Consider the following 288,358-nt stretch of genomic DNA (forward strand, 5'->3'; position numbering starts at 1 on the left):
TACAGGGGAGTATATAAAAGGGGGTAGTGCTTAAAATTTATAAAAGAAATACTCTTCCATGTGACATTTAAATGCCACGGGGTATTGTTAGCACTGGAATGTTGGCTACTTATATGGATAAGGAAAAATATCCAAAACTTAGTGCTGGAAAACAGCTTGGGAAGCTCTTTAAGTATTTTGTTTAGCATTTAAGTGAATTATGAGAATAAGATTTGCATGATAGCAAAAGCCTGTAGTGTGGTTTTTTGCACTCTTCCATAATACATCTGCTTCCCTTCAGGATCAGAGGTAGGATTCTGGTAGGATCAGATGCACTGTGGTGATTTACACGTGTGTGTGTGTGCGCGCGCACACATTTCACAAATGTCTTTTCCTTTACGGTAAATATGATGTACAGGAAAGCAGTAAGAGCTGCAAATGCTTTTGTTCAGTTGAAAATAATAATTAAAAAAAGGAAAGTATTTTCCCTAACCCTAACACAGTGCACCCCAGAGACATCTTATTTATGTAGGCTTTCACTCAGAGGCAGAGGGAATTTCTCAAGTGAAATTGTTTCTGAAAAGAAAGGTATAGCCAGCATAGGGACTGAAGTGTTTTGTTGGCTGTGGAAGAGGCTGGACAAGATGGCCAACATAACTTGCTTCACTTATGAAATCTTTCAATCTTGCAGAGTTGGTAGACCTTGAAAGTGTGATTGGTTCCATCTATATAGTACAGAATTCAATTTGAATCTTTACTAGGCCCTCTATGGCACCTCTGTGGCAAAGAGATGCACCTTCTTTTGGAGGTAGAAGGGATCATGTAAAATGTTCAAAATAATGAGAAGGCAAAGTTATAGCTGACCAGAAAGGTGATTTTATGGTTTGATGCTGTGTGTGCTGTGTGCCCTGGAGTGTGGCATGAAATCAAGGTGAGTCTTTGAAGAACAAGACCTGCTGGGGTACTTTTGGAGCCTTTCATGTTGGAAGGAAGGAAGGAAGGAAGGCATTCAGTGCAGTATAGGTTCATGTTCTGTGGCTGGAGCGGGCATTGGCTCAAACATTGATCCTGTCAAGCAAACCTATAGCTGGGTTTAGTCTTGGAGAGAAGTAGTAAATTCACTCCAGAAGGGAGTTCACACATGTGTAATACAGAAAATTAGGGACCTAGGTCTGGAGCAAAGGCCAAACTGAAAGTATTAGATGCGCTTACTCTGACTATAAGGTCAGGAAAACTATGTGAAGTGCAGTGGCTGAAGCAAATGGATATCAAGCCTGCCTTCTGATAACGTGTTAATTTTGTCATTGTGGTTCGGCTTATGTGATATGATCATAGGTATAAAATGAGATTGTATTGCATATCAAACCTTTATTACAAAATGAGTAAAGACTCATCCCAGGCAACTCTTTCTTCCTCTCTGCTGCTGTTCTGCCTGTAGGAAAAGGCGACGGGTTCCAGAAATGCCTCAGCCAGACACAACTTTCTTTTGCTCCTCTCATTCCAGAACGGTTGGGGGAAGCTGGATCACTACAATTCTCAGGAAGGAGTGTTTGGTTAAAGCAACCCTTTCTTTCAGCCCAGCAGAAAGGCTCTGCCAATTGTAGTGGTAGAAACGGAATATGTTTCCTTCTATTTCATAGTCCTTTTTCACAGAATAAAGGAGAAGGAAAAAAGGTGATGAAAATTCATAGCAGCCACTTCGCAAAAATGAACAAATGGCAGAGGGGGAACTTTCTCATGGCAACTAATTATCAAATAATAGCAACAAACATTTTCAGGAACACCTGAGATGTATGAGCAAAATGAACCCATTTGCCTTCTCAATGTAGATTTATAGTTTGGATTATATCTTATGAATGTTATGATCCTATTAAAATAAGAGAAAGTGGGAGGAGACAGAAGAGAAATGTTTCTTTTATCAGGAATTACAAGGAAAATACTGGAGTTTCCTGCAGGCTGCGAAACCAAAAATTATCAAATTCTTTTCCTCTTTTGTGCATTAATTGCATTGATGATATTTATTTATATTGTACACATGACATTCTGGGATGTTGTTCTTTTTCCTCAGAAAAATTGGTTTGTTTTCTCATAAAAGCTTGGATAGTTGTCAGTGACTTGTCATTTATCTGCAAATCCTTTCAAACATCATGACTGATCTTGTCTGGCTTTGATTATATTATGTTTTAAAACACACTTTCACTTCGACTTCTGTAATTTTTGCATCTGCCATTTCTTATTTCACCAGCTTGCTGACCTTACTTCAAATGTTTTTTACTTGAAAAAATCTCTAGACACATATCAAATAGCTAGAAAACAAAGCGCAAGAGAATCTAATTTACCTGTGGGAATAATCCTAGAACACCTATTGCTGAGTATCAAATATTAATGTAGTAATACTCCAGAACAACAAAGTAGTGTATTCCTCTGTTCCTGGGACTCCTGTCTTCAGCAGATCACGAGGAGATTTGGAACTAGACATTTCTGATTCCACCAGAAACAGAGTTTTGTTTGCAAAACAGATAGTGTCTCCATTGCTCAAAATAAAACCACCTCTGTTCCAGGTTCAATAAAAGCAGTTGAATACTGACTGAAAAGTTAGTTATTGTGCCCCAGAAGCAATCTGCTACAAACATAGTTTTACCTCATAGTCCAGCTTCATGGACACAGTATTTTACTGTTAGAATTGAATGAGTGTTTTGGCCCGTAATCCTTTGCTTTTTTTTCTTTTCTTTTTCCTTCCAGTGCTCAAAGAGGTCAGCAGTAACATCTGTTAGTGTTAAGATACACTACAGTGACTTTTCCGATACTGGAGCCCTGTAGCATATCGGCCATGCAGTAGTAAGGAGACTGGCTTTTCTGTCTACATGATCTATAATGCTGTGCTGCTAATTCAAGATGAGTTAACTATTTTTAGAGGTTACCAAATGACTCAGAATAAAAAAGCAATTGTATAACAGATGCAAAATGAAATATTCAGATTATCTGGCTGCTAAAAACCTGGAAGAAATCAACCTAATTTTGGTGCAGCTGGAGGGAGTAGGCTTTTTTAACAACACCCCAAGTTAATTTAAAGTGTGTTCTTGAATGTAAAACCTTTGCTGTCATGAACCATGGGTTCTTTAAAAACAAACAAACAACCTCCTTCCTCTTTCTGATGGCAAATATGAATTTTACTGTAAGAGAGTTACTCTAGTGTTTGATGTTGACTTGCAGCTAGAGTTCTAAATCCCATTAGAAACTGTTTATCTTATTAAGTGAGAAGTTTAATAGTATGCTTGGATAGGCCACAGCCAAAACAAGATCAGCAGTGCTTTCATGTAGTAGGAAAAATGATAAACATGATGATGACTGAATATGCACTAAGTGTCAGCTCTGTCAGGATCATGGGCTTGAGATTTAAGTTTTAATATAATATTTCTTAAACCTTATTGATTGCCACTACTTAAAATTCACAAGTTCTTCCCATAATTCTTCAGGAACATTGAAAATGTCACTGCAAACTCAACACCTGGAAAGTTTTGCATTTGAGTTAAAAAGTGAAAAAGACTACAGTGTTTACTTGTAAACTGAGACAACTTAATAGCCTTAATATTCCAGCATGGCAGTTTTCTATCGTAGTTTATTAGGTGCACTGCATGAGGTTAAGATAGAAGCTTTTCATTATGTAACATGAAATTAGCAATTTTTAACACTTAACAAATGTTGTATAACACTCCCATAAGGATGGGTGGTAAAAATTAGGCTCAGATGAAACCAGTGGCATGAATCCAGCAGTGTTCTGGTTTCACCCCAGCTGACAAAATTCCACCTTCTTCTACCAGATGATGGTTTCAGATCAAATACAGTTACTCTTAGCATATTGTAAGATAAGGCAACCTGATGAGAGCGTGCTAAGGCGGAACCATAGGATGCAGTCACCAGTAGTTACCTTTGCATATTCAGCTCTGGATAGTAAACGTACACAGAATGAACTAGAAAAACTGGTAAGCTGAGGGAGACCATACCTTGTTCTACCTGAGATGAGTGCTGACAGCAAATCATCACTGGTTCAGCAGACAGGTGGAAATTTTCCTGCTGTGCTGGATTTTTCAGGTTAATATGGTGGGGCTTCATATTGCTTCTGTGCTAGGAGCTAGGTGTTAGAGAAGCTAAAGCTTGCAGGGCTGCTCTTCCCCTATGAGGAAGGAACAAAGCTGTGACAGTTACTGGAGCTGATCTTGGTGAATAATTCTGTGCTTCTTGTATTTGTGATACCTATGTAAAGAGAAAATTCTGCTAATGGAAGGGAAACAAATTCAGTTCCATCGCATTTTTTCTAACTGAATTTCCAACACTAATGAATGAAAATTCATCTGGAGAAATACTAATTGGGTTTGACACCACAAACACAGCAGTAATGGAAGCAGGTTTCTCAGCTAGGCAATCTGATGATCTAACAAGCTGTCTCAATGAGATTAGCTAGTTTAAGGTCTTGTGACATTATTCATTAGTTTTCTAACACAGCAGCCTTTACAGTACACTTCCCAATTTGATGTTGTAGCTCCTTCTCTAGCTATGGGCTCTGTTCTTTTATATCTGAGATAATACTTCTTGTTAATTCACTGACACTCAGCATTAAAAAACTAATGCTCCTTGGCACTTTACCCTTCACAACGTCTCAGAGGATGTTAGGTTCACATCAATGTAATTTTATCTTCAGTGGCAAGGTGACCAGATGAGTTGATCAACAAGGCATCAGTAGGTATTTATAACTCGCTATCTGGAAAATTTGTCAATGCTGAAAGTCTGGTGCAGGAGAACTGGTAGAATATTATTTGTATTTTCAAGAATGGTCAAACTGCAGGAATGTAACAGTTGATTGCCTAGGGGAAGTATCAAAAATCTGTGATGAGCAAGTTCTTTGTTCATGTTGGTGCAAGAATTTGAAAAAGGCAAAGGGTCAGAATGTCTGCAGTTTCATGCTGTATAAATGAGTGTGTCAAGAAAAGAATAAAAGAACCAATGTACTAGTCTGTAAATAATACTGGGCATGTTTAGACATCTTTAGAATTACAGTAAGCATCCTCTGTATATTGTCAGATTTTAAAATCATTTGCAATTCTTCTTGTGATTCCTCTTACTGCTTTTTGTGACAATTCTTTATCAGTGTGAAAAATTCATACTATTCAAAGTAAGTATGCTATTTTCACATCTATCTAGAATAAAACTAAGTTGCTATCACAGAATATCTGCATTTAACTGAAAGGGCAAACAGTACCTTAAATTGCAGGGGCACAGGAGTTGCAGAGATGAAATGTGCTATGTTATTTCTTTGCTCATCACATAATTGTAATGCGGAAGAAAAGTGTTTAGTATGCATAAACAGAAATCAACAAATTAAACACATCTAACAGTATTTGTTTGTCTTGGCAGTTTCACACATTCTTCTTTTAAAATGAATCATAATATGAATGTAAATATCAATTGCCATATTTCAAGAATTAGAAAGTTTCATCCACTGTTTTTTGTCAGTCAGTGTGCAAATGAACACTTAGAGTATCATAGGAAAAGCTGTTGTCAAATGGAGTGTTGCTCAGTTCGAAAATACTTTGTCCTATACTGTTTTATTTAGGCTATACCTATATATAGAAGTCAGCTGCTAAGAAATGAGTTTACTGTGCAAAATCTTCCTGTTTTATTTTGCTACCCAGCTAATCCTGGTAAGGCTAAAAAATAGTTAATAGGCAATCTGTAAGATCTTATAAGATGACATTTGGAAATCCTGCAGTCATATTAGTCATTAGCCATGGCAATATTCTGCCATAAGGCAATGAGTCAGACAATTGATAAAGAACCTCATCATGATATATCCTCCGGCATGAATGTGGAGAGAGGGCAAAGGAAAAGGAAGAAAGGAGAGTGCATGGGACACAGGACAGGAACATGGAGGAATAGAAGGGCAAAGAAAGTCTGAAAGAGTTTTTAATTTTACAGCTCTTACTTTTTAAAGGGCAAGGCTTAGGGTAATGCAAAAGAGGCAGACAGCATAAACATGAAGCTTGAGGATCTACAAAGTGTGATACTCTCATGCTTTGTGAGTGAAACCCAGCATCACTGGAAAACCTAATTTCTCTTGCACAGTTAGCGGGGCACCTCCTCTAGACATGTGGCAGCTGGTGGCTGCCTTCCTTATTCTTGTTAGGTAAAAGTCATGGAGGAGACCGGCGTAGGAACATTGTCTGTTTTTAATTTTGTCCATTTCCACAAATGGAGGGGTGGACATGTATGGCTTTACCAGCTATCACCGTGTCTACTGAGGAACATCAGCAAAACAACTGCCAAGGCACAGAAGCTGACAGAAGGGGACATTGGAGAAGCCCTTACCTTTGGAAAAATTGCTGGGCATAGCAATTAAAAGGAAAGAGCGCTGCCATTTAGGGATTTGTGATGCTTATGCTGGTGGCTGTGTTATGACTCCCCTGCCGCTGTTTTGGAAATAAGCACAACAATTTTGGCTGTGATGCTCAGGTGTATAAGGCTGGGTGCCTTCCCTATCCCTGCAGCCAAGCTAAAAAGCTGCCAGATCCTAGTAGGAGCAAGGAAGGACACAGAAAATATCCGGAAAGTACTATACAAATAGGAAGAATGATACACACCAGAAGAAATCACTTGAACAGATAGGATTTTACTGTACCTGGTTTTGTAAAATTGATCTCCCTAATGTGTGCTTTTCTTCATAGCAGGTTATGATGACTTAAGAGCCTTATTTGCAGTGTTTCCAAATGTCTGGGGCTATCTTGATCTGTCCTGAATTAAATTAATCTAGGTCATCAAGTGATGTATAGTTCTAGCAAAAATTGGTGAGCCTTGTAATTTTACTCCTGGTAATGATTTGGTACCAGTGGTCCAATGTACCTGAATACAAAACACTCAGAGGGGCTTGTGCTTTTAATGCAGGGGAGCTATTACAAGATGTTCTCCATGAAGGCACTTCTGTGTTGGGGTTCACTGGCTTTCTTGGTCTGCAAGGCTCATCTCTTTTCTTAGGCATTTCAGGAAATAGGTTCCCAGTTTCCTTTATGTTTATGGGAAAGTGATTTCAGTTATAATACAGAGAAAAGCTGATCTGGTTTATTTTTGCCTTATTTTCTGAAGTACCCTGATTGGTATGAAAATATTCCACCTGTGATAAACACTTGCTATAACTACTTTATAAAATTAATAATTTATTGTTTGTGCTTTTAAAAACTATGTTAATCAATACCAAGCATTTCAAAAGAATACATGCAGATGATATTATTGGCAAACGAGATTGCCGCTGAGATCAATGTAAAATTCTTGTTGTCTTCAATGAGACTATTTTCGGACTACGATGTAGGATGTTACATTTTTGCAAGCTGCCATTATGTAAACTCAGTGATGGATAGTCCTTTCCCCAGAATCACAATAGTGGTAGAAAAGACGGGAAGGAACAGGTGTGAAGGATAAACAGAGGCACCGGGAGATGGGCTGGATTGCTCCAGGTTAGGCATTAAATCAATGGTAGAATCAGGAGCAGAGCCCTGATACTCTAAGTGCCAGCCCTGGTTCCTGCTTAATGATATTGCTTCACATGCAGCTTTCCCAGGTGATGCCTTTCTCATCTTTCTTGGGCCATGCAGATCTCATATAGTGTGTAACAACCAAATCAATTGTAAGAACAAGCTTCAGCGGATTACTCCCCATCGCCACTAATTATTTTTCATGGTGGCATCTCACCTTTCTCTCTGCCCTATCCCCATGCTTATGAAGCACTTCCCTCTGTCATTTATATCTGCGAGCCATAAACCTCTCCTGACTTTGACAGAAAAGGTGAGATAGAGAGCAGGCTTTGTGCCTCACGTGATCATATGATACCTTTGCATCTGTGGATCACAGAGCCATGTAATACAGTTACAGATATGAAGAAAGCCTCTTGTTTGCCATCTCTGTTTCATTTTCAACTTGTTTAATACATCTTTTCTTCTTCACAAAGAATCTCAAAGGGCCTGTGCATAATTCTGCTTTGGGGGTATGTTGTGATATAAACACATTTAATTACCTTAAACAACTAGCATTTCATAGCATAAATATTGCAATGAACCAAAATATTGTCGAAAGCAACACAGCATAAGGATAATGCCATATGTCATTAAAATACATTTCTCTGTTGGTTGTCATATTAATCAACCTATCCTGTGGACTGTAAACTTAACACAAGTTTGGTCTGCATTAGAAATGGGCCATAAAGTTGTAACTGCAAACTCTCATACCACTTGCTAAACTGTGACTAATTTTCCTTATTCTGACATTATTATTTTATCAACCTTCTCTAGTTGTTTTAATGTCTTTGTACAAAGATTAGCTCCACTGTTTTATTATGTTTGTGTCTTACTCTGTGATGTCTCATTTCTTTTGTGCAAGTGCTGTTACTAACAGTCAAGTACATGAAGAAGTCCAAGGACTTTATCATTTTCTTTAGAGTACCACTATTCCTGGTTGATATTTTAATATGTATAGACTTTCCAGATGAATGTATCTAAACACAGAAACCATTTTATATGGAAACAGTCATCAAGATTAACACATCTTGTGGTTCATTATCAAAATGTATTTTAAGAAAGATTATCTGCAACATAAACCATCAGCAAATAACACAGAAGTATGGGTCATGGTCCAATCTTTCAAGAATATATAGGACTTCTCTACAGCGTTCAAAGGATTTTTTGTGTGCATGCATTCAATTGATTCTCAATAGGATTGTTCTGAAATTTCTTGATGGGCATCAAAATGTGACTGAAGAATGTAATCTGGCCCCTCATGAAAGCCTGAGAGACTCTCTCTGCTCAAAATGTGGCATTTGAGTGTAAACAGACGTGTCTTATAAATATCTTAGTCCAGTGTTCTTGACCCTAGAGTCAGCAACAAAAGATGAACAACTGCAATAGCCACAGAAAGCAGGTGAATCTTGAGAAAAACAGATTTCAGGAGCATTCTTTTTATCCATTTACACAGAACAGTTATACAGTATCTGGGGGCAAATGGTGATTCCCTGAGTCACATGTTGATTAAAGTTGGAATAGCACAGAAGTTGCCAATTTTTTTCTAATGCCAAACAAAGGAACTTTATTAGAATCAGGAAAGTGATATAATTCTGAAACCTACTCTCTATCTACATCTGTCTCTCTTTTTCCCATCTCTGCTATTTGTTAAATTTCTGCCAAGAGCCTGCTTGTCCTCTAAAGCCGTACTTCTAGCTACAGACTTAAAGAAATAATGCATGTATTTTATACTTTTTGCTTCCTAGTGTACTCCTAATAACTTTTGGTAAGATACACAGCATGCAAGACAATATTAAAGAGAATGGATTTTTCTCAAAACAAAGTCAATTAATTCTTATCTGTCACATCAGCAGATCAGCAGTAAGGGTTAATGTAAAGGCAAAAAATAGGTAAATGGCTTTGGCAAATGAACCTTCCTCTTTCTAGGCATGCTCATTTGGGCATCCCTCATGTTTGGTTTGGGTGAATATGTCATTCATAGCTGTCTATGCATCTGTTCTGTCATGGCAGGATGTGTTTCAGTCCTTACTTGAGACTATATCTCCATTTGGATTATGTATGTATTTGTGTACATATTGGCTCCCTGCTTTATTAACACACTCCTCTATGGGTGGAGTCAGGAAAGGGAACTTCCCTCAGAATGGCCTGAAATAAATTCTTTACATGCACAGCTTCCCCATAATCATAAGGTCAAGTTTACTAGCTGGCAAATGGGATAGCTGTAGCCATAGTTTTTAATTAACCCATTTTTTCCCATGGCTACTAGTAAATTTAAATTTGGCTGCCAACATCCAACCCCTGTTGGCAGCACAGACACTGAGACATGTACAGGTTGTGCAGGTTGCAGCCTGAATCAGTGCTTAAATACTGAGTTCTAAATTTCATTGCTAGGCTATTCAGTGCCCCGGCAACGTCTTTCAGTCTTCTAGGCTTTGGTTTATTGTATTACTGTTGTCAGTCTGAAGTGCAGTAATTCATATTTGTCACGACTGCCCTTCATCTGATGTGGAGCAACCTTGGGTTTTTTTGTCTTGTCTTTCTTATCAGTGGAGGAGTCCAATATTTTGAATAATTAAAACCACATAAATAGTTGATCTGGGTGATACAGGATATAACACTAAGATGTCTTACGTAAAAGCCATGTGTTTTTACTTCTGCTGTCTAATTTGCTTGAACCAGGTTAAAAAATTGTTGTCATGAAAAATTAAAGATGATAATAATAGGCATTATTATCCTGTTTACTACATGCTGCTAATATAGAGAGATTTAGATTTCTCCCGAGGAATGGTTTGATGTATATTTGTTTTCAATTAAATTTGCATATGCTGCGTTAAAGAGAAAGATACTCTATTTATCTCTCTATTTGCTTTCACTGAGGAGGGAAAAAAAGTTCCATACTTCTCCCCCTTTTCTTCATCGCTGCAGGAGAGCCCTGTACTGTGCATTACAAAGAGACTGGGAAGCTGGGTAATTAATCATAAGCTTTTATGTAATGGAAAGTTTAAAATTCATTAGCTTTATATCAGAGTGAGTGTTATGAGGGAGAACATGTTGTGAATGAGAGGGAGAGCCTTATAATTAAGGAAGTGTGTAAATAATAATGAAAGTCATTAGTGCCATTCAGTTTGTAGGAATGTCATAATGTAATTGGAGCATTAAAGTGAAATTTGCGATGACAAACATTAACGATACAAAAGAGAGAAAATGTGGTTATCTTTAGTTTGACAGATAATGTCAGCTTTCTTGCAAGGCCCAGATGGTGCACAGGAAAATGTTATGAACAGTTTTATTTTAATATTTTTATAATGTGGTATTTGGGAATACAATGTCACAAACATACTAGGTGCTTTGCGTTTGTGAACTGAGAGTGCCTTGCAGAGTACAGAGTCCAACGCTGAGTGACTGAAACAATAGATGGGGAAAGTCCTGTCATTGATGCAGGATTGTTATTGCAATAAATGTGAGGTGCAGTGAAGCATGCTATTATGAGCTTGTTGAGTTTCATCTCTCTCTCCTTGGATATGCAGTTTGCATCTTTCTTTCCTTAGGGGAAAAAAAAAGAAAGAAAAGAAAGAAAAAAGAGAGGGGGAGGGAGAAAAGGAAGAAAATGATTTAACAATTATGTGGGAAATTATATGATGCTAAAATTGTACCATGTTCTGCTCTTTCAACGAAGGGACTTTCTACAGTATTGTGCACTGCAAAGGCTATAATTTTAGGGCGTGAAATAATGTAGATTCCAAACAAAGGAAAATTTAAATATGTCTAGTGGATAAGGCAAGGCGAAACAAAAAGAAGGCAGCTGGAGAAAATTTGGGGGAATTGTATTATTTTAAGGGCAGTGACTGAGAAATAACTATGCTTAAGACTCCAGTCCAAGGCCTCAAAGTGCCAGAAACTAAGTATCTGTCTTAGTGTCCTGTCTGTGAGCTACAGTGTTGTGGAATTTTATAATGCTCCCTATCACTTTGTGTTGAATGGACCTAATTTTTATATAATCAGTTAATAGACTGACCAACATAAAAGTTGGTTGCAAAGCATTCAAGAGAAAGAGTGTAACTGCTAAGTTGATGTTAAGCAGGCTCATATTCTGCTAAAAGTCTTTGAAAATGAACAGTGGTCCCCAGTGAGTGAAAATAGAGAGTGTCCAGGATCCCGCTGGTAAAAAGGGGGGAGGCAGTGGTGCAAGGCAGCATGCTCTGCTGCAGGTGCAGGACACATGCGAAGTCGTACTGGTAGTTGGCCTGGGGAATAAAGAGCCTATTGGCCCAGGAAAACATAGCAACTCCTAATTCCTTATCAAATGATTCCATGAGAAGGATTTTAACCTGTATATCCTCGAAAAACCTGTGAGACTTCCCAATTACATGACAAAGGCCCTGTTTTTGCTAGTTTTATCACCACTGGCAAAACATGAGAGGGTTTTAAAATGACACATAGCAGGAATTATTCTCTGCTTACTGTAGGGCTCCTGCTACTGTTGGGGTTTGTGCATATGATGTGACAGTCCTGTGCAGAGTCATGCTGACTGTGCTATATTATGGTTATACCTATGCTTATTTTTTAGTCACTTTTACTGATTATAAACAAAATTAACTCGATAGTACATAAGCTGTAAAGAAGAGGCTGTCAGGTGCATTTCCTCCTGCAGTTTGTAAAGTGCTGGTTTAGAAAAACAGGATTTAGCACAGGTGGTGGTGGTTGTTATTATTCCAGGTTGCTTTAGATCTTTTGCACATCTACACACTGTTTTGCACATAAAGCATGATGTGGCCTTAAAGGGGGCAGCTACTTCATCTCACATGCACCATGATGGAAAGCTATCTGTCAGCAAATTACGTTATGCTCCTACCTCCCTCCATCGTGAACGGTCTCCTCATCTCCTCCTCTGCAGAGTTTGTGACCAATATTTAAACTCTCCTGTCTGTTGTTTGCTGCTTCTCAAACTGAGCAGGTTAATAAAGCTGGGGGAGGGAGGGGGAAACACAGATGGTCATAATTTTACAGAGTAAGAACTGGCCTTTTTTTCTTTGCATTGAGTGTGATTCCAACCTTAGGAGAGCTGTGTCGTTTTATACTGTCTTGTGTATAGGTTATAGATTTTGAGAATTATTTGGTGATCTGGCAGGTTCATCCCTGTTTAGGTGAGATGTATTTTTTTGCAGACTTCTGTCTTAATTATTCCTGGTATAACAACAGTGTTTAACTCATGAGTATCCATAATACTAGTGGTTACATCTTGAAGCCATCATGCTGTTTTTACCCTGTCTTGACTCAAACAGTATCTCTATTAACTTGAATAGGAGTGACCTTAGCGAGGATAGAGCACAGGTGTTCTTCTATAGATAAACTTCAAACTGGGGATCCTAAAAGCCTCTTTACACTGATATAGCTCAACTCCTTCACATCATGTTCATGGATCTTGAGTCAGCAATCCAGCCTTGTAGCTGCATCCACAGGGGGCTGAAGTGGGGGCAGCCGTATGGAAGTCAAGGCCAGTGCCACTCTGTCTGGTAGGTGCCCTGGTTGGCTTGCTCAATATTAGCATTCAAATGCAAGCCAACATTCATGTGGACAGCAGGAAGGTTTGGATTTGAAGTCACCAGGTAAATACATGCATGTCTTCTGCTCCCTTGGGCTGAGTGTTGTGGCTTCCTGGCCAGCGTGAGCCTCAGAGCATTTTGCAGTGAGGTACAGTGGGTTGCAGGAAAGTGTTACATCCAGCTGACAAAGGTAATGTGGCCAGGATCCTTTTCAGAGTTTCTGATGGGAGAAGTTAAACATTATTCTGAAAAAATTGTAAAGGAAAAACACAAAATCGTATCTGGCATAAGAATATCAACATACTGGTGTGGTATAGTTATTTATGAGCATACCTGCAAAGTAGGCCTGGGCCTGCACCTCCTGAAATCAAAGGGAGCTTTCTCTTAGGCTGTAAAATTCAATACATGCATTTCATGGAAGAAGGGATGATTCCAGAAGCGTAAGTTAAGAGGGCAACACATTCTTGGGAACTTCAAAGGGAGAAATTGGTAGTTGGTGAGTACTCTGGATTATGGAGGCTGATTGGCACAGCAAGTCTTCTTTTCTTTACCTCTGAATCATTTGCCAACTTCAGTCTCCAGTTTTTCTTATGGTATCTGATCTATATAGTGGTATGTTACTGTTTATTTAACAAACAGTGCATTGGGTTGCATTTGTCTGCCCCGAACAAAACAGAACAGAGATGTGCTGAATATTACCAGGACCTGAACTCTTCACTGCATGCAATAAATAACTGAAACAAAAGACCTCACAGTCTGTACAGTTGTTCTCTGTCTTCTTACAGCTGGGATGATTGTCTTCTCTAACATATACTGGTATTGCTATTCAGTGTTACACCAAGCCTACAACTCCATAACCAGGTTTTACTGCTATTCTTAACATTGCTATGGCAGGGTTTGCAAAGGGTAGGTGGACATTTCTCTCCTGAAATTGCTTTTTCTCTTGTTTCTCTCTCTGTCATTTCTCAGATCCACTTGCTCACCCAGGAAGTCTCCTAGTCTCTCTGGCTTCTCATCTGCCAGTACAGCTTAAAGACAGATGTAGGTTTACTGATGGTTTAGCAATGAGAGAGGTACCGTGTACTTTTGAAAGTCTATACTACCACATGTCATTGTGGTAGTTGAAAACCATCATCGAAGCTTGTCTGCTCTCTAGGTGTGCTAGGAGGAAAGCAATCCTTTTATACTTTGCTTTAGACACAGGGATGCAGTAAAGACTTTTCTTCATGAGGTCTTGGAGGGAAACAGAGTGCTTTGTGCTAGTGAAGTGGTTTGTGATACTTATGGCTGCTATGCTAAAGACTGTGACTACACTGTTGGAGACGCTGTGTTTGTCATATATATCCCCAGAGCCACTCATACTTCTGATCTAAGCAATTCCTAGCTTCTTAGGTGACCCTGAGCCGTTGGATTATTAAGGTTCATAAATCCTATTGAAAGACTGGGGAATTTCCTCATCTTGATTGCTCCCCTGCAGTACCCTAAGTAGGTAGTCCACATTCCCCACAACGAATCACAGATTGCAAGATAACCAACTCACCAAATCCTCTGCCTGGGACTCCTCCTCCCTCTTTTTATCACCGTTTTTTCTCTGGCCCCATTCTAACCCCACAGCTAACAGCATTTTTGGTTGGCTTTCTCTTTTGACTGCTCTTTCCCTCGCTCACTGCTGCATTTCTTCTCTCTTTGCTCAAATATGCATGCATGAACATAGACATTATGAAAAATACCTTTATGTTGAGTTTCTGTATCACAGATGTGCTTATGTCCAGTGCAACGAAGCCTGCTACCTGAGTTGCTTAATAAGTCATAGCTGTTTGAACATTGTCTATAATATGACTAAGGCAGAACGATACCAGGCTGAGCTCTCCGTGTGGCCTTTGGTTCACTTTTGAACATCCTTCTCGAGCTGCCTGCCATCCTTTAGCCTGTGGATTGTCCACTGTCCCCCCAACACTGTAACCTGAAAGTCCAGTCTTCCTGACTATAAATATAAATTAAGCAAAAGCCTACAGCAGGAAAAGACCATTTGCACACTGCCAACTCTGCAGGCTAGCGTTCAAATTCCTGCTCATTTTCTTTCGAGAGTCACAACTGAGCAGGGACTGCAGTTTCTGCTCTTAGGAGGGATCAGAAGACCATTTTTTTGTGGGGTGAGGAACTCCACATTGGAATATCCCTTTCAAGATATATAGATATGGTACATCAAACACTTTAGGATTTTTAAAAAAAACTAAGAGGGGATTTCAAATGTCAAACACAAAGAAATGATGCTTTGCTTTTATTGGGGAAAAAAATGTCTTCCTCAGACCCTCTAGCAACAGATTTTATTTTTAAAGGGTTATTCATTGATCTTGCTCCAAATAGAGAGTCTTAGATTTTGGTGCCTGGTCTTAGTCCTAATGAAGTCCATAGCAGAATTCTCACTGACTTCAGTGGGAAAAGCATAAAACCTCATTTTCTTGTCAAAATTGAGCTACTAGTGCAAGCTGTACACAAATAGCTTGACTAATTTTGCTTTAATTGTGACATTGGAGCTGGAATAAATATTTCAGCTCTTCCTGAAAAGTGTTTAAAACCAAAATAATTTGGTTATATTCATCTATTGTAAAGTACCATTTTAAATAGAAGTGCAGTATTTTGAAGTCCCTCTGCAAATTATGCATGATTACTTTGTTTGCAACACTTAGGACATAAAAATGGAAAAAGGGGGTTAAAAATAATAAAAAACCCGAGGACTGATCTTCAGAAGATAATGATAAAATACATCAACAGTTAGGTTATTATACTGTAGCACCTTAATCTAAATCATTCCATAACTCCAAAACATAGTAGACTTTATATACCAGCTTTGCTTCACTGAAAAATGACTGCAGGCAGAAGAAATGTGCAGTTATGCAACTTTTTATTAATGTATTAGGAGACACAGCATGCCTTCTCTTACAGGAATCTTCCATGATTGCAGAACTGCATGAATCTCTGTGCATGTTCATTCGGATATTGTATACTTCTAAACTGATTTCTGTTTTGATAGCCAAGTAATGTTTTCTTGATCTCTAAGTGAATTTAGGGAATATAGTTAGAAAGTGTGCTCACAGTGGACAGTGATATAATCTGTTGTCATACTTCAAAAATATCTTGAGCTAAAATGTTTGGTGTTACCTATCAGAATTTTGTGTATGTAAAGAACATTTACATCGCACTGCTGTAGGGTGGTCCTACTGTGCATGGGCAATTTTCAAGATCAGAGTCCTAGAACGCATGTGCTGCAGGTTGATTAGCTGCTTTATTCAAAAAATATTCAGAGAAGTAGGTCTTGTGTCTTTTTTCCCCAACTACTCTTGGTGTCAGGTTATGCAACAGATAGGAAAATACATCAGAGATCTGAAAAGTTTATCAGATTCTGCCCCTGCTTAAACACATGGCTTCTGGCTGACTTACATGAGACTTAGATAAACAGTTATCCCTATACATGTTTACAAATCAGTACAGGCAGCAGCAAACTATTGCCATGGTTTCCCACCTCTTAGATATAGATTGTGATTTTTCATTGTGCAAAGATAAGTCCTGAAAGGGAAAAGTAAGATACGTATTCTGTTAGATTCATATATGACTCTGAGAAGGTCTGAGATGACTTCTCAACAAAGGGATGTAATTTCATCTCTTTGCACATGCAGTGCTTGACACTGCTCACCATTCTAAGTTGAAATAGTAGTTAGCACAAGGATACTGGACTTTTTTCTGAGTATTTCATTTATTATTCCTGTAGCTGGCATCTTTTAGCATTTGCTAAGTTGCCCCAAGCACATCCTGCCACAAAGGACAGACCAGAACTACAGCTTGGACAATCTACTTACAGATCTGTCATATAGCTTCAGTGCTTTCCACTCTTAAGATGCTCAAGAATCGAAACTGTGCGAGAGAAGCTATGGACACATGGCTGTTTTACATGTTCATTGTGTCTAGTAACTGGGGTAAGGTTTTGGAACGTTCACTCCCCTCACCCCCTTTCCATCTTTACTGACTTGCAAACCATCTGCTCAAGGAATGAGTAATCCTTTAACGTCCTGATGCAGCCTGAGGTCTCTCCTCTCAGCTGGGTTGCCTGTTTAGCAGGGAAGGGGGGAGAGAATGGACGACGTGCAGCAGCAAGGTGAGGTCCTCTATATTTCAGTGCACATTCAAAATAGTTTTGATAGCCATTTTGCAAAATGAGCTTTGGCCCAGAGTGGCTGAAAAATCACTTCAAAAGCAAAGAACTGATCCTGCCACAGTCACCAGCTCTAGCATGCTTCAACGCAGTGCCATTTATAGCCTTTCAGCCACTCTTCTTGCTTTGTGCTACAAGTTGCACCTCATAGTGTGCGGATATGTTAAATAATGAAATTAAAACTAGATGGAGCCATACATAACTGTAATAGGAGTAAGCCACATCAGGAGGTGCGTTAGCACTATAGGCTTTTGGTGTGCTTGGCTGAATGCCTCTGATCACTTGAGGCGTGCACCAAGAGTCTGCTAATGCACACCCTGTTGTGGTTCATTGCTTGCTATATTCTTACAGTCTGATTCCATTCAGCAGTCTGTGTTAAGAGCAGGTGTTCACTTCTAAGGGGAAATATGGATTCCAGGGGCGTCAGGATAATACTTAATGAAGCAAGTATTTCCCCCACCCCCACCCCCCAAAAAAAAAAACCTTCTGTATATTTGTCTGCATTTGACTGGTACATTAGTTCCTCTACATTTGTAATTGTGGAAGACTGTATTTTGCAACAAGGACTTTTTCAAAGTACATAATGAAAAGAGTGCATTTCTAACTGTATATTTTAAATGAGAATGTCTGTCTGTGGGAGTTGGATTACTTGTATTGCTCTAGACAGAAACGATCACTATATTTCATATTACCTTGCTGCTTTATACTTATTGACTGTTTATTTTTCATCTGTAGGATTACTAATTGCAGATAGTACCAGACACTTCTGTCTCCTTTCAGGTTATTGTAGTACAGGGCATTGTACCAGATGCATGGTTATTCACAGGGCATGCATTTCCAGCAGCTGAATTGCTGGATCTGCTGTAAATGATCTATGGCAATTACATTTGGCACTGTACAGCTATAATTTTACTGCATATTAATAGCCACCTAGCAAAGAGGTAAATGCCCTTTTCTCAGCTGGGTGCGGAATGAATGCCTGAATGTATTCAGTTGGATAAAACAAGGCTTGGATTTCTAAATGGATAACAGGGGTTTTATATATTGGAAATGTGTTTGGTGGTGAAACGTCTGTTTGCCTTGATGGTATGCAGCGAGGCTCTTGGACAAATATCATCAAGTCAGATCCTAGATGGAGACATGCTGGGAAGGGGGAGGGGAGGGAGAAGGGGATCATGTGCCCCATTTTAAGTAGCTCATCTGCTACCACCCAAAATCTGCTGCAGTATTCCTTCCCCCCTCCCCTTTCAGCAGCACGGGTGATCAGTGCAGATGCTGTTAGATTTCACTAGCAAAAATAATAATTAAAAACACCCTCCCCACACTGTCACTAAAACTGTCCTGTGGAGTCAAGGGCACATCTTCTTCCTCCCTCTTTTTTGGGGGGTGAGGGGGTGGGGGGTGGAGGGAAGGGGTTAGTGGAGAGCTGGGGGGAGATGGAGAGTGGGTGGGAGCAAATACCAAGAAATTGGAGGTGATTAATGAGCCTTTTGCTTATTAGTGCTGTCCGGGTGCTTTGTCTCTGTTCCTGGCTGGGGAAGGGCAGACGGGGAGGGCTGGAGAGGGCACCGTGAACGGAGGACCCAACGTGCAGAGAAAACCCCCCACAAACACACACACACCTCGGCCGGGCAGCTCCGCGCCCCAGCTCGGCCGCGCAGCCAGCGAGCGGCCGGTGGGGCGGGGTGGGGCGGAGGGGAGCGCAATGGCGGCGGAGCCAACGGCTCCTGTGAGGCGGCCGTTGGCGCGGCCGAGTCAGCACGAGCCGGAGCGGCGGCGCTGAGTGCAGCGAGCGCGGAGCCGGCGAGGAGCGACACGAAACGCGCCACTGTCTCCGGTCCGAGGCGCACCACGCTGCGTGGGCGGGGAGAGAGAGAAAGGGAGAGGGAGAGACTCACAGACAGACAGTACAGCCGGGGAGCGCGGCAGATAAAGGACAGAGGACAGGCAGTGAGCGAGAGGAGCGAGAGAGAGAGGGGAGCCAGTGAGGTACGGAGAGAGACCCAGGGAGAGGACAGGCAGCGCCAGAGGCAGGGCAGGCAACGGCGGCTCGGCGGCGGACGAGGGAGACGCGAGCAGAGCGGGCGGCGGAGCGGGGCGAGGCGAGGCGAGACGAGCCAGCCCGAGGCGGGAGGCGGACGGCGGGTCAGGCGGCGCCCGGCCACCGCGCCCGGCCACCGCGCCGCGGCGGATCTCCTCCCGCGGAGGAGGCGGAGGCGGAGGAAGAGACCATGTCTTTCAGGAAGACAGGCACTGTACTGTAACAGCAGCATATCTGCAGCAAAATAAACAAACCAGCCAACCAAAAATACCAAACAAACAAAAAAATACCCAAACCACCAAGAAGCCGGGGGCAGATCCCGTTTTCAGGCAAGGTAAAAAAAAAAAAAAAAAAAAAAGCAAAAGCAAAAACAAAACAAAAACCAAAGCAGAATCTGTAGACATTTGTGTGGTGTGATGTTCTTTGTTGTTGCGATTTTTTTATTTTCCTTCCAGCATGTGTTTTCTGTCGTTTTGTTGGAGTCATTCGCGCCCATCCCCCTCACCCCCTCCCCGTGATCTTTTAATTTTTGAGGTCAGAGTGGCTTGAGTGTGTGCAGCAGAGGGACAGGGAAATAGGAGCTGTGCATGGAGCTGGGAGCTTGTTTTTATTACATTCGATGTGCAATTATTTATAGTAACTGCAGGATTCCGACTCTAAGATGTGGTATTTACCAGAGGAAAATAAGGATAACGTTCGTAGTCGGGGGGTGTGGGGGGGATGATATTGGTGCTGAAATTGGATCCTTGCGCTGAATTCCTGAGTCGCGTTGTAGATGCCAAACCCAGGTATGCAGTTAAAGACTGTTGTTGTTTCTTTACGTTGTCCACAGCGTGTCTGGGAGGAGTATGTCGGTATGTTGAGAAAGTTTTCTCTGCCACAGTTCTGGCTAAAGCCGAGGCGGAGGGCCGCCCGGGGCACCGCGCTGGTTGTTCAGCCCATCGCGCAGCGCACGAGGCTGAGCGGTAACTGACGCGTTCACCTAAAATGGGCGGCGGCGGGTCGGGGCTGAGGTGAGGCGCGCGCGGCGGCGGCTTGTGGCCGGGGATCGCGCGTGTCGGTGCCGCCGCGGTCGCCGCCGTTCCCAACGGTCAGAGCCGGTTTTCCAGGGGCCGGGGAAAGGCTTACCGCAGGGAAGCGCCACATAGGTGGTTGCGGAGGAGCGGCAGTCCTCCTAACAGTTATTTTAGCTAAAATGAATCAAAGTGTTAAAAAAAACACTTTCGCTGATTTGTGAAAACTAACGAGAAATACGCTTTAAAAATGCTCTTTACTTTGCTAGAAGAAAAGCAGCAGCCTGGGCTTGTTTGACTTGCATTATTCCGAAGTGTGGCAATTTGAGGGTAAAAAATTTACTCGATGCTTCGTTAGCGGTTCTTTTTTTTGTTTTTTGGGTTTTTTTTGCATGCAATGAAGGAGACTCACAGTCCACAAGTTCCACTCATACGGTTAGGCATCCTAGCAGTCTGTTGTTTTCATAAAAAATAGTTCATGTTACTCTGCTCAGTATAGTTTTGCCTCTTTGCATGTGCGTTTCAACAGTATTGTTTGTAGATACAAACAAGACGAGCTCATCCTGTGCACTCACTGTGCAGTCTTGTTTAATTTTTGTTATTTTTTCGCATTCGTTTGCTGTTTCATCTAGCGGGAATATGCTCAAATTTCAGGTGCATTTTTCTGTGCTAGGTGTGTCTCTGCACCCCTGCTCTGCCTCCTGTCTGCACGCTTCCAGGTGTGTGCAGTTGTGTTTAAATTCATCCCAGTGTTGCTGTTGTTGCTTGACACCCTGCAAATGTGCTGAGAAATGAAGGAAAGCCATTAAATAGTAAGGCAGTGTTTCGCTGATCACCTGTCCGACTTGTCTACCATTGCGCTTAGCTGGATGTATGCCTGGTTTGTGTTCTTCCTAACCTTCTCCAGATTGGCATATGTAAATTTTAGCCAAGTACAAAGAATTGAAACTGAGGGTTGTGGGGAGGAGGGAAAAATACTGTAAACTGACCTGCAACTTTTCAGTCGCATAACTTAACTGCACGTTGATTTTTGTTTTAGCAGTCTTCGTCACGGATCGAGGCAAGTTTGTGTGCACAATTAGGCTTGCAAATTACTAATCTTGCAGTGACTTTGCCTCTCAGTTCCCAGCTGAGCATGGGTACCTTGAGAGCTGTGGTATTAGCCCTGTCAGAGCATGCTCTGGTTGGGAGCTCGGGTGTGTTCTATTTTTAATACTATTTAATGAAGATGCTTCTCACTCTGCGATATACGAAGCATAATGGAAGAGCAGAGTGATGATTGGTTATGGATACTGGAAAAGGAAAAATGCAAAGGTAAAAGCGGAAATCCCTCAAATATTTGTATTAGATTAATGAATGAAATTTGAGTTGTGCAGAAGGCTGGTTGATTAGCTGGGTTTTAGTCAGACTATTTTGTGCTATGTAAAATGATTTCATTTAAAAGTTGTATGAAACAAACTGTAGATAGAAAATGATTGCTATTTTGTGCTGTTGATAAATCTGATTGTATTTAGATATATTTAAGAATATCTCGTTTTAATTATTTTTTAGCTTTGAAATGTCTGACAATGGAGTAGCATTAATTTAAGAAATATTTAATTTTTTTTTGCCTTGTGAATTTGCTGCTAACTGGTTTTAGCAGGAGTCTGAGTTTTATTCCTTGCAGTTAAAAGTTAATTCAGTTGACACCACAAATCATTATTGCATGTAATGTTTGCAGAATGCAAGCAGCTGTAAACCTCTGTGATATATTGTGCAAAAGAAAATACCTAGATTAACTACAGTGTATACCATTATGCAAGATGTGTGTAGATATGTTTGAAAAAATGTGTTTCTTCGGTTCCGTAAATCTGTAGCCAGAAATATATTGATTGGCTATTTACAGCAGTCCATGCACTCAGAATCATATAAAGAATCTTGCCTTGATTAAAGATGTCATATATATAGAACAACTGTATTTTCTCTCCACTGCCTACAGTATTACAGGATTGTGCTCTAAGAAATTTTTAAGTACTCATCCTGCAGACCCTTTTTCAGGCAGTGAGTTCTTCCTGTACCTGTATGTTAATCTTATTGACTGCCTTAGGGTTAAATGTGCAAGTGAGAGTTGGTCAGATGAGTGTTTACTGCATCGTATCCTTGGAGGAAAAAATACATAAGGATGATACAAGGAGCATAATGAGAGTTTTAACACAGGTGTAATGATAGATCAGAGAGATACCTAAGAACAGTGCAACCGTCACTTTGAAACTTTATCCTGCTAGAGTAAAACTGGGGGCAAATTATATCTTCCTTGATTGTGCTTCTTTCCCCGTGGGCATTACTCGGGTTATTTGCATGATTACAGCAAGCTGGACTTGGCCTAATAAATCAGTATTATTAGATAGAATTTCTGGGAGTACATAAAAGAAACAGAAGAAGTTTTGAAATCACTACTTTTTGGGCTTCCTCCCAGGCTATGATTTTAACAACCAACTTAAACTTACCATTAATAAGAAAGAAAAAAAAGTGCACTGATTCTAGGATGGCTTACGGTCTTTCTTTCCTCCCGTAGACATCACTTTCACTGCAGTCAAAGGGAGCTTTGAATTGGGAAGTGTGTACTGGGTTTGGTTCAATGGTTACATCAGTGCTAAAGAAAGACATGAGAACAAGTCTTCGGCACCTGTAAATTGGCGTTAGTTACATTGGTTTTAGGAACAGTATAGATTTACACCAACTGATTGTACGCCCCTCTGCTAGGAACATACGAGATCCATAACTTGCATGGAGTAGTACTATCAATTTGGATGACATAAATTCCAGAGCAGGAAAATGATTTTGGCAAGTTAGCAGATCCTTGTTTATGGGGACTACTCACAAATGAATGGCTTGACCCGGTGAGTGCTCCCAGCTCAATCTGTTTGTTCAGTTGTAAAGAGAATTTGTAACTTACATGATTATTTAAAAGGAATACTATTCATATGAAGGGATCTATTTTCAAAAACATTCTTAAAGATTAGCCAGTTGAGAAGTAATGTAACCGCAACACAATAAACTTGCAAAATCCGTTTGTCCCCTGCTCGTTCATTTATTAGACATGAAGTTCTGTATCAATATTCTCAGCAGGTAGTAAGTCAAGTGAATGGGTCCCTTCTAGAAGACTGAAACATGCATCAAACAATTAAGGAATATATGGCAAAGATTGTGTATGTTCCAGTGGAAAGCATTTGATTCTGAAGACTTTAAAGTACTGTATATGAATGTATTTGTATATGGTAACATGCATTTATAGGGCCCTTCCTGTTCTAAAGCATTTCACAAAGATTGATGACAAACTACAATTCAGGTAAGTAGGATTTTCCCCATTTTAAGGCTGGGTAAATTGAATTGCAGAGAAATTATGCAAACCATGTGAGGTCACACATCTAGTTCTTGACAGAGCCTGCAAATGAGAGCTATTAGAGCTATTCCCATTTCCAGTCTTATGCTTTTACCCCGGATGATAAGGCTCCCTGATTAATCACTGTTGTTGTTGTTGTTTTCCTAATTTTCTAACTTTCAGAAACATGTAGATATAAATAAAATCAGATTTTGTCTTTTATAGTTATTAAAAATGTTACATTTTTTACATAATGCCCTTCTAGGAAGGAAGCACCTTTAATACAATTGGAAGAAATGAATGATCGGTGGTCCTGGTTTCCTTTGGAAATAAATTTATTATGCCTGTAAAATCATGTAGACATGCATGTTACTGTTCATGGACAGGATATGTTTTGTTGGGCTCTTACTTGGGGACTTAAACTCCATCATATCAATAGCCACTATGATTTGTGCATGTATGCCATTTATTAGAAGAGTAAACAAGACAGAATATTATAAAACTACAATACTTCTTTATTAAGACTCATTTCTTGATAAATAACATCGGTAATCAGTTCTTGCCAAATATATGTTCTCATTTGTCAGTGGAAGTCCAAACCACTTAGTTACAGGATTTAACAGTTAAACTGCTCATCATTTCTTTGAATTTCTCAAATAACTCCAATTTCAGACTCTGCATTAGAGCATATGGTAGTTACGCAATAGGTAAACTTGCCAGTGCCTTGCGAATGACCGTATGTAAGAATACTACTCTATGTAGAGTCTTGCACGTTCTTCCTTAGCTTATCTTCATTTATAAGAATACATTAAGAATCTATACTAATACATAATGTTTGGCATATGCATTCCACAGTTATAAATTGCACTCATTTGAGGGGAAAAGTATTGGAGTTTTTAGTATTGCTTTTACAGAAAACAAAAGACTTTCATACTGTCATTCTAGTACGGTTGCCCTCGTCCACGTGTTGATAACATTGCCATCATGTACTGCCACTTCCATTGTCATTAATGCAGTTTGCAGGCTCTCTGGTAATCCATCATCAATGCTTTTTTTTTATGGTTCATCAGGAAAAGGAGTTGCTGAAAAGGTCTCCTTTCATTTAAATGTATCATTTTCTAATATATTTTAACCATGCTAGATCATTCCAGATGCCTAAATAAGTAATAAGCTAATATATGAGAATGTCATATCATGTTGCCCTTTTTTTTTTTTTTTTTCCCCCTACAACTAAATTCACTTTACTGAGAGGAAGAGGATTAAATATGGGGAGAAATACAGAGAAACCTGGAAAAAATGAAATACCCTCTATGAACTTCCTCCTGTAAAATGTGTTACTTTAAGTAATTGCTGCTGTAATAAACATGGTGAAAAATCTTAAGACAACCCAGTAGCATACTTTCTTTCCCTGCTAGTGCTGGAGAAGCTATGAAGTGTGAGAGAGTGATAATGTTATACAGTATGACTTAGCTGAAATGCAGAAGGCATAGGTAGGCAGTGACAGCTGGGAATTTGGAATTTATGATTTGGATATCTTATGACTCGTTTTGAAATGTGGGATTCTAGAGTATTTGCTAGTCACTGTCAATATGTGGCTGCAGTAACTGTGTAAGACTCTTCTCATGGCAAGCTTGTTCTCACAGCATATGTTGAACTATGTAAGGTGAGAAGTGGATTTTTATAAGTGAAACAAAATGTTGTCTAAAGAGAAACCAGAACATTTTTGTGCTTCTTTCTCCAAGTAAGATGTCTACTCTTGATCTTTTCAGGCCAGAAGTCACAGTTAACAAAACAAGTACAACAAGAGAGAGAAGTCCTATGAAAAGTATTCTTGTATTTTGAATGCTTTCTAGTATATTTCTCATTTAGTCTTGGACAATACTATGATTTATTTAGGAGCTGTTTATACAGCATCCATGCTAAAATTATAGAAGCCTAGTAACATCTTCCAGCTGACCAAGCTGTCCCTTCCTAAATCAGATCTTTTAAAGCTTTTAGATAAAAAGAAGCCTTAAATGGTCAGTAGGGAAGTGTCCAAAAATAATCAACAATAAAAAACCAGCACCCATTTCCTCCAGCTAAATACTCGGGTTTTTTTAATCTCTCAGTCTTTTTGCTTTCTGTTTGCAGTCTACGTTAAAACATAAAAATCAGATATACTAGTTCAACTGATTTCGGAATTCTGTTTCATCCCAATTTTAATAATCACATAGCAGTGATTTTTATTGGTTCATAAAGTCAGCTGAGCCAGGTTTATAGTCTAAGGATTGAAATCCATGATCAAAAACATTCTTGAATATCTAATAATTTTGTTATTAATTAATCTTGGTATTGCAGTATTAGTATTTTTATTTTATTGGCCTCATGAATTGAACTCTCGATGTGTATCCAACACAGAAAGCATTTCATAAATTTTCATTATGTCCCTAAACATGAGGGTCAGATTGTGATGCTTTGCAGGGAGTACAAGCGACTTGATTTTGGTGATTTGAAGAGCTTTTCGTGGTGTAGTGCTTTATTTATCATGAAGAAAGTTACTGCAATTTGTTCCTGAATAAAGAGGGATAGCAAGGCTTTTCTGTTAAATGAAGCTAATGCAGATAAATAATGAAGTAATTAGAAGCATGTTATAAATACAGTTAAATTGTTGTGTAGCTAAATGTTCCACTTCAGATGTTATCTAAGCACTTTTAATCATCGATTTCATTGAATTCAATGGAAAGTTTTACCGGGGAACAGACATCGATGTTGGTGCCGTCACATGAAATAGATACAGCACAGTGCACCGCTCTGTAGTACCTCCTTTGTGTTCTTCAGCTGTCTGTGCCATTGAACTTCATTAGAAATGATTTGCCTTCAGTTGTACAAAAGTAAATATTAAATTGTTGTGGCTCAAACTAAACTTTAAGGTTTTTTCCATCGTCAAGTGAATATTCCATTTCTAAATCTATTGCCATAGGCATAACATTTAGAATCATTTGAACTAGCTTGCTTAATGTATTATAAAGTATTTGTCATGGAGTCAGAAATGTTTATGATGTCATAAAAGCTTTAGGAGAAACGCATCAAATAAATTGGTCCACTGTAAGGGCTGACTACAGATTTTAATGCAAGCTCGGGAAATGTCTGATAGCTTTATAATTTGTGTACTTTATAAGCCATGAAATCTAAAGTAAGGTCTGACTTTCATGCTTTTGGGTTTTGTTCATTTTAGAAAAATTCAGAGCTGTCTCCTACCAGAAAAGAAAATTGCGAAAATAGATCTCGAAAGAAAGCGTAATGAGTAACTTCAGGCATCTTAAAGTGCCTTATTTCAAAACACCTACTACCAGGAGGGAAATAATAACAAAACCATTTCTGATTCAGGTATGATTTTGGGGCAAGCTTTAATTCATAGAAAAGAAGTTTAACTAAATTGGAAAATGCACTATATTTACCAGCTTTATATATCTCAATATTGTTTTCCACTAGAATATAGCAATCTGTTCTTCATACAGGCAGCAAAATGGAGTACTCTCTAGTAACAATAATTGTGGCAAACAGCCTAAGAATCCTGTTAGATACTAAAAAGACAATAAGTTAGTACTGATGGATAATATAACTTTTATTTTTATAATCTGCCTACTGATAAAAATGTCGGCATTTGAAGAAAGTCTTTGGATGACCTGTTACCTGAAGGGACCCTCTCAAAATCAGAGGCTGAGGTAAGGGAGTGGTGGAGTAAAGGACAGACAGGATTAACGGCAGTAGGACTGTCTGAAGGAAGAAAGCAGGTTATGGAGGATCAGAAGCAAAGGAAAGGAGGGCTTTCAGGAGACATTCCCTGAAGATTGAGTAGGTGAAGTTTCGGATTGCTTGGAGAGAAGATGTGTAGAGGTATAGCATCTTTTCAGTATGATTTTTTTTTCCTGATAAAAATCTTATGCATGCAAGGTTTTATTATTATTATTATTATTATTATCATCATCATCTTTGCATAGCAGATCAGGGCAAAATGAGTACAACACTTAAATCCCCCTAGATCGCCTAAAAATTGGGATTACAGGAATTGTAGATGATGTATGTCTCTTGAATTTCACTGATGCTGAATTGCTCCTTTCTGCCACCTGGCAGAGGAGAAAGGAAAAAGCACAAAACTGTTACCAAGGAGGAGGCTGAGGGCAGCTATGTGGTGGCATGCACCAGGCAGCTATTTCTTGGCCTGGCTTAATGTCAATTCATGAGGATGATGGGTGAGTCCTGGCAGTGCTGGGCAGGCATGCAAGATCAGGGGCTCTAGTGAATGCAGCCAGGTCCTCTATGAAAATAAATCAGTTTATTTCCTTAATAGCAATTGTCTCAGCATGCCAGGAGCCTCCTAAATTATTCAGATATTTACTGAAATAGCATAATGTGCCCTGTGACTGCATAAATTCACACCTTTTTGTAAAGGGCTTTACAATAATGGCAGAGGGAATGGTAGAAAAGAACAGATTGTGGGACATAAATGGTGATGCAGCATTTTGGCTGCATGTAATTATGCTGCCAGTAACCATATAGCCATAGTATTTGGGCTGTGGTTTCTGCAGGCACCTTGTCCACTCATTCCTTTATCGTGATCGTTTCCGCAATGCGGGAGGAAGATGCGGCAAGCACATACCTCTTTCAACGCCCACATATTTCTTTGATGTTTTTGCCACTCCTGAGGCTTTTTTTTCAGGAAGGAGAATAGAGAACATAATTTGTACTCACTAAGGCTAATTACAATTTTTCCTCTACAGATCATTTCTTAGAGAGCTGTATGTTCAAAACATTGCTGCTAACTCTTTTCTATATTGCAGTTATGTTCAGTGTCCAGGAGATGAATGTCAAAATGTAGATTCTTTTGGCACTAATTTCTGTTTGTGTTTATTTAATAACATATGCTTGTGTCACATCATTATTAATGTTGTCAGGCACTTTAAATCCATATATAATAAAATGGCATCAGTATAAGAGTGCATCAGAAAAGAAGACTGTAAAATAGTGGTACTTTAACAAAACATTTTACTGATTAAATAGCACAATTTCAAAATGTTGAAAAATGGAATCAGTTGTAATTGCGTCAGTACTTTGAGAACAGCTGTAGTAATGCCCGATTCTTTGACTTGTCTGAAAAATCACAACAGACTGAGCAACTCAGATTGTACTATGCATTCAGAGTAAATTTCCTGGCATGGGAATGTGCTTGCTAGATCTGCAATGACTCAAGATCTTAGCAAAGAAAAAGCACAAGTAACCTAAGTACTTCTGATGCATAGTTAAATGTTCCAGTGGAATGTGTCATTTATTACTGATGCTGAGTAGTTGGAATGAGGCTGACATATGATGGTATGACATACAAGTGGTCTTCAGAATATCAGCTGCATATACAAGCAGTTTTAATATATATTTACTGCCGGACAGATGATTTTAGTATGAGGAATTCTAGGATTCCATTTTTGACCTCTAATGGTTTATATCAGAGCCAGTAACTTGAGGTCCTGTTGCTCTTAAGTATCATAAAATTGGAAAATCGTAGATAATTGCAGGTAGCCTTAAAGCCTCAGTGGAGAAAACAAAGAATTTGGAGGCTTGGAGAGGAACTACTGTTACCTTCTTCTAGGAACAGCAGTGTGTCATGAGCACAGTGTAGTTACATAATTTATCCTTCATCCTTAGCCGCATGATAGAAACGTGATTTTCCTTAACAACAGTCCGCAGCCCTGACTTAAAGATTACTGAAAGAGCAGGAAGTTAAATATTAGAGGAATTTGCTGCAGTCTTAATATAAATTCTTTCCTTGTTTTATTTCTTTATGTACATACATCAACCTGCCTCCAGCATCTCTGTGTCAGCCTTATTCCTGGCACCTTCCACGTATATAACAATTGTCTCTGTTCTGCTCCTTATATTGTCTAACCATTCTTTATACCAGGCCTTTGCTTTTGTAAATTGTGCCCCTTCCATGAGGTTTCCTTTGTTAAACTGATCCTACTGACTTGGGTTTTATTTTTCTTTTCTCATTTGCTTACATTGCTTAGCTTTAGTATCTTGCCTCTATCTACATCAATTACCTGGCTATATTTGAATGGCTGAATATCACATAGTGTCATTACAGTAATATTTTCTGGAATTTATTGTAGTGTGCTTTTTAAAATAATTTAACTCTGTAAACATTTGGACAATCAGTTTATATTAAAACATGTTATGTAAAACATATCATCATTATTCAAAATATGCTAGTTCCCAGATCTCCCAGTCTTTGTTTTGGTATCTCTTAAGAAGAGACACGAAACTAGGTACATTTTTCTGACTGCATCTTCATGGAATCTAGAGGACCTTGTGATTTTGAACCTCTCTGCGTGTAGCTCAGATCGATGTACCTAGGTCCCTTTGGGGCCTACATTCAGATTCAGTAACTCTGTAGAGTTGTGTCTTTGTGAGGCTCCTTGGAAGGTTTTTGTGTCCTGAAGTCTTCATGCATTTGCAAAGGTTATGCAATTAGCATAGAACCTAATCTGTTAAATTGGATGCAGTTTATTACGTTATTTGATTGCACAATGAAAAGAAAATGAATGGAGTTCTTGTGTGGAGATTTGTGTTTCAAATCTGTACATATGTTGAATAAGCTTGGAATCTGTACTAAAAACTGAAGGTTATATATTCTTCTCGTAACTTTAATTTCAATGATTGTGTAGCCATAGATTATGTTTGGAAGTTGAAAAGACTGTAAAGATAGTTATGGATAAGGTCCTCTATACTTGAGGACCTATAGTAAAGACATAATCCATTTTTGTGAACTGGATTTACAGAAGATCCCTTTAAAGACAGGGAAGCGAAATGGTAGATACTTGGCTGCAATTTCACATGTGAGCGGAAGATTGACATGTGTACGTTTGAAGGAGCATTGTTTGGTACTGCCATTTGAAAATTGAGATTTGCTTTTCCTGGAAATCCAACCTTTTTTCTACATTTTGTTGCTCATTTTTTTACATTTTTCATTTGTCATTGCTAAGACACAGCAGGAGAAGACCCTGTGTTCAGCTGGTAACTACCAATGTAATTCAGTTATTTGTTTGTCAGTAATCTAATTACCAATTAGACTGCCAATCTAGTTCACTAATTGCCCACTGTACTTTATAAGTTTATTATGAAAATAACATTCTGGAGTATTCCAAAACACAAAAAAGAAATGATGGCAACTCTCTGAACAGATGATATGAATTATGAACTGATTTTCTTTTATAGGGTAATCTTCAGATTGGTGAACAGTCAGTTCAGTTAACTCTGAAGCAGCACTGAGTTGAAGAAATCTGTTACCAGTTAAAACCAAATTCTGTGTTGCATGGAGTAATTCTATGTTTTAGTGAGATGTCACATTAGCAAGTCATTTATTCCACAAAGAATGGTGCAATACTCTCTCCTCAGTGTACTGATAATTGCTACTGATAATTGAACTCAAGAGTTCAGTTATTGGCTAAGCAGATGATTTGTGATTTTAAAAGCATATGTGTAAATGACTGTAGTTACATGGAAGACCTGCAAAATAGTGAAATGGACTTGTTTTTTTTCACATAGCCTACATATAAGCTGTTTGAAGGGAAACTTTTATTGAATTAATTCTCTTGTCTTAATCCTTGCAAGTAAAGGCATGAAAATGTTAGTTCATATAACCTTATTGTTCTTCTTAAGACAAATATGCAACTGAATTCTATTTCTGTAGCAAGAAGCTGGTATGGCTATGATATCCTTCCAAAATGTTCATTGAAATATTTTGTGGTCTCTTAAGTTTTAAGATGCAGTTTTATGTTTCTGAGAAAAACTAAGGTTGAGGTGTTTCCCACATGACTGTATTACCAGTCTACAGCTGAATTGCCTTTCCAATCCAGTGGTTTGGAGTGTATTAATAAAGGAGAACTAAGTTGTGTTTGAAAGAGACAGGCAAAACACTTTTTTTTTTTCATCTTTCTCCAGAATTCAGAAATTTGCACAATTGAATCTCTTGTTACATGATAAGAGAAGCTGCTATAAAAGTAGCTTTGCCTTTTGTACTTCAGCCCAGCAAAATGAGTGTAGGTGCAAAACGTAGTCTGCAGTCCCCACTCTTCTGCACACTGGTGTTGGCTAAATGAAAAGCAATTAATTGCTGAAGATTTTGCTGGCATTCCAGCAAAGACACAATGCAAAGCAACTTAACGTGAAGAGGATGATGCTGGGCTAATACTATTGCTGTGAGTAAGAGCGTGTGGCTCTCTAACGATGCTTTCTCTACTGATTCCTAGCCTGTAAGGTGGGGGGGAAAGGCTGGGTAGTGGGTAATGGGCCAGTGGAGACCGGTTCCTCTGTGCTCTGCGTGAGCCATAGAAAGTGAGTCTGATAGTCAGAAGATGGCTGTTTACTTAAGTAACAAAAGGAGACTTTTTAGCCCTTTCATAGCCCTTTTATGAACTGGCTGTGTAGCCCTCCAGGAAAGAGGATATATTTCCTGAGTCAGTAGAAGACAAACAGTGACATTGCCTTTTAAAGAGTATTTTGTGGTATAGTCAGAATAAAACATCATGAAAAATTTTCATTTTCAGTAAGGGGGCAGATCTTCAGTACTTCCAAATACCTTCGATAATTTGAATAATTTGGGGAGATTCTTTCCAGTGAAAGCCTCTTTAAAATGCATTTATCTTTAAAAAGGGCTTTTCTAACAGTGGGAATAGCTACAAATTCAAATACTACAAATAGCGTTGGTTGGTGAGCTATAGACTGTACTAATATCTTCATGAAAAAGGACTTTCCCCCAAAAAGCATTTCCCAAAAATCAGAGACGGATAAACAGGCATGTTGTGAGCAATAAGAAACAGTGTAAGAGAGGGGTGGTCTACCATGAGATAGTAACTCGTGGAAAGAAATCCTGGCAATAAAAATCCCTATTGTTCCCATATTAATTTTTTAATTCCAAACATTGTCCTGCACTGAAATTCCCTTCCTCACATTCAAATTTAAGAAGTATGGATGTTCCCTGTGTAGGAAAATAGGCAGCCAGCCATCTCTCATCAGCGTGAAGCTTTTGAACAGAGATTCTTTCTGGGAGTGAATAGAGGAAGAAAACAAAACAAAACAAATTGTTCTTAAGCAACAACGAACTTCCAGCATCGTTTGCACCCCACAGCGAAAAGTAAGCTGAGCAACCACTAACTGTGTCAGTCAGTATGTTTATAAAATATGTAAGCATTTGTACTACTTGGTAGATGGCGACGATAAAAACCATGATATACATGAATATTTCCTGTAAAGTTTTGAAAAGCACTAGGAGTGAATTCTAACTTGGGCAATGAAAGTAGACTTGAACTGAAATTGAACTGATCATCCTTACTGATTGCCTTGTTCAGCATACATTGATACTCTACAGCATGGCTTTAATAGGGTGTACAGTTGCTGTACTCCAGCCCCCTTGAAATGCCGCAGAGAAAGTCTTCCTGTGTAATTGAGATATGAAGAGAAAGTTTGAAAGATGTGTAGGCAGTGCTATGTAGTAGGTAGAAATACAAATAGCAAATACAGATAATAGAATACTGCTAGGTAATAGCAGAAATACAAAGAATAGCAGTCCACTTTCAGTACTGCATTTATCATAAATGATTATACTATTGTCACAACATTTAGATGCTGGTATGGCTACCTATTTTTTTTCCCTTACTTGTTGCTAGTGTTACGATGCAGGTTTGCATGCTGCTTGTTTCTCAGTTCATTTATGTTTCTCCGGAAATAGATCTGAGTCATTATTATAAACTATTTCTAAGTGCTATTTCAGTCTAATTAGATTTGAAATGAAGTGGATTTTCTAGACAGAATTTTGCATGAATAAATGCATATCTCTTGTTTGTTCAATTTCTTACTTACTATCTTGTTCTAGTAGTTCCTAAGACAGTTTGATACAGAGGCTACAGTTAATTGTAATGTGCTTCAAGAGGTCACACAAGAAACATGTAAGGTTTTTTTCTGGTAATTATTATTATTTTTATTACTATTGCTAAAAATGCTGGACTTCAGGTTTCTTTTTACATGCCCTATGTCTCCATGTATAGGCATAAAAATATTTTAGGAATTCATTTACAGTTTCATCAGTGACTGCATTTCAGTCATACACATGTTCACATTCTGCCACAAGACTGTGCGTGTAAAGGGGCATTGGAGAATGAAGGACATTGGAGAATTGTGTTGTAGCTAGAGAAGGAGATTGGGGTTATACTTCTAGCTCCTATTTTGACTAACTTCATTACTAGTTTAACCTCTGTATTCCTTACTTTCATTATCTGTAAGGAAATACAATTTTTTTGTGTTTATATTCCCAGAATGTTTTTTCACCTTAATTAGAGTCTGTAACATTTCCAAATGTTTTGTAATAAAGAGGCACTACAGGAGTATAAACTTCACCACTGTTAATATTAGCAGATACAATCGAGTCATGGTACCTTCACAAATTAGTCAGCTCAGTCACGGTTACTGTTTGAGTGGAGTCCATTAATCCACAGCAAATATGAAGTGAAAATACTCATTTTACAGTTGCTGCTGTTATTCCCTGCTGTTGGTGTCAGATATTATTGCCTTTATTTAGTTATTCTTCTTTTCAGACAAAGCATGCAATAATATATTTTTGGTAGTTTTAACAGATGATAATTTTGGAGAACTTGAACAGGTATAAGATTAACAGAACTTGAAAATTGAAGTCTTCATTTGTTAAACAAGTCACAGCTGTCAAAATCTAAGAATCTTAGCATCTGAGGCAAAGCTTGAAAGAATTGGTAAGAGGTTTCTTTAGTTGGTTTATTTTATATTTTGAGTCTTTAAATCTGTGCTTATATATTCCAGGTATTTATGGTTAGGCCTTGTCAGGATAATAGTTCAAATGATTTTTTTTTAAGTGAAGACGTATACATATAAAAAGAACACACCCACAAATGCAATTTTAAAATGTTGCACACAACTTTCACTTAAGTAAGTAAGTTTTTATTTTGCAGGACAAGGGGAATAGATCAAATAATTTGAGGGGAGGCTTTGACAAGATTGCAAAGCACACACCACCTGCTTTGTTATTGGCATACGAATCTCCCTCTTGTAGTGCCTTTATCTTCACTTTGTATAGAGAGTTTACCCAAGTCATCTCCCTTTGACAAAAAGCAACTATTTATAACTACCTATGCTAAGTTTCATTTAATGTCTCAAAAATACTAGTTTTCCTGACAAAGCTGTATTTCTAAAAGATTTTTCATTTAAAATGAATCCTTTACTCTTATTATTGGAGTGTAAATATTTTTCCAGTCATCTTTATAGTGTATGTCGTGAGAATATATTATATGGTAATGATTATGTAGTTCTCCATATGAATTTAATAGCCTTTTACCTCTCTGTTCAGACTCTCAGTTTCTACATTTGAGACTTGTATTTTGAGTTAGAATCTATTATTTCTTACTTGACAGAGTTTTTCTAGTGGTTGAGGAGACTTCAAGCATTTTAACATTGTCTGGTTTGCTGGAGTCAGCATGTGTGTGAAAGCCCCGCTTTTACCTTTAAAGCATTCACTGACATCACTGGCATCACAGTTTCACACTTGATGTGTCCTAGATGTTGCTTAAATCAGTGGCCTTCGAATAAAAAAAAAAAATTGCTCTGTTCTCATTAAAGCACTAAATAGGCCTTGGGTAGCTGTTCCATACCATGAACACTAGGCTCTTTACAGTCTTTCTAAGTGCTGCTGTAGGTTCAGGGTTAGCTCCTCACCGAGTTGTTGTTTTGACTGCTATGCAGCATGTATCTTCCTTTCTTTGTGCCAGAGTTTGCATCCTGTTTCCCTATTTATCCAAGGGAGTAAGTACCAGCCATAGATGTGCGGCTGGGAGAAGTGTTTTAATTGCTTTTTCCCATCTTGTTCTGCTTTATTAACATAAAAGAATGGTTTAATTTAAAACAGGAGTTCGCCTTTCTCTTTTTCCAGCAGCCCTGGAGCATTGTGCCGCTCCTGGTCTCTGAGTTTTCTCTCGCTATTGGAAATTTTACAGTTTTCCACTTGCTGCAGTTAGCTCCAGCTGTTCTTTCTCCTTTTGTTGTTAGCAACGTTCTGTTTCTCTGACCTTGAATTCCTTTGGATTTTCTGATATTTCTGATATTATGAGATTACCTGTTTTCCGCACCTCTCTGAGCTAGAGAACACCACTAAGCCTATTCTGGGTTTAGCCAGAAAGATCAGCTGGGTCTTTCTTTCTGTGAGGGAGAGCTTCCCTCTTACAGGGATACCTTTCTTGAGTTCTGTGATAGTATGTGTTGCTGAAAATGTGTAAAGCGTTTTAAATTTTGCATAAACAGATGGCAAAAAGTCCAGGCCAGATTCAGTAATAAAATAACCCCAGGGCAGCAGTAAAACATTGATGTATTTAGCATTAGTTTGCTTTTCAGAGGGTAAGATTTCCTGATTAAACCTTTTATATCAGCCAGTAAAGCCAAAAGACAATGTTTTCCTAATATGGTGAAGTATAGATTGAGTTACAGACTTTTGCGTTGGTTTTCTGATTGCCTGATGAGAATGCGTATCCATTATATGAACAAGTAAAAAGTACACTTTTGTTCAGTAACTTTTTACATAGCGTAAGCCAGCAGCCTAAATTGCCTTTCATGTGTGTCATTACTTAGTCTGTATGTATATTTCTTGAGGACTTAATGTACCAGAAAACTTTGATCTGATCTAGTAAAACAGTTGTGAATATGCTTTAGTGTTGAATATGTGAATAGTGTCAGTGGTTACAGGATGTCACTACCCATCTGCCTCCAGTAGGATGTTATTCAGCTGATGTTAGCTTCCACATAACTGTGTGAAAATGGGCATGTCTGCAGTCGTTGTTCAGCAAGAGTATTGTCTTGTTTTGCTACGTATGTACGCCCAGCTTTTACATATATATACACACATATATACACTGCTCAGCTGTAATTCACTGCAACTGAATGTTTACATTCACTGTGGCCGTGAGCAGTGAAATAGATGGAAAGAAGGAATAAAAATGATTCAGTTAAATTTAACTAAGAAAACTAATGGCATCTCTGGTTCTTAAAAATCATATGCACAAGCCAATTAAAATACATGTATAATATGGTGGCTGCCAAAAAAAGTTTCAGTATTGTAATATCACCTTTCATTAGGAAAAGAAAAGTATTGTTTAGGTTCTTTTGTTTGCTTGTTTTCTAAGGATGGTCAGTCAAAGGCTCCAAAGTATCACATAAATCTTCAGTGATTTCATCGAACTTGAATACTAAGAAATGTCTACAGACATGCATTTCAGGAAAAAAAGAGGTCTGTAAAGTTAATTGTACATCTTTGAGATCAGACTTCTTCAAGGAGAGATGTTTTCCAAGAGACAGTGCATAGACTGAAAGCAAGTTTATTCCTTTAGGAAATTCTATGGGAGCCGAAGGAACAAAACGTAGTAGTAATTGTAAGGCTTTTTACCATCTCCACATCTGGTGCCGATAATCCATAATATAGGAGCAAACCCAGGAACCGTTAAAAAAAGCTCCAACCTGAGATTTTCTCTTGGGAGGTGATTTTGAGTTTGGAACATGCTCATAGAAGTGTTTGCCGGAGGAACTAAAGACCACTGAAAGAAGTTTTATGTTGTGTCTCTTGAAACAAATAAATTTAATGTACTTAAATTATCCGTTCAGACCTCAGGCTCTATATTTCTAAATTACTATGTAATTCTTTCTTCTTTCTTCTGAACTCCTGGAGATTTTTAACTAGGTGTATGAAGTTCTGTCTTGCACAATACTGGTTCACATACTTGGATTGACATAAATATTTAGCCCATTAAGTCAACAAGCCTCTTTCACAAGAGATTATAAAAATTAAAGGGGTAGATGTAAAAGAAAACTATGGTGATGTTTTTACTTTCAGAGAATTTGTTGAAAAAGTCATTTAAATGCCTTGCCATATTTTTGTTAGGAATATCCATGTTTTTGTCAAGTTGCTGATGCAAACTGTTTCATGTTTGGACATAAATTCAAAGGAATTTTCTTTGATAGAAGAAAGCAGAGTATTTTCTGTATAGAAGGTAAGCTGATCTTGAGGCTGCTAATTGGATGTATAAGAACAGTGGAATTAAAGCCAGAAGCCACCTATTATTATGGCATGGGAAGGTTAGAACAGTAATGTTGCCAATCACAACTTCAATTCAGTTGCGATACTGCTAATTCTGTTGTGGCGAGGAGTCAATGCAGTCTGATATTTGAATAAATTGCTACAGTATACAAAATGTTCACATATTGAGAAAATTACTACCGCTGAAATTGAAACCCATGTTGCATTTGAACCCTCTGTAACCTAAATAAAATTGCTCTACAGAAGTTAAAGATTTGAGAGATCTTTCTTACAGTACAGAGGATAATAGTGAGGAGGATAGCATCTGATGATGAAGGGAAAGCAAGGAATATCCTCTAGAGGAGGTCTTTCAGAGCAATAGTATGTGTACTGTCAGTGATACACAAGCCATCTCAAAATGCTATGTGAATGATGTTTGGACAGCCAAGTGTTTTGTCCTTCTCCTATGAGAAGCTTTTTATTTGCTACAGTGCCAGTGGTGGTACCCACCAGAAATTTGGGAACTCTTGCTCTGCCTCTTCTAATTAGCTCTGCTCAGTCTAAGTTCTTATCCTTCAGTAGTTTGTATTGAGAAGTCATTTGAGAAGAAGAATAGGCCTATTTAACTCTTCCCTTTTTGGTCCCACACACTGAAAAAGGGGTCCTTTCCACTGGACAGGCTTAAATCTGAGGTAGAAGGAGGGGCAGAGATCCATGTTCTGGCCAGTAGAGCCAAAAAGAGCATGGGAGGCAGATGCATTTGTAGCATCATTTTTTTTCCATGAAGGTAAGTCACATTCTTCGTAACACTGAGTAGGAAAGCATATTCCAACAAATTTCTTCAAGTTGGTAGCTTGTATTGTGATAATGTTGGACCTGAACTAATTAACTGGTTTGTGAAAAGTTAGAGGAGTAAGAACACCTTAGAAACTTTTATTTTACTTTGCTTTTGTGGGGTTTCATTTTTCTTTCCTTTTGTTTTTGGCCCTCTGGTGCAAGGGATATATGTGAAAATCTAACAGCTAGAAATGTAGTCATTCCAAAATGATGATTTAAGAGTTGTTTTATACAGTATACTCGCTTCCAATTGTTATTGTCAGTAGTCTTAGTTCTGTTTATCTTAACAAGACAGGAGTATTTTTAGGTGGCTGTGTAAGTTGTAAGCTAACATGTCCTGTTAAAGCATGTGCAGTGTCCTGAAATGTCAGGTGCTTCATTTGTTAGGATGTCTTAATACTTAAAATGCTGGAATTGCAAATGTGAAAAATGACTATAAGCCACAAGGATTATGTTCATGGCATGCTTTAGATGTAGCCGAAGCCGAATCATGAGATAGACAAGATTTGGTAGAAGATGATGCTTTGGAGTGTAGATACCATCCGTTTGATGAACTTGCCACACTTAAATATAGTCAAGAATCAGGCAGTAGCTGGTGAGATTAATATAGATGTAATGTAGACTGTTTCAGGATTCTTGTGTAGACAGGAAATCTTCAGGCTTTCCCCTCCTGATGAGTTTGAAAACTTCTAATCATGGCACACTGGTCTCACTAGCTTCAAATGATGTGAATCAGCATTGCATGTGATTGACTGTGAAAGAAGTGTCAGGGTTCTCTTTCACTGTCAGTTCTAAAATACCAGCAAAAAGGAAAGAGGTGCCTTCGTTCTGCCATGGCCATGCTTCCTCTGTTTTTATAAAATTGGTGACAAACTACTTGCAGTGAAAGTAATTTAGTTCTCTACATGTTTCTGGGCATGTAGGTAAATGTTTTGGGACATCTTGGTTTTCTGAAAGGAGGAATTTTGTTGGTCAAAGCAAGTATGTTTTAGAAAGAATTTGGTTTTGTAGGCTACTGTGACTTACATCTTCCGGTGCCTGCTGAGCAGGTGTCATTCAGTTGACACTCCAGTGTCCTTCCTACTTGTTTCCTTTTGAGTCATCAAGCAACTAGTATGGATGCTGGAGGCTGATTAGTCTGTCTCAGATAGAACTGTCTGGCAGCATTTTTCTACTCCATCAGTGCCTTGGTATTTTGATTTTGCAAGTTAGATAAATGTTTCCCAGAATGAAGATTTCCAAGAAAGGAGAAAGACCCTTTGTTGAACCTGACAGTTGAAATTTGGGCAGTTCTATCAGATGATATCTTTTAGGAGACCATTAATTTTTCAAATTCTAACCTTTGGTTGAATAACAAAAAATGTAACATTATGCATTATGCAACATGCCAGCAGTTATGTTTGGCAGCTTTTGCACCTGTCTTTGGGCATAGTCATATACAGGTGTGAAAAGCCTCAGAACTTCTATCCTTAGATCTCCAGTTAGATTATAGGCAGACTAAAACTTCTCCAGATTAAAGATAGTAATGATGAGGATAAGGATTAGAAAAAGACTGAAGAGAGGAAATGAAAAGGAGCAGTAAGCTCCCTTTCTCTTCCTTGTTCTTCAAAGATACTTTTTAGAGATAATCAGATCTTTTTTAGGCTTTTGTAGCTTTGAATTTTGAAGTTCCAGAAGGCAATAAAGACTTTGGGTTTTTGCAGGAGAAAACTGTCAAGGGAAGACTCTCCCAGTGGCTAGAATTTCCCACCCTTTAATAACCTATGTATGTGTCAATAGGGAAGAAACAGAGGTAAAACACTGCAAAATTAAATATAAAGGCAAAGTGCCTTGAGCCAAGAGACTGCTCTTTTTTTTTTTGGAGAATGTTCTCCAAGGCTAAAAATCATAATTACTATTGAGAATTGTTGTAACAGTACTTAAAGAATTGACCAGGTGCCACTGATTTAACTACTGTACAGTCTCACAAGCTTTGTATTAGTAAGATGGAAGGAGGCTGGGCAAGTAATATAACATGCAAACTATGTGAACAATACGATAGCAGCAATTGACATAAGAGTTTTATGATAATGGCTTTTCATATGGCCCCTGAGGATGGGTTAGGCTGTAGATCTTGTGCCTGTCTCTTGAGGATAAGGAGAGAGGGAACATTGCTTCCTTTCAGCTTTAATTTGTCCATCTTCAAAAATCAATTGGCACTTAGTGTTATTTTTGGTATCATATATCGTAGACTGAAGAATTTCCCTTGAGGCACAGAAGATCTTACCTGTCAGCAGAAAATGTATGGCTTGAAAGTTGACGAGAGGCATAGGTCTTTTCTTGACTGGTTGCATGCTAACTGACACCGTGATAAAGGAGATCTGACCATGTTGGTGTTCATACACATTAGACTTGTAGTAGCAAGGTAATGTATAAAAGGGATAGTGGACTTACCTGGATGGTGTTTTAAAAGTATATTAGTGTAAGTACTGATATTTTTAATACTTGGCTCACAGCTTTTCAAAACACCAAGCTCACTATAGGCTTAGATAATGAGAATGCACAGAAAAGATTAATATTCCTCTTCCTTTCTCTTGCCTTATTTCCTTGTAACTTTTCCTTTCTTCTCCTCCCCCCTCATTTTGAAACAAACAAGGAGATGAAGTACCAACACTCCATTAGTGCAACATTGCAGTTGAGATTAAAATTGTCAGGATGGCCACTTACGGTTCCCACAGCGATCATAACTAAGCTAAATTGCACATATATATTAAGGCATAAAAGTTAGTATAGTATATAGCAATGCAGAATATTTCTTACAGCGTGTTATGCTTGCTGTGGGAACCATCACTTTGCATATCCTGACTTTGTGTGTTTAAAATCTCTGTTGAAATGTGACATTAATTTTTTTTTTTCTTCTGCATGTAAATTTTTTTCTGTGCTCACTGGTGATAAAAAGCAGGTCATGAATGTCATTTTTGTATCGCTGTGTAATGAACTCTGCATAGCAATCAGTCCTCCTTCATTTAAGTTTTCTGCAGTGAAAACTGATACAAAATGAAATAGACATCAGCATGCAATAAAATGAGAAGTCTAAAACTAAGCTTCTGCTATGACCACATTATATCTTAAGAAGCAAGTTCCAAAGGATGTCTAGTGTATATATATTTTAGAAGAACAGACTGAAATGTTTCTTTTGTAGCTCACGGATGCATATAGAAACATATTTAAATTACATTTTTATTCTGAATCTTACCATTTTACAGTCTAGCTAGCCTTTAGTTCTTGTAATGCATTTGACTTATGAGTAGTTCAGCCAGTTCCCATGGCAGGGCTACATCAGGTAGATGTCAAAGAGCTGCTAGGTTGCTAAAAGCCTGAATTGAGAGGAGGTAGACTCATAATGACTGCCAGAGCTTACATGACCAAGCTGCCCTGTCTGTGTAGCAAGCCTTGGTCTGTCCTCTGCTCCAGTGTTGGGACTCCTGGGGATCCACTGTTGTCATTTCCTTTTTGACTCCTTCCAGAGACTCATCCTTCCTTTATCCTGTTCAGTTTGGCTCTAATGTTTGGATGTTTTAGCTGTCAGCCATATGAAGATTTTTGTATGCTACTTACAGAGTCTGGATGGCCTGAAACCAGCCCTGCAACGTTCTGAGTATTTTAGCTCAGTTCAGCTCCGCGTTCAGCATCAGCTTTATGGCCGGACTTCAGGCTTTTGGCCATCATCCTCTTTTTAGGACTCTCACTGAAATCAGAAGAAATTTTATATGGAACAGCAGGATGGTTGGTAATCAACAGCAGGGTATTGCATTTAGAGTGATCTTGTTAAATTTGCTATAATTGGAGTTGAAGTGCAGAAACCCTGTTTAGTTGTTTCATATGATTAAAAGCTGGGTTTCAAAGAGGGCCTAAGATACATAGGTGTCCAACTTTCTTTGGAGGCTAATGAATGTTTAAGGGTCTTCTATCACCCTACCTTTGAGAAAATGCAGTTTAACATTGACTAACAGAATGCTGATTTACCCCTCAAAATTTTAATAGAGATTCATTTTAGTCCCTAAGCATATGTACCACATTCACGTCTCATACTGGGTAGTGGATCTGTTTCTTGTATTATGATAGCACCAAGTAGTTCCTGTCAAGATTTACCACGGTGAATGCTGGATAAACACCAATTTAAAAAGTATTTTTCTCATCAGAGAAGATGCAATATGTTTTATTTTGTAGTTCTAGTTAAAATTACAAATTAGACTTTAAAATCAAGGTCTAAAAGCATTATCTGAAATGCCTGAAAAGCAGCTATAGCTTTTCCTGATTTCAGAGCTTTTGCAAGTGCTGATAATCTTGCATTGGTTTTGGAAGGTGTAGAGTGGGACAGTAGTTACGACAGCCAAGACTTCAAGACTGCATGCTTATGGGTCAAGGCAAGGTTGACTGTTAATAAAAATAATTTTTTTTATGGTCTTAGCATAGAAGGGGGGTTTGTTTTTCATGAACTGGCTGCGTAATTCAGTAGCTGATTCAACAGTTCTCTTCTTATTGTTAAAGAGAAATTTCTTACAATAAGAAAATACCACAACATGGCATTTTAGACTGGAATTCTTTTCATTTCTAGAATTTGGTACAAGATGGTTGATTCGTGTGTGAGGCTGAGATTCTCCACTCTTTCCCTCTTAACAGTGTTTCAAATTGTACAGTAGATACCTTATTTAAAGCAACATTCAGTCAGAAGATTTAAGTTTTGGTACAGATTGTCATAAATGAAGCAAAACATACAGTAAGCCAGTTTTACTTATTTTGCTGTGTTTTGCAGAAAGTTCTCCAGCAGATAACTTTTAATGCCAAAAGGAGAGAAAAGGACATAAATTCTTTCTGTTGCACTTAGATGAGTTACAGTAAAACGTGCTTGAAATAAGGTCTTTTTTATTAGGATGGCTGATTTGCAAGAGAGATCACAGTTTCTCAGAACTTGGCTTACAGTGGCAGAGTGGTTATTGACTTGCCCTTTCTCATAGTTGGATCATGTTTCATCAGCCTTTGGAAATCTTAAAGGTATCAAAAGTAAATCCTGAGGCTCAAAAGCATAGCATTACATATTAAGAAATATTGACCAAACAGATTGCATCTTACCGAAAACTATGATTTCAGTTCCTGCAAGGGGAATGTCAGCCTAGACTCAACATAAAATTAAATAGGTGAAAAATACTCCTTTCACGATGCACTTTTTGAATGTCGAGAGGAAAAAACAATTCACTAGATTATTAGGTTGAATACTTCAATAAATTATTAATCCACCCCTCCAGCAAATTCACTTACTTTGTATTCAGTTTGAATTTGGCATTTTCTTGTTTAAAAACCTCTCAAACTCTGCTAATTGGATCAATCTACAGAGGATGCATGTACTACATTTCAGTTTCTATCTAGCACTAGTTACTCTACTAATTAAATTTAAAAAAGAACACACGTGCCTGTTATGTATGGAGATTACCTAATTTAAGAGAAGTATCAGATTCTCAAAATCAATGGAAAGGTTCTCAAGCTTACCTTGTTCAGAAGACTGTGAATCAGTAAAGTATTTCTAACCTCCTCACCAGAAATCCATAAATATTTGCTCAAATGCTTAGCTGACGTAAATGGTATGTCTTACGAGTTTTTGTATGTTTGAACGTTAAAAGAACTGTGTTTTGTCCATTAAAATGGTTGTTTGCAATTAGAGGGTAGAGACTTTTCACAATGGACAGGAAAACTGACCAAGGATAGTAGTCCACATCAGAGGCACTTAGGATCATGCTTACGTTGCTTGAATGTCAGTAAAATCCCTGGACCTAACTAATAAAGTTAAGTGCCTCTAAAAATAGGTTGAGAGTAAGGCACTAAAACATTCGTAACCAGCCAAAATGAAATTTTAGGTGAAGAATTTAGGGCATCTGAATGTCCAAAGTACTCATTACATGCTGAAATCTTAGAGAATTTAAATTTAGAATTTAAATGAAAACATTCCACCCCTTCCGCCCCCATCCCAAGGACTGTTAAATGAAGATCTTGGAAAGAATAAAGAAACTAGCTGTTGGACTGGGACCCAAGTCTGGAAATATGTCTTTATTGTAGAGATTCTGTGGCACAGAGCTGTCTTATATATATAATTTGTCATAGTCAATGAGGCCCAGCACCTCCATCTTTCTTCCTTAAACTTCCCTAAAATATATTCTACTCTACCATTTTTTTGAATTGTGCTTTATAATCAGATTGCTATTTACCCTTTGATAAGCACAGCAATAAAATATATGATGATGTGGCCATTCTGCAATGGAAATGAAATATAGTGCAGATTATAAAACTTCTGTCCTGCACTTTTCTTCTGTAATTCAAATCGAAGCATTTTTAGATCACTGATGTAGTTAGTGGTTCCTAGTGCCAAGCAAGACAGATTGTCTCACAGCGGTAAACACAATTTTGGATATTATGGAAGATTTTTTAAAATCATATTTGAACTTGTGGAGACTTCAATCTGTATAACAGGATTTAAAATACTCAAAAAATACCTCACTGTTTTTGCGATTGTTTTTTAAATGTCCTTTTTGATAAAATATATATTTTTTCAACTTTAAATTTTCCAGGACGTATTCTGTGGAGACATTGGCTCAAATACTTGATTTCTGCTGTATATTCATTGCTCTCTTTTATTAGTTCATGTGTCATGAAGCTTTCTGGCTAGGCATATGTGGAGCAGCCAATTATATTTTTAACAAAACTACTTAGCTCTCTTCCTCCTACATATGTCACCATTTCTTTCCTGAAAACCACAAAAAGACATCTAAACACTGTTTCTGCCTTTTCTTTTGTTCACAGTATCACACAGAGCCTGGAATTACCCACTGGAAAAGGCAAACGTAATGTAGAAACCACAGGGTTTCTGACAAGATATTCTCGAAAGCCAATGCTGCAAATCCACTGTATGCACTGGCACTGACATTTTTGTAAACCAGCGTTCCTGCCTTTTGTCTTTTTACTATTGCAACTGCTTTAAAGAGGATGTCTTCCTCTCTCTGGCCCTTAGGCTACCAGTGTAAAATACTGAACTTGTTTGTGCTCTGTTCTTACAGCTTTGGTTGCTGCTTGCTTCGTTTCTTTTTGGAACTGATTGCAATGTCTAGTATATTGTGTTGTTAATGAAGAAATGTAATGTATATCAGTACATATCTTAAGATGAGTATTAACGTAGCAAACACTCTAACAACAGTTTTAGAGGCAGGTAGGGGAACTGATAAGAGATCTAAATGTCGATTTCTTTGTTCTTTCTACGAGTGAAGGTAAGCTGAGGGTGTTTGTCAGTTAAGTGGTTAGAGCATGATAAAGAAATACCTGATGAGTTCATTAGATTTTATAACATGCATTTAGCCATTTAGCATTAGCCATGGCAGTGTAGCCATTTTAACTTCTAATTTATAGTTATAATTAGCTTTTTTCCTTCATTTTCTTAACAAAGCATGAGAATGTAAAGTATTGAATACAAAACATGTCATGTCTAAGGCTTCTTTTTGCAACCTGTTATATTTGTCACTTAGTTGCATTTCCTGAGACCAGACAAAATGGGACTAGCAAAATGGGATTTATATATGTATATAAAATATAAATGTATATGAAATGTAAAAATATTTATGCATTTTTATATATTCATAATTTATCTATAGTTTTAGGACTAAAATTACTAATGTTGTCTCTGCCTTAATTTTCTTCAGAAAGGCATCAAACAGTAAGAGAACTGTGGGACACAGATTTGACAAGGAAAAGAGAAGTGATTGTGCCCAAGAAATTCAAAGTTCAAAACAGAGTGCATCTCTAAATTGAACTGAACATTGCCAAAATATTGTTTATTCCCCTTTCAAGATTGTAGACAGAAGAGTGGAAATTGAGCAACATCAGCTTACTTAATGAGATTTTGTCTGTATGAACTGTTGTCACCAGACTTTGAATGTTATGGGCTGAAACTTTGTAGCATTGCTCTCTTAAGTCAATTAATATCCAAAAAAGCAAACAAATAAGCATTTGTGTTCCAAATAGGAAGCTCTGGGAACATGGGCTTTGGTAGTGTATGGGATCCTAATCAAACTTTTGGCCTCTCGTTTTATTGTTTGGTAAATGCAGTCTGAATGACATTTTAGGGATGTTCCTGGGTTGATAAACATGGAAACTTAGTCCTGTGAATGCTATACCTCATGAAGCCTGGCTTCCCTCGCATTTGTGTCTCATGGTTGATAGGCTGCCTGCTTAATATAAATTATGTATTATACTAAACCTGCAGCCTGAGGTCCTCCTCAGACAACTGAGGGAATATGAACAGGAAAAAGAAGTTCCGAATGTGTTCAGTTCAGGAAGATCTTTAATCAAAATCACTACCCCAGTGAAGCCTTTGGGGAAGAAATGTTGCCTGTGAAGTGAATTCCCTTAAAAAATGAGGCAAAAAATTGTAATGTGAGATTTGGGGAGTGGGAAAACTTAAAAACTGGAAAGGAAAACTTCTTCCCTGTTCAACGGGGTTACATTCTGTGCTTTTTGTTTAAGTAAGCATATTTTATCAATTGTGACACCTAAAGCCTTTGTGATGAATTATTTTTTTGGCCATGAAGAAGGTATCTGATAATAACAGAAAGAACAGAAATGTGTTAAATATATAATATAATGAGATTCTATGGAGATTATATTACTTTCTGCAGACTGAGCTGTTTTATTACTGGTGATAAGGATTCATGGAGATTTGATTTGATTGAATTATCAGATGAAGAGATATATTTGCCCATTTTTCTGTAGGTGATAATAAGACAAATCTGTAGTCACTTTAATAGAGGCAAACCAAGGGCCTGACAGACATGACTGAGAATTAAACCAACCTAGATGACTAGGCTGTGCTGGAAAAGCTTCACCTCTCCATATATGTACATTGTTTCTTTCAAAGTCAATATTAAAAATTAAAGTAGGCTTTCCAAATAATCTTGACTGAAAATCTGAAATTCAGATTGACACCTGCACGTAATCAAGTGTGCCTGATCATACTGTATGAAAGGAGCATGGCAAGATGTCCCAGGGCATCTATTTATGTGCATGTCAGAGTCCCTTGTACAATAATCTTGTACTGGGAATCTCAAAGGCTCTAGGCCATGTTGCCTTTGGAAGTGAAGATTTAAGCTGTGACTGTACAAATTGATTGGAATATGAGCTTGAAAACTTACTCTGTATTAAAACAAGCTTGGTACCCATTGTCATATAATATGGAGAGTGTAATCTTCCAGTTTCTGAGTACCACAGATAAGTGGGGGGAGAATATCTCTTTCCTAGGATCTCATACGGGTTCTTATAAAACCTTACATAGCCTTATAGATTTTTGCTTTTCCAAAAAAGAATAATGATTTTTCCTTAGCTGCAGGCTAGTTTTGTTTCAGAATATGGTATTAGGACAAACAGGAATAACAACTATGTTTAATTCCAATAGAGACTTTGGGAGGTAAATAACGTTTTTTTTTTCTTTTAATTCTTACATGGAAGCTTTTTGTTGTTCTGCAGTCAGTGTTTGTCTGCTAGGGCAATTCTAGTGGTTAAGCACAGGTCTGTTTCACCAGGATAATGCTGCTTTGCTGTTAGCAGTTATTTTCTTTCAGGGTTTGCCAATTAAGCTAATGCTGGTGAAAATATACCTAATTTGTCAAGAAATGGAAGGATGAAATATAGGGGCTATTATATAAATTTGGAGAGAAAAAAGCGTCAGGGAAAGAGTGGATGAGACTCAGTGGTACTTGGTCCATTCCTGCAACACTTTCATTCTGAGTATGAGTTTGTCCACTGGTGATATTTGAAAAAATGTTAAGCAGGCAGTGATGAGCCATACGTCATCTTTGTCCTGAGTTATAAAAAACATTTTGCTTCAGAAGAAGCTGTCCAGAATGTTTTGTGCAAAGAGTGTGGTTCATAGTGTACAAATTTTTTTTTCCCTTTGGACTCTACTGGCTTGTGTTTGACACATTTGTGTATTAGTGAAGGAAGCATCATGGCTTAGCTGGCCACTCCTTTATCACTTGGAGTGTCTTTAGACTGAATTTTTCAAAGGCATATGTGCTTTCAGTACGGACTCGTGATTTGCTAGTAAAGTCCTTAAGCTTTAGGAAGAACTGAGTAAAGAGATAAGTGAAGCTGAGCTTATAGTTCCTATGTGTAAGGCAAAATTGACTTATTCCGTGGTTATCTGAGAGAATAAAAAAGTCTAATAGAAGGCATCAAAAAAAGAAAGGGTAAAGATAGTTCAACTTGGAGAAACAAATGGTTCAAGAACTTTTGCGTTAAACTAAGATATACATGTTGTGTTCAGACTAACAGAATAAACATAAGCCATATATTCCTTTTTTTTCAGATTTCATTATGTGTAACAGTATATCTCAGTGTATCCCAAACAACTTCTATTTTCTCACCTAGCACATGGCTTGGTAGCTATAGTCCTGGCACTTGGTCTGTGACAGCTTCTGGACTCTGCAATAGGTCTGACTGCAATAAGCCCTGATGAGACCCCTCTGTGGAGAACCCATGATAATGTTGTGTTTTATATCAGCATTTCATACTGAAATGATAATTATGCAGGTCTTGGGCTTCCAAACACCTGTGGTGATCTCATTCAAAGAATCTGTGAGACGGATTACACTCTGGCAATAAATAATTATATACTTGATGTGTTACTGTGCATTTTGAGGTGCTTTTCTCCCTCTTCCCTCCAATTAAGGTACAAGACCATTCTTTTGACTACCCAGAATTAAAACTTCTGTGGCACTCTGTAGGCTAAACTAGAGGACCAACCAACCAAGTCTAAGTTGTGGAATTTATTCTGCTGAAATTCCTTCAGTGGTTGCAATTGCTTATGGCATTCGCTGTTCTAAACTGGTTTTCGTGTATGTGAAATCAGATCTCCTTTAGTACATTCACCACCATGCATCAGCAGGTGAAGGAACTTCTGTGCAAAGCAGTGTGCAGTCCTTTTGGAAGAGAAGCATGAGAGAAACATAAGGAATTTTTGGAGCAGATCTGCAGTAGTTATAAATTAGTCTAGATGTCGATAATAATGGAACCTGTCTAAGTGATGATTAGAAGAAAAGAGGTGTCACAAGAAAAATTTTGAAGAAGGCTAAGTAATATGATTACCTTTGATAGCTGAGAAGTAGACCTGGTGATCTGAGATGAGTTTCAGTTCATTTTTCCCTTTGAATTGTGTATTTGTCTATGTTCTTTATTGTTTTCATTACAGAAACTGAGAAAGATGACTTCTGTGTATTAAGAGGAGACTTCTGTGAGAGGATAGCTGGGAATCACTGTGTGTCTGTATGTGGAATCACATGAACTATGCTATTTGCCACCAACTGAGAGTCTGGCCAGTTAGATTTAATGCCTTTGGTTGTAGGGAAATTTGTCGTGTTTATGTCTTGGAATGAGGTACAAATTGATAATGTGTTTGAAATGTGCAATAATGTGTTGAAGACTGGGCCAAAACAAACAACTCATTCCCAGGGTGCTGCTTTCTACACTTGATTGGTTTATTAAAAGTTTGGGCGTTACTTGGCTCCCAGTACAGTTATGTGACTGACATTTATTAGTCAGATCGTTCAAAGCCTTATGATCCTGGAAGACTTTAAATGATCATCATGACAAATAAAAGAATGTTTTTTGAGCCTTTTCTTAAGTATTAAAACAGGCTATCCCTATAGGCCATGTATATTTATTTTCCTGGATTAGGCTTCTAGCTTTGCAAAAATATAACAAGCTAGGGGGAGCATCATCATTATTACTTGGCAGAAAATGATGAGATTGATGTGAGCCCTTCTGACAGGGGGACGAAAGTAGAAAATATTGGTGGCAATCCATTAGGAACATGAGGATCCATTTGAAATATGGAATCAGGTGTAAACCACAAAAAAATTTTTTATTCCTGAATTGGTTGTTACAGTAGTCTGATCCCTGCTGTCATTTGTAAATATTGGATTTCATTGCGAGTTGGAAGAAAAGCCAATGCTATTCCTTCTGCATTCCGAGGCAGAGATTTCAGCTGGGATACTGTTACTCACATTTATTTTCCTCTTTTCTTTTTAAAAGACATCTGAGTGTTTTACAGGATCTGAAGTCTGATCCAGAATGTTTCAGTGCAGCCAGCTTATCTCAGGTTTGACCATTGTTGCAGCTGGCGGTTGTGTGCTGGCCCGCGTGAGGTGGGTTGGCGGCCACAGTGGTGCTCGTTGTCCACAGGTGCTCGTAGCGCTGCAACTCCTTAACAGAAAACTGTCCTCTGCTAAATGACAGTCTCGGTTGAAGTGCCAGCACTAAATAAGTCTAAATAACCTTTTACGTGCAAAGGTGCCTGCAGCATCTAGGAGCAGAAATTGGAGACAATTACTACAGCTATTTTTGTAGGGATGATGGAGAGGGGACAAAGCGAAGACGAGACAAGATGGGAAATGACATAAAGCTTCAGACGTTAATTTCCTTCTAAAATATTCATTGTCTATTTTTTAAGGTCTCCTCTTCAGTCTTTGAAAAGTCACTGAACTCGTAGGATTCCACAGACCTTTCAGAGCTTTTTTTTTCTTTTTTTCCTTCATACTAAGACTGAGCCTTTTGGTGTGAGAACTGGCATGGGTTAGTCATATCCTGCTGTGTGAATGCCCAGCAGCAGACTCATCTCCCAAGTACATACATGTATTTCTGTGGGAAACATGGGAAAAGAGAAAGCACACTGTTGTCAGTCTGATGATGTAGGTCCTGAAAACTATGAGTGATTAGTAATGTGTTCAAGATAAAACTCTAGGATTTATTTTATTTGCTTTTGGGTGTTTATTTTCTTTTTCTTTTCTTTTTTGAACAATCCAGTTTGTATTTTGAAGTTTCCTTTGAAGCCATAGAGACTTGAAGCTTTTGTTTTTAATGTGAAACGTGAGATTTTCATAGAATTGCTTGGCGCCAGGAACTGGAGCTTTTAAGTAAATGTGAAATAATGGGAAATTCATGCTTTAAACCACAAGAGTTTGGCAACATTGAGGGCAGCGTGTGCTGATAATCTTAAAACAATGCTGTAATCCATTTCCAGTGGTTTGCAGAAATCTGATGAGTTAATTAGCAAAGATAGCAAAGCTATCTTTTTGTGTCTGAGTCATGGATGTATTGCGTAGCAGAAATCATGACTGACTTGACCTCTTTTTGTCATGGGAGATCCTCTTGGTGTGTTCAGAGGTTTGAAATATACTCCAAAATCCTCCTATCCGCCTAGTTCTAGCATATGGCTTGGTGCCATGAGCCATTTTTGCGAATGGAGAGTCATCACAGGATGAGAAGGATCCTGACATGTCAGTACTGCCTACACCGGCCATTTTTCAGTTCCAGTAGCCATTCAGCTGCAATAATTTTGCTTTTTTGCTCAGCAGCTTTATTGCAAGGATATACCTGGCTTTTGCTCTTGCAGGATTGTACCCTACGTGCTGCTGCTGATGGTTAGGAGTAGTTGTTGCTTCATGCAGTATGTTGCTTGGCCTTAAAACTTGCTGATCATCTCTTCGGGGAGGATACTTGTTTGGGGCATAAGGATCTCAAAATTTCTGCTTTGGTGACTATAATATACGTGATGCCCTTGACACCTTCAAAGGTACCCCCCGATGCATAACACAGAAATGGCTGTCTCTCCTGTGGTGGGCTTCTTCAGATTGTCAGAAGTCTCTCTGTTTAGTTTCAGTTGATTGTCGCCTAGCAGTTGCTCATTGAGGAGGGTTTTTTTTTAGTGTTTTTGCTCATGTTGCTATTCTGCACAGCTTTCTTGACAGCTCTTCTTCTGGGCATACTTTTTAAACTCTTGCATTAAATTACGTGTATTCCTTCCTACAGGCTTTTCTTGGAGTCTGTTTGGTATGTGTTACATAAATGCACACAACCATATGTGCCTTGCTCCATCTCTTTCTCTTTGAGCTCTGGCAGTATCTGCTCCAACTCGGTAGTGCCCTCAGCTTCTAAAGTGAAAATCCCATTAATAAGCAAAATAATTTTAGAAATACCAGCATTTCCATCCCAAAGCATATGCTGATCAGCTGGTGCTTCTAACTTCTTCGCTAACCAATTCTGTAATTTCTGTTAAAGTGATTCTGCAAACCAGGTGGGCATCCCCGTTTTCTCGGTTTACTGCTGTGTGGGATACCAAGTTGCTTCAAGGAGTTAAAGGCTCAAATTTTGTTGCCAGCTCATGTAGACCATTTCTAAGATCCCAACATCCGTATAAGATTTTGCTCACTTAGAAACTGCAAAGGTTGTTGCTAGGCAAAAATAACCTTCTCTATTTCCACCTGAGGATCAAAAACACAACTGCATGTGTTCTGCCGCTTGCGTCACTTCAGTACTTGAAGATTTGACAGTCAAATCATTGCTGACATTTCGGTTGATGTGCAAGAAAGAGAATAATCAAGTATGTTTTTCCATAGCAGCGCTGTCACTGCAAGACTGACAATAGTAAAATGTGTGTTCATCACTGAATAACCAGATATCCTGGAAACATGCAAGGAACAGCTATGTATTTTGAATCAGAACGTCTCACTTTTTATGGATATTTTGTGACTGATTCCTTTTTGCTATTTATACGTTCCCTGAAGTATTTTATAGAAATATGAGTCCCTTTGAAAATCCACCCAAACAACCAGAAGTGTATTTTACATAGATTTACAAAGATTAGTCATCACTTATATATTGCCTAATGAAGGAGGAGGAAATTTATATTGAGGGAAGAGAGAAAAGCTTGACTATAAGTGCTATACGTCTCAGCTCTTCTTTCATTGTTTTTGGTTTTTGGCCAGAAAATAATTAGAAAGGATTTTTAAAAATCATCCTAAGAAGCATTGTCATTGCAGGTTTGAAAAATGCTAGCTGCACACTATAAGCTTATTTTTTCCGCTTGCTTATGTGTTCTTGGGGAAATTTATGGATCTTTTGTTTCAGTTTAACATTGTATGGTATTCTCATAACTTGCCAATGCAAAATTATGTTGGCATCAGGGATGTTAAGTGCAACAATGTGGGAAGTTCCATTTATAAAAAATATGTCTTTGGTAAAGCATGATAAGATTATGTTGAGCATCTGTGGCAGAGGACCAGAAATGCTGTTTATTGGAGTCTTGGCAAATCCCTCCACTTGCTGGATGTGATACCCTTTGTTTGGTTGGTTTGTTGTCTGTTTTTTGTTTTGCTCTGTTTGTTTGTTTTATGAATAGTTGATTCACAACACATGGTAACACTGAAGAATCCTGAAATAATTTGTGTCTCAGCTTTGGTATAGCTATCTATTTCACAGTTTTGAGCTTTTTGATTTTGCAGTGTTGTATCTCCTGGCTACTCTTTTTCTGGGTGAAAATGTAATACACTGCATTTCCTTCCCACCCCATGCTCCTTTTGAAGTGTGGGGATACGGGATAATGGAAGATGGTTATAAGGAAAGGTTCTAGGTCAGTTGTTTTTTATTTTCTTTTTCTTTTTCCTGGGATATTGGCTCTGTGAAATATAGTTGCATGTGCTTGAGATGTAGTCTTCCATATTTTCTTGTTTTTGCTGCTCTCATCACCGTTTTGTTGTGGATCCTGTAAGTGCATTTTTCTATGAGATATTTCTGAAAATGTCCTGCTAGGTATACAGAAGAGTGAGTGCGAAGACGTACTTTGTATTATTGTGTAAAAATTATTAAGTGTTTTGAAGAGGTTGCAGGATGGTAGAAGTTTATATAACTGTATGTTCTTTGCATCCACATGCCCGAGATTCTGGAGAGAGCAGAAATTGATTTTATGAAATGTTAAATTCCATTACAAAGTTTGAGAATATTAATGTTGTGAGCTGCAATGCACTGTCACATACTGTACAGCGATTGTAACCATGTGTAATTTAAAATGTACATCAGAAACAAGGAGTCTATTAGAGTTAGGTCATTTGCAACTTGACTTTTTTTTTTTTTCACCAAGCAGAATAGTACATATTTCTTCCCCTTTGCTGTTCTTGTGTATTTGCACAGATTGCCTCAACCTTTATACATATGCAAGGCTTGAGAAGACAAGGTTCAGCAGACATCCCAAAATGCTCCTCTTCTGTTTGATGAGTTATTCAGCTCGCTAACACAATTCTGATGAACAGCATATACTGCATTGCTGAGGCAACGCTTTTTTCAGGTTTACATTCTGAACTGTAAGCTGGAAGTGTCCTTTTTTCCTCCACGATGCCTCAAAAGGAAAGGTTTTTTTCTTGTTTGTCGTGGGATAGGATTTCTTCCTTTTCCTTCTCTTATCCTTGATCGTTTCAACTTTTGCTCAGCTTATTAAATCAACATCTGAATTCACTGCACTGGTGAAGGAGGTCACTTTCTAAAAGCACTCACCTAGCTTCTTTTTCAATATAGTTTGAGTACTGAAACTTTAACTGGAGCTGAAGCTGTAGTTAAAAACCAGACAAGTCCTTTTCGCTCATGCCCTTATTGATTTCTGTTGAAGCAAACAGATGAGCTTGTATATAAATATGTATGCATGCATTTTTTTAATGAAAAGTGCTGGAATTCACTAAAAAAGGTTAAAATCGAAGTGAGTAATCTTCAGTGCATAATGCAATTGTTAATTTTAGCTCTTTGCGTAGGAGCTGTTATGACTTGAACAGCCGGCTCTAGCCTTCATTAGAGAAGAAGCAGGCAGTTTTGAGACAGGTGGAGCTGGATCAAGCTGTGAAAGTGATTTGCTTGGAACTGGTCATTAGCCTTAGAAATCTGGTCCTATCTATTGCATCCTTAATCCTATGATGATTATTACCATTATTATTATTTACTTCTTGTCTTTTTCCAGGTTGACAATGATCCATCAAACTCTCTGAAGGACCAGCATGGAGATTGGCATTCTGAACTGTTAGTGGGGACATGGGACTCACGTTGTCGTTGATCATTTGTGAGGACTTACCCAGTGAAGAGCAACAGAAGACGCTAGAAAGGCAGTGGGAATTATAGCAGTTTTTCAGGTAAATGCCTCCTTTGTTGTAGCTGATAATTTCTGGCTGTGTTTCTGTGAACATTGTGTAAGCGCATAGAAGAGCTACAGGGATAGTATGTACATGAAGAGCTTGTGCATGTGTGCATGTGTTTTTGATGTAAGCCCTTAACAAATGTAAGATTATTTAACAGAGCAGTTTCAGTTCCTATCATTTGTCATGTTTAGAAATTTCAGCAAAGCACTTGAAGTTTCAATTGTAGCTGCAGAATAGCCAATAGCATTTTCCTTCTTGGAGGGAGGGCGTAGGAGGAATGAGAATAACTTGAAGCTTGAATTGTTTACTGTGATCTAATTTGCAAGCTAAATACTCAAGTTGATTTATGAAATGTATAGTTTCATATTCTGCAAAATCCACAGTCCTTCTCAAAAGAGAAGGTAGTGTTTTAATATATTATGTAGGAAAAATTTTAAAATTTATATACTTATTGTCAAAAGAAAAGCAAAAATTCAAATAAGTAGGATTATCAAACTTAGCATGTTTTATTCTTTCAGTTAAACAAAATATAGTTTAAAAAAATTGAAGGTAAGTGATACCAGATCTGTTGAATGTTAATTACAAACTGTAATTAAAAAAAAAAAAAGTAAGGAACCGACACACATGGCAAAGTGTAGTTTTGCTTAATAACCACGGTTTCACTGTTAAGAAGTGGCAAGCTATTCCAAAAGTCTATTTTTGAAATAAATCCCTTTCTCTTCTGCAGTTATTTTTCCTGAAGATACATTTTAAGCCAATGAGGGGGGGAGTGAAGTTATTCATGAGTCTCATTTGACAATTGATCAGTGGGGGAGGCTTGGAGAGGGAGGGAGTTAGAGAGAGGAAGAGAAAAAATAATAATAGGCTTTAACTTTGAAAAGGCTTTAAAGCTTCTGTACAACAACCCATTGTGAGCTGAGAGTAAATGCAGTTCAGTTAAGATATCTTCATTAGAAATACCTGCCAAAGGCTTCCTGTAGGATTTCCATAGTGCTGGGGAGTGACATGGGGTTTGGGAAGAGGCTTATGATTTTAATAATGGAGCTGTCAGTTTGATGCCTGAAAATGTTGACCACGAGAGCTTTATTGCCAAATTTATATTTTGTATTTATATTGAATTATTACCTCCTCATGCCATGGGCTTCTGCTAGGTACAAAAACCATGGCTGAGTGCTAAAAACCTACAGTATCCTTGTTGGTCCTTGGTTTTTATTTTTATTTTGGTTTTGTTTTTTTCTTTTATTTTTTAAAAAAAAAGGTCTAGAGGAGGAGAGTGCTGACGTGCCTGTGAGCTGCACACACCAATGGGTCCTTCTCTGCCCTGAGCCTCTGAGCAATTTTGAGAAGAGTCCCTCCCTGTCCCTGGCTGCACCTCTGGAGGGCTCAGGGCTGCGCAGGGAGGCACAGGGCTGGGGAGCACCTTGCCTTAAGCCCATTTTCCACCAAGAACATTTAGATCAGAGCTGTGTTTTTTTACCCTGACTCAATTCTGTTGTTATCTGATACTGTTGATTCAGGACATCTCTTCAGCTGGAGAGTGCATGGATTTCAACTCTTGAGCTGCTTATTTTGGTTTGTTTGTCAAAGGAAATGAAGTGACTTGGGAATTAAAAACAAAAATTCACCCTCAATATTTTTGTGTGTGTGCGTGCGTGTGTGTGTTTGTGTGCGTGCGTGTTTGTGTATGATATCTTGACCTTTCAGGTCACAAAATCTTGTTACTTTGGTTTCTGTCTGGAAGAATGTCTGAGCAAGGTAAATTGAACCAGGAGACAGCAGAGGAAGCTGTGAAAGAGCAAGAGATTGCCATCTCCGAAGCAACCTCAGACAACTGTGTCCTCAATAAATCTGAAAGCTCAGAAGTAGAGGAAAAGGAGGAGAAGTTGAGCGATGCCAAGACAGAGCTGCAGGTAAGACAGGAATAGTGAACGGCTGCTTTAACTGCTGGTGCGTTACTATTGCCTTTCCATTTCTGTGATCCTTTTCACTCATCTATGTTTCGTATAGTCTTCTTGAATAATTTGAAACTGATTTTTTGTTAATTATTATTTTTCTCTCCCTGTAAAATAAATGTTGTTATTTCATTTGCTTTTCAAGCTATGTAGGCTGCTATTCATATTATTAAATTTTCTTAGAAGTTATTTCCTAGACATCTGTGCTAAAACTTGGTGAAATATTTGGCTGTTTTTCCTTTTGGAGGATTTTTTATAAAACTACCTTGATATCATGAGTTTACATGTAATATTAATGAATAAATACTTAATGTGTGGTTTGGTTTGTAGGTGTTACTGGCAACAAAAAGTTGTTGTGCAAAGCTTAAGAAGGTAATTTAATAAGAAGACTTCATTGAATTAGGAGTTTTGCTCCTTTTTGCTCGACTGAATATAAAACAAAGGGAGAGACTACAATGTAAGAGGGATTTGGAGAAGAAGAGTATTTACTTAAGTATATCTCTTGTATTTTTATTACAAGCAAAATTACAGGACACTGCACAGGCTGTGTGTTGTACAAACGTGCATCTTGGTTTTCCTTGCTTTCCAAACTGGGTTTGGGAAAGTTGTTTTTGCGCAGTTTAAAGTCAGCACATGATAAAATTTTAGGAGTGATTTAATCTCTGTATTTATTGGTAATGCTCTTGCAATGCACATTTTTCACTGAAGTGATAAGTGCTTGTCCTTTTTCTGTACCCAGAAACGAGGCGCAAACCAGAACCAGCAGAAAAAGAGATCTAAGGTAAGGGTCGATCTGTATTTGAAATTGCATGCTGAGCTGCCATGCTTGGATAAAGAGCTCCATTCGAATGTCTGTTTGCAATTGAAATGATGGCCTTTCATCAGTTGTTTTTATTTTTGTTTTGTTTTGTTTTTCTTTTTACCCTATAATCTTGTCTTACAAAGGCAGAGGAGTGCCTCTAGATATGATGTGTCTGGCTTCCCTTTATTCATCCATCATACTTTTATGCTACTAAGCTTGCTACGTACTTGCAAGGGTAGACAGCATATGTGCTTGTATGTGCCACTGGGGAAGGAAAAAGCTCATTCCTTTTGCTTTAGAAATTAACATTTTTTGTTTGAATTTTATTTAAATGAAATACTCTAACTTCAAAAAGCAGAGACTGCTTAGCAGTCTTCCTCCCAGTCACTTTTTCTTGACATAGGAAAAAACGCTGCTTGGGAATATTCCAGGTGCAGATCCATAAAACTTACATATTTTATTGTCCGCATTCAGGTCTGTTGCTTGCGGATATCACCAAGGACCCAGAAAAAAACCCTTTGGGTTTAACTTCATGTTGGATTAGGTTTAGTGTTGCATTTTCAGTTCTTTGCTTTTATCAATTTTTTGGAGGAAGTAAATGAACTATAGCAGAAACATTTAAAAGCAAAAAGAAACCTACTACCTTCCATATGTGGCAAATGGCTCATTGCTCTGAATCTTTTTCTGTCTGCATCTAAGGCATATATAATTTTGCTGGCTGAGTAGGCAGTTAGTTATTTGAGATGTTTAGAGATAGCTGCTGTGTGGAGACTTGGGGTCAGTAGTAGTTTTCTCTGTTTCGTTTTCTTTCTTTCTTATTCAGTCAGGAGCTAAAGGAAAACTCGTCCGGAGTCTTGCTGTGTGTGAAGAGTCGTCCCCTCGCCCGGGAGCAGAAGGTCTTCATGATAATCAGGTACATTTACAATCATTGCTATTAGCTGCATGGTTGATCTCCATGTTCAGTTGCATGATTATGTTACTTGGGCATTTAGCAATACCTTTTTTGGGGGAAAAATTGCATACAACAATGCACACGTTTTTATGAAGTTATCTGGCTTAGCGTGAACTTTATTTTGAAATATCAAAGTAGTTTTACAGTATATCACAGGGTATTGTTTGCTTTTTTTTCCAGACCCCCTGAAAATTTCAGCAAATGGAAAAGAATTCAAAAGAATTCAGATTTTAAAATTAAAAAATAGTAACAAACAAAAAGAATATTAAAATGTTCTTTTCTCTAAGGCTATCTCTTTCGAGGCTACACCAGATAAAGTTCCGAATATGCTCTGGTTTCTGGTTCCTCTGAGACCCAGTTTATATCCCTGTCCCTACCTTACATGAAATACACAGGTCCTTCACACTCTAACCTACCTTGGTAGAGCCAAGGGTGCTTCATGCTGAGTGGAATTCATTTTCTAAACACTTGGTATAGACTTTCCAGTATAGAAAAGCATGTATATGAATTTGTCTGTACTGATAGCGTTATATTCCCAACAACTGGTAGAGCTGTGTGCCCCCACCACCACCACCTCACCCAAGATATTGTAGCACTGGTGATAGTCTTTGTAGACTCACTTTGAAAAACAAAAAAGCGAAACTAAAAACATGCTTTTTTGTTTGCCTGGTAAAGGAAAGACTTCAACAGTCAAAACCAAAATAACATAAGCACTGCCTATAATTTATAAGATGTGTATCTGCAAATGAGATCAGCCATAGAGAGAGTTTAAGCAAACGATTTCTGTGAGCCTAGCACAAAAACAAAAAATCACATTTAAGTGTACTTTCTTGTAGTTTTCTCTATTGACTTGAAATGAAACAAATTCAACTCTCCTCTTGGCTTATAAGTATGGAGAGGGATTTTTATTTTTTTATTTTTCTTTTTGAAAGACCAAAAACAAGGTTGTTTAGCAGGGGGACTTCTACATGTTCTGCTGCTCTACAATGATGCTTATGCAGTAGATAGGCAGGTTATTTTATCAGTTGTTCTGTTGTAGGTATATGCTTTTAGCTTGACTTGCGTTACTCAAGATGCGTGGCCTTTGTTCTGCTTTTATTTGTATTTTCTATTGTTTAATGGAGAATGAAAAGGAGGGTAGTATAAATATAAAGAGATTGTATTGAACTTCGCATGGTAGTTTATAATGTACTGCACAGGACATGTATTAAATGTCACTGAGACTGGCAGGTTTTGAGGTAAAACTCCTTTCCAAATCGCACCCTGATGCCAGACAGAGGAGGGATTCCTTTTGCACACAGCCTCTGGTCGTCCCTCATTTTGACCAGGTACGACAAACATTTCTTTGACCATGTTGAAACATTTGCGGGAGATAAAATGCCTCCCTGGACCCCAGCGTCTGTCTCCTAAAGACAATTGGCTTGGCGTAATGAATTAAAGAAGAGCTGTGTTTTGTTCTCCCTGACCTCTTCCTGGTGAACGCAGCTCAGCTTTGCAATGGAAAGCTGGACCTGCAATCTCCTCCTTGGACTGGATGAAGGATACAGGAAGTGTTAAGCCAATCGAAACACTTTTTGCTTTCATTTTAGAGGTGAAAAAGCCTACTTTCTGGGTTTTTATTAATTATTTTATTTTAATGGTTTACAAGCACAGGGAATTAATTACCAGAGAATGTATGGTACATTGCCAGAACTACAGAGTATGGATTGTACTGCAAACTTGATGTTTGTATTTATATTTGAATACTTGCCTTCATTTTCCTGTGTAGGAAAAAAAACATGTTTACCTGTATTACTTGATCTTGAACGCTTACCTGATGGTTTACTATGTCCTTATTTAAAAGGAGTGTTGCCTTTAATGTTATACTATTGACCTATAAGTGTATTATTGCAACTTGAACATTTATTTTGTTGTTCACTATACTTACCTTGTATCACTGTATTTATTAACATTGTATTTTATTATTGAGAAAAATCAATAAAAATATAACAAAATATACAATAGATTGCTTTCACGACTCTACAGCCCTTTTGTGTGTTTCTTCTAGTGCAAGCAAATATATTAGTATGTTATATGTAAACTAGTAGATACTGTATGTTCATATGTGTGCTTATGTGTAAAGTCTGTCATTTTTCTTTTCATTGAAATAAGTGCATTTTAACAGCCACTTTAAAGTTTAGGATTGGTGTCCTGAGAATGAAATGGCCAGTTACATTTTTCTCCTCTGTTTTGAAAAGCTAATGGCACAGTCACTCTACTTTGGGCAGTGCAGGGAATCCAGTTACCCTTTGGGGTCTTTCTGCAGTGGTTCATCCAGAGTTTGTCGTTTGATTGAGAAACTGAACTGCCATTTCAAGTGAAAGAAGGCAGACATAATGCTAGGTTAGTCCTTTGAGTCCTCTGAGCAGGTTAGAAAACATTTTTCTATGTATCCTTATCTCAAGTGACCAGGAATTCCCACTCTTTCCCTATGTACACTCAGTTTTCAGCTAATGTTTTCATCCAAAACTAACGAAAGTGGGGATTAAGGACAGTAGTTCAGGTTATTATTTTGGCTCTAGGGCTTTGTTTCTCTTTTACAATGCTTTTTGTCTGAAGTCTACTATACCTCATTTGAGCTTCATGAAAGAGTAGATAATGAATAAGCTGAGAGATTATTCAATTTCTGTCTTACTGTGGCATGTTTATGCTGATAAGCTTGTTCTGTTAGGGTTTTGTCTTACATGTGTTGTGGTGGCTGATTTGTAATTAAAAAAAAAATAAGAAATCTAAAATTTGTAATAATTATTGAAGGCATCATTTGAATTCAGAATGGTCTGATTTCTTAAAAACACCCCTTAGTTTAAAGTTTTGTATTTTTGTATGCAAGTATCTTTGGAAAAATGTGATGGAAGAGAATTTAGCATTCAAGAAATTCTGGTTTTCTCCAGTATTGATAAATTTGGATTTCATTTACATGATGGCTGAAATTTATCAGGTATGCAGGACTCTCATATATTAAAGAAAATTGTATTACTGGAGAGTTTTGCAACAGCTGAAATGAAGTATGCGTTTTTACACATTTAAACATGTAGTGTTGTTTTGGCCATTTTTCTTCAAAAGAATATGAATACTGACATATGAGTCTTTTAATTTTGTACAATCAGATTCTTTTCTTTTGAAGTTATAATGTTATTATTTATATATTTCAAGAAATACCAATTTGTCTTTTGTTGAAACAAAAATTATAAAGTTTTATTGTAAGTGGGGAATAACAAGTTATTAAAAGCAAATCCGAAAAGGCAAGGCAGCATGAATTCTCAGTTTTAGTTAACTTTTTCTGCTTAAACAGAAGCATGCTTTCCAAGGAATTCATAGTTTCTGAAATACTAAAGTTTTGAGGATAAAATTTATGAAGCATTGGAGAAGTTTGCTTAGCTCACTTCATTTGAAAATTGCAGTGCACACTTTCCCCGTTCTGCAAACGGCATGTTTGCAAGTGCCTTTAAATATAGGCACCTGATAACTTAATGAACAGTCTATGTACAACTGAGTTTATCATATCCTGGTACTCTGGTACTACTAGAGCCCAGAAACTCAGTCTGACTGATACTACATCTGTGTGTGCAGAACAGCTCATGTGAACCTGCAGTATTTTTCGTGAGGGGAAAAAAATGTTAGGTTTTTCAGAAAGCTATTCATTGATAGTTATTTAACATATTTAATGTTTATTAAATTATAGAATTTATTTAAGGAAGCTCAGATAAAATATAGTTCACTTTTCTAACAGCTCTTGATTGAGAATTATTAAAGTGGAGAATAATGTGCCTTTAATGACGGTAGACTAAAAGCTTGTAGTTTGCAAATATTAGGGAAGAAATACATCTAACAGTAGAATTTGGCCTTTAAGATGTCATTATTCTCCTGGAAAAATTAATTTTTTGAATAGGAAAGAAATGTATCTGGCTTCAGCTTTTCTGGCTATATACAGTATAATGCAAATCTCTGCACATTGGAAGCCATGGCAAGTTCACTGAATCTGGCCCTAAATTTATCCTTTTTTTTCCCCCACCCCCAACAGGAATCCATACAACTACAGCTCTCAAGTTTTCCTAGCTTACAAGAAGAAGATAAATCTAGTAAAGATGACTCCGAGAAAGAAAAAGAGAAGGATAAAAATAAAGATAAAAACAGTGAAAAAAACAAGATCAGAATGTTATCAAAAGGTGAACTTAAAAATATTTAAATTGTTATAGTTATTTTTATAGAAGAGATTGTGTGTGTGTGTTTTTATAAGCATGTATTTCTTTATTTGTGTATAAATACCCAGTGGAAGTGTTTTTATACTTTGAAAAATTCAGAACATGAAATGTACACAAGTGAGAGAGTTTTTCATGAAAGTACTGGGCTTTGAAAGGGATAACCCTTCCAAACAGAAGTTTGAGGTGATGTTTATATTTTTTCATATAAAATTATTCTTCTGAAAACTTGTGTGTTGATGTGAACATACACGTGTAAATATATGCATGATTATATAAAAGATAAGTGTGAAGCTACAATACACTTTTTTCCTACCAATGCTAATATAGTGGCATGTCATTTGTGCAACGCAGGCAGCAGAGCAATGCTCTTCAGTACAGCTCCTCTCCCATAGAGAATCTCTTTAATGCTATAGGGAAATCCACCCATGACCTTTAACCTGTATTGCAATCTGCTGTTAGAGATCTCCATCACCTATTACACTTATGACTTCTTCAGAACAGATTTTGCATCTAAACTTCTGTATTTGTAATAGTCGATGGTACAAAACTACAGCATAATCTCTTAAAAATAATCCTTGCCTACCTGGATGCAGATCCGCAGCTGGTGTGAATTGTCAGTCAGCTATCACAGTTCACCCCAGCTGGAAGAGCTGCATCTACTTCTGAGTCAGGCTGTATACTAATGCTGAAAAATTAATTCTGACTACTGTCACGCATCACTATTAGCTGCCCACTCTCAGATGTCATTGGATTTTAGTCTGTTCATGCAAATAGAATTCCCACTGGCAGGATGTCTCATTCTCTGTTTATACAGTGTATATTAAGTGATTCAAAGGTGTACTGATTAATAGACTTTTTTTTTTTTTTTGGATGTAGTAGGTGAAGGGAAGAACTTGGAAGGGACTGGACTGGCTTTAAATGTTTCCTGTGATTTTGGAATGACCAGCACTTTGTATCAGTATCTAGATTTGGTGCTGTGTTCTCAGTGGAACAATACAGAGGAAGCATGAACGTCCACTTGGTGTTTCTTGGAGTAGATTTTTTTTTTTTTTACCTAAATTCCAAATGAACATTTTCTTTTTAGAACATCTGCGTACAGATTGTTGCTGGAAAGTGGAATTTGATTTACAGTGTAGCTTAAACTTTACTGTTGAAATGAAATAAATGAGTGGGGAATGTTTGTTTTGTTTTTGCAGATTGCAGTCAAGAGTATACAGACTCAACAGGCATAGATTTGCATGAGTTTCTGATTAACACATTAAAGAATAACCCCAGGTAGGTATTTTCTGCATTATAGCTGGCACTCCTGAAACAGTCCTAGGATTCTAGTAACTGTACACCACGTTTTATTAGTTCTGGAGATTGTTATGAGGAAAAAGTAAAGGAAGTAGGATGGTTACTGAGCAGAAAGCTATCAAAAGTCATCAACTCCTATTCCCTTTCCACTTAGCCATTGCTTAATTTCACTTTCGGTGACATCTGGTTTTTGTCCTTATCTTCTTTGCATATAGCATCTAGATAATTTTAGCAGTAATATTTCATAACCATTGCAGTTGGAGATTTGTATATGAATATAAAGTAGCTTGCTTTTGGCAGTGTTGTACACAATTAAGATCCTATATACAGTGCCAAATTCTCCTCTTGGTATTCCCATAGTTTTCATTTGGAGCAGCAAGCTCATCTCAATGTTAAATTTGCCTCTAAATGTCTAAGGAAGGATCTGTAGCATTTTTGTGTGTTGTGCTTTAAATGTTTGTTTCAATTGAATCTGTTAAATGTGTGCCACATAATTCTGCAATTATAGGAAAAATAGGAATAATTAGGTATGTAACAGCTTGTATAACCTTTTGTATTGATGACAGAAGCTCCCTGGATTGTTTTATCCACACCAAATGAAAAAGCTAAGGAGCGATGGACTCTATCAGGCTTAGAAAAATTGTATGTGTGGGCATACACTGGGGAAATTTTCAAATGTTTATTGGCAGGAGGTGAGAAAAAGAACATCTGAGAACTTTCAAACAGAGCATTTTGATTGAGAAATGATGCAGCATTGCCTCCTGGGAGTCATAGTTCAAAGATGTTCTCTGTGGACTCTCTCTGACTAGATTAGATGTGCTCAGTCTCCTTACTTGCAGATTGATGCATAGTGAAAGATATGCTTCAGACAAAATGTTGAAAATTTCTTTGGATAGCAGTCCTCATGAAAGAGCTACATTAGCTGGAAATCTCATTTTCCATCAAAAAATGATGAAGCACCAAAGCTTTCCCTGGCAATCAGTCTTTCTATGCAAGACATTGATTGCAGCCCTGTGTGGAGGAAAGCACTCTCAGACCATACCTGAATGCAAGGAAGAACTAAATCTGTCACTTAGTGAAAGCACAGAAAAGCAGACTGGAATCTTCTTCAGATGTGCCAATGTGAAGCACATTTCATTTCTAATCAAGAGGGCTGACAACATTTGTAACTTCGTCTTACAAATATTGATAATTTTTTAAATCTAAAATGGCTGTTCATGGTTGATGCTACAAATCCTTGCATTTCTTTTTGACAGGGACAGAATGATACTCTTGAAAATGGAACAGGAAATAATTGATTTTATTAGTGACAACAAGTAAGTTGAGTTCCGCACTTGGTTAAGTCATGTATGTGTATTGTAATGCAAGCTGTGTGAGGGAGGTGCTCGTGTGAACCACAGTGCTAGTGGATGCTGTTACTAGCACATTGCAAGATCTGGCTGTTGTTTCCTGACACATGGTGGTATTGCCTAAAATACAGTAGATGTAAAAGAAACCTTTGCTTTGTGTTATGTCAGCATTTTTCAGTGGCTTCCACTGGCACTAGTCAGGCCCAAAAATGTTAGTAAAGCTTTCAATGTAGAGGATGCAACTCAGTCATCTCTAAGCAGAGATGCACAATCAAATGTGCTATCATAGAGTTTTGCCCATTTGCTACATTATTGCAATATGTTGAAAACTAAAATTGAGCTTTGGTGGAAGGGTTCTTTGGTACTGCATACTCTAATAAAATGTTTCTACAGGTTTAAAAGATAGAGTCAGAGTAGGAGGAGAGGAAGAAAGAATGCTGACAAAAAATAAACATTTTGTCAGTAAGAGAGGGAAAAAGAGTATTTGCCAAACTAGATCCCTCCACCATCACCATGCATGTGACCTTTGGGAGAAAGGCAGAAAGGAGTCATCAGTATCTCAGCAAATCTATGCTATTGTTTGTACAGAGTGTGGCAGTGGGTGGGCGAGTTCTTCCTGGAATATGAAATACCCAGTTGATACGATGTAGCATGAGCTTTGTCCAAATGTAGTGCATGGAAGTGTGTTTGTAATAAACTGTAAATATAATTGCTTTCTGTTGCCTGCCTTGCCATAGCAAACATTTATGTCTAAATGCACAAAGTAGAAAATGTCAGTTAAATTACTGTCCACTGAATTATAAAATGTATTGCTAACGTATTGCTATTGTCATTTTACTATAGCTCTGAGGGAAATGTAATTATCAGTGCGATTTGTTTTCTTTTTACTAGTAATCACTATAAAAAGTTCCCTCAGATGTCATCGTATCAGAGGATGTTAGTGCACAGAGTGGCAGCTTACTTTGGAATGGATCACAATGTGGATCAAACTGGAAAATCTGTAATTATCAACAAGACCAGCAATACAAGAATGTAAGTAGCAATAGCAACCCTATTATGTTTTTGTTGTTCCCTTTCACAAGAGCTGGTTTCTACCATGACTGCCTGGCATTTTTTTTTCTGTCTTTTTTTTGTGGTAAGAGTGAGTGCTGTTTATCGCTTTGGGGGCAGGAGGGGAGCACAAGGATGTCACTACAGCTAGCACTGTGAGGTATCTGAGAATTTAAAGATACATAGCAAGAAATCAACCCCATTTGTTCCTTGCAAGAAATTTATATAGCGTCTTGGAACGTTACTTTCCCTGGCTGCTTCATGCCACCACTTTTGCTATAGAAATGAATTCATGGCTTTACATGTCACCTGATACCAAACAGGTATATTCCTCAATAACCCAAACATACTGTGAAGATAGCCTCTTCCCTCTAATTGGCCCTCTCTGCTTTCAGATTCATTTTCTATCCAACCCGGTCATTTAGCATTTGGACCCCTGCCACCATTTGGACCCCTGCCACCACTTGACACCATTGATTCTCTTTTTTCCTCTCCTGGTTCTAGTTTGTTTTCTTCTCAGATCTTTCAGTAGGACCACAGAGTTCTTATGAGATATAAATTTCTTCGGATGGTTCAAATGAACTGAAAAATTCCTGGCGGGTTAAATTCATGCTGGCATGCTTTATGCTCTCCTCCATGAGCATGTGTAAAGCTAGCAGAAGCTCCGTATGAAGCGCCTTGGCTGATTCAGCAAAGATGCAGTCATGTGCCCAGGCCTAATTAGCATCAAACTTGTTCTGCCAAGTGCCACTTGTGTATTAATAATCGTGGAACCATAGCCTCGTCTCCCTCTTTACCTATAAACTACATCATTAAGAGGAAGTAATTATAACTAGGTAATGAAGTTTTGGTATCTGGTACTGAAACAGGAAAACCCAATTTGAAAATTGTGTACTTCCTGTATTTAATTAGTAGGAGAAATAAAAACATCAATTGCATTTACATATCCGGTAGTTAAGGTGATTTACTTTCACTCAGTTGCATAGAGTAATTTTTTAAAATGCTATGAGCTCCTATTGCAGAAGCTCAGGTCTTGATCTTGCAGAATCAAGTAGTGCCTCTACTGTAACACGGTGATGTTTGTTATTTCTGAGCCCTAAAAATTTTCCATGTATGTGAAGCCAATTTAAGAGCACAGACAAATGTTTTTAGATCCTTTTCATAGGCTATCCCTGAAATATGCAGGCATCTGTAAAGCAACACTTAAAAACATCAATGCTTTTAAAGTTTTGAATAAAGCATGCTCTAACGGTCTGATTTTCAGAAGTCAAGAGAATTACAGTAGCTCAGTAAAACTAAAAATCAAGATGCCAAGGTTTAGCCTCAGGATCTGACAATACCTGCCGCTGTGCAAGGGCTTTGGATATACATAAGAGAAAGAAAGCTGGGTATGAAGCAAACTGGTGTTCACTTTTGAGCTGAAATGGGAACAGTTTGTAGCTCCTCTTGAACAAAACACAGTTAACTGTATTTTAATGTGTTTTAGCCATTCCTCTTTCCTTACATTTGTCCCTTTTCCCTTCACATCTGTGTCACCTCCACAGTGCAGAAACTGTTACAGATCTTTCCTTACAGCATTGTGTTCCCCTGGCTAACTCTGATAATATCACATTAATATCTGTTAATGTCTTGCTGTGTGTTGCTGTACATCTCATAGATGGTAGCATTGAAACTGCTGTTGGAAATGCTTACAGCACTTTCAGGGCTGTTTGAATTCCCCTTCAACAGTCAAAAGTTTATCCGAGTGCTCTGGTGAAGCTGTGGCTTCTTGCATGGTAGGAATGAGAAAACTGGTTGGTTTACCAGGCACTGAGTGGCATCTCGTGGGCAAGCTCAGTGGACAGGACACTGCAGGGGTAGGACAGACCAAATGACCTTGGAGGTGGTCATGCAAGCTGGAGGTGAGGCACGCAGCTAGACAAATTTGTTCTGACACTGTTTGTGTGCAGATGTTCCAGAAATAAACATAGAGCTTTCGCCTTCAATTTATTGAGTAAAGTGATTTTTTATGCACCATATAAACCACAATTTTTTCTCTTCTGTAGTGATTTAATGGTAGATAACCAAATCATATGGAGATAGCATTGCATCATGGTGCTTCCAGTATGTTATTTGCAATATTTTGATACTGCACTACAATAAAGCTTTGTAGAAGTAGCTCTTTTTTCATAATTGAAGGAGATGGCTTTTTTTCTAAATGTCCTAAGCCCTGACAGAAAATAGAGGTTATTAAACAGCATGAATGAGGGTTGATGAGAATTTATTATCCACAGCAAATAATGCATAAGATCCACATCTGAGAGAGTCCACTGTGATTTCATGTGTTCTGCGTTTCGGTATTCTCAGAGGAAACAATTTTATGCAGTTCAGGATCAACACCAAACATGGGCAATGTGTTGACTCTGTTAATTACTACTTGGAAAGTGTCCAGAGTACTGGAGATCGGGACAGTGACTGTTCAACATGGTTGTACTGTAGTATAAGCCTGAGTCTTTATTGTTTTATGCAAGTGTATGGAGGGCCCCAGAGGCAGCTATTCTGAAGAAAGTTTGTGTTCTGACAATATATTATCTCCTTATCACATATGGTTTCCAAAGTGCTTTAGCTGCACGCTCCAGAGAGGGAAGAACATTTGCTTGAGTTCTTGAAGAATTTATACATTATGCACTGCCTGTGACTTTTCTTTGCGTGTGTGTGTGCACACACGTGCCTGTGTGTGCATGCATGTGTGTTTGGGAAGAGCATATGACTCTGCAGAGTCAGTGTGTGGGCTTAAATAAGCGCTGTGTGGCTTATTTCTCTGGTTGAGCGAGGGTTTGTGTCACTTCTTGGCTCACGCTTGCAGGCAATGAGGTGAATTCCTCCCTCCCTCCAGGCAATGAGGTGAATTTATTCTGTTCAGCAGAGACCTCTTATTCTCACTGCCTGCAGGTGCTTGGGGGCACAAGTGTCGGAAGAGTTAATGGCTTTGAGATGGATGGGCTAGTTGGGAGAAGCTGGTAACAACGCGATCTTAGAGGAGCTGCAGCACAGAGTAGGGTCTGTCAGACTGGGGACGGGGATATGAATGGAGTAGATGAGGGCATTGCATTTCTTTCATCAACTGGTCACCTCGAGGGCAACATATGTCCACTTTAATGTACCTGTGCCTCTAAAAGTACTCACTTAAGGGTTTGGAATTTGAGAAAGTGCTTATTGGAGAAATTGTGGTTGGAAGGGGGGCTGTGATTTTTGTGTAGTCAACTGTGTGGTTTTATGAAGAGAGGAAAATGATGGTAGAACTGCATCAGGACTTGATTCTCTCTGGGATTGTGATCCTGGAGCTCTGGTGACCTCTCTGAAGCCTCTCTTAAAAATGCAGTCAGACTATAATGACCGTTTTGCAGTCTGAGGACTATTTATAATGAGGAGCTTAAACTAAGGTGGGTTTTGTTGTCATTCTTGGAATAAGAATAACTCGTACTGTTTATGAACATTTTTTATGAAATGGAATACTAAAGCACAGAGAGATGTTCGCAAGTAGCCGAATGTTACCTCAACCTTCATAAAGATAAGTGTGTGCTCTAGTTTTCATTGAGGAATAGTGGATTTTAAAAATACTTCATCTTCCAATATGATATTTTAAATTAAGAGTATTTTTTTAAAAAAGAACAATTTCCCAAAAGAAATATCATTTTTCCTGGTCTTGTACCTTTTTTTTTTTTTTTGAATTACAAGAGCTCAAATTTTTACTTAAAATGGGACACCTACTTTGTTCAGTATGAAGTTGCTTTTGTGTCACCATTGTATGTATATTTGTCTGTCATCTGTGTCTGCCTGTCATCTATCTAAAGTGTATTTCAAGATACATGAAAATGTATAGGGAATTTAAGTCAGTGGAATATGATATGAACAGAAGTTTGGAACAGAGGCAATATGTTAGACAGGGGCCATTCCAAATTAGAGCCAAAAAAACTTGGATGTATCACTTTTTATTCCGTATATGCCTTATAGCTTTAAAAAAAACCTAGAAGCATTTCAGAGCATCTTTCAGAATTTGTTCAATTTTTTATATGTATCAGTTCAATCAGGTTCATGCAGCTTATTATCTGTAGGTACGTGGAGAAATGCAGAGGAAGTATGTTGAAGTGCTTGATAAATGAAAAGGGTTTTAATTTGGTTGAGATCATCAAGCATGTGCCAAGTATGTCTTTACCACAACCCACACTTGCATTCACATATATTTTTACATAAGCATGAGTGGCAAGGTTAATCAGAATTGAGAAGGTGAAACGTTTATGATATGTAATTGTTGTATTTACATATTTTCATTCATTCTGAGGTGTAACACATTTGCAATGAATTTTATACCACTGCTCACCTCTTCAATTATGACTCTGATTTTTTTTTCCAAGAGCATCATTAATTATAGTCCTTGTTGTAACATTTGGTTCTCTGCTGTCTTACTCTATTACTGCAAAAATGCTTATGCAATATTGGCCCAATCAGAAGGTTTTCCTGTGCCTTCGAGATGATCCAAAGCTTTGGGCAATAATAAGATGTTACATGTATTACAGGGGGTCTAGGGTTGAACTGTAACAGCAGAAGGAGGCATACTGTACAATATGTACTATATATGTCATAACTAAAAAAGTAGGATAGTATATTCCGTTTTATTACCTCCTCTGTGTAAGAGTGATTTGAATCACAAACACAGAAGAAAAGTTCTCCTCAGGCTACTTTGTGTATATGCTGTATTAAAAAGTGATTGTTCTGTAGATAACATCTGTGCTACCCAAGGTGCACTGTACTAATTTCTCCGTTTTACAGTAAGAACCTTGACTTTGGTACAGGATCCTACAGACATGGCAATAAAATGGCATTCACTGAACGTTGGCAATTTCAGTAAGGAATAATTTCCAGAAGATTTTTTTCCCCCAAACTGATGTGCCAAGCAGCCTCCTCGGGATGCCAAAAGTTATGGCCTCTGGAGCGTGCAGAAAAGTATGCCATTTGCCTAGATTGGACAAGGTATTCATGAGTGCTCAGCCTAAATGACTTTTATTTCTTTAAGCAGTTGTTTGCCGATGGAGAAGATAGGACATTTTCCACGCACAATTGGTACCAGTCTTTTTTAGTCAGGTATAAGGTAGTAATTACAGCTGTGTACCTGAATCTTTTTTATTGTAAGGACTCAAGTCAAAGCCGCCAGAGAGTTTAAGGCCCACACTTTTGTTTTTTTCCATTGGAATACAGCATAGTTATCTGGCAAATGGCCTGCTGTATTGTGTTGCATCTGCTTTTAAAGACCTTATGTTCTCCTTGATCGTAATGTATTTGCACAGAATAATGGTGTCGTGAGAGTAGACCCAGTGTTACGAGACACATGATACAGGAAAACATATATGTGAACTCCATTATTTATGTTTTTATTTTTTTTGGTGAGGTTTGCCTTACTTTTTTTCAAGGAGCTATGAAGTTGGCTCTATTCCTTGTTTCCTATTCCCAAGTTACTTCTTTTCTATGCTCACTACAGCACAATTGCTCTGTGATAACTAAGGAATAAGTGAAAAACAGTTGAATATATATGCTTTTCCTCTGGTTTATAATTGCTGTTGCTCAGCCAGAACACCAGTGTCAGGCATTGCCAATGTACAGAGAAATGTAAGGGCATGTAGTAGATACGTTCAACTAAAACGGGAGAACTGTATAACTGAGAAATAACACTCTAATTGACTGAGACATTTTGTTCCAGTTTAACATGCACTAATACATTAAGAAACTAAGGATTCAGTAAGAACATCAATAAAACGTAAGAACATCAATAAAACAACAAAAATGAGAATAACTGTGTAGCTACATAAGTTACATAAACATATGTAGCTTTGAAGTAACAAATAGGTTAGGCTGGTTTTCGTGGATTTATTTCTTGGACATTTTCCAAACAGAAAATAATCTTGGGATGAAATTAGGAAAGTGATTAAGAAAAAAAACTTTCTCGGTGTAATAATAATCCTGTAGGATGCAAGAGCTCAGCGTGCTGGTACTCACTGTGGTGATGCTTGTGCTTCAGCCTTTGGAGTATCGCGAGTCTTCCCTGCTCCCGCAGGGCTGGGAGCTGCAGCGCTGAAGCGTCAGTGAAGCCCCAGGGCAGGGGGAGGCTTTCACAGCCGAGAACAGATGGGGAACTTCCTGGGAAATGCTGCATTAAGGGCAGCTGCAGATTTCGCTTTGAGATTCAGGAAATGTCTGCCTCTAGTAGTGCCCTGAACCTCCTGTGCACTGAAATGCCTCCGTTTTTCATCACAGGAGAGAACGGGCTGAAATGGGGGAAGTGCCTTTGTTTTATCCAGTCGCATGGTGATAAGAGAAGTAATTCAGGGAACACTTACTTATGTTGCTAACTGTTAGGGGTTTTAGCAGTACATTAATATTATGCTACAAGCATTTGTTTCAGGCACAAAGTTGCCAGTATTTCACGAAATGCCTTGTCGGGTGTTGTACACATTGATGCTCATTTAGAAAAGATTTACCTCCCCCCGCCAGTCTTGTTTTTTTAAAATAACTTTCTTCAGCTTAATGATATATGATACAGCTTTTTGTTCTTAGCAGACATTCTCTCGTTTTAATCATATGCCTGTTTTATTTGAAAGATATTTTTTAAAAAAGTGCTTGGCATAGCTGAGGTAGTTCTAAAGTTGACCCTTTTAAATACTGACTTCCCTCTTACTGACCCTTAAATGCTGGCTTCATTCTTACTCCAATCGGTGGAAGCCGTATACTGGACCCATGGAAGTGATGTACTCTATAAATGAGATGTTAGGGTTAATGAACCAGTTCTAATAGTTCCATTATTAAATTTTAGTCTAATGTAATTTATCAAAACTAAATTGTTTATGATTAAGGTGGACAAGTACTTTACAGCTGTCTTATATTGTAATGAAGGGGGCATATTGTAATTAATCAGGGGACATTTATGTTTTTTTTCTTTCTTTTAGTCCTTGCACCACTCTAATAGTATAACCAGAAGGTTATGATCACCTGGGTGTGGGGCGGTGGGAGATTATCCAGGAAAATGATGCTAAGGAATAGAAAGTAGATAATTCAGCTGAGGGAAGCCCTTCCTTTCATAACTACTTAACCAGCATTTTTATCTGCTCTTCCGAAACATATCAGGAAAGTAGCTGTTAATCAAACTGCTGTTTAGTTACTTATGTTTTAAAATTACTGGGGGCAGATCTGGAAATCTGAAATGGCATCAGTGCTTTACTCAGAAGTGACTGTACTTCACTAGTAGATGAAATAATGTCTTTAAATCTGGGGTGTAGTTTTCAGAAATGAGGGGGTGATACCAGCGAGTGAGTTTTTGAAGTGGTCCAAATTGTTCTTAGTAATTGCCTTTTACACTTCTGTTGCCTGCCTTTTGTTTCATGTAGGAAATGCAGAGTCCATCTGTGTGATGTGTGATCTATGACATGATCACTAGAAATAGAGAAATATTGTGATTATTGAGAAATTTTTGAATCTTGCCTGTAAGCAAAGTCAGTTGCTCCTGCTCACTATTCCCAAGATAGACTTTTAGGCTGTTTCTGAAAAGTAATTAACAGCCAGCTTTCTTCTTCAGGCCAGTGACTGTTCATGGGATGACTTTGATCCTTGAGTCCTTCTGCCAGAGACGGGGAAAATATTCATGGCCTGAAGTGGAACTAAGCACGGGAATTTATTATGTAACAGAGCAATAATTTGTATGCATGGGGCATTTCAACAGAACTAATGGTTTCTTCATTAGCCGGGCAGCTTTTGGGGAACTATGTTGCCTTTATGGGTAGTCTTCAAATCTTGGCTTCATTTCCTTTTTCCTTCTTTCTTTTTAATTTTTGAGCTTGTTAGATGTGAAAATGTAATTTTAAATAGACTTCTGCAGTTATGCAACATCCTAATTTTCAGCTACTTACAGAGTTTGCTACATCCTTAAAATCAAATATTAATGAATTCCATAATAAACTGTGCTACCACTTACAAGCCTCTATTAGCTGGAAATAAATTGATGCTGTGCAAAATGTTCAGCTTAGATAGAAATCCTGAATATTAAGATCTAAATACAATCCAGGGGAGTGGGAGCTGGAGCAGCAAGTCCCACAGGTACAGAAATAATCTTAGTTTGATCACAGGACAGCAGAGCATTTTGAAGCCCTTAAAATAGATAGAAAGGTTTGCAATGCAGCCCCATGTAGCAGAAGATTGTATTTCAGTTTGCCCTGGCCTGCTGAGGTCTCACATGAGTTCAGAGCAGGGTTGCAATATTCTGGCCCCAAAACAGTGGGCCAAATATTGAAGTCTTTACTCAGGCAAGCTCTCAGGGAGTCAAGGTGTGCTGTGTTTTTGCATCTGTAGATTAAAACAGGATGACTTTCTGGGATTTGTGCTTTAGGAAGGTCTGTGAGGCTCATGGGTTGTGCTGTGATACATTAAACAATAATTAGATTGCTTGAACACCAAATACTCGGAGAGACTTCGGGATCTGGCCTGTCCTTGGCCCTAGTAGAGAATAACTTGGCACTGAGTAGATTCAACATACGTTGCCTCTGTCCATCCTGCAGACATCAGATGCTCCATCATTTTTGTAATCGGAAATGCTGCTGGTACCCCCCATCCCACCCTGAAATCATGCTGCTAGTGTACTAGAATAGAAAACTTGGTAGGGAAGAGGGTTTTTTTACAAGTGTAAATTAACTGAGGGGCCTGCTCTGAGGAGTGGGAGAGAGTGACAGAATAAACCTCACACTCTCTGGGGGGACGCTACTTCTGAGCAGCGTTACCGGTTCTGTTAACTTCAATCTTGTCAGATGTAGCTGAGCACTGATCATTTCAGAGGGAGAATGCCTGTCAGAATAACTTGTCAGTTTTAATATCTTTGCTGTTTAATAATAAATTGAGAACTTGTTCAGAGTACAGATGCTTGCCTGAAAAATGATTAAAAAGTAGTCTTTAACCAGGAAGAATGCAGCATTAGGTATTTGGTTTTTTTACTATGCTACAGAGAAGGCAGCACCTTGACAAAACTGTCTTGTACAGGGTTGATTTTTTGATGGCTTCCAATGTGCTCTTACCATCGTAACAGAAATTCTCAGTGACTCATACTATGAAAGCAGCAATCTGTTAATGAGGCTTTTACCTTCAAATGCTTGAAATGCCATCTTGAGTGGTTTTAAGTTGTGATAGTATAACTGAGCTGTACTTTAGCCATTTTCTGTATTTAAATTCCCACTGTAGCTTTTTTAAACTGTGAGTATCCTTCAGCCACTAAATACACAAAACATATGAAGGTTCTAATTATTGGGCCCTGATTCTTAGAAATGTTGTTCTGAGAGGACTTAATCAAATAATTTAATCTCTAGGGCTGGAATTCTGCCTTACATCATTTAGATGGAGCCCCTTGACAATGATGATATTTGCTTGCACCTTTTCTGAATGTGCTAATTCACAAATATGTCCATGTTTTCATGATCAAAAAAGTCATTTGCACTACAGATAATAGTTTTGGCCCAAAAGATAAAGTAAGGAAACAGTAATGCTTACGTAATTTTACTGTGGCTGTAAAGCAGCATCCTATGAGGGCATCCAGCATAAAACCAAAAAAAAAAAGAAAAAAAGCACAGCAGGCAGACATAGTAGATATTCGCAAACTAGCGAAGGAAGAAAGGGCACCATGCTGCGTCACGGCATGCCTTCAAAATAGAGGCCAACATCATGTCGGACTGAGCAGTTGCTTTAATTAAAGACAGATGCAAATAACAAGAAAAGACAAGACAAGAAAAGAGCACCTGCATGACAGTGCCCTAAATATTCACAACTTCTCTGAATCCTGTCTGCAGCAGCGCTCCTCCCCGACTCTCACCATCCCATTACTCTCCCATTTGCATACCTGTGTAAGAACATTTTTGTCGGTTACTTATTTTGTTTGCCAGACAATGATCCCACAGGTACGCAAGCATGCTTTTTTGTGCATTCCTAGCCCCATAACCCTACCTATCTTTCACTCCATTTATTCAAGAGAGTAATTGCCATTTCTTCAGGAGAGGAATATTAACCTGCTGTCTCCCTTTAAGTGCATTAAATGAACATCACATAGCAAATGTAGAGCTGCTAATTTTTTTCAGACTTTTGGACACTGCAGTGATCTCCACTTTTGCATTCCCTCAGACAGCTGCTTCGCTATTACCTGTGATGTTTTTGCAAATGGTATGTGCAACCGCACTTACTAGATTTTCAGCTACATCAGGCACTGTACTGATAGCCATCTTTTCTACACATGGTGAGGTTGTTGCTTCTTTCGAAAGGGATCTTGAAGCAGCCTGTGCACTGTGGTGCTGTCAGAAACACATGCCTCATAATAAAGATTTATATGCTGTATAAGTCAACCCTGATAATTCCAGATTGCTTTTGTGCTTTGCTAATACAATGACAAAGTCCTTAGAACCGTAACATTTAAAGCTTATGGTTGTCCTTTTTCATTTGTCCTGTTGGTGTGGTATCTGTGTTTCCTGCTTCTTAGCCAATTATTTCAGAATTAATTAACTTATTTTAAATGTGTGCACATTTTTTCCAGCATTTCATTTTTATCTCAATATAGAGGTTTATGTAACTGCATTAATGTGTTTCTAAACATAGCATATGACAAGAAAATGCCCTGCAACTTACTTAGTCCATGTTTCCTGATATGCTACCACTTTGCAAAATATTTTTAAAAACTGTAATTGATTAAATATTGAATACCTGGCTAAGATACATACAGATTTTTTTTATTATGATTACTATCTTACATTTCCCTCCAAAGCACAAAAGCATTAAATGAATAAGTACTGGAGAATTCTTCTTTAAAATCCCCTGTAAAAAGTACACCTGACAAATAAACTCTCATACTAGGATAAGTTGAGAGGAGGGCTATTGAAACAGCTGGAAGTAGTTCACCTTGAAACCACCACACTGATGGTAGAAAGCTCTTACACCAGATGTTGCTATCAAAATCTTACTTTTTTTTTTTCCTTCTGACAGGCAGAGGTGCTTATGTGCTTGTTCCAGATATATGCTTTCCAAAATACAGGCTTCGTTGTACGAAATGAATCTTGAAAATTGTCTTTTGAGGTTTTGCTTAAATAAGGACTGCAGACATATTTTAAGTAACTATTAAATGAGAACAGAAAATGATAATAGCCAACTTGCAGGACAAAAATCAAACACAATCATCATCTAAAAAAGGTAGTGATGGGACCTTGTTCTATTGTAGACCTATTACTGTCTATCTGACTCTGTGTTTAACAGCTCCCAAGTCATCTCTCACCATTAGTCCAGGCTTAGAAATAAGAAACTTGACCCGTATCTTAAAATGATCAGTATAATGTTCTCCCCACACGAAAATGAAGCTGAAAGAGTTGAAATGATCACTGAGAAAGAGCACATCCACTAGAAATGGGGAAGAAGCGTTGCCCTGAGATTTAGCCTCAGTACTCTCTGCAGTCTGGATCTGGCAGTGCGGTGAAACACTCAGAAGTGCTCCTGAACCAGAAGCTCTGGGTGGGAAGCACAGAGATACCTGTTGCATAAGGGGCCTGGGAACTGAGTAAGCTGATCACTCACCAAAAAGCTATTTTGTAATCTATCCTTTCCCTCGTTTGGCTGTGAAGGGCAGTGGAGCGTAAATGGTTACCCAAGGTTTTGAGAGAGACGTGAGCAGGCTTTGCGGAGGTCTGCCAAGAGTTGGAGAAATCAGGGCAGCTCTGCCGTGCTGATGGTTCGGGTGCTGGTGAGAACCTGCTACAGTTAATTCCTGTGGGCACCCCAATAACATTTAGCTGAGCAGCTGGGCCCTGTCACCAGTGGCCGGGTGAGCAGAGAGGCTGTCTCGTCTGCGGAGAGGGCATGGTTAATGAAAAACTGTCAGTTTAAGAGAGCATCACTAGGAAGGAAGAAATGTGCTTTGTTGCGAAGGACATAGCTGGAAAGGCAAATATCCAACTGAGCTACCTGAAAACTTGCAGGAAACAATAAATGAGTTGATAAGAAGGGAAATCAGTAAGTCAGCATACCTATTTAGATAAAGTACATCTCTGTCTTGTTAAGGAAGAGTTGGTTTACATCTGCCACTGCAGAATTAGATACCCCAACCACTCTACTGGGCCACGCTGTGGGAAGAGCCCAAGCTCTGACAACCTAACGCTGTACCCTTTTTGTTCCGAGTGGTGCATAACTGCAAGAAAGCCACCATACATACTTACAAGGCAAGCCAGAAGACTTGCTTATGCTGAATTTGGAAAGTTCTGACAAATGTTTCTTTATCTTTCGAAACTGGTATTGTCTTGGTTCATGATCTGTTGTATCCAAGATATTGATCTCTGTCATTTCTCCCAGTGGTCTTACAGGAAGTGTAAAAAGAGAATAGGAAAAAAAATGGAGAAATAGCATGTTTGCATGACCAAGCAATAATTTGAGAGTGTGTCTGTAGGTCTAACATTTAGGTATAAGGTTTTCAAACAAAAAAGATGTGTATGGCATGATTTTCATAAGCTGCTACACTTCAGAGCATTAATTTTAGGTGAAGATTTTGAAGGAGAAACAGGCAAAAAAAACCCCATAGAGGGTAGTTAGGAAGAGATGGAAATGTGTAAATGTTCTATAGTGTCATATTTTTCCCAGTCATGAAAATATGGAAACATGGACAAGTTAGATAAGACTTTGAGAGATTATTCCTTTCTCCTCTCACAAGGCAGGGCTAACTCTCCCTTTGTTAGACAGATACATGTATAACATATTGAAAACTTCCATGGATAGAGACTTGTTTGTGTCCCTTACGACACCACTACACTGTCAAATGTAGTGTATAGTATCAAATATAGTGTACATATGCAAAATGAATATAAAATACAATATACAAATGTAAGGAAGGGAGCTAATATAGGATCCATATTCTTTCTGCGTTATAGTGTCTGTGTTGTTTGTACATTAGATACAATTTGTCAAGTGGTACAGAAGAGAAAAGTAACAAGAACAATGTTGAGTAAGAAATGGTCCTGTCTTTTTGTGAAGTTGCATTTTAGGGCATAGATGCTTCACTTCCTCCAATACTATCAAGCAGTGAAGATTTGGATGATCAAAAGGCTGTATTTAAAAAAAAAATAAGCCATTGGTATTTTTTTCTATATGTTTTTTCTGAGGTATAATTAGGTCACACTTTCAAGCTTTCTCAGTAAAATCCCCAAATTGCAAAAATCCCATTGACGTAAAGGAAATTAGCATTTCTTCCTTAGCTTTTTGGAGAAGTAGATATTAAGGTTCTCATGTGATCTATTGATTCCAGATATGGGAGCCAAATGAAATACTGAATGTTAGACAGGTTGTCAGCACTATTTGCAAGCATATATTTGTGTATGCATTTTCTAACACATCGTAGTTAGCAAATAGACGGGATAGATTTTGTAAGTTGTTTTGTTCTTTTTTTTTCCCCCAAAGATCCCTCCATGGAACCTAAGAGTTGCCAGTTAGGGTACAGAAGTTACTAGTAAGATCTTTAGAAATAGTCAGTGTTTCCTCACAAAGTCCATGCAAATCCCATTTTCACCCCTTACAATTAAACTGAGGTGCGGTTGGGTGAGAAGGTGTAAATTTGGCAACCAATGTTGTCATTTTAGGTCCCACATAAGATGAATTCACTGCTTTTGCTGCATTCCTGTAATTATATACTGTATTATATTGGTATATTAACAGTATACTGCATCTTACTCAAAATTACATATTTATCTTCCACTTTTCAAGTAGTTGATTCACCTGAAAATTCATAAACTAATGCAGCAGATTCCCCAGAATAAGTGCAATGGCTCCACTTCTATCTAGCAAATGCATCGTACAATTATTAAGGGACTTTACAGACTTTGAATGTAGAACTTCCACTGATTTCCATCGCAGAACCAGACGCAAATCTTTACAAAGTCGACCTCTTCTCTGCCCAAAATGATTAGAGAATTTGCTTCCACTGATAGTAGGAAACAAATAGCAAATGAAGTTGAAAACCAATATTACATTTTTGCAAGAAAATTTGCAGTAAACAGCACTGCCAAAAAGCTATATGCAGATGTCTCTGAAATACCTTCTTTAAAGTAGACCCTAGTTTACATTTCTTTCAACTGCGCCTCCTTTTCCGAATTTGGACATTTGAGCACTTAGTGATGGAGGCCTGCAGATTGGTGTGCCTGAAGAGATTTGTTGCTGCGATATCCTATTTCTTACTCGAAAGTCTTCCCTCAACCTTTCCAGCCTTATAAACTGAGCTAGCTGTGGTGTTCACCACCTAATGTGTAAGCAGGACCCCAGGACAGCTGCAAGGGAATGGCTTTCCCCCAACGCGCCCAGCACCACTGGACTCCCAGGGGCCTCGCACATACGCAGAATTACTCTGCCCGAACACAACTGCTTGTCACAACTGGGGATTAATCACCTGTTTGGCTTGTAGGTTATTTTTATTAATAAACACACTACTGAGTCACTACTTCTCAGATTATCTTCTGACAGGTGGAAATGTTTTGTAAATAGTAAATGAAATGAAAATTTGGTTTAAAAAAATAGTGCTATGCAGTATGAAAACCATCTTGTTATTTAAGTAAGTTAGTAGTTGGACAGGACAATTCCCAAATTGCTTTGCAAGCCTTTTTTCTCTAATTTTTTTTCCTCTTCTTCTCTCCATTTTAAAATAGATCCCAGTTTTTTATTATGCTAAGTATATAGTTTATTAGATGTTTAGTAGATAGCTTGCAACAGTAAATTTTACACTGCTAGTGCAATTGCAGAAGCTTTATTTGTTTTTTAAGAAACAGTTAAAAAAACGGAAAAGTAACATTCTTCAATCACTCGTTTTAAAGCAGAATATTTGAGGGGTTCTTCTTTTGTGGCCATGGATGCCTTTTAATGCTTTTTTAATGCTTTTTAATGGGAACAAAGGCAGAACAAATCCATTAACATGGTTTTGCAGTATTTCTGTTTATGAGCAAGCACCACTGCATTTAATGTCCCATTACATTAGAACACTATACGGAGAACCATGCTGCACTGGGGTTTCCAAAAAGACACGTATTAAGGCATCAAAGGACTCTGCCAGTGTTCCCACATTGGGCCTGGTACCTAGGTGAGTGCTAAGCACTCACAGCTGCTGTGTGCAGCAACACTACAGCTGATGGGCAAAGGATTCTCGAATTCTCTAGATCTGTGGAAATCAGGCAGTTACATTTTGTTGCTTTGTCACGAAATGTGAATTGTGACCAGAAGCTGAAGCCCCTTAAGTTCAAATTCATACAGAAAGCAAGGTAGAACTGCTGTCTCTTAAAATTTTGTATTTCTAACAGTTCATTACAAATATTGCCTGTACATCTGACAATGTACTGTTGTGGACTGCAACTGTGTGGCATGAATGTGTGCTGTGTTTTGATTTGAAATACACTGCTGATGAGTTAAGTACAAATCTGTATGATATAACAAAAAATGGTGGCTGACTTACACATTTGGATTTAAATGTATACTTTTGAAACAGAAGGGAGATAAGTTTTTATTTTGAAGTTTGCAGAAGACTTTTTTCAATTATTTCCAAAGCCACCACGTTCTAGAAACTCTACTTTTGATTTCTTCACAATGGGTCTGCTAATGTTAGGAGAGGTTTCCTGTATATATACAAAATTTCATGTATATGTCTCAAAATAGAGCCGCACATCTCCTGCTAGCGTTGCCGTTAGGAACAGAAGTGCTTCTTCCGCAGAGCACGAGTTTTGCGTTCCCTGGTAGAAGTGTATTGCAGCTTTGGTAAATCAGCTCGAGACTTAACCGAGTCTCGATAGGGGATACCAGCACATCAATTCTGATTCCTCGTTTCTCAAGGCTACCAGTTGCCCTATGGAAATTAGTGGAGATTAAGCGTGTTTTTGCGTTTGGGTGTCAAAGCGATGGGGTATGCGGTGTTATTAACAGCTACGGGTTCTGACGGTACTGGCTCGATGATGTGAGGCGCTGCTTAACATTTGCTTTCCCTACAAAGTGTAACCGTGGAAGGACCTGGAACAGTCCCTCCCAGCTTATGAACCTGAAAATGTTAAGCTTTTAATTAGTAGGATGAGGCTCTTTAAAAGAAAAATTTTAAAAATGCCTGGATGGGTTTCAAATCAGTGAGCTAATTGGTACTCTATGGCTGTTCTGGAGTATTTTCCCCACTTAACAGTGATGAGATAATTATTTGTTTAAGCAAAATACCATCAGTCCCTCCAGTTATCAGTTTCATTTATTAGGAGTGAGAGACTCTTGTTTTTGTTTTAAGATTTCTATCAGTTTTTCCTTACTTTTAAAGGTAGTTATGTTTCACTAAGCGGCAGTGTAGCTGGAGGTCACAGCTACCGAAGGAGCAAATTAACATACTGTATGTTAATTTGTTTTCTCGTCCTTCAGTGACAGTGAGGAGAGTCTAAATATTTCAGTGACTGAGACTTTGAATTCCTGCTCCTTGCTCCGTAACAACAACAAAAGCTATTTATAGCAATAACAGTTAGCAGCAATAGAACAGCGGCAGACAGCTATAGGCAGCGTCTCACGATGACCACAAATGTTAACTGATTTTGCACTAAATGCCTCTGTGAAAACAAAGAGCACTGAGAAATCGAAGCAAAACCAAAAAAAAGATTTTTTTATTGCTATGTTTTACTTTGCTGGCAGACCAGAGCAAAGGTTTTCTGAACATTTAAAAGATGAAAAAGGTGAAGAATCCCAGAAGCGATTTATCTTGAAGCGAGATAACTCTAGTATTGATAAAGAAGACAATCAGGTTGGTTCTCGGTTCGAGAGTTGCTGAAATTGTTCTGTTCTTGCAGGTGGGCTGACTGATGTTATTGTTGTTCTTTTGTTGTTGCTCTCCTCCTCCTTCTCTCCTGTCCCCGTCCTCCCCTTCCCTCCCCCTTGGGCACATGATGGAGAGCCTCGAGCCCCGGCGTGGTCGCTTTAGCAGTGGCAGTGTGTGGGCTTGCATGGGTGGTTTGCTTGGCGCAGGACTTGCTGCATGTCAACCCGGCGGGGGGACTGCCCCAGGCTCCCAGCTGGCGGGAAGGCTTTGTCCGTCGCATTTCTCAATGTCTCGTGTGACTACGGCAGTTATCCCCCCTCCCTGCAGCTTGCTCCTTCGGTTGTGCCCGTTCAGAGCTGGATTTCAGGACGGACCGATGAGAAACTGGTGTAGCCAAAAGGGAGAAAACAAAAAAAGAAAACAAACAAACAAACAAAAAATGTTATGGTGAGGCCAGGTTGATTTTTAAACCATCCTAAAAGAAGTTTTGACCAAAAATAAATCAGTCTCATCTTTTAGTTCCCTCCCTCCTCCTGTGCCCTCACCATGTTTTACTGTCCATGTGACTTATTTGCTTGTTTTGCATGTACTGTGGCAGCACTCCTCCTCTCTCTGTGTTGCTTGTGACATAACATAACATCACATTATCTTAGACGAGTCTGATGAGTAGAGGAACGCCAGGGCGATGTGTGCGTTTGTGCTACCTTTAAAAGCAAGTGTTGTGCTGTTTCAACCTAGTGTGAGCTGTGTACGTGAACAATACTAACAAAAATCAAAAAGGGTTCTGACACGAATTACTTTAATGAGAAAATTCTCACAGGTAAGAGAGCATATGTTTTCTTTGCTTAGGTTTATGTTTGTCGAGGTACCTGCCAAAGAGTCTCTCATTGCCACTCTCCTTCATGTTTTCAGTAAAGGACTGATTTTCCTTTTTTTTTTTTTTCTCCCCCCCACCCCTTCTTTCAACTGTATTGAAAGCAGCCTTTCAGTTACGCTGCATCTCAGTTGGCTTTGCAGGCAAAACCCAAACATTTTAAGGGCTCGATGAACATGGGAATCAGCCAAAGGAAGGCAGCATGTTCTATTTGCAAAGTGCCATGGGGAGAAGGAGCAGTGCTTAAAACCTAATGGCAAATAAAGCACTTTTTGATGGGTGTCCTTTTCTCCTCCCTCCCCTTCTGCCCAGGGCACAGCCATTTTTGGCACCGTGGTGCCATTCTTTTCCCAATGAAGTTGAAGTCAAGGGTTCTTTTTGGTATGGAAATGGTTAAAACTGTTGTGCCAGATATTTTGGACTTCTCCTCCTCCTTGTAAACGTAGATGTTGGGTTTCTCTTAGGGTTTATAGCTTAGTTCTTAGTTCTTAGTGCTTAGTTTACCTCTCTTCTTAGCTCGATTTCATAGATAGCTAATTACTCCCTGCCCTCCCATTCCTGGCAGCCAGTAGGGAAGCTGAGAAATCTTACCAGTCAAAAGCAATGGCACTTAGGCGCAGGGAGAGAAGATCTGAATTTAGGACTGCAGATTCACAGAAGTCATGCAGAAAGCCTTTTTTCAGCCACTCAATCTAAGAATGCTCTTGCAGTGTCTACCTGGAAACCCTAGGGCACCCAGCATATCATGGTGCTTTGTACACCACCTTAGGATTGAAAGCTATCATTTTCATGCTTCATTTGTTTAAATGAACATTTATTATTCTCAGCTGACAGTTACTTAACTGCAGTTTTTAACAGCTCAACTTATATAACCCTCCTGGTTTTTTTTCTGCTCAGCAAAACAGAATTCTTCCATTTAGAGATGACAGACGAAGTAAATCAATTGAAGAGAGAGAAGAGGAGTATCAGAGAGTGAGGGAGAGAATATTTGCACAAGATGTGAGTAGTTGTTTTAATTGCCTCTTTAGTGCCATATCTTTATCAGTAGTCAGACAGTATTCTCCCCCTGCGACATGAACGCTGCAGCTGGATTGCACAGTGGAGCTGGAGATGATAGGGAAAGATGATTGAAGCAAAGGGTCTGAGATGAGTTCATGAAGTACGTAGATTGGTTTCTGGAGCAGGAGATGGTAAGAGTTACAGAGAGAAAGGAGAAAGGTAGATAAAAAATCAGGCCCAGCATGTTGTCTGGGGAGTGCTTATCCTGTTTCTTTGAATGTTTGTGTTTGTGTGGTCTAGGCTTTCTTCTTTTTTCTTCTTTTTTGGCCCCAGAAGAGCAGTGATTTAAATGGGCACTCTCAATAATTTTAGATATCTGGTTTATTTCATATTTCTGTCAAGTTGGATCAAATTTGTCAGGTGGCATTCTGCAGAGCCTCGTCATGGTTATTTCTTTTGGACCAGTGTTGTAGAGCTAAGACACTACTGCCAAAAAAAGAAAAGAAGAAACAGAGGTTAAACATGAAATTGCAGAGTTTTCTTTTTTTAATGACTAATTAAGGAACCCTATTTCTGCTGTCGAAGAGTCATGTTGCTGATGATTCTGAAAAGAAGAAAATGAAATAGGTAATGTAATTTCTGCCTTACTGAAAAATCAACACTTGCACAACAAGCAAGAGTATATTGCTAGAGGAAAGCATTTAAATATGAAACATCTGTGAGTTGTATCTCATGCTTCTGAAAAAAGGAGCAAATCATAAATTGCCATATTACTGTAATGATGGAGTCCTGAAAGAAAAAAAAAACAGAAAAAGTCAACATTTTATTGTTTTATGTCACATTGTAATGGGAGCTTTGTCCCTTAAAGGAATATGGGAACAAAACCAATTGAATATGTTACTGAAAATTATATTTGACAGTGTCCTTTTAAATTGAAACTGTTCATTAAAGCTGTTTGCAGGATTAATAATATTATTTTAGATATCCTTTTATTTTGCTCTGATTTTGGAGTTGCACCCATTCAAGTTATTTTTCATTAGCAGAATACATAGTTTAAGGTGTATATTGTCTCACTTGTGAGCATATTTACCATGATAAGCAACTATGCTTGTTAGTAAGTAGCTCATCATATTTAAATGATTTTAGCCTGGCTTCTTCTTTTTCTTGACTGAGAAAATTCCAGTTGAAGCTAAGGCCCTTCAGTTTACATTTTGCTTTCAGCTTGTTGGTCTGATGTAAATGTTGCTATAGTATATACAACAGGGTTATTGAGTCATTCAAGGGCTGCAAAAGCCTCTTTCGCAAACTGTCTCCTCTATGAAATTTTGGGCTTATTACAAAGGAGCTTGTACAATAATAGAAAATCTTTGGGTTTTGAAGCAGTCTTCCAGTGAGGCAAAATGTTGTTAAAAATACCATATGGAAAGCTGTTGCCAAAACAACGCAGTTTATATCACAAGAAGCAGCTAGAAATGAGAACCAGGCTGGGAAACTCAGGTGGCTGGGAAAGTGTGCTGAAATGCATTGCACAATGGGCTATTGTTTATATATTTAGAGACTTGAGTTTTAAAAATAGGCAAGTGGTGAGCATTTTAATTGCCCACAGCAGGAGGCTGATGTGGTCCACTGGGTTAGTATTGCAGAGTGGCAAGGCCTAAGTAACAGTGTGGTTTGCGGTAGAAATTTTAAATGGATTGGGAGTGAGCAGTTTTAAAGATCAGCAATGTAGATATCTCTCCCTCTCTCTCTCATATCCACTCATTTGCTATCTCTCCCTGCTTATTGCAGGGGTTAGTGAGCCAGCAATGCATCATATTGCAGTAAATTTCAGCAAGTTGTAATAATAATATGAATAGCTATATTAAGAGGAATATATTTCTTAGCTGAGTCCTTCCGAATGGAGCATTCCTCACAGATGAGGTCTTTTCTAGGATTGTGTCAGTGTTTGTACGTGGTGGCAGATGATGCCTTTTTTTCTTTTTTTTTTTTTTTGTGGGAACAGTGCCTTCCTGTCATAGGTAGTCTCTTACTGCCTGTAGGACTTTATAGTTTTAAAGCCATCTGTGAGCATTAATTAATTGATTTTCTCCATGTTTCTATGAGGTAGGTACCCAAGCCTTGTCAGGCCACTCAAATTGGAGATAGAGAGATGTGAAAGGGTTAATCATATGGTATTTTTATTATCTCTGCACTATTTTCACTTATGTAGTCAAGCCTTTATCAGTGCCTTGCTTATGAGCCTTAGAAAATGGATTGTAGATACTTCACTTCTAATTATAGTATGCATGAAGAGGGCTTGCATCAGAAGTCTCCAAAGTGCAGCAACAAAGGCTGAGAGTACTGGCATAACCTGCTGTGCTTAACGCCACTCTCTAAATATGTTTGAGGTAGCCAGAACTCTTTAGATAACTTATTGGCCCAAGAGTCAGAATTTCGAGCCAAGTTTAATAGGAAAATGCAGTCTGGTTACAGGAGTCAAAAATTCTGTGCATGTTTCAAGTGCTGTGAAAAACGCCTTAACCTGGACTCCACTTACTGGTAGCCAGAAAGCTTGCTAGCCCTTCTTTTAGATTTTGCATCACTCTAGTGCACCAGGCATCTTCATTTTCAAGTGAAAGTTTTGAACAAAATAAGTATGTTCATGAATAATGGCATCATCATGATAGTCATTATGATGATTAGTCTGATATTAGTCAGTCAGTAAATTACACTTTCTGTCAAATTTTCCATCTGCTGTATTGGCTGTCATCAATTTTGACAAGGGGAGCTGGAGGTTTTAATGACCCCGTCACATGTAGAATCATAGAAAGTAGTAGGGATTGAGGGATGAACATGTTAATTTGATACTTAAAAGTATTGGTGAAGAAAGAGTTAATAAGTTTGGTAGTTCTCCCCTCACTGAAATAAAAAGTACAAGGTGCCCCTTTTAAAACCTTTTCAGGCTGCTAACAGTAAAACAGCATTGCATGAGCTCTGTTATGCTCAGAGCTATTTCTGAGGTTATCTTTTAGTTGTAAAGCCTACACTTTTTATTCTTCATCTATTTTAATTAGAAACTTAGTTTTACAACAATTTGTGAATTTTACAACCAAGTGCAGTGGAGCAAAGACATAGAATACCTGGGCTTTGAAAAGGAGAAGTTTCTAATCTGAACTGCTTTAGTTGTTTTTAGTAGGTTGGTAAGTAATTGTCCAAGAAAGAAAAAGAGTCTAAAAGAAGAAAAAAACTGTTGTTCTTTCCATATACATTGATTGAAACTGTAGATTTAACTGAGAATCCCAAATGTACGTGTAAATGGTACAGCACGTTTGGCTTTTAAGCATGCAGAAAATTGATTCTAAAAAACAGCAATCAAACTACGTAGGAGAAATTTTATTTTTTGAGGTTAATGCGATGCATAACCTCATGAGCCAAAATCACATAAGGACCATCCATTGTTCAGAAGTGTATTCTCTAGTAATTATTGTGTATTCATTGAAAAACGTGGATGTTTCGTTACTTACACAAATGCCAGAATTGCCCATGTTTGCACGTGGAACTTATTAAAGGAAATTATCCACTGCTTTTTGTTTTCTTTTGTTGCTGATTGTAAGGGTCATTTTTGACCAAGCAGTGTATTACAAAGAGCCCGATCCTCTAGATAAAATACATTAGAATTCCTCCACCTATGAAAACATTGAGGATCTTTACTACTGCTCTCTGATTCAAGAGATTCAGAAAGGAGACCTGAAAAGCTTCAGGCTCTCCTATCCTTGTAGTAGGAAAACCGTCTGTGGTAGGAAGGAGAGGTTTTAAAATGAGTAGAAATGAAGCAAAAACATGCCTTGTACTGGCTAACGTAAACCTGTGGGTTTACTGAGCACTGAGATTCCAGTGCAGCTGCACAGAGCCTTCCTTTGTGGTGGCAAATCAAGCAATAAGCTTTAGTTGCAAGCCTGAGATCTATCATATCTTGTTAACTGATGTGAAAATGATTACCTGATGGTCTCCACTGCAGGATATTGCCGCATGTTAATAGTTATCTGTGTTGGCTAACATAATTAAAAACAAGAACAGCAACCCCCAGTATTCCTAGTGCACTGACAGAGCTGATAGACATTTTCCAGCTGAGGGTTTTAAAGGTTTTGGGAAGTAGAAAGAATGAAATACTAGTTTCATAAATGACAATTAGTGGTACACAGAACCCTAATGGAAATCTTGCATGTGGAGATCCATGAGGAGCTGAAATTGTAGGTAATGTTTTATAACTTTTCTCCTTTCCTAGATTTGTTGCAGTATCTTAGATCAGTATATGAGAGCCAAGTGTTTTATAAATAGTTTTGACAACAGCTCTGTTGTGGTTTCTTAAGCTTTCCTGGTGCTTTAAATTGAGCATTATTGATGCCGCGTATCAGGAAAGTGAGTCCTGACCTTCTAGTAGCTAAATTGCTATCCAGAGCTGCTTAGCCATCTGATTTTTAACAGCAAGAATAACATAATAAAAAAAAAGTCTGTCTTCTCTGCCTCTCAGCCTCACACATGTATTGAAAAATAGAGATTGCAGGGATTGTGTGGCCCTTTGCCAGCATCCTCAGCCTGGAAGACAAACGGAGTTATTACAGAGTCTGTCCTTAAGTCTATACTGCAGCGTATAGTGATTGCCATCAAGACACGGAACAGGGAGCAGACCTCTTCCTTGCTTAATAAAATGTAAATCCTAGATGTTGATTCTGCTTTATGCCCAACTCTGTTAAAAACATCTAAAAATTGATGCTCGTAATTACATTTTCCAGAACAGGTACATGCCCCTTTGCTTTCCTGACTTCTTGGGGACACAGACCAGTACTCTAGTCTAAGGAAAGGTTTTTAGTTACTCTTTCTGCAAAAGTAGTTACAGGGCTGTTTTGGGAATGTGATTGCAGTGAAGTTAATGTGCGAACTCCTGTCATGAACCTAGGCGTGCAGAGGCAGCCTGACAGTTTGGGTTGTCGCAGCCCCCAGCGCCATTGTGGTGTGCTCGCAGGTAGTTTGGCTATGCTGGAGTCCGCACAGCCACATCTCCCCTGCCGGCCTGACCCATGTGCCTGAAGTAAAGTTGTGAAAGTGTGCTGCTAATGCTGCCTCCCAGCTGTAGTGCAGACATAAACTCTGCTCCCTCCTGCTGGCACTAGAGGCCCTGGAAAGCCATTAAATTAAGAGCTGGAGTATGAGGTCTTTTCTTTGTTCACCTTCATTACATAAGGGAAATGTGCCCTATGCAGCCTCGCTGACAGATTGGTTAATTAAACCGTGTGAATAAGGTACATAAAAAGGGAGAAGGTGGAGTGTTGCAGCTGTGTGAAGGATCCCAGCGATATGAGGTGGAAAAGTTTATTACTCCTCTCAGCCTGAGTGAAAGCCTAGGTCTGCTGTAGCCTGGGGCAGTTTGCTCCCTGGATGCAGGCTGCCGACATCCCAAGCCCTGGTGTTCATGAGAAAGGCACCTGCCACCAATGCACTCCAGGGCCCTGCCAATTCAGTTAGAGAGCCAAAAGGAGCTTGCTTGGGAAGCCCGCACCACCGAGGCGTCGACAGCACGTACGCCCCGACATCGATGTCGAGTGGAAGAGCTGCGGCTTTCACGAGACGCTGCCCTGGGTTCCCGGGGCTAAACTCTTTGCTTGTGTATGTTGATGCGATGTAGGTCATTAGCTCACCCTTTGCGAAAAGAGGAACATCCTGAATCCACGCATTTCCTATACCATGAGAATTTGACAGGACTAATGATGGCATCCCGTTGTTCCTTGAGCTGAGTCCCATTGTGGAGGTAATGGACATGCTCTCAGGTGTCCTCCTCCCTCTGCTTTCCTTTTGTTTAAATTCAATGAAAGTACTGACTGTCTTTTCTTCTGTACCTCATGGCGATACAATCCAATGACAGCTACTAGGCCCTCTGTGTAGTGAACATGAAATAGGAGGGAAATGAAAAAATCAAAGAGGGAGAATTATTCATTGGAAAATTGAGCACAGCTTCATTTCTCTGCATAAAAAATTAAGTATGCTAAAAAAATTATACACTTGCCAAAAAGATTTATTTCTTCCTAGCCCTTCACCTCTCTCAGGATCTAAATCCTCCAGCACAAGACTTTTTTTTTACAATAGATTTTATTTTTGTTAATATTATTATCATCATTTTAAATCTCCAAGTGGGAATGACTGTTTCCTCTCCAACTGGAAAATAAAATCACATAATATTTTCTGATTTCTAAGTATTACAGTATCTTCCTTCCTTTTGAAAAACATTGTCAATTTTGCATGCTTTCCTCCTGTTCGTCCTTCCTACCTGCAGCTCTGTGCTATTCTGCTTATTTCTAGGTAGTAGGACAGACTAGTGGAACCTTACGTTAAGTAGGAAAAAATTTTTCCCCTTTGAAACGCCAGTATTTTGCACATAGCACCTTCTTCTGATCTCAAGACTAAGATGTTTCAGTTTGTTTCAGAACTGAGACCCCTTGTTGGCAATGTATTGTAATGCATGGAATTTATTTTACTGGCCTGACCTTACTCTTGACCTTCTTTCCCCTCTTGTCTTCTGCAAATGCAAATGATGCATGAATTGATATCCCCTTAAGCCTGAACAGGGGAGGTAATTCTAAAATCGAGGAAGGAATTGGAAAAGCAGAGCATATCTAGAACGTCTGATACAATGCCTTTTTTATTTTTCAGTCAGTTTGCTCCCAGGAAAACCTTTTTGTGGAAAACAGGTAAAAAATAGTTTGTTTGTTTTTTTTAACTTAGCTGTTTCTCTCTATCATTATTTTGTCTATCCATAGCTGTTTGTCCTAATGAGAAGGCTGTTGAGCAAGTTTATAATCTGAATGATTTGTGGTGTTTTTCTGCTTTAAGTGGAGGAAAGAGATTGTCTTGTAATTATGAGCAGATTATATCTGAGCAGATAAGATATTAGTGCTGCTTTCCCAAGACTTTGGATTTTAGTTTAAAAAACAAATTTGGGGGGGGGAGGGCAGGAAAACCCCACCTAACATTTCGTTTCAAATGACCTATCCCTGTCTGGAGTGCCTTCAGGATTTAACTTAGTGATCTTTTAAAGCACTCTAACACTGATTGGATGACAGTATTTACGAACCATTGCATGTGTATTTGTGTTGTTTAACCTGCTTTCCTGTGGGGCTGAGCAGCAGCACTGACCTCACTCACTTGTTGCTTGTAAATAATCAGAACTCCCCCAAATCAGACCTGCTTTACTCCTGCATCATAGTAATGAAATGATAATATCAGAGTCAGCTGTTATTTTGCATTACTGTATGATAGATCCTATGGATGTTCTTTTTATTATAATAAATCCCTTTTAAATAAAGGAAAGAAGGAACTTAACTACAATATACAAAACAGGAAGTGCTAGCTCCTTAGTGGCCATAAATTAGCTTGGCTGTGTTGAAGATCTTAGAAGTTATGCACCCTTACGGCAGTTGAAGGTCTGATCCAAAATGCTGAGAATTTCACAGGTGAGGGTTCGAGCAGTGGTAGCGCACGTCTGTCTTATGCAGGTTTTAAAACCATTTATCATTGGCATGAAGAAGGGCGAGATTGTCATTCATGTCATTTCTATCTCTGTCCATCTTCACTTCTGGCAGATGTATGTGTGGGTGAGCCATAGAAAACAGCTCCACAGTAAGGGTACAAACCAGCTTTTTTGACGGATGGTCCCAAAACTGTGGAATGAGGCAACTCCCTCAGGAAATAATGGCCAGTGTCATCTAACCACTTTGTATTCTGAGAACCAAGTGTATTTCTTCAGCTGTTGCTTCTTCTGTAACAGGACTATGGAGATGCTTGTTTTATCAAAATAAATCAAAATTGTAATAGAGAAACACTGACAAGCAAAAAGAAGGCACTCCCATAAGCCTACTTTTCCCTCTCTGGAGAGAAGAGGAGAATAAAAGTGACACAGTTATTCACCTTCCAAATCAAGGTGGAGGGGGTGTAAATACTGCTATGCTGAGTGTAGGATGAGATCCTGTAGGGAATAAACTGTGAATTTCACACCCCTCATTTGTTTATGATTTAAATTACACACTCACCCACGGGTGAACATGCCCAGTTCTGGTATCTGCACATTTTTCACTTCTTTCAAACCTGTGAACTGGTTGACCAACTTTCATAATATGAGGGTGCATACTCGAGTGAAGACCAGGAAACTGCCAAGTTGAAAATCTGACTTTTATCTGCACTATTGTTATTAGGGGAGAGACTTACTGTGCATTCGTCAGAACACTGTTTTTTCTTGCTGCATGCCTTACAGCCTTTGGTCAGGTGAAACACTTAAACTCATACTTAACTCTTCGTACATGAGAAATATTGTTAATTTCATGTGTTGAAAGTTAGGTTTATGTTTAAGTGCTTTGCTCAATCAAGACAAAAGCTCACAGCCTTTTCTTTATATCAGAGAACCTGAGCATCTATCTCCAGAGATATCCAGGAGACTTAGCAAATATTTAAAATTGTATATGCAATATTTTGCTGGCTTGCATTTTTTATATTCTTATTAGGTTGTATTTGTATGACTCTTTTTTTGGATGTAGAAGCATGGTTCCTTGGCTTCTGAGAATTACTTTGCACATTAACAGGAAATGTTAAATGGTCTTCAGCCTCCCTGGCTGGCATTTCATACATTAAGTTGACCATGCACAACTTAACATGTGTGTGTGTGTGTGTGGATGCGGGGGGATGTTAGCTTTGGTTCTTCATGAATCTAGCAAATTGAAAGGTGTTGCTAGAAATTAAATGTAATCTTACAGATAAGATGTAAAGCTGAATTAACGGGTCTGTTACCATAATGTTTCTTTTCATTTCTCAGTAGGCTGTTGGAAGACAGTAGTGTATGCAGTGACACCCATAAGAAAAGACAGCTGTTTAGGTTTGTATGGCTTATTTAATATCTGTTTGCCAATAACTTTCACTTCTGCGTTTATCTGTGCCCTTACTGAGCAAGATCTTGACGGGTGTGGGTATATTATCTTTCTAGCTAGAACACGGTGCAGAGAACAAGTTCTAGTGCTGTTTATCTTATGCTTTGAATGAGAAAGTCACAGTGAGGTTTTCGTTTGATTTTAGTGGTCTTTGGCTCAGGAACTATGTCTAGATTTTCAGCTGCTCAGCTACTTGGGCTACCACAATTTGGGGGTGACTGTGACTGGTAGAAGTTTATTCTGCTTTGGTGTAGAAGACACCACACATTTCGTGGGCTAGGGTTCAGACTAACCTGTTTTCCTTCAGTTGATTTATTAAAAGCTGAAATAAAAATACAGTGAGGTAAAGCTGGGTGAATTTTCCTTATCTAAAGCAGCAATATATTAAAAAGTTTCTTCCGTGACCTTTCTTTTCCAAACTTTAATTCCTTCTGCCCAGAGAACTCTGTAACTGTAGTGGTGCTAACAAGTTTCACATGCCACAGGGAATGAATGGGAGTCAATCCGTATTTTCATGGAGAGTTTCTTTATCAGCTGACATGCAGGATCAATAAGAGACCCAAGCTGTTTGTTGCAAAACTCCACCTGAGACGCGTAGGGAGAGTCTGATCTTTCCCACACTGTGAGTACCCCCAGATTCAGTTTAAATCAATCAGAGCTGAGTATACCAGCTTGCTTTTAAAATCAGTCTGCTGCCATAATCCTTAAGCAGAGCAGGCAGAAGTAGTGAGTACTTTCAGAAGGACATCCTTTATCCAGCAAAGCACCTAGGCAGGTAGAGGTGCAGTGATCACTACGTGTATATGTATATATTGGTGTGTGTTTGCATATGCAGTAGTGATAGTTTATGTCACTTTAAACATCTACCATCATACATTTATATTACATAATTTTTCACTAAGAGGTGCAAGGGAGCAGGATTATTTGACCTGTGTGTTTCCGGTTGCTGCCTGTGCATGTCTGCACACCGGCGTGGAGGAGGAGACAAGACTGCACCAAATGGGGAGCAGGGCTGGAGCCCGTGGAGTTGCAGACCATGGCCACAGACAGTAGGCAGAAAATCTTTTCTCCGTCCTTCGGGCTAGCCTTGATGATCTAAGGGTCTTGGATTGATGATGCAACAATAAGGAGGTATTTAAAATATCCACATACATAGAGACTTTCAATAACTCATATCTGTTTGGATCTGGGGAACAAAAAGGAATTTTATGTATCCCGAAACCACAGATAACTAGTATACGGAAGTGCACTATTTCTCTCTCCCTTTTTCCTAAGAGTATAAAACTAAGAGAACTGTTAATTTCTGAGCAGAAGAATGTAAAAGAATCTAAAAGTAATGCATGCTTGTGTTTCTTTTCTTTTGTAAAATTTTTTTAAAAATTTCTTTTTAAAATCTTCCTTTTTTATGTTGTTGCCTCTGCACTGTTTCTCTTCATGCTTTGTCACTGTCTGAGTCTAGCAAAGGTGAACAGGTAAATGCTGCTGATGGCATCTGTGTAAGTCTCTGATCACAGGCAAGGAATGCGCCAGGCTGATCCGGATCTTTGACATGCTGCTCTGCTCCATCACGTCTAGAGTGACACAGCTCGGCAGGCTTGCTAATAAAAAGCAGGAGAAAGGAAAAACAAATAGATGCAGTCTCACCAATTGCATTTGTATAAAGTGCTTCGAACCTGCAAGATGTTACACTTTAAATGAGAGGGGTCAAAAATGTTTTCTGAAAGCATCCCAAAAGTAAATGTTATTAGCCTTAATTTGAATAGCAATCATGGTACACTAAGCCATAGTAGGCATGCAGGTTTTGCCACCTTAGCAGCAGATTATAAGCCGTTCATCATCGTAAGCTGAATTCTGCTCTGGTTTCTACTCTTTGCTCTTGGTTTACTATGTTGTCACTCACAAAATCCTGAGTGCTTTGTAGCTGTCCAAGGCTGGGCAGCCTCTTCCCAGAGACTTGCAGCTTGTAGATGGATAAACAAGCAGAGAGGGAACATGTTGGTATGGTTAAGTGTGTGCAGAGGGAAAAAAAGTCCGGTGGGTCTCTAAGTGGAGCTGTAACATTGGAGAGGATGGGGTCATGCCAGGAGGACACACATTTAGAGGGAGGTCTTCGGTAAAGGGACAGAGCAGATGAAGAGGCAGACAAGAGTGGGAATGAGGTGCGACACAAATGAAGAGGGAGGATAGGAAGACAAAGGCAGAGGGCCGGTAGGGCTTTGAAGCTGGTGGGAAAAACTTTTGAAGGTCAGGGACGGTAAAGGGGAAGCCAGCGAGGGGTTTGCTGGGGGAAGAGGCCAACCAATATGCAAGAGAAATGAGTCCTCAGTGCTACATAATATTGCTGCATTGGTTCCTTCTGGTGAAATGCTCTTAGGATATATGCAACAGGGGAGCAGTGGTAAGTACCGTGCATGTAAATGGATATAGCTGTATTCGCTTGTTGAAGCTGGAGGAGTACTGGGGACAAATCACCCTTTTCAGGCACACTGTTGTAAATCCAGAGTATTTCCTTTAATAGGTTTATTACAGTCTAACCAAAGATAGACTCTGCCTTGATGTGAGTGTTCGTGTATAAATCTTTGTTTTCTGATATCCTTAGGGGTAACAGAGATAGCACAGGGAAGGCATCTGGCAGTCGGCAGAGCAGTACGGAGAATGAATTGAAGTGGACAGACCACCAGAGGCCATGGAGCAGCACAGACTCAGACAGTTCAAATCGAAACTTGAAGCCAGCCATAACAAAGACAGCAAGTTTTGGTGGAATAACCGTTCTGACAAGAGGAGATAGCTCATCAAGTAACAGAAGTACCGGCAAACTGTCTAAAACAGGTAGCTAGTACTGTATTGGGTTCACATTACCTTTTTATTGTGTGGTGAGAAATGACTGTGTTGGCATTTGTCTGAGAGTATGCTACATCATGAATTACAGGAAAAGTTGCATTTCCTGTGCATAGTGAATATATATGTCCATCTATGTATACTTGTAGCTGGGCACCTGGTATTCAGGTTTTAGGAATCAAGAAGAAAACCTGGTACCTGGGGGTTGCAAACCTTAGGTAAACGAGGCTGTTCCTGGAATAGAATATTTGCACTTTCTGTTTGAACACTGTGTACAATTTTTATAGCCTGGAAAGGTAGTAATCTTTCTAGACAAAGCAAGTGAACAGTATAGTTTTTAACTTTCTGTTATCTCAGTCTTTTTGAATCATGTGAAGAATTAAATGTCATATATCTGATGAGAAATCCAAGAACATTTTTTCGTTGTTGCTAAAATGCGGACCATCTGTACCTTGGAGTTGAGCCTCTCTCTACCTCCTGGTGAATGAGCCAGTGTGCTGTAGCATAAGCCATCAGAAGTGCTGGATTCAGAGAGGTCCTGCAGTCTATTTTCTTATTTAGCTCCAATTAAATGAAAGCATCATTTAAGGGGAGGATGAACGTGGTGGGAATTCTGCATCTATTTGCATTAACTTCACAGGTACATTAACATATGGGTGAGTCATAGGGTCTGGATCTAAGTAATTTCAAGCCATGCCATTAAGCTACTCTATTATATTTTTGTGTAAAAGTGCGTAATAAATAATGAGCCTGCCAGATGATTCCATCAGTCTGGTTCATTTGATAAATACAGTACAGAACAAGTGGTAATCAATACTTAGCACTTAGTGCTTTTTCAGCTTGAGTGTATTTGATGGGCATTACTTAATTTAAACCCCGTTTATCAAACCCGGATTGGTCAAATTTTGTTCCTATTCCCAAAACTGTACTAATCTCTATTCCCAAAACTGTACTAATCTTTGCTGTGCTTCAGGACCCCTGGGAATGGAATTTGCAAAATCAGTTCTGCCAGCCTTCACATATTTTGGCATGCCAGGACCTCCAGATCTTTCATGTTGTTACAAATTTTGATATATTTCACAGATGAAAAGGACCCAGGCTGGTCTGACAGATGCTCTTTCACCTCTTTCAAAACCTGCTGGTCATTAAGCTGCTGGGAGCTTCTGGAATATCCTGTCTGTTTTTCTTTACATTTCTATTTTACATTTCTTTTGAGACTTCAGGCAAATAACACTTTCATATCATATTATCCTAAGATTCTCCTTGAGTTTTACTCCGTCCTTGTCTATGTAAAATCCTATGGAATTGAGATATAAATTTCACTATGGTGAAATGTAGTGCTGTATCATTGTTTACCTCTAGGTTGTTCCTGAGCATGAACATATGCACGATAGCGAAAACAATGCATATGTGGTTTTGAAACTGTACTCCTCTATATTTTTACTTCCATAAGAAAGAATAGCTATACAAGGGGACCTGGAGTATGCAGTAGACCATATTTTTAGCTCCAGATTCCTTTGCCTTCCATGGATCTTCCTGTTGCCTTATAGTTCAATCTGATATGCATCAGATAGGGATAAGACTCAGTATACTTTTCAATATAGCTCACATTAGGTAGAATACAGTTAAATATGCTTCTTTGCTGTACTGTATTGCAGAGATGCAGAGTATTTAAACGGTGCCTGAGAAATCCAATTTGGAGGGTTGAGACATCTCCTAATTGCCAAAGATTAATACTGTTAAGTAGCCATCATGTTGTTAAAATCAAGCATGTTAAATGATGCACTTAGAAAATATATTAAAAGAGAAATCTCTGAATCGTGCCAATAACTGTAAATGGATCTGCGCTCTCTATGTACCAAACCCAAAATCGCTTTCAAATGAAAGCTCTTATAATACATTTTTAAAACATCAGTATTATTAAAATTCCGTGTTCTTTGCCTTGCAATTACATATTGTAAGTGCTTTGACTCTTTTTAAGCAAAGTGTTTCATTTGGAAAACTATTTGAGGCGTACAAAGAAAAAAAGAAACTAAATAAAAGCAGAGGCGGGGGAGAGGAGATAAAAGAGCAAGGCCGGATGTCAAAACGAACTCACACCTTCAAACCCAGGACATAAAGTGAAACTGTCAGTCAGCCTGCGGAAAGTCAGAGGAAATAACATCTGAATTGTTGTTTCTATCCTTATCTCTGAAATGTTACTGTATGACATTAAAACAGAAAAGAATGACTGTTCAAAAAATAATGAGGAAATATGCCCTGATAAACTGTTCTCTCTTCACCAAAAAATGCTGAGTGCATTCATACAGCTGACATAGCTTCCATGTGGTATTTGCACATATTTTCTAAGGTACAGTAGGTACTGATCAACATGTTATTGTGCAATTTTTTGCATTAGATCTTTATTATTTTGTAATCCAGTCATAAGCAATATTTCAAGTTCCATAGTTCAGTAAACATGGAAAGCTTTATGTTTAGGGTTTTGTTTATTTTGTTTTGACTTTACTTCAGTGATTGAAATGGCGTTTCAGAGGCATCACTACAAACATTTAGGAGTACTGCTGTAGGAGAGTGGCAGAGTCTGATATGCATCATTCTGTCTCATTTTCCATCTGCAGAAAGTACCAGTCTGTTCTTTGAAGTCCTTCTACAATTCACAGTAATAAATTTAAAGCATTTTTGGCTTCTAAATAGTATGTATGAAATCAGTTTGAAGATAGCAATAGGTAATAATGTTCTTCACTGGCTAAATGACAGAAAATGTTGATGATTATTTTAAATGTGGAAATTATTTTAAATATATGATAATCATCAAGATGCATTGTGAAACAAATTTCTTGAGCCAGGAAGTGCTAATATTTTAAGGATTTTTTCTGACGCGTCACAGATGCCTTTGGGAAAATAGAAATGATCCAGAAAGGCAACAATACTAATATTGCATTATTGTATATTGTCACCAAAACTAAATGTTCTGCCCTTAACATTAACTTCTAATAAATCAGAAATTAATGGTACCTAGCAGACATACAGAAACTGAAGCACAGAAAGTTGTCAGCCTCCCATTAGGCGAAGACAGATCATAGAATGTGCTGTTTTCCGTAGCAGAATCTAGTAGTATCTATTAGTCTTACACTTTAATTGCATTCAGCTGCATGGAAATAAGAGTTTAGCAAAGGAATTATGCTACTTTATTCATGCAAAACTTTGCAGAAGGGACTGCCTTAAACTCGTTACATGGTTATCTTACTGGTTCTCTATTATTTTTGTACACCTGTTGATTGTTTAAAAAGCACTGTTCCGTTTAAAAGCACAGATTGTATCTTGCAAATTATTTTCTGCTTTCTCATTCTGAAGCTTAATAGATATAGAAAGAAGTATTGTTTAAGTTATAATTCAGTACTGATATGGAGAGCTAATAATTTAACAAATTGCTATCAAATCAAATTCCTACAACTTAAGACACCATACAAAATCTTGGTTAGTTTAGATTTCCAGTAGCACAGTGGGCCTTTCAGGGTTGACTAAGCATGTATAGTTACGGTGCAGTAGATGTCCCCATGGCCATCAAAGACGTACCTGTTCAGTTTCTAACTACACCCATGAAGAGAAAATATAGTTCATAGCCTGTCATCTTATTTTCACTGACACTACAATAGTTTTCAATATATATTACTATGTGGGACTATAAAGCATGCATTTCCAAGAAATGTACTAAGATCTAAATAATTGCTGAAAGACTTAAAACACCTAACTGTTGCATCTTGAGCTTTTTTTTCTAATGTGTTTTCCCTTTTCCATTACTGGAATGTACATCTGGTGGAGCATGTTTCTTTCCTCCCCATTTACAAAAAGCCGGCTGTGTTGTGATATCAGCTGTGTTGAGACAGATCTGTAGGAATCATTAACTTTGGAGTGGCTCCAAGTAATTGGAACTACAGTCTAATCTCTCCTGTTAGGTGTTCGTTGCTAATTCGGTAGGGCAAATACAATTATACTGCAGACATTTAAACAGATTAACCTTTTTTTGATAAAGTATCCTGCAAATTATGATTTGGTGTCTAGGTTTTGGAACTAGATTTCTGTTTCTTTGTGATTTCCTTTAATCAGGCATTAGCCTGATGGATCTTGTGGGTCTAAGAGAAATTGCAGGAATGTTGATGTATGGGCAATAAATTAGGAGCCAACTGCTTCCAGTCATAAGCTTACTGCCAACCTACTGTGCTGAAACATCAATCTTATTTTTAGAAGTGCAGCTTGCAGAGAAGTATCATGTTCACATGAGCACATACCATTATCTTAAAAAAACTAAATACACTGTAATATGCAAAAATACACCTGACTTCTAAAACTACCAAATAAATATTCCTGAGCCAAGAAACTATATCCAAGACAAAAATACATTCAGGAGTGATCAGCACAGCGCTACTCCTGAAAAATGGACCCTCTGGAGCAAGCAGTGAGTAGATGGTGATGGTCCAGTTGCAAAGAAAGGAAAAATTTACCTTTGACTTGGAAAGTGGGATGAGCAGAGAAGTTCAAATTCTTCAGCTATTAAATGTTAGCCCAAAGAAAGCAGAGCAAGCCATGTTCTGTTGCTCACTAGCATTCAGCATATTGTAAAATTTCGGTGCCTTCTTTCTCTGCCCCTCCCTCACCTTCCCTGAAATTAAGCTGTTAAGACGTTGAGGTTATTTTTCTGTTTCTTTTTCTTTCTTACAGCAGCTTGGAGTGGTGAATCTCTGAGAAGACTTAAAAATATATTAATGGAAAGTGATGAGAATATGAAGGCTATTATTATGTCAACTGTGAAGCAGCAAAAAAATTATAGAACAGTCTAGAAGAAGTAGCCGTCATTACATACAGAGAAAAGGAAGATGATTTGTGTAATGGGGGCGAGAATCTCATTTACTCAAAGTTCCTTTCAGAAGTCATTAGCAAGACATCTCTCAATGTGAATCTGAATAAAGTCAGATAGTGCATTTTTTCATTCTCTACAGCACTGAATTCATGATGGGGTGGTTTCTTATTCCAAATTTAGAAACTGTGAAAACAGCTAGTCACAGCTACAAGGACAAGATTAATTTTGTGTTAACTTACAAGTGTTAGTGTTGGAATTTACTTGGCTTAATATGTCTTGACTTAAAATGATAGGAAGTAAGTTGTAATAATGAAAAAAACTAAAATAGATTGTTCTTATACAGGTTAAATGAGGGCAAAAGTGGTTAAGTAATAACTGCTGGGGTTATTTTGAAAATAGGCAAAAATTGCTGAAATTGTTTTGAGTCTTATTTGCTTTCTTTCAAAATCATGAACTTGATTACTGGCGTAGAAGAGCAGATCTCTGATGTTTTAAGGCAGCCATTTTCAGTGCTAGCATTGTAGCTGATGTGTGGTGGTGGCTTCAGAGATTGTGCTACTGCTTCTACTTAGCATTTGATAAGTGCATCTGAAGTCATTACAGTCCTTTGGCTTTTAACATTCAGAAGTTGGTAAAGATCAGCCTGTGATTCTGCCATAAAAACAGCTGAAAGGAAAAGAATTGAATGTCAGAGGCATGATCTTCTTCTCTGCTCACAGCATTTCTTTAGAATAGCACAAAATGGGCAGAGAGAGGAGTCCAAATTGAGGCTCAATATTACTGGCATGCTTAGAAATACTAATGAGGGGTTTCTGGAATCTCATCATCGCTCCTGCGTCTCCAGATAGCTTCAAATCCGTCAAATTCAATAGATGAAGGAAAAGAGGGGAAAGTAAAGCTAGAACTCCAAGAAGCAACATGAAATGAGTGTAGAAGGGCCAACTGAATGCAGGGAAAAAAATGGTAATCGCTGCAGAAGGAAAATGAGACTCCTGCAGTTGCATTTACATTTGAAAATATTGCACGTAGTGTGCTGAGGATGCCCTCCAAGAGTATCTCTGCCAGTTGTAGAAACACTGAAAACTGAAATGATCCAATAAATAAAAGTAGCCCTGCAGGAATAATCTTTCTAAATTTCCAGCCTCGGCCTACACTGAGAGGAGAAAATACAGCCACTAATAACAGCTTTGGAGTACACTGCAGAAATGAAAAAAAATGTTTTGAAATTGCTATTGCTTTCTTGATTAGCTGTTGGAGAGGCAGATTTGGGGGGTTTACCAATGACAAGTTGTGCACAGTTCAGAACGATGGCCGTCTCTGTAGTAATTATCATCTGGATATACAGTTTGAGAAAGATGGATAAAAATGTTTATCAGCTTTTAATCCACAGTAATCTGTGGAAAGACCCTACACTTATTACATAGCAGGATGCTGGTATGCCTGGTAGAAACAAAACTTGTTTTGCTCTTATTGCGAGGGAAAAAATGAATTCCAATAAGGACTTCGCTAAGAATGAGTCAGAGACTCTAGGTAGTCAAATACTGAGTCCTTCACAAGTATCCCAAATATGAAGGCTGTAATTTGCCCTCCGAATGGGAAGAGAAGTTTGTTAAAACCTAAGTCTGAGTTCCATCCTTCCTTCCAGTCTATATCTGCAGGAGGAAAATTTAAGATGTAAAGACAGTGCACATAGTTAAAATACAAATAAGTTTCAATTTAAATGTATCTTACTTCCAGAAAGAAACATCCATACAGACATTTGCTTTCACACCTACTGTGTATTTGCCTTAACTTCCTGTTTTAAGCCAGGTGTTTATCTGAGCCTTACGTTCTCAGCAAGATTCTTGTCATTAGTGCATCAAAGGAATGGCAACTTAATCAAATAAAATCTCTGAAGTTTTTAAATTATATTTGCGTTTTAAAAGAATGTGACTCTTCATCCTTCCAGGCATAACTGCACTGTTTTAGCGCATTCGATTTAACTTGATTGATCACTTATAACAGGATAGATGCTGAAAAATCAAAGTGAAAAAAATATTAGGTAACTATGAGTTAATATAAAATATAGCACAGCTACCCAGTCACTCGACTGAGAACTCAATTCCTGTTTTTCTTATAGAAAACTTTCTTATAGAAAACTTTATTTTTTTCCATTTATAAACCCTGTGTTTAACTTGTATACTTTACGAACCAATACCTTTGCATATATATATATATGCAATTATATGCAAGTATAAATACATACTGAGCTTTTTGTGTTCTGTTTGATAAAACCATTTGCTGGCTGGGGAGGGACTTTGCAGGGGGGAAAATGGTCTTTTTAATCATGCGAATCCCACTGAATACTGAGCTCCATGGTGAGTGAACACTGCCACCCCGCTCTGGTGGGCATGGCCTCGTGTTTGCTTTTGCAGTGTTTGAAGCCTATCCCAGTGTATGTGACATGTGTGATGGGGACCAGGGGTCCACTGTAACCATGGCTCTGTCTCTGTGTTAGGCTCAGAGTCTTCCAGCAGCGCTGGCTCCTCAGGATCCTTGTCACGACTACATCAGCCTCTCCAAAGTGCACCTCTTGTCCCTGGAGTGACCGCCAGCTCTTCGGGCAGTGTGTCCTACGCCGAGAATGGGATGAGTGGCCAGGTAGCACCCAGCAACACCAGCTATATCATTCTTCCACTTGAAGCTGCAGGGATACCGCCTGGCAGTATCCTTCTCAACCCGCACACAGGTCAGTCGGGTGCTCTCCCACGTCATATTGCCCTTTAATATTTCTGATGCAATCTGTGGAATGAGAAAATTTCTCATTTCTAGAAATGCTTTACTTCAGGCACCTTATGCAGAAGAAAGTGGCTATTTTGCACAGAAAGGAGATTTTGCAGGCTCTTTTTAGAGCTGCCGGTAAATCTGCAGTGGCTTTCTGAGGATGTCATGGCATAGCCAGTGGGAAATGATACATAACATTATATTCCTGCAGTCCCACACAACATCTAGCTCTTGTACAGTCCTGGCGCTCCTTGCTTGTGAATCCTCTGAGATCTCATTAACTTTATTAAGGAGAGAAAGTCTTCCATAATGAAGCCTGCTGAGATATGGGGCAGCTGAAATCCGATGCTCCGAATTTTAGAGATTATGCTTAACAGTAGAAGAACTACAGAAGGCTTAGAGGCTGCATCTGAATTAGCACTTCAGAGTTAATTTTTTTATGCGAGCTATTTGATTAGCAATTGTATTTAAATTAGAAGTTTTGTGAAAAAAGAAAGTTCTAATCTCTGCAATTCTGTGTCGCTCTGGTAGTTAGCAGTACAGAGGCACGCAAATGAGGCACTTGCTGTCATTTGAGCACTGTGTACACTTCAGAAACCGCTCAGCTTGAACTTGAGTGCTTGCTGAAAGTCTAAGGCAATTTGTTCTCTCTTTGGTTTAGATGAAATCCAGGTAATGTTACGCTATTACTCCCCGCAGTATTGTACTGACAGCTTTAAAAAGGTTCAGGGAGGTTGAGACTGTGATGCTGCTTCAGTGTTTTGGACTATTTCAGTGACCATGACCAGCTATTCTGCCCTTCTGAGTAATGCTGGGTTTAAAATAGCAAAGCATACAGTGCACTGAATTTTCCATTATACTGGGAGCTAATAGTAAGGCCAAAATACTTCAAAAGTCCTTAATGGAACATTCAGAAGCTCTTTATTTGGAGATTTTTCTTTATACCTAAGTCTTTACGTATATTATATTTCTCTGTTTGGATCTTTTGGCACTAAGGAATAAAGCTTGTTTGTGAGCCCACTGCCAGAAATACCTCTGTAGTCAGAATGCAATCAAGAAAAACTGAAAGTTGAGGAATTTAAGAAAAACATAGTCTTTAAACAAGCGTTCCATAAACATACAGAGTAGTATCTAGGGCTCATCAATATGTATCAGCATGTGTAAAATCAGAATGGAGTAAGCTTTTTGTAAAGCTTATACCATTTACATGTTGTTTTTTCAGGCTATTACATTCTTGATATGAGAGCCTAATACTGACTGCATAAGTGAGGCTTTTATACTTTTTTTGAAAACTGAAGTATGGGAGAGGACTGAACATGGGAGATGGGCATAAGGCAAAAAACCATCATTATTAATTTATTCATTTCTGTTGTGCTGGCAGTTGATGGTTCTGTCTATAGCACTGGAATTTCTTGGTCAATACGAAAGAAGGCATTTTGTGTACAATGTGGCCCCCTTTTACATAAAAATCAGCAGACTTAGGCAGAAATCCATCCATAATTCAGTTGACAAGACTGAGTGAAACAAGTGAAAGGATTTGCTACTGCTTCCAGCCACACTACTAGCTCAGAGGTCGTGTGTGTTCCTGACCATGGCAAGGATGGAGACTGTAGCTCACCACACCTGCAGGCCAGCAGAGCTGTTTAAGTTGAACATCTCTCACATATTTTGTAGGTTCAGCAATTTGCATTGGCCAGCTCATACTTTTCCCTGATAATGAGAGTTTTTTTGTCTACCATAGGTATAGTGTCTTTCATTACTGTCACTAGATGAGAGTACCCGGTCTCCCCTCCTAGCATGCCTCGTCATCCTCTGAGGCGTAATCAAGAGTTCTGTGTGTTGCATGTTTAATATTCAGAGAGCAAGTGTTCTTCTGTAAATACAATTATATAGTTTTTTTAAACTGTTTTGTTTCTGTAGCTGTTTTGTAAATATAGACATAAAAAAGAAAACGGGGGCAAGTTCTTTTAAAGAATAAAATCCTTGTCTCAGATGTATAGCTTTGCCTTGCCACCTGTGCTGGAAGTCAGGCTATACTGTAATGTCTGCTGTGTTTTTAGCATGCAGCAAAATACGTGCTGCAAATTTGCCACTCTTTGGGCTCAGAATCTTTGCATCTTATTACGATTGCATTACAAAAGAAACTCCATAGGGAGGAGACTTAGAGATTGCTAGATGCTGTGCTCAACTATCAAAGTGATGGATGCTGTCAGAAACATAGATGAAGAGAAGACAGTTTAAAGAAAATGAAAAACAAGCTTTGTTTCCTATAATGAATAGATTTTCTTTCCCTATGTAACATCATTCTTTAGCTCTTTCTTCTCTTCTTGCAGAGTGCTTACTTCCAATCTTCTTCTCTTTTGATCCTAGCACCTTGTCCTTTAAAAAGCTTTGCATCCTTTCACACTGCGTAGACACTGGCTGTGCAAGCCGCTAATGGCATCAGGAAATGCTGTCAGTATCTCCAAGCTCTGATTATACCTCTCAGCTCCTTTTCGGGTGTTGGCAATCCACATTCTTTCCTTAACCATATTCAGTTTCCTCTGATTCATCTCCACTTTATCCTTCCTTTTCCTTCCCCAAATGTAGAAGCTTCTGGCTTCTTTTGGGAAAGGAGATCATTTATGCAGCTATGTCGTTTTGCTCTTGATTTCACCCACTTCACTAGTCTGTTTTACCATTTAAAGGATTCTTCTCGATGTGCTCTCTGACATAACCCCTTCAACAATTAAGAGCATTTACATTTCATTCTTACTCCTTTGAATGACACCACAATCTTTGCCCTTCTGTGAAGGCCACAGTTCATAACTTACAAATGTCTTTCTTATTACCATTTGATCTCTCCTTTTCACTTCCTATTCCAAGATTTCTTCTTAATAGGTCTTTTTTTCATCTTTATAAACATTGCTACCTTTTCTCTTTCAGTCCTGTCATCTTTAGTTGTGCCATGGGAAATGTTCTTTAGTATTTCCTTTGAGCACCTGGCACAGACTTCAGGAATCTGTTATCCTCATCAGCCACTTTGAGTCCCAGCAGCCCACTTAGGCCTTTTTGGAGTTCTTTTCTCTTTAAGCCTCTGCCTCTGTGGTTCTTCTGTGCACAGCAGGACTTGGTGTTTCCGTTCCAGACATTTATTCTTTGCAGCTTTGGGCCTCATTATTTGCCATCAGGGTCACAGCTGATGCTCAGGAAGGAGATGATCTTTAAGAAACCTCCACGATGACTCTCTCTTTTTACATTCAATGGGACTTAAATCTCCCAAATCTGCAAGGAGACTCCAGTTGGAAGCACAGATGCATGAAATGCTTCTCTGAAGGATCATCTCAGCCTTCCCAAGTCTCCTAAATTTTTGCTGGAGCCTAGGACTCCAAGTCTAGGGGAAAAAAACAATTTTTCTATGCTCTCCATGCCATTCTTACCCAGTGTCTTCACAGCCCCAAGGAGGAAAGTGAGTGCACAGAACTGACCTATGCTTTACTTTCATTCACTTAACTCAATACTTTCCTCACTGTGAGTGTGAGACATGCCCCATATGTAATATGGCAACTCAGTCTAGAAAGTGATGATCCTTTAAAGAGAGAAGGCAAGGTTTCTTTAGTTAATTCTTCGATGCAGTTCTGACACATGATTATTAAAAAGGAGGAGGGGAAAGAAGCAGTCTGAAGAACAGATAGAACAGATAGGGACACTTCTGGTATAAAAATGAAAAGCTCCTTGTTTCACTAATGGATTCTGAGTTATGAGATTTGTCCAGGTCTCCCTTTTTATCTCAAGTATTCCTACTTCTGTTTACCAACCTTAAATGCTGTCACTCAAATGCTAAAATTTATTTTTGTTGTGTAAACATATATTGTTCCTTTGATTTATGAATTTATGATGGAAGTGAAAAGAGAACTGAAGTCATGGAAAATGTTTTGCAGGCCCAGGGATCCCATTTCTTTTTTGTTCATAAGACAGTGATGCATGACTTAGGTAAAGATAAATTTTTACAAACATTGTTTTTCAGGTTTGCTTTCTCCATTTAAAATATCTGAAGCAAAAAGAGATCGATAATTTATGTGTAGTTATGTATCAAATTCTACCCTTAGACACAATTTGTCCTATATATGACAAATTTTCCAAGACATTTTAAGTGCTTCTCCTTTGATAACTTCCTGTGCTGTCTCTTCTAATTACATTGGGCACAGCTTTCAAAAGTACAGCATTATGTTATTCAGCCATAAGGAATTATATTAATAACAGGGTTTTTGTTTCTTTCCTTGTGAACTACAGTGTGTTGGAAGTAGTCATATACGTTTCACCACTATTGCTTGAGAAGAAAATGTACATGAATATCCACTACCTCTAGTGTTTATTCCAGAGTTCAATTTTAGCATTAATTACTTCATTGTTAAATGACTTCAAGTAACCATAGCACCTGTATCATCCTATAGTCATGGCAACCTTCCACGCATTCCTTGGGAGTAAGTACTGCCAAAGCAAATGGGCGTTCTGGCAGCAGTTGAAGGAGTTAAGAATTACGGCTTCATTTGTGTCATTCGTAGCCGTACCATCAAGCTCATGTGTTCTCTGTTTTAATCACTGATTTAGTTGTGTTTGGTACAGTAAAACTGTAATTTTATCATCTTAGTCCTGTTTCTACTTCACTGTGTTGTAAGCCTGTGATTGTACATTTCTGTGCATTCCCTCTCTCTCCCTGCCTGCCTTTATCCCTGTGTTTCGAGTTCTTCACAATAGCTTGAAAATTTGGAGGAAACAATCCTGGAGTGCTTGGGAGCAGAATTCATGGGGAAACCCCCAGGCTAATTCTGTTGATTCCTCTGTTCTCTTCTTGTGCTGGCCAGGCAAAAAGCTATGGAGATGACTGAAAAAGCCACATAGAGAATTTTTTTTTTCCATATCTAGACACTGCGAGTTGACGTGTGATATACATAGATGCATTAGACTCTCTCTGGTGAAATTAAAAAAAAGATGCCAGCTTTATGTTAAATTGCAGTTCTATAATAGAAGCTAACTGCCTTGCCTGCAAAAAATAGATAGTTGATACTATAAAGAGGCACTGAAAGTAAAGAGCACTTTATTGTAGCAGGTCAGTTAAGGATTGATCAGGTAAAGCAAGCTGTCAGTAAACATGTAATTGTATAATTTCATATGGTAAATACTGCATTCTTGAAAGCACTCAGCAAAGGGAGAGTGTCTTGTTTTAGGCCAACCGTTTGTAAATCCTGATGGGACGCCGGCAATATACAATCCTCCCAGCGGCCAGCAGACAATGAGGAGCCAGATGGTTGGACAGTCCCAGCAGCAGCCTTCATCCCAACAGCCTCAGCAGGTTCAGCAGCCACAGCAGCAAATTGCAAGTCACCTGGTCACACAGGTAGGTGTGGTGGCAGTTGAAAAGGGAGAGGAAGCTCTCACTGATACTCAGGGCAACCTGACAGGAGGGAAGGAAGCAGCTAGACAAAAAAATCAGAATGTTCTTCCTTTCTTTTGAAACATGGGCCCCACAATCACTGATATTTTCAACATGGATGAAACAGAGGGAGAGGAAAGATTCATTTCATCTAAGGGATGCTTTTGTTTTGAAAGGAGCTGTTAAAGTGGTTGGTGTATGGCCACAATAGTCTTTAAATTTCTTCTGCAAAAAGATTGCCATGTAAGTGAAAGCTGAAGTGTTCCTTTTCAGACTAGTGCACTCTGTAATTCTGTAGAAAGTGCTGAGAGTGGAGGAGTGGTAGTGCATATATCTTTATTGATTCTTTGCTGACCACCTTTCCAAGGCTTTGAAAATAAAAGCATACAAATATTCATGCTGTCTCCTTTCAAATGTTTAATTACTCTTCATATTTCCCCTATTTTTATTGATGTGTAGGTTTATATTATACTGATATAATAGGAACACTCTTGGTAAATTTGATCCCTAATGCTAGTCGACCATTAGCAATTCTGTCCTTGTGACTGTCTAAAATTTGACACTACTGTTCTCATTGTGCAATTCTCTTGTTTCAGTAGGAAGCTGTTTCATGCAATGTAAATATAGGTTACAAGAATACTTAGACAAAACAGGTCTGGAGATTTTCATTACCACCATCCCTGAGGTTGATTACTGAACACTGTTTCTTGAGTGTAACTTCCGCAGGTTGAGGGCGGAACTTGAACCTATTAATGGTAGTGTAGGAGAGGATCCTTGAGAGCTCTTTAATTGTTCAGTGGCTCTGGCCCATCATACTTCCTTGGATATCTCCTGGCATGGTGTGAACTGTCAGGGTCCTTTCCACGTCCCTTTTGCAGGCAGTGGGGTTGTGTTTTAAGACCATCAGGTACAAAGTAGGGCCCTACAAACTCTTCCATTTTGAATTACATCAGGCCAAAGAAGTACTGTACTGTTGGCAGCCCACTCTCAGAGCACACCTGCATCAAGAGGAAGACCCAAGGTCTGCTGTCTATGCCCAAGCTGGCTGGACGTGACCCAGCTCTGGTCAAGAAGCTTTGTAGGCACAGTTATAGAGGGAAATGGCACGGTAGTTTGGGCACAGTGCCATGATGCTTCAGCTCTCTGGCTCCTGGGCTGGATGTGGCACATGGCCAGCCATGACAGCATGTGGGCAGAAGAATTTGGATCTGTTTCAAATTTCAATCTGTAGCTTGTCTGCCTGCTCTCAGAGAGTGGTCTGCAAACCAGACAAAGGCAACTGCTCCAGCAAGAATCTTACATCCTATCTACAAGCAGAGCAGCCAAGCTCCACTGTATATTTTGTGGGAGGTTATAATTTGGCACAGTTTCATCCCAGATTATCCTGACAGTAAATTGTTTAAATTCAGTGAAGTTACTTTGATTTTACTGGGTTTGGACTAATGTTTATGGCTGTCGTTTCTTGATTTGCTCTTAGCAGGTTTTAGAAGAAATAGGTAGTACCAAACCTGTGAAAGGCTCAAGTAAAAGAGAGACTAAAATGAAAGGAATAGTAAAACTATTCCAAGGTAATAATGCTGTAGAAAATCTTTCTTTCACTTAGATAAACATCTTCTCCAAGCTGACAGGCCTGTCTCTGTTGTTAGTTTGCAGTCTGTTCACTGTTAATCTTTTTTAGCTATTATGTTCTGCCAAAGCAGCTTTACAATCATTATTCCTTTGCCTATGACACACTCAGAGCTTAGCCAGTTATTATCAGCAGAATTCAAATACACACTTATACAATGCTCTTCTCCCATTTTATCTCTATAAATTAAATATAAAATCATGTTTTGGTTTTGCTTGACATCAGTAATAATAAGGTGTAGTTGTGGCTTTATTTTAGTCTATCGGACATCAAAATATATGAAAATTGGCAAAAAATTTGTGATAAAGAATTGTATAGCATAAGGCTGAAATGAAAACTAAAGTCACAGTAACCAACCTCTAGTATTCTGGCTGGTGATGAGTCACCTGCATTTTCAGAGCAGTGTTTGAGGCTGTTGTTCTCAATAACAGAGCTTGTTGTCGTTTTTGTTGTTATCTTTCTCTAAGTGGGTTGTATTTATTGTCTTTCATTGTGTTTATTTCGCAGCCTGTTCAGGCAATGCAGCCATCTTCTCAGTCAGTCCAATATCCAGCAGTTTCTTATCCTCCCCAGCATCTCCTGCCAGTCTCTCCAACGCAGCAGTTTTCTGTGGTACTAAAGATTTTTTTTTTCTTTCCTTGAGGTGGAAGTAGGGTGTGGGAGGTAGAGCCTGGGCATGCTGGGGGAGCCCCTGAAGAGGATGGGGAGGGGCATCCACATGAAAGGCCTGTCCAAATCCCCTTTGCCTTTACACTTCTGGTACTGACAAGCATTTCGTAAGAGTATTCGCCCTGACTCTCGTCATCTCACTGGGATGATGAAGTTGGGAGCAGGGCTTTCCATCTGGCTAGTGGAGCCTCCAGAAGACATTTGATTGTGTTTAGGATAGGAGGCTGTGTCTCCCCACGTCCTATGCAGAGAGCGTAAAGTTGTGCATGTGAGATTTGAATAGCCCCCTTTTCTGCCCATGAACACTGGAAAAGAGACCTCTAGAAATCATTATTTTATTTAACTTTATTTTATTTTATGTGTGTACCAAATCCACTGCCTGGATTTATTCCCTGCTCATACCCACTTGGAATACTGGTGAAATAGCTGCATATGTGCAATGCATCATGACAAAGTAGTAATGGACATGTATAATAAAAATAAATAGAGTGCACTTTGGAGTCTGAATGTGGCAAGATGCTTATAGAGCTGAGATTATACAGTTGTAAAATGAAGGTGACATTTTAAGAGGCACTACACGACTTTTTTTGGTGTTATTTTCTCTCGCTGTGGTAATCTTGTTCATGACCGATTTTCTCAAGGCAGAGATGTCACCTAGTCGTAGTAAGAGATGGAAATGAAGCTGAGTGTGTCCTTGCAGCTAAAATAGTATTAATACCTGGTAGATGAGCAGAGCCATTGAAGGGACAAGAAAATATATTCTGTGCAGAGCAAAAGTTTTCTATCTCAGTGCTAACTCTTTTGGAAGGTATATTGCAGACATCTCAGGTTGTTCCAGTGATAGTCATAGCTAGGCTAATGCTTTTTAGTAGCTGATTCAATAATGAAACGTCACCTGCTTTATGAAACTGTTATTCAATGTTATTTACTTTTATTCACTGTTACTCACTTTTGTCAAGTATTGAATTACTATCTTTTATGTATATTATGTTGTACACATAATGTATAAACTGTAGTGTTTAAAAGCTCTTAGTTCCTATTAGGCAAATTCAGCGACATTTCATGCTCAGTGAAGTTTCTCACTGAGCTTGTTTGCAGTCATTTGCCATCCAGACAAGGAATATGCTAAGAGATCAGACAACTTTATGTGCCTAAATATGGTGTGGGGTGATGCTAAAGTTAATAGCTATGCTTTCTTACACCACCTGAAGATCTGGCCAAGAGTGTTTAAAATTTTGGCCATGGTATCTGTTTGCAGAATGGAAAAGCAAGTCTCTGTGGAACAAAAGTTTATGGCCTTGCTCTCCACAAAGCATTCATTTTTTTTCTATTTCAAGTTTCCTGTGCTAGAAGAGTTTTGGAGAATGAATACAACAGTTGTCAATGAAGTAAAATAGTTGTCAAGACAATAAAAGATGTTCCTTTAAAAAAATAACATGGCTGTTCTAAGTGAAAAGGATGGTATAGTGTTTATTCGCTCTCTGTGACGGGGTGTAACGAAGGGACTGTAGTCTGCATGTTAGCACACAATTCTTGCTGGATAGAATACATTTTGATACTGAGTATTGAAGTCTTATAATACAGGCACAAATGAGATGCATAGAACGACATTTGGAAACCTTTCCAAGTAGAGTAAACCTGAGAGAGCTGATTTGTACGTGTCTTTTTGCAAGACTGGACAAATATCCTTGTATCATTACCAACATGTAATGAGACTTAGGTCCATTGACTTAATTTGATATGCTCATCCTACCAGGAATTTTTTTTTCCTTCAATCAAATAAAGTACCTGTTTCTTACCACCACTGAATAAAAAACCTTGAAATATCAGCTGGAGGCTTAGCTTTTTTACCTTCTCTATGTTTTCAACCTGGGATTTTCAAAACAGTTCAAAAAGAAAGAGGACTGCACCTGAATCCTGCTGAATTCCTCTTAGGATCATTTTGAAGCACAGGTGAAATTACAAGCATGTCTTTGATTGAGGCATCCTGTGTTTAGGGGAGGAGGTATTCACTTATTTTCATGCACTTTATATTTAAAATGTCTTCTCTGGAAAGCTGTAAAGTTCACCTGTCATTTGGAAAACAAAGAAAAAAAGGGGAGGGGGAGGGTTAGAGCCAAAATAATGGGCTTTTGTGCCAAGCGATGCCATTCACCTTAAGTCTAGAAGTCTTCGCCAAAGCATTTGTAGTGATTTTTGCTTTTAATTGCCTCCATTTTTGTAGCTATCCTTGCATAATATGGCAGTTATCTGAGCTGAGTTTGTTCATCTTCCACTGTGTCTCATGCTCTGTTTGAACCTATTTTGTTTTGCTAATTTGTGTAAATGTCTGCTATAGACATCATGTTTATCATCTTCTACTGACTTTTGCCCTGCAGCGAGATGACATGACAACACAATTTAACCAGATGAGCTTAAGTCGTCAATCATCAGGAGACAACCCTGAATCGCCTTCCGGTCCTGTCTACCCATCACCGATTTTGCAGCAGCCAGCCCAGCAGCCGGGTTACATCATGGCCTCGCCGAGCCAGCAGCTCCCTGCAGGCAGCTTCACAGGCTCGGGACCACCGGTGTCCCAGCAAGTGCTGCAGCCTCCGCCACCCCAGGGCTACGTGCAGCAGCCACCACCCACTCAGGTAGGTAAAACCTCCTTCCACACTGCCAGTTTGCCAGCTGACTCGCTAGACCGTGATAAAGTGAATACAAAAAATACTCTGAATTCTAGATTTTTTTTTTCTGGGTAAAAGCTTAGCAGATCTCTAGGCAGCAGGAAACTTGCAAAGCTTCTGTCATTTCCTGGGTTTCAGCAGTTCTTTCCCTATCCCCAAACCATTTTCTGAACATATGTTTATACTCCAGGATACATCTGCACATGAATATGAAGGAGGAGGGTGAGCAAATACCCGGAGTCCTTTTTTTCTGTATATATACCAAAAGAGCAACATACACATCAGTGCAGGTAGTCGTTAATCATATTTAATTGACTTGAACATGTGAGATGTCACAGATCAGTAATTTTTAGTGTCTTCCTGAGGACTGATTATGTTTTACTGTTCACTACCAAACATCTCTGTTTGTCTCCTGGGTACTTTTACAGAATATTGAAAGTGATTACTGTCAAGAAGTAAAATGCACAGATGACTTTCTGGCCCATTTTCAAGGTATACACTTTAAAAGGCCAAATTTCTTTATCTAATTATAGATAACTTCATTTAAACTCTACTTTTAAATGATATTAATGGTATTTTTCCTGTTTTCATTTTATCCTTTCGAAGAAAATATCTGAAAAATAAGGTAAAGAATGTTCTCACCAATTCTTTTAATATAAAATTAGTTTAAACCCTACTCTTTTTTCCTTGCCACTTCTTATTGAAAATCTGCAGTTCTTTGTTACAATGACTGTGTATTGCCACAGTAATGAAGAATTTATACTGTTGTAATGTTTTATCTGAGATAGAGATCCAGTGCCTCACTAATTAACAATAAAAGAAATCTGAAGAATACTGTATGTTCACACCCCATAGAGCACTGTGACACCCATTGTTTCTGTATTTAGAAATTATGCAGCCATTTTTCTGAGAGAAGGCTTGCAAAAGATAATTCTAAAAGACGTAAAATTCAGCATAATGTAGTGGTTTTTTTATTAACAATGTTGCTAGAAATAATTTTCACTCTTTGCCATCTGTAGAAATTTTTGTGAATTTTGAAAGAAAAAATGACCTGAAAAGCAGCAGTGCCCCTTTTCTTCCCCTGCATCCCATTTTGCTATCCAGAATATGTTATCTCACTGGGTAAGCAGAGGGCTCTCCAGCGTTCTTTGCTTATATATAACCCTGGCTGCCCTCCATGTTTTCAAGCATCATTTAATCAAACCCCATGACACTTCTAGTGAACCAGATAAATATGAGCACCTCCATTTTGCAAGCTGTCATTGCAGCAAGCTTAGTGACGCGTTTCACAGTCAGGCAGGCTATGATTTACTGTGGGAGCCAACAGGGCTGCAGCCTTAGTGCTGCCTAGCGCAGCCTACGTGCTCCTCGTCGCGGGCCTGCGCAACACCACCTCTCCCCTCTGAGTTGAGATCAGGTTTGCCTCCTAGCCTGGAGTCTGCGCTAGAGCTCCTTGGTTGTTTTTGTGGATCCTGCTTGTCTGCATTTACCCAGGAGCACCTGCCTACGTGTGGCTTGCGTTTATAACCCTGGAGTGGAGTGGTCAGGTTTCACCCGTAAGAAAGAGCAAGGTTTCACACGTAGTATAGCTTAGATGTTACTTTGTGAAATTGGTCTCCCTTGTTAATATTTGCTTTGTTGTTAATGGAGAGATAGGGAAACTTCTGGAGAGGACAAGTGGTGAGGTGATGCCTTTTCACATGTGTATTCATAGGCTGGCACAGGACCAGTGCCACTGATGTTCTTTAATGGCCACAGTACCTGCTGTCTTTCTGTTGGTACCTATGTAGGCTATGTTTGGGGGCTTTTGTTCTACATCATAACAGAAGAAAGTGGAAAGTTACTGGGGGGAGAAAACATTTTTGGGGCTTGCAGCAATCTTAGTAATTTCACTGCAGAATCATTTGTCCTCAGGGTAGGTAGAGAGGTGAGAATTTCTTTCAAAGCACTCAGCTTCCCCTACATCCATTACACTGCACAGACCATTCATCTCCAGTTTGTCACTGTTCCAAAAAATCAATCTTGTCCTCATCCCAGATATCTGTGTGGAAGAGGGAGTGTGGGGGGACAGTCCCTGATGCCCTTGTCCATATACCGTGAAAGAGCAGTGGCCTTTGTTGCAGGGGCTAGCTCTTTGTGTCTGCATATGCATACACAAATCTGATCTGCATTTCAAGTGTTAATTCTTTCACTTCAGCCCTAGAATGCAGCACAATACTCTGGATACTGCTTGTAGCACACACACCACAAACAGAGTATCTCTTGTATCAAAAGATAAGCAAAGCATTGGGAAATAGGAGTTCCTCTGTTCTGACTTCCCAGGCTGACCTGAACAATTCAGCCTGTTTACTATGCATGGCAGCTGGACCCTGACTCCCTGTGTTGCCAGTGGCAAAACTTAGCCATAGCGCTGGTTATTAGGTAGTCTGAATCACTTGTTACTCTTTTGAGATTAGATGCAACAGTAGGCAGCTCTTGGATGCCAAAGTAGGTAGTTTGAGGGAGGCTAAAAAAAAAAAACAATAAAGATGTTAATGCATGCAGAATACTATATGATGTAATAATCAATGCAATGCAATCAATGTGAAAGCACTCTTGTATCTTAAAAGTTGTTATTGAATTTATACCAGTAAAAGAGAGGTTTGACTCTAATGGCTAATCAGTTCCCGTAAATGCATTGCTGACAAGGTTCTTGTAGATTGGCTTTGGGACCCTGTATGCTGTAGGAAAATATCAGAGCAATAAAGGTTTGGGAAGAGGCCCTGTGAGTATGAACATTTCCTTTGAGAGGTGAAAGAAGGAGAAAGAAAAGCACTCCAAACCTACAAACCCAGAGGTACTGCATTAAATTATTAACTCTTGTATTAAAGTTCAATTAAATATAGTTCTGCAGCTGCTCTAAGATTCCCTCTCCCACTCTGTATCAAAAGCAGAAACAGACTGATTTTAAAGTGACATGGCAAAGTAGTGATGAGAGGACCCCTTTTCTTTTCTCATTCTTCCCCTTTCCTCACAGCAATTCCCCAACTTAACAACAGATTGATGATTTAATAACCTGAAAATAAAGATCCATCTTTGCTCAGGCAGTTGGCAAAATAAATAAAAAAAAAAGAAACTATAGTCCGAGTTTGCTGAAAGGGATTTTAGCAGCAAATTCCTATTTGCTTTCTGTGTCATAAATAGCAAACGTACATCTTGCCTAGCCTCTCAATTTTCCTCTTTTTCTTATGGCTCTTCTGTAGTACTCCTGGGCCCAAGCACTTCCATAAAGGTCCAGATTTATTGCTGGCAGCGTTCTCTCACCAGTGCTTGACTGAAGGCCAAATGGTCACTTCTGCCTCCACAAGCAAAGGAATGAGAAAACTGAAAGTAAATGGGAAAGCATACACACCCTTAAAAGTTATTTTCATGTATGACTCATTCTTTGTGGAAGTTGTACTGGCAAAATGGTGTCCAAAAATGAGACTACATAAATTCTTTGAGAGGCTGGGAAAGTAATATACATGCTGAGGGCTTTTTCAGCTGAATTAATTTTGTGTCTTCATTAACTTCAGCTGCTTCTTTGCAGAACCCCCTCCATCAAAGAGCCCATAGCTACTATAAGACAAAATCTTTATTCATAGTATGTCTTCTGTAGGAGACTTGTTATGAATGAAGTTGGGGAGTCCATTTGGAGGTGGAAGTCTTGCATGTACATGGGTCTTTCCTTGGTGATCTCAGAACATTATATTGAAGGACATGCCTGCAGATCTTGTGTGCAGACTGCTATTTTTTTGAATTGTTATAGAGGATGGGGGTGAGGGGGAGACTGAAGAAAGGCTGAGCCCAGACATTGAGGATCCTGGGAAGAAATGGTGTCTCAGTTTGTCTATATACCATTGTAGATTCTGTTATCTTCACTGCCTGTTATGTAACTAGCTGCCATTAACAATAGTGATAGCCTCACTAGTAATCTAGATGAAGGTATTAATGCAAACCTAACTGGATTTGTCAGCAACATTAAGGGAAGGTAGAATACCTATGTCATGACAGAATCAAGCTGTAAATTGATAGGGAAATATGTTAGGAAAGTAAAATGAGTCTGGAAGATGGGTGAAATCCTACTCCTACTATGAGGAAATAAGCAACATACCTACAAACTTAAGGGAAGCTATTGGAGAGCAGCCTGAGGGAGACACAGGCTAATGGATTTCAAACTGTGTGTGGACGGAAGGTAACCAAAAGCTAATGCTGTATTGAGTCTCTGCCCATTACCTAGAGACAAAGCTTGTAAAAGGAGAAATAAGTAATGCCAGTTCACACCATTTCATAAGTGTCTCAGAAGTGATGTCCTCAGTTCTGTTACAGTTTAAGATAAATAAAATGCTGTATATGAGAGGAAAACATAGAGGTGCACTGGAGCGCTCAGCCTGCAAAGAGGAGATTCATCTTCAAAATAAGAATATCCAAGGGGAAAGATTAACCTGTCAAATATTTTCAGGGTTATTATTAAAAAGGGTTTTTTTTTCACCATGTTAAAGATTAAGATCAAGAAGTAATGCTTTTAGGCTAAAGGCGGCAGCATATAGGTATGGTCTCAGAAGGGCATTTTTGTTAATATAACCATACAGCTATGTTGGCATGCTTGTTATTGTAGTGGAAAATTCCCAGTTCTATAAATAAAATATGTTACATTAGCAAAAGGTCCTAGGTTAGACCATGCATTCACATGGGAAAGCAATTCAAATATAATTTGACATTTCAGTAGGCTGCTACAGAAATGTATTGTTTTTTGTTGAAGAGCCCGTAAGCAAAGGTATTAGTAACTAACACAGATATAATGAGAAACTAAAAAATTCAAGAGGGTCAGGGCAGGTGACGTAAACGATACTTGTTATCTCTGATCCTTCTAATTCCACTGTTCACTAAAGTAATATTATAAAGGACAAATAACGTGTTTCAGGTACTGAAATAGAGATGTACTCAAGATAGATAAATGAAAATAGATCCTTCCAGACCCCTCAACCCCCAAAGATCTATTTTATCCATGTCTATATTTTACACCATGGCATTCTTTTAATGTCTGATATCTTAAAAAAATCTCTTCTTCGAAAGTCATGTGCTCATGATTACTAGCAATTTCATCCATTAATCATTCTAAATTAAATGATTTTCTACCTAATACTCCTACTGCTAAAGACATTTTTCAGGCTGATAGATTGCACCCTGATAAGCTACTAAATGGGGTATATAACAAATGTATTATGTTCCAGTGAATTTAGAAGATGAGAGAAAGAGAGAAAACCATGTGACTAAGTCTAGATAAAGTATCAATCTGTGTGATTAAAAATAGGTGATCACTTATTTAAAAATTACTCTGAAAGTTTCAATGTACGTGTGTGTTTTTGAGCTAAACTCGTTCACCCAGAAACCTCTGTTCAAAACCTGTGCTCTTTAGACTGTTTTTATACATGCAGACTCTTTCCACAAGAAATAAATCATATTATTTTCATATGCTTACGTATTTTCAAATATCTAGGGGCTTGTCTACCAAGGAAAACAAGGAGGTTGAGGGTAAATCAAATAAATTTGAATCCGCTAAGTGAGATTAAGCTGCTGCCAAGAGAAATGAGAGTAGTCCCACAAGGGTTTAATATTCTTTAGTTTGTAGATTGTAATAGAAAATAAAGATACTTCATAGAGAGTCTAATCTGTTCCTTTGCTCCAAGACAGGATCAGCTATTTGCATTGACTTTACATAGGCTGAACTCTCTCACCTCTTTTAGGCCTCCTATTGTAGAGTCACCTTGATAGGAGACCCAGTCGCAGTCAGGTTTACGCAGGATCAGTTTATCTCACTAAATTTACCTGATCCCTCTTTTACATTACTATGATATTTAAACCATAGTTTTACACCCTAAATTTCTGAGTAAACTTTCTTAACACATGGCAACTTTTCTCTCCAGAGAAACAAATTATTCATCATGCTTTTTGTCTGTTTTACAGAAGGCATTTTGCTTTTGTTACCTTAGTCTATAACAAAGCAAGTGATTTAAGAGTAGGCTGTAGACATTAGGTGTCCCTTGGTATTGTCTGGAAGGGGATAGCTTACAACATTTTCCGAGCAAAATGCTCTTGTTTTTCTGCTATTTGTTTGAATCTAGCTGATACTATCTGAAAGGGGGGGAAAAAAAAACTATATGATTTGTATTGATTCAAGAGGAAATGAATAGGCCTTGAAGAGTAAATGGGTATTCAACCTTTTGATTGACAGTTGCTATTGACTGACAGTTCTCAGTCTGTATGGGGTTTTCACTTCATGGGCATCACCTAGTCCAGTTTTGTTGATTCTGATTCTTCATTCCTCACCATTATCCATTCAGTAGTCTTCTACTTATCCAAATCACCTTTCATACTGTCTTCTCATCTAGTTTTTTATATCTATACCTGATGTCATCTCTAGGAGAATTTCTGATGTTTGTCATGATGTCCTACTTGTATACAAATGGATGCAGTTACCTTTAATTCACTAAGACTTTCCTTTGTGGATAATCAAATTGAACAAAAGAATTTTATATGATTTTGTGCATATGTCTAAGCAGGCTAAGTGCTACGCATGAAGCAAAAAGTTATTGTATGGTTCATGAAGAAAAATGTTGTTGTTATTATTGTTATTATTAAAGAAATGCTGACTGATTTGGAACCTGTTGACAGGTTGTGAGAAGAGCAACATTCGTTAAAAACATTATTTCAAATCTGTGTCCCTCTACAGTTTGCTGATATCATATGCTGCCAAACTCTGTCAGCTGCCTGCAGAATCACTGCAGCAGAAAATGAAAAATTTTGAGTGCTTTGAACTTGCTAAGGGTCAGCTGAAAACTGTTTAGCTCAAATGTCTCAGTAATGGTGATACAGCACGTATAGGAAAAATCTCTAGCTTCAGTCACCCTCAAACTTCCATGTTCACCTATGTGATAAGGTGATGTAGTACATGCTGTGCTATAATAAGAATAATAAAAATAATAGGAAAAAAAAGCCCAGCTAGCAAAACTTGCTGACTCAGCGTCTACCCTCAGCTCCTGCAAGAAGATGACTATCATTGTTTTTAGAGCCGTAATGTATCCATGACAAGTGTGAGGTTTTACAGGGAAATGTTCATGTAAGGATGTAGCGGTAAAACAAGGTGGGAATTTAGCAATAGTTTCTTATAGGTATATAGGCATTTGCATTCCATCTTTTCCTTTCTCACACCTATACATAGTTTGACTCCAGGCCATTCTGTGCCATAACCATACTGCCCCAGCGGGCTGTCTGTGCTTGGTGTGGATTTGGGGTAGTGACAGCCTAGCAAAACTGAAACCAAGCAGCAGTACCTGAAAAGACGCAATCCAAATCTCTGCTTTTGATTAGTTACCGCTAAGATGCTTTACTTCCCCCCCCCTTTTTTTTTTTACTTTACTCCTGCTCCTCTTCCTTTTTTCTTTTCTGGGGGGTAAATCTTTGGGTTTTAGAGTGCGTAATTAGTTGATGTTCTCTCTCTTCACAGATGCCAGTGTATTATTACACATCTGGTCAGTACCCTACCTCAGCAACTCAGCAGTACAGACCCATTGCCTCAGTTCAGTACAATGCACAGCGGAGTCAACAAATACCACAGACTGCACAGCAAGCAGGTATTTCCATCTGTTATTCATTTCTTCAGCTGCTCACATTGCCTTTGCTGATGAAACATTTTGGTTGTATTTGAATTTTGAGCTTGAACAGTAAAGGAGAAAGTTAGTTGCTTTCTTGATCTAAAATATGTTGAAAATTGCAAACCAACAAACCCTGTGCTTGGAGATGTCAAGCTATGGAAAAATGGAGATTATGTTCTTCACTGCTGTTGTTCTGTATGCAGTGCAGTGTCCTCACAGTATCAATACTCCAAATGTTAGGTTGCATAGAGAACCAGGAGAGAACTAGTGTGAGCCTTCATATGTCACACGAAAGCCAACAGTTGCAATTTGTCCTTCATCATGTAAGCTCCCTAAACATTTGTAAACTAAGAAATCGGTCAAGGAAACGTTTTGATTTTACACAGTTGAAGGGTTAGCAGTGATGCAGAACCAGCCGGTACTGCCTTTACCTTGGTGATGCTCCACCATCTCCTGCTCTGTCGGAGTTAGTGTTGGCGAACGCAGTGAGCGGGGAGGTGGTCGGTGCGGCCCCCGGCTGGACTAGCTCCCCGCAGCGATGGGCGGCTGGAAGGGGGGCCGTTACACTGTAAGAGAGTGAGTAGCAGGTCTCACAGTGAACCGGTCTCTTTTCCTGCTGTGTCACGTCACTCTTAATTAACACAGAGTAAGTGGGACGTAGGCAGAGTTGGACCGATGCACGCTGGGGCGGGAAGGGGGTTGTGCCTGTGAAAGGGTCCTTGCATTTTGAATGAATAAACAGCTTTTCCGGTTTGGGAGATTTCTGTTTGTTTAAATCGTTGATTGTCTGTTTCTTCAGTGCACGCCTTTCCTCGTACTGTGTCTCAGACAGATAGACAGTAAGTCTAAGAGGAGGGGTTGTTTCCCTGTAGGGTTTACAATTACAAACATGCCAGGTCGGCTAAAGCTTTTATCTTTCTGTCAGTTATCGCTGGGCTTGACAGAAACTCTTTTGAATGGAAAAGCAGGTTCTCTGCGAAGGCATTGATACGTAAGGCTTTTAAGATGCAAGTCAAGAGCACAGCCATGAGACATGAACAAGACTTACAGGGTCATCCAGCCCATCACCCTGTCTCTGTAATGTGACTGCTGGCAATTTTGTTCATGCTCTCTCAGGCACTCCGGGAAACAAAGACACAGCAAACACAGCTATAACCAAGCAATTGATTACCTTTTTTTTTTAAGCTGTTCTATGTTCTAATAAAATTGGTGTCGCTTTGGTCAGTATCAATAGTGGCTAACTGTGTCTGATTTCATAACTTTGGATTTATACGTTCCTGAGAGAGAGGGAGAGAAATGAAGTATTGCACAAAGGTCGTCTGTCTCTTCTAATTTCTCCTGTCTGACAGTCTGGTACCATATTTATTATCTATATATAGTGGATCTTTGAACCTAAGTGCAAATCAAATTATATGACATTATCTGGGTCTACTGTGTTGTAAAACCATATTTATCAGTTTAATGGTACATCCATAATGTGGAAATTATGGTGAATAAAGTACACAAGAGATGTCCTGAAATACTTAAGCAATGTTTCTTGGAGAAAATTCAGCTATTTGATCTTGAGGAAATCCTAGTTTTAAAGATGTATTGTAGCACAGTAGCCATTACGTTTGAGTACAAACAACACAGAGATACAAATATTAATTTTATTTCTATGTTTATTGCATCCTTTTTCTTACATGTCTAGAAAATGTGAGTCAAGGAATTTGTCTAAAATCTCTTGAGCATCAGTCTTTTCTTGAAATTAGTTCTTTCAGCTGCCTTCTCAGTTGGAAACGTTATTGTTATCTCTTATTTAAAAATGAAAACACTGTGACTACAGTTTAGACTTCCTACTGTGGTGATTTTAAGTGTTTAGCTGTTCTCAGATCTTAAGACTTGGCTAAGAATAAATTCTTCAAGCTGGCTTATCACTGTGGACTGAGATGCATCTTCCTAGATAATCATTTCTATGAGTGTGTAATAGATGTGCCAAGAAGATGCAGAAAAAGCTTGGAATTTCCTCCAGCTCTGTTCTTTAAGTGAGAGAGCTTACAGGGGAAATCATGAGGGTAGGCTCCCCAGCTTGGTGGCCTTGTAGATTTGGTAGGATGGAAATCCCGTTCCCCACATCCCATGTGAACGTGGCTGCTGTTGGGACAGGGAAGGCTGGTGGCCTACCACAACCCCACATCCCCAGGGAGAATTACAATAGCGCACGCACAACAAAGTGCTTCCTCTCCTCCCATAACTCCTCATTTTTGCCCATAGTTCCTTAAATAGCCAAAAGCTCTGGAGACTGGTATCACACTGAATCTTCAGGCAGGCCCAAGGCAGAAAGACAGATGCTGGGAACTTTGCTTTTTTCTTTCTTGCTTTGAGTTTTTCCAAACTTTGGCTCACTAAGGCTCCATTCCCATAAAGTCAGGGATGAAATTTTCTGCCTATGTTTTGAGGGTTTTTTCCTCTTGATTTCTGCTGGAAAGCACATACCTTATAATTTTGACTGGAGTCTATGAAGGTAAACCTAAGTATCTGCAGAACTATTGTTTCAGCTGAAGTAATACAGATTTCTGTCATGTTATTAACTTCAGTGTCTAAAGGCACTTCTGGGGAAAGAATTAGAGAGTGTCAGGAGTACCTCTTGTCTATTAGTGGTTTAAGTGATATTCATGTTCATAATCAGTCACTAAAAGCATATGGACTGATTATTCTAATTGGTTATGTTCCACTGTATCCCTTGGCGTTTGGAAACTATCCAGCTTCCTAAAATGTCGTGTAATTTATGTTAAAATAAAAAAAGAAGTTAAAGTATAGGAAAGCTTATTATTTATGCTACAGATTTACTGCAGACTCCAAAGAAATGAATTATTCAGTTAACAGTGTCAGCTTGGTTTCAGGTATTTTAGTGTCCTGTGTTGGTGCATCTGTTTTTCTTCCCTTCACACATTCCTGACAGCCTCCCACCATGCATATGCTCTGCATGAGCCCCGTGGCGTCAGTCCACCTGCAAAATCTGCATCTCTTTGGACTCCCTTTTTCTAGCACACTCTGGGCTCCCTTTTTCTAGCACACTCTCAGCTCCCTCTCATGCCTGCTCACTGAGCAGGAGACAGCGTTTCAGCATCGCCGTTGATTGCTTAGCAGCAGGCTAAACAGAGCCAGGAACTGTTAGCTCGTACTTCAGCCTTTTGACTGTGCAGGAAATGAACTGGGGCTCGTCTCCTCTTCTCTCCCCTTTCAAGCTATGGATTTTCACAAAACTTTAGAAACATCTGATCTTTGCAGCTTCTATCTCATCATCAGACTTGGCAGAAATTAGACAACAAGCTCAGAAAGTTATTTTGAGGTTTGGTTGTTTGAGAAAATCTGGCAGTGTAATCACACAAATCTTTCCTTCAGAAACCAGGCTAAAAAATCTCTCTTAAACCTTTTTAGAAATTTGTATATGGCTGGAAAATAGCAATGAAAATGCCAGTATTTCAGCCTGTGGTTTCCCTTCCAATGCAGACTTGGGTACCAAGCTTCAGAATAGCACATAAGCAGGGTGTGCATGAGCCATGGATAACTAGGGACAAGCAAATAAAGACATAAAGGAGAACAGCGACAGCAGAATAGAGTGTGGCCAAGAATACTGGGAATGGGAACAGGGAACAGATGTGAATGAGAGAGATGAAAAGATGATTTCTGAAATTGTTTCCCTGAAGACCCAGCAACACTTACTGCTGCTTCTGAGAGACAGCGGCTGCAGCAGAGGCGGGCCCATGGGAGCGGAGACTGTGTGCCTACCCGCAGAATTGCTAATGCAGCAGGATGAACGGGGAGGCAGCGCGAGCGTAAAGCTCAGAAAATGTTTTATTAAAATAAGAAAGTTTGTCTGCTCGGTGGAGTTTTTGGAAGCTTTCAGAGCTCTAGCAAGGAGTTCAGACTTTGGAGTTTTCCCACTTTGGGCTGCAGAGGTCAAAGTTTGATCTAATGCCAGCAATTTGTTTTCATTTTTCTTAGAAAAGGTCTCTTCATGAGTGCAATGATATTGATGACTTTTACAGCAAACAGCTAAAGTAAAATGTCAGTACAGCCTCTGTAATGGCTAAGGGAGTCTGTATTCTCTCATGGTTCTGGAAAGAGAGCAATATTAAGTTAAAATGGCTCCAGGCAGAAAAAAAGATGAGCTCACCTAAAATTAGATTAGGCTCTGACAACAATAAATCATTTGGAGAAAAGGATGGGAACATATTATGTGTTTGTTTATTTTTAAGAGTGCTGCCTTGTACAAGACGAGAATGTGAGTGACCCATTTCTGGCAGAAGCCTGTTATAAAGGAGGTTGTCCCCGAAGATTTTATAGAAACCTTTGCCATTTTAATTACTTCCGCTTACATTCAGAACCAAGCCAAAACGTGATATGTGATGGAGCGGTAGCACAGTCTACCCATAGAAATACTTTTTTTTTCGCTCAGATACTTACCATTGTTGCTCTTCTTTATGACCCTCCTTCTGCACTGGTCTTGTGTCTGATCCTGTGCAATGCAAAGGTTTTTGAAGTGTTGCCATTGACTGAGTGGGGCCAGAGTGAAGACGATAGCTATCACACAGGACATGCAGAGCACATTTCAGGTGAATTCTTAGGACATTTTCAGATGACTGTTCTCAGAAATGATATGCTCATTTTCCAGACTATTTGGGTGTGTTGCTGTTATTCATTTCTGCACGTTATAGCAGATGATACATAAAATACTGTGGAATGCCTGCTTCCATAACCACACAAAATTAAGTATGATTTCTCTGTTCTTGTCTAACGATACTCTATAAATTGCACCTCTAACATCATCAGTGAGTATTTTATTCTTTGGTAGTTATCTCTATGTTGGTAGTTTGAAAGCTTTTGATCCTAGTTATTGTGCTTCAATGGAAAAAAAGAAATGTGTTGATGATAAATCAGTAATGATTTGTATTTTACCATGATGGAAGAAATGGGGTATTTTATATCTGCATGTGTGTATTTATTTTCATAATAATAGTGCTGTGCTTAGGGGATTTTTAAGTGCTTCCTAAACATGAGCTGGGTAAGTACATGAGTACACAGTTTGGGGTATGTAACTGCTCTTACTGCCATTCACAGATAGAGAAAGTGTAACAAACTACACGATTTTTCTACTTCGATTCATTACTGTATGTCTGTTTCATGTGTTCCAGATAATTTCAGAGTGTGACAGAAATTTGATGGATAAAATAATGTTTAGATTCCTCTTTGGACTATCGTTCTAAAAGGCAATTAGCTTGGTTTATCATACAGATCTAAGAAAAAAAAGTAACTAATTTTTGTAGCATGTGCTTTACATCAGTAGTGAAGATAATCTTCTGAGAGAATTAAAGCTAAGACCTATAGTGTATAGCTGGAATATCTTCCAGGCACAAGTTTGCACTATAATAGATCTGGAGGGATTAAGATGGTAGTGGACATAACTGGATGGCCTGCAATTTCTGCAGTGAATGTAATGATTTTAGGATTTCTTGTACACTTGAGAACCAGCAAGTGTTGGCATTATGATTTGTTTCAGTGTTCAGATAGTGCTGGAATGCTCAGATTGCGCAGGAAATCTCTACTTTTTCCTGAAAGCAGAACAGTTGATTGTGTACAGTGGCACCTCTTTGTCAAAAGGATGTAGTTATGTGAGGATTTAAGTAGTTATCTGAACACTGGATTTAATGAGTCCATTCATAATAAGTGTACATGGATATTCCATAAACAGCAAATGTTTGTCTCAGAGGAAGGGTGATTTTTCTGATGGAATACTTTATTATTAGCTCTTACAGCTTCCATTAAGGAAAAAGAGGTAATTGTCTCTGTAATGCATCTCTAAAACAGACTTTAAGCAAAGACAAAACGTACCTTAATAGAGTCCATAAATTTGTTTAACTAGAAATCAGAGTCAAATTGACAATGAAATACTGAATTTTTGCTTAATTTAATCATTTAGGTGTCAGCAAAATTGACAGGTGTTATCTTCAAATCTCTTTCATCCTCCTTGCCTGCTGAATTGTCACTATAAACTGATATTGAGAGAAAAAAAGACTGGGGGAAGGGAAGTATGCAGTATTTTAAAAAATTGGTTTGTTATCATGAGCATTATAGAACCTTATAAAGAGAGAATATCGCTTTCTACCTTCATTAGCAGCCTGACAAGATCTCCTGGTCCATGATAGATTTATTTGCATAATTCCATTTATATTTTTTGTGCTTACATAAACAAAAACACTTACAATTTTGTAAGTATCTAATTATCTAAAGAAATTAATTCTCCAGCAGTAATTGCCAACTGCACTATTGAAACAGATTTGAACTTAGGGTACCCATCTATGCTTGATAATCAGAATCATAAATGATGGTTTTTTCCAGCAGATACTGCTTCTCCTTAAACACCCCAGGAGGTTTCTCTTATTTTTATGATATCTTGAAAGAAACAGAATGGACAGAGCCCTACTGTTTTAGACACCTAAGTGTAGTGCTGCATTCATTAATATTGATGTAAGACTTTGAAACTTCAAAGCATTTTGTGAAATGGTAGGGCTGGATCAAAAAAGATTTTGTAGCAATTGGACTAGGAGAACTAAGTCCAAAATTGTGATTCCGATGGGATCTACACAGATGTTAGTAATTTTCATCTAAGTATTTTATGTTTAAGTTGCCCAGAAACTTAAAGCTGTCTTTCTGCCTGTGCCTACAAATGCTTCCATTTTGACAGCACTGAATATCTCAGACTTAGACCATATATAATCCAAAACTAAGGACTCCTGCTAGCTGCCTTAGAGATTTGATCAGGCGGGTGTATTATGGAAATATCTATAGCAAACCTAGGGGATTGGACTTCAGGCTTGTCCTGCTTTTTCTTAAATTGCAACTGGAAGAAAAGAAGGACCCCTTCTTTTTTAGCTTAATTTTATGGTTTGGTTCCAGTTTGGACATTCCCATGGTATGAGGAGCCTGGGTGCTTTGGGCCAAAAGGGTCTTATCCGATGTTGTTCAGTGCCTGAGAAATGATCACCAGGCTCTCTGCTCTTCAGGAATGTCTTCTCTCGCTCTTACTGTGCTTCCTTTAGAGTGATCCTGAAGGAGTTCAGAATTAACTGAGCCAAAAAGAAGTGCAAAAAGCAAGAAACTGGCTTAGTTCTGATGACACTTGGTATGGGTTTTTTTTGCAGGTTATAGGCTTTCTGTATAGTATTTCACTATTTTATACAATGTGTGATTAAGATTAGCTCCAAGATCCATGCATATCCTCAGAGTTTTCTGTTAGCCCACCAGTGGGCAGTTTGCTGCCTTGTGTTTTGCTCTTTGTGGATTTTGTTCCCCTGTGACTGTAGGATGAGTCGCTGATTCACTCAGATTTTTGAATTTCACTCCAAGAACCAAGCATCTAGAAGGCACAGAAAGGCTTGGTATTATGGCAGTTAGTCCTTTTGTAGAATTAGACCTCAAGCAGTAGACTTTGCAGGGCTCTAGTAAACAGCAGCAAGAGGCTAATAAAAGGAATATTGCATTCAAGACTTTTCAGCCAGTCCCTGGGAGAGCCAGGACTGGAGCTTAAAAGTTTAGAAATTTTTGGTCTCAAAACACTAAATCATATTGTCCTTCTCACATTAAGAAATAATATTGCACCAATACTCAACAAATGTTCGGCTTTACAGAATATCTGTAATTTAAATTAATAGCAGAATTAGAACCACTGCATGCCTTGCAGCATACTTGATTTTGAAAACTAAGAGGCAAAATCATTTTTATTGAAAGGCTTTGTTCTTTTTCAAGTGACTAGTTTAATTATTTAGCATTCATACCGAGAGAGAGCAAATATTGAGGGAAAAAAACACTGGTAGACTGCAAGAGTCTTAAGACAGGCATTTTTTGTTTTTTTCTGAAGGTTTGAACTTCTTTAGTACCAGTTAGAATCTATGTCATTTCTGACAGTATTTCTAGAATTTTACAGTAAAATTTTTTTTGGAATGAGTCAGTATGTGTTAATCTAATATCAGTTAATGTACATGAATAAGCAGAGAAAGAAAAGATTTCTAACAGCATTGTGCAGCGGATAGGATTTTAAAATAGCCCCTGCAAAAATTGCAGAGGCCACACTAAGATGTAGGGAACACTCTAAGGTGTTAAACAATGTCTATAAAGAATCTTTGTATTTCCGTCTTTTCTTTGCCAAAAAGAGTGATACATCATCACTATTGCTAATTCAGTATTGGATCAATGCTCCCACTTCTTTCAGTGGAATTTTCCAGCACTGAATAATTGAGAGTTTTATGTTGTAAGCCCTTTAGAGCAAAGACAGATTTCATTTTTTCTTATTATTTTATTCTTTCTCAAAACCCTACTTCCCGTTGCTCGAACTAGTGGAGGCCCATCATTGACAGAAATGACAGAAGGGCTACTGTGGAGTGGCAGAGGACATCTCCAGCACCATTTCAGCCCTGCTGCTCATAATAGGCCTATACACTTTAGTGCTCAGTTAACTGTAGGAATTTCCACAGAGGGAAGCTTATAAGGGGTGGAGAATTTTAGCAAGGCTTTTGGGTCTAGCCTAATAATCAAAGAAATGCTCAAAATGTACACCAGAGATCTGCAATGCAGAGAAAAGGGCAGACTTTTGTCTTATGTTTGCTATAGATTGAGGATTTGAGAATGGAAGTACGTTTTGCAATTGTGAAATTTAATAGAACATTTATTTAGATTGGGATGCTGCAGAAGAAATGTGTGTGCCTGTGAACTGACTGGAAGTCTGCAGTGAGGTATGGCTGCAGTCTGTGTGCGGTGTTTGAGCAGAGGAACTCAAGAAAGACAAGAAAGACGTCCCAGTAACTGAGGCAAGGTTTTACTGTCCAGCCCTGATATGTCAAAAAGCCCCAAAGGTATTTGCTTGAGTTTTGTTCCGCCTTTGTTGTGGTCAACTGTTGTGTTTGCCTAAACCGAGTGCAAGGACATTTTCATTTTGATTTGACACCATTAAATGTTGTTTGTTTGCAAACGACAGGAAATAAGGTTTATATGCCAAATGAGGCAGCCTTTCAGAATATTCCCAAACAAAGGAGCTGGTTTCCCTAGCAACAAGCAAGGATATGTAAAACCTCTCCAAATAGTTCTTCACCTCGTCCCCAGGTCCTGTTCTCTTTTGCAGTTTGCTCATTATGCAGCAGAGCAGATAGCATTCCTGCAGCATGAGCTAATTGTAATGCATGGTGGCTGGTAGCTGTCATTGTTATTGGACACAAAATAAAAAAATTGAATTTGCTGTCTGAGTGTCTGGTTTTAACAACAGCTTGATTATTTCTGTTATTACTAGTGATGCATAGTCCCTGCTGAGGTTTCACTTCCAGCGGGTATCACTGGCATTTATCATTATGAACGATAAGAATAAACACAGGTCGTCTCGCTGCAGACTCTGGTGAGGATTCCCTCATGCCTAATAAGGTGTAGATTAAGAATAGAAAGTGGTGATTCTTTACTCAGCCTTTGCTGCCAGTCTTAAGACCTAGCCATAAATTTGCATCATTTTACTTTAATTTACTCCAGAACTAACATAGCCTGAGCTAAATAGAGGTTGGTTAATACTATTCAGAACTTCTGTTTCTGCTTCTGTTTATGTGCAGATGGTAAGACATCACTAAATCCTCATCATGAATGTTTCTTTCAGGATGGAGAGACAAATAAATGCATTATTTAATATCTTGAACTGAAATTCATTTTACAAAATGATCTTTTTAACCTAGAGATTTAAATAGCATAGAAGTTTGAGTCCCAGAGACAACCAAACCTGACTAAAGGGAAGTTAGATAAACTGTTATCCCAGTTTATCTGTAGGGGCTGAGATTAGAAGTACTTTAGCACAGATTTTCTTTTCTGTATTTTTCTGCTTTTAATTTTAACTTTCTTTTAAGTTTTTGTTTGATTTTATTTTCAGAGCAGTGCCCAGGATGCCAGTGTCTTGGTAACAAATAGAGTCTTTTTGCTACTGGCACGTAATTGTTTAAGAACAAGGAAAGGAAAAGAGGCCAATCTATGCAATGATGATTATAGCTCCTAGGCACTGCTATAGGGCAACAGGTAGCTTTGAGAGCCCACTGTGCTAAGAACTAGGTATATATAAATGGAAAGCAATTTTCTTTTTCACCTCTGAGGCACAGCACAGAGCTTGCATCCAGGACTAAAGGAATCCTAAGGTAGCCACCTTGGTGGCCACTTTAGGGCTGTTGTCCATCTCTGAAAAGCTCTGGAAACAGTTTAGATAAGTCGGAGAAAGAAAAGAAATGCTTTTACTCTGGTAGCTGTTCGCTCATTCACTACCCAAAATGCTGCTTCAGACTCTGCAGGACAGTGCACACCTTGTAGACCTAGAATAATTTGCAATTGTTTTCTACAGTCTTCTACTTCCCAGAAAATCCTCCTGCAGTTAAGGCTGGGGCTTGTTTCCCTTTTCCCATTCCTACCTTTCAGCCTGTCACATCTCCTCTAAAATGTTGGCCACCCAAAGCTCCTGCTGAGTGCTGAAAATGATTAGTAGCTTTTGGGATCATATATGCAGCATCCTTATATGTGCTCTCCTAAATATTAGTTTGGAATAATTAGTATTTTAGAATGTGTTTGAATTTCTCATCACCTTGATTTTTGTTTTTCATTACATTTGCTTATACAATGAAAACCCATAACCATAATGAGAAGTGGACTTCCACTGCAAATAATGGAAGTCTTCTGGCTGTTGCTCATCATTTCCCTATGGGCTTGCCATAATTATGAAGTGCAAAAAGAAGGCTGAGCTTTTACAGCAACATGGCGGGATTGAGTCTCAGTGGCACACACAGATGAACATTTCTTATATCTGATAAGTCTAAGTGGAGAAAGTGCAGAGTATTCTGTTATCTGTGTTTGGTTCCATCCAGTTTTAAATGACTCAGGCAATGCAAATTACCTTAAAATAAAACATCTCTCTGAAACATCTTAACTCAGAGAAAGGTGTTACTTAAGGAAAGCAGCCATTTCTGAGCAAGCAAATATTTAGGAGCTAAATATATATGTATGTATGTATGTATCTTTGGTCCTGTCCAGTTCTAAATGTCTCAGGCAACACAAATTACCTTAAATTAAAGCATCTCTCTGAAACATCTTCACCCTGAGGCATTACTTAAAAACCACCGTCATTTCTGAGCAAGCAAATATTTAGGCTATATATATGTATCTTTGCTCTTTTTGTCAGCCTGTGTTATCAAAACAATTTATTATATCCTTCATCACTGTCCTCAGGGCTTCCAAGTAGCATGCTGATAAAACAGAATGTCTTCAACAGCATCTGCTCAACATTATTGAATTTCCATTTTGGTCATTTTTGAGAGTTCCCTTTCATCAAGTATTGAGTCTGTAGGAGTGCAAAAGGTTGGATTTTTACAGGGCCTGCAAAGGAACCTCCACAAATCAGTTTTTTTTTAGGTTGCCGAGTATCACTTCATAGAATAAGCAAAAGAGGAGAAATATGTTAAATTTTAAGAAGCAATGTGCTACTTCAAAATGATTGCTGTGTTAATAGTTTGAATCAGATGGCCATTTTAATTCTGTCTCCATTGGAGAAATACAAAGCAATTAATCTTTTGTCTCCTGTGTAGCACATTGTGAAAAATAAGGGCTTAAACAGGATCTCAGTGAGGCTGTTCCTTCACTTAACTTTGAGCCGGGCAATAAATAATTATAAATGTAGCTACGTTGTGAAGCAAAAGTAATTTGGTGAAATGGAATTATATCATATAATACAGGAATTGGAAGTCTGAATTAGGTTTGTTTGATGTTCTTTGTTCCAGAAAAGTACAGATTTGCCTGTGATTTGTGCAGAAAGAGTGGAGCTGGATTTTGCAAAGCACCTTTTATACCCAAGCTATCACCAAATGATGAACTACATATTTATATTGCACTGCTGGCATAGGAAAATGCCATTGTGCTCTCTCAGCTATAACTCACGTAGAGCGTCTGATTGAAACCTGTTTTATGGATGGAGAAAGTGGTGTCCGCAGTGCATGGATGTCTAACACCTTTCAAAGAATATCCTGCTCTTCACACAGAGCACCATATCATCGGTGCTGTCTTCCAGAAAGTTTACAGTGATATCACATTATACAGAGTTTCTGCTGTCTTGTGGTGAGCTGGTGAGAGAGATGCTGGGGAAGCTGAAGATTTGTAGTTACAAGTCAGAGCTTCGTTACCTTGCAGCCTCTCTCTCCTCCTACGAGTTTCAGGGGAACCCGCTCCCCTCAGTGCAACACTACTGTTCCTTACTGCTCCCATGTATGCCTTTATATATCCCAAAGCAGCATTACTGACCTCGCTTCAGCTTTGGGCTTTTTCTCCAACTCAGTGGAATCTGGTCAATGAAAGGACCACTAAAGCACATATAATACAGGTTATCAGTTACTGTCATGGGGCTGTGTAAAGGATGCTTCAGAATAAGCAAGATAATTAGAGGCAAAGGATATGGAAAATTTAAGAAGAAGTGAAAGGGAAGCATTATTTCACTCCACAAAGCACACCTCACCGTACTAGCCCACTGGAGCAATAGCCAGGAGCTGTTCAAGCACCTGGCTAACTCCATAAAAATGGGAAGCCACCAGACGCTTCCCATCAGTGTCATCTACAGACTGTACCGTTTCTGCTCAGTAGCCATGAAACCAACACTTGTGTGTTGTCCTTGCTCAGAAAAGGTCACTACAAAGTGTTTTGCCTGGGTAAAATAGCCCTGTGCTTTCTCAACTTAAAAAGATCCGCAAGCTTTAGTATTCATTTCTGACTTTCAGTGATGCTAAGGTAGTGTTGATAGACATCCTAGAAGATAGGATTTGCTCAGCATTGCACTTCTCAGTAAATACTCATCTCTGTTGACCCAGCAGCTCTGCACCAGGAACCAGATAAGCTCAAGGCACAAGCAGGGCAGCAGGCGTGAATGCCCTTGGGGAGTGTTGTGCTGCTGGCAGGTACCAAGTGTATCCACATCTTGCTGCTTCCAGCATCTTGCTAGTGGATGCCAAATGTAATTTTTGACCTGTGGTGACTGCTTCCTAAATAATACAGAAGGAAATAAGAGGAGCTTCCACTGAATGTAAAATAAGATAAGAACAGCCATAATGGGTGGAAAAGGTCCAATAGCCTTTCTTCAACAGTGACAGAGGAGCAGATGCCTAGGCAAAGTGTAAGAACAATCAAGCATATGGTCACATTTTTTCTCAGAAATCTTTGCAGCTGTGAGCAGTTTGCAGCTGAGGTACTTCTTGCCTTCATATTTAATAGCCCACAGTGGATTTTTCTTCTATGAATTTGTCCAGTTGCTTTTTGAGCCTGTGTAAAGTTTTTACCATCCACAGTACTTTATGGGAAGATATTTCACAGCTTAGCTACATACTGTACAAATAATTACTTCCTTTGGGGTTGTTTGCTTGGACCTACCCTCTGGTAGCAGCATTTTCTGTCCCTTAATTCTTCTGTTGGGAAAAGGACAAGTCAACAGCCATTTTCTAGACAGTACTTCCCTACCAGTCATGGTCTTAAGGACCTCGTATCACGTCTCCTCTCCTTCAGCTGTGATATTAGCATTTTGTGTTCATACATGGGCCTGAATGCATGTGAGGTATTTCAGGGTATGTATTGGCATTGTTTAAAGAAGAGAATACACAATGGCACTAAGCTTAGGGTTAGTTACATCTACTTAGAGCCCAAATCAAAACCCATGATTCTCGGCTTGCAGACCTGTGAGAGTAGTGAGATCAACTGCCTTCAGTCTTAGTACAGTACAGGTATCTGTGTGGTGTGTGTTTCTTCCTGACTCCACAAATTACTTGATAGTGTCTCCTGAGGTTACACAAACTGTGCAGCTAAGTTTTGAGGGAGTTTGTTGTGTCAGGGTCACGTTAAGGAAGACGACATTCCTAAGTAAAATAATGCACATATTATTTTGCTTTTCTTTGAATCACTTGTATCTCTCTCCCAGAAATATGACCTTGCAATACAAAGAACAACAGATTTCTTCCTAAAAAACACTGAATAGCAAAAGCAGTGTAAACAGGGCATAGTTTAAAGCCCTCATCCAGCAATGAGTCTTCATGCTGGTCCCAGTGATTTCAGTGGGATTGTGTATGTCTGCAGTGAATCGCTTTTAAGTCCTGTTTGTATTTCCATGGTGGAAATGTCACTGTGATAAAGACTCAGCTGCTTTTTTCCATTTTGTCCAGGTGCTGATAGTGAGCAGTGGAACATTTACAAATTAAACAGAAGAGATTTCTTAGTTTTATAAAATGTAAAAAATAAATGTAATGCATAATTATACACACACTCCCAGTTTCCTCTCTGCCATTTTGAGAAGAACCAAATGGCTACCAAGGGTGACATGGTATGCTTCAATTTGACAGAAGGTAATAAAAGGAAGTGTAGCTTGTACATATGCATTCCTTTTTTTTTTAATGTGTTTTTTTCTCACTGTATAAGGAAGAAATTGGAAGTGCTGAGCTGTTGACTTGTAAGAGTTGTAGTCAGGTTTGCAGTTGGTGGTAGGACTCTGTCTTTCTAATCCTCATATTCTCTGAGCAGTTTGAACCCTGGAGGACAGCACAATTAGTTGGATGATTTCTGTCTGCTCATTCTACTCAATCCTGATAAATATGTAACATGAGTTTACAGTGGTATTTGAAATGCATTAGACAGCTCATTTGCGCTATAATATGGCCCATTGTGTAAATATAGAGTGATATGATTTATTGGAGAAACAGGTGTGGGCCTGTGAAAGTATGATTTGCCTTAGAGAGTTGTTTGTAATTGACTGGCAAAATGGCTTATGCTGCTGTTTCCAAGCAGGCCGTAATTAATCAGCAAGAATTCTCTTCCTGAATTTCCTTCTGTAAATGAACAGACTCAGCATATCCATCAAATGAAAACTGAGAAAATCAGAGGGAGGAGGACTGAGTCTCCAGTGAGCAAAGGAGTTGTATTTCTATGATGCAGCCCCAGCAGGGTGCTTTGCCAAGTGTGACATTGGCTCTGAAAGGAAATCCTGAATTTTGCGTTTCTTGCAAGATTGTTAATGTTGCAATAGACTAGTGGCAGCTACTGAGTATCAAAAAGAAGGCAGAGCTGGGGGAGAAGAGCAATGGCACAAAAATAGGGCTGGTAGACCAAAACAGTTCTCTGATGCCACTTTAAGTGCTCTCACATATTCTCTGTCACCTTCTTTTCAGTATGTTGTGGTGTGCAGGTACATTGGTAGTTACTATAATAGCTCTAATCACACTGAATTCACTAAGCCCCAAAGTGACTGTCATCTCATGTCAGATATCCATTTTACAGCAACGTTAACTTGTCTGCTACAGTGTTTTCAAAATTATCAGGTCTGGAGATGAAACAAGTGATAACTCACTTTTTTGTAATATACCACAGTAATTTGAAAATCTCTGAGTGTTGGTTATCAGGAACATGATCTAGCTTGATTTTTGTATGTCTTGTGTTGATGAGAGACCTGCCACAGTGAGAGCTAAGACTCCACTGTACACATGGTGGTGGATAGTGGATCTGCTGCATAGGTGGCTGATTTCAGACTTGGCTTTAATAGGTTGAGGAGTATCTCATCTAGCTTCATGTTTAGCAATTTGGGATTGAGAAGCTTTTTTAACATCTGGAAGTCAGAGCACTCCTAGCTGTCCATTATTTAGTACTAGGTCCATACAGTTTACCTGTTTTGGAAAAAGATTTTGGCAGGGAAGGCAGGACTTCCTGGATGTGGAAAAGAGAGGAGTGCTTGGGAGCCCGTTACAGGAATCATCCATTGGAAAACCATCTCCTTAATTTGCAAGAGTTGACTTCTCTTCAAATTCTTAACTAACTTGCTGGGGTGAAGTCCAGCTGTTAGGTGATCTTGTGTATAATTTGATAGTTGCATGGTGTTGTAAATGAACAAAAGCTGTAATTTTCCAATTTATTGTTCAGTTCCTTAAGTCAAGGTCATGTGTCATGGCTTTGCTGTGTTTTTGTAATTAGGGGTAATTTTATATTCATTTTCCAAGAATGCCCATGAGTTGCATAAGAAGCTGCCTTGATCTTACTGCATAGTGAAGGTACTAAAAGTGTTTTTTCCAGATACAGTGTATCAGCTGAATTTTTACCTTTGCTTAAAAAGTGGCTGTCTAAGCATTATCTATTGTTTGCTAGTGACTAAAGAAAGACAGAACTGGGAAGATACTGAATCTATCCCTTTCAAATGTTGTTTCTCTAAATATTCGCATTTTATAAAACTCCCTATGGCTGTTGTAGTAAAAACACAGCCCATGGGCCACTGGCATCCTGCGAGCAGAATGTTGTTGCCTCTTGTTGCCTGAATGTTCAAGACTTCCAACTTCCAGGAGCTCAACCTTGTTTAAAAAGTTTTTCAATTTTAGTTTTTTTCTTGAAAACAATTTTGTGGCAGTAAGAACAGTCACTGTGTGATAGGAAGACAGATTAATAGGCAAGGCTTATTGAATCAGTTCTTCCAGTTTGGCTACTTTCCCTTGAAAACAGCTGTCTCCTTTGACTTGTCCTTTTTTCCCTTGCAGCTGTGGACAAGCGAAATACATGCTTATAAACATTTCTGTTCAGGTAATCATGTTAGGGATGTGTTTGAGCCCTGTCTTGCTCAGTGAGATTTGCTTACTTGTTTAAAATGCTTTCCTGGATAAGGGATTTTTCCTTGTGTGGGGCAAAAGCATGAACAAATCTGAGCAGTACTACTTTATGAGAGACAACAGATTCCACTCTGATCCCAACTGATCAGCATACTCTGGGATGTCCACAAGACCAGATAAGTTGATGTGAAGCTTTTTCATCTGTTTATTTTTCAGTATGCTTTGTGCCAACCTATTTCTTTCCAAAGATCCTTTAAAAGACAAACATAGATGTGTGATGTGTGATTTGTCAGTATGAGGAAAATGGGTATAAGCAGGTATATTCTTCTCCCTATGATTAAACAAGAAGAAAAGAAAACTTGCAGCTTCAAGTACTAAATCTCCTCAGGGTAGAAGGTTAATGTTTGACAAGATAGTCCTCAGGGAAGACTGCTCTGTTAAGTGGCCCAGCAAAAGCAGGTGCAGATTTCATCAAGTCTTGATTTTTCAAAATTCACATTTTGTCCTCACATTGTGCTCTCTCTCAGGATTTTTCAGAAAGCTCACAAAGGATCCATGTGGACAAAATTGCTAGCAGTGTATACTGATTTATCTGTGCACTTGAATGTATAGCATGGTGTAAGGTCTGAGGCAAAGTCTGTAAAAGCTGTCATGCTCAGTACCTTCTTAAAGTCCTCCTGTAGTTCACAACACAGAGAAATACAAAGACTAGAAATTGTGCTAGAGGGTGCTTTAGCAATTTGTAGGGCAAATTCTGTTGTAGTGTATATGACTATTATGTAATTAAATACTGCATCTCATTCATATATGCCTAAGTCGCTAGAATTGAGGCGGTAGGGGCTACTTTTGCATTGCCATTTCCTGGTTTCTGAATATTAAACCATGCCACCCTGGTGCTCTCTGAGGCCATATGGACACAAATGTATTAACCTGTGTTCCAGTTTTAAAAAGCTGGAAGTGTGACCCCTCAAGGCGATGTAGCTGTAGCCAAGCAATGACAAATTTCTCAAACTTTTCAGCACTTGACTTTCATTTCAGGGCCTGCTTGTCTCTGTACAGCTGTCTCTGTGTAATTTGCTCCAGATTTATTCCTCAAGCTTTTTTGTACAATTTATGCATCCATAGCTTTAGGAATAACTCCAGCTCCGTACTCTGTGAGCATGAAAGGTCTTTTGATAGTGAAACTGCTGTGATCATACTGTGGAAGAGTGGGACTGGACTGCAAGGAGCCTTGGAGAGTGTTTGGACCTGCTACTCAGTTCAGACCCTTCCCTTCAGATGGCGTGAGTTGGAATTTGGGACAGGCGCATCTGTACAGACCCTCCTGCACCATTGTATTTCTTTTTGGTGCACAGAGTTTGGGGAAAAAGGGTTGTGTATATCCAAAGGATATGTAGGATTTCCATCTAGGCCACTTCAGCCTTTGGTCTGAAAAGCAGATTATCTGCTGAGTTAGAAATGTGTTTCTATTTTGACAATACATGAAAATACAGTCTCAACAAAGTTCAGTTATCCTTTCTTGAGCAGTGATATTGATCCCAAGAAGATGGAAAAGCTTTTGTCTTCTTGTTATAAAAGATTGTTATATTGACATAAGAGAAACTGAAAAATTGAGCGTAATATAGAGGGGAATTTTGCTTTCATTTGAAGGGCAATGTGTATAAGAGACACATTACAAATTGCTAGGTTGTAAAAGCAAGTGGTTTAATAATCTAGGTTTTTATATGGTACTATATTTACCTTTTATGGTTAGCGTTCCTGAACCACTATTTTAGGCCTGGTAATCCTACTACTGTTTTCCTCATAAACACTGAAGGAACCTGAAATGTATGGAGAAGTTCAACTTTCTTATTAACAAAATACAAAAAAAAAAATTAAAAAAAGACGTTTTGATTGCTGTTGGTGTTGCCACAGTTGCTAGAGCTCTTGTGTGAAACCAGGGCTAGGTGTGATACAGCAGCTTGTAAAAAGAGAATAAAACAGTTAATGCCTCAGTGAGTTTCTGAGCCATATAGAGAAAAAGGGGGAAACAGAGACAGAGTGAGGGGCAGGAGCATAGGATCCCTCCTGTCCTTTCCTTTAGGTTGTGCTCTCCATTTATCCTTTTCCTTGCAAAGACCGTCACAAAAGCATAAACCCAATCTGCAAGATGGTTGGTTGCAAGATGTTGGGTTTTGTTCTGTAATAATAACAAGATCTCAGTGGCCCCAGAAACCATCCACGTTTTCCTTGTTTGGAAGCAAAATTGGCTTCTTCTTCAGCAGCTGAGTGTGCTAGCGTGGCCTGGGAGGCTGTGGCAGGCCCCATGCCAGGGCTGGCCATGGATGGGTTGGGCTATCACAGGGGCAAAGGTTTCCCAGTGAATGGGGCTTTTCAGACCAAGTGACATTTGTGCACACACACAGAAGTTAGCCTTCCAGAGGACACATCCTAAAAGAAAAATCCAAGACTGCAACACTGGACAAGGGTGTTTAGGAAGGAAGGAGGTTTGGATTCTTTTTAGAAGTGAAATCTTCCAAGGAGCAAGGAACAGAGCGAATGTTTTCTGCATAAAGGTTGTGGCAGGAATAGAAATAAACAGTTTCTGGCCAGGTTTAGTGTCCAAATTACTGGAAAAGCATGAGGTTTATTTCATCACTTTAGGACTGGAAGCACACACAGATGATGAGGTAGAGAAGGATTCTTCAGAGGTAAATCTTCCTCAGAGGTAGATCTTAGCAGAGTATTTCTGGTCTTTTGGTAAGGCAAAATTTGAGGGATGTTGTGAAAAGGTTCCTTTATTTAAGTAGCAAATATAGTAAATCTGAAGAGTATAGAAAAGAAAAAGGGCAAGAGGAACTTCCTTGTTAGAGCTTTGATAGTCAAGCTGTTGTTACTGAAGAAACAAAAATGCTCCCATTCTTCTCTCTTGCTTGAAGAATTCTATTTCTGCCTTCTACTTCTATAAACTGTTGTAAAAATCTTAATTATAGTGTAGTAAACTAATTCTTTTTACACTGCATTGAACTTAAAATAATGTTGAATCCATATTTCCATTAGCTAGTAATGAAAAAACTATTAAGAATAACATTTAACATATAATCAATTCAATTCCCGCAAATGTTTCTAAAGAATAATTGTGCTGCAGAACAGTAAATAAATGGAGGGAATAGCCTGAACAGTGATGTAATACCTGTACTACTAAGAATTTCAATTCAAGGAAAAGATGTTCTTTCCTCTAATCATTAGATTAGAGCTACAAAAATAGATAAGGGCCCTGGTTCAATAAGGTGCTAAGTTCTTCTTTCCCATAGGCTATAGGAAAATCAGAAGTGTGACTATTAAGTTTTGCAGATTTTCCATCATCTCCAAGTTCCCATCTTTAGGGAAAGTGTTTATGCAACAGATTCTTTTAATATCAATGTATAGAGATATTTCAGTAACAGTGTAATGCAGGCATTTTTCTTATGGAGACTACATACAGAAACTCCACTCTCTAAAGCATTTGTTGGCATGAAATCAAGAAATGGCCAACTTTCTCTAAGAAGTTGCATTAACACATTCTATAAATATGTAATATGTCTGAGGTCCTCAGGTTATACAGTAATGGGTATCATAAAAATAGATAGGTATCGATTATTATTTCTCAAGGGAGTATTTTGGATTAAATAGAAGTTAAAAATGCCCACCAGAAACAAACTCTTTGTTAAATGTGCTTTATCTTGTGGAGAAGGGCAGATTACAGTATAATTGCGGATAAACTTCCTTCGATCCACAGCAAGATGAAACTGCTATGACCAAGTCATCAATTTTTCCTGTTGCTCTTAACTTAGGACATGTAAAGTCCCAGAAATCTGCTTTCTAGTGTGTCAAAATGGAAACGCCAAAACAGCTAGAGACACGTGTGATCTACTGAACTTTCTGTGGTAATATAAGGTAAAGAATCTGCCTGCATGGTTCTCCATGGCAGGGTCTAGAGACAAGTTCTGTTCAAAATACACTCTTTGAAGTCCACGCTGGCTATGGAGTCAACACCAATCTACGCTAGTAAGCAAGAGGGTGAAATTTAGCCCAAAGTGTCATAAAATAAATTAATTTTTCAGTATTTTTACAGTAGTAAAACCTTGATGTGGGAAGACACTTAGGCATCATTCTTTTTCTATGCTGTTTTGATTTCCTGAGCCATGTGAAGAGCCTTTTACTACAGATTTGAGCTAGTGTAACCAGTGAACAAGTATAACAAGTAACTTGCTTCTTTCACAGAAATAATGATACGAGGCTAGAGTTGATGGCTTGTTTCAGTTCCTGTAACCCGGAAATGAGGCATTTTTCCTGCTTTGGCATAAACGGTGGCATCTAAACTGTGACCCTCCATGCCAAATTTTGTTCCAGAGAAATTTGTAAACACTTTATATGTCAGCTTTAACTGCAGAGTCCCAGCCATTCTCACCATCATAATGTTATCTTCCAAAAAAAAATTAGCTTTGATCTGTTTTTCTAGGTGCTCAGATGCCATTGCATGTGAGGTATTATCATGAAAACCACATAATCACGGTAATTCAGGGCCTTTGGGCATCTGATGTTGCCAATTGCCTTCACTTCTTGCTGGTATGCAATTTATCACTGGTGTGGCCTACCCTGCTAAAATGTGCCCTTTGTGGGCAGAGGCGAAGCTAATATACTTTCAAAGTGTGTTTGAATTGCTTCAATAAATCACAGCTGTCATTGTGAGCAGTTTTATCACTTGCCAGAACAATATGTTATCATCATGCTTTACAGTCTTGATACTATTCTGGAGTTTTATTTGTGCAAATTGTAATGCATCATAACTTATTTTATCAAATGAATTTGGGCAGCCCTGATTTTTTTTTTTTAATGGAAACTTTGCCTTGCCCTGTAAAGGAAAGAGCACTTTTATGGGATGTGTTTTATAGTTGTAATTATTATTTTTTATTATTAATTAGGTTTAAGAACACTTGCAGTTGAGCAAGACATGCAAGGAGATGCAGGGGGCTTCCCACATCACAGAGTTTATTTGCTATCTGTGCAGAATATCCACTAAACTAATCAACTGTCTGGATTTAAAATAAGAACAAAAGAAATGCAGAGGTGGAAGGCAGTTGCAGACAAGCCTTCCTACCTGAGACCTGCAGAACAGCATAAACAGGGAAGTCACGAATAGTTGATTGTGGCTGAATTCTTTAATGTGGGAGTCTTTCCCACTGGATCATAGAAAACATCTGGGAGCGTGAGTGGCAGAATGACTGTCAGAGCTGTGATGTGGTGCCCTGGCTTAGGCAAAGGTGGGCAGAGGGGAGTCCTTGTCTCAGCAACTGGACGCACTCTCTGGGCAAAGATCAAATGTACTTGTGACGTCTGTCTGCTCTCATCTTGCCACAAATGTGTTAGATGGGACTGCTTCAATTCAAGAGCTCAGCCTCCCATCCAGGGAAGTTCCTGGTAATATCACTGTAAACTTTGGTTAGACTCAAGCTTATCTTGTACTGTAATTTTTCTTCTCCTGCCAGTGTAGTAGATCTGTTTATTAGCATGAGCTGCATCCAATTCAGAACCTCACTGTTACTTGGGAGCTTCCTGCAGCAGAAGTTTCATCCCAGTTCCTCTTACTCAGGAATGTTCTGGCATTGTATGTGCTGTCTTCAGGATAGCCAGTAAAATGACTCCTTTTTATGGCCATGTCTAAAATATCAGTGAATATTTATGAACTAATTTGCCATGGCTTCTCCTGTGACAAAAAAAGTACTTTTCTTTTAATTGATGCAATAGCTCATTCCAGAATATGAAAACAAACTCCATAAAGAAGTCAGTTTTTGTAATTAGAAAATTATTTATTTGCTGCAGATATATTTGCTAAAATGTGAGGATTTTATTCCTCTGGTTTTTAGTTTGAAAAAGTTATGCTAATTGTTTAAAAATGAAAAATGGCTCCACTGTAAGGAAAATTTATAGCTATAGATTGAGTTCCTTGTCATGAGGCGTAGCCTAAAGGTATGACTTACATTTGTCCTATTCAATTCCACAAGTTAGTGTTCCTTCTCAAGGTTTTCACTCAGAAGAGGCACCAGTTGCTAAAGAATATTGTGCAGATGTCTGTTTACATATCCTGTGATTATCTCTTTTCAAAAATTTTAGCTACACAGACATTTTCAGCAGATTGGCTAGGCATATCAGCTACCACTTCAGAAATGCATGTTGTAAATTTTTACAGGGAGAAACTTTTCTGGCAGCTGCTTTGTGGTTTGACTTTGAGCAGCCCCAGTAGAAGTACATAAAGTCTGTTACCCAGTCTAGACCACATAAGCAGGAAATAGATATTTTAGGTAGACTTTGGCGGCAGTGCAGAGCTGCATTAACTTCAGTGATCACATGTATGGGAATGCAGGTGTACCCCTGTCCACATGCAGACAACATTTTGTAGGATCAGACCCCAGAGCAGCGAAGGATGGAGGATACTTTGGATTCTCTGAAAACACCACAAACCTATCCGCTGTTCCCACAGGAGGCTTCTCTCCCATGTCAGCTGAACCTGGCAATCTGGCAGTTACCTCTTGGTGAGCATTGCAAGGCCTTTGTACAGCCTTCCAGGTTCATTTCAAAATGCACATTACTATTGGTTTACTGGCCCTGATAGTTTGCAAAAATTGGTATTCTAAGACTTGTGCTCCAACAAATGAATCTTATTATACCGTCTTCCTCTCCTTCCTGCCAGTATTGGCAGATTTCAGGCTCTGCGAATTCAGACCTATCCCAGCAGGTGCTGACAGAGAAAAACACCTCTTTTGGATTAAAGTAGGGTTCTTTGTCCAACTGAAAATTTTGCAAAGTGCTGTGTTCAACTCTTAGCGAATTCATATATCCCTTTATCTTGGAGATTATTTATTTTTCCATTGGCTTTATCAAGCATATATATATGTATAATTTTATAAGTAACACTTTTCAGGTGCTGGATTTCAAAAAGTCTCTTGAAGTCTCCCATCCAAACCTTATTATACAGATGAGGAAACTAATCACAAAAAGGAGAAGTAATGCACTCAGGATGTGCCATGTCCCAGGCAAGCAAAAAGCTGTCGGTGTTTATGATGAAGGCAAGGAAAAAGTAATGCTACTGTCTCAGAAATCTACCTTGACCACACACCCATGACCACACATGACTTTGAGTGTTCATGCTGTTTAAGACTCCATATGTTTATGGTCTTTATTGTGCACTTTCCATAGCTCTGAATGCTTAACATTGATCATGTTTTCAGACCTTGCAAATGCCTGTTGCCATGTAGATTGTAGACGCTACTTCACTAGGGTTGCGAATCTTTGAAAGTATGCCACGTGGCAGCAAATGCTCCATGGCAGCTCTGCCCCGATGATTTCTGAGAGCAGGCATCCCCCTGGCTAGGCCTACAGCAGACATAGCAAATCTCTTACAAATATGCTGGAGATTTTTCTACATTTAAATTGTGTTACGCTTCCTATTTTTGCTAATAAAAGTCAATTCTTCTTCATTTACAGTTGCACAATTCCAGATGCCCTGGGAGGAAATACAGGGGGGTCAGACATAATGCTATGGGTTTCCCAAAGCAAGTCTGCATAAAACACTTTTTCTTGGCAGATCAGCCTTCTCAAGCTGTCGCAATGGATAGGTTAACCCGAATATCCTTCTGCAACAATAACAACAAACCAGCTATAGCAGGAGTTTTCCAACTGACTAAGGTGCTCTGCAGTGAAAGCTGAGGGCTAGCAAGGGCAAAGAGAGCTTTTCCAGGGTCCTGACTGCAGCCGTGTCCTGGCTGAACATTTTGACATCTGTTGCCCACGGGCCTGACTCCAGACTTGCTCAAGTCCAGAAAGACTCCTATTGGCATGAGCAAGTCCTACTGCAGGGAGGGGAGGAGTGGCGTCTGCCCCATGTCCAGCCCGTGGGCTGGCTCAGCAGAGAGCTGCAATGAATGTAGAAACCAAGTGATCTCTTCTACGGCCACCTCCATCCTCCCTTTCCTCTCTCTCCCCTTCTCTTTTGGCCAAAATTTGTTGGTGCAGCTGTGCAGAAAAGTTTGCTGCTGAGTGTCATATCTATTCATTTCTTTGGTGACTACATGCAGGACTTGTGTCTCCAGGTGGTAATCCTCTCCTTTGCAAAAGGGCCACTAAACCCACTTTAGAAAGGACAAAGGTAAAAGATCACATCCACCATGAAATCGCCCCGCCTTTTTTTTCATTTTTATTGTGCTATTCATATTATTCTGCCCACCCAATGTAGGAGTTGAAAATACATGCACCTGTGATATAGTGCTGGGCATGTTCTGCAGATACAGTATTCCTTTGTTAAAGCCTGGTGATACATTCTTAGATAACTTGGGTTTAGCTTCCTGATTTTTCAAAGGAGTTTAAAGAACTGTATGAACAAGTGATTTTGCAGATTCCTTGGCTAATTAAAAAAAAATGCCTGCTCCAAAATTAGAATTTTTCCCCACAAAATGATAAAGCAACAGATTAAACAAAAACTTTAAATTGCCTAGTGACAATTTTAATTATTTCATTTGATTTTAAATATATTTTTTAATTTAAATCAAACAAAAGCTTTTGAAGTTTTAGAAACTGGTAGCTTTATATTAGGAAAGTTTTTATGTTTTCAGACATTCTTGGCTTTTGTTCGCTTATTTTCTCCTCCTTCTTGAGAGGAAAAATCTGGCCCCAGCTGAAGCTCATTAGTGTACTGCATTGGTGCCATTACATCTGTAGTTTTTGCTCTTCACCTCCTTCCGAGGAAAAGGTTTAGCTGAGAGATACAGCCTAGCTTTAGTGCAGTGGTCTGATGTATTACTGTTGTACATATGATGGAATCAGGATTGGTATTTACATTCCTGCAGTGATATCAAATGGACTGAATGCATAGAACAGAGATTAATATAAAGTTCATGTAGTACACATAAAGTACATGTAAATCTGTCTTTTGTACTTCAAGGGGTAAAGAGGGCACCAGGAAAGGAGGGATTTTTATATTACTTTATATTTATATTGCTTTAGCTGCTGAAAAGGCCTAACCCCATTTCCTCATCAGCCCTTAAACGAGCAGGACGATAGAAGCGGGCTCAAGGGTTTAGTTGCAAGGTGGGCATGTTCTGGAGCGCTCTGCGGCTTTGCCACACAAATGAAGTAAGTTAGACTCCTCCCTGGTTGCAATTTATTTTATTATTTGCAAGGATCTCTTGGTACATGGCCAGTGCTTATTCTACTGGCTTGTGTGTGTGTGTACATGCTCAGTTCCTTTTCCCTGCCATGCCCCACTCTCCAGATTGTGGTTTAAACAGTGACTGCACAAAAGGCAATTTGAGAAACAATTTGCATTCACACATTTTGGAGCTGAATTTTACTGCAATGGGGCCTTGTTTTCCTTAGGTTAATTAATACCTCCTGGTCAAGTTTCTCAGCAGCTTTTAAAGGATGTTATGGATACAATATGAAGCAATGTGTCAGAATCTCGCCCACTGGAGACTTCACCCTTCAAGGTGCTGAGTTCTCTGGCCTCAGTCCAGAAATGTTCTCAAGCCTATAAATCATTGCTCTGAAATCAAGAAACCAGCTCATGTGCTTAAAGTTAGGCAAACGCTTAAGGGCTCTGCTATCCCAGGGCCAGAGTAATCATCACATTGCAGGTGAGTGCTCTAGTATGGTACAAAGCCAGTTAAAGTTGATTGCTAACTTCAGTAGTCTTTAGATTATGTTCTGCATGGGTACTCAAAAAAGATGAGGTATTGCAGTCACGCCCATATGGGCAGACATATGCTGCCTCAGAGTCCTGTTGGCTTCAGTATCATCCATGTGTCTGTTTGCAGCTAGCTGGGGGATGTAGCTCATAACTTGCTGTGCCCTTATGTTATAGGTAAATAAATAAATACAAGTCCTTGTGCTCAGTGATTTGATATGTTAACCTATACATGTACACAGAAGGACTGGGGAGAAAGCAAACCATCAGGCAATGGCAGTGCTTTTGCTGCAGATGGTATTTACAGTTGATGTCACATTTATGAAACTTCTGCTTGAGGCTGAGTCGCAAAACAAAGCCCAGTTTGCAAGGGTGGAAAGTGCAGACCATTAGTGAGAATTTATGCCGTTAGCAGTAATTTACACAGTTGTGCCCTCAATAAAATGCACCACAGTGCAGTGACCCCTGCATCACTAGCATACTGCAGACTTCCTCCGATTCATAGGATATGAGCAGGAGATTGTAAATGAAACTGCTTGGGAGCATGAAGAGTGAGAGAAGCAGTGGGAGCATATGGACGGTCACCGACAGGATTTTGTTGGTTAGCGCAGCCTGTTTGAGTAATCACTGCTCAGGATGTGGCTATAAGCTCAAGCGCTCTCAAAGGCAGTGAACAGACTTTTGGTCCTTTTTCCAGTAGAGCTCTGTGCAGATCTGCCTGAAGCTTGCTGTTTTTCTCTGGGCAAGTTACTTCTAGGCACTCATTTTTCAGTCTCCAGCCATCTTATCTATTTAAAAATGCACAATATTCAGTGCAGAGACTGGTGCTATTCCTAGAAGTTTGTACAGTAGCTGGCATGTTAGAGGATCATTCTTAGCTTGTGCTTGTAGGTATTTCAGCAGTACCGAGAGGAATTCGTAGTTTAACACATGGCAGATCACCAGTTTGTTTGCTCATACCTGCTGTTATTTTATTTGGGAACAATCCAGAAGAGTGAACTGGAATAATGCAAAGATGAACCTGCTGAAATTCAGCGAAGCTGCGAGCCCACAGATTGTGCGGATATATTAGCCTTTCTTAAATCTGATCCTGCTAATTTTGTATTTGTTCTTTTTTGGGATCACATCTAGTTTTGCTTAGATAGCTAACTGTCCCATTGTGCACAGTCCTTAAGGACTTGATAAATAAAATAATGGATAGACAGTTGCAGATAATTGTTATCCCATGACCAGGAACAAGAGTGTACAAGCACACACGCGCATATATAGTGAGTATTACACAGGGTACTGTTCATCTAACGAGTTAAGTTAGCTGACAATATGTGCTTTCAGCCTGCTATGTGTACAAAAAGCCTTAGACTACTTTGTGCTTTGCTTTGCATGCAGAACAGGGGGCAAGTGTGCACAGTCAGTTCATGTAGCCCAGCTGATGGTCACTCACTGGGACACATACTGTTATCTTCCTATATCCTGAGTAATGTTAGTCATGTCTGCAAATAGTTTGCGCTGGAAGTATGGCTGTAAGGCTGGTGGTGTTGTGAAGGCCAGGCCCATTAATATGTAGCGTGGACAGTGATCGTATTGCCACCTGACTCAGGTGAAGAAATCATTCAGACGTGATCAGACAAAGATAAATACCCCTCACAAACTATTTTGAGCTGATGTTACTTGACTGTTTTCATTGTATATGTGAACTCTCAGGTGGTCTGGATCAGAGCAGTAAAGCAGGTGGTTATGCAGATCTCAGTGCCTGGAACAAATAGGCTATTATTTAACTTTTCTTTTAGCAGACTCTGTATTTTAGCTGATACATGTTTCCACTGATACAGATATATATGTAAACACACACAGAGATTAAATAGAGCTTAAATTTGTGCCAATTTTTAATAAGAGTTTGCATTTATGCTGAGTTTAAGTTTGTACTGGATACAGTATTGATATTCTTGCCCTGAAGAAAAGGAAGTTACCGTTTCACAAGAAAAACATTAACATGTGAAAATGAATACATTTGTAACAAAGGTTACATTTTTTAATTCTGCAAACACAATTTTTTAGGTAGAGAGATGGAAAAAGAGCAGTTTGTAGCCCTCAGTCAAAGCCATGGATTTATTTCAATCTTTTTTTCTTTTTGGCTTAAAATAATAGTAATAAAATAGTTAATCATATGCTTCTTTTCTTAGCAATTCACTGTGAATTTTAGATTTAAAGAAAGTTTAGTTTTCCAGCAAGAATATGTGAGCAGCTTGTCTCTGAATTAGACAAAACCCTGAATATAATGTTGTGCAGTCATTCTAAAAGGAAACCCTCCATAATGTTTTGCTGGAAAGGGCATCTCTCTAGATAGCACTTTTCAATATGAGGCAGGATCTAAAGCATGTCATATTCCAAGGGAATCTTACTATTAACACTAATGGGCTTTTACATCAGTGTTTTAGTTGTGTTTTAGCTGTGTATTAGCTGTTCAAAAACCCTATAAAGGAAAAGTGCAGCAGACTACATACAGTCTGTTTAACAAGCTGTGGCTATAGCAAGGGCTGTGACTCGATTTGCATCTAGTCTGGGCTTTAAGCAGTAAAGCTTTCTTAAGAGCAATCCAGAATTATCCAGAATGATCTACTGGCCTGCCCATGAGTCTGTGTTAATTCTCATTAATGTCAGCAGGATTAGCATGCAGGGACTGAGAGCAGATGAATGAATTATATTTGGCTTTTGTGTAGCACTGTTCAGAAGCTCACTGATGTCCCTAGAACTGCTTACAGGGCTGTACTGCATGCAGTTAATAGTTTAGCTATGTGAGGATCAGAAGGCTTCACACCTCTCAGAATAATGCTTTCAAGGTCCGGCAGTAACCTCCCTTCAGGCACGTCACCTGGCTTTGGGCAGCTACATTGCCTGTTCACTCCAGCATCAACCCTTAATCATCATGCTAGCCAAAGGCAAACTCTTCCAAAGGCCATCTTCTCAAAGCTATGGAGCCTGTTCACATGACTCCATGGATTACCTTAGTTCAAAAGCATAAAATACTTTCCCCCTCGCTCTATATATCACCTGTGTCATTTGCTGGCTGAGTGACTTTTTTTTGTCTCCAATAAAATTCAGAAGCCTCAGATTACCAAAACAGCTGCACATGCTTTGTTTGGGTTAATGCATTTAAGTCAGGCTCCAGGCACTGAGCAAGTGCCAAGATCCTGGATCAGCTGCTTTACTGGAATTATACTGCTGTAATGGAACCCTGCATTATTGTGTTGCAATTATTTTTGCTTGCAGCTGGCTGTTCCCTCTGTATTTCTACTGTAGTGAGATAAAAGGATTTTTGTCTTAAAAATAGAATTTTCTGAACCAGACGGAAGCTTTGAGTTACATACGCCTGTCTATGAGAGGTGCCCCTTCATTTATCTTCAGATTTATCTTCAAAGAGAGGAGTAAATAATTTTTTTTTAAGTTTTTGAAGAGCAGAAACAGAGCTAAATGGTCTCAAAGCATAAAATAAAAGTGTATTTAAAAGAGGATGAAATAAGTGATTAAAGTCCCATGTAATAACATGGTTTTAGGTTCTCGGCAAGAACAAGTTTATTTTCAGCATCAAGCCACTTACCAATAGCAAGTTGTTCTTAAAGCTGTCCCTATAATTCGGAAAGCCTTTATGTAGAGAAATAAAAGAAAAATCTCAGATTTTAAACTGAAGAAGAATGTTTCCCCAGCCTTGAATCTCCTATATTTGTATCCATTCATGCTCCTTTCAATGCCTATTTATATATATTTCTTGTCAAATAACAGCTCTCTCAGATTCTCCAGTTGATAGCGAAAAGTAAACTGAATGCAATCATTTATCTTTGAACTGGTCAACTGTGCCCTTCTTCATGTTCTTGTTAATAATGCCAGGTCTCCTAGGAGTGCTCTCATGCAATTTTATCACATAAGCTTTTTGTTTGACCTTACCTGCTGTTCCCTTGAAACATAGTGGGGGAAAAAAGCCAAAATGCCAGCCTATCTTAATTAAAATTTTAGTCTCAGAAGATGTTACAGTATGTGATTTTATTAGGTATATAATGAAAGTATTTAATCATACCTCTTAATTGTCTGGGCTTTTTTACTTGATAGTGAGGTCACTGAGTTTTAAAACAACTCTTTTAAGGTATGGAGAAATAATGGATATGGGGATGTGTATTTTCAAATGATTCATAAACCTTCTTTCATTCTACCCAAGATTTTACATGTTTGCCATAAAGCTAGTTGCTTGGATGATGAGGTAGAAGGGTGTAAATAATGGTGCAGTGGTTTTCATGAAAACAGTTTTCCCCCCATGGGATAGTGAGCAGGCATATACGTATCCTTTTTTTAATCATGCTATCCCTTGTCTCCAGCACTTGGAATTTGGCATGGAAAGAAAAAAGTTGTTTTTTTTTTTTTAAAAAAAGTAATGGATGTTTCTTTGGTGCTGAATTTCACATGTGCTATGCAGTGTTACTTTCATCATTTCTTATTGGCATAATCTAAACCACCATAACAGGAGGCTTTCTACCATGAAGATGAAGCCATTTATTTTATACTGTTCCTATTATTGGAGAAAAGCCTGTGCACAAAACACTCTTAAGCTTTTGTACAAATGTACCTTATTCCAGTTTCTATAGGACAAGCAGGTTTAAAAATAGGTGTGTGAGGCCCTGATCCTGCATATCTTTTGAATAGGGAGGGTTTGCTTAGCTATGGAAGTTGTGTTGTCCCCCTGCTTTTCCCTTTCGTTAGCAGCAGAGAAGAGCCCCCTATTTTGTCTAGAGCAGCGTATGAAGCCCTGCCTTGGATGCTCTGTGGTTTGGCCTTTTCCAGTCTCTGAGATGGTAAAAACAGGTAAAAACAGAATTTCACATAGCTGTTTGAGAAGAACTAAAAATAGAGGACAAGGAGGGGCAGTTAAGCTACATAATGCAGATCCTGTGCTAACAATTGGACATAACTAGCCATATGGGGGATTTCAGAGCAGTTATCCACAAAACGTTTTCTTTTGTATCTGGGTATTTTCATCAGCAGTTTTTCCCAAATTTAACAAATAAGTTGCTTTGAAGTAATGCAAAATTTCAGCCAGTTTCCAAATTTGATTTCTCCTTCTGAAGCTGGAATAGTTTTAATACCATGTTTTGCACTATTGATTTTGTGGTATAAAGAGTTCTGTAAGCCAGAGGGAAAGGGAGGGGGGAGTGAACAAGCTGTCTTCTAATCAGTATTTTTTTTCTTCCCTTGTGATAATAAATCTTACTGGCTTGTATCTCAGTGATGCATACATCTTGCTGATTTCCCTAATGCAGCTGAATGCAGTTCTTTCTCTGTGGGTCCACCAGCAAAGGTGGTTGTTGATCTGTTACCAGATTCAGGAAACACTGAAGGAATTGAAGGAAGCAGGGAACTAAGATTCTGGCAGTAATTATTCATTGAGAATCCAGATTTAAAATCCTGCAGTCTTATAACCCCAGCTCCATGGAGAACTATTCGAAGTCTCTGTCATTGTAATCAGTTTAGGAATATTTACAGTGTCTTGTTTTCAGTGAATAAAACTGGAGTGCCATTAGCTAAAAAATGTTTTGATCTCACACAACATGAAAGAATTGATGTCATTAGTTTTAAGTTTTGAAAACAAAAATAGCATAGTACCCCATGCTTTCTCCTGCTGACTGTACTGCTGGGATGGGATGTGCTTTAGGCTGAATGGTACCTTAAATGAAAGAAGTCTAACTGTAAGTCACTTATTTGAAGAGGCTTCTGATGGTATTGAGATTCGGTGCCTGTGGAGTATAGAGGGTGGTATGGAGACAGGAGTCTGCATGCGGCTCTATTTATTGGCTCATGTGCTATTTTGTGTGTTGTAAGTCATATTGTATCTCTGAGTTGTCTGTCGCTTGTTCAGACCCTTATATTGGAGGCATAGGTGTTCTTGTTTTTTCTTTGTGTGCAAACTTGATAAAACAATTGTATGCTGGTATGTTTTGAGGGGAAGGGGACAGATTTTTAGCATTAAACTATTATAGATTTGTCCTTCCAGCTCACATGGTATCCAGTTTACATCCATAAATTATCCATGATGTCTTCAAGTTGAACACAAAGCCCAAATATCTTACTAGGTCAAGACATTTTTAAGTGTATTGCAGAGAGAAAGCAGACAGTAGGAGTGGATTGATCAACTGCAGCAGGTTTGGTTTACGGCATGCCTTGGATTTTAGATCTAAGCTTAAACTACAAAATTGTTTACAAAGTGTTATGGATTCCAGCTGCACAAGATGCAGTTTAAGTCTTCAGACTCACACAGAAAAGGACAAGCCAGCAGGGAGACATTAATTAGTGTGTCTTCTGTGGGAGTCTTCCAAACTGCAGACATTGAGGGGTGAGGCTAAAGTCAAAATCAGCTTAATTTTATAGCTGTGTTTTAAATGAGACTTTGAGTCTATCATTTGTGGTGAAACTGGCCAACTAAAGACCAGCTTCATAATGAAAAAAATGGTTTCCTCAGAAGCCACCCAAATCTAATGCATAATGCATAGGCATGAGAAGCCCCTCTGAGCATAATACTCTGGAACAGTGATCCTCTAGAGTGAATAACATATGGGAGAGATTTTATAGCTGATAATTACAATGTTCCTGTAGGAGGTGAAACACCTGGTTGCAATTCTAGTCAGAAGTACTTGAGTATCTCATATGAGATGGAAGAGCTTCAGCAGGAGGGACTGGCAGACCTGTGCCATATGGAGGCCTTGTTCTGACTGGTAGAAATTGCTTGCCTCAAATTCCTACGTTCAGTTTTGCTGGGAAGAGATTTCAGTATGGGCCTCTCACAGCTTGGCTTACTGTCCTAAAAAAAAGTCTGTGGAGAACAGAGCCCATTTCCACAACCATAGTTTCTTTCCTCATATTTTATGGATAGCATTCATGGGCTGTTTGAGAATCAAAAGGTTCTTTTTGTCAAGACGAAGTGTTTGATCTTTCCAAACTGTTTGCTTCATTTTTTTTCTTCCTTCCAGTTTTGCCAGTACTTTGGGATGGACCAACTCAGAGCTTTTGGCAAATAAGTGAGTTGCCAAAAACTTCACCAAACTTACTGATGATGTGTGCATGACTGAACTGTAGTTGTACAATGACATTTTGTCTGCTCTAATTAGTAACTTATCACAGGAATTGTGAGTTTCTATGATTACAGGGCAAAGACCACATCCAGTCACTTCTATACCTTACCCATACCTCATTTTAAAAAGTAAAGGAAAAAGCAACCTGACCAAATTGTGGAAAGTGATACTGATCAGATTCTTCAACCTGCAAAACCTATTGAGCATTACTTGAGTGGGACAAAGTAAACTCAGATAGGCCAGAAATAGCCCACAGAATATCCACCTTGCACGAGTGAGTTCTCTGCTTGCGGAGTGAATCCTGTGGCAATGCCAGTACCTGATCAAAGGAAGGAGAGACAGGGCAGAGGAGCCTGTCACGCACACACAAAGATTAATCCTTTTCATTGGAGGATAGGGAAAGTATTAAGAGCTAACTGGCTAACATTTTTCATAAATATTTCAAGTCTGGAAAGGACCAATTTGTTCCTGTAATTTAATGCTCTGAATAATATTGGATAGAGAGCATACTCTAATCATATCCTTCTTCCCAGAATTTCTTATTAAATTGATGAATATCTTTTAGCAAGTTGTCCATCCTTCTTTTAAAGATTTCAGGTGATTGCAAACGTGCTTCCTCTCTAGGTAAATTGTCCCCCTGTTAATTATAGGCTTTGTTGAAACCTTGTGCTGTATTTCTAATCTTGACATTTCTAGCTTTATCTTCCAGCCATGTAATTTTATTGTACCTTTTTCTAGTCTGTTCAAGAGCTGTCTTCCAGCAGATACCCCTTTATCCATTGAATAAATTGAGCAGAGTGAGCTCATTAGGTCTCCCAGTAAGAGGTATATTTTCTGACGTCAGATCATTTTTGTAGCTTTTCCATGCCCTTTTCAGTTTATTGGAGTCTTGTGTGAACACGTGAACTTACGTGAGCACAGCGCTCCGGACTGGGTCTTATTTCTACAAAATTTGATGTTACACTATTTCAGTACTTTCACTGGGCGTTTCCTTGTGCCTGCATCCAGAGATGGTGCTCACTCCTCTCATAGGAGTGACCCTTTTTGTTCACTCATATTCATTCTTTTCCCAACGCTCCTGGTGTTGGTTGCAGGGGAGGGCTGAGCTGTTCCCCCCTGGAGATGGGTCTGCACCGCAGGAAGGAGCGCAGGTCAGAGGGGCCAGATTCAAGAAGGGCAATGCTGTCACTGTTGATGGGGACGCAGTTTTGGCCAGATCCATGCAGCATTGCACCCAGCCCAATTAGCCCTGCTGAGGTTTCCCTTTCGAATTCCTCCTGGGCTTTGCTTGCCTAAGCTGCTGCAGCGTGTTGCTGAGATACCTGCATTTTGGTCATCTCCCAGATTTGCTGGTGACAACAGCCAGGCTTGTCACAGCAGTAAACCGAGTGCTGCGAGAAGGGGGCAGGTGAGCTCTCAAATCACTTCACACCAAAACCACTCTGAATTTATGCGTTTACATCAGGCGGGGTTACATGCAAACGCCCTTAAAGGCTACTCAAGTGGTGAGAGTACAGCAAGATTTGCAGTCCGGGAGACACTTGCCAGACAAAATTTTCTTTATCCAAAGTGCTGATTACTCTTTTCCCAGAGTGCTGATATAGATATTACAAAACTGTCTTGCTAATTTATGCCTCAAATCTAAAATCAGTGATGAAAACAGTCCCTCCAAACTTGGATGTGCTATTCATGAAGGAAGTATACTAAGGCCAGTAGAGCACCAAACAGGCTTTAATTACAGCTGTGGGTGATGTTTCTAGCAGAGGTGCAAGACCATTGCATTTTATCTTTTAAGCTCCGTAGCCTCATTAAGAAATTAAAACATTTGTCGGTCTTTCATGTAGTCTTTCTCCCTCTGGGATGTTTAAGTTAGCTGACTGTCAGCATGGTGATACAGGCTATAAAGGTTTAGAGAATTACCTTGATAATATGACGGCCTCTTCCATTTAGACTGCAATCCAAGGCTCATTTTTCCTCTGAGGCATTCATTGAAATTCTGTGCACGATTTGTTCCTCTGGTTGTCTAACAATGTCTCTCATGTTTGCCCTGATTTAAAAAATCCTCCTTTGTAGCAGAGATAACATAGAGCAGGATGATATAATTGCAGTAAAGAGGCCCTGGAGCTTGCAGTAATAGGATGGTTCATCTGATGTGTACTGCCATTAGAAAATAACCCACGTATGTATGTTCTCAGGGGGCAGTAAAGAGGCTTTTAAGGATTACACTTTATGTAGTATGAAAGCTAATGAGCAAAAGAGGAAGTATGAAGAAAACTATTGCTGCAAAAAGCATGGTTCTACTTCCTGTTTTCACTCATTTCCTGACACCTGTATAGCTCCAAAATATCCATCTCTGTCCAGCAATGCATGGCTTTTCATGCATTACAGTCAGTTCCCAAACCTTCTGAGAACACTGTGTTATTTTCATTTCATCAAAAAATAAATACCATGCCAAAAGCATGGCAAAGCTGAATTCAGGATTGAAACTGCTGTGTGCGTAAAAAATAAATAGTTTTGGAGGAATAGCAATCTCTGATAGTCTGTCCCCTCAAAAAAAAATTTAAAAAGCTAGAATGATATAGTTAAGATCTATAGTTATATATAGTTAAGATAACTAGAATGATACAGTTCCATGAGCTCTGCTGAAAGGTTGATATATTAAGGCTCTCAGTTACATAGAGTTTCAGTTCTCCCATCTCCATTCTTTTCCTGATCAGTGTGCAAAAATATATGAAGACATCAGCACACAGTAAATTTAGAAAGATCTCTTCCAAATGCTTTGTGGTAGGCAGAGTTAGATTTGCACACTTTGGGTTGCAGAAATGGAAAATTCAGACCTGTTGGTTTCTGATATTAACAACTTCTTGTACAAATGGCTTGCCATGTAGTGTGCCAATTCTTTCCTCTTGCTTTTGTGCTAAAGCAGCAGCCATCTAGCAAAACAGAGATGAGCTTCTTTGTTTTTTTCTCACAGAATTTGCCTCTTGCTTACAGATCTTATTGTAGATAAAGGAATTCACTTTTTTAATACTCTATAGCCCCTCTGCACGATTGCAGTATATTTTTGTACATTGTCAGGTTTTTATATTCAGTGGAAGGGGTGGACTTGCCTCTTTCTGCATATATTTAACATAGTAAAGGGTCTGACTTTGCCATCAGGTAAAGAGAAGTGGCTCCCCTTGAGTCGCAGGCCCTCTGAGGGGAAGCAGGGTTTTGACCTCAAATGCCAGTGCTCTGCTGAGGTTCCGCGGTCGGAGGAACATCCATATTATCGTTATAGTCCAAAGGATGCTAATTGCAGGAAAGTCCAGGAATGGTAACTTAGGGACAGATGACAGCCAGCATCTTTGCAGAGGTACAAGGAGATCAGAGGAGCCTTCTTAAGCATCCCAATTTCCACACACAAGTCAAAGGAACTAGTGGTCAAGAGACCACAGTACCTCCCTCTGGGCCAGAGAAGTGACTTAGTTTCCATTAAAGGAAAAGAAGATTCAGGAGGCAATGAGATGAGATTCTTAATGTTATATATCTTTGCTGTCATCTAATAACATTAGAGGTTTGCTAGCATGTGTGTGAAGTGCTTTTCTGCTCGTATTGAGGCCCCTCTGTGTGGTCAGAGCACTGTAAAGATCTCACAGAAAAAGCAGAAAAAGAGGTTTGCTTCTGTCTCCCAGAGGTGTAGCAGGACTCTGCATGCTGGGACAGGAGTGAAGAGATGCATGTGCCCCATGGACAGGACAATTTGCTTAAGCCCTTGAAGAGCAGTAAGATCATTAAAATAATAACCCATAGTCCAGTGGACCTTAGCTCTTAACCCTTCCACTTTTCTGCATTCCTGCACTTCAAATGTAGAGTGGTTGTACTGTGTACTAAGCAGTATTTCTCTGCTAATACAGAGGGGGATTTCATGAATTAGTTTCAGCAGGGCAGGGGCTACATGTTATTGTAATGCCCCAGCAAGATGATGCCTCTATGTTCAGCATGAGGACAGATCCCTAGGCATTTTAAAAACTTTTCGTTTCAGCTTGTATTGCATGTCTGTACCAGGCAACAAATTCATCGTATTGGTGAATATGGAACACAAAGCTGAGGTGAAAAAACACCTGTATGTTCAAACATACAGCAGAGTATCAGCAATAGTCTGATTAAAACAATGGTCATGCCGTTATATTTTTGAGAGATGACAGAAGGGTTTCCCTCTTTTTGACCCCAATGGTGGTTGCCTGCCTGCCTGCCTGCCTCTGCACGCTACCAGTTACCACTCTGCCACTGCATCATGGTCCAGCGCTGTGATTGATTACATTCACCAGTTTAGATTCCCTCAATCCTTGGTCCACCATCAAGCCATGGTTCATTGCTACATTTGGGACTTACTTTGATAGCCACAAGTGACATAAAATGAACTATTTGTTGTTACTTCCAGTTTTATTTGACTCCACTCTGCTTAAACTTTCAGTCTTGCAAATATCGGAATAGTGGTGCTAAATTTTTTTTTCTGTCCTTTCTCCCCCTTCTCCCCCCCAGTAATTGGTATACAGGAGCAGAAGAGGACTTCAAATTTTATTATTGCTGTATAAGCCTTCTGTAAACTCAGTTACAGCACTTTTGATGTTGGTAATTTTGTGACTAAAAAATATGCTGACACTGTGTTTGTGCCTAGGAAAAAGCATATTTGAATGTATAATAATCTGGTGCGTTTGGGAGATTTTTGATGCTACATCCCAGCCAAGTTAATCACTCATGGAATTAATTTTTTTATTTTGTTCAGTTGACTGGAGACATTAATCTCATATCTGCGGAAAAGGCATCTTTAATGCCAAAAAATTGATCAGAGGTACCCTACATTTCTCTTGCATCAGAAAAAAATTTAAAGGAAAGCTATCAGTTCATGGTAGACTGGCAGAAACAGAGACATTGCTTGCTTTATTTTTCTTTACATAATGAAAAAATACCCAGGTGATGATTTCCAGTTTATGGAGTATATTGAACCATATACTTGTATTCATGAATATAAATTGAGCAGACGTGACACACATTTTTTAAATAAATATAACACAGCGTTGTTCCTTCTGATAATTCTTCTTTGCCTGAAATATCCTTATTCTGAGAACATCAATACAGAGCTAATAGTGCAGTGCATAACTGAATGTTAAAAAAATATGAGTGCTAGAGGACAGGGAATGTCTTAAGGAAAAAATATTCATAGATTTATAATGACTGTGGCTGGCTGCATTTTTCAAGGACAGGCAGGATCTTTCTGTTCTTCCTTTCCTTTCCCACTTTTTCTGCAAAGTCCTTCACTTCTAATTATTAGCTTCACCCAGCCAGGCCATTTCTGTCCAGCAAGGCTCTTTCTCAGGCTGGATCATATTGCTGTCAAACAGCACGCCACTCGCAGTTCATTTCCCTTCCATGCTTCTGCTTCATTAGCAGCTTTGCACTCCAGATCATCCAGACTAGCCCATTTCTCACTTAGTCCTAAAGGAGCAGTCCCAACAGAAAGCCCGCAGTGTTGTAGGGACTTTGCATGTGGAGCCGATAGTTGGTCAAAACAGAAGCACACGCTTTCCCTCTCTGCGCTGTCGGCAGTGTTCCCACTGAGCAAAGAGGAGAACCAGATATTCCCTAAGTTATGTTTTTCCTGTTTTGCCAGTCAGCAAACAACTAGGAGAGAACGTGACCCTTAACATGTTCTAATCATAACCTTACAAAGAAGAACCAAAGTGTATACATGTGTTTTTCCTTAGTAAATAAAGCACACTCTGCTTACACCGTGCTAGAGAGCTGCATTATGAGGAAGGTAAGAGAGAGATGCTCTCTAAGGTATAATTTTGAAGCCAAGAAAGTAAACTGCCAGATTAGATTGTAAAGGCTAGATACTGGTGTCCTTGAGGTTGCTGGAAGTTTTGCCTCTGAGGAAGTAGCCAGAAGTCATTAGCACCCTCTGTCTATTCAGAGCTTTATGTCACTTGCCACAGTCAAGTGTCCCTCAAGGTTGTCTCTAGCATGGGGTGGAAGAACATGAAGAGAGATTGCTGCTTGCTAACGTTAGCCTGCCAGGGCTGTCAACTCATAACATGTGTTGATTTCCCTTAGATGTTTATTTCTAGTAATGCTTCTCTAGAAATAGAGCGGCTTTGTGACTAATGCAGGGAGAAATGATGGGATCACCTGCTGTTACTTTAGAACAGTTTTAATTTTGCCCCTCTAAACTACAGTTTATTTGCAAATGACTTTCTTCTTCCAGGTTATCAGCCTATCTTGCCTAATCAGCAGCAGGGGTTCCAGGGTCTCATGGGAATGCAGCAGCCTCCCCAAAGCCAGAGCCTGATGAATAATCAACAGGGAAATCAGGTGCAAGGCATGATGGTGCAGTATCCAGCCATGTCGTCTTATCAGGTACTTGGAAGTGGCGAAGACTGCTTTTCTCTGAGAATGCTTAATTAAATTAAGTTCTCCTATCACAGAATGATCTTTACTACTTCATCGTAACAGTACACAGCAGGAGACCTCTTCATAAGTACCCTTCTAAGTCAAACGGGTTTGTTTGCTTCCTGTTTGCATATACTTACTACTCCCAATTTTCGTTCTGAATGGGGAATAGATTAGATGAACTATTTATTATAGCTTGCAGTGTGAGTAAAACATCGCAAGGCATAAAGGAATTATACTTGCTTCTGCAAAGAAAAAGAATTAAAAAATAAGAGACAGAATATTGTTCATTTTTTTGCTATTGCAGTATTGTTCCCTGTAATGAAGTTGAGTGCTTTGTCTGATCCAGTTATAAATTACTTGTCCGTGCAGACTCTTTCCAGTGCCTTAAGAGAGAAGAGCTCACGTGTACTAAAAACAAACTGTAGCCAGATAGATTTATGCTTATTGGATTTCAGGGAAAGGGAAGGAGGTAACTTGATTTTTACCAAGTCCATAAGTCACCCAGACTTCCTTATCTTCCCAACTTTATACCTGGCTCCAGTGAGATATGACAAGTGCCTACAAGGTGGCCTGTGCATATGTTTCCTAATGGTCCCTCTGGAAAGTTAAGAAACTAAATGACTTCTAATTCATTTTAATAGATTGCACTGATTGAGCAGACTGTCATCTTTTCCGTCGACTTCTCTGAACACACTACAGCAACCCAGATGGGAATGGGGGGAATTGCTTGTGGGTAAAATTAGCCCCTTGTGTTTTCAGAATTACTATGCTGAAAATGTATTTTAAAGGTTAATGATCAGGTTAAAGGCTTAGACCTTTTAGATGGCCTAGATATACCAGGGTTGAGTCTTCTGTCTGCACTGATCCTGGAAATTCTTATTCAGCTAGATCATGACAGAGCCACTTAATAGACTCAGGAGCACAGTGATTTCTCCTTAACTCTTCTTTTACCGAAAGTCTATGCTCATGGATGAGAAGAGTTCTGAGTAGCAGAAAGTGCAACATCTTGGCAGAACATGTTGTGTATACTCAAATTCAGATAGTAGGAAAACAGGAATACTTAGGACCTACTTTAATTCGTTTACTAATTTTCTTCTTTTTTTGCATATTTCTATGTTCTTGTCCAGGTGCCAATGACCCAGGGTTCTCAAGGATTGCCACAACAATCATATCAACAACCAATCATGCTACCTAATCAATCAGGTCAAGGAACACTTACAGCCACTGGAATGCCTGTTTACTGTAATGTCATACCTCCTGCCCCACAGAACAACCTACGATTGCTTGCCCCACACTGCCCCTCCAATAACGTTCCAGTTATTTCTGCCAACTGCAGGACAAACTGTGCAAGCATTAACAATGCAGGGTGGCAGGTCAAGTACTGACACTGTGGCTTAGTGTGGATATACAAAGGATAGCAGTGCTTTATTTGACAAATAACTCATGGCCTTCAAATGAAGAGGAACACAACAGGATAATCAGTTGAGGACATAAGTACTGACTATGCTCAAGTGATTTGCTGCTGGAAAAATCTGTAAAAAAATAAAGTTAATTTTGAAAAAATGTTTGCTGGTTAATGGTGCATATTTTGTCATGTCTGCTAGGTATGCCTTTATAGCTTAGCTAGTGACATGAATTCACTGAGGTAAGATTTTTTCCTACCACTGAACACCACTGTGTAGATTGTAATATCCCTGATTCGGATTAGTTTTGTACTTTGTGTTGAGTTTGTGAAGCTAAAAGTATTTAAAAATATAATAAAATCACATTGTACCAAAGCTGTAATGGAAATTAAAAAACAAAAAACAAAAAAAGAATTACTGAATGGAAGGAATAATTTATATACACTATAGAGTTTTTTTATGGATATATACTGTATTGTAGTGTTTAATCACAATAAAGCTATTTGACCTCATGGAGAAAGGTCATGTTTCTACCACGTGCTCGGTCTCCTCTCTGTTTTTGAATGAACTTCCCATTGGTTCTGCATTGTCTTGTTTCAGGTCAAGCTAAGGGGAAAGCAAGGCCTTATGGGTTTGTAGGAGTTTGGTGAAAACACATACCGGTACCTTAGCATGACTGAGGCAGCTATGGCCACATTAGAGTAGGTACCCGAAAAGAGTTCAAAGAATGAGGTGCCATACATCATTTTAAACTGTGTGTGCTTTTCCAATCTCTAGGTCCACTAAAGTCTCAAATGGGACTGACCACAGCTAAAAGCCTCTGCTAACTAAAACCTGTATAAGAGGCTGTACTACAGTTGACTATAACAAGAAATATAAGTGTCCAGTGATAGCAGTGATGGCTGGAAGATAAGGATTGGTGTAGCAACCCCAGTACTCAGCAGTCCTTTTGATCTGTGGAGATACTCTACCTAATTATTGCTACTCCAGCTGTAAAGCCATTTTACAACACAAGGATGACAATCCAAAAATCCGGTCCATCATATTAAAGTAGTAGGGAGGGACAGTATATTTGCATTTTTGGTTCTTAAAACATACAGAAAGTGGTTTGGCTGAAAGTTTTAGAACCTCTTTTAAATTCCTGTGGCATTTCTCATTACTGCATCCATGTTCACTTAAATTCCCAGCTTGTTTTGATAAATTATTCTTCATTCACAAATGCTGCATAGAGTTCGTCATTCTGCTTCAGTGATGACAAGGTTTGAGTGGTAAATGTGTTTGCCAGAGAAAAGCATGTGTCATTTCATTCACCTAAGCTGCTCTTATGGTTGGTTTTGAACAACTTTAAAACAGGTAGAACTTGAGGACCCCGGAAATATGCATATGCATCATATAAAAGTCTGAGATACTTCCTATGTATATAAATCTACATGAAGCATAGTATGTTTTTAGGCACACTCAAGAGGACAGTAGCCTACAATGTTCTTGGCCATTGCTAGTCTCAATATGAAACAGCTTTTTTTTCCCCTTTAAGATGGGTAGTAACTCCTTTGCATTCTTCAGCTGTGGAAGCAGGAATTGGAGGGGCCACAACCTGTATTTAAAAGTATTTTTTTCTCTTTAATACAATAAAGTTATTTTTTAGGGTTCAGTCTTTCTTGCATATGTTTTTTAAAGTGTAGAATTTCTACTGATTCCAGTCCTATGGGATCATAAAAAAGCCAAACACTGAATCTTATGTAGTATAATCACGATCCCTTTGCTGAGAGACAGGCAAGAACATGGGCAGGTAAATAAACACAATTCACTCTTCAATTAGAGGTGAAACGCCTAGGGAGTGCTGATTTTTTTCTCTGATTTTTTTTTCTCTTTTTTTAAATCAAGATACAGCGTTTGAATTTTGCCTGTGACCCTGAACTCTCATTTTAGACAGCTTGCATTGTATGGCTATTATTTGCTTTTTAATGTGTTATATACTATTGAGGTTTCTTTCCTAGCATTACTATAATTATACATAATTGGTTTTTTTCTTCTGCTGAGTGAATGACTGTTGATTGAATGACCGTCCTTCTCTTTCAAGGCTCCAGGGTCCAGCAGGCAGGACCCAGTGGTGGTGACCTTGAGCAGGACAGGCTGTGTGTGGCCAGGCTGAACTAGCAGGGGGTCTCTGTGGGCCTGGGGTATCGAAAGTAAAGGGACCCTCTGGTATTCACTATATTTGAATCCAGTTTCTTCTCTTCTTTGAAGCACTACCATTACCCTATTGATCTGCCATCTCCTCAGAGAACTATGAATGAAATGCCTGGTAAAAAGAAGTCCCTCAGCATCATGGATCAGTGGCAGACCAGGCTGTAGATGCTCTCAGTAGCAAGGGGGAAGGGGGTCAAAAAACAAAACCCAGGAATCCTGCTTCTTGAAAGATATATTTTCCTCATACCGTCATTCCACTCTGTTAGTCATGTATCCTTGGAAATATGATATCCCATGATTAACTGTGGCTGTGAATTCCCATGATTTACCTGTTTCTCTCCATTCATTCAATGACCAGCTCATGTAAAACACATAAGCAACTGTGGGAGCACGGATCCTACTGACTGACTTCTTCACCCTTATGCTAGGAACACCCACCTACAGATTTCATGAACCTCTTTCTGCTGACATGAGCCTTTCACTTTTTATTCAAATTTGAGCAGTTTTAGGAGTAGGTCCCAGGCACCCACCCCAAAATGGCCTACATCCAGTGATTGTCTCACTCTCCAAAGAGTTTGAATCTCCTTAGGCATAGGATGAAACTGAACTCGATCTCCCTCAGCTATGGTGAATGCCCTAATTATTAAGGTAGCATATGTATGGGGGAGACATCTCATGTGTATTGGGGGTGCACATAGTTGCTTTGTTCTAGAAGAATTCATATTTTAAGACAATTAATTCCATATCAAGCTAAGCATAAAAATTAATCTCTCCTAATTTTATTTTTTCACCATATGATTTTTTTAAGTCTCTCTCCTAAATCTTTCCTTCATTAATAGAAATAATCTGAGCAAGATTTCTTAGCAGCCTTCTGCTACTAAAGTAGAGAATTTCCAATACTGAGGCATTGTCAGAAGGTGAGAAGGAGGTAAATAGAAGCTACCTGCAAATTAATTTAACCAAAATGGGTTGGTGAAGCTCAAAGCTTTTCCCCAGTCCTTTAAAATATTTTGTATGCATTCTCCATACAAGGATAGCTGCTTAACTCACTTGGCTGAACTTAGTTCAAGTAACTGAGCAATCGGTCACTATGAATTCAAACTTCAGTTCATAGCAGTGAAATGACTTATAGGTCATGCTCTTCTCCTGTGGGGTTGCTCTGTCACAGGCGGTTTGCTTTTCTGTAGTCTTCTTTTTAAATTCAGCAGACTTGGGCAGCTGTACTCTGTGGCAGCCCTATTGTGGCACTAGGGGCTGTTCATGTCATCTTCCCTTTATCCGGTGAGTACTTGCTCTGTCTGTTGTGTTTTGCTTTGTGCTTCTTTACATTCTGAAGCTGATGGAAAGTCCTCCCAATGCCCAGTATACATTTAAGCTGCCACTGTTTACTTATTTATTAATTTATTATTTATATTGTATTCAGAAACTGAAGAGGCATATTCAGAATTAAACTGACTGCATTGGATGACACTGATTAGCCTTTTGAGTGGGTCTAATCTATTTGGACTGTAATTTGCAGAGATTATGCATCCTAAGAGAAGCCAGATGCTGTTTGCTATTGTCCACCCTTTGTACTGCCCAAGAAGTCAATGTTTTCCTTCTAAAGCTGTAATCCCTTGTGTTTCTGTCCAACTCTGTGTGACCAGCTTCCTGTATTGAAGGCAAACTGTATAAATTATCCCAGAGGAAGTAAAGGAGATGCATGGGGAGGAGGCCATCGTATGCTAAGAGCATCTCATCCCACCATTAGCTGCTCTGCCACAAGGCTAACCCATCCTGGCACAGTCACCGAATGCTCGAATGTGATTCTTCCATCAGCATTCCTGAAAGTGATGCAAAATAGCTGAAGGGAAGCTGGTTTCCTTGGGATCCCTTAATACCCAGGGGAGAGCCTGTGGTAGTGGTCGATGCCCAGCCAGGCCTGAGTGCTTTGACTTGCCATCGATCAGGGCCCCTCTGTTGTCCAGCAAGAAAGAGGGAGAATTGTTTCCTTCACCTACAGCCCAGGGACCATGCTTTACAAATGCTCCCAGCTTCGAAACCCGGTTAGCTCATGTTATCTAAAATCACATTTCTGGAGCAGGACACCACCAGGCAGTCTTAGATGGTGGAGAGGTCAGGGCAAACATTGAGCCTAGCTCTCAGTAGTCTTTCTTCACAGCAGCCCTGCAAAGCCTCAAATGCTACTCAGAGCTGTTTGGTGGGCAATAGAGATGCTGACAATGTTTTTGAGGGGGAGAAGTTGCATGCATACGTCATCGGTGCCACTGTAATACACTTGACACAGCAGTGGAGGAGGAAGCCTACTGTTCCTGAGCCAGGGCAAAAGATCCCTATTTCTAATTGAATTTCTGCCCCTGGTTTGCTTGAAATATTGACTTCCTTCCCTTCATTCTCCCAAAAAGTGTGTATAATGAGTCCTTTAATCTGTGGCAGTGAACTGATGGTTAAGTAATTAATGCCACAGAATGTTTCTGAGGATGGTTGGCCCAGCATTCAGTAAACAGCATGAAATATTGCTATACTGCTGTATGTTGTGCAGGAGAATGATTGTGCCTGCAGAGCTTGGCTTTTGGTGGAATACTGCTAAAAATACTGCTTTCCAGCAGATGGTAGTGGGGGATATTGACGCCCCCACCTCTATTTACAATATCCTACCTATTATGGAAGGAGATGACTCTTCATTACCTCTTCTGCTACAAGGACAAGGGGACATGGAAAAAAAAACTTATTAAAGCAGAAGCTTCAAAATAAAAAAATAGGAAAGAAGAGCTCTTTTTTCCCCGTAGAGTGTGTAGACAACTTGTGGCATTCCTTGCTGCAGGACACTGGGAATGGCTTCAAAAATGAGTGGCCAAGGTCATAGAAGAAAACCATTCTGATGGCTGCTAAATACAGAGAACCTGCATCTGGCTCTCAGAGGTGCTGAGCCAAATCACTGTGGGGGCCAGAGAGTGTGCTGGAAAAGTGTTACTGTATGTTTGCTCTCGTCTTAAAGTCTTCCCTAGGCACAGTTAAAGATGGGTATTAGACCAGGACGAACCTCTGATCTGACCTGATGTGGCAGTTCTGCTGTAAAGCAATATTCATTACCCAAAGATTAATAAACAGATTAATAAACATTGGTATCATCTGACAGAGACCATCCTGTAATAAAACCTGCGAGAATCAGTAGGAGGAGAGTCTAACCTTGGGTTAATTTCATGCTGTTTGTGTAATGTCAAATGCCCCTGATTGCCTCAATAACTACTGGCCTTACATAGCTTGTTGTTCTGCTATGCGGAGTAGGATGTCATACCATGATGATGATGTAATAACCCTTCCAGTGGGAAGTGCTTGTTCACTCATGATGCTTTTTCATCTTCTTTCATCTTTTCTTTGTAGCATATAATTGTTCATTGTAAAGGTTAATTATGCACAAACAATGGGTTTTTTTTTTTTTTTTTGGTAAGAGTTGTTTCCTTTAGTTGATAATAATTTAAATATTTTTTCAGGTGACTTTTCAATACATAATCTACTATTCCATGTCAAAAGTCCTGGCTTTTCAGAATGTCAGATGTGGTTTCATGTGCCACTAATAATGCTATTATAGCATTTTGTAATTGACTTTACAGAGGTTAATCGATTTAGGAATTACATGAGTAAGCTACAAGGGAACATCAGAGATGAGCTTGCAAGCTGAAGAGTAATAGGCGTTTGGGATAAACCTAAGGATGGCTTGTTGGAAAGCAGTATTGAATTCTTTTTCTCTGGTTTTCATTTGGAGATATCAACTGCAAACCTACATGCACTAATGAAGCACTCTATCTCAGTTCATCCTTGTATTTCTGAGAAATAGCTCTTTTGGGCTGCAGATTTTGGGAAAAAAAGTCAAAAGACTTTGCTTTTTATGCTGTGGGTGCAGTTTTACAAAAGACAGACATAAAATGGAAATGTAAGCTGAGGACAATGTTATAGCAAAGATAAATGCTCCCCAGTACGTAAATCGTCTCCACTGAACTCAACTAAATAAATCCCTAGAGGAAGACTTTAAAAACACCCTTCAAACAGTGCTGTGTAGCTTGAGATAAAACACAGACTTCACAATTACCAAAGCTATATATATGTGTGTATTTAAAACCTTAGGTCATATATTTGTGAATCAAGGCACTTGCCATAGCCAGGTTTAGCTTGTAAATCTACATCAGATCATCTCCACCATCACGAAAAACTGTTTTTATTTGCATGGAAAAGAGAGACAGATGTGAAAACCTTTGGTAATTTTGTTGTAGATAGTGGCCCTTGGGCATGATAGCAAGACCAAGTGATCTGATGGTAGACAAGATTGGAAATTTTGTAGTTAGCTCCCAAATCCTAGGATCAAATCTTACACCAGGTGGAGCTTGCGGGGGAAAAGGGCCTCTGTTTTTGTGTGTGTGTGTATATGTGTGTGTGTGCGCGCACACGTGTAAAAAAACTTTCATGAAGTATTCTTTCTGTTTGTTTCTAAAGCTTTTCAATTCAAAACAAAGCTTTTACAAAATTTTTTGTGATTCACACTCCTGTCTTCCAAGCTTAGCCTTGCCGAGTCACTGAAGGTGAGATTTAGTCGTGGGACTCAGTGTCAGGAGATGTGTTGTCACAGTAGAATTCTTTAATGTGTAAAATTTCATGTAGTTGTTTGGACACCAAATTATCTTATCTGAGAACCAGGGAGGAAAAAACTGACACTGAGACCAGAACTTAAATTGTAAACCTTGAAGAATACTGCCTTTGGGATTAAAAACCTCTCAAATATGTTAGAGAAGATTTCTGCAGGAAAAAAAAAGAAATTGCTTTCAGCACCTCAGACTGTGCCAGACACTGTAAAGGCCAGGAAATCAGATCTTAAAGTAAAGTACTGGATATTTATAAGTTTCTTATAAATAATACAGGTTAGAGCAGTTCCCATCCACACTCTTTTAATTAACTGCATTAACAAAAAGTGAAATGGAGCCCAAGCAGTGTCCAGAATCTGGAGTCCAACTTCTACCTGCCGCAAATCTTTAGTGAAGCTCAGGTCTTGATGGCACTTAAACTTGAGGTGAGATTTCTGTTATGTGGAGCAAGCAGGAGTGCATTTGCACTAAACTTGCATGTGGTGCTTGAACCAAGCTCCTGTGCATGTTGATGAGAGCTCTTCCATTTTGTTTCTTCTGTACAGATGAAACACTGAGAAATACAGCATGCTGCAATTCAGACAAGTGCTTCAGGCATCCACAGTCCTGCCTGCTGCTGAATGCAGAAGCCTGTTGGGCAACGTGTTCCATTGACTATGGACTATGCACAGCTTGATGCTTCTTCTATGGGCATGGATATTGGAAAAACCACGGCAGGAGGCCCTCCCCTTATTCCACTAGGCTAAAATTATCAGGCAATGTTTCAGAAACTAGAAAATCTTCCAAATTGTATGGAGGACACTTGGGTAAATCTGGTTGTTATTCTTGGAATGTGCTTGAGGACCCTTCTGCTGTCCTGAGGATGGAGGGGGGAAAAGTAGTCTGTCGTAAGTATTTCTTGAACAGATTTTATCACCCGAGTCTACTGGGATTTGAAGATTATATGTAGTTGGCATGTGGTGCTGATGGACAAATACAGATATTGCAAACATCAGAACTCTCACACAACAGTGAAATGATCTCTGGGCATGGGGCGCTGACACAGCACAAGACTAATTTTGGTCTGAGAGTTGTCCTATTATTTAGTCATGTGCTTCTATGCTCCCCTGGCCTGGGCTGTATGTTTTAGACAATTGCCTTGCTCTACAACAGATGTACATGATGCAGAACTAGAGGCATTGCCTCTCTCTGCTTAAAAAATAATTGTGATTTGGATCAATTTTTTCAAGTGGGAAGGATGATCATCTGAACAGATGTATGTGTGTTTAGGGAAAATGTCTGCTAGTGAGAGTAAATAACACTGTCCAAGCACAAATGCATAAAAGGAAACTGCAGTTTTTTTCAAATCTTTCATGCAACACAGGAAACTCCTGATATAACTGTAATTTATGGCCATTCTTGTCATCAGTAAAGCATTTTTTTAAAAAAATAGGCAGTTGAGTTTAACTATGAAGGTACCTGTGGCTCTTTCAAAATGTGTTTTTGAAAGCAATACACCTTTATTATGAGAAACTGAGAATTTCTTCCGCATTCAAAAGCAGCAGAAATACTTGAGAGCAAGCTGCAGCGGCAAGCGCTGCTCCGCTCTGCTGTGGTGGACTCTGCAGGTGCTGTGAGACAGGCACAAGTGGCTAGAGGAGACCCTTGCCTTCATCTTCTTCCTGTTATCTTCCTCTTTGTGCTGCCCAGACATGAATGCAGCCATGTCTCCAAAGCTGCTCGCCAAAGCAACAGTGCACATGCCCACCCCTTCCTGCAGAGAAACACTGCAGCCAGGCTGTGTGTGACGTGACACCGGCACAGCTTGCACACCAAGTAATACCTCCACTGCCTTCTTTCCGTGCCCATTATAGGACAGCATTATATTTGTTGTACCGTGCAAGCATGAAAAAGCCAGCTGGGGCTGTACGCAAGGTGCCAGGGAGTGCATTTCTAATATCACTAATACGTGTAAGATTGCTAGAAAAGGCTGCACAACTCTGTGGTACCCTCGAGATCCAGAAGGGAGATGAAACGGATGCTAATAACCACGCTCTGGGAATGGTTCAGTGGGAGAGGACTGATCTTTTTGAGCTCACACAGAAACACAGGCAGAAAAATCACCATTAGAGCCATTCTCAGCCTGTGTTATCAACAAAGAATATTTTGCTTCCCTGCTGCAGCTTTCATTAGAAGAAGAGCTATTATCATCAGTTTTTCATGACAAAGACATATCCCGCACAAAGATTTGCAAGGATGCAATATTCTGGGGCGGCATGAATCACACTTGGCAGGTCCCTGATCCTCTCTCTGTTGACAGCAGGGGAGCCAAGATAATCAGCTCAGGCCGATGTCTGACTTCTGGGTGTGGGATAAATGACACTCAGGGTACAGGATTCATTTTAGGTAGATCAGGGACAACTATTGGGCTGCCGTACCCTATCCTGACTGTCGGACCCCCGCCCCCATATTTTACTGGCTGCATTACCAAAGTTGAGGACACCCTTTTTAATATGGGTCAGTGCCGTGTGTCTCACGGATAATGGCTGGAGAATAGGCCCGAGGTCTGGGATGACTTTTTGCTTCAGAATTAGTAAAATGCTTGAACTCGGAAATGCTTGGAAGGCCAAGGGAAAGAACAAGAATGCATTTTTTTGCCACTGACAGATGATAGACTAAGAACTTTTAATGCAATTCACCATATCTGTGAATCCTGGATAAACCAAGGGTCACAACTGTTTGGCTTTTCAGCCTGTTTGTCCCCTGCATTTCTTCTCAATGGTCATTTATCTGTGTCTGGCTTCTTGGCTGGTCCAGTTCATAGTGAAACAGTGGCTGGTGGTTTGTATGAGACTCTGGATCCCAAGCTGGTCTCTGCAGTAGTGAAGAACCTAGCAGCAGAGACCAGCACTGTCAGTGGTTTTCTGAGAGCAGAAAATGTCATCTGCAGGCCCAACTGTCCCAGCAGGTGCACATTCCTATCAGTCAGCTTTGGTTTACAGCCACACTTGGTTTGCAAATAGCGCCAAGTGCTGCTGGCCCCAGACAGGCGGCAATGTGACCTGGTCACTTGTGCGGATCTGACCATGTTGTTGTGGCATCCACCGAGCTCCAACGCAGGCGTCCCACTAAGCGACGACCTGGTGCAACACCTCACCCTGCATTTGTGTCTTGCTTGCTGACGTTGGCTGAATATCGCGTTAGGGGCCAGCCATCCTTGCAGGGCTGGAAGCCGGAGCTGTGCCTTCGGCCGGTGCTGGCACGCCATCCCAGAGAGAGGCTGGCAATAACTTGGCAAAGGCTAGTTGAAGTAACCCGATGTGACCAGTACAAATATCACGTCAGGCTGGAAACACGGTCTCTGAAGACATGTGATCTCCTGGAAACCAGTGCAGTGGCCTGACGGGGCCAGCCTGGCTGGCCAGTGGCCAGGCCTGGCAGGTGCCTGCATGGGCATAGTGCTGGCCTCCAGGTGGCCCTTGCTTTGCTTTTAAATATAAGCGTGCCCCCGTAGAGAGGGCACTAACTTTAGCACCCCTCAGAAACATTAACAGGCAAGCCGGGGCAGCGAGAGCACCACCGGCACACACTTATGTTTAATGTGCTGCTACTATATAAGGTAGCAGCAGTTTTTGGACTCTTCTCATTTCCATCATGGTCCTACAGAAAGAGGTAGGACAAAGTATGGGAGCTGTCTGAGTATATATATATATCAGTATATTAAGTCCTTCTGAAAACCACAGCCTAACTAATTATAACCATAATGTATTTTCACCCAAATTTTTTTATATTCCAGTTTTGTGACATCTCTGCTATCAGTGCACATAAGATGGAGGCAAACACCAAAAACAACTGGGAAAAATGTAAATAATTAGCTAATTTAGTATTCCACAAGAATTCTTATTATTTAAAATGTTCTTCTCTTTCTTATATGTGTTTTCTTAACAGTGCATTTTTCTTAAGAAGCCATTGCCTATCAAACATCACCCAATTTACAAGAGAGGGGAAGAGTCATTTTTCAAGCACTGCCACCATCCCTGAACTTTCCCCCAAATTTTCTAAGCTTTAAATTACAGTTCCCTAAACTTAAAATGTTTTTTTTTCTTTGAAACAATCTTCTTAGCTACAAAATGCTCTTGGAAATGGCATGTGGTATTAGAAGTATAAAAACAGCCAATAAACTGAAAAATATATTTTCTCCTTAGCCTAAGTTATGTTACATGCTGTTGGCACTGAGGCTAGCTAGTATACTCTTGCTTAAAGTACACTAGATACCAATGTATCACATGTGATTTTTTAATTGGCAGGTCCCTTTGAAACAGTCTTGTCATTCAGTGTGTGCAATAGAGCTTTACAAAGTCCTTACACTTCCCCACTTTACACAGTGTCGTACGAGTGTGACCTAAAGCTGTGAACTTTCACTAAGGCATCACCAGGCTGCACATCCGTGGGCATCTGTGTGCACAGATTCAACTTCTTTGTGTGTGCTGGTATCCAGAAATAGAAGTAGTGGTATTGACATATAAGAAAATGGGGATAGTTTGGGGTACTGATATGTGGAGCCTTGTGACTGAAAATCTGCTTTTTCCTGCTATTTCATCTTAAAATTCCTCCTCTCTTTCAGGGGGGAACCAGGACACAGCACAACTCTGTTCAGCAGCACCAAACTCTTGTAAATAATATTCTCCAGATGTTTCATAGCATGCTTCATGTGTAAGGAGGTCAACGTCACTGTCTCTTAGCAGACGGAGACACTTAGGTGAAGGGATTTGACCAAGATCATGTGGCAAGCTAGTGGCAGAACCTGAGCAAGTGAAAAAAAAAAAAAAAAAGAGAGAGAGAGGGAGAGAGAGAGAAAAAAGAGAGAGAGGGAGAGAGAGAGAAAAAAAAACCCTGCAAAATTCCTCTATGTAGTAGAAGATGAAACTAGGAGACATCGGTGCAGTAATGCTGTAATGCTCAAGACTTACAAATTTCCTTTTCCCTGTTGCATATGACGGTGCAGGATGAGTCCCAGTGATAGGTTCATGCCTTGCTCATTAAGGGCAGCTTAACTTCAAAGGCAAGGAGCTAAACTTGTGTGGTTCCAGCTCAGTCTTCTCTTGCTGTACTTTCTTGACCAATTCATTTTTTTCCTAAGAAGTAGCTAACAGGGTTGTTGAAACATTGGCGACAGAAGGAATCCAAGTCAGCCACTTAGAGAACCTGACTTTTCAAGGTGTCACTTTTTTTTCCTAATATACTTTTATTATGGTTATTACTGAAATAAAAGTGTCCAAAGCTGGGAGAGTAGGAAGGCCTGAGATAGCTGAGAAAGCTCAAAAAGATGGACAGCTGTGATTTTTTTTTTTAACTACCACAGTTCTGGTGAAACAAATCAAATGCAGCTTCAAAACTTCCCTGCTTGAACTTCTTCTCTTTCCCCTTCCCTCTCCCTGGGGTTTCTGTTTTAGAGCGCTTGAACTGATTTGTTGAGACAGATCAAAGTATAAAGTATTTCTCAGCTGGTCTTATTTCTCTCACTGGATTCTAGTAGCAGGAGACAGGCAGCTCATTACAGCCAGGAGAGTGCTCCTGTGAAACCAACTTCATTACAGCTGATAAGAAAAATAAGATTCTTCCGGAGCCATGGTCCATTCTGACCATCACAGAAGTAAATTATTTTACAGTGAATAAATAATGCCACACTGCTTCTCATTAGGGTACTATCTGAGTAGTAACATGATCTTAAATACATTTGAATGGTACTGTTTCTGTCTAATGCTGTGAAGTCCTTGAGGTATAGCTTAGGTTTGTCCAATTTCAAGCACTTCCCATGTGCTTGATCCTCTTCTTCCCTCTTCAACAGTGCTTCAGGGATAGAGGGGTGTGGGGGGGCCTCATGCTCCTAAGCAGCTTGTGAGCCCTCTCAAGGTGCTGCCTGTGCTTTGAAAGTCATCAAAAAGTACTTGGTCCTGGTAGGTTTGTGGTTTGCTAGTGAAGACTGCTATTTGAACTCAGTTGTGGCTTCTTACTTTTTCCGAAAAAGCATGCATCACAGTGGCACCCATGCGAGGCCTGAGGCATGCCAAAATGCACCAAAGAAGAACTACAAACCTGTGCAACCTGTGCACTTCCTTCTTCTACGACCAACTCTTTTAGCTTTTTTTTTTTTCCCCAGCCACCTAGAGGTCTGCTTGGGAAAATTTCTGACCAGCTCTCAAAGGGTTAGCATAAAATCAGAAATGAACAACTAGGCAGAGTCCAGGTGTGTTGGCAGTAAGCTCTTGTGAGAGAGCAGCTCAGAACATGTGGGTGAGGAGGTGGCATCTCACCGCTGACAAAGCGTGGGGAGCAGCTGTTTCACAAACTGCTTTCGGACAAGGGGCAGGACAAGCTTTCTGCCTTCACCCCCTGTTCTTGTACCCCCCCCCCCCCCAGCACACTGCCAACACAAGCCTTTAGCAGGCCCAAAACAAAAAATATTTCAACCAGGATCAATGCCCTAGTTTGCTCACAGCCATGCAAACAGCTATAGGAAAACAGAGGGAATGTTGGCTCCGTTCAGCAGCAGGGCTGGTGTGTGAAATTATCCCCTGAAAGAGCAAGTCCCTGGAAGGATTTCAATCCCAGGAAAGTGGGACAAACAAGAGGAAGAGAAGGGGAATGACCTGAGCAAGACCACAGTTCAGAGGTAGAGGTAGGAACAGATTTCAGGTCTCCTGACTTCGATGAAATCATGGCAAATTCTGAAATACATTTGACATACATTCTGAAATACATGTGCAAAGCCCACATGGCTTTGCAAGTAAATTGAGACACAGCATGTAGGAAGCTGAATGGAAGTGCCTTTAATTGGAAAGGCATTCTCCTCCTGAGGGCTTGAGCTTATGTTTTTGCTTAAATGCAGTGCGATACAGGTTACGGGCTTGCTTCCCCTCTGTCTGATTCCTGCTTTTTCCTTTCCTTCACTTGAGACAACAGAGAGACACAGAAAAAGATATGTCCATGTTGGCAAATGTAACTGTATTACATGTCAGCTGGGGATAATTTTTTGAATGACAGGACTTGGCATTTTGGCCAGGTATGGTTAGACAACAGCTGATATCTTGAGTGACTAGGTGAGAGGCAAGTGTTAAGGCTGCCAGAGGAATTAATCTGGCCTAAGGTCGTGGTGCAACTCCATTTGAAGTCAGCGTAGCTGGCCCATCTACCTAAATGCTAAGTTTTGCTCAGGCTTTGCTCAAAGCTCCTTCATGGAGAAAATCAAGATGCAGGGCTGGAACAATGTCACATCCAGCACTTACCAAAGGAAAAGGGCAAGTTGTGGCGGACAGATGAATGAATTTTTTTGCCTTAAACATTTCTTGGTGCATAGGGTGCAGGCAGGCCACAACCCCGAACAAGCCATCTGTCCCCGGAGGAAACAGGACTGGGCTGCTGCGACCCCCGAGATGGTCTCCCTGCGACCACCCAGGACACACCGAGCCTGCACTGAACCAGACCATGATTGGGCAGAGACTTTGGGATCTGGACTGTAAATTATTGTCCGTTTTTAGCACAACTTCTATAAAACTTGCTTGGCATGAGTGGCTAAATTTGCTGAAGCCTTAGGCCGCACTCCCTAGTTCAGTGAGAAAGGGCCCCAGAGCTGGTGCAGGTGGGAATGATAAGGGAGTTGCCAGCAATTTGCATTCCTGTGCACTGCTGAAACAGTGCTAATTGCTGGAGTTACCACCTCTTTGTCAGGACCTAGAGAGATGATGGCTGGACCCAAGAATGGAGACACACCTGTCAGCAGAAACGGCAACAGTAAACGGCCTACCTAGGGACAGTGATGAGACCCAATAAGGAGCAGGAGACCCCGGACCCAAATATTACTATTGGTCTGAACTACCACGTGAGGGTGGGAAACTTAATTTGAAAAAGCTATAAATGCCGAGGGATTTCTTTGTTTGGGGTCCCTCATCGGAGGCACCCAGCTTGAGCTGTAATTCGAATGGAGTCAGCGGAACATTATTGGCCTCGCAGTGGTGGTAGCTAGCTTTCCTCCTTTTCCAACTTTCTCTATCTTTTCCCCTTACCTTTGTTCTGTTCCCCTCTTCCCTTCAACTCCCCTTCGCCTTCCCCCCCACACCTTTTCTCCCCACTTCGTGGAAAATAAAGTTAAAAGGTGGTACGATATTTGACCAGTTTTAGGGTCTTAATCTCGTCCTCGGGATCGTAACGAACCCCCCCCCCCCCCCCCCCCCCCGCCGATATTGGATCGGGACATAAGTGTGGACAGAAGGTAAAAGGCTGAGATAGATTTGCTGCACCTTGTATTGCTGCATGGGAGAAGGGCTGGTAAAGCCAAGTCTGTCACTCAACAACCTGTTGTCTGTATACCCTAGTGCTCATCTTGGCAGCGGCGGTGGCGGTGGCGGCCGTGGCAGCAGCAGCCTGGTTTCCTGGGGCTGTAGTGCAAAGCAGACAGGCGCTCAGAGGATGCACAACAAGCCATGGTCCTGCCTCCTGCTTTACCTGCCCCTTTCTGTATGCTGGTTAAAGGATAGATTTGTATTTCTTTACAAAGACGAAGCTTTGAAATTATGGCGACGAATGACGCCTTGGAGACACACAAAGGCAGGCACACATGCCCTGGGGGGGGATGTGACACTGCTGTGCAGCCCTTAGCTACCCAGGGAGGAGGGCTGCAGCTGCCCTGGGGAAGTCATGATGGGGTCTCTTTTCCAAAATACATCCACTCTTGGGTGCCCCATGCTGTTTACCAGACAATCACATAGACCAAGAACAGGGGCACCAAAAGAGATTTTAATAAGTGTGCCATAAAATTGAGCATTCTCTGGCCAGGTTCTTGCAAGACAGAACAAAACAGGAGGTTGTACACTGTGATCCTAGCCTCAGCTCTATTGCACTCCCAGGTCCGTTCGAAAGGAAGGACAGACAAAGCTTTAACATGAATGCAAACTCCTGAAGAAGGACTAAAAACCACCAGGTTTCCTTTCCACCCCTGTATCAGCTGGCGTAATATATTAAGCTTCCTGACAAGGCAAGGTTTGAAGAACATAAAGCACATGAAATCTCCTGGGGAGGCTGTATTTAAAAATTGTGTCTTCAGTTTGCTGTAGCTTAACAGCTTCAGAGTAGCCTCACTGGGATTTCCTGTGTGCTAACATCCCTCTTTGATAGCTCATTCATCTCACCTTTCTAGGACGCTCCAGCATAGACACACACAAAAAGGGTCTCTGCAGGGTCTGTGACCAAAGTCAATGTCCTCAAGGAGCAATTTCAAGCAGGTGGAATAGCTGAGGAGAAGCAAAAGCCTCATGCAAGGCCAGTGATTTTTTTTGTGTAAACACAAACCCAGGGAAGAAAACAAAGAAACAGCCTGAAAAGGACCTTCTGTGTCACAGAACCCTGTCCAAGGCACCGTATCTCCCGCTTACTTTCATCCATGGACTGCTCTAAAACCATATAGACACTTTGTACCACTGCTCCTGTATGCATGTTTTGGAGCCATGCCTATCCAGTGCTTTGGGACCTCCTGATCTCTGACTGTCTGGTAGATCTTCACTGAGGTGATGGAAGCATACAGAGATTTGAGCGGGTATTAAATGTGGATGGTGGGGCTTCTGCAGCAGCAGCGGTTGATCCAAATCATGTTTCCTGAGGATGTTTCATGACTGGTGTTGAGCTGCCTCAGCGACACAGTTTTAAGTAGCTGAGCTGGGGAGTTTGAAGATAGCAAAGCTACGTCAGGGGGTTGTACCTATGTCACACATTTTTTTTGTCCACAACCACTTTTCCAAGCTGCAGATCAACTTGTGAGCATAACCCTGACATTTCCTGAATGTTTTCTGACTCCATGAACACTTCTACTAGGGCCTGAGAAAGGGAACAAAGACTTAAGTAACAGGAAATGAATGTATCCCTACACACTGCCATTCCAGTCTTTCAGGGAGGCTCCAAAACCCAAAAGAGCTTGACAAACATCCTATTCTACTCTTATGTTTTTGTTGATGAAAATAAAACTGTGATTAGATATGTCCTACAGCTGATATCTAAGAAGCACAGACCAAGTCTCTGTTTCACTGACATCCTTGAGGGTTTTGCTATTATTTCTAAAGGACTACAGCTGATCCTCTCTGAATAAGTTTTGGGTTCATTAGGGAGCAGCTGTAGATTACTTATGGCCATTAGTGGTAGTGATGGAGCAGCTGTATAAATGATCTTCATAAGAGGTTGGGGTTTTTTTGTTTTTTGGTTTTTTTTTTGTTTTGTTTTGTTTTTTTTTTGGGGGGGGGTTGTCATCTTTGGAAGGAAAAGGGTGAGCTGAAGAGGGAACTAGGAGCAAATTCTGGTGAGTACTAATTCTTCTTGTTACTGTCTGTTGTAATTTTGGTATGTGATAAGTTGTGATTGTTTCAGATTAATTTGCACACTGATAAGCTTTTCCTCCTGTATTAAGCAAGGGTAGCATGTCAACAAAGTGGTTGATATTTGTGAAATGCTTTGAAAGACATGCGTGCTGCATCCCCCCAAAATAGGGCTGTTGCTTTCCTCTCAGTTACCTAGCTCTCCTTTTACAGCCCCTACATGCCTTTAATACAGAGTACAAAACAATGCTGCAGACCTACTACTATGTGGCCTGACTCCAAGGTTTGCTCCACTCTGCATGAAGCTGTTGCTCTCGTTCATTGCGCTGTGCAGAGCGAACCAGCTGTGGAGGCATGCTGATGTCCATATAGGTGGTAAATATGCCACAGTTATAATGGATTGATAGGTTGAGCTTGGCCACCTAGATGTATCTGCACAGGTATAGAAATACAAGGGGTGCAAAATGGGACCCACCACTGTATCTGCAGCATGTGTTTAAAATGAGCTTGTAACCATTTTTAGAAATATTCTAGGAATGGTGGCCAGTAAAAGAACTGGCATTCTCTGTTGTAAATGTTATCTATTGCTTATTAGCAGTGCCCTGCAGTTCCTTTGTGCTTGCTGACTCCCCAGGGAGTTATGTAGGACTTCAAAAAACAAAAACAAAAAACCCAAAAGCAAACACTTTTGAATGCTTGGTAAGCTAAGCTTTTGCCTGTTGGGAATGGCCATGCTAGGGGCAGAGCTTTTGCCTTTAAACACACATAATTTTTGTTCTTCCTGTAAGTTTTATCTGGTGCTAACAGAGGAGATTGGTAAAGGACTGAAAAAGCTCTTTGAGAGGCTTTTCTTTTTTTCCCCTTTTAAAACCTGTAACAGTAAATGTGACTATGCTCTGAAAAAGCAGCATGATTTTTAGTCTTCATTAGGATGTGTCAGCATGTTTTGAAAACAAAAGAGGCTTAAGAATGCTACTGTCTAGTAGCAGAGCCATCTTCCAAATTATAAGACTGAGGCATATTTTCTAAACTAATTCCTTTTTGTGGAGAATCAGGAAGGTGTAGGTGCCTGTCCCCATATCATAAGAGCACTGGTTAGGGCTCAGTTTTGCCATGGAAGAAGAGAGGCAAGTCCCATGGTTCAGGATGACAAGAGCCAATTGTGTGACCAAGATTAACTGGCCTTGGATCAGGAACACTATTAGTGTAGCTTGCTTGTTTTTCCAGAACAGAAAGCAGGCATTGGATTTCTGAGAAGACGTTCTTTTTCCTCCCTTAAGAGCAGCATGGGAAAGAAGCTGTGAAATGCAGGAAGGTATTGGTGTGGTACTGTCATTCTGTGGCCTGGGGCTGGCTAGGGTGGTGAGCTTTTGCCCCTGGGGAGCGCTGGGGTAGCTACAGGATGCATCAGCATTTCACATACTTTGTGGGCACTGCAGTGGCTGGCTTCAGTCCTGGCTTCTGCTGTCACTAGTAAAGATCTCGCAGCAAACATGCTCATCAGTGTACTGAGCATTATCCTGTTATCCTGGTAGTCCACATGCCCCTGCTGTGTCCTGAGAGTTTTGGCTTTCTGATAGGTAAAAGCTTCCATACTGCAGCAGTGGGAAGCAAATTTCAAAGACAGAAACTTTCCTAGAAATGGCAGAAACAGTGTTGCTTGAGGAAACTGGTTGTGTGCTAGCCTGCATGAATGATTAGAGTTGAGACTGCAACCTCATATTTGCTTGTCTCTTGTGGATGTACAGTCTGTGGCACGTGCTGGTATTTTCCTGCTGCGGTGTTTATGGGTCACGCAGGTCTCGCATGGCCCAGTTTACAAGCAACTTGAATCATCAAGAACCATAAATGGGAGGTACTTTGGCAATGTTTCAGTTAATATTCTCTTGTCTTAGTAATGGTGCAGCTAGTAATTGCTAGTAATTTGCTGGAAATTTCAGTAGCTCCAGTGGGATGTTTATACCTTATAGTACAGTTTCCTTTCCTGGAATAACTTTTGGAGGCTCTTTCCTTGTGCATTTCAGTTTTAGCCCAGGAGGCTTTTTAAAATCCTGTAATGTAAAACCAAGCTGTAGGTTTCTTTTCTATGTGCTGCTGCAGATGACCAGAACTTATAAACTGATTTATGGAAGAAAAAAATCATTTGGGAGTATTTGGACCAAAGATTTTGTCTCTGGTTTTGAGAAGTCCCCTCATTTTCAGATCCCTGGAGGCTGGAAGGGTATCTTGGGGAAGGAACAGGCCATGTTTTCCCAGTTTTAGTCTTCCTTAAGCACTGGGCACAGTCATTGGGCTTCCTTATGCTGAGTGCACTTGGAGACAGAATAATATGCTGGATTGACTTGCTCCGATTCAACACAGCTGGTCTTCTCCTTGGGCCTCTGCAGGTAACAGGTTATTGTTGAGCTGGCATTAATATCTTGTTCTAGATGAGAGAACATGACATGAATATAGATGCAAAACACTTCCCTGCTAATATATAATTTCAAGACTTCATTAGTATCTTCTGCACCTTTAGTATCTTCTGTACCTTTAGGGTATGATGTCAAAAATAAGCTAAACCCTGTCTCTAGCCACCTCCCAAAAACTGTTATTTATCAGTTCATGAATCTGAGAAAAGAATCTCCCAGTATTACAGAATATATATCTTGTTTAGATAAAATAACCATGTGGATGGTTAATAGCTTCACACATCCAGACTTCTTATGGTGGCTGCTGATAAAACAGGATTTGACCTATTTCAGACCTCATTGTATTTTTGCCATGGGTTGAGAGCAAAAGTAATTTAGCTTAAATCATATTGCTTTTTTCAACTTCGCTTCTAGCCCTTGTGTTCTAAGCAAATCAATAAAATGGAGATTGTCTAAACAAGAGCCTGTTAAAACAATGACCTTACACTTTAGTGCTATTTGGGTGGGTTTAATAATTCAAACAATTCTTTCTCTGAGGTGTCTTGCCTCCTCTGCAGAAAACTGGCAGGTGCAGTTACCACTGGTTTCAAAGAATTTTCTTATAGCAGCCAGAAGCAGTCTGTCACCTTTACACAAATTCATACCAGATGAAACTTATGTGCAGAAACTTTGCCATTTTACAAACTTATTTTAAAGCACTTGCCAAGTAGTTTATGTGAGGTTCTATTATCTAAACCAATATTGAATCTCTGGTGAGAGGGCCTGCAGTAGAGCCAGCCAAAGATTTCCCAAATGACTTTTTTCTCTTAGTTGAAAGTATAATTCGGTTCAACCTGTGATGAACTGATAGTTTCAAAAAAAAAAAAAAAAAAAAAACCTGAAAGAAGAGACAAAAAATAAGAAAACTCCCGAACAGAACAGAGTGCTCTGAAAATGGGAGAGTAAAGAACATGCTTTGAAGTTCATTTTCAGATGCATTTGGTCTAGAATTTAAGTTGTGGCTTATAATAAAGGTAGTTGAAATAACAATGAAAGTGTGCTATTTTGATTCAAATAGCACAGCCTGGAGCTTGTGGGGGGAGGTGTCTTTGCTTGTTTCTTTGTGGGTTTTTGGTTCTGGATTTTTGGGTTGGACTTTTTTCTTTTTAGTTCAGATGGGAGGGGGTTTGTGGAACAGACAGTGTGGAGATCCTGGAATTTCTTGTGGAAAGTAAGATTATATTTCTGCCTTACTAAAAGAGGGATGGCAATCTAGGATGTATGAAAGACTATGTCAACAGAAGGAAGGACCAAAAGCCTTCAACTGGCCCTCCTCTGAGGAATATTCTCCTTGTGCAGGAGAAGCAGCAAAGATGAAACAGGGACAGACATAGCTCCAGGAAGAAGGGAGAGATGGGAGAAGAGGGAGTGTAGGTAGCTGTGGAGGATATAACTGCATACCAGCCTCCTTTATTACCCAGGAAATCTGCATCTGGGTGAGGTAAATCAAGGACAAACTCCTGTGCTTGTGGTGATTTTTAAAATGAGTCTCACCTTGGGTGTTTTTCACCAGGAGCCTAGCTGGAGTCCTGTTTGCACCTGTGTGTGCCGGGCAGGAACTGGGGCCCCTTGTCATACATCTGTCCTATTGAGAACTGTCATTTTCTTTAAATCATCCATGTTATAACTTTAGGTATTCTGTATGGTAGTGATAATGTAGAAAATGATGATCTATTTCTCACCCAACTGTCTGTCTTATAGAAAATGTATGCCAGTAATTGGGCATGAAGTATTTTAAATTGGGCCATCAAACAGACTGCATCTGTTGTTCTCCTTATTGTAATTCACTACACATCACAGCCACTGATGTTGTGTTTTCATTAATTTTTCTATTAACTTTTCCCCATCAGTATGATTAAAGATTCATTAATTTGAAGCAAAGAGTAAAACAACCTGCCACCTCCCAAACCAGAGATCAAATCAAAACCATCCTGTACATAATATTAGGCAAAAACTGGTTCAGTCTTAAAAAATGAGGAATCTCTGAAAACAGATATGCTAGCAAAGGATTAGCTGTTCAAATGGTCAAGTCAGATGAGGCATAATCAGGGCTAACTTTACACCTCTGCCTCATTTCAGTTCTCCTATCTGCAATTTCACAATCCTTTAGATAGGAGTTTAACTTGGTACCAATTATCTCATACCAATTATCTATGTATTTAATTTGGTCATGTAATTGTCAGACATCTCCAACATGGCTAATTTTGTATATGCTGTGTATTTAATGTAGCTGAAGGACTACCCCTCCCCATCTTGTTAGGGCCTTTTAAGAAATATTTGGAAGTGCTTTTGTCTCCTATCTTTATATATCTCCGTCTCCTTTCCCATTATAAACAGTGATGCCTTTAAAAGTTTTGAAATTGCTTTTTCTACTAGCTTAGAGAACAGGAAAACAAGCAAAATACAAGTTAGAATTCCTCTGCACATTGTGTTCATGTGGACACGGTAAATGTGAATTTTGGGGATGCACCAGTGACTATGGCTTCATCTGTGTTGCTTTGTTATATAAAGAGCACAAACAGGACTGTCTTATGTCCTTAGACATAAGCCAAACTTTTGGTAAGCTGCTAGTGACCATCTCATGTTAAATTGTTTTTTGTGACACAAGGCAATACAGCAGGAGTAGGCATGGCAACGTTATGTTTCAAAAAGTGGGGGGGGATTTCTGATCTTCCCATTCAAATTTCAGGTTCAGCTTGTGTTTAAACCTGCCCTTCCCAAAAACTTCTTTATTTTCTGAGAAATTAATTTCTGCTTAATGTTTTGAGGGATCATTGAAGGGTTCAGATGTGCTCCCTGTGCTTTGACCATGGGCCTTCTGGCTTCAGTGCTTGCTGGGCTCCCTGAGCCCTGGCCTCTGCTCAGGAAAATTCTCATTCTTAGCAGCAATGCTTAAAAAAGCAGGGCAATACTGACAAAAACCTCCCCAACATGAGCTGATTTCCTTCACTGTTCAGGTAACTGGTATGTTGGTCTTGATTTAGCAAAGCACTTGGGCTCACCTGGGGAAACCAATATTACTTCAGTTGGTCTTTCCTCTTGCCTCACAGAGATGGATTAAACTATGCTCTGGAGACTGGATCACAGTCTGGCTTGCCAGCCTGCCTTCACAGCTGGGGAGAACTAAAACTGGTGTGCATGGAGGAATTTGGGAAGGGATGCTAAAGCCCTTTGGCCCAAAAGCTGCTAACCATGTTCTATCTATTTTACATGCTTTGCAGAAATATGATTGTGTTAAGGGGAGGTAGGAGGGGAGGAATCATTAAACAGTTACAAGTAATGATAGATAAACTTTAACTATAAATATGACTAATTTCACCCCATGCTAAACATGGGCTGTGTATGTGGGTTTTCTGCCTGAGACCTATGAGTGCAATGCTTTTCTTCATTCACTTCTGGGGAAGCAGGCTCAGAAATGAGGCTGTACACATGATGCTACTACCCTGAAATCACAATAGGAGATGAAATTTGGTGTCCGGACCACAGCTGCAGAAGAAAGCCTGAAGGAAGAAACTGCCTTGGGGTGACAGTGAAACAGTGAATTAGTCTATCTAGGTGTTGTGTAGCATCTGTGACTTCAATAGCTTTGCTCCCACTAATGTTCTGCATGTGCATTGGGGTAACTAACACACTTTTAGGAAAAAAATAATGCTAGCAAGATCCTTGCAGACTGATCAGGCTGCCCTTACAGAGACCTTCCTGACTTTTCAGAGCCTATTTCTGAAGCCATGATTTTAAAGGGGTCCTAAACTCAATGGAGATGCTTAAAAGACTCTCCTCACAACCTGCTGCTACCAAGAATACCCTGGCTAACACAACTTACCCATAGCAGTTTTTAGATGGCTCTGTGCACAAATTAATGGTAAGTGGTCATAAAATGACCAGTGAATGAAGCATGGGGTGCTGTGACAGGCCTCTGAACATCAGAGCACGGTGACTTCACTGTACATGTTGCTCTTCTTGGGTGCAGAGACCTCCTGGTCTTGCCATTGACCAGCCCATTTGAAATAACCTTTTAACAGATCAGCCTGCTTCAAGTGAGGAATAAAATTAGTTTACAATGAGGCAAGATAAGCAAGGCTGTCATTAGGTTTACAAGCAGAAAAAGAAGTGAGGGAAAAGCAGGCTTTACAGCCACATCTTCTGTTAGTTATCTCTGAGTTCCACCCATATAAAAAGCCATTAAAAAGCTCTTGCAACTTCTGTAGCTAGGATCCATGTCTCTTGCAAGACTAGTTTCTTAGATATTGCTTTCATCAGCCAGGTTTGGGGAGCAGTCTCTGCTGTTTTCTCCTTGGAGAGGCCTTCAGTTTCCAGAGTTTGTTGTAATTCATAAGCACAATATTTAATTAAGACTTTGGGGAAGGGAAATGAGGGAACTTGTTTTGTGTACTTTTTTCCCCAGGTATGCTTATTGTCCCTGCTTAATTTTGGGAAAAAAATGCTGATGTCCTCTGGGCATGGCTAGATAGAGCCATCTTCTGGTCAGGCAATAAATAAAACTCTTTACTGAATTTAAATGTAGTGTTATGGCTGGCTGGGTGGTAACTCGGCAGCAAATGCACCATGCTTTCGACAAATACTTAAATGAGACTGGTGTATTGTCCTCTCTTGATAAATGCTATGACGGTGGTCCAGCAAGTATAAAGTGACAAGCTTGGCACAGGAAAGATCCTGAGAGGGCCTAGTTTTCAGAGATGCAGCAGTTTTGACATTTCAGAAGTAGATGCCTCTGGAAATATAATAAACAAGGCCATCCAAAATAACCTTATTAGTGAAAACTTTTGTGCTGTATGAGCCTCAGATATTTGAAAGGATGTTAGAATCAATAGTTTTACATCAGTGCTAATCCTGTTCACTTTATTCCTGTTGAGTAACATTTTAAAATACACTTAAGATCCCTTTCATATAGCCTCTAAGTGAGGTTCAGGGGTACATTTTTATACATACATTTTCCAAGCTATTGACAAAAACATAAGCTACAGGTGTTGGAGTACTCAACTAAAATTTATTCAGCCTACTTTGGACAGTTAGGCACAGCAGACTTGGAGAAAAGACAGGTAGCTCCATCGGAATTTATACTGTACTGCTAAAAGTGATAGGGGAAAAAAGACCAGAAATGCCTTTAATTTCATCATAATTGAGTATGGGAGAAAAGGATATGCTGACTAGCTCTGGCCAAGTAGAAATGCCAGAGAAGTCAATTATATAGATATATTCTTAGGGTTTTAGTGGATCTGATGCCTGTGAGTAAAATTGGCCCATAGGCAGAGCACTTTGCAGTGATGTGCTGTTAAACTGGAAAGAAAAATGACTGAAGATGCAGAATTGAGGAGATGAGATGCAAACAAATTTACAGCTCTGAGGAAGCAACTAACACTTGGATGATGAAAAGTGAAATCACAAATTTCAGAAGGAGATATTGCAGTCAATGGAAGAGATTGGTTCCCCTGGAGACAAATCAGTAGGAGTTATCTGTATTGCCCTTCAGAGACAATGTCTTTTTAGTCTCTCTTGATGTTTATGAGGAAAATGCACTATCTGAAATTCACTTGTCCAGCTGTGATCCTTTTAACAAGGCTATTTTCTAGAAGCGATGTGCTGCTCTAAACCCTGGCTGGACCATTTAAGTCTCTTACTGCTTGTTTTTCTTTCATCTATTATAACTGCGTAAATGCTATCTGATACAAGAGGGTTGCATCCTACTTTTCTGTGCAGTGGTGCAGGGAGTGAGAGGAGCCCACCCCATGGAGCAGAGGCAGGGCAGCTTGGCCTGTCTGTGGTGGGGGAAGCATGGAAGTTTGCCCTGTGACTAGACATGATTTCTTCAGATTTAAGACCCTCAAAATTAGTATCTAAATGTTGGCATGTATAACTTTGCTTGGATTGATGGCTTTTCTATGTAGAGATGCAAATGGGGAAAACAAAACAAACTGGGACCTGACTTACTGCAGTGTTTTAAGAATGAAAGAAGACCTGGAAAATGCTATATTTTTCATGTCCATTCTCTCCTGTCCACTTTCTCCCCCTTCTTTTAAGGTTTTAGCCAAACAATTGTGTAATTTGTAAGAGCTGGCATAAATTACCTATTCCACAGCTTATAAGGACCGTGAAAGGACTCATGAATTCAAAGAGATTCTTTTTGTAGTTTTGTCAATTGAAAGTGAGTTGATGAAACAGTTTATCCCACTCATTAATTAAGTGAACTGACCCTTGAAGGTTAATGCAGAATTTCTAGAGGAGTCAGAGCAATGAAGAAAGGTGGGTAGTGTCAGACTGACTATGGCATGTGTTAACAACTTATTGCCTTGGTGCAGAGGGGGCTGTGGGGTAGGATTTGGTGGAATTACTTTGTTTTTTCAAAGCATTATCCAGTGCTTCCTGAATTCCAAAACAGCTTGTGCTCCAAAATACACCCCTGGTGGCAGTAAGCAGTTTTTCTCACCTATTCTCAAAAGACCAATAGATCTGAAACCTGAGTGATACTCATTACAGAGAAATGCATCACTTAGTGGATGTGGAAGAGAAAAGCACACCATATGTGGAATAGTATCTGTTAACTACATGTGGTTAGCAGGCCAGTTGCAGCATACAATGAGTCCTTCTACTGTCAGCTATAGCAGTTTCACAGTGGTGCAATTCCATTATCTGCAGAAACTTCACTGATTTATTTGAATGAGATGTATAGCAAGCCAATGCCATTAACTGCAGGTGCTGCGTGGTGGATATTTCACGACATGCCCAACAGAACTTTTTCTATGCAGTAGATATTTCAGGCAACTCAAGCTTGCATCACTCTGATTTAAGATAATCATCTGCTACTTACCTCGGAAGCTCTTTGGCAGAAAAGAGGTATACTAACCACTTGTTCCTCTAGCCCTAGTATCCCTAAAAATACTTCTGGATCTTCCTTATTGTGGAATGGAAGAGGTAGGGAAAGTGCAACTGTTCAGATGCAGCATCTGCTTAAGAGGTTGCTGCCTCCACCTGGGTTGTTTCCCCCACTGATTTTTTTGCAGAGATGCTTGCCTGGAGCTGGGGGTGGTGTGGGAGCAGGGCTGAGTGGCTGGGAGCAAGAAGGTGGCAATGTCTCTAGCTGTTTGAAGAATTCCTGCCATCAAGCATATAAGCAAGGTCTGAATATAGGCTTGTAAAGAGCACTTCATGTTGATCTGTTTCACTTAGGCTGATGTTCAATGCTGGCAACAAGCTGTTCTGTAGTAGGTCTTGTTATTTTCCCAGACAGCACCCTCAGGACTATATAAATGGCAGCAACAGGAAAAAAATATTGAGAACATCATTATTCTCTAAGAGACTTTCTGTTGTTGTTACAGAACTTGGAGAGTCAGGAGCACCGGGACTCATAAAAGTGTCTTTGATTATTAGTTCTTATGATTTCATCTTTTTTTGCTATGTTGGGAATGAGCTTGGTTCCTGAATGAAACAAGCATTTAAGATGATGATATTTCCTGGAGTTCATGGAACACATTACAACATGATGAATTGGTATAATATGCTTAGCTCGAGAGTTCATAAGATAAAAATCCTCACTTATTCCACATGTACATAAATAAAATTAGAGATAGTTTACAACTACATTTAATTCCTAGACAAAGTCTTGCATAGTTCAGAGTTAAAAAAAACTGAAGAAAGGTATTTGTGAGAATATAGCAAAAACTTGCCATCCTTTTTCCTCCCAGATTTAGAAATAGACTAATGTTCTTTTTCCCATGCAAAATTAAAATGTAAAAAGCAGTTTCTAATGCATCTGCTTTCTTATGTTTCCAAATATGCCACAGCTATAGTTAGAACAAGCTTGTGTTAATGTACTTATAGGTCAATATTGCTGAGGAAACCAGTTAAGCTGGTGCTAAAAGTATAATTCCCATTTGCAGAGAATTTACGTAAAGTTTGTAATGCTGAGAAAACCACAAAATTTGATCATGTGGGCAGAAAACCAGGCTTTTAACTTCATAGCATGAATATAGAACAAGTTCTGAGAAGCAAAGGAGCTGCCCCATGCAAGTGAGTCTGGCCCTGAACATGGGTGTATCCACACTGTCCATAATGTGAGTCCATGTCTTCAGTCACCAGACAACATCTGGACTTGGATTAACATTCAATGAGAACAGCTTAATGAGTTATTGTAACTCGGTTGCCATATGCCAACTTTTTATACATACGTTCCTAGCCAGCAGCAAATGTGAGGTAACTTACTGTTGCCTAACCTACAAAGGAAGAATGTGTAGCTGGACTGCTGCTTTGCCTTTCCTGTAGGCTAATCTACTGTGTACAGATGTCTATCACAGGTATTTTTTGTCAAAATAGTCATTTTAATGTTGCCATATGCTAAGGTAGCCTATCAGCTCTAAGTAAGAAACAAGGGTTTTTTACTTAACCTGATCCTTTTTAGTGAAAAATATGGAAAATGCATCCTGAGATTTCCTGTACCCCTCAAGTCTTAGAGTACCCTCAATCTGATTGTGCTTTCACAGGTTCATTGATGTCAGACTTGGGGATGTCATTAAATAATTACACAAACTGTCCCTGAGGCACAAAAACAGTTGTCAGACTGGGGAGACGCCCTTAGGCTTTCTCCACAAGGAGTTTTGGGCAGGCAGGTCTTTCACTGCATGCTGTTTTCATGTCAAATGGGATGGTGTACATGCTGTTATCCTGCTCACAAGACCTCTCATGGAAACGTGCCCACACTGGGGCACTTGGCATGCTGTTATGGTCTATTAGCATGAACTGCCAGCTCACTTTTGTCACATGGGCAGGTGACTGGACTGTCAGTGTGAAGATGTTATTACTTAGTCAAAACTAGTCTGATAATTCATTAATCCGCATCTCCTCTTGAGTTTTAAACTTTAGGAAAAAATACTGGCCCAGTTGCAGTGTTCTCTTTTAACCTCCATCTTGCCAGTTATTCAGACTTTGGTGTTACAAGCCTGTCTGTAACTGGAAAAAGTTCCTAAGACAAATCTCCTTAGGACCTGTCTAATCATGCAATGGAAAGTTCAGAGATCCTTCCCTTCATACCAAAAGGGATGGATCTGAAACTGGAATAGCCATGTCCCTGACAGGCAGTAAATTGTCTAGGGCACAGAACCAGTCTGCTGTGCTTCTGAGAAGTATGGAAGTATGTCTGCAAAGCACAGGCCAGGCTTGTGAGAGCCAGCCTGGAGAGATGTTCTGTGGCATGCTACAGACACATCTGTAGAGGCACTGCCAACTCTCAGAGGAATGGATTGCTGGACAAAACTTAGATTTGAAGTAATACTGACATTTGAGGTGGTATGAAAAGTTCTTTCACCATAAATTCCATGTAAAGAGGTCAAACTGCCATGCTGTCTGTCACCTCATCTTATTGAAATTGCTCTGTCTTCCTTAAGGATGACTGCATAAGAGTACTGACTAGGCAAGACCTTTTTGAGCTGAGGGTTTACTTGTGGTCTATACATCTTACTCCTTGCAATATTTCCTTAGAAACCAAACAACCTCTGAATTGTCAGAAGTGAATTAATGCAGGAGGGGTTCAGAGCCAAGTCAGCCTAGTTCCATGCCATAAGTGTAATGGATGCTGCAAGGAGCCCCATATTTTGGGGAGGTGCCCAGCAGAATGAAAGCTATTGGCAGATAATACTCATGAATACATTTAGCATGGTGATGTAGGAAAAGTGGCTAACTTATTGCAAGCTTCACAGCAAAATAAAGTAATTGCCATTTATATGGTAATTGATGTAAATATATAGGTGGTGTCTAAAGTAATTAGTCCACATGATATTCAGAATAGTTGGATTGCATTAAGTATTCCATATTTAAAAGGACATCTGAGGGAGGACTTGGGTTTTTTATTTTCCTTGGGCAAAAACTTCCTCTCATTATTTACTGCAAAGGAAATTGGTGGGAGGGGTACAGTAGAAACTGTGCAGGAGTTGCCTTTTATAAGGTGTCAGCTGAAGGTCAAGGCAGTATTTTTGCAGGAGTTCATTAGATTGTGTTTATCAGATAATGTTTCTTGAAGAAATTCTGGCTGAGAGAGGTCAGTTTGTAAGGGACAGTTACAGTGGATATGTTTGGTTGTATGTGTGTTTGGGAGGAGAAGGAACAAGAAGCAATTTCTCCTCAGAAGACAAACTAGACCTACAGTATTAAAAAAAAAAATCTATTTTCAGTTCTACTGAGGTGATGCTAGAAAACTTCATTAATATCAATGGACTTACATCAGTGCAACAGTTTAGTTCTGGATTTTGAGGGAAGACCTTTGTTCTGTGAACTTTGAGTGAGCCAGACTCTGGTTTATGTGATCTTGGTTTAAGGCTACTAGGCCATGCTATAAAAATTACATTGTGCCAGCAATGAAGATGCATGGTAAGATGCTGTGAGATGGGGCCAGTTGGGCTTCAGGCTCAGCACAGGAGTGCCCTGCTGGTGTTTTCCCTGGATACCCTGGGGAGGACAAGCTGTCCTACACCAGTGGAAAGGTGGCTGAGGTGGCTCCCTCCTTGCAGGAAGGCTAGCATGACTGACAGCATTGGGTGAGCATGGGTGGTCTCTGTAGCCCACCAAAAAAGTCTTTCACAAATGAGGGACAGAATGTTTTGTCATCTTTCACTGTGCCTCTTTGAGAGTCCAACTCCTGCGTGGTGTGGTGGAGAGGGCCACGTGTCCCAGCGTCCATTCACATGGTTGAGGGGCTTTGCTGCAACCTTGGTGGGCAGGGTGCCAAATTTTCTTAGGTTTTTCTTTGCAGCAAATCAAAAAATTTAGAGAAACACTTTTAAATTGAAAGCCACAGCTCTCCCTTTGAAGATGAACTAAGAGTTGGATTCTGTGGAGGGCTTTCTCTCCTCCCCTTGGACTCCCCCACACACATGTAGTTACAAAGAATGAATCCCACCTAGTGTGTGGACAGAGTAGACTACACTTGTCTGTTTCCTTCTTTTTCCTTATTAGGAAGACATCAAGAGATCTGACTAGTCATTCTTCATTATCTCATTATCAGTGGTTTTGCTTTGTAGTGACTATGATTACAACATCAGCATGATACAACTTCCACTGCACTCCTGGGGGGCGGGAGGGAAGGCAATTTGCTGCAAGTCTGGGAAAACTGGTTTTTTTCAGTGCTGACTGGGAGCCCAAGGTGATTTTGTAATATTAAAAGAGCCTGGAGTTGTCTCATTTGTTCTGCTGTGAAATGAAACATGGTTGACCATTTTCTGTTTAAAGGTGCAACATCCTTCATGTATTTGTTGTTTGCTTTTCTAAGATGGAGTCTCTTCATCCTGATATATCAGATAGTAACTGCAGCTCAGCAAGTTACCAATACAGGGGGGAAAAAGGCTGCCTCTTTCATGACCATGATTGTCTGCAAAGTGATAGATGGCATTTCCAATTTCGCAGCAACTAAAACTCTTTGGCTTGTATTATGCAGTTATTCCCAGGGAGGGAATCTTTGTTCTCATATTTATCTATTTACTGGTGGTAGGGAGAGGTTATTTTTCTTTGATGTTAGTGAGCAAATGAGGGTAAGAATACAATGGTTACTAAACAAGACCCAATGCTTTCCTTTCCATGCCTTTTGATGTGCTTTTTAAACTGGCTATTTAACCTAGTGACTGATTTATTGACATTACAACCAAATAATTACCAGGAGAATAAGCCCAGTGTACTTCTGCAGAAACAGAGTTTAGTATGTCAGTTTCTATTAAGCAAGACTGATTATGTAGCTAAATACTTGAGTAAAGCATTTCATATAGGACTGAGGGCAGTGTGTGTCCACAGCAAGTGCTCTAGTGCCTCGTAGATTGGATATTTAAAAGGATAGTGAATGAAAAAAGAAAAGGAAAAAAAAAAAAAAAGGAAACAGCCTTATGCTGCCAAAAAGGATAAGAACAGTTCAACTTGGGAGGTATGGAGGGCCTTCTGCAAGGTGAATCTCCTTGGTAGTCTAGAAAGTAACTCGCATTATTTGGGTACTGGTTCAGTGCACAGGCTGCAATGTCATCAATGATGTGAAATTCCTACCAAAAGCGGTGCCTGAGGAGGCATATAAAAGATGCATGGGAGTGAGCAATGACAGCATTCTTGGAAATAAAAGGTTATGTGGGATCCCAGCCAGCAGAACTAACAAAATTAGGCACACAGTTTAGCTAAATTAGGCTCCATCTCCGAATCAACATTCGGAGAAGTCTCAGTCCCCACTAACGATGGGAGTCTAGGGAGACGAGGTGGCCAGAACTGTGTTTTTTCTCCTGTGTCGGAAAGTTTTAAGAAGGCAAAACTGGAATTATCCTATCACAACAATCTCTGAAGAATATAGCCACTTGGAGTGCACTAAAAGAAATGACACTTTTAATGTATCTGGATACAACTACGGAAGCAAACCACTCTTTCTTCCCTGGCAGACTCCATGCTTGCCAGGTTTTTGCATCTCTGAAAACATACTGAGGTTCAGATCCAGCTTTATATATTCATAATTCAGGGCTCCTTGATTATTCATCCATATCTTGCATCTGCTATGGGATAAGCACTTTCAAAAGGTTCAGTAGTCACTTGAGGGTCAGGACAATAAGGCCCAAGTACTCTGGCTATTCAAGCTGCTGGGTTATAGCCTACATCAAGCAAAGCTCTCTCCTAATTTTCATAACAATGTGTGTATATATTAAGACACCAGGGAAAAACCTGAGAAGTTCAGATTTTGTACCATAACTTTTGAGTTCATAAATAGGCAAGATGCTGGAAGTCTTTAATAACTTTAATCAATTAATGCTTTTTCCTACTCAAGAAAAATCCTGCCTTTGAAGACAAAGCACCAGGATTCAGTGATTCACTTTTTATTAAAAACAGGGATGCTGGTCAGCTTTCTGAGAAGATCTCCTTAGCTAAGAAACCAGGCTCCTGTTTCTGGGATGGATTGGTAGGATTCAGTGTTTCTATGTACAGTAATCAATGATGAACTGGCATTCTTTGCAGCATTACTTCTGGGAATCCCATGGCTGCTGCAACAACAACTCCAGCTATTGAACCAGTCTCTTAGGTAATCAGCCTCTCCCTCATATCACATGTTGGGTTTCTTTTTAATTAGGAAAAAATGCTGTTTCTTATAAGCCAGAGACTTCTGTCATTAGCACTGTGTGTCTGTCTTTGGGCATTTGGGTCCCAGATTAATTTAGAAGCTGAAGCAGGAGCATTCTCATGAGCAAATGGAGGTTTTTCCCCTGTCATTGTGAAAGATCAGTGCTGCTCTAAAACACTTTCAGGGAGGTCCCACTTTGAAATGGCCTTTAATACCAGTGATTTCTAATGGGATGTTGAAATATGACAGCAGGAATATGTGCAATGAGTTCCAAAAGTCTAATGACAGTCTAACATTTATCTTTTGTGTTACTAATCCCTTCTGCTGCCAGGAGATTAGTTTTCAATATGTTGAAATAAAAAGTCATTCACCCCTTCAGGTCCCAACACTATACAATCAGGATGTAGGTTTTGCTTGCTCTTCCCTCTCTCTGGGTACCTTGAACTGAACCTTAATTTGTCTTTTGCTTTCTGTGCTGTTTTTCTGCTGCCTTTGGTCCCCTGCTATCTCCCTTGTCTGACAAATTGCTAAAGATCTACCTCAGCTTGCCATCTTGGATCTCCAGCTTGTATTGACCTCTCATGTTTACAGCTGTCCCAATTTCTGTATGGTCCCACTGTTCAATGGCAAAAAGCTGCCTCTGCACCTAGCTCTTGCCCCATGCTGACCTCCAGCAGGCATCCCCTTAGCAACACCCTTTTCCTGGTACCCATTGCAACCCCAAGAATTGCATCATCTGAGAAATGCATCCTTTTGCTCCCCACTTCATCTGGCCATGTCTGTTCCTTCCTGTCTCCTGCAGAATTCAAGTGGAAAGAGGTTAAGCTTGCAGCTACAGTGGGAAATAGTCTGACTTGTGTAAGATGGGCTCTGCAAGCCTATGTTATGCCATGATTAAAATGGCAATACACTACTTTGTGTGCTTCACATGCAGCCCAGTTTCTTGGACTTGTTCTTTATTTAGATTCTTCCTGCAATATTGTCTTCAGAAGTTGTTTTACTTGCATAACTTGGCATAGATTAATGTTTCTGAATAACTTTATTACTGACTGTGTCTTGATGCTAACGAATTATGTTATTTCTGCACCATTGTGTTGTCATTTTCAGTACAATTGAGACAATATACTGGTAGTTGAAATATGTCCTGCAGCTTCTTCCAGTCTGAACTGTGTTTTATATCCATGGTTTTAGATCTTAAATTTTCTTTGATTTATGACTCATCATACTGGTACATTTCTAAGTCCCTGAGTTACTGCCTGGGAAATCTTTCTTTCAGAAAATGTGCAGATTATGAAACATTTAAGGCATGGTCCAGATTTCCCCTAATGTATTTCTATCAACTCCAGTGATGAAAAAATGCACTCATTCTCTGAAATTAAGTTTTTGGAGTCTGCTAGATACATATTTGGAAATAGATACCCTTGTATACCAGTTCTAGTATCTTTTATGTACCATGAAGCCAACTGAACTATCCCTGTGGAAGATACAGGGGGTTGCATCTGGATATTTAAAAAGCTGAGAATTAACCAAGTTCTTTTACCTTAGCTTTGATACTTGCATTTAAATTCAGATGTCCTGTACTGCAGCTTGCTGTGTGATGTGAAATACACTAACAGTTTTTTGCTTGCTCAGTAAGCTGGAACTTAAGTCAAACATCAGTTACCTGTCACCTCTTGTCATGTATTGACCTGTCTTATGCCTCAAACCATATTCTGTTCGTGGTCTGTTTATGGGGGTATGGCAAAAGGCCATTATTCTTAATTTACATTGGTCTGGAGAAAGTAAATTCATCCATGTGTGTATAAAATCACTTTACATGTGCAGTCATGAGTTTGGAACAATAAGGATATGTTAATTTTATTTGGGGGGAAGGCGTAGTAAATAAATCTCCATTGCTACTAATAACTGATGACTGTTTTGTTTTGTTTAGTGGCCCTCAGACCTGTATCATCTGAGCAATATTGCTTATAAGAAATCAATGTGCTCAGACAATTACCAAAATAGTGTACTCCCATAAGATCTGTTGTGTTGGTAGCCATAAATAGAATGAAACAGCATCCATAAATACAGTAAAACACTACCATGAAAAACTTGGTTGACTGTTTACCTGCAAATTCAGTTGATGACACCACCTCAATGGACATTAGACTTAAGAATGAGTAAAGTAATTTGGGCAATGGAAAAGGTGAAGTTGACAATTTCCTAGGTTATGAGATCTAAGGCTTGTGTTTTCTTTTGGCAAGGTCTGCTGTCACATGGGAGTATCAGCCAATATGGAAAGTGTTTCCTTAGATGAATGTAAATGATCTTGTCCAAGCTGACAGATTTCTTAAGGTGATCCAGGCAAATCACTAGCTCAGCTCTGTAAAGCCTCCATAAATACAACCTTATCTGTGATTCTGGACTGAGTAATAAGGTTTGGTTTTAGGACTGATTTTTTTTTTTTTCCAGTATAACTTGAAGTGATAGTTTTTTCCACAATGAAAGCAATATGATGGTGTTATAATTGGGGTGGGGAGCTGGGAGATGAGGTGAGAAATGCCTCTTAGCTGCCTGTTCCTTCTGGTTGGGTCTCCCAGTGGCTTTTCCTCAGAGTTTGGCACTTGCAACACCCAACTTCCCTTCAAACTTGCAACTTGTCAAGGTGAACATCTTAATTCTTGACCCTTTCAAACTCACCTGGTTGCCCAGGATTAGTGTACCCATGTGCTGCTTCTACCAGACTCCTCCTCTCTGAGGAGGAGTTCCTGTAAATCAGACAGCTTCACCTAAACTCCTGTAATTTATGAGAATATTGCAAGCTTATTTGATCAAAGCTAAACTACTGAGTACGGAGCTGGCAACAAAGATGCAAAAGAGAAATAACCAATTTCTTAATATTCTATGACAATTCTTCTTGGCTACCACAGCATCCTAACTTCTTTACTCAGGATCCTAAGGAAATATTTACTTGTGAGTTGTTCTCATGGTTCTTGCAGCCACCATCTGGCTGCCACCTCCCAAAAGCTGACTCTCAACTTACTGCATGTCCAGCACCCCTGGCTAAGCGGAGCAGCAGCCTTATGAAACTCTGTTCTCCCTTTTCAAGACAGTGCTCTTTGGCTTCCCTTTACTTAGTTATCCAGTTCCTGGTGCTTTCATCCATCAGGAGTGTGTATTACTCATTTTGTATTAACTGATTGTGATGACTTGCCTTTTCTCCTTCCCTTTTATTCTCAGAAGCTGAATTTCCTCCTTGTTTTGGTGCCATTCAAAGTTTATATCTGGATATGTTGCTGGTTTTGGATATATTGTAAGATTTATTTTTAAAACCATTGCATAAAACCTTAAGGAGAGTTCACTGTACATACATTTTTTTCAGCAAACCCACCATTTCTGTGCTCTCTGGTTTTATAGGGTGGGCATGGTCTAGTTGATTCAGATGACTTTGCACTGGAACATTTTGTTCCCAACCCCACTCTTCCTGCTATTGCCCTCTCACCTTCAGTTAGCATCAAAGATTCCTTTCAGGAGAGATGACCAACTCTTCTTTGCTTTTAAAAGCGACTGCTGACTTTGGCTCATTCATTTGAAGAGGTTGCTTTACCCAGTGTTTTCTGGAAACTGGTTTCTACGAAGACTGCCTAAGCTGGGACACCCAAATGAGTCATTAAAAGCTCTTCTTTTTCTGGGATATGGTTTTCAACAGGATTCTAATGACCTCAGGAAATGAGCTGATGTGTCTGGAATACATGCTGGAGGGGCAAAAAATTCATAGTGCACAAATGCTACTCCTTGAAAGTGTTACTGCCCTTGTGGGTACCCCTTTCCAGCACTTCTAACACTATGCTTAACTTAGTCCTCAGTGAAAGTTGCTTCTCTTTTCAAGAAGCCCAAGGTTGAGGGAGGTAAAGTGAAATGAGTGATTTTAAGAAGTTATTCTACTGCAACAGAAACTTGGTCCTTTAAGCCCAAGATAGACACCAGTGCGATGACTAAGACATCTGTCAGTACTTGACAAGGTGTGCTGTTCCAACCATTTGATTAAATCTGCTTATCCTTTTAGTTGCACCTCTACTAGTTTCAAGGAGAGAAAGTTGCACTGGCTTCATGCAGCATGATTTTTTTTTTTTTAAAAAAAAAGAAAACTTGTATTGCATTCCTCTGTAGCCTGCTGTGAAATGGACAGGGAAGAGGGAGGAGGTATACACACAAGCATAAATTTTGTTGGCCTTTTGGGTGCTTCTGTAATATGTGGTAATCACAATATATCATAGTGATCTCTAACAGTTTTACCACTGAAATGCTGTCATGTTATATTTGGGCATGTATTCACAGCTGTAAAGCTCATGTTTTCTTAAAATTCTCCTAAAGAATCAAGCAAACTAAATCTGAAAAAAGGCTTACAATTCTAATGCAGTAAGCTTCTAATTTTGTATTGAAACTGGATATTACATAGTTTAATTTTAGATGCAAGATTAAGGAAGACTTGACACTTTAAATAATTAATTGCAGATTATATAAATCAATAGAACAAACATTCCAAATAATGTGCATTTTTTTTATAGAGTGGTCCTTTACTTCATAGAAAATGGTGCTTGGAAAGGACCACAGGAGGTCATTTCCTCTGCTTCTCCTTTGAGAATAGAGAAGGGATGTATTGCTTAAGTGCAACTTCAATCTCAGGTAAAGCATGCCATACTTTTCCCAGCTGTACCTCTTTTTCTATATACAAGGTTTCCCTATTTTTTCCTCCTTTTTTGTCTTCCAGGCACCCTTTTTCTTCAGTGTCTTCCTGTCTTTACAATTTCCTTTTGCTGTACACTTACACATTTATAGAAATAGCAAATTCCAGTGTGCTTTCTAGGTTTCGGAGAATTTTATATTTTGAGATGGTGTCTGTTTTTAAGAGTATATAAGAAGTTTGAGTGCCTCTGGTATTAAAAGCCTTTGGAAGTCTATTTTGCAGAGATGGTAGTATCAGTCATTCCATCTGGCTTTGGACACTGAAAATAAAAAGGTACTGTCAAAGTACTGGCATTGCAGATTAGTAGACAATCTATGAAGAAACAGGCTTACATGCTTATAAAATCTGCCCAGAGATGAAAACCTTGCCTGCAGCCCAGACCAGAAATCTTGTGCATGACCTTAATCTTCAAGCAGCCTTTGCAGTCTCTGGAAACTACAAAACTCCTCCAGCTTTTCCACTTTATTCAAGCCAGTATTGGCCATAGTAGGTGCTGAGTCATCAGAAAGCTGTTCAGAGAGTCATAGCAAACCAGCCTCAGACAAAATCAATATGAAAGCCAAAGAGCAGCTGAACACCTTCCTTTCTGACAGTTCTTTCAGGTCTTATTTGTTCATTTGGCCTGTGCCTTGGACTAGTGTAACCTTTAAGTACTCAGGAATTTGCCCTCCCTGCACAGGCTTGTACTTGTCTTTCAGTTTGATGTAAAATATTATTGACTTGGCCATGCTTGGAGTATTATTTCAGACTAAAGAGCAGAGCTTTTGCTTAGGAACTCCAAAAAAGGTCCTGTACTGATGTTCCCTGTAATTTCTTTGCACTGGTGCACTGGCCTGTATCAGTTACAGTCTTTATAATATGAGAGCCTGAAGAAAATCATCAGGAAGATAAGAGTTCCCAGCCTAGATAAGAATTTTCTTACAATTTTTCCCTTGCCCTTTTTCTCTTCTCCTTGCTTTTCTTCCTCTCTTCTTCCCTCCTTCATGCTCTAGCAGTGTTGCTGAATGCTGATGACACAGTGGGACAGATTAAAGAAAGAATGAGTACATGCATCTCCTGCTGGTTTTGATGGTTTCTAACTGACCTTCCTCATGAATTCCTTTGCCTTCCTCATTTTTAATAAATTATTGTTCTGATCGTGGCTGTAGGTTACTTGATTGTAATTCAGCTTTTTGGTAAGACTGACTACTGTTTTTAACCTTGACTTGGACTGTCCAGAGCACACAGCTCTTTTGGTATGTGGTAGAGAAAATCAACATAAATATAAGCTTTTGCACATTCAGTATTAAGGTAGTTTAATTTTTATAAAATGGATTTTCTAAGAGCATATATGTAATTCTATAGGTGCCACTAAACTGAAAGGAAGACTTAAAACATAAATTAGACAAAACAGCCTAATGCACTTTAAATCAAATAGGGCTAAGAGGTCATTTGACTGAATGACACAATGTGTCTTTAACAGCAAGGGCAATCTAGGCCTTTTAGCTACCCACTTATCCCTGGCAGTTGAGAAGAACAGGCTGAACAGCCCCTTAATTAGTGTGACTTGTACTGCCTGGATATTGTGCAATGAGATAGCTGTTTCAGCTGACAAGCTCCAATCACAGCTTGACAAAACTATTGCTCTTTATCTGGGCTGAGCAATCAGCTTGACAGGTGAACTGAATGTCATTAATTTTTTTTGTCATCACTGTTATGATAGAGAGTTGTAGAGTAAATTTTATGCTTGGCCTGATACATTTTCATGACAGTTTTGCAAGGTTAATTTAGGCCTGTAGCTGCAGTGAATGAAGCAGCACTGGAAAGGAGCCTCTCTTCTTCTGTCTGAATCTTCTCTTCTGTTGTGTTGTCTGGTTATCTCTGCTAGCAAGTAATTGTCTCTGATGCAACATGCAACCTTGATAGTTGAATTCTTGACCACAGAATCTCCCTCTCCCCTCCCCCCCCCAAAAAAAAACCCCCCCAGATTTTGCCTAGAAAAAGCTTAAAGAACATGGTAGAAGTGGTCACTTTCTTTTGCACAGTTGCACAAAATGTATACCCTAAGGAGAAAATAATAGCTGTAATAGCATTTGCTTCTTCAGTGGACTGAATTCTGGTTTTCTCTTCAGCAGACACAGTAAATATTCTGGCAATAAGACGTATTGTTGACTTTTTATCGGGACATAGTTGGGACTTTGTAGCAGATACTCATAACTGAGTTCTGCTTTACTCCATCTCTGAGATGAAATACATTATTTGAATCCCAGAAGACACTACTTTATGCCTCAGGAGTTTAAAATACAAGAATTGTCTTAAATTAATCAGAATGAAATACTTCACATTCCCTTGCAATTATATTGGCTAAGGACAGGTGCACAGGCAGTAGGGTAATACAAGCCTGGTCATCAACAGCTCCATTTTTATAAAGCAGTATGAGACTGCTTCCCTGCAGTGGAAGAGGAGTTGGTGTTTCCTTATTTTTGCTGCATCTGTGTTAGCCTCACTATGGGGACTACAGATGGGGAAGCCCAGAGGGCCCCCCATGAAGCAAGGATTGCATATTGTGCCAGGCAGGACTGGTGAAAGCTCTTCTCCTTCCCTCAGTCAACTCTGAATATATGCAGCCAGCTCAGGTTCAGGGCTGTCATGGATTCGGTTAAATATAATAGCTTTAATGACTCATACTTTTAATGTGATTGATAGTGATATTTGCCTCCTGGACTTCACTGAAAAGCTGGCATGTGGCCAGCTTCTCTGCAAATATCACCTGGCCTGTTTTCTTGTATGTAGCTACAGGAATAAATCTGCAAAGATAGACAGTGTGCTATGTCCTTGTTCAGCCAGCAGAATTTGGATAAATTGATTATCTGGGCTCAGCAGCATTACACTACCTTCCATTGGCATCTTTCTCAGGTATACACAGTGGCAGATGTGGCTGAATTTTGCTCAGTGCGGCAACATATATATTGAAAGGGTGAGTAGGCAGATGCTTACCTGGTATAAATTGATGTGGCTTCATTAACTTCAGTGAGACCATGCTGATTTAGAGCTGCAGAGGAGTTGGCTCTGTGAAGCGGTGAAATTTATAAATGACTGCATAATCTTCTAGAAAGTCAAGTCAGGCCAACCTCTGTGCTATGACATTTCCTCTGAAACTCACTTTAATAAGGTAATATTTTCTTCTAGTTCCATAAATGCAAATCAGCTGCACTGCACTTCACATACTTTCTCATTTAATTGGAAATTCTTGGTTCAACTATACTGCAACTGCAGGTGAAAGTGAATTATTTTAACAATTTTTCATTTTAATTATCTTGATTAGCTTTCCCTTCTTTGTAATTTTATTAAATCTCATTTCAGAATTGTCCTTTAATTTAAGACAATAAATAAACTTTATTTAGCAAGCTGTGGAAACGAGGGGATATGATGCAAAGAAGATTCAACTCATTAAGCATTAATGTTACTAATACTCTTACACTAGTTATTCATTAAGGTGATTGTCTTAGGAGAAAAGTAGACCTCACTTCTCTTGTGGATGATCACATTTATTTTTTTGTATGCCACAAAAAGATAAAAATAGTAAAACTTAAAGTTTGTCCTCTGAAGTATTCTAGTATTACGCACTGAATTTCTCACCACTAGATATATTTAAGGACTTTTCTAGGTTTTAGCTGAAAATATCCAGATTTTCCTTTCAGGCACTTTCAGGGGAAGTGATGTCTGTTCCTTCATAGTTTCTTCATGTTTTGACAGAGGAAAAAGGCAGATATGGAGAAGGGGGAAGCATGTAATCTCCTATTCTAGTCTCCTGGAAACTCTATCATAAACAGAATTTCTAATACCTCAAAAACAGGAGGAAAGCTGGAGGGATGTGTCCACTAAGGACTTTGTTTTTGGTAATGTATATTGGGCAGAAGCATCTCATTTTTAAAATATATGAATTTCTTGGGAAATGTTCAAAGACGATGGACTTTGGGTTTGATCTTTCCTATGCCTCACTCTTGCAGCTATTTAAGTAATTCAGGAGGAAAGCTAAGGAATGATTTGATCATGGAGTCTCTAAAGTCTCTAGCTACCAAAATGCCTGATTGCGGATGCAAGTGGAATTTAGCGCTGTGTCTAAAACTGCACTCAAACTCCTCTTAGCTGCCATAGTGTCTGGAGGTGCCTGTACTTGAGTGCCAAACAGGGAGAGTATCTGAAGTTCTCCGCACCCTGCAGTTGTGCTTCTTTCTCTGCAGTTGTCTCAGTCTTGGCAAGAAAAGCATGCCCAACACACATCTTGGCCCAACTGATGTTTGCAGTAAATGTACCTCTCTAAGTGCCCCAAGGACATAATCCAATGGGAAGTCTAAGAATGACTGATGGAAGTACCCAGGACTGGCTCTGTAATGAATGCAGGGAGGTGGTTCTTGCCCCCACTTAAAAGTGGAATTACTGTTTTATGTAGTGGGCAAGGAGCTAGTGTCTCTGTCTGGGAAGTGAGGGACCAAAGGTCAGTGTGACCATCTTTTCCTAGGAAGGTGCCCTAAGTACTACGCTATCTTTGAGTAGTGGCTGGTGATGGGTAGCACCCTTTACCCTGTTCCTGAAACTGCCATTGTGCAGGAAACAATTCAGGAATTGAGAGGCTGAAGAGTGAGAACAGAATAGAGAATATAGGTCTCCTATCCTCTGTTAGGCAGGTTTTCTGGAAAGAAGGTGAACTCCTCCTGTGCCTGAGGATGGATTTTAAAGCAGAGCCTTCAGCTTCTCATGCAAGTGCTCTGACCATGAGCTGACTTAAAGGGCAGTAACCACTATTCTCACATTTTAAAAAAAGGCTGAATAGTTCTTCCACAGAAAAAGCATTGACATTTACCTTAAGGCTATGTTTCTGGCCTGGTGGTGGTAAATGGATCCTCAGAAGCCAAAGGTGACTAATTCCCAGATAAGAGTTGCAGATGTGGCTTTGTTGTAGCTGTTTCCTACTGCCTAGCCATGCTGTGCTTACTGGCAGTACTGAATTCTCCCAGGAGCAAGGTCTATTCATAACCCCTGCATAGAGAGGCTAAGGCATCTCATTCACAGTTCTGGGATTCACTCTGGAAAGGAACAGGTTTTGCAAATTTTTCTTGGCTTGACCCTTTATACCTTAAATAGGGAAGTTTTCTGAAGGACAGGTCAAAGGCTGTAATCTGAAGTTAGTCAATTCTCATTTGCAAATAAAGCACTGCTGTTTCTGTGAGGACAAGTACCTGCTAGAACAAGCTATATGGTGCTGTAGTGGGCTCTCTGGGACAGAAGGTCTTTAAGTATTGGAGATGTTCCCAAATGATCTGACTATCTGAAATGGTATGCTGTGGGCGACAAGTTCTTGGCCTCTTTTAAAACCTCATATCAGACCTACTGTGGAACTGTTTATTGGTTTCTGCACCATTTATACTGCCAGGCTTGAAATTGAGGTTCTTGGCCTTCAGTATACAAAGGACAAGTCAGAACTGTATTCTCATGCAGTGTTGTATAAAGTCCTATCCACACAGTGCTGATTATTGTGTCAGGGAGGCACAGCTGAAATCAAACTGGACCTAGGCTACAATCCAGTCTCCTTTGAATCTGTTTTTTTGCTCTTGTTCTGTAGCCCCGGACTCTTTTAGGACTTTAAACTGGTTCCCTGAATTATGATGCATGGTCAGAATTACCTGGCAAAAGTTTCAAAACTCTAGCTATGACAGGTGTGCCTAAAAATCCTGTGGCTCATTTTAAGGACAGGGTAAGACAGCCACCATGCAGAAGGAGATTTTGATCCAGTCTACCTTGGAGTATCTCCAGAAGAACGTTTTTTTTGAAGACTAGGAGAGACTTTAGAAAACTCTCTTGATAAGAACAGGTTGTTTGGCCCAGTTTCAGATCAGAAGTGAGTAGCACTAACAGTCATGTGAAGTTTCTGTTTAGTAGCTGATATTTAAGTCATTTTTAGCTTTAACTCAGTACGACTTTGTTCAGAATGCTAGATATCCCATACATGTGTGGAAACCCACATTTTAAACACTTCTAATTCATTTTCTATTTTTATACAACAAGCTCATGCAAATTTGGTAATTAATAAAACTTGCAAACTGGCATTGATACAAACCAATTTGTACAAATTTGTTTTCTATATCAAATATTCAAACATCTTTATTCCATGCTCAAGAAATCCTAACTGCAGATTGCTGAAACTGAGAGCCAGTTCTAGAAGAAGCACGTCTTTTACCCTTTCTCGCAGCACCTGTTGATGGCTGCTGCTGGAAACAGAATAGCAGGCTGCTAGGTCTAAGGCAAGGTCTGCTAACCTTGAGTTTTTTCTGTCCCAGCCAGACCACTTATTTGTTTTCTTGGCTGTTCTGGCCAGAACCAATGCGCACACAGCGGTACTCATTTCCAAGGCCTGGCATGTGTGACTGATACCAAAGCTGTGTGGGACCAAGAAGGCACCTAGTCTTTGCATAACAATTTACTGTTTAAAAAGGTTCACAGTGCCGGTATTTTTTAGTAGCCTATCAACATTTACTTCATCCTAAGTTTATAAGAAGACAAGTTTGAGTTGAGCTGCTAAGGATTCATGATGTCAGGCAGTCTTCCACTGTTTTTCACAAAACTACACTGGCAAACAGACTTGAGACCAGCAGTATAAACACATCTGCAGAGGAGACAAGATCTCAGAGGGACACCAATATAAGAAATGGTGAAAATGAGAGAAATTAATGTGCATCAGTGTGAGCAGAAAATCAGCCCTATTGCAATTAATGTTCTTGGGAATAAGACAGCATGCAGAAAAGAAATCCTCTAAGGAAAAGGTGACTTTTAGCATTGCAGAAGGAGGTAGGAAAGTTTAAGAGGCTCTTGCAGAGGAGTGCATGACCCTGATAGGTACTCAGGGTGGTGGTGGCCCTGCACTTCCAAGAGGTGGCCAAAAGGCATGGGCTGCAAAGGCATGGTTAAAGTCCTCAGGAAGGAGGCACAGGGAGGGTGTGTTTCCTGAAGATTAGCCTCCTGTGCAGACAGGGATCTCCATTTTGGGGAGGAGGATTTTCTTGTGCTCTTCAAACACTTGAGGAGCAACAGATGAGATGCCTCACCTCTTGGGCTGCTGGCTTCTTGCATCAGATGGTGCAGATCACATGTTGGCTTTGCCTTTGACTTTAATGCTTGTCTGAGAGATCTTTTAAAAACAAAAATGGTCTTGGTTTCTGTGGAAGGATGGAGAAAGCAACTGAAGTCCTAACTAGAAATATTAATTACTGGTTTGTATCATTGTCTCTTCTCTGCTTCTTGTCTCTTGGTCCTCTCACCTTTGGCTGTGCTACTGCTGTTTCTTTTGTTCTTCTACCTCTTTCTGCTACCTGCACCCTCCATCCCTGCAGCAAGATGATGGTTGGAAGAAGCACTTGGTGGACTATTGGCTGGCAGCCCCATCTCTCCTCCTCTTCTGCCTCTGCTCTCATTTTGAACAAACTGCCCACTGAGAAGGTGGGAGCCAGGCTCAGGAGAAATGTGTTTTTAATAAAAACATCTCTTGTGAGGTGGTGCTTTTCTCATTTTCATGTTTGGCCTGCTGTTATACAATGAGTTATTTTTGGAGCCGTGATACAGCTTTCCCACTGTTCCTGCAGGCTACAGTCACGAACAGGCTGGCTACACTGGGAATCTTCACAGTAATGTTTAGATAACTGCTACATTACTTTCTCAGCAAAATATGACTGAAATGTAGGTTGTACAGTCTTGTGTTCCTTGTGGTTCCCTAAGACTACTCTTCCTAAAGTTGTGTGAAATCTAGGCTGTAGGGGGAAAGAAACAAGCCTGCGAATACCTGTGTGCTGTGGGTATGTTCAGCTCTACCTATGCTGGGAAACTCGTTGCTGTGAGCTTCACTCTGTGTTAGTGTCTCAGCCTGTCATTAACTTTTTATCAGCTGGAAAGAAAACTTTAGCCCCTGACACATGCTCGCTTTTGTGAAGTCCATATCTGACAGGTTGGATCCATCCAGCTATAAATATTAACAGCTGCCAAATGTCAAGTTTAGAGTTTTCTGTAGAGCTGGCCAAGGCCGCAATTACTTGCGTTTTAGCTAAAGCTGCACACTGACTGTGGCTACATTAGCTTTAGTGGAGATTATTTAGAGGCTCAGTAACTTAAAAGCTGAAATCACTTACATTCATATTGGATATTATTACAGATTCAGGAGAGCTGGCCATAAAAACACTTAGCTTCCTGTAACAAAAGGACTCCTTGCCAAGCAAGTAAAATGTTAATGAGACAGCAAGCACTCATCTTGGTGTCTGTAGCCTTTCCCTCCAAGGTTTTGCTGCTTCATACCGAGGTTCATTAGAGTGGAAATGGTTGACTTTAAAAAAGAAACACCAGCTAAATTGCTAGGGTGTAGAATTTCCTTTCAGATCATAATTATAGGTGATCAACGGAGTGTGTAATTAGTAAGCTGGGTGAAGGATATTTCCAGAACAATCAGCAGCAATCTCCTCCCTGCTGTTGCTTTCTCTGCCCAGACCTTTTGTCTGCTTTGGTAGGTGCGGCTTTCTTAAACCCATAAAACATGAGTATCAAATTCTATGGCATTGAAGAGTGACACAATAAATAAAAACTACAACAAAAAAAAAACTACAACAAAATATTCTGTCTTCACTGTAATAGGTCTTGTTGTTGTTCCCCCCCCCCATTTCCAGCACTTGAAGATAGTTGTCCAGAGGAAAATAGGACAGGCTTGTTTCTGGTCTCCCTTGACAAACCTGTGAGACTCTTGTTGGAGAGGGGATTTGCAGTTGCACAGCAAAAATGTGAGAAGCTGTCATTGTTTCCAAATATAGGAATGCCTGGGCTGTTTCTTGGTGCTATGAATAATTCATGGAATAATTCAACAGATCTGTCCAGCAGGTGGGTTAAAAATAGCCAGGTAAACTGAGTGCTTTTGACCTTAAGAAACAATCTGTGGCTCAGAAATTAAAAAAAAGAACAAAGATCTGTAGAAGCAAAGATGTCTGTAAAGATGCGTTTGGCTTTTATTCTGGAATGAAATAGTGTTTTTAAAAGACTTTCTTCTTTACACAGTTGTTTGGTTAGAAGAATTAATATTTCCTGTAATTAGGATGGGTCAAAGCTTTTGAACAAGCATCTCCCCCTCCCTCTGTCCTTCAGTCTGGGCAGTTAACAGGCACGCAGCCAGGGAATGGCTTTGCAGTGTCCCTGATGAATGGCAATCCCAGGGCATGGCTTTGCAGTGTCCCTGATGAACAGCAATACATCTCCTGGTCCCATGGCCAGTGGACCAGTGCTCCAATGATGGTGGCTGTGAAAAGGTTGGGGCTGGCATCCAACCCAAAGGCCTCAGCCACAACCATAGCAGCTTCTGGGCATGATAATGTGAAGCATGAGGACCTTTGCTGCCATCTGGGACTGTGCCTGCCTCCAGCCTGGCCTCCCTGCTTTGACAGCAACCATGGCATATTGCGCACAAGACACTTTCAGTGATCCTTCTACTTTCAGAAACTTCCAGCCGCTAATGCACTGAGGGGGTTTCTCAGTCATTTCTACCAATCACCTTTTGATCAGGAGGTATCAAGACTTGCTATTTAGTGTTGGCAGACTCCCACAACATGTTTTCATAAACCTCCAATTTCCCACATCACTACATTTTATGAGAACTGAATGCTCTAGTACTAACTTATTTGACTGTTGTAATGCACAGAAACACATAATTGGCTTGAAAAATTTCTCTGGCCTCGCAGCAGAAGTGCTTGGCTCTGATCTCCAAAACTAAGCACCTTTAACAAGACAACATTTTCAAACAGACAAGTTTAAATGCTGTTTTTAGAGGGAAATTTCAACTTAGCCTTAACTATCAGGTGGTTAATGTCTTCTGCGAGAGAACATTCTCAGAAATAGCTTTTGTCTACTTTAAACAGGCACAGCTTGTGGAAGTAGTGGTTTGCTCTGCTAATCAAGGCTGAGTGGCAAGTCACAGTAGAAAGTGAGGGTGAACATGAAGGCTTTTGATTTTGTAATTCTGTTTTGATACAATGGGTGAAATGCAGCTCTAGCACCAGCTGACATGGGGGGGGGGGGAATCCTTAATCTGATTCTATAGATATGTGTCAGATTTTTTTTGCATAGGCCCTTGTATAGATTATAGGAGGAGAGAACAACAGTGTTCACACCTATTCCCCTTGCACCAGATACCTGGAGCGCTGTGCTCAGATTAACTACTGGTTATGAACAGATGTAATGATGGGTTTAGCCTAATGTCTCAGAATAGCAAGAAAGAAGCAGTTTGAGCACAGCTGCTCCGCTATGTAGCAGCACTATCCAGCTGCAAATGTGAACATGCTGTACTAGGAGTGTATCTTCTGGCTGACAGAGCTAGTCAGAATTTTTCTTTTCAAATACTTGTTCAATAAAAATAAAATTCTGTAGGAAATGCATATTCCTTCCTTACAAAGGCATTTCTTAGTCTTTCACTGAAAACCTAAATGCCACAAAAATGTGAAAGTTTAGATTTGGCGGGAAGTCAAGGTTTTTGTGTGGACATGTTTGGTTTTGTCATTGAAGGCTTTCAGTGTAGTCTTAAATTTTGAAGAAAATATGAATATATCAAAATTTTCATTGTCATGGTAACTCTTTGGTGGTGGCTGGGAGGGAATATGTGTACTTTAGCCACCTACTGTAATCTTTATACTGTTTGCCTTAGACAAAAAGTGTCAAAAGGCAAGTTGGGACTACAGGCCCACCTTGTGGGGCTTCCAGGGGAGAGATTTTGAATGTCTTTATTTAGAGGGCACTTTCATTACTTATAGCCAGCATGCCATGTGAGAAATGAAAACAGCTACATGAGTTATTTTAGCAAAGCTTTGCTTGATTCAAATTCAATTCCTATCAATAGAAAAATAGGACTTACCAATTCTGACCACTTCAAAGCTTTGCTCAAATGATCTGTTTACTCAGTGACTGGCATTGCTGCTAGATATGGGTGTTTTTGTTTTCATGTGTTTTTGTTTGCATTAATAACTAAAACTGCTAATTTGGGACATGGCTGACTCAACAGCATAAATTACATATGTATTAGCCACTGATCTCTATGCAACACGGGATCATGAGTAGTGTTTTCAGTTCTGAATTCAATAATTCCCTGTGACACTTCGAATCAAAATTTCTTCTCTCTAGAAGTATGTGTTTAATCTGTTTGCCTTGAGCTACAATTTTAGCACCTGTGTGACAGTGACAGGGCTCAAATGCATTTGTGACTCTCTTCTGGAGCTCATGGGGAAAATGCTAATGCTCCTGAAGATGAGACCCAGAGTGCGTTCCCTAATGTTTGGCCAAGTATTGGGGCTGCGTGGGCTACTGTGAGCTAACATGGTCAACACCATGGGACAAGCTGAGATGGATTTTGAGGGAGTTGCCACTCGGATCCAGTCTCCTTGGATCAGAAATTGCCAAGTCAAGACTTGGGCTGAGCAAAGTCTTTGAACTGTGGCCAGCGCTTGGAGTAGGAGATGCCAGATTATCCTGTCAGAGCTGAAAACCCAAGCTCTAGAAAACAGCACCTGTGCAAGTGAATGTGGCATTGCAGCATTAGTGTCAGGGTCTCTGGAGATGTAGATTTTGTTTCTGGCATTGTCCTGGGCTCACTTATGGCCTGGGACGAGGTGCATGATCTCAAAAGCAGAGAGGCTGCAGGAGACTACTCTTACAAGGATCCTTGCCAGAAGACCTCTTACTAAGCTTCACTGTTCCTCCTTCCATTTTTGACTCTGACACCAGTCACAGCTTCTAGTGCATGACTTGATGCTGCTTTCATCTCCAAACCAAGATGTTGAAGGTTCCCTCCCAGGACTATCCTGGATTTAAGATAAAGCTGATGGACTAAAGCAGTGCGGGTCAACTCTGGTTTATAAAATACCGTTCCATGCTCTGGGCAGTTACGCTCCTGCAGATTAGGAAGCATGTGAAGCTTAGTAGGCTTAAAGCCCAGAGAGGTGAGAAAGCAAATGCTTTCGTGCCCCACTTTGGGAAACTGAGCTCTGCTGGAGTAGCAAAGTCAGCTTAGAGGGCTGGTGTATTTTTAAATGGCTCCTCTGTGAATACATGCTTAGTGTGTAAGCAGTTCTGTCTCAACCTGGAAATGTCTTCCTCATTTAACAAAAAAATGGTGTCTTTTTAACTGCCTAAAACAACCATTAGTCCTCCTGCCTCTTCTGGTGATGTAGTACACACAAAATGTGTTGCTCCCTATAAATACACTCGTTCTGTCTTGTTTGCAATGAAGAGCTGAGAGCTTCCAGGGTGTCATGCTGGGCTTGCAACAGGCCAGGACTGCAGACAAAAACGGGCAATGGACGCCCTCTGTTGCTGGAAAAAGAAAAAAAAAATCTGCAGCGCAGCTAATCGTTTCTTCTTTCTGTCCTTTCTTTGCTTTCTGCCCCCCCTCCCCCCCAACACGCCCCCTTCGGTTTCAGTTTTTACCTTTTCCTGCAGTTGCTGACTGCTGCCACACAGCTAACAGATGGCCTGCTTCATCTGGCCACCTGAGGATCTGTGCTGCCAAGCAAATTCTTGTCACAAGCGGTCAGCAAGGCATGGCTGCTTGTCCCTACTGTCCTCACCAAAGCAGGAAGCAGAAAATCAGCCATGCAAATCTTTGTGCATTTTATTTCCAGCATCGGTGCACGCTGATGGAGCTCCAGATGGCTGAGGCACAAGTCCTCTAGCTTGCCAGCACCAAAAGGGCAGCGTTGCCACCTGCTCTGTGAAACACAGGTTGGCCCATAAATCCTGCTTTGCAGAGATTGCCCTTTATGCAATATATAGTATGATAATGACCTTGTACTTTCTTCTCTCATCAAACATTACATAGTAATTTACTAGTTTCATTACAGCTGGTGGCAGTTTATTCCCCCCCCCCCCCCGCAGCTTATATGCAGAAAGCTTTTTAGCAGCTTCAAGTTGCAAAGCCTCACCTGCTCCTGCTTTTATTCTGAATGCAAAGCCTTGCATTTCATCAGTATTATCTGATCCTGATGCATCCCAGACAATGAAATAATGGCTGTTGGGGCTTTTAGGAGAGGCCTCGCTGGGCTGCTAGATGCAGAATTTATAGTCTCTTTAAGCTTTTGGAAAAATGGGGAAATGTCTCATCTAAAATGATAGCAATGTACATGTGAGAGTTTAGCTATTTGAAGTACTTAACCAACCCTACTTCCAAGAATTTTTTGTTCATATTTAAAAATCTGAAGCTGCAAGAATTGTGATTCCTGTAGATGAGAGTGCTTTCACCACGCTTGCAGGAGGGGGCTATACACATGTGGATTCCAGTCTGTCACTCAGAGTGATCTGCTCTCTTGTTGCATTGCATACAGCTTCTGTTAATAGCCGCTCTTTCCAAATCTCACCAGCAGAAGAATAACCTTTCTATATTATCGATTTTGCCTGGTGGAACTGAATGATCAATCTGCTAGCTAGAAAATGACAGACAATCAAGAAGGTTGTTATTTGATGAGTTTGTTACAGGACTGACATAAGGAACAGACTGTCACACTGAGGGAGGTTTTTTGGACTGTTGGTTTAGTGCTGTGCGTGCTCCGAGGCAGCAGTAGGGACCAAGAGCAGGACTGTGTGCTGCTTGGCCAGCTTTTGGGATGAGAGAGAAAGTACTAGTAGTCACAATGTACTGATGGAGGACTAAACTGAAGCCACAAAGCAATTTATCCAAAATCTCACAGGGAGCTTGTGAGCCAGGAACTGAAGCTTAGGCTGTTAAATCTTAATATGGTGTCTCAGACAAAAGCTCATCCTTTCTTTGGAAAGAGCAAAATACACTGCATTCCCACTGAACATGGGAGAGCTGGTACAATTCCTTAGAAACAGACCTAAAGCCCATCACTGTCCAGAGATGCTGGAGAAAGCAAGTGTGGCCCCAGAAAGTGTAGTGATGTCAGGGTGAGGTGCCTGACGTGACATCTCCAACTGCTTTACTCTGAGGTGGGCTTTACCAAGCAGGGTGGACACGGCCTGCTGGCTGGCAGTGCAGGTCTACGTGCTGCTCTGGGAAACGTTAGTGAGCAACGCAATGCAGCCCCTTTCTTTCCTCCCTCCCTGGGTTTATCCCTGACTGGTCTCTGCACAAAGAGGGTCATGAAGAATGTGTGCAAACCTGGTGCCTCAGCAGAAAGGTGTCCAAACAGACTGTGCTGCTATTGCAACAGGCTAATTTTATATGTTCTTTTGCTGCAATAATTTTGCTTTGAGGGAGCGCTCGTACAGCTGTTTGTTTTATTGTAGATCTTAGCCTTGGAGGAAGCTGTCAGGAGCTGTAAGAACATTTTCCTTCTGCTTTACCCACTATAAAGCCAGCCCTTGGAATTAATTTGCTCCTGGAGACTCCGGGCAGCAGTATTTGGGCTGAGATTGGGTCCCATTGTGCAGCCATCCTGCTAGCCCTGTGATGTCCTTGGCACAGCAGAATGCAGGCAGTACATATCAAGGTTCTCATTCACAGGTGTAGAAGAACAGGTAATTTTCATAAATTGCTGTAGTGGTGCTTCAGTTTACTTGCTGAGGAGCTCTTAGCTAAGCAGACAGATACTTAGAGTGAAAAGCAAGAGGAGAGGAGAGATGTTACTTTCTGCAGGGAATAAAATTGGCCAGTTCTGCGGTTTTACAGGTGGGTGGTCAAAACTGCTGGGTTTTTGTATGTTTTTAGAGGGTACCTACCCAACACCTGCTCCCCACAGACCTACCAGCATCACAATGTCTGCTGGACATGTAAAAGTAGATGCTAGCATTCTCTACCTTCTCAGGCTATGAAGTAAACGTAACTGCTTCAGTGTTGGTCTGAATGCACTGTGTGACATACCAGTGTACAAACATCACAGCTTTGCAAAGCAAGATTTCTATCACTAAATCCTCTTGTGTGAAATAACAGCCCAGCAGCCACACAGAACTGTGGTGGTTGTAACAGGCAGGTACCAAACTGGCTTGTGTTGCAGCAAGTATATCCATGAGACTACCACATACAGCCTTTCCATGTGGGTGGGGTAAGGATACCAGCAGGACTGCGGCCCATGTTACTCAGCACAGGGAGCAGTTGGGAATGCTGGCTCTTGCCTAGCGAGTGCATGTACTTCCCCAAGGAGGCAAGATCTACCAGCAGGGCAGTACTTGGTTGCCCAGTATGTGAATTCAGGCAGTGCAAGTAGTGCACCACTTGCTCCCCTTGAAAGATTTGGGATGCTCAGTGTAAGTTATTTTGCCTTTGTCAGCAGGCTGACAGAGTAGTATTGAATGACTGGCATCCCTCCATCTCTGGTACAGTTTATGGACAGATAAATAAAGCCTTTAGGATTCTTTTTCTTTCTGCCAACCTTTATAGTACTCAGACTTTCCCCATTCAAAAATCAGTTTGTTTTTTTTTTTTTTTTTTAATCCTATGTGGCAGACATTATTCAAGTATAGTTTAAATGCCTGTATAAAGGCACACAGGGATGCTCTGTAAAGGCAAATAAGGGCATGTGGCATGTAAATACTGAAGGGAGTTACTTGGCTATGAAACCTTTCACTGTGATCCTGCAAGGACCTGTTGAGGGTTTGCCTTCCAGTGTGGGTAGGCATGAATCAGGAAATTCCTGGTCCCACACACAGCGTTGCATTTATTCTTCCTTTCATTCAGTAACTGGGGAAAAAGTTTGAGGTATAGACACAGAAGATGCATTTCTTATGAAGAGATTTTCATAGAATCCTATTTGTCTAAATCTATTTCTGACAATGTTTAAAATATCAGTCTTGGTTCTCACGTAATGCTCTGGAAGTATAGCTGCTCTTCTAAACATACTGGATGAGTATAGAAGTCAGCCTGATGCATGGGCAACTTGATTGCCATGCTAGTCCTCTGTGCATTACAAAGCATGGGGAACCTGGTGCCTTCACAGCATGTTTACAAAGATGGGAACTTGAGGAAGCTGCTGGAGCTTTCTTCCTGCCTTTGCATTTGTTTTGCAGCTTCACAAACTGGCAGCCTACCTTGTTCAGGTGGAAGGGTGCATCTTTGAAATGGGTGCATCTACTTCATGGATTGGAAAGGGATCACCTTGGTTTTTCTCTTCTCACTGCTCAGCTGATATGTTGTTGTTCTGTAACGTGCATCTGAGTCCCTTCATTCCTTGGTCTGATCTTGCATGCCTAGCATCATCTTTAATTCTGTACGTGGCCTAACTCTGACCCTCCTGCTGAGGAAGCTGGTCTGCAGGCTGCCTATTAGCCGTGTCCATGAACATTTGCTTTATTTTCTGTGCCAGAGCTGTGCTACTGCCTGCCATCCCGAAGGGGCAGAAGGAGAACTTCACCACCACTCTTCCTGCGAAGAGATGTCCTCTAACCCAGATAAACTGGGAGAAGTAAGAGCTGATGCTGTTCTGCACATCTTCTGTACTTCTCTTTTCTTGTTGCTAACTGAAACAACACAAGACGCTTGGTGAGCAACTAAGTTGTCCATACTTGCCACCTTAAAAGGATGTGTCCTGCAATCTGATGAAATTAGATTATTTCTTTTGCCTTTCTCCTAATGTTACTAGCTGACTTTACTCAGGTTTTACCCCTTGCTGTAATAGTCTCCTTTGGTAGCTGCAGCTTTCCAAATACTTTAGGAATGGTTCACAAGAAGCAGTTGTGTAGTGTTGCTCTTGGCAGTGGGTATGCCCTTTTAGATGTATTTCCCTTAAAAGATTTCTCAGGCCATGTCAGGGCATGCAGTGAGACAGAAGATGCAAAGAGAATATGTGTCTGTGCTGGGAAGAGTAAGGAGCACCGCCCCTCACTTCCCCAATTCTTTCTGCTTGGCTGCAAGGGAAAACTTTTCGTAAAATTCATGGCAAACTCCTACTGACTTAATCTAAATATTCAGCAGGATAACTGTGTCTTTGGAACTTGCTAGGAGAGAATGGGAAAACACCCAAGCTAGGCCGTATTATGTAATAAAAGTCTAAAGCCACCTCTAAAATGGTGAACAGAGCCTGGAGTAAAGGTCTTAAGACAGACTGCCATTTCAACCAAATAAAACGTTAATGGGGGGGGGGGGGGGCCCTCAGCCTGCGACATCATTTCTGATAACTGTTTAGCAAATAGGAACATCTTTCTCTTACTATCTACCTGAATCTTTTTTCTATTACTTCATCCCAGCAAGATAAGAGATATTTAAGTGTATACATAAAAGGATTTAATTTTGTAGACATAAGCTTGAATTTTATTTCCTCTTTGCAGAGACTCTAAAACAGCAGCTGTGTTTTTTCTGAAATGAGGTTTTTGAGCACTTCTGTGTGCTGAACAGGAGATGGAGCTATTTCCTAGTACTAAGCCAATGTATTCCGCAGCTTAATTAAGCATTAGAAATAGCTTCCTATTTTCTTTGCTCCAGTTTTTCTGTTAGCATGATTGCAGTCCCCTTTCAGTCCCTCTCTACCTCTGAAAATAACCTCTTTTTATGCTAGCTAGTAGTTATCAGACCATCAGGATGACAAATGTTTTATTTCTGATCTAGGTCTGTGATTAATGGAACCAAAAGCAGTAATCCTTTGCGTAGGTGATCAGGGTAAGTGGCTCTTCGAAGTGCAGGCTGCTTGTTTTGAGGTGAAGGAAAGGTTATTTGCAAGACTTGCCACTGAGTGCCCATTTCAACCACCAAACAAAAGATGAATTAGCCTTTGCAATTCTATTGTTTTATTCCTAGTTTCCTATTCTGCATGGTCATGCATTTATTCTCAAATGTAACTGATTTTCATTTGGTTTCCTAAGAAAGAGGCTTGTGCAGTCATGTTCCATGTGTATGTGCATGTATGTCTGTTAGGCTATTGCAATTAACTTTTGAACCACTGGTCAATTCTAGTGGCATTTGGCAGAGGGGCAGAGGTCTTAAAAACAATTGCATTCCTGCAAATGGCGCAGAAATTGACAGCTGGGTAATGGAGAAAAACCCCTGTCAGCACCCTTACGGAGGGGAAGCTGTCTGTGCCGATCCCTCACCAAACACAAGAAAATCCACCTAGAGACACAAATCTCTTAGAATGCAGACTTCATTGGTTTTGTTGCTCCTGGAATGCATTTTGTTTAATTTTCACTCGTGGGGTGTAAAAAATGTGAAGTAAATGTATTTTATTTTTGAGCTGAGAGTTGTATGGTGGTTTTGGGAGGAAAGCTAAAGCAGACTCAATGGCTGTTTTTCTGGAAGACGTACCATAAAAAGAAATAATCTTCTCAGCTAGTAGAAGTAGAAACAGAATAGGCTAAAGAGAAAATGTTGTTGCCAGATTGCCTGGAAGCAGGAATGCCCTAGAAGCAAGAATTTCTATTAACATATAGCTATACCATCCCATACCCATTATTCCTGGGAACAGAAAAACCCTGAAACTATTTGGTGAGTTCTCTCTCCTTTTTTCCAAAGCACCTGTGGATTATCTCATCTGAACAAAAACAGCCACATCCTCTACAATTTTATTTTCCTTTGCTCTAAATGTTGTGCTGCACTGCATGGTACTTATTCCTCTCAAGACATAGAGGTGTGTCTCAGCATCAGTACTGTTGTCACAACTGTCTTCCCAAGTCATTTGACAAATAACACGGTGTTTGTCCCTGCTACAAGCATACTTCTGCTCAAAAATGTGAAGAGCTGTAGGTTTGTGGAATTTGAGATCTGGCTAAAAGAAATCCTCAAGATTGGCTGGTTTCTCCATTCCCTAGGAAAGAACAGCTTTGGGCAGAAATGAGTCCTGCCTTCCCTCCCTGGTGAGTGGAGCTGGGAGATGGGAAAGGGGATGTTAGTGTTTTTCAAATGGTGGTATGGTAGAGTAGAAAGTGGAAAATGTCAGTTCAAAGTAATTCATCTTTCTCCATTTCTGAAAAATATTGTTTGCTCTTTGTTGCTCTTTCTGTGTGGTCACCTCATGTCTGGTATCATAAAGAGCTGTTTCTTTGGATCCATCTTCCCTTCTTACGCATTAACAGAGAGCTATGTCCCAGCCCTCCATGTTTCATACAAGTTGCCTGACTGGCCTTTGCTCACAACTGTCATCCTGAACCATCCTGTAATCTACTTTCTGCTGTTAATTTATGCTGGCTACAATACTCTAAACATTTGACAAATGCAACTAGAATAGTTCACATCTCATCTAGTAAAATAAGAAACTGTCTTTTCATATCCTATAAACTACAGTCTCATTAAATTAAAGACCAGGCTACAAATATTACTAGACACTTTCTGATTTAATTTGTGGCGGAGACAAATGGAATATTTTTGTCTGGAGCTTGGCACTGTAGGTTTTTTCCAAAATACTGACATAACATAACTAGATCAATGTTTGTTTACCAAGAGCCCAAATAACTAGCATTTCAAATGTCTATTTCATATCCACTAAAAATGGATTTAACCAAAAACGTACCATATACAGAACCAGGTAGGGCAGGGTAGCTGAGGGAGATAACATTAGGCTGGAAGAAATCTTGTGGATTTTGTGTTTAGTCCAATTTGTTGTCAGACTTCAATAGTCCTCTCACTATTTTCCTCTTGCTTATATTGTGTATTTGTACTTCAAATTTTCTTGGGGAGGAACTGTGTCTAAATTGTCTCCTTTATAAGGGAACTGGCCTTACTCTCCTTCTCATTTCAAAGTCCTAGGTGCTACCATGTTTCAAGAGAATTATGGGGTTGTGCTTGCTCACAGGAATTCACCCAAGTGTACAGGGTATTGACCCATCCTCATGTGTTACTGGGGGGGGGGGGGGGGTGAGCAGGTGCACCTGGACCTGACCTAGCTCCTTCTGCACTAATCATCGATTCAAATGTGTGGAGCTGCCCTCCCTCTACCACAGTCCCCCTGGGCCCATGGCCTGTCTTCACCCTGGAGCAGCCCACTCCCAAATCTCGTTCTTGCTTCCACCAGGAATGAGGCTGACAAACACCTCATTTTGTGGAAAAATTCTCCAGGTAACTGACACATGCTTAACTTGGTATAATGGATGAAATCATAACAGGTGAAATCATATAGCAAGTGATAAAGACTATGTACTTTCAGATATTTTGAAGTCACCTGTTCCTATCTACAGATTTGGAGGGTAAAAGAGTGTTAGCTGCCTAAAATAGCTCAGAGGCTGTTGATCATCCATGTCACAGAGTGAAGGTCTTCAGCATTCCTGCCTGCTCTATGAAAATAATGAAATATTTTATTAAGAACAGAGGTCTTATTCTGTTGCTACTGTACTCCCTAGGAACAGATTTACATTGAACACAGAGCTAAATAGCTATCATCAAACAAGACATTTCAAGTGCAGCTGAACTGGATGTAACAGGACTGGGAGAATTCACTTTCCCCAGTCTCCTCACTTTACCCTCAGGTAGCACGTAAATCCCAAGCCTCTTTCTCCATCTACTGCAGAGGTACCCAAGGCAAAGATGAGGGGATTACTAATGGTCAGGGAAGAGGTGGAGTTGCAGCTTCTGAACCTGAAAATTCGCAACTGAACCTTTCTGCAGCTAGAAGAGTTATTGTCTTTGTAAGCAGCTTTGAGCTGGACAGCATATAGTCCTGTTACCACTGGAAAACTTCTGGCAAACCAAAAGGCTGGATTCATAGTCTTGTGGAAACCAAGTCCTAGAAGCTCATTCATTAATGCATGTGTCTTTATATAAAATCTTAGACCAGTCTCCAAAATCTAGCTACTGTTTTTCCCTCCAGTTTGAGGGAGAATGTCTCAGCACCTTCTCCTGCCTACCAGACCTGCCTGAGTGGCTGCCATGTCTTTCTGGGTGCTGGGTAGGATGAGGAAGTGATGCCTGCTGCTGAGGAGGTCAGCTTCATAGCGGCAAAAGGTGCTGCCTCTGTTTTATGGTTGGCAATAGCCCAGTCTTTCTCCTTGCCCATCTCAGCAGTCAGGGCTCCTATGGCAGGTGCAGGGAAGGAAGAGGGGGCAGCTGCTCGTGTGTGTGCTTTGGAAGGAGGGACAGAAAATGCTGCTGGGGTCGTTGCGTTGTGGCTGGGGAGGGAAGTCTTGAAAGCTGGCCGATGTAGAAGCTGTTGCACTTGGGTCATCCTCTCTTAATCCAATAAATTTTAGCCAGGTACTATTTTTGGTCGGAGATTTTTGGATGGGCAAGCACTTCATTTCTCCAGATGGCTGCGCTGTATCTCACAGGGATTGAGGATGGACAAAGGGTTTGCTAGTGCTAAGTAATTCCCTTTGTCACCTGAAAAAGGGAGATGAAAAACTCTCCAAGAGGCTGCTGGTCTTCCCTGAGGTAAAACTCCTTCCTGACCCTTAGGTATCTGGCTAAAGCCCTGAAGCTTGACACTTCACTAGAGATATGGTTTTAACGTGAATGAAGAGTAAAAGCGATGTGGATTCCCTTGCCTCATGCTCTCAGCCTGAATAGCCTCCTACAAAAGCCAGGTTTGAGCATGTTGATTCTTTGAAGCAGGACAGCATGTCTTCCTGCCTGACTGTAGATGATCTACTATGTGAAACAGCCAGCCTTTAATCAGCAACTTAACCCCAGCCCAAAATGAAAACTGGTTTAAGTAATTTCTCAAACCAAACTCATATTTTAAGTCTTGAACTCAAATGGGACCAAACTGGAAAAGCATCACAGCTCCACTGGAGCTGAATGGAATGTGTATGAGGTTGCCTCCCAGACTGGAAAGCTTTTATTGCCCAGGTGACTGAGAGATTGCAGTCTTTCAGGGTTGAATGTATCTAAGTGCAGCATACAGCAATTTGAATTTTCTTGCTCTCTCATCAGCGAGGTCAGCAAGCCCCCTCTGCTATCAAAAATCTTCACCATGTGAAAGTACTGGTACACAGTGATCAAATTGTTTCTCAGTCTTCGGTAAGTTGAACAGGTTAAGCTTCTTTAAAACAGCACTTCTGCAGCCCTCTTACAATTTCTTTCACATTGTCCCTTTCTTCTGCAGTGTGGACACAAGACTGGGACAAAATAGTCTGCCTAGGCCAACCCACATCCTTTCTTGATGGAATGAGATAGAGTAAGATGTCAGTGCTCAGAATAGGGTATTGGATTTTAGTTTGTATATTTGAGTCATCCTATCTGGAATGAATGTTCTATTTAAAGAAGAAACTATATGAAAATGATATTCACTGGACAGGTATGTTTCTCAGAAGTAGGTCGGTGAAAAAAAAGTAGCAAAGAAGGGAACAACAAAAGCTGTACATTAAAAAACAAAAAAGGTTTAAATGCAGTTTTCTTTTTTAACAACCAAATTGGAGCTATAACAAATTCAAGTGTGTTCCATACTAGTCTCTTAGAATAGCATTTAAGCTATATAGGGTTTATTACTGCCTCCGTGCTCAAATAGTCAACAATAGGCAATATTATTTATGACCTGTCAATTATGATTCTTTAAGTGTTATAATACTTAAAACTATTTCAGAAATGTTTACCGTGAGTCTTGGGAGGGGGTTGCTTTGGTTGTTTTGCTGAAACAGAGCACAAAAGTGTTTTTACAGAATGTTTCAAGCAAACTGATATTGTTTATTCTTTAGCTATTCTGTAGTATTTTCTAGGAGTCTGAGTAATATCTAGTTCTTCCAAGAAGTGTAAAAACTTGAGCTAATACTTCTTTTCATGTCTTCTGATACCATTTTTTTCCTCAAGTGTCACAGTGAAGGAAGAGGCTACTTTTTGTTTCCAGTTAATTACACTATTCAAATATGACATATATGTTCCAAATCTTTCACTTGAAGCGAACTGCTTAGCAGATTTCTATACTTCTATCTTCTCACAAATTAAATTAGGCTGTTTCCTCTTGTTTTTAATACCACTCCCTCTCCTTTTCAAATGGGCTGTCTTTTACGCTTATTATCTTGTCCCCCTCCCCCCAAGAAAGGTTTCATAAAGTCTGTTTTATAGTTATTGTCTCATCTGGGGGTAAAACAGCTGTTAGTTTAGGTAACATTATTTCTGAGCTGATAGTTATCTTCATGGCTTCTACTACTATTTGTCACAGCTACAAATACTTCATTAGTGAGTGGTTTCCCCTCTCCCTCCCAATTATATAGGAAATGTCAGTCACCTGGGGAAATGAATGCAGCACAAAATCCACACTGTGTTCTCATCTAATTCAGCACTATAATTTCCTCATCTAAATCTAGTACTGTTTTTTAAAAAAAAATCCATTTTATTCCTGTGACTAGCCTGAGCAGGCTTTTCACTGTAGGATGATTTACTGCCTGTGTAACTGGGCTTTAATCTCAGCAGCTTTCACAGGGAGAGGCTCTGTGGCTTGGAGACTTGGAGGAAGTTGGAAGTCCACAAAAATGGCTCTGGGAGGATACAGAAAAGGCCATGCAAATCCTTTCTCTCCTCATATTCTGACAAATGAGGAATGAGGAGAGGCTTTGCAGAATTTGTTCTGAATTTATTCAGTGTTTATTCAGCTGAGTTAGGAGCGAGGTTTTCTAGGCTTCCTGTTGAGCCAAAGTGGGGGGAGGAGTGAGCAAGGCTTCAGAGATTCACAATCTTGCTCTGAATTTAATCTAAGCATCCTAGTTTGGCATCTAAAATTACCCAGTGTGAATATCCTGCAGTGCCCAAAATGGCTCTTCTCAAACCCAGTGACTAACACCCTGCCCCCAACATGTGAAAAATTTCTTTAAAGGCTGAGTTGATATACCCCTGGAGAGATGCCTGTGGTCAACTGGCTAGAGCTTTTCTGTTGCACATTAAAGTGGCAAAGCTAGCTGTTAATAGAGTATTCAATGTTGAATTTAAGTCTTCATTTCCAGTTTGGATCTGGTGTGCAGCAGTCCTGTCCCTCCTCAGAAGAGGCTGTACTTCAGCAACTCTTGCAACACCCGCCTTGCATGGATGTCCTTCAGGGAGGTGAGCTGTCTTCTAAATAGATGGCTGCTTTCCCCAGGTGCTCTGCAGAACAACAGTTTAGTTGAAGTGAAACATAGGACACATCCCTGAGCTGAGTTCATTTGAAATTTGCATTTATTAGTGCAATACTTGGCACAGTTGCTACTTTTTCCCCAGTGCAGCATTTGACTAGTAATATTTCAAACTTTGGTCTCTCTCCTGCAAAAGCCTTAGTGTTGATTCTCTGATGTCTAATAAGTGGCGGGGGAAGTCTTTCCTGCAGTGGATGCACCAGTAGGATCTTTGGCTTCCAAAGGACCACCTATTTTCACAAAACTTGTAAGGCTTTTATCTCTGAGCCACCCACAGCAGTCCCAAATATGGTTGAAACTGGTCACTGGGTGTGGAGGAGCAGCCAAAAGGCAGAACAGACATATACAGCCCGCTGTGGTGTCTCCTCAGGAGAGCAGGCCAAAGTGTAGGTGCTGTGCTGTTTGATTTCTAACTATGACACATTAGGAATATGTAATTAGTGTGGCTAAATAAGCCTCAGATGCCCCCCACAAACACACTTAACAGATTAATAATAGACCATATGATGAGCTAACAGATCAGTCTAGACTACAGCTAGTAGACAGGAAAACAAATCTTAATGTTTAATGCTTTCTCTTGCAAGACTCTGGTAATGCAAGCAGACTGATGTGCTCAGGGGAGAGCTACAGGGCTGTGCAGGAGCTGCGCTGCTCTGCCAAAAACAACTCTGACATGTTCAGCTCAGCAGCTCCCCTCTTTTCCCACCCAAGTGAGACTTTTAGGAATTAGTAACTACAGGAAGTACTACTGCAGGATTTGTGCTGTGGCAGAGTAACAGTGCAACCTTTTCAGGCTGTAAATTCTTATATTTCCTCATTTTCTTATGTTGAGGTATTGCAAATAAAGACCCAAACCATTCTTAATCACATGGGAAGAGCCAAATCAGAACTACTTGGGATCCACAAATGGATCATGGTTTGTCTTAAAGAACTTGCACTGTCACCAAATGTTTCTCTGTCACAATTATTCTCTCTGTGATTATCCTAATAGCAGATTGACTGTCTCATTAAGTTGCTAATTAGTACATATTTATATTAAAAGGACATGTTAGTGTTGTTTTCCATGTTTTCCCATGTTCTTATGACTTGAATGAAAATTTAAATGCTTTTTCTATAAAAAGAACCTTAGTTAGGTTACACTGGGAGTGCTAATTAGTAAAGATTTGAAAATCAGTTTCTGAAGTATTATTTGCACTGCTGTCATCCTCTCAAGTCATACAATCAAAGCATGCGATAATGACACATCTGTGTCAAGCCAGGAGCCAGGTAGCAGATGGTATGTTGGGGTTTGAGCAGCAGCTCATTTCCTCTTTGAGTCATGCTATACCTTTGCTATAAGGGTGTGAGGTGACATCCTTCTTTAGTCTGTTTTTTTGCAGCTATTGGCAACACGCTTCTGCCTGGGAGTTGTAATCCTTGTGGAGGGACAGCTAATGGTTTACCTGGGTTCGTGAACCAAACTCTGGCTCCTGGCATGCCATCATTGTTCTGGGAAGTGGCGTGCCCCACATTCTGTGCCAAGGATGTGTGAGGGCAAAGGCCTGACTCTATATCACACCAAAATAATGCACCAGAAAAACACAAGAAAGAAAGTGTTGGATAGTAAGCTGAGACATTGTGTGTGCTGAAATTGCTTGAGCATATAAGAACACTGTACAGATATGAAGCCCGGCAGTCAAATGCGGAGTTGTGATTTTTGCCCACCATCACCTAGACTGAAACATGACATTGGGGGAACACCAAAACAGATCCAGAATTTGTTTTATCATTCAGAGGTTTGACTTCTCCCCCTGCCCCCTTCCAACATAGCTCTACCAGGGACCATTGGTGTAGCTTTTGTGTTGAAGTAGCTTTGGGTTGTAAACATAACTATCCTCTCCTGTTCCTTCATAGCTGAAGCTCTTTGCTTCCTCCCTCAGCTGCACTCTTATTCTGAAGAGAATTTCATTCTAGCCTGAATTCTGCTGGAATGAAATTTGTTTTTTTGAAAATGCTGCAGTGGTGGCGCTCTCTCTTGATTTCATCTCTCTGAAGATCTTTCTGAAGATCTTACCATGGTGCTGTTCCATGCCAACCTTTTGCTTAATATTTGAACCCAAATTCTTAAAAAAAAAAAAAAAAAAAAAAAAAAAAAAAAAAAAAAACCAAACAAACAAAAACCTTAAAAGAAAGGAGAAAAAAAAAACACTTTAGTTGGCTTATAACTTGGTGTGAGGAGAAAGCCTGGAACAACTATGCAAAAGTTTGTGTGTGTGTGTATATGTACATAAACAAGGCTGTTAGGGCTATATTCAACAGTCAGTTGAAACCACCTGGTGTAATTGTTATCCTTGTTCTTTCCACTGACTTTATTTTGCATTAATAACACTAACACTGGCCAGTCTTGTGACTTATGTGCTGGAAAAAGGAAGGGGGAACTGCGACATCATATGTCACTACTTGTGCTTTGTTTTGGAGGGCTTTTTTTTCCTTCAAATAATGCTGCTCCTCACTGCAGTGCGGATGGGCTTTTTGAGGAGAAACACGTTCTTGCTCTCTTCCTTTCCTGCCTCTTTCCTTTCAGTAGCACTCAAAGCTAGAGGCAGGAGTGTGGAAAATAGCTGCTACTGAAAAAAAGTGTGATTAGTGTGCAGGATGCTCTCCTGTCAGCGCAGAGAGAGGCACAAACTTGTTAGCAGAACTCAGGCTTTGAGGCCAACCTCCTGCTATCTAGCCTGGGTATTCAGAGATACAAGATGTGGATGCATGTTGCCTTCCAGAAATGAGCAAACATCAGCTTCCATTTATAACATCCATCTTATAACTCCTTAACTAAAACTAGAAAACTTACCACCAAAACTTAGTTCATAGTATTTAACTAAACTAGCAACATTGATACTAACTAGCAATGAAATACTGCCTATGTCAAAATCAATGTAGTAAACAAATTAGTTTGTGCTTGATTAGAGTTAAATCACTAGATTAATATTGCAGAATAATTAATCCTTGCAGTCAGAATCTAGGCAGCTGGCTGTCCACTGGGCATAAATCTCACTGGGGGATTTTATTAGTCAGTCAAACCTTTAATTGGACTCTAGTGAAGTATCTGCTTCCATCTTCAAAGAAGCTGGCATGATCTTGTCTGGATCAGAAGTCTTAAAAAGACATTATATTGTAATCTTAGAACAAATCCAATTTAACACAACTGTAAAAATACCTAAAAAGAAATATCCTAGCATAATAAAAGCACTTGTTTGGTGTTCATTCAACTGCAAACTAAAATAACTTCAGACTGTGATACATTAGCTATTCTGTCATGTACTTGAAGTTCTTACTGTTTTTTTGTGAGCATGGCAATAATTAAGAATAATGTATTTTTAACAGTAAGAAAAGACAGACAACTTAAAATCCTGATAGAAAACATCTATTTATAAAATAGAGAAAGATGAAACTAGTTAAAACTAAGCAATGTTAAATTTTGTAAGAGATGTGCATGCTACCTACGTATTTTCCTCACAGCAGTCAGTTTGTTTCAATTTTAAAATGTGTTGTCATTTTGTACTGACTTTTTAAAAAATAAGATGTAGGGCACTTCGATATCTCAGAGTATATCTTGTATTTCTGACAAGCCAGAACCCTTATTTTTCTGTCTCAGAAACATGGGAAATGACAATGCTATCTTGCATTTTCCAAAGTTCTATGTTTGCTAACTACTAATTATGTAATACTGCTTTTAGAATGATAACATCTGTAAGAGAACTCACAAGAAACCCATTCATACAACCCATTTTCCTTAAATATGTCATGAAACAACAGATTTAATGTGGGGAATCCCAGGTTGACTGAATAGTCATTGCTCTTTACATGTTTGGGAAGGGTTCTTGTGAAATAAGTGATCATAGCATACAATTATGCCATAACTGTAGCTATAAATTAGATTTAAGTTAGCTAAACAATGATTAAAAACACCTGACAAATGTGCAGAGTCCATTGGCAAGTGCTGGACATACAGCAATGATCACAGTACTATATTAGGGTTCTTTAGAGCTATGAAAGCTTTTTGATAGGTAAAGGTCTACCATTTCCCTATAGCAAGCAGAGCCAGTTGTACCTTCATTTTATGCAGGCAACCTCAATGGAGTTATTGCTGATTCAGCTGAGGCTTATAGTTGATACAATCTTAATGAAGCCTGGGATCTCCAGATTCATTAGATGAGACTTGATTCATCCTATGCTTCCCCCTTATTGTGCAATCATCTGTAATTTTGAAAATTGGGTGTAAAATATGTGAGAGCAGGATGCTATTTTAAGAGCATTTTGCACCCACTTGCTCAAGAGTAATCCCAGAGAGGTTCTGGGCTGCCTAATTGCAGGAGTGAGCAGAATGAAAAACCATTTCTTCCTGTTTCCTCCAAAATACCATGTGTGAGAAATCATAGTGGGGGGAAAAATAGATGCAACAAAATGTTACAATATTTTTGTCAGGCATATTGCGCTTGTACTGCATGTATTCTGATTTTAAAACTATGAATCACCCATATGTGACAACATTATTTTCTGCTTAGCATAAAGAATTTCTAAATACTAGGTATTTTGTTTCTTGTATCTTATAGCTGAAGGCACAGTGGTGAAAAACAACTGCAGTACAACAGTCGTGAGGGGCTAGAGACAGACCCGCTTTCCTTAATTTCTAGCTTCCTGTTATTTCACTTTGGGACAACTATGGCTGAGCATGTTTATATTACTTCTAGAGAAGGTCTGGAATGTATTCCATCTGGGAATTAAAAAAGAACTCAAGCAGCGGTTTTGCATGGAAATTTCATGTTAAATCATACTGAGGCAATGTTACAGTTTGATCAACTAGAATGAAATATTTGGATTTTGACCTTTGAAAATATTCCATTACAGCTATATGATGTGGGAATGTTGTCTTTGTTTTCCAGAAATTTTGAATTTAGTGATAACTTTGGGGGACTTTCAGTAAGTAATTCCTGACAAATATCTGACTTTTTCTCTCTCCTGTTGATTTCAAATTGGCAGTTGCTTCTAGTGCAACCATGAGGCTCCACCCTGTCACAGGAGGATGAGTGTGAATTCAGATTAAAGGAATGGCGTGTCAGGAGCAGACTCCTCCAGGGCTGGAATCAGTATTGGCATTTCTAGGTAGGTGTAATGTGCACCTTTTTACTTTTATGTGCCTGTGTGTGTTGACCCACGATTATATGTGGCTCACTAACCTCTGCAAGTGACTGATAGGTAACTTAAGGCAGTGGGGGAGGGAGGAGGAGGAGGACAGTTCCTCACCTGCCATAAGCATGCATTAACTCATTCATCATAACTCATCAATTTCTGTACCATGACATCCATTTATCTAGCTGAGCATCTAAGCCTTTCATATCAAGATTATGCTGGTTCTTGTGAAGCTGTGATGATTTATGACTGCTTAAAATCTGCCCTCTGCAACAATGCATGCTTAATGTTATCTTAATATACACACAGAAACTTGTTTGGGAAGGCGTTAGAGCTGCTAAACACCTGAGGTGCACCCAGTGACTGCTGAAAAGGGAGAAATAGCAGATAAGCTGCCACATGATTCTGCAGTACCTAACCTCTTCTCACTATCCCTAAACACATTTCTTTCTCAAGTACAAGTCAGACAGCACACCTCTGCCTTAACTCAGCCCTCTCTTACACAAACCTGTCGGATTTTCCCCTTCCTCATGACCTGTAATGGCTGTGGATGACTAGAGCAATAACTGTTTGCATCAGTCCGGTGTGAACAATGATTAGAAGACATGCTAAAGTTGCATGATCCATGTTTATTGGTGCAGAGGGCTGCGCAGACCTCATTCAGCACCGGGTTCGTGTAGTCCAACCCTACTCTTCCTCTCTGTCTCCCTCCATTGCTGATGAGGTTCGAGTGTGCCCAGTCTCAATTCACTAATTACAGTGGTATACACCTGGAACCAGGCAGTCATGAAGTGGAAGTGCATTTATCCCTCACAAGCATTCATGCACTGGACATAAAAACCTTTATTTAGTTACCTCTCAAGTGGCAGTTAATAACATCCTAAGCCCAATTCTTTAAAAATACTTACTGCACATGACAACTAGCTGTAAATCTTCCTATTGCAAAACTAAGACTTTGACCTTGTAAAGTTGCAGTATAATACTCAGCATGCTCTTTGCTGCAAACATGGTCTTAAAGGAAGAGTTTTTAACATGGGAGCTGACTGTAAGGGCTGCAATGCTTGCTGCTTCTAATATTCTATTACGTTATAATTTGGAGAAGTGAAAAGAAACCATGTGGCTATCAAATTACTGATGCCTTCAGAGAGTCTAGGATTACTGAATGCGTTCAGTGCTACCTGCCTATTTAGATGTTTCCATAGATTTGTGGTCAATTACTTTTTTTTATTTCCAATATAATTAATGATGCTAAGCGAATCATGTGTATTATGCTCTGTCAAAAATTGATTTTTATCACTTCTAGCAATTTTTTTCCCAGATAATTTGTAATAGCTTGCCTTGAAGTGCAGTATTGCACCAGGATCTCTTCTTACCTCTTTTCAATTCTGTTTGTTGAAAGAAAATTGGTATTAAGCTATATTTATTATTTTTGCAGCATGTTTATGAACTGTGTACTCCTTCAGGGTTGAAAAGCCCCCTAAGCCTTCCTTTGGGATTCAAAAGTTAACTGAGGTGTCTCTCATTCACTCAGTGATGGAAAAGGCAATGTAAATTAAGATTACTCATAGATTGGATGTTGCATAGCAAGTGCCACTTTCCTTCTCAGAATAAGTGTCATCCGGATATTCTTTGCATAACTATGTCACATTTGACTTCACTGAGAGTGAGGGTTTGTATTAGAAATAGAGTTGGATGCAAGATGGTGGTAAAAATCTGAAGGCACTGAATAAGTAGACTTCTTTGTGGCTTTGAGATCTAAGTGGAAGTCTCCTTTGGAATGGGGCTCTTAGTTTCATTGCTTGTATTTGGTGTTTAACTGTCCAAATATAGAAATTATTCCCTAAGACGTATGAACAAGCAGGCAGAGCCATTTCACTAGGTCTCTCAGCAGTGTATATAGACAAATGTGATGGGTGCTCTTCAGGTAACTCCTTTTTTGTACCAAGAGATGGAGGCACAACTTTGGAAAAAAGTTTAAGGAATCAAAGCTTGAGAGATAGGAGCTCAACTCCTCACTTCTCATAAGGATGCAATCATATTGCTCTACAGGGGCTGTATGTTATGATGCTCCATCACAGATCCTGGTGGATTTATTGCTACTCATATACTGTCTGTTGAGCCATATAAGCTTTCCTCATCAAACAGCCACAGCAACAAATACTTGTATTGGAAATAGCTCTAGAAGAGAGGAGCAGATCCATCTTGTGGAGGAAGGAACGGGCACATTGGTATTTGAAGCTCACTAAAGCTGAGCTTATGTGAGGTGGAGTGGCTGGTAATGTCTCAAGACCAGGGCTGTAGTTACCTGTTTCACCAACGTGCAGTGATAAAAGCCTGTATGAAAGTTGGATGTAGATCTCTTTCCAAAAGCCTGCAAGTCTTCCCCCAGCCCCATAACTGTTGTATTCTCTTCCACAGTGAAACATAATCAACATACATTTACATATTTCATGTAATCAGGAGAAGTGGAGGTGCATGCCAAAAGCAGGATATTACGGACAGAGTATATAGCTCCATCTTGATATACTGCAACTATTTACAAAAAAAAAAAAAAAACAGGCAAAAATTTACAAAATCTCAACCCCAGGCACCTTTGTTCATTCTCCTGTACTTGGATCTGTAAAAGTGCTCTTTTATATCACAGTCCTGCTAGAAGCAGTGCCTTTGGAAAACTAGCAAATTCTTCCAGGGAAGATAAGCTCTCTCATTGTATTCAGTCAGCTCTGCTAGCTCCAGTAATGAAAATAATGCTTACTGATTTTTACTTTGTTCAGCCCTATAGAACAGTACAGCCAAGAGTGTAAGCTGAATTCCACTTCATGTCATGAATTATCAACTAAACACTTAATAAATTTCAATTAATTTTTTTCAAGGGGAAAAACTGTTTGTGAAAAAAATGTGCTATGACAGATGCTGTCCAGAACGTAACTAGAATACAGCAGGATTGTATAGTTGTAACAGATGATTTAAAACACCCTCTACGAACACTTCTGCCACTGAGAAATATGAAAAGGAAAGAACACATTTGACTTTCCAAGAAGAATTTTTAAAAAAACCATAAATAAGCCAGGTGTCTAACTGAAATTGATAAACATGACAATCCATTTTGGAGAGAAACAGGATTTCTAGCAGAAAAATGTGATAGATATTTGCCTATGCAACACTGTTTTGTTTAACTAGGAAAAAAAAATCAGGACAGAAGAAGCTATGATTTATTCCCTCCTGATGGTTAGGCTCCCTGTGCTTTGAAAGTGCACTATTGTAGGGGCAAGTAGAAAATAAGGGAAAAAATATACCTCAGAAAATGAAAAACAGCTTTAAAAGGTCAACAGAGTTCACAAACTCCTACTAAGCTTGAGCAGCCCATGTTCCCTGTTCTGAAGTCTGTAATGTACACTCATTGCTCTTCATGACATTTAGGTAAGCATATCTGATCTAGGTGAGATGGGAAAGATTTCCTCAGTGAACTTCAAAATAAATAAATAAATAAAGTGGAAGACTCCTCAGTTTCATTTCTTTTATCAGCAGAAGAAATGCTCCATCTCCTCAGCTTTGGCATCTGTGAGCAAGATTCAGCTGCAGTACCTGCTCCTTCCTGCCCAGATGATGTGGCTAGGGTTTGTTTCATGGCTAGCTGCATGCCTGGGCCCTCCATGCTCACTTTGTGAATGCGCAGTAGCAATCTGAATCTGCTCTCCCCAGCCTCACACAGAAAACAGCTCAGCTTGTTACCATTTCTAGCACATCTCCTTCATCTGTTGCTTGATTTACTACAGCTATAAAGCAGCGATTTCCTTCTATTTATGGGAAGGGAGGAAAAAAAAAAGCAATGTTATAATTTTAAGTCATGAGAAATTATTCACATCAGCATTGTACTATGTTTCTCCCTTCCCCCCATTTGTTCATTTGTCCAAGCAGAATGCTTTCCGATGCAGAGAAAGCTGGTGGGGCAAAGCAGTGTGCCACTGCACTGATTTCCAGTAACTATGAGCAAAGTGTTTGTTGGCTCACTCTATAAATTCCTCACGAACAGTAGAATTGCAGAAGTAGTCTTCTGCAGACTGTGTCCTCAGGCTCACTGGCTTGAGGTATCAATAAAGAAAGGCAGAAGCTCAGACTGAAGTTTTTCCCATGGTTAAGATGTATATGAGGACACACTTAAGGAGACTGCTGTCTGATAAGGTGCACTCCCACACTCCAGTAGTTTCCATGATTGGAATACTAAAATGGTCCTTTCTCAACTTTCCTGTTTGTTTTTGTGAAAGACAGCAGAATTCAGTATGGTTTAAGTGCCTGCTGCAGACAAACTTGCTTGAATTTTGTCAATAGGTTCAAAAGTTAATAAAGAAAAAGGACAAGTGGGCTAAAAATTAGTGATTTAAAAAACTGGGAGAGAAAAAGTCAAGGCTGTTTTCAGGATGAGTGCTTGGCTTTTTCAAGAGCTAGCAGCTTTCATCTGTGCTTGCTGTGCTTAATCTAACAGGCCGTGTGATGCAGGTGCGGAAGCAGTGGAGATTAAGAATTGTTACCACTGGTGGCAATGCTTTTAATGAAGCTCCTGATTAGGTAATCATGGGAAAAGTGTCCTTTAAAGAAGGCATTAGAAATTGAAGCTCTTACAAAGATCAGAGTTGGCTGAAACTTTTCTACTCATTAATTTTACCACTGGAAAATGTGGCCCCAATGAAAGCAAAATGTTTCTTTGTTGAGATGAAAAAAATACAGGGGTGGAGGGAGGTCCCAAAAGAAATCTGTTTTCTAGCGTGTTTATTGAAATGATATGGTTTAAATGAGGCATTTCAATGGATTCCTACAGAAAACTGTCAAACTAATCTGTTCCCTCAATACAGTTCAATGTCACTGAATCAGCATTTTCCAATGAGAAAGTAATCTGTTAGAAAATGTTGGCTGTTTCTGATTTTTATAATAGTTTCAATCAGACTAAGAGGCTATTGTTTCTGAGAAGGGTGGTCCAAATTTCTTTTCACGAAGGATTCTTTTATTAATCTGGCAATATTATGTCATGAAGGATAGAAGTTAGTTAATCTAGTGGTCTTAAATGCACTGAGGTAGGCATGGTCAAAATGATTTCATATTCTTCTTTTGGAGTGAATATTTTTCCCTCCTTCTCTGCTTTCTTTTTTCCACAGGAAAAGAGTGCTTTTCTTCGTACTAGGAGAGGGCTTCCCCACTTCATTGTTACAAAATAATTAATTTGCCAGCTTTGTCTTTAACTAATTTTTCTTTAATTTACTTCCCCCCCCCCCCCAATTACTAGTTATTGTCCCTTATGAGAAGTATGTATACTGAGAAGTGTGGGTTGAGGGATTGTTTTGATTCTTATCTGGCATTATAGATTCTTCTTGAAAATAAAATTAAATGTTAAATGAAGGGTAAAAGGTGGGTAGTAATTTTAACTAATGATTAACACTAATTGCAATCCATGGTTCACTTAATGCTTTGTTAGGAAAACAAAACAAAAGAGAAAAAACACTGACCCACAGGGAACAGCAGGTACTTATTAGAAGTGCTAAAGTCAACTTTAATAATAACATTGTGTATTTGGAAACCATGGCAATAATAGGGAGTGGCAATAAAGATCATTTCTAATGACTAAATATATTAATTAAAAATTTGCCCACATGTACTCTTGATCCCAATGGCAGATAACTACCCTAAAATAATGTGAATAGCCTGTGGATGTGAAAAGGAAAAAATACACTAGAATAATGGGGGGGGGGGGGAAAGCATGAGGGGAGAGGCATTTATTTGTTTTTTTGTGGGTTTTTTTTTTTTCAAACTTTGTCTAAACTGAAGATAAAAGTATTCGGAAATTTTTGGTCACAATGGACATACAAAGATCTCAGCCAGCTGACCTCAGATTATGTAGTCATATCTTCTAATGATAAAGAGAGTAAAGCTCAGGAATAGTTGACCTGAGAAGAGTCTCCCTCACCGGGGGGTTTTAAGAACAAATTGGATAAACATCCGTCAGGAATAATAGAATTGATTCTGGTTTGGGGTAGAGGTATTAACCAGGTAGTCTTTGGGTGCAGCAGCAGTATTTTTTCCTTCTTCTGTCCTCCTTCCCAGAACTTCCTATGGTTGTATGGGGATGAGCGGGTCTCTGTTTCCCTGCCCCCCCAAGCACGTACCTACCAGCTACTCCATAAAACACAAGGGGCAGTGAGCTGTCCAGGTTTTCTTTTTTTCCCCCCTCTGTGTAATGCTCACCGATCCCTGGACAGACAGCTGTATTAGCAGTGGAGACCTCTAGAGCAAATGGATCTAAACTGCATGTGATACAGGAAGAAGGACAAGTCCCTGAGGGGAGGGGATGTGAAGTCTTGCCATCTTAGCTGCATAAGTGAGGAGGCAGTTGAGCCTGCCTGCATTTCCCACATGGTGGAAGCTGAGCATGTAAATTCATGGATCCCCAAAAGCCCTATTGGCATTTGAAATTAATTCTAATTGTATATAATGCAATTTGGCCAAAAGCCTGAAAAAAAATAAGCTCAGCCCACTGGGGAGCAATGAGATTCACTTCCAAGTTACTGACATTGGCTGGAGAAGGGCTGCCTCTGCTGAGGACAGCAATGATTTCCTTGCTTTCCAAATCTGAGTGGAGCATCTTGTTAAAAGCATGTATCAGTAGGGGTACTTGCATATGATTCACAGATGTTGCATTTCTTCAGTGTGTGTGTCTCAAGATGCAATGGAGCAAACAGGATGGTACCAAATTTAGGGGAACCTGGTAGATCACATAGAAATCATCTTTCCATTTTATGGACACCTGATATATGGGAAGAGATAAAAGAAAATGCAGAATTATTTGCTTATATTAAAATATAGGTTGTCACATGAGCTGCCATATGTAGAGAGGTAAGGTTTGCTATGGAGATTCTTTTTTTCCTCTTTCTTCATGGTACAGACTAGGAGGATGCTAAGGGGCAGAGTCATAAACTGTATTTACTGAACCCATAATCCTAACCTCTGCTGTTGTTTATGGAGCTAAGCAATAAAAAAAGCATCTGAGATGAAAATTGCCTTAATACCAAATGTGAGGATTTCCAGTGGTCATGAGCTCCTATAAGAATTTAAATCTCCCTCAAGGGTACTGTAGTTAACCAGTCAGCATGGCTTGCTTTTGGTTTGGTTTGGTTTTGACTGTCCAGTGGACAATTCCTTTAATTCCTTAGCTTTTCTTGAATGCCAATTGTTGTTGTTAGAGAGATCTGGAGGATCAAAGTAGAATAGTGGCATCTGTATTCAGTCCCTGGTTTGTTGCTTTTAGACAAAAAGATGCATCTTTCTGTATGTGGACAGGCCAGATCTTTGCCTGATGTAAAGCAGCATAGGTTCCAATGATTTTATGACAACGAAGTGTTTCACACCATTTGAGAATTAATTGTTAAAACACCACCCATAAAGGAATGAGCTGCCAAATGTCTCTCCAACTTTTTTTGACCCTCTTGTTATTTTGTCTTCAAAAACAATGCATTATCTAGTTAAGACTGGAGCAAGCTGACTGTACTGGCAGAAGGTATTACTCCCCGGTAATCACACTAGCTTTTTCAGTGGCAGCTATTTTTGTATACTCCCCTTTCCTAACTGCAATTTGAATGCTACTACTATGTGGTGAGAGAAAAGACAAAAAGATTGTTTTTCCTGAGCACAATCTCTTCACTCAAAATTGAGGACTCTACTGTGATTCCAGGAAAAAAAAAATCATGAAATGCACATGCAACAAGAAGATATGTGGTAAAGTGCTAAAGCTGACGATCTACACATATGTCAAATAGGAAGTTGTTAGTTGCTGCGGGGTGGCTTTCTGGATATCTTGCTGGGTAGCACTTCTTTGAAGAATAGACTTATAAAGTAACTTTCAGGCTTCCATGACTTGCATACAGTTGATTATTAGATAGCAAAAGGCTGTCTCATAGCTTTAAGGGAAAATCATTCATCCTATTTCCCCTTTAAAAACTCGCAGCTCACTTCATGAATGGGGCAGAGGGGCCATTTGTAGAAAGAAGTCTGCCTCCACTGATGGCCCGTTTGTGCACATGGGAGATGGTGGTCTCGGCTCTAGGGTCAGAGGCAGTGGGCGAGAAAGCCTAGCAAAGGGCCAGGAGAGTGAAAGGGGAACTTGCTCCCCTGCCTGAGTAGCCTGCTTGGCTACAGCAAACCTCCTAGGAAAAAGCATAGGCATACAACTTTCTAGCCTCGGAAATTCAGAACACCCAAGTGTTGCGCTTCTCTTAAAATACTGAGCTTGACTTAGAATTGAGAAGATTTGTTCAGGTAGAGGTATTTTATAAGGTAGTAGACTTGCATTTTGGCAGACTGCTCTCTTTTTCTCTCCAATGAGTGTTTGTACAAGGACATCTAGCACCAAGTAACGTGATGTGATAAAAGGTCCTAGGTGCCTAGACCTGAATGTGAAAGCATTGCACAGGATGTATCCATCACTGTCGAACTGCACAGAGATTCTAGCTCTTATGCGTTCCCAATCAATTACCTCTGTGTTTTCCCCCAAGCAAAGCAATCTGTCAAGAATGCACCAAACCCAAAGAGCAGTTGTGGCCTTCAACTGAACCTCTGCATCAGGCTCCTCAGCCTTGACTCTGCTTCTTCTGCAGCTGCCCAATGCCCTCCCTTGTAGTTGCACCTACTAGGAAGTCATGCTTACTCATTCCTCATGCCTCCCTCCAGTCCCCCTGACCTACAGGAAGGTCAGTAACAGATGTGAATTTTGTCTGCTTCATACTCTTTTGAACATCCTACAATGCCTTTTCTAATAATTCATTATTTCCTCTGTTCTCAAACACAAAAGAGGTCTTGAATTCTTATTGGAGCATCCTGCAGGTTTGTCAACAGGCTCTGCTCCATTCACTGCAGCTAAAAGCCCTTCCTGTGTCAGTCCTTCCCATTTTCTACTTTTATTAATTGCTCTTTGGAGATGTATGTCAGTCAAGTTCAGTTTGTTTTCACACCAGCTAAGCAGATTCATGTATCTGTGCTTCACTAGCCTGATTATACTGCTATCAACCTTGCAGGATTAATCAACCTTTGAGCTCATTCTGGAATACTTAGTTACCTGACAAAAAATAATCAGATTCTAGGAACACAAGTATTTTTCTGGGCTACTACGAGGGATTTCAGGCACTGGGAGTTCTACTGGAAGGCTGTGAACTGTTGAAACGTTTTGGTACCAACCATACACTATTCTGAGTTTGTGTTATTTTTCAGACAAAATGTGATTCATCCAGACAGCTAGAAAGTTCATATTCAGGAGAAAATCCTTTTAGCAATGATTGGCATGACAATTTTGGTCATAAATGCAGCTCAGGGTAAATACAATAATGCCAGAGTGCATCTGAACAGAGGGTTTATCAATCTAATTGTGTTTGCTGTGTAAGGTGGATGTCATTAGCCACAAAATTGTGTAATGTTTTGAGAGCTTGGTTTAGAGATGGGAGGTATAAAATAATTATAGGTCATATTATTAGGCCAATTATAGCAAACAATTATAGGCTATGTGGCAAAATAATAACTTAAAACTAATAACTTAGGAAAAATGCTTCCACACTTCTGGGTCTGTCCTTGCTAACAAAGAGCTGCAATTGGCATTTGTTGACTGATACGGGGGGAAAAAAAGGTAAGATCTCTAGTATGCCTTTATTGTACTTTTAGTTTTTAAAAGCACATGGGGAAGTCCTAACCCATGTGCTGGGCAGGCATTGCCTCCCACCCAAGCTTTTCTGCCACCACTGATTCTGACAGGAGAAGGACAGCCTAGGTTGGGCAACAACCAACTGGACTGCTAGTGAAAGAAGTCTCAGCTATTGTTGCAACTGGCCAGTATTAAACTCTAACTGGGCTTACTGTTCAAGAAGCAGATTTACTAGAATTTGAATTTCTTCCTTTAAAGTGTCCCATCAAATTCTGCCTGGTCCTCAGTTTGATATAAATCACTATTGTTCCTCTCAAGACAATAAACTACCACTGTTTTTCCCAGCTGGGGATTTGTCCCTGAATGTTGAAACCAAAGATGTAGAAATAAAATATTCATTGCAAGAAGCTGGAAAATGCTTCTAATTTGCTGTTTCTGATCCTTCTGTTAACTGCCTTTGGCTCCATGGTGGCTGGCACAATTGCATCAGAAAATGCGTGTGTGGAGAATTGAGAAACATCAATATTGTTTGGATGGCTGTGAGGCATGCCACTGTGTGGGTGTTTTATAAAGGGTTATGTGCAAAGGAGTTAAATTGAAAGGGATTTTCTAGCAAGAGGACAGGAAAAGCAAAACAGCTGTTCAAATTCCCTCTAATAGTCGGGTTTGTAGCGGTAGGTGAGAATTTGGCTCCCCTAGAGAGAGGACAGGACTGTTGTGCCAGAGAAAGGTTGGATCTGCTAGACCAACGCTCACTGTGAGAACTGGAGGAAAAAAAAAACCTGTTGCGTATGTCTGCAGACTGGCTGAGTGGGACTTGGTCTCTAACCATAACCAGGGTCTCGGAAGGAAGGCCAGTTATAGCTAAAAGCATACTCAGGTCTTGTCACTTCAAATGTTTCCAAGTGCCAGCCATAGGTTAAGCATGCTGTGTTTTGGAGAAGCATGTCCTGTGTCTCTGTGCCCTGTCGGTGCTCTCAAGAGACTTCCTTGAAGGTGCCAGGCCCATTGGGTCTGTGTGGTGTCACAGCTGGCAGCTGCAGGGATGTCACCCAGGGGCTCAGTGACAAAGAAATTGCCTTAGAGAGTTGCTACAGGGGGAGGAAGAGAAGGCAGCGAGTGTTGGACACTCAGGATAGCTGTGCTCCTCAGCTTTGGCCTTCCTGAGCTCTCAAGGACTGTCTACTCAAGCAGTCTGGGAGACACTGAGACATCTCAGTAAAAAGTAAAGAATTTATTTTAAAGGAAGATGAAAGAGCCACATGCAAGCAGGAGGGTATCTAGGAGTCCAAAGGAGATCTTTCCTGTCTTTGCCTGTCTGCAGTTTGCAGAATTAATATAAGCCTTTCCCAAACCAAGGCATGACTTCTGTGTGTTTCCAGTCCATAGTGATTTACCTTACTGATAAGTAAATGCTGAAAGATGAAGAGCTGTAGTGCACTGGGAGGACTGTGTGAATGTGGTGCAGTGGCAGTGGAGGTTAATCCCTTTACATGGAGGTGGGAATATTGTCTATGTTGTTCTTCACAAGTGATTCCCAAATTCATTCTCCAGCAACAGGGAGCCAATGACCATAAAGTCCCTTAGGCTAATTGTCCCAGCGCCTCATTATCCTGCTGACAGGCCTTTTCCTAAATATCTAACCTAAATCTTCTGTTTTGCATCTTAAGCTCCTTATTCCTTTTTTCTGCCTGTAATGAACATGGTAAAGAATTTTTCCCTTTCTCATTAGAGCTATGTCTCAAAAATTGAATAGAATTATCATCTCTCTCCTCGGTCCTTCTCTAGACCAAATAACCCAAATTGTTCAACAGTTTCTTGTAGTATATTTTTTCCAAGTGTCTAAAAATTCTTATAACAATCTTTCATAGACTTCCTTTAATTAATCTATATCCTTTCTGAAAGATATTAACTGTATTCCAGCTGAGGCGTTACTGATAAAGCAGAATTACTTTGTCTCATAGGCAATGTTCCTGCTATGTTCCCACATGGACTTTTTATAAAATTTGTCTCATATTTAGCTTGTGATTGACTATAACATCTTAGTTCCTTACTGCACTGTCATGCCAGTCGTTCCCCACCTGGTACTTAAGCAGCTGACTATCCCCACCTATGTGGAGAACTTTGTATTTCCCTTATTGAATTACATCGCTCTTACCACAGATCTTTTCTCCCATTTTCAAGACAATCTTGAATTCTCTTCCTTTTCTGCAGCATGCTTTCAGCCCCTCAAACTTGCTAAATTTGCAAATTTAATGAGCACTTCCTGCTCATCCCCTCCACGCTGTTACTGTAGCTGCGACTCGCCTCAGGCCCAGAACAGACCCCTGCAGAGTCCCCTTGATTTATCCCTCTTGCCTGAGAGTGAACCATTGATAGGTACTTCCTAAATGCAATTTACCGGCCACTTACGCATCTGACTAACAGCACTATCTGTTATCTTTTATCTAGTAATTTCATGCACGTATAGAGCGAGCAAAAATATTTCACCTGTTTTCCATGTGATCAAAGCATGCGTTTGCAGCCTCTTCTCATAAGACAATCTTCATTTTTCTGAATTCCTAGTTGTCCTTCTCTGCCACTGTTCCAGTGTGAATTCAGTTATTTTTCTTGAATATGAATGGCCCAAATTACACTCAGTGCACCATATGACTCAGTGTGCTAGCTAATCTTTCTCTCTTTCAACTGGAAATACCTTTCCAGATGGATCAAGGATGATATCTGTCTTTTTCCACAGTAAATCCAATCACTGGCTCGTAATCATCCTGTGATTGATAACGTTCTTCTCATCCTTTAGTTTTCTCTTAAGAATCATTCGTTTATTAAGCTGTAATTCTTCTTTTCTGGTCTTGGAAAGAGGGGTTAAAATAATATACTTAGGTGATTTGATTTTGACAGTAGCATCCCACAGAATGGGTTGTACAGTTTGTGTGAGTAATGGTCTGAATGCTGCTCCTAGCCTATACATTTATTGTGTTCTTTCTCTTCAAACTGAGGACACTGAAAACAGTGGAAACAATAATACAGAGTTGAGTGATACACTGATATTGTACAAAAAGCCTAAGAGAGAATGGGAAAAACTGTAAAAGCCCGAGGGTATCTTCAAAGGCTCTGTTGAAGTAATAAGCAGATATACGAGAACTTTATTATGCTGTAGTTAAAATTAAATATGCTTTAATTTAATAATGGTAGTTTATTAGAAATACTTAAGATGTCAGCATAGATATCATATCTGATGCTATGATATTGTTAAGGTGTGATTTAAATGACTCTAAGGTTTCTTTTTCTTTTCTTGGGTTGCCTTAGCTAAATTGATAATTATTGCCAGAAATATTTAAAATTTTAAACTTCTTTCAGCTGAAAATTTGAGATGTGATGAAGAAAGGTACTAGAGTTGCTGTCAGAAAGACCTTGATACGGAGTAATCTTTTGTTTCCAAAAGGATGGCTCACCCTGGGGGTAAATCCAGGACGGAAAGGCTCTGCCTTCCCTAAGGAGGGAGCAAAGCAGTCTTGGTACCCACAGGGGGGACTGTGGGGCACAAGCCCCTTGGCCAGGTGAGGAGGAGGCGAGCTCTTGGGCACCGGGGGCGCTGCCAGGGCGAGTGCAGCTGGTGCTTCTCTCCCCCATTAGCAATACCTAGTTTTAGACAGGCTGCTCGCAGATGGCACTGGGCTTTCTCTTCTGCCATCTCCACTGCCAGCCCTCCTCCCCTGATCAGGAGGAATTGCAATCAAGAAATGATAAATCACTCCCACAGCCCAGTTTAGTTTGTGACTTAAATCTGTGCAGCCTAACAGTCAGGTCTTCTCAATGCACAGCAGGCATAAGGAAATACGCACATCAACTTAGGCGTGTGATGTTTGTATATGCTGTTCTAAGCTCTCTGTAACGTTTTTTTCAAGGCTTTTATATGTACTTCCCCTTTTAGGCAAGTTAAAAGCAAAGCTAGAAGTACCCTACTTTTTGAGAGTTGTGCTTTTTTTTTCCTTAAAAAAAGCACTTTTTCTTTTTTCAGACTCCTAACATTTTCCCATTGGCAATTCAGGCCCCAGCATAACAAATTTATGCCTGTTTTTGCTATTTACGTTCCCTTCTAAGTTACCAGCAGACACCTAACAGTCCTTCATGAGCCACCATATCTAAACTACTCAGGGTGAGGATACAACCAAATGCAAACATAGCCTTCTGCAAAATGTGGCTATGATGTGGTCTAGCTAACTGAAGACAAGCTTTTATTTTTATACTCATGTTACTAAAATAATGGAACAGAGAATACTGGCATGCATTCTTTTTTTTCTCCTGAGATGTGTTTGAACAGATTAGTGAGGGCTCCATCTGGAACAGCAGACATTCACATTTTGTGTGCAACAGCTATCAATAGACTTTTGTACTGCTAAATCTCTACTTTTCAGAAGAGATAGAGCCTGGTCAACTAAAAATCAGGAAACCTGACTGTGTCATCAATTTACTATGTGATATTGAGCCAGATCATTTATAATCACCATGTTTAAACTTGTTTGTATGCAGAACAGGAACAATAAAGCTTTTGAACAAGTGGGTAGTGCTTTGAGATCTACAAATGAAACAGAGCTATGGAAATAAAATTAGCTGATTTATTTGCTGTCATTTAATGAGCTATAAATATAGGGGCATGAGAAAGATATGAAGCTCATATATTTACAGACTTTTCCAGTTAATTGAAAAAAAGTCTATTAACTGGAAATGAGGCTCTCATCGTAATGACATTAGTTCTTTAGTAGATTAAGTTCTGGGATTAAATTAGCCTGTTTAAGAATTAAATTACCTTTTACTGCTGAACAACACTAAGCATATAGTTTGGGGCCCAACTCTTCCTCCTTTACGCTTTGCCTTCTATAGATACATGCATGGGAGAACTGTTCTCTTTAACATGAAGCGCTGCTTTTCCCCCCCCCCCCCCCCCCTCCAAGTTTGTACTGTCTTTATTCAGGGTAGACTTGTAACATTTGTACTGTTCTCTGAGTCATTGACCTGCAGTTTCCCAGTACAGCTCTTTGAAACTGCTTTACGGAAGATTTCAAAGTACTTCCAGGAAGACCAAAGGAATTAAAGGAATGTGGAGGGATTTAAGACTTTGTGTATAACAGTGGTGGAGTTTGGGAAGAAATGGGCAGGGACTTTCAGCAGCAGATTCAGGGCAGCTTGGAGATTTTGGAGCTAAGAACAGCTTTGCCTCATCCTTACCTTTTGAAATCATATTTATCCTGTTTCTTTGGCTGTTGCAGGCATTATGCTGATTCTCTTGACATTTTATTTCATTATTTTTTGGATCTTTGGTAAGAATTTTCCTACAGCTCAAATTTCTAATGACTGTCACAGGCGTTTCACTAAGATCATGCTTTTGGCATCTCTCTGCTGGAACTGTTTAAGCCTCTGTAACTTAACTTTCATCAGCAGGAGGGAAGGAGCTGTTTGACCTATCTTAATGGACCACCTTTGGCATAATGCTTGGGGCCATTATATGAAGCTGTTATCTGCAAGGAAAGACTTAAATAGTCAGAACTAGAAGAGTAGTGCCTGATAGTTAATGAGCAATGAATATATTCACAAAAAAAAACAAAAACAAAAACAAAAAAAAAACCTGTGTGGTAAAAAGGAAGAGAGTTTCATGGTTTTAGAAGCGATGATAATATATTTAGGTCTGTGTTGTGCTTTGAGTTTGGCATGCACAGCGATAAATCCTGCAGTCCCTGCTCTACCCTGAAAATAATTAAAATGTATTTTGTTACCATAAAATAAGAACAGATCTGTGTTTTATGTTCTAATAATACTGTATCTTGGGAATGAATGGCATGCTTTTGGCTTTATACACTGAGGACATCTTCTCACAGCTGTAGAGTGTTATCTTGTAAACCTTTACCAAAGTCAATAACTTGGCAGATAACTTTTACCCTCCATGGCTGCAGGGTCCAAATCAAATTGCTAATGAGTTGTCCGGGACTGACAAGGAAGGATGGAAAGAACAAGTAAACTGATGCATATTAATTTGCTGGGACTTTTTCCAGAAATGATTCAGGATTTCCTCGTCAGCTGTGGAAAATTGTGGAAACCTTAATGGAGACCAGAGGTTTGCAAGAAGATAGACATTTCCGAAACACCCTGGAGTTCTTAAAGAAGAGCAGAAAAGGCTTTTTTTGCTGGGAAGTAACGTAGTTCAAAATTGTCACTAGAAAAGTGGCTGTAATACGGACAGTAACTGCATTTTGCTAGGACATTTTTTATTGATGGACCCTACACACACAAAACATACAAAACTGAGGAAAAAGAGGTAAGATGTGAGAGAGTGTTTTGACTCGCATAGAATTAAGAATTTGCTAATAGCAATCAAAATCACATGTGACTTTTACAAGCGTACAGTGACAGCAGACAAATTTTAGGCGTCAGAGCTAGTAGGGTAGAGTCGGCCTCTGTGCGACCTTCCAAAAAGACAGTAGTGCTGCTAAGGGAGCTGGTGCTGCGTAGTAATTTCTTTTTATGTAACTAGTCATCAATGAGTTCACGTAATCTTCCTGCACCCCCACTGTTCTTCCCCTCGGCAGCGTTGTGCCAATCACCCACACAGTGACTCACCCACAGAACCCTTTTTACTGTATACTTTATGAAAAGGTTAGAAACATTAAGTTGTTCCCTTCCTGTTCTTTCCCCCCCACCCCAGCCTTCCTAATATCACTTCAATAACTTTTTGGCATAGCTCTTTCCCAGTTTTCCCTCAGAAAACTTCATCTCCTTATAAACACAAATACTTTCGAAAGTTTCACCTTGAATTGGCGAAATGGCTGGAACTGCTAGCACTCAAGGCCAAACTTCTTTTGCTTTGTTTTTAACAAACTGATCTCTTAATGGTTATGAAGATCAGTGTTCAAGTAAAAAGTTCCTCCTGGCCATGATAACGGATGGCCGTAGCCTGAGTTCAGTTTTGCTTTCCACCGCTGAGGTTCTGAAGCTGCTAAATCCTTGTCTTCATTTTTAATGGAGTGTGATGAAGAATGCAGGACCACGGTAATGAAGTGTGAAGTGAAGACGCCCCTCCCGTCCTTAGCCTCTCTGGTGGTAGAGTCCTGGCAGTGGAGGTTTTATGTCTTTTTCTCTATATCAAACATATAAATTTTACTGGGGCAAATCCTTCTTCTCTCTTCTCCCAAAGCTCTTGCAGAGTAACAGAAGGATTTGAATACTGCATTCAGTCTCCTGCAGAGTCCAGTCTTTCTGGTGCTGTTTCACAGTAAAGAGTTAATAATGAACAAACTAACTAGTAATAAAGAAAGGATGAAGCTGAGAAATAGTGGTTTTGCTCCTCCAGGCCTTCAGCAGTTCCTCCATGGGGCCTACTTAAGCAGGCCCTGAAGGTGGAATAAAATAGGAATTAGTTGTTTATTCCTGGTTGCCAGCTCTTTATTCATTGATTGTAGATCTATGCAATAGCTTATGTGAAAATGTTTCTGCTGGATTTGTACCAAATTGCTTTTTTTGTTGTTGTTTTCTTACATCTTAAGTATTCATTTTGTGTTTACTTACAAAGGAAACATGAAATGGAATCACAGGGTGGTCACAGAGATGGAAAGGAGTTTTGTGCAGAAGTAAAGCTTCTGACCCACGAGTGCTATTACCTGCCATGCTGTTAAGAAGAGAAAAGTTATCTCCTAAAACCCTGGTGCTTGTGTAAGTTATCTTGACAAAAGGAAACAATGGGAAGGTATAAAGAAATGGGGAATATTTTCTAGAAATGACTTTTTAGGTCAAGGCCAGACTTTTTATTACTGATTAGTGGATGTGTGAGTACATTAGTAGGAGATGTCTTTATATAGATAGGTGTGTAATCATTTACAGCAAGTCAAAATCCAGTTCTATTTTGAAGGAGCATTTGTAGAATGAAATAGAAGCAGTATTTTGTGCAGGAATAGAGTTTGGCTCCAGGGATAGCTTGACCCAGAATACTTTGTATATGTCTTCTGTTTGCAGTGACATCACACATCAAAAGTATATCCTATGACACATCTTCAGTTCTGAGCTATTTAAATCAAGAAACTACATTTACGTACTTGCAGAGTCCACTGAATTTAATTAAATCTCTAAAAAATGTATGCAGCTAAATTTGAAGCAAGTTACCTTCTGTCTAAAGATCTATAAAAAATGAAGACTCTGAAGTTTAAGCTGTGGCTAGAGCATGATCCCTTTGATATTTCATTGCTTGCACGGACAGAACACATCTCATAGCACAGGCTGCCTGCTCAGTCCAGGAGCTCCTAACCAGATTTTGTATTTATAGCCTTTGTGGATAAGCAGTGTCCTTTCTGAGCAGAATCTGCACATGCAACAACGTTTAAGCTCGGAGCCCTTTGCTTTTGGCAGCTTTTGTGGGTTTGGGCACCTGCCTCCTGTGCTCTGCTCAATCCCAGAGCAGCTCTGCTTTTCCTTTGCTCCCATTGGAAATTTCAGGGCAAAGCGGAGACCTCCCTTCTTTTCACCCTTCGCTCTGAGGAATTCACCTCTGCTTTCGCCAATCTGCTGTTTCCATCATTATGGTAAATGAAACATTGATCTTTGGGAATGGCCTGGGGGACAGCAAGGCCTTGGCCCCTGTGCAGACAACTTTCTTTTCAAGTCTCGTATAGTTCAGTCTACTGTTGTGTCAGAATAAGATTAATGGCCCACTGGGATGCATTCAGTAAAGGGAAATGTAATGAAGAAAGTCAGCGTTTCTTGTGTAATGACAACATAAATTACAATGTAAATTAGAAAAATTAATAACTGCGCAAATTAGTGGGAAGTCTGCATGTTATATCAATAATATTCCTTAGTTGCCATCATCCAGAAGTGTCCCTAAAACCCAGGCTCGTGCCCCTTAATTTGAGTCCAGGCTGCCTGCCTATCTCTGCAGACCTTCACCGCCAAGTGCGGACTGTGTGGTCCCACTGAGGGTGATGGGGACATGGGTGGCCAAGCCAGGCACCCCACAGGTAAGGATCTGTTTGTGTGCAGGCTGGAGCAGAGGGCTCTCCCCCAAGTTCCCCTGCTGCGTCACGAGCCGTGGACAGTCAGCAGGTTTTGTCTCAAGGATGTGGTGCAGACGTAGCCAGGTTGCACGAGCCAGGCCGCCTTGCTGCTGGCTGGGATCGGAGATGCCGTTGTCCCCGCCACTCCGGCTGATGCCCATGTGGGTGACAGGCGCTCGCTATGCTGCTTCAGCGGGGATATCCCCTCCGGTAGAGGCAAACAGCTTTTCCCTCGCAGGGCCTTGTCACTTCCCGTCAGCCAAGGCAATGCGTGGGCAGCAGATGGGACCATGCCTGTTATCTACTGGTTGTAGATAAGGCCCTGAATACTTCTGCCATTTTACAGTAATAATAACAATAATAAAATCTAATAACCTTAGCTCATAAAAAGCTAGAGAAGTATTAAAGGATGTTTGTTTTCACTGAGTAATAAGACCTGGGGGCATCACAAACAAATGTGGGAGACAATGTACTAAATCAAGGCCACTTGACAGGGCAGGAATGATCTAGGCTAAGATATTGATCAGGTTCAGCTGTGCAACATGTGTATAAAATGGCAACACAGAGGAAAAAGATATTAAGATGAGCCAAATGGCTAAGTGGTATGAGTGATATTCTATGAAGCTCTTTAATGTGAGTTATAACTGGATTTAGCTAGGTTTAAAAATTCATCAGAGAACCGATGCTTGTTGCTTGATATGTAATATGCTCAAGGGTTAAAACATCTGAACAAATCACCTGCAAGATCTGTGAGATGAGAAATGAAAAAAAATGACTTAAGTGTAGGCTTTGTGCCTTTTTTTTTTTTTTTTTAATAAACTACTGTCTCCTTTTTTAATCTACTTTTTTCAGTAAGTTGCTGAGGCTTTCAGGGTGATAAAGTATTTCTAAAGAAGAAATCCCCCCTGGGTTTTTTTTTACCCCTATAATGCTGTCTTGGAGACTGTTGTCATATTTATTCTCCATTAACTTTTTACTTCAAGGTAGTAATCATGCTGCTCTGGATACCTGGATACTGTATTTTTAATTTTAAATAAATGCCCTGCTTATGAAATGGACCAGATCAACAAGTCTGAGGCTAAGATGTTCCCTATTTATTTATATATATATATATATATATAAATATACACATATAAATATATATATACACAGAGAGAGAGAGAGAGAGAATATATTATAAATATATATATGTTTGTATATATAGGACCGGGTATGGCAGCTTGCTCTGCAAGGTTCCCTCTGCTGTTGTGTCAGTGTTTCCCTTCTAGCACCTGTGGTGGGCGCTACCTTCAGAAGTGAAAGGGTGGAGTTGTGTCTGCGCCCATTTGTTAGACTAGAAGCTGGATGCTTGTCCGCAGGGGTTTTGTCTGGAAGGACTCTTTCCTCCTCTTTTTAAATTCTACGCTAGCACTACAAATGGATCACACTGGTTTTAATCAGGTGACAGCTCCTGTTGTCACCACAGAAACTTCTAAAACAAAACAAAAACTTAGTGATGCACTAGAGCAAAAAGAGGAAAATCTGCCTGTGAGTGATATCATGTTGGCCTGGCAGTTCTCAAGCTTGCAAAATGTGCATTTTCACCTGTGAATAACTTCTGAGGAGTTAAATCCCAGCTTGTTTTTCAACAGGCACGGGTTTTTTTCAATGCTGTAAATGCATGCTTTCCCTCTTCCCTCACACTAATCATTTAGTGGTGCCGGTATCTGATTCTCCACGTAATTGTGAGAGCTCCAGTCTGTTGTGGTGGTTTTTCCAATTATCAGATTGTGCTCGTGAATTCGTCTGTGTTCTGTAGAGCTACTCTGGGAGCTACTTTGAGTATCTTTTGGATTCTGAGGTAAATATATAGTCCCAGATTTGAACAGACATCTTACGAGCACATGGGAGGCTTCAAATCCAGATGACAGCTGGGAGCCCAGCTCCAACTGTACTTTAGTGCGATCTGAATCTTTATGGTTGTGGAGGCTTTTGGAGAATCTCCTGATGTTTCACAGAAATTCCCTTTTTGTTCCAGCCATAGGAACCATGGGCCCAGGTTTCAGTCTGCCAGATTTGTATCTTACTGTCCTCTGCAGTATGTGGAAAGAGGGAAAGTGTTTTCCCTTCAATTTCTCTGCAGGTTTGCTGGTTGTTACATTTATGCACCCCTTTCAACACAGTATTAGAAAGCAAAGCCTGACAAGTGTGAGAGCAAGATGGATTTGCCACCGGGGAAATACTGCTTTCATTTCTTAACCTTTTATGCTGTTTTCCCACTCATTAATTTTATACTCCTTTCTTCCACCCCATTTTTGAGGAACGTGTGCGGTAAGGCTGTTTGTACTCACAGCTATCTTTCTGAACTTGTAACCATAAACAGCAGGTATTCTGCTTTTTATTCTCTCCCTGTCCTAGACCTTAGCCTCATGGTACCCCTCTTTGGAAAGGGTCCTAGGGCTTGATCAGCTTTGCAGGCTGTTATTCCAGTGCTGTTTCTATTTTTCTTAATGTCAGGGCTAGAGGCTTTTCTTTTTTTCCACCTGCAGCATTTGAGAAGGCTTGAACATGAAGTAAATTATAGCTGTTGTAGGCTTCTTAATTCGAAGTCTAGACTGTAAAAAAAGAGAAGGAATCTTAAACCATGTCAAGTAATAATAAAATATATAGTGTGTGGCAAAGATAAATACTGTTATGAACTTGGAGAAATGGGAAGTCCGTTAACAGAATAAATATTGTCACCTTGGAGGTTTGTTAATGTGCCTTTCTACAGTGGATGAGAGTTTTGACTTTAAATGGGCAACTTGTTCCTGGCTGCACACAAGTAGTTCATGTGGCTGTATGGTAAAAGCCTACTGAAAAGAAGTGGAAAGGATTAAATAGAAAAGCTTTAAGAGTGATTTCTTACCTGTGCAGTCGTGAAGGATCTAACGAGCTCAAACTGCTTAGTTTATCAAGAAAAGGTTAAGAAGCTACTGGTTAAAATGTTTAGGTACTTATGCAGGATGACAGTATTTAATATTAGAGATCTTTTTAATCTCTCTTGTTTATTCTTGTCTTTTCAAAATTGTGCATAAATATTTTTTAGAGGTTATAGCCTGTGTATAAATAGGTATTTTCATGTGAGAATTGTTTTCACAGAAAAATACCCTCTCTAGCTAAACAGAAGTTCCTGTGGAATGCTTCTTTGTTTTGAAATGCTCCATGTTTTTGATGAAAAGCTGAAAAGTAAATATTGTTTTAGAACACCTAAAAACTGAGCACTTCTATGCTTTTCCTCCACTAGAAAACAAACTTTTAACAACCTTTGTAATGTGTTTTTGAGCATTTTTCATGCAAAATGCTAACTTCTATCCACCTTGGATTTTACTATGACATGAAGTCAATAATTAATGGAATGTAAAGGACTATTGTTTTCAGACAGCTGTAGTAAATGAGTGTGAAGCGCAGTGATTAATTTGAAACTGGGATTAGCAGCCATCATTTGACATGACTGAGGTTAGCAAATGAATGTTTGGTAAGATGTACATACATCTCTTGACATTTCTGCTTCTCCTTATGCCCGTGTAAGAGAATGGGGCTTTTCATACTGAATTGCTGCAGTGATTTTCTAGACCTGTGATGTGTTCTCCCTCGTTTTTCTGCAGCACTCAAATATACATATTCACACACTCACTCTGATTCGAGCATTGTTCACTTGCTTTTTTTCATTTTCCTATTTCATTAAAAGAGCTCTTAAACTTGCTTATTTTTTTCTGCTATCACTCAGACCTTTATGTCCTTTATTTTTACCTGAAATTCATTAATGACTCATCATTTTTCAATATCATTAAGTAGACTCTGTATGGCACTAATTTGCCTTGCAGCAATCTGTTCTTTCTGAATACCGCTGGAACGCTCTGGCATTGCTTGCTAAGAGCATTAGTCTTCAAATCTTCAGCTGTTCTGATAGAGTAATACTCATTTAGGCCCTCTCATTAAATTCCTTCCTGAGCTTTTTATTTACTGGAAAGCCAACTTTCCACTGCTTCTGACTACCACCCAGGAAGGCATTGTCATTAATTTTAAATGAAGTGTTTTGCTTTCATTGTTCTTTTATGTCTTGACAATTGCTGATTTTTGTTTTCAGTGCAGATGTGTCTCTTTGTTAACCAGTTAATTGTTGGGAGAAAGTAAAATACTCTGATGCTAGCTCAGGTTTATGATTCTGCAGATCTATCTCTTCCCTAGTCAAAATTGGCTCTTGACTAATTTCTTGGCCATTGCTATATTAAAACATCATCAGCACCAGAATACCAGATGTTGATATGCTAGGGCAAAGGGAAGAATGTGGTCTGCTAAATTTTTTGTGTTTGTCCCCTTGGGCAGGAAATGTGGGCATGTAGCCTTTCTTCAAGCTATGCTGATGTATCAGATGAAGTCCTATGGAAATGATAAAGCCTGCTATTGCCATTCACTCCCGCTTTGTCTACCTGGGCCAGCAACAAAGCCTCAGAAATCACCTAACGTTTTAGATGCAGCTTCCATGCCCGCATGTTACCTCATTCCTCTGCTCTTGAGCTCGTTTGAGCTGCTTGCTATATGCTCTTTTTGAAATAGGTCCTCCTCCAACCAAAGCTATGCTGTTCCTGGAATTGCCTTCACAGAAAAGTTGCAGACTACCATTTTGAAGAGAGAAGTTTTGTCTTGCGCTGCCCTTTGCCACAAGCTGGAGACAATTTCAGAGTCTCTCTTAGGTTTGTGTATTAGCTACTGTGTCCTTTACCCAGCGTCTTCATTAGGTTCATTTGGGAAATCCTTTTTAAATAGCTGAATGTTCAACAGTAAATACAGTGAACAACAGCTGTTAATGAGCACTGACATTTGCATAACAACCCCCAGATAAAAAGAAGTACTTAACACTCCTCACCAAATCTATAAAATATATTCCCAATTTTAAATGCTACATAAGTCTTTGTAATGCTCTTTACTGCATATTTTTATTGTCTTGCCTGATCATATGCATGGCTCTGAGTGTCAGGAAAATGAACGTCATACTGACATGTGTTTCAGGTTTCAAGAATATTTTCTCCAGCTTCAGGCAACCCCCTTTATTGTTCCAAAGAGAAAGAGTAAAGTGGTCCCCTATCTTTTCTACCAGTCCCGCTCCACTAACCTGATGAATATTTTAAAAAGTATTTATAAATTCATGCTTTGTTTCTCACTAGTGCTAATACAGAAGAAAATTAAAAGCTGTTTTCACAGGAAAAAATTTAAACTTCCCCTTTGTTTTCTTTTCAAGATAAGCAACGCAGATCACTTTCCTATTTTGAATATTTTTTCCCACTAATATATTTTGGTTTGATTTTTAACCAAAGTAGTTAAAGGAAAATTATGCTCTTCTCAAATAAATTCAACAATGTGAATTAAAAAAAGTTAACAGCTTGAAACAGTTCTTCAAAAAAAATTTCCTACTACTTTTTTGCAAGCTTGATTCCTTATAGAAACGCTAGTTGCTTTTTATCAGTTAAGGCATTTAGTTTAATCCTGGTCTACTCTTCTCATTAGAGTAGCACAACTAGCCATCCATAGGTCTCATTTGTTTTTAAAGCTCAGGTTCAGAGTTGAATAAGTTTTACATTACTTCTATGGGGGAAAAAAAAAAGAGTAAATCAATATTGAATATATTTTCTTGATAAGAATATGCAACTACTTTTTACAAAGATAGCAGGATTCTAGAATTTTTTCTCCATTTTAATGACTTTTGGGGCAATTATCCAGGATTCTCTCTCATAATAATATTTTTTAAAGTTACTAATATTTAGGATCTGTATCTGGACCAACCTGGGCACACTTAAAGAAGAAAGTTCACCTGGAATCTATGAGATTTCAACCTCTCTACTCTTTCTTGCACTGAATACATTTTAAACAAGTATTTGTTTTTTTCCATGTCAGCTGATCAGTGTCTGAACAGATAGCCTGAAAACTAAATAGAGACAGCAGGATCAGCCTTCCAGGGTCTCATCTTCCTGCTTAAAGCTCAAGTTCTGGAAGAGAATTATGTAGTTCACAGAATAACAATATAATGTAATCAATGTGTAAAGTATGATAACAGATCAGAGGTGCAAAACACTTTATCCTCTTACTGTATTAACTCTATACGGGGAGAAAGTTGCAATCTGACACACGGCAGTTCAGCATCTTTTTTGTCCAGGTGATGATGGTTATAAGGTCCAATTAACACACTTGGGGGTGCAATAAACCGTTGCCTGGGTACAGCCTAGGGCTGAGAAACCTGCTGAAAAAAAACTGTGTATTTTTGTGGGTGCCAGGTAGAATAGGAGCCAGCACTGGGCTCTCATTATGAATAAGGCAAACCATATGCTTGGCCACATTAGGAGGTACATGGCCATCAGCAAGGTCACATCTGGATTACTGAGTACAGTTTTGGGTAGATGCTGAGAAACTGGGGAGGATCCAGCAGAGCTGCCATGCCTAGAGCACCTGACCGAGAAAGTGAGATGGCAGAAGCTCGGCTGGCTCGCACTGGCAAGGGAGGGGGAGGCAAAGGGGCAAGCCTACAACTTGCAGCCTACAGCTGCTCATGGGGAGCTAAAAATGACAGAGATGGACAGTAGTGTAAGATGGTATAGCTCAAGGCTACAGGTGCGGATCAAGGCTTGGAAAGTTCACTTTGGACATTAGGACAAAGCTTTTTCCGAGGAATTTGGCGCAGCATTGGCACCTGTTACCCAGAGAGGTAGTGTAATCTCTGTCCTTGCAGGCTTTCATAAATGAGCTAAGAAAAGCCAGAGCTGAGCTAATCGGATGTTGGCAATAGTCCTGCTTAAAGCAGGAGACTGGACGGGATGGCCTCCAGACTTCCCCTCCGACCAGCTTGTCTGTCAGTCTGTGTCAGTTGTTCATGTTTCCAGACAAACTCAATGAAAAGAAATCTTTATCATTACGAACACAAAGCTCTGTAAAACCAATTAAAAGTTTGGTTGAAACACTTAACTTTCTCCTTTTTTTCAATTCATTGTTTCTGTTGACTGGAGCCCTGATCTTGCATTTAAGTAATACAGGGCAAACTTTCTTCTTGATGTTGACCTGTACAGGGCCTCAGAATAGCATATCTGAGAGACTGTCAGGAGTCTTCACTTGGTAGGAGATGATACAGATGAGGAATTTTCGGAAAAAGTTGCTTGTTTTTCCATGTAAAAATGCTGATAGAATAAGAAACTTTTTTTCTGAGAAGATGTCGGTTTGATTGAGGTATTTAAGGAGAGTGTCTCAGTTCAGGAAGTGAATAGTTTTCTAAAGCAAGGCATCAGACTTGATCCCTGAATAGGTGAAATGTGAAGCAGTACCATTTCTGTAATCTCAGTGTGTTTTATGGGGGAAAAAGCATTTTCTTTCCTGATACAAAACTGAAACATGTTCTAGACTCAGGGAAACACAACTGATGACTATGGAAGTTTATTTCCTGCAGTGAGTTTATTGTTGGATCTATGTATCACATTTTTACAGTCAAATAAGCCTGTTATGCCTATTTAGTTAGTTATAATTGCTTAATTAATTTTGGATATACAGTGATTCATTAGTGTGATTATCATTCTTAGATGTTAAACTTAACTCGGACAACTTATTAATGCTTCCAGAGGAATCAGATATACTTTCTTCCATTTCTTGCTTGTTTAAGGGGATTTGGTATCTCCTTGCTACACAGTCTGTTTAGAATAATCATTTAATACTTTATTCAAGTCTTTACAGCTACTATCATTTGGTTCTTGAGAGGCAGGTGAATTGCAAATATTTCTCTTTCAACTGGACTTTATATGTGTCTTGATTTCATTCTTTTTCTCATTTCTGGGGCTCAAAACAATGTCTCAAACTTTGGCTTATGAATTTTGAAATCCTTTCTTTCCATTAAACTGTGGTGCATCCATTTTTCCATATCCCATATCCATTCTCCTTATTATAAACCCTGTGCTTTGCTAACAACTTCTCTGTTTCAAATGGATTTCAAGGAGTGACTTTTTTTTCTTGTTGTGCCTCTGAATCTAGAAGCTAATTTCATCAATTTCTTTTGTTTATACTAGATGTAGTCAGATTTAAGAAACACTTCATTTTCCTCCTGCTGATAGGTGGTGTGAATCAAATCAGTAGAGACAGCAGAATTGCTTCAAGTGTTTTCTCTTTATTAACAATTAGAATTTGAAAACCATGTCCCTCCAGCTTTTGCTAACCTGTCCTTACAATTTCCCTCACTTTCATCGTGTTTACTTTTTCCTCAAAACATTTAACAGAAGAATTTCACTGCAGATGTGTATAACTACACTGCTATTTTATATAGTTGTTAAAATTTTCTAATAAAAGTTGACAATTTTTTTAATCTAGTCAGCAAGGGGATTATGTCATCACATGACATCATGTGTCATCACATTCTTCATCCTTTGCCTGTGTCTCCATCTGATCATGCTAAGCTGTATTCTTCTCTGGTATTTCTGAGTTACTGTAATTTCAAACTAGCAAAGTAAGAGATGAATGAGACATATCATTTTATTGGCCCTGATGCACCCTGCATTTCAATTCATCTTTATGGAAAAGGTCACTTTAAGCAGTGGTGAATACTTCAGAGTTGATAGCACAAAATAATCTTAATAGGTTATTTGAATAACAATTTGGTTCAGATGAGATTCCCTTAATTGAAAGAACATGCATCTGCAGAAAACTGCAACATACACTGGCATGATCCAAGAGGACAGGCCTGTTTTCTCATCTGACATTCATGAACTGATTGACAGAACTAGGATTGTTTTTTTTGAAGACAGAATGATTAAAACAGCCCACGACAATCCCCCTTAAACATGTACAAGGATGTTGCAAAAGATAAGAGATTATAATGTACAGATGATCAAAGAGACAAGAAGTAAATTTCAGTAAGAAAGATTCAGATTTGATAGCATGAAAATCTTTCTAACATTCAGGATAATGAAAGAAGCTTGCCTGGTGGGGAAGACTATGGGAATTTCAACATGGAAGATGTTAAAAGCAGAACCGGTGTCTGACAAGAATGAGCTAGGTTTAAGACAGGAGATGGTCCTCTTCTGAGGCATGGGATGCACCAGATGTCCTCTCAGGCACTCTTCCAGTCCTATTTTCTGTGCTTCCCCTTGTTCTTAGGTTTCAAACTTGCTGATGTTGAGGTGTGTGCCCAGAAAAAGTAATTTAGTAAGAATGCCATGGATGAGGTTCCTGCTTATTTTCGTATCACAGTAACACAATTTCCAAATCAGTTCACTTTTCAAGTAGACAAGGGGGTGGGGTGGGGGGTGGGGGGTCAGATTTTAAAACCACTCAAACTTTCAAAGTCTCTTTATTGCTAATAGCAACAAAGTTCAGGTCCTGCCTGCCAGTTCTGGGCTCCTGAATTGAGCTTAAAATTTGTGATACCTTCTGAGACGCACCTTTTAAGTGGAATTCATCTTACTCAGTTTTGGCCAACTAAAAGCTAGGTATCTAACCTAAGATAGTTGTCCAGGCCTGCTCTAGTCTATGCGGAGAGATGCTGCTAGTGGACCATAGAATTTATCCTGTATTTGAAGTGTTAGTTAAAAATACGAGCATTGCTTTTCAGACACAATATATGCTTCCGTGCAGAATCATTTCTTATATATGAAATGCATTGAATTCATTTTCTTACTTTTAACTTCATTCAGAGAAAATGTCCTGAAGTTGCACCAGACTGTCATACACAGTCTCTTGATACCACTCACTGCTTCTGTATATGTCTCCACTTTTCTTGATTATATGAAAAATGTGAATGTGTGAATTTCACTTTTTTTTTTTTTTTGCAATTGTTACATTTTCCTCCACTGTGAAGTAACATCAGCACCACCCAATTATACATGGAATTTAACCATAGAAAGTTGCTTCGATAACTACGATAACTAAAATTGAAAGATGCTGAGCTCCTCTACTGAAATAGACTTCACTGGAACAGAGGGAGCTCTCTGGTTCTGAGTTACATTCTCCTTAGAATATTGACACATATATCCCACAATCAATAAGATGAATCTGTCTCTGTTAGAGCTATTTCCAAAGCAAGGACTTATTGATGTGGCTGTTTGATGAGGAAAGCTTATATGGCTCAACAGATGATGCATGTGTGGCAAAAATCCACCAGGAGCTGTGATGGAGCATCATAACATACAGCTTCTGTAAAGCAATATGATTTTGTCCTGGGGAGAAGTGAGGAGTTAAGCTCATATCTTAAGCTTTGATTCTTTAAGCTTTTTTTCCAGAATTGTGCCTTCCTCTTTTACTGCAAAAAAACGGAGTTTTCTGAAGAACACCCATCTCCTTAGTGGATATCTGCATTGTTGAGACCTGTACTGGAACTGCATATTGGGACAGTCAGACACCAAAATATAAACAACCAAAACATGAGTTTCTCCATTCTGATGGAGAATTTCACTTAGATCTCAAAGTCACAGAGGCATCTACTTCTGTAGTGTTTTCAGATTTTACCAGCATCTCACGCTCATACCTATATTTCTTGTTCAGTCCAAATTCACAGTGAAGTCAAAGGGGATTTAATAAATCAGTTCTTTTCCTGAGAGAAAAGATATCACTAGTTAATAAGGTTCAGTATATTAGAGCGTTGCAGGAAAGTTCAGGGGATTTTTTCCTGAGTTAGAAGTCAGTAACAGTGATGATGAACTTTAAGAGATGTGGTATGTATAATGGAAAGCAATAAATATACTTTAAAATCTTTTGCCATTGAACAGACAGCTCTAAAATGCAGTAAGAAAACATTTCTGCGTAGAAATGCATTTTTGGTAAGCTTCTTGTTTCAGTGCTGGACTATGAGAAATTATATTGGAAAAATAAAGTACTAAGATTAAGGGGAGAAAACATTTTAAACAGAATTTAATATACTTCTCTTCCTAAGCATTATTGCATATATTACAAATAAAAAGGTACAGACCACATATCTACAAAACTCTTTGAAATAGTCAAGTAACAGGGAATAAATGCTGTCATTCCTGTTCTTCTCAAAAGAATCGGTGATTTAATAGCTATCTACCATCTAGTAATATCTTCTAATTGAAGTAAAAAAATTATGTAGTTGATGTACTGCAATATTTGCACTAGGTTTCATTCCCTGAAATTATCTCTTTGCTCTCCATAGCTGCTGCTAAGAATATCTTCTGGACCTCACCACTACCGGGCAAGAGCAGCTTCTATTGCAAGTACCTTTCTGAGCTTTTTAGGCCTGTGGCTCCCTAGCATGCACCTCAGGAAATAAGATCAAATTTCTCTCCATAGCCAAGTTTTTCAAAAGTAATTCTTCTTCCAGGTCTGAACAGCTGTGTTTGCCTTTTGTGTACAATGTGGAAAGACTAGGTACCTTTGTACACTGTTTTTCTCATGGCTTCTGGGATATAAAAGGTATGACTGTGTCTACTGTGCTGAGGAAAGGAGGGCCGTGGATAAACTCTTGGGCCCAAAATCATGTGCATTGACTGGATGACAGAGTCTGCAGAGCTTACGGCTAACTCTTTTTGTAGCAGGTCGGTTTTGGAGGGAGGTAGCTGGAGCGGTCCCCAGGGCCAAGCTGGGGGGTGAGCTAGCAACTAAGCAGTGTGGACAAGCAGGGTCTAGTTCTTAAATGTGCTCCTCGACCCGTGCTTTGTGGCTATGTTTATGCTAGGAAATCAAACAACACTGTGTTCCCAGACACAATCCGCTGCTTAGTGGAACCATTAGAATGGTCCCTGGTATGGTTTTGCCCTGGATCAAACAGCAGTCGTCCAAAATGTTCCTGTGTGCATGGGTCAGAGTTCACGTGATCCAGAAACCATATGTAGTCTGAATGCAGCTACCTTGTTCTGAAGGTTAAGAAAATTTTATAGAATGGGCCTGGGCCATTTCTTTGCTGGTTGGCGCAAATGCCAGAGAACAGCCCAGGGCACTTTTTATTTGCTAGTATACAGTGTCTATACACTAGTCCATATCAAAGTTCAGGGAGGTCTTTTGCCAGTGGAAGGCTCTGCCTTGCCCAACTGTTGCTCATTTCCAACCACTCAGGTGGAACCACCCTTTTTTCTAGCACTGGTAACTGTGTGAGCACTCCCTAATTCATGTCAGGCAAAACCGCCTGTTTAACCTGGGTAAACTAACTTGTGTGACTTTATCATCAGTGAATTAGGGAGCTAAATAGGAGGCAATAAACTGTCTGGTAGTGCTTTATCATTTTAAATCTGTTTTGTTTCTGCCCAAGACTTCTGTCTTTTTTTTTTCCTCCACTTTGAGGTATCACTAGGCTGTGTGTAGACCAACACTGTAATTGTTTCCATAGTAACAAAGACTTCAAAAGGGGAAATGTGCTGGAGAAAAAAAATCAAGGTGTAAACAAAGTTAAAATGAGTGGCAGAGACACAATATTCGATGCTAAAGTCTAAAGTCTGTGTGGCTCCTCCTTCACAATGACCCAGGCTAATGCAAGAGTGATGCTGTTTGTTCATCTCAGATTTGCTAAAATATACTCTTCCAAGCAGTCCATACTACCATAGGATCTGTATTCACTGACTCCGTCCCTCTCCTCTGGCTCTGTTTCCTTAATATACATATGCTCAGTCAGATGCTTACCTGGAGATGGTGACTTTGGTGTCACCCTTCCTGTACTGCCCCAAACAGTATAATCCAAATGGGAGATATGCTGGACAAATTGGTGCTACTCATTTCAGGGATACTTATTTATGCCAGCTAAGAACTATTTGGTCTGGTCTTTATCCAGAAGGGATGCACACTCCTGCTTCTTACACTAAATATCACAAGAATGGTTATCAGGAGACCTGCATTCTGTTTGTTAATCTGCTTCTGACATATGTTGTATGATGCTTTATGTTGCATGCCTGTTTGTGCCTTGGCTTTCCTAAGCATAGAAAGCATAATGCTTCTGCACTATATACTGGTTTTGAGAGGAAGACGTCTTAGGATGAACAGCGTTGGCAATCTTGTATCTCATTCAAGGCTGCTTTAAATCAAAAATACATGTAGTTAGCTGCAATATGCCTGATGCCTAAATATTGTAACATTCTGTATCAGGGTGGGTTTTTTTTAGTTCTGTGAACTATCATTCTTGTTTTGAAATGTTTCAGAAGAAATGCTTAGCATTTTGCCTAAACTTGGTACTAGAAATATCTAAACTAAGGAGCCTTTTCTCTACATAATAAATGGCAGGATGTTACTGGAAATGATTTTTGGCTGTGCAGACTGCTATGCTGTCTAAAATGAGTAGAGTTTCTTTAAAATATGGTGCGCTACATGTCGATGGCCAGTTTTGAAGATGAAAATATTTTATTTTCTATTTGCAGGCCCAGAAATGCTCAGAGAGCATCACAGCTCCACACGATGGGGTGAATACTCTTGTGACAGGAATCCAGCCAGATTTCAGAGGAAATGAAGTAAGGAAAGTTGGCCCACTATTTCTGGAATTTGTCCCTGCAGTCATGCAGTCAGTGAGCTTCAGGAGCTGTGGGAACTCCCACATTTGACAAGCTTCTTGGGCTCTCCAGCTGAGACCTCACAGGCACATATATTCATATCTCTGACTTAAAATGTAATTTGTTTTGGCTAAACTGCCTCTAAATCTTTTCTTCCTCCAGATGGTAGCATTTGTGTAATTAAGCATTTGTCAATGTTGGCATGAGTAACTATGCCCCTTTTGGAATACTTTCAAAACAAATGCACAGTAAATGTGGATAGGGTGACCCACGGTAATTGTTCTTTGGGAGAAGGATTGTTTGTTTGTTGTTTTGTTTTGTTTTCAGGTGCTATGTTCTTGCAATCACTAAAAATACAGCCCTCAGTAGTAGTTTCCGTTAAGCCTGGCGTGGGGGTTGATGAAGGATGCTCACATTGTCTGTTTAACATAAAGGGATGGGAACCTTTAGCAAAGGGAACGATCATAAAAGAGCATATAAATTTAACCTGGCTAATCCAGTTCTGCAGAGACCACCCAGCCAAGGCCAGGAGATTGGGATGGATTTGTTGACTTGTTGCATTAGTTAGACTGTATTTAGGCTGAGTACAGTTTGGGCAAAACACAAATGATAACAGGCTTTTCTCGTACACCCTAGGGCTTGCATTTCATGCCTACTGCTATAAAGTGTGAAGTGCAAGTGTAAATGATTGCAGAAGTTACTGAGCGACCAAGCTCCAAGTTCTAGCATTTGAAAATCTCAGCAGAGGTTTACCAGTATAAAATAGGCGTCAGGTAAAAAAGCCCTTGCTCTTTACAGTAGCTAGATAACAAGTACCTTGTGGATTTAACGAACTCCGAAACACAAATAAAGTTGTTGATGTTAGATATTTAGTAGAGCTCAGCCCGCACTAGACAGACAGCCAGTTATTTCCTATGTCTCTTAAAATGAGGAAACTGCACAGTATCAAGGCCTTCTCAGTAATGACTGTTGGCATGTTGCGACTTCCAAATGCCTATTACTGTACTTTAGTTATTAGATTATTTAAAATGTGTTCTGAGATGGGCCGTCTGGTAAGGATATACTAGATGTTTTACAGACCAGAACCCACACTGGTTTTAAATATATCTTTGTAGGTTGTCCTTCGGTGGGGAGAAGGGTTGGGGAAAGGTGTCAGAATAAAGAGTGGGACAAAGACATTTGATAACTGAGTTTCACAGGCCATTTAGTGTCATATATTTTAAATACTGGCAACCTCCCTTAAGAAAGAAGATGACTGTTTCTTGATCAGGAACACATAGGACCTCTCTGAGGAAAGATTCATCATGTTCTGGTTTTCTGTTCTTTCTTTGTCTGCAAAAAGCCCCAAATCCTGATCTCTGTTTTGTATTGGAAAGCTCATCATCTTCACAGCACTACATAGTTCTGTTTTTTTTTTGTTTGTTTTTTTTTTTACACAGCACTGCTATGGGCTTCTGATGTGTGTTTTCTGCTTTGCCACTGATCCCTCTGTAGCAAATTATTTCATTTACCTCTGAACTCAGTCACCTCACGCTGTAACAAGCCAGCTTCAGATCTGGAGGCCTTGTCCCGGCCCTCCCAGAAATGTGAGGTTCAGGGACTTGTGTGGAAGCTGAGCCTGCTTAAATCTGACTCTATAAACCCTCAGACTTCAGAGTGTTTGAAATTTTACTCTGGCTTTGAGGGCTGTAGTGTTTTATCCTGCTTTAGTTTGAGTCAGCTTTGAAGTTACGTGAGACTTCAGTCAGTTCTATCTTTTAGGTTCAAGAAACATTGAATTGATTTTGTTTTGACTTTTGTCATTACACAGCCATAAGTCTGTATATTGAGTCCTGGGTGAATAGAGGAAAAAAAACCGATAGAACAGTGCATGTTCTGTTTTTTGACCCAAACAACGAAATACCTGATCCCAAGAAAATTTTAGTTCAGCTCCTTGGACAAAGATGGTTAGATAAACTTTAAGATAAAGACACTCTGAACTGAGTCTGCAATGTTTTTCAGTCTCATTTATCATCTTAATTAAGTTATTATTAAAGTCTCATAAGCCTCACAAACTTTCTCCCACATGAAATAGAAGTGTCAGTGAAATAAAACCTCTGGCTTTGAAGTTTATGAAGGAGACAGTGTACTTGGGGAACTGGAGAAATGAGTTTACTTTTATCTAGATTCTTTTCCCTTATACCGTAACTGCAGTCCTTTTTGGCAGGGGCTGTTACCTGTGGGGATCTCTGTTGAGGGAAGAGGGCAGCTGTACGCATCCTTCTACTTGCTTTCTTCTCCTGCCCTCGGGCTTTATTTTGCTGCAGGAAAGCATTGAGGGAACAGTCTGGCTGACAGAAATCATAGTCTATTTGACACTGAGTTTGATATGTGAAGTATAAGAGCCATTTGCAGGAAATAATGACTGTTTCTGCATCTATGGTTAGTGAAAACAATTAATTTCGTGCCTCTGAACATATTACCTGGGTCTCATTTTAAAGGGCTAAATATTATAAATATTTACAGGGTCTGTTTACAGATCAACCATTAACCTTAATGCTTTGAAAAAAGAATCCCATTATGTTATCCTAGAGTCAAATAAACAGGAGTGCATGAAATCTTTGATGCGTTATGTAGCATGAGAAGTATTTTTCCTTGACAGTTATAATCTCCACACGCTGTCTGCCTGAGAGGATCCCCTTGCTGTTGGCGCACACAGCCACGCCGCTATAGTTCCTGGGTTTTGCTCTTAGAAGTAAACACATTACTTGCTAGAAAAAAACGAAACAAATATTTTTTCTTCCTTGGCTGCCCTGGGCAGTCTCTGACATTTTACAAATATTCTGATCATTATGGTATTCTGGCTGATGGCCCATCTCTGAGATCACCTTCATCACTGTGCATCCATGGGAATGGCAGTGGTAAAACAAGGCGAGATGTGAATCACGTGGCTTACAAGGGACATGCTGCAGATCAGATTGGTTACACAATTTTTTCTGCAGAGGGGTATAGACGAGAATAAAACTCTTCTTTTTTGTAGCGTTAAAAAAGCAGGCTGCAAAGCCATAGAGATACTCCTCCAAGGATCTTCACCAACATGGTTTTAGTGGGGATGATGCAATGAAGGAGGATCAGGTCCCTGCACTTAAAGGCTTTCTCTCCTGTGACCCTCCTCTTAAAACCGTGAGCTATTTCACCAGAATCTTTTCCATGCTTGTGTGTTTGTGGCTACATAACTATAACTTAAAAGAGCAGTCTGTAGCAAATTTATCTAAAAAGTGAAGGATATGTTATAATTTCCAAAATTACAGTGCAGCCAGTGCCCGATCCACCTCCTATTAACTGGGTCTGGCAAGTACCTTGGCAGGGATTCCCACCAGGTTCTGTCTCGGTTCTGCTTTCTGGCACAGACTGGCTCTGTTTCGAAGAGCTGCCCCAAGAGAGCCTCTAATGCTGTTTTACTTTCCCTTGCCTTATTTTCTCCTAAATTCCAGCCAGTGCTATGACTCTGTCTTTAAACTCCTCTTGCCCTGAAATATATTTCATAACCAGGCTACAGACCTTATGATTCTTTCCTGCCTGTTCTTTTTTCTTCAGTTAATTTTTATTTAGAAGGCAGTAACAGGAGTTCAGCAGTTGGAGATACTCCTCAAATGCCCTTGGGTCAAACTAACCACCTGACATTTATTTTGTGATTTGTGGTTATGTTATTGCATGTATTTCCAGAAAGATCATATTGTCGCAATCAAATTGAGCCATCATTTTTTTTTTCTTTTTCAGCCTGTAGAATTGGATGAGATTTGAGCAAGAGTGCAGAGGAAGGGGATTACATGAATGTCTTGATGATCAAGTCCTTGGGTAGTGTTCAGGGAGGAGAAAGATTGATTGTTGCTCTCATGAGATTTGCTCCTAAATGTTGGTTACCTTAGAGCTACCTTTTTCAAACCTCCAATCCCAGCCAGAAGGGCAAGAATACAAAGCTCCTTGATTTTTGTTTTGGGCTTGTTCCTATTATGTTATCTGGGTTATGCTCTTTTGGAGAATTTTTCTTCTGGAGTTCAACTCTTTGACACTGGTTATGTTTTGTATTGATGTTAGGGTTTTTGTAAGGCTTATCAGTCTTTTATGTGCTCGTTAATGATTGTATATGGCATTTTTCTATTAAGGAAGCATGAAGTGTAATACTGAAAGGCTGATGCTGCGTTTGTTTTCCATGTGTGCCTCGGGAAACTGGACTGTGAGAACAAAAAATGGAGAATTAAACAACTCTGTGACCTTCCCCCCTCTTCCCTGGTCATTTACTTTTTGAAATGTTAAGCAGTTTGGGGGCAAAAAGTACACCACTTTGTTGTGGGAAGTCTGGGTTTAAACTGAAGCCTCATAACAGCAACAAATTAACAAACCTCAGAGGGAAAAGCTTGGCCCTCAGCAATCTGTTATGTCCCAGTCAGGCTGTAAACCCCACACAAGGTACTTGTACCTTGTAGAAGATACTACAGTGATCCAGGGGCTCTACATCTCCACAAATACCTTTGTGGGCTGAAATCCCTGGCAAATGTGAGAATGCCAGGGCAGAAAGGTAGCTTTTATGCAGTTTTGAGGACCCATTCTGGCCTTAGATACTTCTTTTACCCACCTCCCATCTGGCTTCATCGGAAGCTGGATGAACATATGCGTGAGTGGAATTGTGCCTTCTGGACTGGATTTGTCAAACTCAGTTGCTAAATTAAACTTCTAAATTTGTATTTGCACATTTCTTGCGTAAAAAGCCTGTTACCAAAAGATGCTGATGGTTCTCTTTCTCCCATTCACTTCTTTGAGATGCTGGGTTGTTAAAGACACATTTGGGACGCTGCAAGACAAACCAGGTTATGAGGCAGCCGCAGGGCTGTACATCAACCCTGGCCCCTCCAAGATTATCTTGATGTTCTTGATGTTTCCCATGAGTAGAATTACATTTAGAAGTGTCTGAGATTCAAGTTGGGATGCTACATATGTTTCACTTTGTACATCCCTAGACTTGCCTGTGGATGGCTTCACCTTTTGCAGGCATTCAGTCCACTTCAAGGAAATATAACCATATAGAGGCTTTTGTGTGGGGAATGGGAAGAGCCCCATCTAAGCAAAAGCTATCAGCTGGTTCCTCTCTGGGGAGCTATCTAAAGACAGCTAGGATCATTATTCTCCTGTATTAATTCCTTTCTGTTTTAATTCACTTCCTTCCCCAGCTTTCCCACAAAATATTGCGGCAAGACAATGCTACAGCTATCGATTCCTTTTTACTTATGTTAATGACACAGTTTGTTCCTCAGGTGACTCTGTATTAGAGTCATTAATCAAGTGTCACAGCCTATGAGCATACTGTCTCTGTTCATTGCCAGGAAGCAGTAATTGGCAGAAAGGTAACAGTAGCACCCCCGAGGGAGAAATTTTTTCTTAAAAATGAAAATGCTACTCTCCTCTGTCATGATAAGAATCACTGGAGTGCATATGGGCAACTGTATATAGCCTTTCCTTGCAGCAGAGGCCCCATTTGTAATTCTCTCTTGGCTGTAATACTACAGTAGCTTGGATTGCAATGTACCGTTTTTAGTACTTATCACATAGCAGCAGACAGCTGGGTTTTTACATTACGAACTAGCCACACCATAGCAGTGGCTTGGATGGCAGTGAGGTACTGCCCATAATGCATGATCTTGAGCAATGTCTAGTGGCCAGAATAAAAATCAATTTAACATCTCAAAAGACTAAATGCAGCTGGACGGGCTTGTTAAAATGGACTATAATAAGTGAAGCATGCAGCAGAACCAGGAAAAGAGGAATTACGTTTGCTCTCAGGCAGGCTTAATTACCTGGGTTACAGATTGCTTCTATGTTTTAGAGGATAACGTCACAACTAAAGCCGAGGTAGTACTGCAAAATGGGGTGCCTAGACTGCCTCTCAGAATTGTTGTCTAGGTCGCTCCATTAGGTTTACCCCAGGACAAATAATGACCATTGCACATAGTCCCATATTCAATACTTGAACAGCACACCCTTTATTGTTCATTCACAGTTGGTAGTAGCTTGGCTGAATAATTTTATTTCATGTATATATTTTTGGAGTGGCTGTTTGCATGAATATGTGTTTTTGCATATCAAAATTGACACAGATGTGAGCCCACTCCTTACAGATGACCTGTTTTATTCCTGTTTGGCTTTAGCTGCCCAGTGAAAGAGAATAAAACATTTGTGGGATCAGTTGTTCTTATTTAGATATTGATATAATATGTGGTACTTTAAAAACATGAGTTTGAACAAGGTATTTTGAGGCATAGGAGGGGAAGCGTGCGAATGTGTGCGTGTGCACAAATGTAAGTACGTGTGTAGTATGCTATACATTCAGTACATCTGATCAGAAATTTTTCAGCAAAACTTCTGACAGTGTTGCTCTACTGAAATGGCAACATTTGCAACAGCATCTATTTTGGTTATTCTTTTCATTATTTGTAGTTGACATTAGGAAGGTTTTTTCAAATATATGATAAAATTTGGGGGCCATATATTCCAGGGGTAGGACACTTGTTTGCTTTGTTCCCATTCAGTCTGATTTTGAATTGAGAGTCAAGTTTGATTCCCTTATTTCAGGTGGGTGCCTTAATCATCAGTCTACTAGGTAAAAAAGTGAGATGATTAGGGCCCAGAAATTTCCTAACAGCTCGTACAGGAGAGGGTCTGTCTGAATCATTCAAAGCAAAGAAGAATCTAAATCTCTTAGGCTAGAGGTGAACTTCTTAAACCCAAAGTTTAGTCAATTACATTATGCAATCAAGTGATCTTTATCAGTGCATAGAGAAGGGTAGATTATGATCTGTTGGCTATGATGGGAGACTGCATTCAGTTTTACCTGTATTGGATAGAACAGGACCTTGAAGCATCACCTTTTATAATCTGGGGGAGTGGCATATTAACAGGGAGGGCTGACCTGGGAGTGAGTCATCTCATTCACTTAAAAATATGATGGACCAGGTTTTGTTTTCATGAAGTCTCAGGCTTCATAAGTCTCAGAACCTTACGACTGTTCATAAATCAAAATACCACCCTCCCCTCAGGCCAAATTCCAAATCAAATTTGCTCAAAGACTTCCCGCTAGCTCTTGCTAGCTAGCGCGACTAGCAGGTAGTGTGATTCCCATGTGCACCTTGTCAGTGGTTGCTGGAAGTGGCGAAGAGGAGCTCTGCTGGGTTAGTGCCAACCTGCTGCTGTGGACTCTTTATTAACCTACACAAACCAAGGGGAAGGCTGCAACAACACGAATAAACTAGTTCAACTTCTTTAGAGAGAAGGGAGATGTAGAACTGTCTAATTTAGAGTGATCTTCTGGCACCCAAACTGAATATTTTACTACTTTGAGTTCAGGTTTGCTAAGCTCACAAGTCCGTGAAGGTGTTTGATGTTCATTGAATATAATGATCTTGGATAAAGGATAAAGCGAAGTGGAGACAAGGTGAGTTTAAATTGGAGATTAGTGTAGATTTCTGTAAGACGGAAGTCTGGAATTTTGCAGATCTATAGCTGTAGATGGTTGTAGTGGACTGCAGAGAGAAAAATCTATTCTTTGTAGGGAAACAACCAAATTCCAAAGGGACCTAATTGAAAGCCCATTGCAGTAAATATGAGCCGCGTTGTTGATTTTGGTTTGCTTTGGATCGGCATCTCTCTCAAATCTGAATTTTTAACAATTTTAAGTTGTGCTGAAATTAGAGCTTGCATTTGGTAGGATAGTAACTGTTTTTCAGTATTGCCTTTTTAATATGTAAATAGATCTTATTTGTAAGATGTGCATCTCTGGAAGTTTTAGCTAGCTGTCCTCAAATGTAGACATTCCTTCTCCTAAACTTTCTGTGTGCGTAGCTAGAGAATACAAATCTGGAAATGGAGAAAGACGTCTTAAAATGTATTTTCTCACTCTTATCAGACTGCAGAATTCCTCTTCAGAGACCAACCTCATGCATAAGTATGGCTTCTGTCAACATATTAACGCACTCAGCGTGGGATTTCCGTGTTTTTTCTTTGTTTTCACTGGTGTTTTGCATATTGCTTTTTTCACACTTGGAGGATTAAGGGAAGATGAGGTAATGAAAATACACAATGAGAGAAGGAAGAAAATGGACAAAAATTCACAGAATAATCAAAGGAGATTTTAAGTTAAAGTTTTAACACATCTTGTCCATCCTGTGTCCATTAGGAAGAGCAAAGGGGTGAAAAATGGGCCACTACTGGCCTGATTACAATCTCCTTTATTTTCTGGCTTAGGAACCTCCCAGCTCTCCAATGGTCCTGCTCCAAACCCTGTTGAAATCAGTAGTACTCCCTTAACTTCAGAAGCTACTGTTTTAGACCCAATAAGCCTACAGCGACCTAGGCAGGACATCTGGTGGTCGACAGAAGATTTTTCTTTTTTGAAGGGCAAGGCAGACCTCGAGTCCCTAGGAGTAGCTGGGTAAGAGCTGCATGCGGCAGGTCCTTGCTCCCTTGGAAGGGCCAGTGCAGCGAGGTCTCCATGGGTGGACCAGGTTGTGCTTCTGACTGACGCTCAATTCCCAGAAGCTGCTAAGGCTATTTGGTTTGCTGTGTGCTTTTTGTGGCCTACCAAAGGTAAGTGCAGCAGATGGAAACTGCAATAGGACGACATCTGTCCTCTCTCTTGTCTTTGGTCCAAAAGGGAGGAGTGGGTAGACAGAAGGCTCTAACCTTCACATCTTCCTCCTTTCACTTCATTAGTAGAGCAGCAATGTTTTTAAGTGGGATTTTGCTGCGAGAAATATATAACACATTGCATCACACCTGATTCACAGTAAATCCAGTGGCTTCATGACACATGCTATACAGCTGGTACGTGCTTGTATAGTAAATCCAGCCAACACTTTGTAAAGCCTGGCTGCTGGTGGACAAGCAACTGTCGAGGATGCACACTGTAAGCCTGATAGCGTCTGCAAGCAACCAGCTGATTGTATCTGTGCTGGACAGCTGATCTGCAAAGGCACATTAGAAACATTGGAGGTGGTTTCCAGTGAAGATCAGCTCAGTTAGATTTACAGAGCTGGGCCCTTTTGGGCTGCCAGTCATCATGGAAAAAATCTACATCATTGTCAGATGCTACCCTGACAAAACATGAGTGAATTGGGAGAAATCTAGGTGAGCAGTCACTCTGGTTAGATGGCAGGGAAGAGCAGGGACAGCGGTGCTGGCCAGGATGGGTCCGAAGGCCCGGATGCGGATGGTGTAGGACAGCACATCTAGGCAGTGAGCTAAGGGTGATGCTGGGGAAGCAGGGCTTCAAGGTACATTTGTTCATCTGTGTTCACTGCAGCTCCACCTGAGGATAGGGACAGCCCTAAAGTGCTTATCTCCATGGGGAAAAAAAGACAAGCTGTAACATTAGACCTGATTCATCACAGCCACTTTGTTCAGGTCATCCTGTCAATATGGCCATAATGTGAGAGTCCCATAAGTAGCCCAGGAGCTGCAGTCTCACTGGCTTGAAGTGCAGAGTACTTAAATACTTGCCTGTGTATTTTACCAGTAAGAATATCTTTTAAACCTAACAGGGTAAATGCCTTTCCTTTTCTAACATCCCTCAGATGATATGGACTAAAGATTTATACAGATAGCTCACTAATAAGGAGTGTTACAACCAGGGCAGTAACTTCAGATGTTAGGCTATATGCAGAAAGGAGATTTTTTTCAGTGTATGGAAAAGCATGCAGAGTACAATAGGAGAAATGAGCAAAAAATGAACACTCATGTCCTGCTTTTAGCTGGAGCTCTGAAGAGGAGTGTTCTGAAAATTTCCTTTAAGAGCCTTGTTGCCATAAAAGGTGTTTCTGACCAAATAACTGAAAATTTTATTTTGGTATGTCAGACTTTGTATTTTTCAATATTCTGTACTGTATTTTTAATGTAATGAATGCCAGCTGCTACTTAATACTTTTTTATGTTTCCTATTTGAACTCTAAAGCAATACTTTGATGCTTGGCTCACAGCATTGTAACTATTCAGTGATGGTAGTAGAGCAAAAAAAGCTTAACTGATACCAATATTTTTTAAATGAAACAGAATGAAATGAAAAACAATCTTAACATTGCCAAGAGTTCTCCAACATTACATTTTGGGGCAATGCAATTTTTTGGAAAACTCAAGGGAGAAAAAATAAAACCCTATCTTTGCTTTTGTTTTCATTTGGCGCAAAATGAAATTCTGTAACACCAGAATGTCAAATTTTAAGGGCTGTGAATGTTATGCTTTCACGCTACTTGTGCTGTACTACTGCGTATGTACAAAGTAACAGGAACACATTCATCTGCTAAACTTAAAGGACTAGCTTGTGACTTTTCTTTACTTACAGCCAGCTGTATGCTAACTATTTTGGTGGACCTTGCACCGCAGGAGGGACACTAATGAAAGTTGGTTGTGTAGCTGGAGATTTGGGTCAGAATTAAGCAGAGGAGAAATTTGAGCCTCTTACTTTACCTGACTAAAGCGAAACCAAATCACACACTGAAATCATCATGATTTCATCATGAAGTAGCATGAGAAAGTCTCTCAACTGTTCCCCCCTCAGTTCTCTGTAGTTATGATAATAGCTATATAATAATAATATAAAATATACCTTTATTTAGTGATTATTATTAATACATGCAAAAATTATAATACTACTGTAATTATGTTACTATTAACAATAATAACTAATTACGACATGTCTCTCACAGACGATGAATGACTTGGCTGGCATATCAGTAGGCTGGAGATGCTCAGCTGCTGGTATTTACTTGCATCACGCTTGCCAAATGCTGTATCTCTTCGAAGGTGGAGATGCCGCTGTTGTTTACACATACAGAGCAAATCACTCGCTAATAATCAGTCGCTGCTATTGCCAGGGGCCCGGGAACGAACGCGGCAGGCAGCAGCGCGTGCACGGCCCTCCTCGCCCTTCCCGTCGCGGGCGTCGGGGCTGCTGCGATGCACGTGTGAAACCAGGCACTGCAGGATGCCAAGGCAAGAGAAAACCCTCTCAACTTCTCCGTTCCTGCGTTGACCAGAAGTTTCCACGCGAGCGGTGTGCAGTGTTAGCCTGCACCAGCAGGTGGGGCGGGTACAGTGCGTTTTCCATCCAGGCAGCTCCTGCAGCATCGCCTCATTCACGGGCTGTGCTTTCCCCTGCACAGTGCCGAAACCTATTTTACACTGGGAATCAGCCTTTTGTATTTAATGGTATTGCCTATTGCCTGGCTTAATTCAGCAATTGCTGCTGATGTATGGGTGTTGGAGGCCCTGTTTCTCAGGGCAGTATCCCAAGGGCTGCGTCCTGACAGTGCGGAGTGAAACAACACAGCGGAGTGACTCAGGGCAATCGCGGAGACAAAAATACCGCATTTCTGTTTAGCGAGGCAGGTAATGGGAAAGGTGTTCATAACCAGTTCCCCACCATTTTTCCTGTTCGTGAGCCTGAGATATATACCAAATTTAAAACTTTGATCTTTTTTTGTGTGAGGAGATTTCAGAGAAGGCACTGATTCTGGATAAACTGTAGTGATAGGATTTTTGTGGGCAAACTAGTGTGGTCCTTTATTATTTGGCCTTGCAAAAAATGATGCTTTTCATACACACATGCATGCACACACGCTTCTTTTTCCCCAGTTAGGTCATAAAATAAGGATCTGGTTTTTATTTCCCTTAGAAATCACAAATATCAATCCTTTGTTGTACCTACGCATTGTTTTCTAAGTGCCCTGTTACCTGCTGTAACAGAAGATAGTCTGTAGATTGCCAAGAGACTAGTTTTCTAACGTTGGTTATGACATTTTCTCTTTGGGAAATGGTATTTTGCCAAAGTGCAAACTTCCTGCAGGAAGGAATCTGCTTTCACTTTTATATTTATTTTATTGGGAGGAAAGGGGGAGTTTCTTCAGCCCAGATGATACTTCTGGTGTGAAATGGTGCAGAGCAGCAACCTGGGAAACTCAGGTTCAAGTTCGTTGTGCTTGATTCAGTATGGGGACTTGAACCTGTGAGCTCCGCATCCTTTATCTGCTCTAGGCAGTGGTTCTTAGCTCCCGACCCACAGTCCTACAATGTGTATAAAAATGTACAAGCTAAGTCCAGTGACCTATACAGTTCTCATGTAACCATTCTTGCATCTTTGTATTTGAATATACCTTAAAAAAAAGTCTGTAAAACAACACTGTGGGCTATCAGTTTATCAATGTGCAAGTCAGCAAGAAGGGAGGGAAAAATTATGTTCCCCTTTTCCAGCATAGGCAATTCTCTATTACAGCTTCTTAACTGAATTCTTTTTTCCCATTAAACATCCCTGCTGAGATCACCTATGATGTACTTATCCCCTTTCACCATAAGAGGGGGATGGGGATAGAAGATGAGGAAGTTTAGCCCAGCTGGTAAGCTGGACCCATAGAAAATCATGGAGCATGAAGTCCCTGAAGAACAACTGCACAAGGGGAAGAATAACCACCTTGAGAGCACTGCTGTGCTGAGTGATGGGTCAGCTTATCACTCAGTGTCATGGGAGCTACAGCTGGTCAATACAAGTGGAAATGCAGCTCAAAGTAACTTAAATAGGATCCTATAGAAAGTACGTATAAAAATCACATCCACTTTGGAGGAAAAATGAATTCTATAACCCAGTCTGACTTTTGAATCTGCTGCATCTGTTTCAGGCATGAAGAAGAGCTTGTATATCTTCTAGCTTTTCTTAAGTCTTCCAACTACAAAAGTATGTCTAAAAGAATGTTGTCTATAATCCTCATTTCTCCTTTGTCTCTAGACCATGACAGCCACAGCAAAATTGCATTTATATAATACTGTATGAGTTAATTACTTTGTTTGAATGTTTGGGCAGAGGAGGACAATTTACAGTCCCCAAAGAATATCAGAATACCTTTAAAAAAATCATATCAGTTGTTTACTCTGGTCTCCAAAGACTAGAGAGCACTTTTGTTTTATGACTTGAGCAAAATGAGAGTGACACAGGCAAATATAAAAAATGTGTGCTTTTTTTTTTCTTTTAACTAAGGCCTTGGATGTTCCTGGTCTGGGATTAATGTTCTATATGAAAACAGTACAAAAATCTATTTAGAAACATGATACAGTTTAAACCACTAAGCATCTTTGAGTAAAGCAGCACTATATGAAGGGGATAAAGGATTGGGAATCAATTTACCACACAAAGTGGGTTTTTCACCATTCCTTTCATGCGGTAGCTCTGAGAGGCAAACAGTTGTCATAGAAACAGTAAAATAAGAAATCCATTTGTTGGGACTGGATGATGTTCTTCCTTTGAAAATGCAAATAAAGGTTCACTGGATAGATTTTTGTCAAGTATATATATCCTGCCAGAACTTTTAGTTTGGAATAATATGCTGCTGGTTGTGTTTGTTTCATTTAAATGGCTAATCCTTTCCAAGCTGTTTGGACTTTCACAGTATGCTTTTCTAGTTACTGTGACTTCGCATTGCAGCTTGTAATCTTGGATGTTTCCATCTTACATCCCCACATAGGGACTTTAAAAAATTTGCCTGGAAACAAGCATGTCAGGACCTCACAGGATGCATTTTCCTATTTTGCTCTTGTCTACTTTATGAGAGCCATTGTGCAAATCAAGAGCACACAGACTGCAATCAGGTGTTGCAAGCTTGCAAGCTTTTAGTCCTCGACTTGTTTAAAGGGCTAATGGTTGCATAAATAGCTCTTTCAGGAGGTATCGTTGCTATCAGGATTCTCTGGGCCTGTCTGGGATGTTCTAGTGTGCTATAAAATAAATAGTTTCAGGATATATAGGAAGTCAATGCAAAAATGTAAATTGCATCACTCTAACACAAATCAAAAGCTAGAAATGAGCCTAAAATCTGGATTTAGAAGTGAAAATTTCTCTAGCCTCTGGAAGAAGCAGAGCTAGAGGTACAGAACCACTACAGTGGTAGCAGTAGTGTAGACATCTCCAAGTTTGCTTTAAACTAGCTTATTTTCCATTACCAGTGTCACTGTAAGAGCCTGGAGCTCAGTACAATCTGATTTACTTTGCCTTTTTTTACAGGAGTTCTGTGCTTCCATTGTCACTGTTTCTGGTATTGATCCAGTTAGCATAAAGCCTTCACTGAGCTGTTGTAACCACCAGTCTTATCGCTGGTTCATGGTCACAAATGTGATATCTTAGTATAGTCATATCTAAGTGTTTGAAAATAAAATGTGTGTAAAATGGCCAGTTGTGTTTTCCACAAATTTCAAGCAATGAAGAACATCCAAACTAAGATTTTTTGAAAGTACTTAATAGTTTTAGAACCTTCAGTTTTGTTTATCCACTTTGGGACACAGCTGGAAGGTTTGTTTTTCCTTCCTGAAAAGTCAAAATTGAGTTTCCTCATCACCTGTGCAAACCAAAGATTTGGCTCCAGACTGTGTGCATACTGCATGGAGGAACGCTGGGACGTGAGAAAACCTCACCTGACTGAACAAGCAGTTCTGATTTGGTGAATTTAAGGCCACTTATAGGACATTGAAGAAAAAGTGTTTGGCAGAGGTCTTGAAGAGAAAAGAGAGCTTCAGAATGAAGGAAGTCGATCAGACATTTGCTATGATGTTAAAGGACTCAAAATTTCACACTAAAATGTTCCTCAGAGTATGGGAGCTGTACTTAATAACATAAGCCTGCTGTTTGAAAAGTAAAATATTTTACCTTCATGCCAAGCTCTATTTCTGATAGTCTTGCATCATTATATGTATCATAAAGACAGGAAAAGATATGTAAATTTAGTAAGTCTCCTTAAAAAGCCACAATTCATTGATAGGTAGAATAATAACGAAACCTTGAGAGAGTTTCATACTGCTATTTTATGTCCAGTGGCTAACATAGAGGAAATGATTACCATTCTTTTTACTTTAGTAGAGACACTTAGCAAACAAATTCACTCAGTTTTACAAATGTACTTGTGGTGCAATGTATCTGAAGAATGTCTTGAAGCAAATGGTTGCATCATTATTTCCTTGATCTTCTTAGAGCTCTCATTTTTAGAGGTATATTATAGAGATATGGCTACTTCACTTGATAGCAGGATGTGAAAATAGGCAAGGAGGAAGGAGCTTGAAGAGGATAAGAAACTGTGTGCTGTTGGTCAGCATCCATCTTGTATCTTCTCGAGTTTTAAAATGCTGTTGAAAGTATGCTTTTTCCCTCTTTTGTTGGTGTCTACATGCCTGTGGTTCTTGGTATGGTCTGGCCAAGACTATGGGCAGTACTGACATGGTAGTTTAAGCGCTGTCCTCCTGGGACTTCTCACCCAAGCAGAACCAGAGCATTCCTGGACTCTTCTTAAGAAAGTTGCTACTGAGAGGATTTCATTCCAGCATTTTAGCTGGAGAAAATCTGAACACAGTTTGGAGAACCCTCTCAATTTTGAGGGTTCTCTTTTTAATATTTAGAACTGTAAATCTTCCAAAGTTCACCTCTTACTGGAGTGTCAGTACACTTCAATGAGATCTACCCCAAGTAATGCAGTAAAAACCTTCCCTTATTACTAGGAGTTTACCAGCTTTAATAGCTTAAACACCATTTTGATACAAATAGTAATTTCCTTTGAAAATAATTTGTTTTGGGGGACATAAAGAAGTATCTAACATGAGAATAATCTAATATTCTTGATGCTATATAAGCAGGAAAGTAAAGACAGTCCCATTCTCTATTATCTTTACAACAGAAGTATGAAATGAAAGAGAATAGGCAGGTGTAGACAGACAGATGGAGGGGACAGCAAGCAAGAGAACAGTGAGATCCTGTTGCTCTAGGTAAGCATATCACTGTCTGGTCTGTGGCATATTACTGATAACTCTTTTATAACTGTCTTCTGCATGACATTCTCCATTTAATATTTTTAGGGAGAGGGTTTTTTTATTTACCAACAGCAAATATTGTTTGAGTTTGGAGAATGCTTAGGGGAAGGGCAGCTGACAATTTTTAATCAAGAAACCACTTGCATAACTAAGGAACAATAGAGCAACTGAAGGGAGGCAAAACCATCTGGAGGAAAAGATTGATAGATTATTGAGAAGCCAAGGGTCTGTGAAAAAGAGATGTCTCTGGGCTACATAATTAACTGGGTATTCTATTTCTTTATGGTGTGTGGGTTGTGGGCTAGTTCAGAGACCAATAAAACTCACGTAATTCTCTCTGAAGGCTGGGGAGAGAGATGCATGTGGCTTAAAACAACGCTGGACCAATTTATGTATTTCCATTTCCTGAAAACAAATTTCTTTATTTGAATTTCCTGGAAACAGAGTCAAATGAAATAACTCACTTTGCTAAAAGTTCTCTTCGTCTGCTAAAAAGTTCCCTCCCGGGTTTGCTGGGTTCCCAACGAGCCCATGATCTGGCAAATGTTACAGCTGTTCTCCATCCTTGTCATGGCCTAGTGAACTGTATCAGCAAGAGGAGACCAAAAAGTAATAATTAAGCTATTCTAAAGCTTTTAGTTCTTCAGTACAAGCCAAGATTACAATTCTTTATGTCCCTGTTTGAGTTTGTTTGTCATGTTTATCATCACCTTAATGGGCTGCACTGTGCTCTCTGAAATATTTCCATTACATAGGAATTTTGCTTTAATAATTATAACGGGGGGGGGGGGGGGGATAAATGTTAGTGCTATCCAATTATTGTTCTGATGTTTCTTTCTCCCTCTAAGTTATAACAGAAAATTGCAAGAATAAAATGCTACACTAAAAAAATAGCTAATTTTCCTCAAAGCTAATGCAGCTCCCCCGTCTCTCCCCCCAAAACCCATAAGGATATTTTTAGGGAATATTGTTAATGATTCACTTGCTGAGTATTTTCTCCGTACTGTTTTTCTGAAGTGACTTTTTTGAACTGTGAGTTTCAATAAGCATTTCTTCTCTCAGATCTTGGTTTCTCCCACCAACTTTTTGCTTTTGAGCTGTAAAATGCCGCATTTGTAATATGACTGTATCTCCCATGGTGAAAGATAGATAGTTGAAAAACACATTCTGTGGCTATAATGCTGATCTGCAGAAGTATAGATGGCTCTCTGGTATATCTCCACTGCGCTTCTTTAGTATTTTAATATTTTTAAAATATTCCATCAAAGGTGATTTGGTGAATATCTTGCATTTAAGCACTTTCCTCAGATTTCTAGCAGTGTTACTACCTTTCACTACACATAAAGCTGGAAAAAAACAAGTGTACTGTGTGATTAGGGGAATAGAACATTAATAGTATCCTATAATTACAGCAGCAGTTACTTAAGCATATGAAAACATGGGAGAACCTGGACTAGGTAACAACTGTTGTACACATTTCTGAGTATGAAAATATAGATTAGATTACAGTTGTGTTTGGAGAGAAGAGCTTTTCACCTAAATAGGATCACCAGAGTTACAAGTGTGTACAATAGTATTAATCAGAAACTTCAGCTTTAATGGAGAGGACTTAATATCCCAGTTGCTGTGCTGGATATGAAATTGTTCTGCTGTGTTAGCATAGAGCCAGTGTGACATATTGCAGAAAAACCCTGATGGGTTTTAGTCAAGCTCAGCCCATTGCTCCATGAGAGATAGATCTAGCATAAGCCATCAGAAATAAAATCTCTCAGAAATCCCTCAAAGACAGGCTGTTCCAGGTTACAGTTTCCTACCAGAAAACATGCATTTCTTCTATTCCCAAACAAACAAACTACTAACAGAGTTGGTACATGTAACAGTCATTTGTGCTGGTGAAGATGTTACTTGAAGACATTTTGCCTTTCTTGGCTCGATGGACAAGAGATGATTTACCCTTTAGTGGCTTCATGACTTCATTGGGCTCTGCTGGTGTCCAAGTGCTTGTTAATAGCACCTCAGCTGCAGAAGCTGTCATCCAGCCACTAGCAATCTGATAAATATTCTCCTGCACAAGCCAATGTGACTTGTGTTATGGACTTAGACTTCAGCTGTAACACCTAATACTTAAGTGATAACAGCTAATACATCAAACTTGTGCTTCTCCGCAGACTAGAGACATTCTCCCATTATCATCCCCTGTTGAAAACCATCTGTAGCTAATCATTTACCAAAAAAAAAAAAGAAGAAGAAGAAGAAGAAGTGGTGTTATCTCTTTTTAAAAAGCAGTTGCACTTGCAGCTTTCTAGTGACTGTAATCAGAGAAATTTAGTCTGCTGGAGGAAGACAGTAGGAGCTCTGAACGAGGCTGGTTGGCTAAAGGGGGAAATGTTCTCAGAGCATGATCAGCTGATAATACAAATCTAACTTCAGGTAAAGCTAAAGGAAGTAAAATACAAACATACAAGGAGGGAAAGAAGTCCATTTGCCTGCACACATAGTTTGGGGGGTTTTTTGGTAGCTGATATTTCTACCAACTTGGCTATCAAAATAGCCAAAAATGAGAAATGGTGTGAAAGTCTTCTGTTCAGGCAGAAGTGCCTCAGTTTAGCCTCAAGAAAAGCCAAAGTTACATCTGGAAGAAGAACTAACTCAAATGACACTCTGTATGTGTGTGTGTGTGTGTGTGTGTGCGCACGCGCACATTTTTTTCCTACTCAAAGCTTATTGCTCTTTTCTGTGAACCAGGACACAGCAAAACCAAATGAAGGTTTGACAAAATAAGCAATACAGCACAGCTGGTGTTGGCCTTGGGGAAAAGAAGGAAATGGGAATAAGGATGCAAGTAGTCTTTCTTTTCTCCCTCTATCCATCAACTTCTCAGTCCTTTTCCACATCCCTCTTCTCCGTGGTGGAACCCTCTAGCCCAAGGATATTGCCTTACATTGTCAGTGAGCAGCTAATACAGCTATCTTTGCTATATAATTTAAAACAGGTCAGTGGCTGTCCTTGAAAGCTTAAGTGCTTTTATTCTGAAAATAGCCTTTCCATGCAAGTTTTTACTTCAGGCTTTGAAAAGAGTGAGATACAGATGGTATTTGTTCCTTTATATGAAAACTTCTAGCTACCCTAATATTTTAGAGTGATACATGAATATATGCCCCTTTCTTTTCTTTCTTCCTCTTTACTCCCCCACACATGTGCTGGAGCTAGAACTATAAAAGGTCCTTACAGAGGCCATACAAGGTAAAGGACAAGTGGCTGGGGTTTCTGTGCTTGCTCCCTACCTCCTCCTTCTCTGCATACCACCCACCCATGCACATGCTTGTTTGCTTGCCCACAAGCCTGTTACAATCTGGTCCTTGTTGAAAATGACTTTTATTTTTCGTATATATCTTTAAAAAATCTTGGGAAAAACCCTTCCCTTCCAGTTTGCCTGATGGGTAATTTTCAGGTACATTAGCACTCTAGGTCAGGAAGGTGCTGGAAATTAAATCTTGTGTTTTATTTGGTTTATTGTTGGGCGAGTCATCATAGCTCTTTAAATTTTAAACCATCTCTGCTCTTTTACTGTAAATGGAACACTGATTTCCTATTAGAGGAAGGCCTGCAGAAAGATGTAATCACATATACAGTGATTCAATGATGTTTTGCATGCAGGGTTGCAGGTGACTGAACTGTCAACTCTCCTAAAGCCTAAAGAAGAGCCACTTCTAATGCTCAGGTTGTTTCCATATAAAATCGATTTGTAAAAAGATTCATAAAGGTACTAGGCTCAGAGGCAGCCAACATCTCTGAAAGGTAAGCACAAGAAAAATAGCTGGCTCAATTAGGAAAATTGCTCTGTGTTTTTTTCAGAAATATCTGACAGTTACATCATGTCTCTATTTTTAAGCAGAAAATAAAGTGGAACACTGGGTTAATGGAAAGCAGCCGGTACAAGCTGCGTGCTGTGGAATATTCACACAGCACACAGCATATGTATGGTAGGCTATATGTCTGAAGGAAATGAACACAATCCACCTGTTCCTTAACTACGGCTCAGATTTTGCTCAAGAAGAAAAGCTGGCTTTATTGGCAAAACAGAAACTGTAACTGGAGACAATTTATCTCTTCATCCAATTTTCATATCTTACATTCCTTGAGCTTAATTTAGAGGTGAGACAGAACCAAAGCCATCGTCCAAACACCAGCAGAGTTGAGATGTAGAAAGAGAGGGATTTGACGTGTGTACCGGTATTCACAGCGCTGTTCTGCAAACGGTCTTCGTATTTATTCTACAACTCAGTCCCCCAAAGTTTAAGGAATTGCCCTGAGTTTTGCAGCTCCAGAAAGCCCTCTCTAGTAGACCATACCAGCTTTGTAAGGTTCTCTGTTTGGAGGTGTTGGGAGTTGCAACACCACTGGCATTGTTGTTTTAGGCACATAGAGTTGAAAGATCATCCATGGCTGTAGTAATTTGTATGGTTTTCAAAGGCTCAGCTTCAGATATTAGGGACATATAGAGAAGCTTTGAGATTCAAATGACTGCTGCTTTCATGCTTTTTTAAGAGTGTGGTCCAAAGGGAGCAAACTCAGCCTGAAAACATGTAGTTAATACCAGAAAAAGGGTGCTGAATTAGAGGAGGTAGTGGTTATTATATCATGATCTGTGCAAGAGGGGACTTGCAGAGTTCACTGCAGGTTCCTCAGTAGCTGTTAAACACAGTGGTATGGATGTAACCTCTGTTTTAGGAAGTCTCTAAATTCCTGGTAGCTGGAAGTCTGAAGATCACACAAGGAAGAGAAATGCTCTATACCTGCCCTATTTCTTTCATTCCTCCCAGAGCATCCTCCCTCCTCTCTGTGGTCAGAATATCCCTTGTCTAAATCATGCTGTTACAATTTGCAGGTGAATAGAAAATGCCCAAATGGGGATTCTCTCAGTCTCAGAGATGATGGTGAGGAACTAACTTTAATGAGACAGTTCATATGCTTAAAGTGAAGCACCTACCAAGTACCTTGCTGAACTTGACTGTATGTGGTACAGCTAGCGGCAGTCTAGGGAAGCGTTTGTGTGGGTGGGAGAAGAGACCTTTCTGTGCAGCTTCCCCGCATCACAAGGCCTAATATGGATGAGTTAGAAACTCTGGAGAAAATAGAAAATCTTTTACATGAAGTAATTTTTTCTCCTAGAATGAACAGATTAAGAGTTGATTAATTCATGCTGATTGTCAGCTTAATGAAGAGTATAAAGATCATAGGGAAAAAACAAGCTCTTTTTCTGACTTACAGGATCTGATTAGAGCAGTCAAATGGATAGCATAAGCTATGATGGTACTTCTCTATTTCCCAGAATAAATTAATAACTAAATTGGTTGTTCTGTTATACCCTTTTTAAACAGCTACACTCTGTCTAGTTATTACACTCCAGGCATTGTCTGAGTGTATTTTGAAAGGCTGCTGCTCAGTTTAAAGATCAGCATGTATTCAGATTTTATCCATTCGAAAATGTCGCTGATTAACCACTTGGTAAAGGATACCTCAGAGCCAGCTGAAAGCCTCTCAACAGTGTGGGATAGGAGTAGGGAAAGTGGAAGAGGGAGCCTGAGAGAGCCCAGCTTGCCATCCCTGCTCCCGCAGGAGGGCTGGTGAGTCCTTATCTTGATAGAAGTCTCCTGTCTCCCACAGCAGTAACCATCGCCTAAAATTTCCCATCCTTTCTTGTTGGCTTCTGGCAGCCTCCTGCCTTAGGCAACCAGTTCATTGCCTGAGCCTAAGAGACAGACATAGAGTACATGTAGCATGGTGACATTTGCTCGGCCCATTTTTTTCCTGGAGATGTGGCTTTCTCCTAACCCTACATTATAACGTTAGAACTCCATTTGAGTGTTATGTCTGAGACCTGCTGAACCCTACTGATGATTTCCACTTCCAACCCTTTTTTTGTGACTATGTTTTTGTGATGTCAACAGACAGAAACAAACAACAAATACACTTGCCAATTTTACTGTTCACTGCAGATCCATCTCTAGCCCATATGTATATTTGCCATAATTAAAGGGTTATGTAGTTAGTAGATTTCCCTGATGTGCTAATTGAATCATATATGCTCCTCATGCCTGAAGTTTGGTTTTGACTAAACATGTTTTGAGTCAACAAGTGACTTTTAAGGCTATTCCCCATTCTTTTAACTGATAGCCAGAAATAATCTTGCCTTTAAGTATTCTTTACCTACTTGCTTCCCACGCTTTTGAAATTTGCCAGAAATTCTGTATCTTTCCATCCATGACCTGATTTAGCTTCCAATGACATTTTTCCACCAGCTTCATCCGAAACCAGATCAGGCCACTAGAGAACAAATGAAAAATTACATTCATAAGCTGGAAGTTACCACAGGCATTGATCAACACACACATGAATTCCTGCTTAAGCAAGGTTTGCAGTTTGGCACCCTTCCCTCAGTAATACCAGGATGCCCTCCATGGTATGGAGAAAAGTGCTTTATACGGAGCAGATGTTAAACCTTGGCAAGGGAACTGCTGAGAACAGTGCATTGCTCAGAGGTGCCTGGAGGTGACCACAGCACCTCTTATTTTTTGCTACATTTTGAAACCACCAAGATCACTGAACTGCCCTTTATCCTTCTCTTCCCTCTTTATCGCTAAACCTCTCGAAATCTGGAACTCTCAGCATGTCGATCTTACACTTTTCATCAAAAATCATCAGCTTTTCAGCAGTATAGTGTGCTTAGAGATAAGTCTGCAAAAGCACATAATTTCAAAATTCTTTACCAAAACAGAACCTTCTTCAGTTTATTGAATACATTTTTGTATTCATCTTTCAATCTTAGGTATTTTTCAACTGTTAAGCCAGTTATTAAATGTTTTTCAGCTTCAAAAGTAAGAGCAAAAATATCATTGAATATATAAAATGATATTTTTTAAGCTAAAACCATGACTAGTATCTTTTTTTTTCCCAGAGAGCATTTTCCCCATTATTTGCTTTGACAAACAGCTAGTCTCACTAATAAATAATTCAGCAGCAAGAGACTCCAGGGCTGTCTGTATAACATTATGGCATACATTAGCTGATGCCCTCACTAGGCAGGAGGTTCTAAGAGATTTAGCCTTGACAAAATGGCATTGCTAAATCCCTGGGCATCTCCTTAAAAACCTTCCCCTAAATTTTCAGGTCTCTGCAGTTAAAAACTGTCTGTTCCACAGCCAAAAAAAAAAAAAAAAAAAAAAAAAGGCTAAAATAATAGTTTCTTTTTTTTTTCCTCAAACTTTGTTCTTTCTGAAGTCATTGAGGCTGTCTGAATATTATAAACGATTCTACAGACTTCTTCATGTGATTCAAAATTAATTGAGCTGGTTTTTTGAATTGTTACTGTGATTTTTCTTTTGCTTTACTGAAAGAAACATTTTAGGTGCCTGGCAGGTTAAAAGTGGAAATAATTAGAAGTCTGATCACAGAAAGAGTGAAGCAGTATTCTTTGCCCAAACTATTTGTGTTAAACTGTGTGTGGGTAAGGCATATTTAACATAAATTCTTGAAAGCTTAAGGGTCACATTAATTTCAAGTGAAGTCTTTATCTCAAGTATCTTCCTTTCAATTGTCAAGATTTCACTTAAGGAATTAAAGGGATGAGAATAATTAGTACTGTATTTTCACATGGGTTATCTATAAAAAGAGCTAATTTGGTGGCAGTAGAAGTAACACGCCAGTGCAGGTAGTATGAGTGCAACTTCACCCTGGGAGCTTCCTCTCCCTGAAGGACCTCCTACTCCTACTCCTACACCTACTCCCTGTACTTGAATACTTCTGTCTTTGATTTCTCACCGCCTCTGTCTCCAGTCCTGCTCCTGTTCCCAGCAGCTTGCTGGGAGGTTTGGACCATCTGAGGACTTGATAGTAATTTCAAAGTGGTGACAGCTATACACATGAAATTTAGAGAAGCCCTTGATTTTAATAAGAGTCTTAGTTTTCAAAGATAAAGCTTCAGCAAACTTGTTATGAGGCTTTTTTTTTTTTTTCCCCTAAAAATAGGGTCTCAAGCTTTGTGGAACTGTAAAGTCAAAGCAGAATTTGGTGCATATATCATCTGGCTCAATGTACAGTTACTTTTTAATACGATATAGTTATATTGTGACCTTTTTTTCAGCAGCACATAGAAACTCCAGTTGTAACCATGACCGTATTGGTCCAAGCAAAGTAACTGTGACCTATAACTGTTTCTACAAAACACTTTGTATTCCAGCAAATGAGCTCCTTAGCTGTCATAGAAGGACATCAGTGGAAGACATCAGCTTGGACAAAAAGGCTGGCTACCCAGCCTAGCTGTAGACAATTTTGTTTCTGTTTTGAGAGAGAGAGAAGTTAGGGAAGCAACTGCAGTCACTTAGGAGCTATGCAGTATCTGAACCCAACTAAAATTATTCACTGTTGTTTCCTGTGGAAAACTGAAGTTTTGCCATTTTCACAGGGATTTGAATAATCTGAGTAAGGCAAAGGAGACAAATCTTGTATTGAAGTCTCCTGTTCTGATAAGGAATGACTATAGGCAGCTAGGTTTCCACAGATGCATTGGCTGTTCACACTTATTTCACCTTTTGGATTTTTTCAGGGTCTAATTATGATTTGCTTAAATTATTTCTCAGTCAGCTGCAAAAATGTCTAAAAGCCTTAATCATACAGATTTTGAGCAGTAGGCCAAAGAAGTCATGAGGTGCTTCTATTCTGTTTTTAACGGAGCGTATTTTTTGAAAATAGTGGTGGGAAAGAAGATATTGGTGCATTTAATCTCTCGGGGAGAGACAGTGGTAAAGGGTTAGGAAATTTAAGAACTTATTCATGTTTTGATTTTCTGGGGCGTGCAGACCTTGCCTGAAGCATTCCTTCATTCCTTCCTTAAAAATTTAATCATATAAAAAACTGAAGCAAAATGAATTGGATCATTACATAGTTTCAGTTTAATCTTTTGCTT

General features: G+C 39.6%; 1 protein-coding gene across 23 annotated transcripts; it reads left to right on the forward strand.

Moving 5' to 3' along the window:
- Window positions 1-18,950: 18,950 nt before the first annotated feature.
- Window positions 18,951-165,334, forward strand: ARPP21 (cAMP regulated phosphoprotein 21). 23 transcript variants are annotated; one of them, XM_064506490.1, is made up of 24 exons: window positions 19,882-20,120; window positions 54,695-55,414; window positions 55,509-55,677; window positions 57,388-57,593; window positions 57,966-58,007; window positions 58,375-58,416; window positions 59,261-59,350; window positions 63,450-63,594; window positions 64,827-64,905; window positions 66,183-66,242; window positions 67,167-67,307; window positions 84,045-84,153; window positions 85,940-86,041; window positions 92,726-92,763; window positions 94,878-94,937; window positions 97,589-97,821; window positions 105,183-105,413; window positions 110,656-110,825; window positions 112,996-113,100; window positions 115,536-115,793; window positions 123,352-123,478; window positions 156,862-156,909; window positions 163,211-163,362; window positions 164,526-165,334. In XM_064506490.1, exons 4-24 carry the CDS (start codon window positions 57,426-57,428, stop codon window positions 164,781-164,783), a joined length of 2,658 nt encoding a protein of 885 aa, XP_064362560.1. In that variant the 5' UTR covers window positions 19,882-20,120; window positions 54,695-55,414; window positions 55,509-55,677; window positions 57,388-57,425; the 3' UTR covers window positions 164,784-165,334. The 23 variants fall into 23 exon arrangements, with proteins under 23 accessions (XP_064362570.1, XP_064362571.1, XP_064362557.1 ...); XM_064506493.1 differs by lacking the exon at window positions 19,882-20,120 and adding an exon at window positions 21,299-21,659; XM_064506492.1 differs by lacking the exon at window positions 19,882-20,120 and adding an exon at window positions 26,938-27,072.
- Window positions 165,335-288,358: the final 123,024 nt, after the last annotated feature.

This window comes from Dromaius novaehollandiae, chromosome 2, assembly GCF_036370855.1.
Source record: "Dromaius novaehollandiae isolate bDroNov1 chromosome 2, bDroNov1.hap1, whole genome shotgun sequence".
NCBI lineage: Eukaryota > Metazoa > Chordata > Aves > Casuariiformes > Dromaiidae > Dromaius > Dromaius novaehollandiae.

Coding starts and splice junctions, on each gene's coding strand:
- ARPP21 (XM_064506487.1), top strand. CDS start 57,426: ATGTCTGAGCAAGGTAAATTGAACCAGGAGACAGCAGAGGAAGCTGTG. Junction 64,906..66,182: donor ACATTAAAGAATAACCCCAG/GTAGGTATTTTC, acceptor TCTTTTTGACAG/GGACAGAATGATACTCTTGA. Junction 86,042..92,725: donor AGAGAATATTTGCACAAGAT/GTGAGTAGTTGT, acceptor TTTATTTTTCAG/TCAGTTTGCTCCCAGGAAAA.